The following is a 287,607-nucleotide window of genomic DNA, read 5'->3' as shown; positions in this document are numbered from 1 at the left end:
CTGTAGAAATACTAATCAGGACAGATTTGATTATACTGTATAATATAATCATCAGTAATAGACGGCCTATGTTAGGTCAAAAAGTCAAGTATAGGCTAACCCCCGATTCCAAGTGTGACGGTGAAACACAAGTGCAAAAATAAGATGCTTCATCTTGGTCATCATAGTTCATTAAAACTCTCAGGATATGTGGCAAATGAGAAGACTCATATTTTAACATGAACATACCGGGAGTTGCCAAAAGAAAGAAGCAGTTAACTGCCAATTCAACAATTATCAATGCTATCCATGCAAGATGCCTAGAAGAAACTAAATTACGCTTTATCTTACCCCCCATGTCCCCAAGCCCAAGATAGGCATGCTGGCCCCGGTGTTGAGAGTCACAGTGGGTGTCATCTTTAAAGAGCTGCTGTAGTATCAATCCTAGGATTCTGGGTTGTGAGATGAGAGGATTCCTGTATTCAGCGTGGAAGGAATCAGTATTCTCAGTGCAGCACAAGAACAGCTGAAACACAAATGTGAATGGGGTTTATGTAGAGCGTCTGGATTTGATTGGTTACGCCTGCCTCCCGCCCCCTACAGCTAAAGCAGCAGATAGGGCCAGGAAAGGGCAGGTGAAGGAGTAGCTGAATAAATCAGCATGTATGTATGAGTGTGTGTGTGTGTACGTGCGCAGAGGGTTTGCTTGTCACAATGACAAAGAACCCATTGCTTGTTTAAATAATTCAGGATGTGATGCAGTATGCATTTCATGCTAATGTCGATTGAGTTGAAGAACATATGATAACATTGTCTAATATACAGCTTTTTTTTGCTGCTGATCAGTATTTGTAGTATGTCTAGAGTCAAATCTTCTTCCTTTAAAAACAAGGTAATAACCTGTTCACTAGTGTTTAAATACAACATTGGAGTGATTTTTGACCTTACAATGACTGTGATTTAAAAAAGTCATGATTAAAAAGTCACGGGGATTTCAACAGTCAGTGACTCAAGCTGTAATGCTTAAGTCACTGACTGTTGAAATTAACATCCCTTGCATACATTTTTTGTACGAAGGTGTGAATAGCATAAAATGTATAACGGTGGCCTAGCATAAAAATAGATTAGATTAAACGCAACAGACCCAGAACCACAGACTCCATATTTTATGCAGATCTGCAACACAAGCCTCAAAAGCATAGCTAGTTTACTAGATTTGAACCAACACGCTATCTAGGTTAGGCATAAAATGTTAGCAGTGTGGTTAAGGTTAGGTTTAAAATCAAATTTTAAGAAGAGAAATTGCAGAAATGGGAGGGCTTTATGTGGTAACTCGTGATGGCCCTGAATAGCCTGTCTAGTAGTCTCTGGAGCCACAAACTAGCTAGCGAGCTAGTAGTGTCTGCAGTGCCCACGTTGTTTTATGTACGTTTATCTGAATTTGAGAAAAGTGGAAATCTACAAACAAAGGATGAAAAACTGAGATTGAACTTACTGTCTAATTTACTATTAGACTAATCACGTGATATGGGTTCAAGCCAGGCATAAAGACCTTAGCTATCCAGACAGCAAGAAGGATCCACGCCAGATCCGCGCCTGGACCTATTGCAACATCTGGTCCGGATCCGTGAAGCGGGCCAAAACCGGCGTGAATCTGGATGCCAGATCTAAAACAGAGTTGGGCCAGGACCAGCTTTTTCCTCAAATCTCACATACAAATTTGACTTCTGGATCAGCTCTGATTATGATTCGCTACTATTGGTGAGGTGTTCTAATTTTCTTACTTTAATTACGGTATGTTGAGCAAACCATAACATTATCCTAGCATAATTCTCATAACTGCCATTTTTTAAATAGCTTTAACACATAAATACATTTTCAAACACACATACCCAAAGTATTACAGTAGTTATTGGTGATTCTGTAAAAGCATACTGTATAGAAAATACTTAACCAAGGTAATCTACTGACTCACATACTAAAATAAAACATGAAAAAACATTTATTGATTTAAAAAATGTCTTCAAATGTGTGTGCAAAGTGGTCTAATTGTTATACTTTTTAAAGAGATCAACCAGAAAGATTTTCAATAAGTTTACTGAATTAAAAACAAACGCAACATGGAACAATTTCAAATATTTTACTGAGCTACAGTTCATATTGGGAAACGTTAATTAGGCCCTAACCTATGGATTTCACTAGGAATACAGATTTGCATCTGTTGGTCACAGATGCCTTCAAGAAACGGTAGGGGCGTGGATCAGAAAACCAGCCAGTATTTGGTGTGACCACCATTTTCCTCATGCAGCGCAACACATCTTCACATAGAGTTGATCAGGCTGTTGATTGTGGAATCTTGTGCCACTCCTCTTCAGTGGCTGTGCAAAGTTGCTGGACGTTGGCGGAAGCTGGAACACGCTGACATACACGTTGATCCAGAGCATTCCAAACATGCTCAATGGGTGACATGACAGGCTATGGAGGAACTGGGACATTTTCAGCTTCCAGAAAATGTGTACAGATCCTTGCAACATGGGGCCGTGCATTATCATGCTGAAACATGAGGTGATGGCGGCGGATGAATGACACGACAATGGGCCTCAGGATCTTGTTACGTTATCTCTGTGCATTCAAATTGCCGTCGATAAAATGCAATTGTTTGTTGTCTGTAGCTTATACCATAACGCCACTGCCACCATAGGGCACTCTGTTCACATCGGCAAACCGCTTGCTCGTACGACCCCATACACATGGTCTGCGGGTGATAAGCAGGTTTGACGTACTTCCAAATTCTCTAACGATTTCTCTCTTATGGTAGAGAAATTAACATTCAATTCTCTGGCAACATCTCTGGTGGACATTCCTGCAGTCGGCATGCCAATTATACGCTCCCTCAAAACTTCAGACATCTGTGGCCTTTTATTGTCCACAGCACAAAGTGCACCTGTGTAATGATCATGCTGTTTAATCAGCTTCTTGATATGCCACACCTGTCAAGTGGATGAATTATCTTGGCAAAGGAGAAATGCTAGCTAACAAGGATAAAAACAAATTTGTCCACAATTTGAGAGAAATATGCTTTTTGTGCATATGGAACATTTTGGGGATCTTTTATTTTAGCACATGGAATCAACACTTTACATGTTTTATATTATTATTATTATTTTTTTTTTAATAGTTTTATATTATTGTTTGCAACACAAAGACAAAGGCTTGTTACTGTCTCACCACTCCCATATTAAAATGCAATCGCATTCCATATGTTGCATTATGTTATGTTAACAGCAAAAATATTGTGATCAGATTAGATACTTTTGAAAAACAAGATGATTACTTTTAAATTCAGAAATTAGGTTTGCGAGGAAAAATATATATTTTGACACTTCTCTGTCTCAATGACATTCAAATCAGCATTGAATTTTTTTAATTTGTTCCTCCTGAGCGAGTCTGACCACAAGTCAGAGACCACTATGATGACACACCAAATGGGTTTGATGAATCGCAGGAATATACTTTTTGTAGGCTACAGTCCAAGCTATGTCTTCCAATGGTATGCTGTCGACATCCAAAGATTATCAAATTTTAATTAACACTTGGAGGTAAGGATGACAGCAGTGGTGTAGTCTACGGCGATGCGGACATCACTTATTGATATCTACATAGCGCATTGATGTGAATCACACTGTTGCTCTCTCATTTAGCTATTTGCATTTTACGGATTGTGCCTGTTGTGGATGGCTGTTCACAAATCTAAATGTGTATTTGAAACCAATAATGATTTGAATTCAAGCCGTTTAAGGTGCCTATCAATCATTGTTTTTGAAACCAGTGGACAGCCAGTGAAAAATGTGCTCTTGCAAAAGCTGCACAGTGCGGATACCAGCCTATGGAATAAAAGTGAGGCGTTTATTGCTCAATGTAATGCATGCTGATAAAACAATTTAATCCATAGGCCTAATGGACACATGTTCAAACTCGCAAACTTTTGATAGATTTAAAGGGGCAATCTGTTGTTGCTACAACCATTTTTTGACTTATATATCCATTTATTCTTGAAGAATATAACTTTTATAAATGCCTCGTGAGCTTAGTTCAACTGTCACACTCCACGAGAACCAAAAATATAAGCTTGTTTTTCTCCAGCCATTTATTACAGTGGCAAGTCGGGGAGGACGGCAGGAAGGGACAGAAGAGCGGATACATTTTTTTTTATACAAGATTACGGGTGGGACACAGCCGGTTGAATAAGACCTTAAATGTGATAGGAAAGCATTTCGCTACACCCGCAATAACATATTTTAAATATGCCTATGTGACGAATAAAATTCGATTTTATTTGAAAGCTTCCAACAGGAAAGTGTGATTATTGCCAGGAAACGGAGACCATGGAGCATGTCTTGCTACAGTGTGGGCAGTATCAAAGGGAAATCGGGAGGCTGAGATCTACTATGAGGGCGAAGGGGATACAGGAAATTCGTTTTAAAAGTATATTGAGTAGAACGTCATTATATGTAGTCTTTTTTTTTAAGAGCAACGGAGCTGGCAGGTAGAATTTAGTTTCTCCCGGTGGCTAATCGGGTGCGGTCTCCAGTACCTCCAGTAGGTGGAGGTAATGCACCATAACGTTGGATGCCATCCGCCGATAAACCCCACCGAATAAGAACTGTTTTGACCACACAGCATCCGCGTAGATGACAGAAACCTTGTACACGGGTTGTGGCCAATAAATGCTTTTTTTGAGGGCGACATGACATGCGCATTATACACTGTTGATGATATTGCTAGCTGGTTCGACCGAACTTTGAAACTGCCAACTGGATTGCTAAAATACATAAAATATTGTCTCCTTCGTTAGGCACGACAATGCTACAGTTCCTGGTGAGTTGATATCGAAATGACAACGATATATTGCAAACTTCCTGCTGGGCTATTGTAGCTAGCTATCATAACTATGCTGTGTGCTAGCTATCATAACTATGCTGTGTGCTAGCCATCATAACTATGCTGTGTGCTAACTATCATAACTATGCATTGTTATTGCTGCTGACCTATCTAGTAAAAACAACAGCATGTATTCCGTATGGAATAACCATTTTTATTTCTAATCTTGCAGGCTGGGTTTACTTTGGGAAACGTTGTTGGGATGTACCTCGCTCAAAACTACGAGGTACTGCTAAGAGGAGCAACTAGCGCCGCGGACTAAACTCCACTAACGTTACCAACCGAGTGGAGCAGTGACCAGGCTTTGTGGAGTCTTAACTACATCGACAAGGTCAATTACTTAAAAATTAAAAATAAACATTATGAAACGCCTACCGTGTACCTATGTAGTTGCGTGCCTTTCTTTTGCTGAAATCTATACTTTTTTCAATAAACGTTAATCAAATACAACCACCAACTGTTCCTTGTTGACGTTCAATTGGCGACATTTATATATATTGGCGACATATATATATATATATATATATAGAGTATTGACCTTGGTCAGCGCTCAATTCCACCAAGTCTGGTTTCGGCTCCACTCCATTGGCAGTGTCATCAGGAATTTCCTTCACCGTGGAGTTTAGTCCGCTAGGGAACAACCCACTATAGATATCAGTCAGTGTCAATGGTTCCCCTGTGTTTTTGCATAACACAATAGGCCTATGTCATTGAACTTTTTATTTTTTGGCACTCTTCTCTGATTACTCCACCTCTGTTTAAGGTCCCCAACATATCCAAAAAGATAGAAGCCTTCAAGAAGGATGTGGCGGCAAAGAAGAAACCTCCAGCAGATTAAAGAAGAGTGTTTCTTTCGATCCATGTTGATCAGAGGCAGATTGAAGAGATGGGGACTATTGGAACAACAAAATGCACACTGCAAAGGACATATATTTTTTTTCATCTAATTTAATCTAAGGTTACACGGGCAGAGGAATAAATTGTAAAAATGATTCTCTTAATCAGGGTTTTTACAGTGCCTGGGCTGGTCCAGTGTTATTTTTTTGTTTGTATTATTAAAGTACTTAGCTAAATTTTTAAGATAATATTATGAGGGTTCTATTTATGAGTGGATATGCGAAGATGACTAACTGCTGTGGGATCTAATAAACTTCAGAAACCTTGGCCTTATCCTCGCAAGCAGCTGGGCAGGGCAGGCCTTTGGGTGGGGTACTGGCAATTGCATTTATATCAAGTCTAAACATGGCATTTTTACAATATACGTTTGTCATTTTTGCCAACTAAACAGTGCAGTTACTGCTTTTGAGTGATGTTATCTAGAATAAAACTGGGAGGCCTGTTCTATGGATTTTATTTCTGTGGGTGTTATGGAATTGAGAATGAGTCACTCGTGTAAATTGCATTGTTTGGCGTCTATTCTAAGCTAAGTGCTGTTCTCTAACATCGTAGACCTAATTCGGATGTGACTAAATCTGTTAAACCTGCATTAATACATTTGCTGATGTTGGTTCTGTGTCAAATTGAAAGGTGTTACATCACATAAGATAGGTCCCTTGCTTGATAACACTAACTCAATACTTCATCACCATCCAGTAAAATGTATTTTGTAGGGCCTTTTTTTCCGCTTTTTTCTTCCAAATTTCATAGTATCCAATTGGTAGTTTACCGTCCTGTCCCATCGCTGCAACTCCCGTACGGACTCGGGAGAGGCGAAGGTCCGAGAGCCCTGCGTCCTCTGAAACAACCCAAACAAGCCGCACCGCTTCTTGACACAACGCCCGCTTAACCCAGAAGCCAGCCGCATCAATGTGTTGGAGGAAGCACCGTACGTACGTACACTCGGCATCCGTGTTAGCGTGCTTAGCGGCCTGCCACAGGAGTTGCTAGTACGCGATAGGACAGTAACATCCCTGCCGGCCAAACCCTCCCCTAACCCGGACTCCGCCCAATTGTTCTCCCGGTGACAAACTAGGTTTTCTAGTGGCACAGCTAACAGTGCCTTAGACCTCTGCGCCACACGTGAGGCCCTATTTTGTAGGGCAGTTATTATAACTTGCCATGTTTATGCTTAACCTCCATTATCCAGAGAAGCATTCTTCACCCGCGTCACAGCTATGTTTTTCTTGAGAGCATCTGGGTATGGTATGCCAGCAGAGGTCAACATAGTTCCATGTTTTTGTTCCCCTCTTCTCTGTAAGTCACAACCAATCCACCAGATGTCACCAAAATGATATTTTAAATTTGAACAGAATAGATAAACTAAAATCTACATTATAATTGGGACTCTATTCAATCTGTTAAACTGAAGTGTTACAGATTCTGCAACGTAAAGCTAATTTCCCATTTAGCCAAAATAAGCAGCGTTTAGCATGAATGCAGTCTGCTAAATCGGGACCAGTGGAGACTGCTTAGGGCTCATACTGTCTGGAATGGTGTTAAAACGTTTCATTCCTTACTATGAGCTACCCTCCCCTCAGCAGCCTCCACTGATCGGGAACATTGCCTTTACATTTATGTCGCGCTGTAAAGCTGGATTTCCGCCATGCGGATAGAGTAGAGCCCGTACTAAACTATAATGTTTGTTTTGGTCTTGGCAAGGTTTATGGTAGAATCCCTTTTTGTTTTCTTGCTCTTCATTCCTCCTATTTTCTTTTTTGTTGACTCAGGCCATCCAAAGCCTCAGAACTCCAATCAACTGCATTGTTTGAAATGTAGTAAACATTCTGCATGGCTGCTGGACTGAGAATGTCCACTTCTAACTTGGTGTCTTTGGCACTGACTGATCTCTTCTTGGATGACCTAGTCTCAGCCTTTTTGGCAGGCCTGCCACTTTCTAGATTCTGTTTTTTTCTTTCTTGATTGTGTAGGCTGTGGACCAAACATTTGATAATCACTATAGATAACATGGAAAAGTTCATGTGAAGCAGTATGTTTTAGTAATGTATGCTACTTGCTTTACACTGCACCCTTGACCAGTGATCAATGTATGCAACAACTGCATCAAAGTTACTGCTCTATTGTGTGGACATTCCTCTCCTGTATAATTTGTGAGATTGTTCGTTCTCTGAAAATGTGTCAACGAAGAAACCTGGAAACATCAGAGACATCACACAAATAGGTTACTTTTACTTTAAGTACAGGATGCATCCCAAACCTTACGTTGCAGGTTTTTGTGAACAAGTGAAAGCTATTTTTATGTCAAATGAAATCACACACAAGTATTGAAATAACCTAGAATTCTAATAGAAATAGTTACCCTTACCAACCTTTCGGCGTAAAAGTCCGGCAGAGATGAAACCCAATGTGTTTGTATCCTGTGGTTGTAGACACAAGGCTTGTTCTTGGTGTTTGAATAGGCAGCCACTTTTAAAAGGTTGTCCCCCACCTCTGTGCTGCTGGGCATGACAGTTGTATCACGTCCTTTGTCTCCCACAAATAATTTGTTTTCATCACCATGGTGATCTGATTATCTCCTGGCATTATGAATGTTAAATTACCAAACACCATTCCTTATTCAAAATCAATAAGTAGACCTATACCAAATGGGGGAGGGGACAATTTTGCTAACCTTTTTAAGTTTGGGATAAAAAAAATAAAAATAAATCATCACGTATTCTCACACTACCTGATCTCCACGGAAACCTTGTGTGGAATGCACATAAGTCAGACAATACTATCCTGAATAGGTTGTAAAAAAGGGCTAGAGTGTAGACTTCATAAACATTATCCATAATAAATGTATACAAATTAAAACCAGTGATCTCTTTATTTAGAAAATACAGAATATGAAGGACAGAAATATTTTACAAGTTTCAACTCTGATATGTCTTTCAACAGAATAATGCCTCTGTACAGGACAGTGATTGTACATACCCCTGAACAAAATCAATATTATTATTACAGTCAACTATAAAAGTATGACAAAAACACAAATAGAAATATCCAAACACTGCAAAACACATCTAGGAACACTTCCTCCAACTGTGCCAGAACTCAACAAACATGCATACATACATGTACTGTAAAGTATTTCCAGTGATTGTACAATATCAGGTAGAAAAAGAGATATTGCGTTGTTTTGAATGAGAGGTGCTCTGAGTAAGGCATTCATTCCTAATCAAAACTGCCACTCATTACTTTGTCACATGAGGTTAGGGTTTCTGAAAAAAAGTGTAAAGAAATGATCAACATCGTGTTGGGTTACTGTTTGTGCCAATCCAAGTGTAGACTACTTTTCAATGCTTAGATTGTTATTACCATGTTATTGCAAGTCCACCAGTTGCATTCATGCTTACATACTGTATAGGTAGTGAGGAGGAAGCCATAGTTGTACAACCTGAACTTTAGAATTATTGTACATACTGAAAACCTGAGAACCTCAAGATAAGCAGTTATTTAAAAAATATATATTTTGCATTCAAGAAAACCCAGAACTAAAAAGGTCAAATGCCTTTCTCTTCATCTGTGTGGGACAAACTTGACATGACTTTTGAGACATACTCCAGATTGTGCTGACTCAATAGACAATAATGTAGGTGCATTTACCAAAATACCCTACATATACCAAATGATGAGTGAGAGTACATTTTGAATATGTGTTCTAAAAACAGAATTTTAACAAGTCACATTTTGAAATATTGTATCAAATTTCAGAATACACTTTTAAATAGGACACATTCAAACAGAAAGATAAAACTGCAGCCATGCAGACTTAGTTTCCTTGAAGAAGCACAATTCAGTTACACAATCATTGTTCAGTACAAAGATAATACAACCAAGTACATCTCCACCGCCTACACAAATTCTCTAGAGAGAGAGACACTAAAGTCTACACTAGATAGTAGGAAAAAGTGACCATGATCATGTCTTATGTGCTTGTGTCATCAGAGAATGTTCCATACTCTTGAGAGAAAGTCACAGAACACTCACCAGAGAATACGTACTGGCCTTGACAGTCCAGGGTAGTTCTACTTTACAGTGAAATAAATTGACGAGACAACAGATCTCATAAAAATCAACAACATTGTGTGACAACTACTGTGTATTCAGCGAGGGAGAGCATAGCCTCACAAGGACACTTGTAGCCCTTCAGTCGTTGTGCGGTTATTCAAGGTTGGCTGCCGTGCTGCTCTGTGGAAGTTGGGAGGTGGACTGAGGGCTAAACCAAGACAGCCATGACACATTTGGGAGGACAGAGAGTGAAGGGAGTCAGGGACACTGCCATCGATTTACCCAGAGACGGCCTCCCCACGCTGGGCCGATGAACCCCCTCAAGCCTCCAAATCCCTGGTCAAACCCTTCAGCTTAGCCTCAAAAGTTTCGCCTGTGTCCTTATCCTTTATTTTCTCTCTATCTGGCGTAAGGCTTCACAGACCTTTATAAACATAAAATGAACTACCACATACTACTAACTGCAGGGTTCCCCCACTGGCTGGCCGTGGGCCGAATTTGGACAGCGGGAGATTTTATTTGCCCCTCCAAGTTCTTATTTTTTCTCATTGTTAGACATGAAAAACACCAGGAAATCAGGTCCAAGTTACTTCATTTTGGAAATCTGTTTGCCAAGTATTCCCACGCATAATAGAGAGATGTGATCTTGTACAAATGTAAGCACGTTTATTATCTTTGTAAAATACTGTGTTTTTTTTATGTCTACAAATGATTTGTAATTATGTTTCGGCACCCTGACCATCCGCTGAAGAAGTTTTAAAAATCATCCCGCAGCTGAATCTAGTTGATCAATGACTTACAGGAATATCTGTTTGTGATTACACAAATTAAAATACTATTCATCTAGAAAGGGGAAATGTTAAATTCTCCCAAAAACGTGTTTTTCCTGTGTTTTATATATATTTCCACACGGAGGTTGGAATAATACTGTGAAATTGTGAAAATGATGATAATGCCCTTTAAATGTAACTGTTTCTTCCTGTTTTGGTAGGATGGAGTTTTGGTCTGCTTGGTGACATCCACAGGCGGGGTAAATTAGTTCAAAACCTGTCTACCAATAACAGCTCATTTCCCCCTCTCTACTCAGACCAACTCCAGACAGTCCTGGCTAAATTCTTGCTTGAGAAATTCCCCTTTGCTATTTGAATTGAAAACAATCACAGTAAGGTACTTAATCGTTCGCCTGTTAATACACAGTACTTTCTTTACAAATAGGCATTTTCTTTCTAGAAATATCACCCACAATATCATCTGCAGCTATGAGATTTACATACGGAAACATAATGGCTGCGATCATGAATAAATACACATGTAAAACATTACAACATAAACTAAACATAGTGCCAGTACTTCAAATGTACATCTTCATAAAAAAAAAGAGGACATGCCATGGATATAAAATTAATTATTCCACAAAGCACAGAGACGAACCAAATTGAGTGAGGAAAAATGTACTGGTGGTTATAGTTATAGTGGACATAGTGGTTGGATTGGTTGTCGTGACTTACAGAATAATCACAGTATTCCACATAGTTGTACTGTAAGAGCCTGCTCCTGCCAAGTTGCCATGACATCATTATTACTGTCTATACCGTTACTGTACAATTTCTGCATGGATACAGGTGATTACAAAACAGATGTTCTATTTCTGCCACATATTTACATGAAGATCACAGTACTCGTAGGCTTGTGTCCCTGGTATGCGTGTCCTCCCCCCTCACCGGGCCTGTTGTAGTAGACCCTCCCATTGGATAGGCTGTGAAAACACCTCTCTCTCCAGCCACATTTCATAGCTGTAGTGGAAGTCCTCCGGCAGCTCAACACGCTGGCCCAGAACGCTTTGCAGGCAGTTGTCCACCGGGGCGAACTCGCCGTTCGGGTTCTTGTCGTAGCGACGGCTGTTGAACCTCTCGATGCTCTCCCTCAGGGCGCACTCCTCCGCCTGGAAGTCCCACGGCCGCGCGTCGATATCTGGAGGACAAAAGAACAATTAGCAGCAGAGTTTTATTCGCAGGTCTATTAACTTGATGAACAGCACCACATAACCCTTTCTATTGTCTCTGTCAATGTTCTGTTTGGAATACACACGTTATACTGTTGTTAAAGGACAGCTAGACCTCAATAATCAATCAATACAGAGAAAAGAGTCAAGTCTAGGATTGCAATTTTCAGCAGAGGGACTTGAGGGACCAAGGGATCTCTCTCAGTCTATCTGGTCCATTGAGAATAGAACCTGAGACGTGATGACGGACAGGTCGTCTCTTTTTCTCTGAGGGCCTCTCACCTCTAACTGGCTCCTGGTTTGGTTACTATGGCAACAGATACCGGCCTAGCGACCGGCTATCTTACAGTAGTTGGGTGATTGGACTTTCAGTTACGGAGATCCTAATCAAAGGCATATAGTATGTACCTACATCGTTACATTCACATTCAACATCACATTCTGATTCGTTGCATAGCTTTCACATCTCCTACACACCAGTGAATTAAGACTTGACTTCAGGTATGCGTTCAAACGTTTATTTGCATCTTACCGTTGCCATAGGCCCAGTCGTCATTGAGCCTGTGTCGTACTTTCTGGTAGATGGCTGACATGGTCTTCATGTTGCTCTTCCTCCACTGGCGGCCCAGGTACTTGGTCTGGATCTTGAGCAGCTTGAGGACATACAGCTGCATCATGGCCTGTTTGACCTTCAGCGCCCTCTTCAGGATGGGAGCAGACTTGAACACCACCAGCATCTGAGAGAGGAGGAGGTGGTGGAAGGGAAGGACACAGTGCATCTCAAAAGTGTCCCGACACAAGTCTTTGACTTCAAAACGGTCCGCTAGCCTGTACACCCTAGATCCACTCTTGTAGATCTGAAAGGATCTGATAGGTTCTACAAGTGGGCACTGAATAAGGGACACATTATTCAGGTCTCTCTCACCATGGTCCTGGAGTGTTTCCACTTAGTCAGCTTGTTGAGGATCCTCAGCAGGTTGATGCAGGAGAAGAGATTACGCCAGCAGAACTGATTACGGTCTCCAGCTTCCTACAATCACAGGAAAAAGAAAGGGTTAGGAGAATTGAAACGCCCACAAAGAACACATACTGTATATAACGGCCTACTATTTAGGACGGGGTAGCCGGACACGGCCAGTGTCTAATCACAGCCAACAGATAAGCCTATAGCCAGGTCTTTAACATTCGAACAGTCTGATGTAAACACATGGGTTTGTGATCTGGACTCACCAAGCTCTCAGCCGTGAGCTCAGGCATCTCGTGGACCACACAGTGAGGGAAGTCCAGCACACATATACTACAATGAGAGCCCACAGAGAGATCACACACACACACACACACACACACACACACACAAGATTATTTACAGCCCATCTTTCTGTCAACAGTGGTGTTACACCTGTCATTGAGAGACACATTTTACCATCCACACCTGAACCCCTTGTGTTTTGGCACCTCCACGTCTTTTATGAGCAGGAAACACATACCTGGCAGACGGAAGCCATGCCTTTATGTGGGTGCAGATGCACCTCTGGCATTGTGGCAGAAACTAAGTGGTAGTCAGCGAGTCCTACCTGTTTTTGGCACTGATGTAAGACAGGATGTTCTGGTTGAAGAACTTGAGGATGAGTGGGATGCAGTTAGCGAACACCAGGTGTTGAGAGACAATCTCAAACTGGGGGGGGGGGGGGGAGAGAGAGAGAGAGACAGGAAGTACAAGGTCACTGCAAAGTCACTGACTGTCTTTAGTGCACAGGAACCATGGAGGACCAGATAAAGCACTAATTCACGATAGCCCTTTAATTCCTAATAAGGAAAAATTCATATTTTATGAGCAGCCTGCGGAGTTCAGGAAAAGACCAATTCCTCCTCTTGTATTCATTCTATGGAATCGTTTACTATCATCAAAAGAATGTTCAAGACCACATTTTATTAGCACAAGTACTATTACTGCTGTATGATTATGAATTCAAAGCATTCCATCGTCCGATTTTTGGGGTGTAAAAGACACTCTGAAATGACAACCCCTCTCCACTCTCACGACGGGGGTTCCAATAAGAGGATTTAGCCAATCTGCGCTCCCTAAAGTTACTCAGCGCTGCGCCACGGCCGCCTAAGAGCCAGCAGGATAGGAGCCATAGGCAGACTCAAACCCTTTCACTCAGCTGGGTTCTGCAGTTGCATTAATACGTCTTTGTAATAAGCTTCATTTTGACAGCTGGTAGTGGGAAATAAGAGTGAAAGTAATCATTTTGGGCAGTAGATGGCGCTACTATAATTTTACATCCAGCTATGTTTCATCTATCATCCTTTTAAAAATGGGGAACTATGCTCCTTGTTCATGTAGGATTTGACAGAATAGTCCTGACCTGCTGCAAGGTATGGGATGCAGCCAGGTATAAGCACACTATTCACAAAAGAGCAGATGCTCCATTTCTCTGTGAAGAGGACCTACCTATCACTAGTGGTGGCGCTGCCAAACAGTAAATATTGAACCAATCCCTTTTTTAAGGAGAGTGATTTTGTGTGCTGAAGAGAGACACACTCGCTCCTCTCAGAGAGAAGCAGTAGTAGGAAGAAGATAAACTAAGCTAATCGCCTCCAGAAATCGCAATTATAATCCTTTACAAGAGCAGATTTTGGAGGGAGCTCAGCTTTTGCATTTTGGAAGATGTATGGTGCTGCTATGTGCCCATTTCTTGTCTGATGGTATTTCTCCTCTCTCTATTCTGCCTCCCTCTATCCATCGCCTTCTCTTCGTGCGGGGAGACGTATGAACCTTTGACTGTGTGCCTCTCATTCCAGTGCAGGATCTGTCTATAGGCTGCCAGGAGCCAAAGGGGTGGGGGCAGGGAGAGGAGATAAAGAGAGAGAAATGTGGTGGTGAATGTGGAGGGCTGGGAGAAGAGAGAGAGTGGAGGCTGACCTAGTGTGTGAGGGTGTGAAAGGTGTGTGGGGGGGGACCAGTGATGTAGGGGTTAAAAAAAAAATAGTTGGGTAAACTGATCACCAGGTCGTGGTGAAAAAAGTCATGTTTTCTATACTTTCAATGCATTTTTCTGCAAAAATGGTTAAACTGCGTTTACTTGCCCTCCACTACACCACTGGAAGAGATATGAGAGCAGCGGCAGACCTGAAGGGGTGGAGGAGAGGGGGAGAGAGGAAGGGATGGAGAGCAAGAGATAGAGGTGACCTGGTGTGTGAGGCTGGAAAGGTGGGAAACAGAGAAAGAGAGAGAGAGGTAGAGAGAAAGAAAGACAGAATGTGGTGGTAGGTGGCTTACTTGGTAGATGTGATTGAGTTTCAGGTGCTTGAGCAGCAGGAGCAGAAGTGCAGAGATGGCCTTGACAATGATCTCCTTGTGTCTGTTCACGTCAATACCCAGCTTCATGCTCTGGAGGACCGTGATTCTGCCATCACACACACACACACCTTTTATGTGATTCATAGCAACAACTTCCCTTGACATGACAAAACTATAGTCATTGACTTTATTTCTGAACAAACTAAATTCATTTCCAACTTAAGCCTGAACCGCAAAGATGACTGTGAGGGAACAAGGAGAGGCACAAGGCTATTACACTCACGGCATCTCCTCTGGCAGCACACCAGCCAGTATATTGATGGAGTCCGTCTTGGCCTTGGAGGTAGGTGCTGCAGCCAGCAGCAGCTTCAGAAGGGCAATCTGATAAATACAACGTGGGTTTTTAGCTTTCAACCTCTCAGCTCGCAAACATGACAGGTCTAGACAGCAAACACTTAGTAAAAATCTACAGTGCAGGCATGATTTTCAAGATGCAAAGTAAGACGATGCCATGTGAAGTGTCTTGTTTGAGCAGAATATAAATGGTAGATGTCCTCACCACATACTGAGACAGGTTAGGAAGCATTCCCAGATACAGGATCTCTGTGGGTGTCTCATCCACATCCTCTTCTCCCTGACCAACACAACACAATATGAGTTACACATATACTCATCTTGTTTCCACTCACAAAGCCCTGTTCCAACACTTAGAAAATGAAGGGTCAGATTTCTATTTGACCAGGTTAGTCTCATTGAGATTAAAAATCTATTTTTCAAGAGAGACCCGGCCAAAATGGAAACGAAAAGTTTCATTGCAAAGACGCACTTACAGCATAAACAATAAAGCACGACAGTTTAAAAATATAAATGTAGACATTGAGCAGACATGATGCTTTGGGGAGGTGTGGTGCAACTAGGAGTCAAAACATTGCCAGCCCCCCAACTTCATTGTCCAGTTTTGTTTTAGCCTAGCGTTAAACTCATTCAAAGAGAGGAGTTCCTGTCACTTCATATAAAGTCAACAGTAAGAAGCGTCACTCACCAGGGTCATGGGGCACTGTTGAAGCTCCTCTTCCCTCTTGATCTGCATCTCGGCTATAGAGACATATTTGTGCTGGAGGGAAATGATGCGTTAGCCTATACTCCACCACAATACGATATAAAGCCCTATGAGAATCAGCGCAAAGCACTTTATTACCACAATCCATTCCATTCTATTCCACTTCACACTTTTTCAATGAAACTTCAACATGGCGATATACTGTAGTATTTCTGACTATCACTTGTCAGGCAGCACCCGATGTGTAAACAGAAGAGGCTTTTAACGGGCGTTAATTAGACTTCACAGATTACACCGAGGAACGCCCTTCTGTGTGTCAAAGGCGTTTCACAGTCAGTTGAAACACACAATTGATTTCTAAGTGGGATGTCAATGTCCAGGGATATTGACTAGCTGGTCAAATAAACTTCAATACTTCATCGCCAGTGTAACACTCGATCCTGGTGGAGAGAGAGGGATGGAGGTATTGAGAGGAGGAGGAGGAGGAGGAGAGGATAGAGGAGGAATGATACGACTGATTTCTCTCCTTACCTGTTTAAGGGTCTTCACACTCTCGTGTATGGGTCTAGGAAGACCGACTAGTGTCTCTGTGTCACTAGAAAACAAACATAACACCACTCAGCACAGCAACAGAGAGAGAACATTCACTGGCACTGCAATAACTATGACCACACATGACAGTGGGCTACACGGAGCGAGCCTTTCAGATGGTACACAGGGATATTGACACTCACTTTCCCAGAGTGAAGCCGATGAACTTGTTCCTGCTGGTCTCCAAGAAGTGCTCGATGTCTTTCTCTCTGTCGAGACACACACACGGACAGACATCTCAAATCACCTGAAGCCTGCTGCCCCTCACTAACCCCCAGTCTGTGATCCACCTTCTCACTGATCACACTTCTAGACCTACTGTGTTTCCTAACCTGGCTTCCCGGGCTTGTAGCGATACTATCCAAACAGACTGATCAAAGACATACGGCTGCTAAGCAGATGATGCATCTCATGCTTAAAGCCTCATCAGTCACGCTCGATGCTGCCTCTGTACGATATTGGGATCTGGAATTCCGCCTCGTGCTAAATTATCTCAGCATTACGCTATGGTTCAAGGTTGCACACACACACACACACACACACACACACACACACACACACACACACACACACACACACACACACACACACACACACACACACACACACACACACACACACACACAGGGGTGAATAATGCATGAGTTTACAGATAATGAGTAGAGGATGATAAGAGCTAAGACTGGGTCGGTTCGAGGCCGTCCTTTCCTTGCCTCCCCTGTCTTCCGCTGCCCTCTCGGACTTATCCACATAGCTGTGTAGACGGAGGCCATCTTGCGAGGGGGAGCTAGGGGACCAGGCTGTTACTGTATGAGTGACTGAGGTGGGTTACTTTGAGTTCTCCTGAACAGAGGGGGCACTATCAGCAGCATGAGTGTGTAGAATAACAAAACTAGAAACCAGTCTGAACTTTTTATTTTGAATGGGGAGCCTCAGCTATATTACACCCATCCAATCCTTTCAGATTTGCAAACACAGAAGGGTTAAGAGTTATGGCAAGGGGCTAGAGGTTTGTTTGGAACTGGGCCTGCCAGTCTTACCTGACTTTGGGGGCCCAGGGCAGACCCTTGGGGAGGGACGCTCTCTCAGTGGGGGGTCTGAGCGGGGGCGGTGGGGGTGGTGGCTGGATGATGACATCACTGTCCAGGGGGTCCACCTCGCCCTCGATGCCACTGTCGGCTTCCTCGCCGTCCTCCTCCTCGTCTCGTGCGTCGTCGTTCTTAAAGGGGTCTCGCTCGTTGTACGTGTCTAGGCTGTCCTGCTTAACCAGGGGCTGGAACCCAGAACAACCAGCAGGGGGCATAAAAGAGGCCGTCCCCTCACACACACAGGGTTAGGCCAAGGCTTCCCACTTCAACCACAAGCAATACTCAGATTTACCAACCGTAAGGCTGCACTCCAAGAAGGTTACAGAAACTTGCAGTAAAAAAACAAACAGAGGAACGTTTGGGCCCGACTCCATATTCAAGTGTTAAACATTCCACTTACAACCATATCAGTCATACAACACAAACCCAGTAATCTCATGCCACGTCTATGGATTCAAAGAATGACTGAGGCATCATCAATGCAACAAGCATCAAGCAGAGAGGGGGTTGCATTCAACAGCAGCGAAACGCCAGTGCAATGTAACCTACGGTGGTGTGCTGGTAGCAACTAGTCGTTAGGTGTGTGGTGGTGAGGAGAGCAACAGAGGGGACGGAAGCAGTGTGACCAGCATAGAATTATATGACTCGTATCCCATGGAGAACAAGCCATTTGGCTCTGTGGTGGGAAAGAAGCTGCAGTGAATTGTTGTAAACAGTGATAATGTGGCGGAAAAACAACTCAGTGGAGATTGAGGCTAGAGGAAGGCTCCAGTCATGTGACCTCAATGACCACAGCCAGCCCTGCCTCCGTACCCACCCACCCCATACAGGGCAGAACGCAGCGAAGGAGGAGAAAAATAAGGGGGGAGAGGAGGAGGAGGGAGAGGAGGAGGACAAGGAAGAGATGGAGGAAGAAGAGGAGAAAGAATACGAGGAAGAGGAGAGAGAGAAGAGGAGACTAAAGAGGTAGAGGAATAGAAGGTGCAAAGAACCAGCCCGAGGCAGAGAAAATGCAGAGGGAAAGTGGGTAAAGACCTGCTTCTTGGGAAAGGGACTGTCTCCTTCCAAGCTATCAACAAAGGCACTCTGCAGGGACACACGGAAAAGGAGGGCAGTTGAGAGTCTGGTGAAGTCAGAGCTCTAGTCTAAAAACAGCACAGTGGGGATTAGAGGAAAAAGTTAAAAGAACAAAACGTGTCATTCACTCCGCTGGCAGGGGAACACAGTACACAGCTGGTGTGCACATGGTTCCTAATTCACATTTCCTGCTGCCACAGCCAGGCCGAGCAATCAATGCTTGTTAGCCTCACGCACCATGCTCTCTGTGACCACAGGGTTCAGTTAGGCTCACTGTTAGAGCACATCGGGTGTGTATTCAGTCGAGTCTAACGCAGAGGTGTTGCGCATGTGAAAAGCGCCAGGAACAGTGTGTGAACAGTATGTGCGTGATAGAAGGTAGAATTACGTACCCTGCGGCTGCGGCGTCCTCTCTTGGCCTGCTGTTGCTGCTCGATGAGCTCCATTGCCGAGGCTGGAGGAGAGGCTGCCCTCATGCTCCGGACCACCTTGATGCTGTCCTCAGGCAGGGGGGGCAGGCTCAGCCTCTCTCTGCCTCGAACCTTCATCTCCTGGAGCTCCTCAAAGCCCCCCATGGTGAACTGTAACACAGACACACACAGAGTTTGAGACGGAGACATACACACAGAGACAGGTGGACACAGAAAGCCATAGAGATGTCCATGAGCACACATGCACGGAGCTCTATGCAGACATTGGCAAACCTCGTTTTCCAAGCCTGTCAAATCCACTGTGGAACTAGTCGAGCCTGACACTACCGTAAAATTCTAACGTCCTTCTAACGAGCGTTTTGAATGCACAATTGACGATAACATAACGGTGGATGAAATGTCTCAATTGTGAAGCGGCCCAGCCTACTAAAGGGACAGGCGATGGTGTCGGTGCTGTAGCTTACTGACCAGGATGGTCTTCCAGAGCAGCAGCAGGACCTTCTTCATGGGAAAGTGTGGAGCGTTCATACTGCAGAACTTGGTCACCATGGTGAAGAGCAGCAGGGCAAATGGCTCTCCGTTGTACAGAGGAGAACCTGAGGTTAGAGGAGAGGAAAGGGTCAACAGCCAGCACACACCTACAGTACACACATGGCGCACACACAAAAACATTTCCTGTATAATTTACAGTAGCTTACTGGCAGCAATTGGCCATAAGTTACTGTACTTTCTTTTACAGTACAGCCACTGTAATCCATTTTATGGTACCAAAAATGTTACTGTAATCTAATTTACAGTACCAATTACAATTAAAGTATATTTCCGTAATTACCCAGTGGTCTTTGCAAGTTTTCATTTACATTTTGGTCATTTAGCAGGCACTCTTGACATTAGCAACTTGCATTCAACCAAGGTTGAGAAGAAAGAAAAAAAACACATCAAAGTCATAGCATGTAAAAAGTATCTGTAACCTTTACTGAAAATATTGTTGTAGTTAAAGGATACTGGTCTTCAAAATAATTGCAATTAAAACAAGATATCTTATGATATATATTTGACTATTACTGGATAGTGTCAATACATTACTGAGCTATTCAGGGCAACTTGATGCCAGCTTCCTGTAAATGACTAATGTCAAAGCAATTAAACACAGTACAATACTGTAAAAGGTGACTAATAAACTGTAAGAAAGTAATTATTGCAGCATTTTACTGTAATTACAAGGGATTGGAGCAAGAAGGTTGGCTGCTAGGCATTTGTATATTACAGCATATTAATGAACACTAGGTGCTTTATACCACTTGCACTTCTACAGGCCTAATCAAAGGGTTCCAAACGGTCCGTGATTACAGGGCAAAACAAATCAAATGGACATGGTGAAATATTCAACCATTAAAAAGTGTAAGATCCGCTGCCACTCTGATCTAGTCTGGCAGACACCAGCTCTCGAGCTGTGTCGTCACGTGGGTTACGTCAGCCAGGCTAACGCTGATCTGTTCCCTATATACACATTTCATTGTTAGGGAACCACTACCACATATCAGTTCAATTCGTACAGCATTCTCACTAAAGGGCGCAACAAATATAGCCTCTTAAAAGACACAACAATACTATGCACCCACTATTGGTCAAAAGGTTTTTCGGCGCTCCAAAAATACAGTATGGTACTGTTTTCTGAATTACAGTCAATTACTGGCAGCAATTGGCCAGTAAATTACTGGAGATTTACAGGACAAGGTTTAAAGAATTCCTTATATACAGTATATTACTGAATTCTGGGGGGGTTACAGCATTCTCACTCACCTGTGCAACAAATATAGCCTCTTAGAAGGCACACATTAACATACAGTATGTTAATGAGCTAGAGACTCTTTCCCCACTTACAACATTAACCCACAATGCACCATAATTAATTCTGTAAAACACATTTAAGGTATTTTACTGTGTATTTCACCGTGTTTTACTGTTGAAATGAAAGAAAAGTCTTACACTGCACACACAAATACACACACGCAAACACACACACAAACCCAGTTCAGTCTTGAAGGCCTCTCTGGCAGTTCTCCACTCTGGCCTGTCATCCTCTGTCTGCAGACGGATGGTCTCCACCATCAGGTACATGATGCTTAACAAGACCCTAAGTGGAACACGAGAGGTCAGAGGTCAGAATGAACAGGTGTATGCATGCATGCATGCATCAAGACAAATAGTCTGTAAGCTACCAAGGTAGAACAGCTCTCCACTCCAAAAACATAACTATGTGTGCTTGTGCATACAGTATGTCTGCCTATGTGTAGTTTGTATGCGTGAATCTGTAAGTGTGTGTGCGCATACCTAATATTGTTGCACACCTTTCCATATGCACTTGCCTAGCTAATGCATCAGCCTAAATAACCCTACAGTAATTATACAACATTAGCGAGGCAGTGTCCTGTGCATTAACGCCTTGATCTAGACGGAAAACAAGCCATACTGGCCTCCATTTTCTACAAGCTATTAGGACGTGTTATTTGGCTTCCCACCTTATTGTCCCTAGAATTTATAAGCAAACAGCTGGAGGCAGGGCTTTCTCCAAATGAGCTCAATTTTTATGTAATGGTCTGCCTAGCCATGTGAGAGACGCAGACTCAGTCTCAACCTTTAAGTTATTACTGAAGACTCATCTCTTCAGTAGGTCCTATGATTGAGTGTAGTCTGGCCCAGGGGTGTGAAGGTCAACAGCAAGGTACTGGAGAGACGAACCACCCTTGCTGTATGTGCCTGGCCGACTCCCCTCTCTCCACTGGGATTCTCTGCCTCTGACCCAAGAGGAGATCTTCGTGGGCTATACTCAGCCTTGTCTCAGGGTAGTAAGTTGGTGGTCTGTTGATATCCCTCTAGTGTTGTGGGGGCTGTGCTTTGTCAAAGTGGATGGGGTTATATCCTGCCTGGTTGGCCCTGTCCAGGGCTATCGCCAGTGTCCCCCGACCCACCTGTCTCAGTCTCCAGTATCTATCTTGCAATAGTCTATGTACGGGGGGCTAGGGTCAGTCTGTTATATCTGGTATAATTCTCCTGTGGAGAACTTAAATGTACTTAAATGTCCTGTGTACATTTAAGAATGATCCCTCTAAATCGCTCTCTCTCCCTCCTCTCCCAGAGGACCTGAGCCCTAGGATCTTGCCTCAGGACAACCTGGCCTCTTGACTCCTGGCCGTCCCCAGTCCACCTGCTCGTGTCGCTGCTCCAGTTTCAACTGTTCTGCCTGTGGCTAGGGAACCCGGACCTATTCACCGGAAGTGCCATCTTGTCCCGGACCTGCTGTTTTTGACTCTCTCTCGATCTACCGCACCTGCTGTCTCGACCTCTGAATGCTCTGCTATGAAAAGCCAACTGACCCTCTTGAGGTACTGACCTGTTGAATCCTCTAAAACCACTGATATTATTATACCCTGCTGGTCATCTATGAATGTTTGAACATCTAGGGAGTTTTTCCTAGCCACCATGCTTGCTTGCATTGCTTGCTGTTTGGGGTTTTAGGCTGGGTTTCTGTATAGCACTTTGTGACATCTGCTGATGTAAAAAGGGCTTTATAAATACATTTGATTGATTGATTGATTGATTGATTGATATTAGGACAGATCTGATCTCATAGCAGATCATTACTGGGGTAGGCACACATAGAGCTGCCTAGACAGAGTGGTAGAGATGGGATGGGAGGAACAGGTAATTATCAGTCTATGGAAGTCAGTGAGGGATTGACACTGGTACACTGGTACTTTAGAGTCTGGGCTGAACTGGTACTTGGGACTCTGGGCTGGTGACGTGTCAAGTGGTTGCTGAAGGAGTAGGGTTGAAGACCTTGGCTTGGCTGATTGGGGGACTGTTGTAAAAATTTGTGCGGTAGAAGGATGCTCACCTGAGTTCTGTGCTGTCCGCCAGAGAGATAGCAGGTTTCCTCACTGCGCTGCTGCAGGCTTGGTTGTTACTGCAAAAAGAGAACACAGAAGCAGTTTAGCATACATACAGTACAAATCATACCACACCACAGCTAACACAACAGACTAGAGATATCGCTAATGTCTAGGACCTGGTCAGGTCATGGGGTCAGGAAGTTCTCATTACCTCTAACTGCAGTGACAAAGACTAGAATGTCGATGGAATGTATAGCGGCCGTTTTATGCACAGATCTTATTTGTTTTTGTACATAATGTTTTCCGCAATCGTTTCCTATGACCAAAAAGAGCTTCCCGACATCAGAACAGCGATCAGTAACCTCGATTTGGATGAAGATTCCTACTTCAACGAGTCGGCGGCTCATGACATACTGCTCACCCCAGACCAGGCCCTTATCCCCGACACTCGGAAGAGAAAGAGACTGATGTGCCGGCACCCTGATAAACCGCCTCCAACCTCTGTTCCCCCAAACACCTTTTTTGCATTATTGGTTAGAGCCTGTAAGTAAGCAGTTGACTGTAACGTCTACACCCGTTGTATTCGGCGCACCTGACACAAACTTTGATTTGATTCTATTGGCGAATGTACAAATCGCTGGAGAACAACGGGACCTGAAGAACTGTAATATGTATCTCGGAAACTTGGCTGAACAAGGACATGGATGACATTAATCTAGGTGGCTTTTCTTTTCTTCTTTAAACATTCATTTTTATTAAAGAGCACATAAAGAAAATGTACTATACATACACAACATATCTTTGCTGCCTTTACTAAGGAGCGGAGTTACATTCACATATTAAGGGTACATTTTGGCTGTATAGAGCAAATATTTGAAAGAGTCTGAATAAGTATCCACTTTGGATTAAGCCACACAAAAAACAGAAACAAACAAAAAGCCCATAAATTACAGAATACGATCGTCGTACAATATGTCAGGAACTCTGATCAGACACCTTCATACCTATGCTGCCTCTGTTGCAAGATTGATGTCATTCTCTCCATGTCAGCATGTAGGCCTAACCACATATCTGAGGGTGCATGTTCATTCTTCCAGCATTTTGTTACACATTTCTTTTCTGATGCTAAAAGATGATCTATCAATTTAAGTGGAGAGGATTGGATCCACAGGAACAATACCTAGAAGGAGATGACATGGGTCTCGTTGAATAATAATACCTGTGATGTCCTGAATAACATGGAGAATTTCAGACCAAAAAGACTGGATTTTCAGACATTGCCAAAATGTGAGATAAAGTACCTATTTCCTTTTCATCAGGGCTCATATTTTTTTTTATTTAGTACTTTGAATTGAAACTACATGTAACCCTTGTTCGGTTACATGCAGTGGCTTTATATAGTGTTTTCCATATGTTCCCCCAGCTCTCCTCTGATATCTGCACCTCTAATTAAACCTGCCATGAGTTCCTAAGATGATCTAAAGAAAATATTGGCATGTTAAGGATACAGTGGTAAAATTTGAAACGGTTCCAATGTTTTGCCCTTGATAAAATGATTCAATCTAGGTGCCTTTTCTATGCATCAGCAGGACAGAATGGTAACATTGGGTAAGCTCAAGTGGGGTGGCCTGTGTCTCTTCATTAACAACAACAATCTCTAATATTAAAGGACGTCTCGAGGTTCGGCTCATCTGAATTAGAATACCTTGCGATAAACTGTAGACCATATTATTTACCAAGCGAGTTCTTATCCATATTTTTCATAGAGGTCTATTTACCACCACAAACCAATGCTGGCACTAAAACCGCACTCTATGAGCTGTATAGATCCATAAGTCAACAAGTAAATTTAAATGTCACGACTTCCGCCGAAGTTGGTCCCTCTCCTTGTTCGGGGCGGCATTCGAAGTCACCGACCTTCTAGCCATCGCGGATTCACTTTTCATTCTCCATTGGTTTCTGTCTCGTCTTCCATCACACCTGGTTCCAATTCCACCAATTACATGTTGTGTATTTAACCCTCTGATCCCCCTCATGTCCTTGTCGGTAATTGTTTCTTGTAGTGCTTATGCACGGTATGCTGGTATGTACTGGGTTTTGTTTGACCCATGTATTGTATTGTTCTGTTGACGCTGGTTTATGGATATTAAACGACACCGTTGTAAATCAGTTTTCGCTCTCCTGCGCCTGACTTCTTCTGCCGCATCTACGCAGCCACTACAGCGGCGCTCCTAGTGCTGGTGATCTCAATGCAGGAAAACTAAAATCCATTTTTGCCAGCATGTCACCTGTCTAGAAAAAATCTAGATCACCTTTACTCCACACAAAGAGACAAATACAAAGCTCTACCTCCATTTTGCAAATCTGACCATAACTCTATCCTCCGGATTCCTGCTTACAAGCAAAAACTCAAAACAGGAAGTACCAGTGACGGAAGTGGTCCAATGAAGCAAATGCTAAGCTACAGAACTGTTTCACTAGCACAGACTGGAATTTGTTCCAGGACTCATCTGATGGCATTTTCAGAGTTCATCACATCAGCCACCGGCTTCATTAATAAGTGCATGGACGACGTCGTCCCCAGTGACGGTACGTACATATCCCAACCAGAAGCCATGGTTTTCAGTCAACATCCGCACTGAGCTAAAAGCTAGAGCTGACACTTTCAAGGAGCGGGACACTAACCCAGACGGCTATAAGAAATCCCGCTACGGCCTCCAATGAACAATCAAACAGGCGAAGTATCAAAACAGGACTAAGAGAATGAGGCAGGGCTTGCAAACCATCACAGATTAGAAAGGGAAACCCAGTCGTGAGCTTCCCAGTGACGCGAGACTACCAGGCAAGCTAAATGCCTTATATGCTCACTTTGAGGCAACACTGAACCAAATGTGAGAACACCAGCTGTTCCAGACAACTGTGTGATCCTCCTCTCCGTAGCTGATGTGAGTAAGACCTTTAAACAGGTTCAAATTCACAAGGCCACAAGTGCCAGACGGATTACCAGGACACGTACTCTGAGCATGCACTGACCAGCTGGCAAGTGTCGTCACTGACATTTTAAACTTCTTCCTGACCCAGTCTGTAATACCTACATGCTTTAAGCAGACCACCATAGTTCTTGTGCCCAAGAACGCTAAGGTAACCTGTCTAAATTACTATCGCCTCGTAGCACTCTGTAGCCGTGAAATGCTTTGAAAGGCTGGTCATGGCTCACATCAACACCATCATCCCAGACACCCTGGACCCACTCCAATTCGCATACCGCCCTAACAGATCCACAGATGACGCAATCTCTATTGCACTCCACACTGCCCTTTCCCACTTGGACAAAAGGAACACCTACGTGAGAATGTGGTTCAACACCAGTGTCCTCCAAGCTCATAATTTTTTACATTTCTGTAATTTAGCAGACGCTCTTATTCAAAGCAACCAACAGTAGTGAGTGCATACGTTTTCGTATTTTCCGTACTGGTCCCCCATGGGATTTGAACCCACAACCCTGGTGTTACCAAGCGCCATGCTTTACTAACTAAGCCACACGGGACCGATCATCACTAAGCTAAGGACAATGGAACTGAACACCTCCCTCTGCAACTGGATCCTAGACTTCCTGATGGGACACTTCCAGGTGGTGAGGGTAGGCAATAACACATCTGACACGTTGACCCTCAAAACGGGGGCCCCTCAGGGGTGAAAGCTTAGTCCCCTCCTGTACACCATGTCCACGACTGTGTGGCCGCTCAAAATGCTAAGTTTGCCAACGACATGACAGTGGTAGGCCTGATAACCGACAACGATGAGACAGCCTATAGGGAGGAGGTCAGAGACCTGGCAGTGTGATGCCAGGACAACAACCTCTCCGTCAACATCAGCAAGACAAAGGAGCTGATCAGGGACTGCAGGAAAAGGAGGACCGAGCACGCCCCCATTCACATCGACAGGGCTGTAGTGGAGCAGATCAAGAGCTTCAAGTTCCTCAGTATCCACATCACTAAGGATCTATCATGGTCCAAACACACCAACAGTCGTGAAGAGGGCACGACAACACCTCTTCCCTCTCAGGAGGCTTAAAAGATTTGGCATGGGCCCTCAGATCCCGAAAACGTTATACAGCTTCACCACCGAGAGCATCTTGACTGGCTGTATCACCACTTGGTATGGCAACTGCTTGGCATCCGACCGCAAGGCGCTACAGAGTGTAGTGCGTACAGCCCAGTATATCACTGGGGTCAAGCTCCCTGCCATCCAGGAACTCTATACCTGGCGGTGTCAGAGGAAGGTCCTAAATATTGGCAAAGACTCCAGGCATCCAAGTCATATACTGTTCTTTCTGCTACCGCATGGCAAGGGGTACCGATGCATCAAGTCTGGAACCAACAGGCCCTTGAATAGCTTCTGCCCCCAAGTCATAACATGGCTAAATAGTTAGATAAATAGTTAACCAAATAGCTACCTGGACTATCTGCATTGACCCTTTTTGCATACATTTGTCTGACTCACCACATACACTGCTTCTACTGTCTGTCACTTTATTCCTAGTTATATTTACATATCTACCTCAATTATCTCGTACCCCTGCACATCGACTTGGTACTGGTACCCCTTGTACAGTCGTAACATGATGGCAATTTGCATATACTCCAGAATGTTATGAAGAGTGATCAGATTAATTGAAATTAATTCCAAAGTCCCTTTTTGCCATGCAAATGAACTGAATCCCTCAAAACATTTCCACTGCATTTCAGCCCTGCCACAAAAAGACCAGCTGACATCATGTGTTGACGAGTGTTGACTTGGGATCACTCTGTCATGTTGATTGAGTTCGAATAACAGACTGGAAGCTTCAAAAGAAGGGTGGTGCTTGGAATCATTGTTCTTCCTCTGTCAATCATGGTTACCTGCAAGGAAACACGTGTCGTCATCATTGCTTTGCACAAAAAGGGCTTCACAGGCAAGGATATTGCTGCCAGTAAGATGGCACCTAAATCAACCATTTATCGGATCATCAAGAACTTCAAGGAGAGTGGTTCAATTGTTGTGAATAAGGCTTCAGGGCACCCAAGAGAGTCCAGCAAGCACCAGGACCGTCTCCTAAAGTTGATTCAGCTGCGGGATCGGGGCACCACCAGTACAGAGCTTGCTCAGGAATGGCAGCAAGCAGGTGTTAGTGCATCTGCACGCACAGTGAGGCAAAGGCTTTTGGAGGATGGCCTGGTGTCAAGAAGGGCAGCAAAGAAGCCACTTCTCTCCAGGAAAAACATCAGGGACAGACTGATATTCTGCAAAAGGTACAGGGATTGGACTGCTGAGGACTGGGGTAAAGTCATTTTCTCTGACGAATCCCCTTTCCGATTGTTTGGGGCATCCGGAAAAAAGCTTGTCCGGAGAAGACAAGGTGAGCACTACCATCAGTCCTGTGTCATGCCAACAGTAAAGCATCCTGAGACATTTCATGTGTGGGGTTGCTTCTCAGCCAAGGGAGTGGGCTCACTAACAATTTAGCCTAAGAACACAGCCATGAATAAAGAATGGTACCAACACATCCTCCGAGAGCAACTTCTCAAAACCATCCAGGAACAGTTTGGTGACGAACAATGCCTTTTCCAGCATGATGGAGCACCTTGCCATAAGGCAAAAGTGATAACCAAGTGGCTCAGGAAACAAATCATCAATATTTTGGGTCCATGGCCAGGAAACTCCCCAGACCTTAATCCCATTGAGAATTTGTGGTCAATCCTCAAGAGGCGGGTGGACAAAACAAAACCCCACAAATTCTGACAAACTCCAAGCATTGATTACGCAAGAATGGACTGCCATCAATGTGGTCCAGAAGTTAATTGAAAGCATGCCAGGGCGGATTGCAGAGGTCTTGAAAAAGAAGGGTCAACACTGCAAATATTGACTCTTTGCATCAACTTCAAGTAATTGTCAATAAAAGCCTTTGGCACTTATGAAATGCTTGTAATTATACTTCAGTATTCCATAGTAACATCTGACAAAAATATCTAAAAGACACTGAAGCAGCAAACTTTGTGAAAATTAATATTTGTGGCATTCTCAAAACCTTTGGCCACGACTGTATATAGCCAAGTTATCGTTACTCATTACTTTTATTGTTATTATTAGCGTTTTACTTTTTCATTATTTCTCAATTTTTTTCCTCTCTCTGCACTGTTTGGAAGGGCCCGTAAGTAAGCATTCAACTGTTAGTCCATACCTGTTGTTTACGATGCATGTGACTGATTCTATTTAAGTTGAAGTGAAAACACAGCATTATCACAACTGAGAATGAACACCAGTACAGGCAGGATAAATATCAGAGGAGAAATACAGACAGAAAATTCCCTGTGTGTTTGCTCAGCAGCTTAACAGGTGCTACAGAGTAATAGGAGGCGGCTGCTTGCCTGCTAAGGCTAAGACGTAGAATCAGAGTTTGATAAGAGACCAAGACTAAAGGCGAAAGCAGCAGACAGAGGAGCACAAAGACTAAAAAGGAAGGAAACAAAGCCTTGAAGGCTTTGCCGCCTCGCCAGTGAGCTATTTGAAGTGTGAATCAGAGGCCGGTGATCTGTCTCTTTCTTTCTGCTCTCACCCTGTTCTCTCTGCTCTTATCCCCCTCACTAAGAGCCAGCAGGTGCCTCATATCCTACGCTGAGGTGAAGAGGGATGGAAGTGGGAGGTAGAAAGGAAAAGAGAGAGAATGGTGTATTCATGAATTAACATTTCTGGTGAATGTGTGTGTGCCTCTCTCTCTCTGCCGGTCTGTGAATGTGCGTGTGCATGTACAGTTGAAGTCGGAAGTTTACATACAGTGGGGCAAAAAAGTATTTAGTCAGCCACCAATTGTGCAAGTTCTCCCACCTAAAAATATGAGAGGCCTGTAATTTTCATCATAGGTACACTTCTATGACAGAGGTCAAACGTTTTCTGTAAGTCTTCACAAGGTTTTCACACACTGTTGCTGATATTTTGGCCCATTCCTCCATGCAGATCTCCTCTGATGTTTTGGGGCTGTTGCTGGGCAACACAGACTTTCAACTCCCTCCAAAGATTTTCTATGGGGTTGAGATCTGGAGACTGGCTAGGCCACTCCAAGACCTTGAAATGCTTCTTACGAAGCCACTCCTTCGTTGCCCAGGCGGTGTGTTTGGGATCATTGTCATGCTGAAAGACCCAGCCACGTTTCATCTTCAATGCCCTTGCTGATGGAAGGAGGTTTTCACTCAAAATCTCACGATACATGGCCCCATTCATTCTTTCCTTTACACGGATCAGTCGTCCTGGTCCCTTTGCAGAAAAACAGCCCCAAAGCATGATGTTTCCACCCCCATGCTTCACAGTAAGTATGGTGTTCTTTGGATGCAACTCAGCATTCTTTGTCCTCCAAACACGACGAGTTGAGTTTTTACCAAAAAGTTATATTTTGGTTTCATCTGACATTCTCCCAATCTTCTTCTGGATCATCCAAATGCTCTCTAGCAAACTTTAGATGGGCCTGGACACGTCTGGCACTGCAGGATTTGAGTCCCTGGCGGCGTAGTGTGTTACTGATGGTAGGCTTTGTTACTTTGGTCCCAGCTCTCTGCAGGTCATTCACTAGGTCCCCCCATGTGGTTCTGGGATTTTTGCTCACCGTTCTTGTGATCATTTTGACCCCACGGGATGAGATCTTGCGTGGAGCCCCAGATCAAGGGAGATTATCAGTGGTCTTGTATGTCTTCCATTTCCTAATAATTGCGCCCACAGTTGATTTCTTCAAACCAAGCTGCTTCAAACCAAGCAGATTCAGTCTTCCCAGCCTGGTGCCTGGTGCAGGTCTACAATTTTGTTTCTGGTGTCCTTTGACAGCTCTTTGGTCTTGGCCATAGTGGAGTTTGGAGTGTGACTGTTTGAGGTTGTGGACAGGTGTCTTTTATACTGATAACAAGTTCAAACAGGTGCCATTAATACAGGTAACAAGTGGAGGACAGAGGAGCCTCTTAAAGAAGAAGTTACAGGTCTGTGAGAGCCAGAAATCTTGCTTGTTTGTAGGTGACCAAATACTTATTTTCCACCATAATTTGCAAATAAATTCATTAAAAATCATACAATGTGATTTTCTGGATTTTCTTTCTCATTTTGTCTGTCATAGTTGAAGTGTACCTATGATGAAAATTACAGGCCTCTCATCTTTTTAAGTGGGAGAACTTGCACAATTGGTTGCTGACTAAATATGTTTTTGCCCCAATGTATGCATCAGCAACCACAGCTAATGAAGTCACTGAAACCCTTAACAGTTGCAGTCTGTTTTGGAATGGGTGGCCAGTAATAAATTGGTCCTGAACATCTCTAAAACTTAGAGCATTGTATTTGGTACAAATCATTCAATAAGTGCTAGACCTCAGCTGCATCTGGTAATGAATGGTGTGGCTGTTGAACAAGTTGAGGAGACAAAATTACTTGGTGTTACCTTAGATTGTAAACTGTCATGGTCAAAACATATAGATTCAATGGTTGTAAAGATGGGGAGAGGTCTAGCCGTAATAAAGAGATGCTCTGCTTTTTTGACATCACACTCCAAAAAGCAAGTTCTGCAGGCTCTAGTTTTGTATAATCTTGATTATTGTCCAGTCGTGTGGTCCAGTGCAGCAAGGAAAGACCTAGTTAAGCTGCAGCTGGCCCAGAACAGAGTGACACGTTTTGCTCTTAATTGTAATCAGAGGGCTGATATAAATACTATGCATGCAAGTCTCTATTGGCTAAGAGTTGAGACTGACTGCATCACTTCTTTTTATAAGAAACATTAATGTGTTGAAAATCCCAAATTGTTTGCATAGTCAACTTACACACAGCTCTGACACACACACAAACTTATCCCACCAGACATAGTCCCCAAATCCAGAACAAATTCAAGAGAACGTACAGTATTATATCCTTATTGCATGGAACTTCCTTCCATCTCATATTGCTCAAATAAACAGCAGACCTGGTTTCCAAAAACAGATAAAGCAACACCTCGCGGCACAACGCCTCTCCCCTATTTGACCTAGATAGTTTGTGTGTATTGATATGTAGGCTACGTGTGCCTTTTTAAAAATATATGTAGTTCTGTCCTTGAGCTGTTCTTGTCTAATGATGTTCTGTATTATGTCATTCTGTATTATGTTTCATGTTTTGTGTTGGACCCCAGGAAGAGTAGCTGCTGCTTTTGGAACAGCTAATGGGGATCCTAATAAAATACCAAAACCAGCACCATCTCTACCAGCAACTACCTACGGCATTTCAACTAGGCAGATTTGTCAATGGCTGCGGGTGGTAGAGAGCTAAAGTACTGAGGCAGCAGTAGATCTGCCATTAGGGAGAGGAGGGACCTCAGGCAGGAAGGACACAGAGGAGATGACTCCAGAGGAGAGAGGAACAGTGGGTATGCTTATGTGATGCCCTTTTTGTCTAAGAGCTGTTTGAAAAGCCCACCTGAAATTGTACGGAGTGTACAAAACATTAAGAACACCTGGTCTTTCCATGCCAGACTGACCAGGTGAATCCAGGTGAGCGCTATGATCCCTTATTGAAGTCACTTGTTATATCCACTTCAAATCAGTGTAGATGAATGGGAGGAGACAGGTAATGATTTTTAAGCCTTGAGACAATTGAGACATGGATTGTGTATGAGTACCATTCAGAGGGTGAACGGGCAAGATAAAATATTTAAATGCCTTCGAACAGGGTATGGTAGTAGGTGACAGGCGCACCGGTTTATGTCAAGAACTGCAACGCTGCTTGGTTTTTCCAAGCGTGTGTATCAAGAATGGTCCATCCCCCAAAAGAAAATCCAGCCATCTTGACAACTTTGGGAAGCAACTTTGGGAAGCTCTCTCTTTCCTCATATCTTTCTCTTACTGTATCTCTTTCTCTAACTCCAACTAACAACTAATGAGAGTGAATGCTGTGTACCATCCCTGTAGCATTAAAGGCCCAGTGCAGTCAAACATGTGATTTTCCTGTGTTTTATTATACATTTCCAACCTATGAGGTTGGAATAATACTGTGGGGGGGAAAAAAGAAAGAAAAAAAAATGCCCTTTTAGTGTAAGAGTTGTTGAAAAAGGCTGCCTGAAATTTCAGCTTGTTTTGGTTGGGATGGAATTTAGGCCTGCCTGGTGACATCACCAGGCAGTAAATTAGTTAATAAACCACTAAGAAAGATTTCCAAACCTCTCTGCCAATAACAGCTAGTTTTCAGTTTTCCCCTCCCCACTCAGACTTCTCTCAGACAGTCCTAGCAAAATTCTTGCTCGAGAAATTGTCCTTTGCTAAGAAACTATTTTTGGTTCCTTTTGACCATTTTAAATCGTAAACAATAATATTAAGGTACTTAATTGTCACCCTGTAAATTATTTGATAGAGATAAAAAAAAAACTGCTGCATTGGACCGTGAATCACGGAGGAGGTAAGCGCTAACCACAGTGTTGCTAACGCTTGTTGAGAAACACAATAATACAGTAATTACGAGACATTGTGGCAGAGTTACGGAGCGACTGTAGTAATGTTGTCCTACTCACTCCATCTCCATGCTCAGCAGCTCCAGGAGAGCGGTGAAGATGCCCATGTCATACAGCAGGAACACGTTGTGGCGAGACCAGTGGATCACGTCCGCGTCCGTGTCACACTCGTCAAAAACCCCTGGGGAACGCCACACGCAGGCTTCAACAGATGCTCACTCACCACACAACGCTCTCAACGGACTCTGAAGGACTCGAGCATATATACTGTACATGTCCTCTGTTTCATGAGAAAATGTTGGTCAGAGAAATCGCACAGGAAATATTTAAATATCCCCTTAATCTCTTAGACGCATGTCAAAATATGCTACAGCCAAAGCAAATGATCTTGAAGTGTGCAGGGACGGTGATGATGATTACCCTGTGCCAGGTAGAGGATGGCCCGGGCCACCTTCAGCCTCTTGTCCCGGTCAGTGACCTCCAGAGCATCTAGTAGTCTCATCACATAGGACTTCTGCTGCTCCTGACCCAGCTCAATCCACCTCCTCCCCCGCACTGCAGAGAGACAGGGACAGAGTGCAAGAGACCAGGTCAGTCTTGGTGACATTGTGTGACCTTGTGACTCTGAGCTTGTACGTCTGTCGCTCTCTCTATCCATTCACTTACTTCTCCCATTCCCTCACTACCTCATTTCTTCTCTATTCTCACTTTCTCTTTTCTTTGTCTGCTCTCTCCCTCTCCCCCTCCCTCCCTCTCACACCTGAAAAAGATTGCCTGGGATCAGCTCTGGTCATTAAACTCACACTGACCCAGGAGAAGCTAGTGGTCTCAGAGTCAAAGTGACCTGGCTTCAGCTCACATGCATGGTCACAGCAGGCTATTTCAGCCCTGGCCAGGTCAGGCCCTGATCACTGATCACCCACTGTGAACGCTCACTAAAGAGAAAAGAATGCCAGGATCCAACATCAAGGCAAAAACACCTTTGACTTCTAGGCTATGAGCGATTGAGTCCTAAAAGTGAAGAAGAGTGTATAAATAGGAATGTTTCTGACCTTTATTTTTTTACCTCAACTCTTGTGATTATTGTAGGACATCATGATCAATGGAATTGAAATAGCTAGTCAGTTCCCCTCTTTTAGTAGACATATTCTGACATGTAGTGCCTCCAGAAAGTATTCATACTTATTCCACACTTTGTTGTGTTACAGCCTGAATGCAAAATGTATTAAATCATTATTTTTACCCATCTACACACACTGCGCCATAGTGACAAAGTGAAAACATATATTTTTTTACATTTTTGCAAACGTATCGAAAGTGAAATACAGAAATATCACATTTACATAAGTTTACATAACTGTGAGTCTTTCCGGGTAAGTCTAAGAGCTTTGCATGCCTAGATTGTACAATATTTGTACATGATTATTTATTTGTATTTTTCAAGCTCTGTCATTTTGGTTGTTGATCATTGCAAGACAACCAGTCTTGCCATAGACTTTCAAGTTGTTTTAGGTCTAAACTGTAACAAGGCCACTCAGGGACATTCAATGTCGTCTTGGTGACTAACTCCAGTATTTATTGGCCTTATGTTTTAGGTTATTGTCCTGCTGAACGGTGAATTCGTCTCTCAGTGTCCAGTGGAAAGTAGACTGAATCAAGTTTTACTCTAGGATTATTATTCCGTTTCTTTACAACCCCCCCCCCCCCCCCAAAAAAAAAAAAAAACTCTAGTCCTTGACAAGCATATCCATAACATGATGCAGCCACCACCATGCTTGAAAATATGAAGAGTGGTACTCAGTGATGTGTTCATCCATCCTCAGTTCTCTCTTATCACACAGCCTTTAATCTCTAACTGTTTTAAAGTTAACATTGGCTTCATGGTGAAATTCTTGAGTGGTTTCCTTCCTCTCCGGCAACTACAGTGGGGCAAAAAAGTATTTAGTCAGCCACCAATTGTGCAAGTTCTCCCACTTAAAAAGATGAGAGGCCTGTAATTTTCATCATAGGTACACTTCAACTATGACAGACAAAATAAAATAAAAAATTCCAGAAAATCACATTGTAGGATTTTTAATGAATTTATTTTCAAATTATGGTGGAAAATAAGTATTTGGTCAATAACAAAAGTTTCTCAATATTTTGTTATATACCCTTTGTTGGCAATGACAGAGGTCAAACATTTTCTGTAAGTATTCACAAGGTTTTCACACACACAATTGCTGGTATTTTGGCCCATTCCTCCATGCAGATCTCCTCTAGAGCAGTGATGTTTTGGGGTGTTGCTGGGCAACATAGACTTTCAACTCCCTCCAAAGATTTTCTATGGTGTTGAGATCTGGAGACTGGCTAGGCCACTCCAGGACCTTGAAATGCTTCTTACGAAGCCACTCCTTCGTTGCCCGGGCGGTGTGTTTGAGATCATTGTCATGCTGAAAGACCCAGCCACGTTTCATCTTCAATGCTCTTGCTGATGGAAGGAGGTTTTCACTCAAAATCTCACGATACATGGCCCCATTCATTCTTTCCTTTACACGGATCAGTCGTCCTGGTCCCTTTGCAGAAAAACAGCCCCAAAGCATGATGTTGCCACCCCCATGCTTCACAGTAGGTATGGTGTTCTTTGGATGCAACTCAGCATTCTTTGTCCTCCAAACACGACGAGTTGAGTTTTTACCAAAACGTTCTATTTTGGTTTCATCTGACCATATGACATTCTTCCAATATTCTTCTGGATCATCCAAATGCTCTCTAGCCAACTTCAGACGGGCCTGGACATGTACTGGCTTAAGCTGGGGGACACGTCTGGTACTGCAGGATTTGAGTCCCTGGCGGCATAGTGTGTTACTGATGGTAGGCTTTGTTACTTTGGTCCCAGCTCTCTGCAGGTCATTCACTAGGTCCCCCCGTGTGGTTCTGGGATTTTTGCTCACCGTTCTTGTGATCATTTTGACCCCACGGGGTGAGATCTTGCGTGGAGCCCCAGATCGAGGGAGATTATCAGTGGTCTTGTATGTCTTCCATTTCCTAATAATTGCTCCCACAGTTGATTTCTTCAAACCAAGCTGCTTACCTATTGCAGATTCAGTCTTCCCAGCCTGGTGCAGGTCTACAATTTTGTTTCTGGTGTCCTTTGACAGCTCTTTGGTCTTGGCCATAGTAGAGTTTGGAGTGTGACTGTTTGAGGTTGTGGACAGGTGTCTTTTATACTGATAACAAGTTCAAACAGGTGTCATTAATACAGGTAACGAGTGGAGGACAGAGGAGCCTCTTAAATAAGAAGTTACAGGTCTGTGAGAGCCAGAAATCTTGCTTGTTTGTAGGTGACCAAATACTTATTTTCCACCATAATTTGCAAATAAATTCATTAAAAATCCTACAATGTGATTTTCTGGATTTATTTCTTCTCATTTTGTCTGTCATTGTTGAAGTGTACCTATGATGAAAATTAGAGGCCTCTCATCTTTTTAAGTGGGAGAACTTGCACATTTGGTGGCTGACTAAATACTTTTTTGCCCCACTGTAAGTTAGGAAGGAGGCCTGTATTTTTGCAGAGACTGAGTGCATTGATACACCATCCAAAGTGTAATTAATAACATCACCATGCTCAAAGGGATATTCAATGTCTGCTTTAAAAAACTATATATATTTTTTTTACCAATAGGTTACCTTTGCGAGGCATTGGAAAACCTCCCTAGTCTTTGTGGTTGAATCTGTGTTTGAAATTCACTGCTGGGCCTGAAAGATAATTGTATTTGTGAGTAACAGAGATGAGGTAGTCATTCAAAAATCATGTTAACACTATTATTATACATACAACTTGTGACATGTTAAGTTTTACACCTGAACATAATTTAGGCTTGCCCTAATAAAAGGGTTGAATACTTATTGACTCAAGACATTTCAGCTTTTCATTTTTAATTAATTTGAAAAAAAAAAAAAAGTCTAAAAACATAACTCCACTTTGACATGGCGTATTGTGTGTAGGACTGTGGCACAAAATCAACTTTTAATCCATTTGAAATTCAGGCTGTAACACAACAACATTTGGAAAACGTGAGGGGTGTGAATACTTGCTGAAAGCACTTTAACTCTGACAAAACTTCCCCTGTATAAAGTTCATCTCATGTAACTTTTAATGCGCAGCTCTGACAAGTGCTCTGATAATGGTCATCATGATAAAAGTGCGTGGAGAGTAGCGACACAGAGGACATGGGTGCATAACAGATTTAGCAGTGATGGAGAGTGGCAGACGTGTTAAAACATTGATGAGGGGCCCCGTCACCGTTTGACATATTTTAAACCCAGATACAGAGAGACAGCACATCTCCCATCTCTCTCTGCAGCACAGACAGCCAGCGAAGCTTTCCACTGATCCGCCCATTCATTCCTATTGGCTTTAGGGAAACAGAGTAGGGAAGGACAAGACCTAGCCTAGCTCTCTTAAGTCATGTAAATGTGCTGCAGATGCAACAAAGTTGCCCTTTGTGGACAATAAAGCTCTGTGGAACTGAATGTCTGGAGCTACACATTATGTATTATTACTCATTATGAACCTTCCTTACTCCGCTAACTTCCTAAGCGGAGTAAGTTCACAACCACATTTGACAGTACAGCAACAAACTGGGCAGAGTTTCAGCGAATATGAGAGGGGATGAATGAGTATGGAGATTAGATCAGCAAAATGGACACGGTCCAATTCATCCGGTCAATATGATTCACATTAGGAGATGAAACGGAATCGACCGGCTGTATAATAACAATGCTCATGATACGGAACAGTTGGTCACAGCAGTCGGCTACGGCTGTTTAGCTGTGGTTTTGCAGCGCATAGATAAGGCAGCTCGGTTTGTCGTGGCGCTAAGAGAGACAGCGGCTGCAGAGCAGAGTTTGGCAAGATGTGTGTGTTCCTGTGTGTGTGTGTGTGTCACCTACTCCCAAAACCTCTAGCTGAAAGTGTCAGGTTAGAACAAGCAATCAGACACACACACCACTGTGCAGAACAGTTCCTTCTCTCCCTCTGAACCACTCACAGAAAAAGGGAAACGTTACACCTGGGAGCGGTCAATTAATCAGCTCCCTCGACCCTCTATCCCTTTCCCTCTGTCCTTCTCCCTCTTTCAGACTTTCTTTCTGAAGACGATTACTAGGGCGGGAATCCATTCCATTACACTTCTACATACTCTCTCTCTATCTATCCATCTCTCTCTCTGTAAACACTAGAATAACAGGCAAACACAGAGGGTATGCAAACAAACAGTGTGTTCAAGGTGAGTCAGAAAGCCCTTTGGCACACTCACTGCTTTAGAAACAAAAATGAACGCACACGCACAAATTATGACCGCCACTGACAGACAGGAAGGTAACAGTACCATGGCTCCTGAAATCCTCCTCAAAGTAGTCCCTGTTGAGGGCGAACTCGGGCTCCTCCGTGTAACTGTATATCTCTGTGGACAAACAGGAGAGACAGGGGAACCATCAGACAGACAGGATGACATATAGTACTGTACTGAAGGATTCAACAGAGGTCATGAAAGACATCACGGGGTATACTGTAGTGGAAGCCCTGTATGGCTCAGTCGTTAAAGCATGGGACTTACAGTGCCAAGATGGTGGGTTTGATTCCTGGGGCCACACATGTCAAATTTATGGACGCAATGTGACTAGGTCTCTTTGGATAAAAGTATATGCTAAATTGCATATATTATAATTTATGGGCTCCCGAGTGGTGCAGCGGTCTAAGGCACTGCATCTCAGTGTAAGAGGTGTCACTACAGTCCCTGGTTGGAATCCAGGCTGTATCACATACGGCCGTGATTGGGAGTCGCATAGGGCGGCGCACAATTGGCCCAGCATCGTCCAGGTTTGGCCAAGGTAGGCCGTCATTGTAATTAAGAATTTGTTCTTAACCGACTTGCCTAGTTAATTAAAAGGTTAAATCAAAAATTTAAATAAATATAAGTCAACTGTTTCATTAAGTCCCTCTCATAAAAAAAATACATTTTGGCTCCCAGTTATCCTTTCTGTAGAGTGTTTTTATTAGATTCATGACATCACTGACTAATCCTTATTCAGCGAGTATACAGTAGTTAAATGTCAACAGTCACTGCAGCCTGAGGAACAGTCACAAGAGAGCAACTGTAGTGTCTGTGTAAGCTAATGTCTCAGCGGGACTAGCTACCTAACCAAAGCAGCTGCATTCAACAACGGAAAACTATGATCTTGCATTAAATCAAATCACATGTAGCTGCTGACAGTGCAGCACTGTACTACACTACACAGTAGCACATTTTGTTGCAGTGACTAGCTTCTGGTTATGAACAGAACATAAAGACAGAGCATATCCCTTGTGGGTATACTTGAACAGCAGTGATCACCAATTCTCCTGGAAAGCTACAGTGGTTGCCTTGCACGATTTTGCTCCAGCAACTGTTTCAACTAAACAACTGGACTAGATAATTAGTTAAATAAGGTGTTTTGCGGTTGGAACAAAAGCCCGCCCGGTAGCTGCCCAGGGTCTATGGTTGGTGACCGCTGGGTTAGGGTTTAAAGACCTTACCTGAGAGTTCAGTGGTCAGGCTGTCTGTGTCCCCATACTCAAACTCCAGGTTAGGGGACTCCATGGAGCTCTGAAAACAGAAAAACAACACTGAAGTCTAGGCAGAACCGCGAAGGGAAATGAAGGCACACTAACACGCACGGGCACGCACGCACACACACACACACACAAAGCGTACATCCGTGGTTATAATTCCTTTACAACCACAGAAATTACACAGTTCAGGTTCTTCCAATCACTGTTCTTCCTTCTCGGATGGGTAAGCACATTCGTTGAGCTTTCTTTTCCGCCTGGCTATGCAAATACAGGCAACAGCCGGAATGGAAAAACTGAACGAGAGGGACGCAGGAGTCAACATGCCCTAGATTACAGAGTGGGTTAACGTACGTATCCAGTTAAGGGTCTTTGATGCCGCTCTGACATTAGCCTCACCCCATGATTACTGCTTGCCCTCTGGGCATTTTACTACAGGACCCCATAGTACACACACACACACACACACACACACACAGCATGGCGGGGATAAGGACAGAGGACCGAGCCCACCTCTGTTAGCCGTCATGGTTGCTTAAAGCATTATTTTCCCAGGTCGAGACAGACTGATACAGTATGCACGATCTCACCAGTTATCAAAGCAGCGCAGAACAACAACAGTCACATACTGCCAGCCAATACAAAAGGCCGTAGCACTTGGACAGAGACAGACTAGACTTTGAAATAGGTCAAGGACAGCTGTTAGTCAGCCTGGAGTGAGTGTCTCAGCAGCAATTTAGTGAGAGAAAATTACAGCTAATCACGGTCCTTAAATGGCATGTGTCAGTGGCGGAGCCGTTGCTGGAGTGCGAGGACTGTCTGTAGTTGTTTTTCATGCATCCTACCACAGAAGGGCAGCAAATGTCAGGGATAGGCTAACATCTGTAATTCATTGGAATCTGAAGCACCCAAAAGCCTCAGAAAATGTCTGTCAGATTAGGTTGAGATTCAATAGGAGGGATTGAAAATGTAAGAATCGTTTGGCCTAATGACTTGTTCATTAAAAATACATTGGGCCCAGATCCAACTCCAGATGGAGACTTGTGTATTATGAGGTGGTTTTCAGTTCCAAACACCATCAGTGCTAAGGCGTACTAGAGCGACAAACTCAGCAAAAAAATGAAACGTCCTCTCACTGTCAAGTGCGTTTATTTTCAGCAAACTTAACATGCGTAAATATTTGTATGAACATAACAAGACTCAACAACTGAGACATAAACTGAACAAGTTCCACAGACATGTGACTAACAGAAATGGAATAATGTGTCCCTGAACAAAGGGGGGGTCAAAATCAAAAGTAACAGTCAGTATCTGGTGTGGCCACCAGCTGCATTAAGTACTGCAGTGCATCTCCTCCTCATGGACTGTACCAGATTTGCCAGTTCTGTGAGATGTTACCCCACTCTTCCACCAAGGCACCTGCAAGTTCCCGGACATTTCTGGGGGGAATGGTCCTAGCCCTCACCCTCCGATCCAACAGGTCCCAAACGTGCTCAATGGGATTGATATCCAGGATCTTTGCTGGCCATGGCAGAACACTGACATTCCGGTCTTGCAGGAAATCACACACAGAACAACAGTATGGCTGGTGGAATTGTCATGCTGGAGGGTCATGTCAGGATGAGCCTGCAGGAAGGTTACCACATGAGGGAGGAGGATGTCTTCCATGTAATGCACAGCGTTGAGATTGCCTGCAATGGCTACAAGCTTAGTCCGATGATGCTGTGACACACCGCCCAAGACCATGACGGACCCTCCACCTCCAAATTGATCCCGCTCCAGAGTTCAGGCCTCGGTGTAACGCTCATTCCATCGACGATAAACGCGAATCTGACCATCACCCCATGTGAGACAAAACTGCGACTCGTCAGTTAAGAGCACTTTTTGCCAGTCCTGTCTGGTTCAGCGATGGTGGGTTTGTGCCCATAGGCGACGTTGTTGCTGGTGACGTCTGGTGAGGACCTGCCTTACAACAGGCCTACAAGCCCTCAGTCCAGCCTCTCTCAGCCTATTGCGGACAGTCTGAGCACTGATGGAGGGATTGTGCGTTCCTGATGTAACTCGGGCAGTTATAGCCTTACTGTACCTGTCCTGCAGGTGTGATGTTCGGATGTACCAATCCTGTGCAGGTATTGTTACACGAGGTCTGCCACTGCGAGGATGATTAACTGTCCGTCCTGCCTCCCTGTAGCGCTGTCTTAGGCGCCTCATTGCCATTCATTGCCCTGGCCACATCTGCAGTCCTCATGCCTCCTTGCAGGCACATTCACGCAGATGAACAAGGACCCTGGACACCTTTCTTTTGGTGTTTTTCAGAGTCAGTAGCAAGACCTCTTTAGTGTCCTAAGTTTTCATAACTGTGAACTTAATTGTCTACAGTCTGTAAGCTGTTAGTGTCTTAACCATTCTACAGGTGCACGTTCATTAATTGTTTATGGTTCATTGAACACGCATGGGAAACAGTGTTAAAACCCTTTACAATGAAGGTCTGAAGTTATTTGGATTTTTACTAATTATCGTTGAAAGACAGGGTCCTGAAAAAGGTATGTTTCTTTTTTTGCTGAGTTTACATGTGATATGAGTAATATAAGATATGTAAACATTATTAAAGTGGCATTATTCAAAGTGGCATTGTTTAAAGTGACTAGTGATCCATTTATTAGTGTCCAGTGATTGGGTAACAATGTCAGCAGCTGCCTCTCGGAGTTAATGATTTCTGTTTAGCAGTCTGATGGCCTTGAGAGAGAAGCTGTTTTTCAATCTCTCGGTCTCAGCTTTGATGCACCTGTACTGACCTCCCCTTCTGGATGATAGTGGGGTGAACAGGCAGGGGCTTGGGTGGTTGTTGTCCTTGATGAGCTTTTTGGCCTTCCTGTGACATCGGGTGTTGTAGGTGTCATGGAAGGCAGGTAGTTTGCCCCCGCAGGTGCGTTGTGCAGACCGCACCACCCTCTGGAGAGCCTTGTGTTTGAGAGCGGTGCAGTTGCCGTACCAGGCTGTTGTACAGCCCGACAGGATGCTCTCGATTGTGCATCTGTAAAAGTTTGTCCGACAGGATGCTCTCGATTGTGCATCTGTAAAAGTTTGTCAGGGTTTTGGGTGACAAACCAAATTTTCAGTCTCCTGAGTTTGAAGAGGCGGTGTTGCGCCTTCTTCACCACACTGTCTGTGTGGGTGGACCATTTCAGTTTGTCTGTGATGTGTACGCAGAGGAACTTAAAACTTTCCAACTTCTCCACTGCTGTCCCTTCAATGTGGATAGGGGGGTGCTCCCTCTACTGTTTCCTGAAGTCCACAATCATCTCCTTTTGTTTACGTTGAGTGAGAGGTTGTTTTCCTGACACCACACTCGAGTGCCCTCACCTCCTACCTGTAGGTTGTCTCGTCATCGTTGGTGTTCAGGCCCTTTACTGTTGTGTCGTCTGCAAACTTGATTATTGAGTTGGATGCCTGCATGGCCACGCAGTCGTGGGTAACAAGGAGTACAGGAGAGGGCTGAACACACACCATTGTGGGGCCCCAGTGTTGTGAAGTGGAGATGTTGTTTCCTACCTTCACCACCTGGTGGCAGCCCATCAGAAAGTCCAGGACCCAGTTGCACAGGGCGTGGTTGAGACCAGAGCCTCCTTCTTGATGATGAGCTTGGAGGGTACTATGGTGTTGAATGCTGAGCTGTAGTCAATAAACAGCATTCTTACATAGGTATTATTTTTGTCCAGATGGGATAGGGCAGTGTGCAGTGTGATTGCGTCATCTGTGGACCTGTTTGGGCGGTATGCAAACTGAAGTGGGTCTAGGGTGGCCGGTAAGGTGGTGATATGATCCTTGACTAGTCTCTCAAAGCACTTCATGATGACAGAAGTGAGTGCTACGGGGTGTTAGTCATTTAGTTCAGTTATCTTTGCCTTCTTGGGTACAGGAACAATGGTAGCCATCTTGAAGCATTCGGGGAAGCAGACTGGGATAGGGAGAGATTGAATATGTCTGTAAACACACCAGCCAGCTGGTCTGCGCATGCTCTGAGGACGCGGCTAGGGGTGCCGTCTGGGCCAGCAGCCTTGCGAGGGTTAACAAGTTTAAATGTTTTACTCATGTCAGCCACTGAGAAGGAGAGGGGTGGGGATCACAGTCTTTGTTAGCGAGTCGCAACGGTGGCACTGCATTATCCTCAAATCGGGCAAATAAGGTGTTTAGCCTGTCTTGAAGCAAGACATCGGTGTCCGTGACATGGCCGTTTTTGTTTTTCTAGTCCGTGATTTCCTGTAGACCGTGCCACATACGTCTCGTGTCTGAGCCGTTGAATTGCGACTCCACCTTGTCCCTGTACCGGCATTTTGCTTGTTTTAGTGCCTTGCGGAGGGAATAACTACACTGTTTATATTCAGCCATATTTCCAGACCTCTTTCCATAGTTAAATGCTGTGAATCGCGCTTTCAGTATTGCGCGAATGCTGCCATCCATCCACGGTTTCTGGTTAGGGTAGGAAAATGAAAATGAACCACAACACACCTCCAGGCTGTGTAAGGGTTATTTGACCAAGAAGGAGAGTGATGGAGTGCTGCATCAGATGACCTGGCCTCCAATCACCCAACCTCAACCCATTTAAGATCGTTTGGGATGAGTTGGACCGCAGAGTGAAGGAAAAGCAGCCAACAAGTGCTCAGCATGTGGGAACTCCTTCAAGACTGTTGGAAAATCATTCCTCATGAAGCTGGTTGAAAGAATGCCAAGAGTGTGCAAACCTGTCAAGAAGGGTGGCTACTTTGAAGAATCTAAAATCTATTTTGATTTCTTTAAACCTGTTTTGGTTACTGCATAATTCCATATATGTTATTTCACATATTTTATATCCTGCCTGTTTGGCACTCTCCGGGGGTATCGTCGGCCACAGTGTCTCCCCACCCCTCCTGTCTCAGCCTCCAGTATTTATGCTGCAATAGTTTATGTCTCTCGGAGGACCTGGGCCCTAGGACCATGCCTCAGGACTACCTGGCCTGATGACTCCTTGCTGTCACCAGTCCGCCAGGTCATGCTGCTGCTCCAGTTTCAACTGTTCTGCCTGCGGCTATGGAACCCTGACCTGTTCAATGGACATGCTACCTGTCCCAGACCTGCTGTTTTCAACTCTCTAGAGACAGCAGGAGTGGTAGAGAGACTCTGAATGATCGGCTATGAAAAGCAAACTGACATTTACCCCTGAGGTGGTGACCTGTTGCACCGTCTACAACCACTGTGATTTTTTTTGACCCTGCTGGTCATCTATGAACATTTGGACATCTTGGCCATGTTCTATTATAATCTCCACCCGGCACAGCCAGAAGAGGACTGGCCACCCCTCATAGATTGGTTCCTCTCTAGGTTTCTTCCTAGGTTCTGGCCTTTCTAGGGAGTTCTTCCTAGCCACCGTGCTTCTACACCTGCATTGCTTGCTGTTTGTGGTTTTAGGCTGGGTTTCTGTACAGCACTTTGTGACATCAGCTGATGTAGGAAGGGCTTTATAAATACATTTGATAGATTTCTATGTCTTCACTATTATTCTACAATGTAGAAAATAGTGAGAATAAAGAAAAACCCTTGAATGAGTAGGTGTATTCAAACTTTTGACTGGTACTGTACAGATTACCTTAATTACCTCAACTAACCTGTGCCCCCGCTCAGTGACTCTGTACCGGTACCCCTTGTATATAGCCTCGCTACTGTTATTTTATTGTTGCTCGTTATTTTTCTATTTTCTTATTTTTTATTTATGTATTTTTTTTAACTTCAGTTCATTTTAGTAAATACTTTCTTAAAACTGCGTTGTTGGTTAAGGGCTTGTAAGTAAGTATTTCACTGTAAGGTCTACCTACACCTGTTGTATTCGGCGCATGTGACAAATAACATTGGATTTGATTTGATTAGAAACCACATCTTAAATTTCAGCTCACGATTGCTTGATTGGGATAATAATTAAACACAGGCATGTCTGATTGACTTAGTACCCCTGCAGATGAGATGAGAGGATGCCAGAAGGTTGTGTCTGTTGCACGGGAAACTAAGGTTGGTGTTGTTATTGCTCTGAATAGAGCTCTTTCATGTTTGTTTGAAGGAGAGTGGGGAATTTGGTGTCTCTCACTCAGCTACCCGTGGGCATCAACAAATCGCTCTCTCCCCCACCCCCTCCAGCTTGCTATGAACACTAACCTTCCTTCCACACTGGCACAGTGAACCCTGCGCTCCACCGTCAGTGTGTGCAAACACTGGGCATCCCATCAAAATCCCCACCAGCCCCCATCCCCCCTCTTCTCATATAAGCATATGTTAAAAATAACCTATGACCGAAGCCAGCCGGCCAAGCCAATGGGCCAATGCAACAATCAACTCTAACACAGATCACATGAGGAATAGCCTGGACAAAGCAATAGAATTAAGTGGGATGATCATCTCATATGGACTATGATGACTTAGGCGTGCATTGTGTGGCTTGAGCACTGAATGTAGTCTTAGCTACACCGAGTTCTGTTTACAGATGCATTAGCCTGCTTTAAAAGAAGCCATTGGTAAAGAAATTAGCCAACTGGATCCTTCTTTAGATTTCACCAGTGTGGAGATGAGGTTTCATGCGTTTATTTCATGCCCATCAACCATTATTGAAACCCCCCACCTCTGTCCTGGAAAGCTTGAGGCTGGAGGGGAAATATGCTCTAATTCCTTTTTTGTATCATTTTTTCCCCCACCATATAATATACCCAACAAACACGATCCAGGATATGATTGGTGTGATTTCACTGGATAGATGTAGGCTACCCACCACCACAGTTTGCCCACTAGCAGGGCTAGGCAACCTAGTCTGGATCTGGGTTACACTGCCAAGACATGAATCCAAAATGCAATTGATTTGTTTTCATTTTTAATGGCTGAATGAATTAGTTATTAGAACAACTGTATGCTGTATCCTAGAGGTATGGAGCATAATGTCAAGCATGTTTACTTGAAAGCAAGCATATAATTAGAGAAACATTTTGAAAACCTAATAGTGTGTTTAAAAAAAAACCCAGTTAGTAATTACATCTTAATATGTAATAATTGAGAAACTAGCTAATAGCCTATGCCTTATTATATCAATTTCAAATCCACTCTTCTGCACTGACAAATAAATGCAATTTAAAAATATAATTGATTCACAAACTGGAATATCTACATATAGGCTGCTGCCCGAGCATATGGGACAAATAAGTACACACCGAATGATTTCTTCTTCTTCTTCCTATATCCCCAACATCACTTCTGTGTACATAAACCTACTGTATATTTGCCAATCTGACACTGGTCTACGATGTCATGCACAAATACACAGGCAGCAGCTGCAAGAGAAGATTCGACCACAAAACGTCCTGGACATTGACAGTCACATTAGCTACCTGTATTTGCCACGTTCAGAATTAACCATAAACTTACGGTATTTATAGCATCCCCTTGCTCGGTCACCAAAATAACAACCTGGGCTGCATGCTTTCAAAATAAGCTCTGTGGCAAAAGGGCATTTAAAGCTCCCCAGCAACAACAAACCACACGGACATGGACCTCTCTACACTGGCTCAACGAGTAGCTAGCTACAAACTGGCTTTACCTCCCAATCCTTCAGCAGATTCACTCACACATATCTCCCATTAGGCAGAGGCCTTTTGTTTGTTGCAGTTATATGTTAATATAATTAATGATAGGTACCTCCATTTCGTCTGCCTGCATCTTTCTGTGTTGGTTCGTTCACTTTTTCTGCAGCTTGTGCATTCCGGTAAGGTTCGAGCCTGACAAACTGTAACAGATTTCAGTATTCCAAGTTCAGGAAACCCGTCCCCCGTTAGTGTGATTGGTTGACTGGACGCCAGAGAGGGCGGGGTTAACTTCTACTGTAAATGGTGACAGGCGGGTTGGTCTTACCCGCGAGTGAATCAGTCGAGTAGAAGATCTTCGAATGCGGTCAATTAATTGGTGCTGATGCTGTGTTCCATAATGGCACCTACATTAGAAACATTGTTCGTTTCGGTGGATTTCAATGAAACATTTGCTATTATAGCTTAGTATTGATAGGCTATTCAATTGTATCTATGTGCTTGAATGTAACCATAACGTCTTCACACAGCTGTTAAATCCATCTTGTTCTGTCAGAATGACTGGATTGTGTATAGATTATCTGTCATATCCTGATATCCTCCACACCTTTGTCAGAGTGGGCATTTCAATCAATCCAAGACCCGAGACAAGACACAAAACCTATGAGTCAATACAATTATTTTATATCAGCCTAGTAACAAACCTGATTAAATGAATCAAGAGCTTGATGACCATTTGACGAATCGGGTATGTTATTGCTGGGCCAGAACAAAAGCCTGCTTCCAGGATCATGATTGAAGAACACTGCTCCAGAGGGAATTTAATATTCCCCCCAAACATCCATCCCTTGAGGCAGGCTGCCACATTGAGTGGTGGTAATGTAGGGGTCGGAGAGGGGTGACGACAGACTAGACCTAGACCACTCCACGGTCATTCTCATCCCACCACCGCTACAGTGACCTGAGTGAATTATTGATTAGTGACTGTAGCAGGGGGCTGCTTGATGTAGATTGCCCTCCCCCTCTGTAACAACACCCCTGACTGAGAAAAGCACTTAACGTGATCTGATTGGAGTGTACAGTTTGAGAGCGCAAAGGTCATATCTGTTTCACGTGCGTGAACTTGACACATGGTGGCTGGTTGGGTGCGAGGGTGTTTATACTGTATGCAGGGATTTATTGATGAAGAACACTGGTCAAAACAAACATGATTATGTGAAATGCACCTGTGTTAATGTCATTCTTTTGAGGCCACCTTCACTGGGTTACTATTTCCTCTTTCTTATTAGCACCTTTTTTAAACTCTGCATGGTTGGGAAAGAGCTCATACGTAAACATTTCACTAAAGTCTACACCTTTTGCATTCTGCTCATGTGACAAACACATTTCATTTCCTGATATGGTTAATATTGGTGGCCGTTAGGGACCAAAACAACAGTTTAATTATAAATCTTGCGTTTTTACCTTTGTGTGTCAAACCTTTCACATTAACGGAGTGAAGTCAGTGTGTGTGTTGCATGAGCGGGATAATAGGCAGTCAACATCTGATTGTGTGTGTGTGTGCTTCAGGGTGCAGAGTGGGTTCGCTCTGATTAGGTCACTCACTACGACTGTGACTGAGTGGTGAAAACAGCTGCTTCCAAGTGCTCTCGACACCCCCAGTGTCACCCCCTGTCACTATGTCATCTGGCAACACAGTCATCCATTTCATCTGAGCGCATACCCCAATTATAACCCCGTGACGGAGTAAGTATCTAAACTTGTGAGTTCTGAGAACATAATTGAAATAGACACAGAATCTATCGTGTTGAGTCACCTGAATAACCCGTGTTAATGTTAGAAGCACGTGTTCTTCACAACCGCAGTAATAAGCCTTATAGGACACATGGCTTGTAAATAAGATTGTGGGAACATAACCTAAAGCCATCCTGTAAAACTTGGCCAAACACTGGTACCAGCGCCTTGTAATCAAATCATCCAAGCTATAGTGAAACGCCCTAGTTCACAATGATACTACTTTGTTTCTAGCACTTGGCATAACATCCTCTCTTCCTCTCTCAAGTGATGTCTATCTTTCTTTGAGCTCCCAGCAGCAGCAGGCAGTCATCCTCTCATCTCTCAGATCAGCCGGAGTCTAGAGATGCCTCAAGGCCATGGGAAAATCAGCTTACTCAGGCAGCCCCAATACTGATCGTTTGCCCAATAATTGGTATCAGGTTTGATCGGTTAAACGCGTTTAGTGACAAAGTCTCAGAATTGGGCTGCCTGTGTAAATGCAACCATGTCTGGTTAATAGGCATCGGCAGCAATCTTTCTATCCACATGTAGGTATGTTCAAGAAAACACATGAAAATGAATAAAAACACAGCACATCGTATATTAGACGACAAAGGTTGATACAATGACGTTTTCATTCTTTAAGATTAGATTTATTATTGCTCATCTATCATTATCACTTGCAATATTTAAACATTGTTTAAACAACTTAAAAATTTGAGAAAAAAAAATGTTCCATTTGTACTGACTGTGGATTTACAACAATAAATACAAGAGTTGATATGCTGGAATTCCTATACTTTTGAGTTAACCATACAAGATGCTGGCGTTAACCCTGCCCACGTGACGCAGCTATTGGACCGACTAATGCTCTTTCACCCCCGGGAAAACGCACAGGCTATGATCCTGAGACAACTGTATCGAAGCAACCATGTCCTACTACACACGACCCTAACACACACACACACAATAAACCACTCTAACAGATGAGATAATCAGCACAAGGATAATGTTCTAAAAAGTCAGACAAACAGAAATATGGGCATTATGGATGGTCACACAGACAGGGCCTCCGACTCGGAAGATGGTTATTATGGAGGCTGGGGGGCATAAATGCACAAACGGTAGCTCACGAGTATGACATGAACACAGTGGCATTTTAGAATGTATAGTATGGGCATAATTAACATGGGAGCAATATGGGTGTATGTTCAAGGATTTAAGTCCATTCTATACGATGTCAAAAAATACATTTAAAAAATGAGAAGAAAAGCTGGTTCGTCCCAGCTGGCTTGTAGTAACGGGCTTTTGGTTCAGGAGAAAACCCTAACAGCTGGGATTCTAACAAAGTTGAATCTAAAAACGCAGAGGAAATTAAGCCGGACTAATAATCGTACCAGAGGAGTTTGGCCCTCAACAGAAAAACTCAAACTAACGAAGACACCAAATCTTGGACATTTATAAAAGGTGACTATGACCTTTTATCATAAATGCATAATTACATTGGAACAATGAGGTAAACTGATGTCTGAAGTGGTGAAACATTTTGGAACGTGTGAAATGTAAGGTCCCCAACTAATTAGAAGCATATGTAATGATCCAGGCATAAAGCTATAGCCTTACTGCAGTTAAAATCACAACTAAACCTGTACAGGTTTTGCGTACAGCAGCTTACTATTGAGGACCTGGCCAAAGAAACTACTACCAGCCTTGCTGTACATTTGGTATCTCACTGAAATAGTCTCTGTCACAGTTTTCAAAAAAAATAAATCATACCGAACATTTATCATAACATTTAATTGCTTATCTTTATAGCGAGACAGATGTTTAATTTCAAAGGTAAGATATTAGATGGGTGGAGGAAAGATAGAAAAATCGACATTTCTACATAAATATCTAAATATATCCCCTTGTAATGATCTCCCATACCTGTCATGCCTCTAATTAAGCAATAAGGTACGAGGGGGTTTGTGGTATATGGCCAATATACCCTGTGCTAAGGGCTGTTCTTATGTACGACGCAACGCAGAGTGTCTGGACACAGCCCTTAGCCGTGGTATATTTCCAATATACCACAAACCCCCGAGGTGCCTTATTGCTATTATAAACTGGTTACCAACATAATTAGAGCAGTAAAAATAAATGTTTTGTCATGGTGGTATACGGTCTGATATACCACGGCTTTCAGCATTCAGGGCTCGAACTACCCAGTTTATAATACAGTATAATGCTTTGAAAGGAGAATCTAGCTCCGGACATTGTGGATGGATGTCATAAACTCTGGTCGGCAAAATACTTCTCATATAACTTCAACACTGGCATCATGTGAGCAGTTTGGGAACTGAACAACATAGTTCATTATTGAGAGGCTGTGGTACAGGGAGCTGAGATGGATTCACTGTGATTGAGTGATAGGTGCGGGAGAGAGGTCCCAACCAATCACAGGGAAAGACCCCGCCCCCACACCTGTCACTGTCCAGTTTGATTGGGGGAAATAGGAGAACCAACACTTTAAAACGTACTTAAAAACAAGGACAGAGAATAAATCTGAATCAAATGAGCAAATACAGGATATGATTGGACCCAATTACCTCCCCCCTCCCACCTCTTCATCTAATCCCTTTCAATGTATCTTTGAAAACAAAACAAAAATCAAGAGTAGGAAAAGACGGACAACAGGACATGAACCACACGTCCATCACTAAATCTTCAGAGGTCATCTTTCATTCACACAGAGATTTGTTTGTACATTTGTTTTTCTTCATTAATAGTTTTTCCCATCTTTAGTTTTTAAACGAACAATAAAAAGATCTCGCAACGGAGTTTACGTACGACTGACAGACAGACAAGTAGCTAAGAGAAGACGAAATCTCCAGGAGACGCTTGCTAAGGAGCGCAAAATGGCAGGAGCAGCTCAAAAAAAAGGTTAGAGTTACATTATTCTAGCGGAAATAAATAAAACACTGCCAAAGCGCAGGTAAGCCACGCCCTCCACTCTGAGCAATTAGCACACAGCTCCTCCCCTCTAGTAAAAAGCAAGTGTGTGACTATTCCGTCCTCCTCTCTCCTTTCTTCTGGGTTCTGTACGATTTTTGGAGCCTCGGTATTTTCTTCATTTCAGAGTTGGTTTAATACCTTGGGGGGGAGGGGAAAAAAAACAAAATGTCAAATCCTGCAGTTACAGTTACTGTTATGTAACAATCTTGCACTGTGGAGCTCCATGCATCGCCGTCTTACCGTGCTTCTACACCTGCATTGCTTGCTGTTTGGGGTTTTAGGCTGGGTTTCTGTATAGCACTTTGTGACATCGGCTGATGTAAAAAGGGCCTCATAAATACATTTGATTGATTGATTTCTCATTATAACTCTGATAACTGTATTCATAACATTACACCTTTGCAATATAACACCACGAAAGATGTACACCGAGTGTACAAAACATTAAGAACACCTGCTCTTTCCATGCCAGACTGACCAGCTGAATCCAGGTGAAAGATGTACACCGAGTAGACAAAACATTAAGAACAACTTGCTCTTTCCATGCCAGACTGACCAGCTGAATCCAGGTGAAAGATGTACGCCGAGTAGACAAAACATTAAGAACAACCTGCTCTTTCCATGACAGGCTGACTAGGTGAATCCAGGTGAAAGATGTACACCGAGTAGACAAAACATTAAGAACAACCTGCTCTTTCCATGACAGGCTGACCAGCTGAATCCAGGTGAAAGCTACGATCCCTTATTGATGTCACTTGTTAAATCCACTTCAATCAGTGTAGATGAAGGGGAGGAGTCAGGTTAAAGAAGCAATTGAGGCATGGATTGCATATGTGTGCCATTCAGAGGGTGAAAGGGCAAGACAAAGGATTTAAGTGCCTTCGAACGGGGTATGGCAGTAGGTGCCAGGTGCAACGGGTTTGTGTCAAGAACTGCCATGCCTCAGGACTACCTGGCCTGATGACTCCTTGCTGTCTCCAGTCCACCTGGCCATGCTGCTGCTTCAGTTTCAACTGTTCTGCCTGCGGCTATGGAACCCTGACCTGTTCACCGGACATGCTAGCCACCGTGCTTCTACACCTGCATTGCTTGCTGTTTGGGGGTTTTAGGCTGGGTTTCTGTATAGCACTTTGAGATATCAGCTGATGTAAGAAGATCTTTATAAATCTATTTGATTTGAACTGCAACGCTGCTGGGTTCACGCTCAACAGTTTGCCGTGTGTATCAAGAATGGTCCACCACCCAAAGGACATCCCGCCAACTTGACACAACAGTGGGAAGCATTTGAGTTAACATGGGCCAGCATCCCTGTGTAACACTTTCAATACCTTGTAGAGTCCATGCCCCGACGCAAAAGCAGGAAGGTGTTCCTAATGTTTGGTATGCCCAGTGTATGTGGCATACAATATTAGCAGGCAGTTAATGTTTACCTGTAGTAGTTTGGCTTGAAGGGCCCGTTCTTGTTCAAGCCCAGGTACTTGGCCTGCTCGTCACTCAGCTCAGTGAGGTGGGCATCGAACGTAGGCAGGTGAAGACTGGCCACATACTCATCTGGAATAATGCAGAAGGAGGGAGTGTGGGGGGGGAGAAGAGCGAGAGAGAAAGATGGACAGAGACAGACAGAAAAAGAAGGAGTGGGAGGAGAGCGCCTAGTTACTCTAGCTAGCAGGGACATGGGGCTGTGGGTTATTTACTCATTTATTTGTTTGTGTGGGGTTAGCTGAACACACTGGGGCTGCTTCTCCTGTCCCGGTCTCTCCCTCACGCCGGCTGTGATGGTGCAGTGAGCTTAGCAGCAGGGCCTGACAGGCTGACCTATATTGAGCGCCTCTGCCAGTCTGCCCCTCTGCTTCTCATTCTCCCTGCTTTTACGCCATGCGCTGGCGTAGGATGCGTTCTACTATGGATTATATTTTTCCCCAGACAGTGCAATGACTGTAAATGAATAGAACGAAAGACAAAATGGCGCAAACACGACCTGATATACTAACATCCAGTGTTCGTTTTGGATCATGACGTAGAACACGGATAACCCCTGCAGCCATGTCTTGGATTGGGTTGAGTTAGCACAGAGCTGCTTCAAAACATTCACGGTCATGCTAGCCATCTCTATCCCTATACTGAATCTATCGCTTCCATTTGCTGAGCTGAGTCGGTTGTGCATTCTGGCTGATCCACTTTCAACTCAATGTTTACCCCTAAAAGGGTTTTGTCAGAGGTTCAGACAGGCGGACGGGTGCTGTCAGGTGACTACTGGCTGCCTCGGCTGAGGCCTGAGCGAATAAGGATTACGGAGTGTGTGTGTGTGTGGGACAGAGGGTTGAGGACAGAGGGATGAAGGTGTATGTCTGTGTGTGTGGACATAGAGCTCGGCCTCTTACCCATCTTCTTGGGCAGCAGGTAGACATCCTGTTTGTAGCGTCCCTCCGGGGCGTTGTACAGCTCTATCAGAGCCAGGGCCTGAGGTATGAAACAAGACCCGGATGTCAATCTCTCACACACACACTTCTGTTACCAAGGCAACGCCACGGTCGCTCTCATGACGCACGCGGCCTGGCCTGGGGTCAGCGGCAGAGCAATGACAGGACCCTGATCTCTCCGATTACTGTACGAAGTGGCGCACACGCCGACGCTAATCCACCCCACACACAAATCACAAAAACGCACGGTACCTGAGTGGTGGCGGTGATGGACAGGACAAAGGTGGGGACCGTAGAGCAGCTTAGGTTCAGCAGACGACCCTGAGGACAGATTGAGACACACACATTGGGAAAACTGCCTACAGCTCCGTCTCAATGATAAGACACTGTGTGTGTGTGTGTGGTTGACATCGACATCATCAAAATGTCAGAAAAAGTGTTGCCGAGTCCAAGGTCAGAATAACAGAAGACGTGGTGCAGACGAGAGACGTAAACAGAGGGAGAAAATGGGACTGGTACTGTTACTGGGCTCAGACTGCAAACGAGGCAGCGTTCATAAAGGAGGAGGAACTGATCGCCATTTACTACCGCAACCATACGCTCCTTAGTGGCACAGAAAGCCTGCGATAATGTTCATTATGTCCCCAGAGAGCTGCAACATGTTGTGTTAGTGCGTAGCAATTACGTCTTTGGTGGCGCTTTAGTTTCAATTCCCCGTTTGCTGCGAGTAGCAGTGACAGCACAACAGGCGTACTGTTACTTTATGCGGTATGCACACTGCCCAGTATGCACACTGCCCAGTATGCACACTGCCCAGTATGCACACTGCCCAGTATGCACACTGCCCAGTATGCACACTGCCCGGGGGAAACTGAGGCAGCCCACACTAGCTACTGGTGAGCTCTGGAGAACAAAAACAAACAAACAAAAAAGCAACTTCACTTTGAAAAAGCCCCTCAGCTCGAGACAGTAGAGGAGAAGTGAGAGAGTCCAGGAGTGAAGACTGAGAGAATAGAGTCAAAAGAGGGAAGCGTGAGAGGGGCAAACAAACAGCAGAGGAGAGGGGGTTTCTGTTCTCTGATTAAAGCCTGGAGGAGATCAAACCGCAGACACACTGAAGCACCTGGCTTTGTCTGGCTTTCTGTCTGGCTCGCTCTCACGGTGGTTTCATTCTGTCAGACTGCTGCACACACACAGAGTGCCTCTGTCTCTCTCTGCTAAGAGAAAGGGAGTGCTGCACGCACACCGAGCGAGAGAGCGAGCGAGCGAGCGAGAGAGAGAGCGAGAGAGGGGCAAATGTGGTGTAGACGTACTGCTTGTTTACCAGGCTCAGCCTCAGATAGGGGTTGTTGTACAGCTACATATGGATCTATTCACGCCCAGTTATTCGGAAGTTGAGAGGATTTATAGATCAGATCATTGACCCGTGCGATTGAGCAGTGATTTGAGATAATACAAGGCTCTCCGTGACGGTACTAATGTGACGATGATGATGAATCACCTCAGCCAGCAGCACTATCCGCTTGCCGTCGGGCCAGATGACGTGGTCCACCTGTGACCTCACTCTCTCCCAGGTCAGCTCCGGGGTCCGCAGGCTCGCCTGGAGGAGAGGACAACAAAACGGACAGGAAACAGTTACCACGAGAACAGTTTCACTACGACAACCAGGGCCTAAAATGAAACCCCGTCAAATGCGGATTGATTTTGGCATTGATGGGTAAGATGTCCGTTTCACCAGCCACGTTGGCGGTTGGTCAGGGCTCCACAAGCATGTCAATCCCATTTGTAAATAAGTCAAGTATGAGCTCATGTACAGCTGAACTAATGCTGCAGTAGCTGTTTTCAAAGTATTTCTGTCATTTTGTTTCATAGCTGGTAGCTAAAATCACACAAAGAACTACAAATCCTATAATAATATCCCTTCTCGCTCAACATGCTGGAACACAGCCTGGCTGGGGAGCTGGGTGCACCGCGCTGAAGACTCATTTTGGAACCGGTGCGATCAAGTATAAAAGGTGGTCAATTTGTTTAATTTCTTATATTTTTTTACCATTCTTCTCCCCAATTTTGTAATATCCAATGGTAGTTACAGTCTTGTCCTATTGCTGTCCCCTACGGACTTGGGAGAGACGAAGGTCGAGAGCTATGCGTCCTCCGAAACACGACCCTGCCAAGCCGAACTGCTTGCTTGACACTGCTCGCTTAACCCGGAAGCCAGCTGCGCCAATGTGTCGGAGGAAACACCGTCCAGCTGGCGACCAAAGTCAGCTTGAAGGTGCCCGGCCCACCACAAGGAGTCACTAGAGCGTGATGGGACAAGGACATCCTGGCTGGCCAAACCCTTCCCGAAACCCAGACGACGCTGGGCCAATTGTGCGCCGCCTCATGGGTCTCCCAGTCACGGCCGGCTGCAACACAGCCTGGGATCGAACCCAGGTCTGTAGTGACGCCTCAAGTACTGCCCTAGACCGCTGCGCCACTTTGAAATCCAAAGTTGGTCAAATTTACTCTAAAGTGAGACTTTGTCCTTGTGTTTCGTGGCTATTTACATTGTTTTGTTCACAAGCTAGGTTGTTTTTCAGTGTTTGAGTTTGCTTCAACTGCTAGCAAAGACATCGGCTACTAGTCAGATTCTCTATATCACAGGCAGTCACTGACGAGTCCAATGGCTCAGTGCCCTCGTTGCCACGGTAACCTCCCGCCCTTAAAGGGGAAGCATAACATTTTTATCTCATCTTAGGTATTTTGGTTAAGACTCAGGTCACAAAAAATGAAGTAACTGAGTAATATACCACTTATTACTGGTAATACATGTATTGTTTTAGAAACATTACAACGCATGCTCATCCGTTTAAAAAATAATAATAATAATAATAATAATGTAAGAAAACTATTTTGGCTGGTAAAAAATCTGAGTGGCTGGTAGATTTTTAAATCTGCCGCAGTGGTGGGTGGACAAAAAAGTTCATGTCAGGCCCTGATGACAACAGTCACTATGAAAATGGTTTCACTATGACCCTGAGGATGTCACCTTAACAGTGATAACAACTGACAGGCATAAGCCTCAGCGAGCCAACCCATAACTATGACAACGTCAGGTCAGGGGCGTGTTGTCGTATCACAGCTTCCCCCACAGTGACAATAACGTGACAAGCATTGGTGACAGCAGTGTCTTCCGCCCCCACAATCAGTCAAGCTGTCACAATATCACACCCACCACACACGTACATACAACCCCCCCGCCCCTCATCTCCCACCAATACACACACTCCACTCACCACGTCGATCTCGGTGTTTGAGTGTCCCATGTTACAGACAATACAGCCGTTCTTCATACGGTCCAAGTATTCTCTCACCACCACGTTCTTATTACCTGAAGTAGAGGGGCCGTCATTAAACATGCCATCAATATTACACTCTCACAAACATCATGTTCACTACTGTACACTGAAACGTCAGAGAAAATCACGTGGACAGAGGAGAGAGGTGAATACTACCAATACCTCTTGCCGGGCCGATACATGCTGAATGACGTTTATAACGACTTCAAAAAGGAATTATGTAAATGATGCTAGGAATAAATCTCCTGCAATAGATTTGTTCTTTAAATCGATCTAGTCAAAATGCACCATTGGGCTCCACATCCACTTTCCACATAGACCTACAGTATGAATAAGTGTCTGAATGGCATCGCGTGCCTCGAAGTCAGGGTGTGTGAACGTGCAGGTCTGTGTGCACACACATTCGCACGAGTGATTACGGTTGTCTGTCCTTTTACAATTAACGTTGACGGCAGCCTGTCGACGGGCTTAATAGACGAGGGAGGTGATGCAGTCTGTCCCAATTAACTCTTCACTCTGATTGAATCTGAATGTGGAACACTGACCGGCTGGCTACGCACGTGGCTGCCAGGTCGGAGTGATTGAGGCGACTCCTGTAATGTCTACACCAGTGGTCACCAACATCTTTTGAGTTAAGATCACTTTATTTTTTTTAATATGACTTTAAAAAAAGTAAGCCTATGCAACATTATCCAATTCAAAACAGTTCTGTAGCAATGATGTCTGTAGTTGGCTATAGGCCCAATACATTATCAGTGCATATTGGCTATGCTTGAATTGCCCAGCCAATGTTGTTCTTCTCTGGTATGATCGCAATGGTACTAGATCATTTGTTGTATTACTTGTGAGACAGAGCGGAGTGAGCATAATAATTAGCTTAATTACTGGACTGATGGTCTGCATCTGATGGTTAGTCTGAGGGGAGGGAAGGAGCAGAGGTGAGGCTGCCTCTCACCCGACTACCCCCAAGCCATTAGACTCCTGAACATCTAATCAAATGACTATTTGCATTGCCCGCCCCCCTTCTACGTTGCTGCTACTCTGTTATTATCTATGCATAGTCACTTTAATAACTATCTACATGTACATATTACCTCACAAACCTCAACTAACCGGTGCCCCCGCACACTGACTGTACCGGTGCCCCCTGTATATAGCCTCGCTATTGTTATTTTACTGCTGCTCTAATTATTTGCTACTTTTATTTCAGGTATTTTCTTAAAACTGCATTGTTGTTTAAGGGCTTGTAAGTAAGCATTTTACTGTAAGGTCTACTACACCTGTTGTATTTGGCGCATGTGACAAAAAAAAATTAGATTTGAAAAGGGGGACACAGTCTACCAGCTGATGGCAAAACTCAAGTCGCACTGCATTATGTCTGCCTCGTGCACCAAATCATGTTGTTACTCATATGACCAGAGAAAGTGAAATATTCCTCGATATTAAAAACAATAAAGCCGCTAACAACACAGGCGTATGGAAACACTTTGCGATACCCATTCAGTGCCGCTGCAGTGCTGGTTGTAGCGCGAGTGGGAGTAGGGAGAACGCTCATTTCATAGCTTAGAAAAGTGTTGAATAAAGTGTTGACAGTACTGAATAACAACAAACATAAAACTCATACAAACAGCAGCTCTTCGCTGTATTCGTTCTCTCTCGTCGTGGTTTTTAAAAAAGTGAAGAAATCTCACAGTATCAACCTTGCTGTGCGTTCGAGGCTTCTTTTTACAGCCTGTGGCGACGAGGAAACTGTGCAGACACTGATCTGAGCTCTCTGATTGGCCAGCGGAAGGCCTATAGGTGAACTTGATTTGCTCTATGGGCCTGCCGTTTAGGGGAACTTCTGCCTTCAGACACATGAAATGGTTCGGAACGGGAACACTTTTGCCTTCCCGGCGCTAGGGCTGCTGAATCAAGCGCACCAACAGCTTTAAACAAAAAATAGGTACGCAATAATTAAATCATTGTTGTTTTTTGACAGAAATGTTTGGTGATCGACTAGAAATGCCTTGGAGACACCGATCGACCGGTTGGTGACCGCAGGCCTATACCCTACTGCCTAGTCACCCTCTAGGCTGCTGAGGGAAGTGTGTGTGTGTGTGTGTGAGAGAATAGAGTGGTGCAGGCTGAATTAGCCAAGCAGTAAAGCTGTAGGGAGAAGGTGGTTGCTGTTGCTATGCCCATGCTGGAAAGGATGGGAGTACAGTGTTTTTTAACCACAAAAATTGACTTTACAAAGAAATCTAAACCCTAACCCTGACTTAAACTCCAACAGGCGCATGTACTTACGCTTGGTTATTAGTTTTGACACCATTGCAGCTTATATGCTCTAACGTGGCCATCTAGTGCTGACCAAGGGGACAAGGGAGAGTTGTTCACCTGTGCAAGTGATGACAATGTCCACTTGTCTGATCACCTCATTCAGCTTCACCAGTCTGAAGCCATCCATGCTGAACGGGGACGGAAAGAAAAAACGCGTTACTTCCTCGTTCACCCTGCTGCCATTGGCCGATTAGTTCACGTACCAGGCTCCGATTGGTTGAACTCACCAGGCCTGCAAGGCACAGATGGGGTCGATCTCTGTGACGTACACGATGGAGCCCATGGCCTTGAGAGCAGCACAGCAACCCTTCCCCACCTATGGATACGCAAATAAAAACACACACATGGGCATAGGACTGATGGAGGCTCTACTATAGACATGGATGGTAAATAGGTTCCTCTGGTGGTCCATGTTGATATAATAGGTTTAGATCGCCAGCAGCATCCCACTGCTGGCTTGCCTCTGAAGCTAAACGGGATTGGTCCTGGTCGGTCCCTGGATGGGGGACCCGATGCTACTGGAAATGGGTTTGAAGGGCCAGTAGGAGGCATTGGGGACATTTCCCTGTGTAGGGTCCCGTCTTTCGGGTGGCACGTAAAAAAGAAGAAGGGCGTCCTGACTCTCTGTGGTCACTCAAGACCCCATGGTACTTATCGTAAGAATAGGGGTATTAACCCCGGTGTTCTGGCTCAATTCCCAATATGGCCATCATTCCATCATGGACACCTAATCATCACACAACAGTGGTAGGCTTGATTACCAACAACGACGAGACTGCCTACAGGGAGGAGGTGAGGGCCCTCGGAGTGTGGTGTCAGGAAAATAACCTCACACTCAACGTCAACAAAACTAAGGAGATGATTGTGGACTTCAGGAAACAGCAGAGGGAACACCCCCCTATCCACATCGATGGAACAGTAGTGGAGAGGGTAGCAAGTTTTAAGTTCCTCGGCATACACATCACAGACAAACTGAATTGGTCCACTCACACAGACAGCATTGTGAAGAAGGCGCAGCAGCGCCTCTTCAACCTCAGGAGGCTGAAGAAATTTGGCTTGTCACCAAAAGCACTCACAAACTTCTACAGATGCACAATCGAGAGCATCCTGGCGGGCTGTATCACCGCCTGGTACGGCAACTGCTCCGCCCTCAACCATAAAGGCTCTCCAGAGGGTAGTGAGGTCTGCACAACGCATCACCGGGGGCAAACTACCTGCCCTCCAGGACACCTACACCACCCGATGTCACAGGAAGGCCATAAAGATCATCAAGGACATCAACCACCCGAGCCACTGCCTGTTCACCCCGCTATCATCCAGAAGGCGAGGTCAGTACAGGTGCATCAAAGCAGGGACCGAGAGACTGAAAAACAGCTTCTATCTCAAGGCCATCAGACTGTTAAACAGCCACCACTAACATTGAGTGGCTGCTGCCAACACACTGACTCAACTCCAGCCACTTTAATAATGGGAATTGATGGGAAATGATGTAAATATATCACTAGCCACTTTAAACAATGCTACCTTATATAATGTTACTTACCCTACATTATTCATCTCATATGCATACGTATATACTGTACTCTATATCATCGACTGTATCCTTATGTAATACATGTATCACTAGCCACTTTAACTATGCCACTTTGTTTACATACTCATCTCATATGTATATACTGTACTCGATACCATCTACTGTATCTTGCCTATGCTGCTCTGTACCATCACTCATTCATATATCCTTATGTACATATTCTTTATCCCCTTACACTGTGTACAAGACAGTGGTTTTGGAATTGTTAGTTAGATTACTTGTTGGTTATTACTGTATTGTCGGAAATAGAAGCACAAGCATTTCGCTACACTCGCATTAACATCTGCTAACCATGTGTATGTGACAAATAAAATTTGATTTGATTTGATCCCCAACTCCCAATTGGCTCATTCATCCCCTCTCCTCCCCCTGTAACTTTTCCCCCAGGTTGTTGCTGTAAATGAGAAATGTGTTCTCAGTCAACTTACCTGGTAAAATGAGGGTTACAAAAAGTACCATTTGGGGCGGCAGATAGCCTAGTGGTTAGAGTGTTGGACTAGTAACCGAAAGGTTGCAAGATCGAATCCGAGCTGACAAGGTAGAAATCTGTCGTTCTGCCCCTGAACAAGGCAGTTAACCTTCTGTTCCTAGGCAGTCATTAAAAATAAGAATTTGTTCTTAACGGACTTGCCTAGTTAAAGGTAAAAAAAAATAATAAATAAAAAATACAGTAGGGCTGGGAATTGCCAGGGACCTCATGATACAATGTTGTGGAGACACTTTATGTATTGCGATGTTATGTTCCAAACATATCGCTCACCAAATGTCTGCTGCAGAGAAAATGAGAAAGCTAGTTTTGATCAGTCGGGGAAATAAAAGGTCTGAAAACACGTTGGCTATTAAAAAGAAGATGGAGGAAAAATAGTGGAGTTTTGGTGCAGGCACAGCTAATGCTACCTACAGTAGTAAAAAACATTGTATCGATACAAATATCAATATAATACTGTCCACAAATAATGTAGCGAAATGCAACTATCAATACACAGTAGGTAAGACAGACTCTTACCTCTCCATATCCACACACAACCACCTGTTTCCCCCCAAACATTACATCAGTGGTCCTCTTCAGACTGGAGGGAGAGCGAAGAAACACACACACACACAAAAAAAAAAAAAATCACAAGAAGTTAGCATGACAACATGTTTAAGTCGTCCGTAGATTCCCGGGCCGTCAGCGCCCAAAGACAATTATGTGTGACGACAACGACGTAATCTTCCTCTGGCTTTCTGCTTTGAACAGGCATGCTCGGAGTTGTCCTACCCGTCCAGGATGGACTCCCTGCAGCAGTAGAGGTTGTCAAACTTCTGCTTGGTCACAGAGTCGTTGACATTCATGGCCGGGACACACAGCTTCCCCGCCTTGGACAGCTGGTACAACCTATACACAGCAATAAGAGGGGGGGAGTCATTACCAGTAAAACCCTGACACTACCCGTTATGACCACTAGATGGAGACATGGCCATAGAAGATGGACCACTTGCTTCAAAACAAACCCCTGACTAAGGGGGAAGAAGCTTACTGGCAAAATACTGTTTTTCTCAGTCTAGACAATGAGTCAACTAATAATGAAGCAGTGTGGTTAGCAGTGATCCACCCACCGGTGTACTCCAGTGACGCTCTCCTCCACGATTCCCTTGATCTTCTTGAACATGTTGGGGTATTTCTTATAGATCCAGTGGGTCAGGTCTCCGCCGTCATCTAGGATCTGGAGCAGGACACAACAACGCGTCTCTCTAACTGATCGGGATAAAGGACTGACGCCGTTTACGCCGTAACAAAGTCCGGGTGCCAGTCCGTTACTGAGAGACGGGAGTGATTGAGGGAGACAAGACAGACACGTACCATGTTAGGCTGCCAGCCCTCTAGGTTGACGCAGCGGTCGATGCACCACCAGAAGTCATCCTCCGACTCGCCCTTCCACGCGAACACAGAGAACCCTGGGAGAGAATCGAAAAGATGAGAAATAGAGAAAGTAAGAGAAGAGTAATGGAGCAATGCAGCATGTTCTTAGGAATATCCTACCATTGAATTGATGGGCACAGAGAGCCAGCGGTCGCGACAGAGAAAGAGCTCCCACACGACACAGACGCTCAAATGAAGCAGCCCTGTTCACACTCACCTCCCTCAGCCAGAGCAGCTGCCACCTCATTCTGAGTGGAATAGATGTTACAGGCAGCCCACCTGCACTGAGCCCCCAGGGCAGACAGTGTCTCCATCAACACCTGCACGACACACACAGACCAGACCGCACGCTCAGTTAAGGACACAGCCAACAGAGACGTTCGTGTTCAAAGCAAAGTCCTGCGGCTAAGAGATGCGTGAAGCTGGCTTAAGACGAGTGCCATTCAGTATGGCTGTGAGTTGTGGTTCTCTGAGCAGAAGAGGCAGACTCACAGTGGACTGAGCGGTGGATGGTGGCGTGTGTGTGTGTGTGTGTGTGTGTGTAACTCACGGCTGTCTGAGCTGTGATGTGGGTGCAGCCCACTACTTTGGCCCCAGCCAGCGGCTTCTCTCCCTGGGCTCTCTTCCTCAGGGCCATGAGGGCTGGCATCTCTGTGTGGAGGAGACAAAGCAACCGACAGGTTATTTTAGACCCAACATTCCAACAACAACAAAAAAAATGTGGTCCTGTTTCAAAACTACAAAAAGGCATCCTTCTCTGAAAAATCTTTAAAATTAAATAAAAATCTTAAACTAAATTCTAAATGGTTAAAGAGTGGCCAACATTCTTTGGGAATCCTTCTGTTGCGCTGCCTATAGTCTGTCACCCAGACAGTCAGAGCTCGAGCCATGTGTGATGAGGCCCAACGAGCCAGGGCTGTGTCAACCATATAAAAAAATTAACCATATTAATTTCACATTAAAACAATCTAATTGCACATCATACCGATCCCTCAAATAAATACACCTGCTCAGTAGTAGGGGGCACACGGGGCAGTGGAGTGGTTTCCCTTACTTAGACAGCCTTGTCCAAATGAAAAACACTGCCTGCTTTTTAAAGATATTTTTCTTTACCTCCAAGGGAAGGCTTTTCCATAGACAAATGCCTGTATGGAAAAATGTGCTCCTCACAGTACTGTTTACTCTGGGGATTTCACAAGACATGTCACTAGCTCTGGTATTGTGACTGTGCTGGTTATAGACCATATCAATGTGGCGTTTCTTGTAACCTGGGGCACGGTCATTTAAGATGTCAAACATATGATTAAGTTGGTCCACTCTGGACTCCAAAGGCAACAAGCCCACCTCCCAGAACTCCTGTACCCCACGTGGGTCCTAAAGGGGACATTCGGCATATACCTGATATTATTTTGCATGACCTGCATTCTCTCTTTCAGCTTTTTGATAGCCTAATCAAAATGACACTGAATCGAGGTCGAGACAAGCAGTTTCTTAACTTTAATGTTAAAATATCTAGTGTTAAGATAAAAATATTTTTTAAAAACAATGTTTACCATTTTAGAAATTATTTTAGCATCAATCAGGTCTCCAGAAAGGGATTGATCTCCGGACAGACCAAGATAAGATACACGTGTTTTAGATTCAATCTCCTTGCCTGCACAGTTTACTGTTATCTTGTCAGCCCTAAGCAACCTCAGCTTTTCCCAAATGTAGTGACAATTTGTTGTCAGACAACCAATATCTAACAAAATGCAATTCCTTACTCAGGGTCCACTCTATGTAAACTGTATCCTTTCCTGATACTAGTATGTCTGAATCATCAGCATAAAGCAGGAGTTTGCACTTTACTGTACCTGGCATATCATTAACATATATAAGAAATAAGAGAGGCCCTAGGATTGATCCCTGTTGTACGCCACAGGTTATTTATTTGGCCTCTGACAGAACATCACATACTTGTATTCTGTTAGTCAGATAAGACCAAAACCAATTCCCTGCTACATAATTTAGACCCATGCACTTCAGTTTCACCAGGAGAATGTGTCCACAGTGTCAAAAACTCTCTGTGAGTCTAACATGACCATACCTGTATAGTTCCCCTTTTCACTTTCCTTCTTAATGTGGTCCAAACAAAAAAAGAAGTGGATACAGCAAGTATCAGTGGAATGAGCTTTTCTAAAGCCAGATTGTAGTTCATAAAGTTTGTGCTCAAGAGAGTACCCCTCAAGTTGATTAAAAACTAATCTCTCTCAACAACTTTGGTTGAGGCGGTTTCCTACATTTGTTTTACTGTTCTTCTTGTGGAGAGTGGAACCACCCGGGCTGTTTTGAGATGGTTAGGAAATGCACCACTACCAATCGAAAAGGATTACAATACGCGGTATAATTTTAGCAGTGACAAGTACTATCCTTTATGAATCTTGCAGGAAAGGTTATCCAAGCCCAGTTGCTTTGTTTGTGCTCATTAAGCATAGTAGATTGTTCATTTGTGATAGCTTTGCTATGGTAAAAGTTGTTGATGAAAGACTGGCCATGGTGTCCAGAGCAGGTAGGGTAACTTCTTAACCTGAGATGAGGCTATTGTGGTAAAAAAAAAAAAAAAAAAAGAAGTATTAATAATTTGCTACCTTTGCCAGTCATAGCATAAAACCTCATTAATATCTAGGCCAATACTACAGGATTTTACCTTATGGGGAGCTTTTGAACCAATGCCCTTTAAAAAGTTCCACAGTTTACGAGGCTGATGTAAGTCGTCATTAACGCCGTCTATATAATGTTGGGATATGGCCTTTTCCATTTTGCCTGGTTTCTACAGTTAACCGTCATAATCTTGTTGTAGATTTGTCCTTCTGAATTTGGCCAGGTAGAGATCCTATTTCCTTACGAGGTCTAAGATCACAGCAATTCGATTCTAGTAAATCCTAGAAATTATTCTGCTTAGGAGGCCGATCGCACACACCGACAAGTACAGCACGACATTTAGGAAGGTGTTTATCTACTCATGCAACCTCAAGACCATCCATTTTCAGATCTGAGCGAGGGTTAAAATGCATATCATTCCTAGTAAAAACACACACACACACCCGCCACCGTTTCAGTTTAGTCTATGGAACACTATAACCTGGTAGCTCAACCTCATTGTCCTCAATTGACCCATGTCTCGGTCACAGCAACTACTACAGCCCGTGTGTTAAAAGCGAGGAGTTTTAATTCCTCTTATTTCGGCAGCAGGCTCTGTGCGTTCACATGGATAAAATGAAGTCCTCTCTGATTGAAACAGTCAAATATGTCATTTTCTGTGCCCACTGCTGACACATCGACCATCTAGATTGCACTCATCCTCCCTGCATCCCAATGTTTGGCACCGCATTTAAACACCATACATTTAAACACCATACATTTAAAAGGCTGTACATTGCAAACAAGCGAAATGTTACTTTCAGACTTTACAGCTTCAGTGGTGCAGTACAGACACGGGAGACTGTGGGTGGTCAGTGGTGCAGTACAGACGCGGGGGCTGTGGGTGGTCAGTGGTGCAGTACAGACACGGGGGGCTGTGGGTGGTCAGTGGTGCAGTACAGACACGGGGGGCTGTGGGTGGTCAGTGGTGCAGTACAGACACGTGGGACTGTGGGTGGTCAGTGGTGCAGTACAGACACGGGGGACTGTGGGTGGTCGGTGGTGCAGTACAGACACGGGGGACTGTGGGTGGTCGGTGGTGCAGTACAGACACGGGGGACTGTGGGTGGTCGGTGGTGCAGTACAAACACGTGGGTGGTCGGTGGTGCAGTACAAACACGGGGGACTGTGGGTGGTCGGTGGTGCAGTACAAACACGGGGGACTGTGGGTGGTCGGTGGTGCAGTACAAACACGGGGGACTGTGGGTGGTCGGTGGTGCAGTACAAACACGGGGGACTGTGGGTGGTCGGTGGTGCAGTACAAACACGGGGGACTGTGGGTGGTCGGTGGTGCAGTACAGACACTGGGGACTGAGTGGTCAGTGGTGTGTCCTGTTGGGTTTCAGCAGAGGATGGAGTGTCCCATCACAGCGTGCTTGATTGGGTATTAGTGGGAGAGGCAGGCGGCCCCCTGCTGTTTATCTCACAGGCTGGGAACATACGGCCACTAAGCAAACAGCCCAAGGGGAGATGGCCTGTCAGCAAGGCACACACATCCAACACACACGTAATCACACCATCAGAGAATCCCTCTCTCTCTCTCCCACACACACAACCGTCCCTAGCCCACCTTGCCACACATCGTCCCTAGCCCACCTTGCCACACATCGTCCCTAGCCCACCTTGCCACACATCGTCCCTAGCCCACCTTGCCACACATCGTCCCTAGCCCACCTTGCCACACATCGTCCCTAGCCCACCTTGCCACACATCGTCCCTAGCCCACCTTGCTCCGCGATCTCGATCTCCCTGCGTCCGAAGTCGGCCTGCTTGATGTTCTTGATGCAGAAGTCTCCGTTGCCCTTGGAGTTCTTCTGCTGCTTGTCCCGAGGAGAAGTCTCGTCATCAGAGCTGTCTGTGTACGACGCAGCTAAAAGAGGGAGCAGGACAGAGAAGAGAGGGGTCAGAGGACAGGACACGCACGCAACAGCACATCTACACACACTCAACAGCAGCACTCGAGCTGCACACACACACACACTAAAATGCACATTCAACATGCCCTCAGGATATAGACATTAAACCAACAACATGTGACATGACCACACACTAGACCACAATCTACTCTGATGTCCAAAACAACGGCATATCTCACATTACAAGATATATATAGGGACTGAACCCCAGGGCAGTATAAACCAGAAGAGCCTGGGCATCTACATACTCGGTTGGGTTTGATCCTAGCAGAACTAGGTGAAGTGAACGTCCGTGCCTCGCATACTCCCTTAAAAAAAACAAGAAAATAGCGACAGTGGTACCGTTTGTCCATCTTGAGATGCCGTAGCCAGAATTAAAATTGTCAGAATGAATCTAACAATTCAAGAAATCAGTCATTAATTTGGACCTTTTTGCCAAGGATATCTTAGTCGGGCAGTTTGACATCTAACTTTAGGCTGGACGCAATATTTCTCAAGTGAAGAAAAAGTGCAAGAAAACAAGTCGTATCTCGTTGAATGACCACACTTCATTGAAGAATCCCTACTGTTGACCAATCACTGACGAAGAGGTGTAGACGTCAGCTAACGAACGCACGAAAGAAACAAAAACCATTGCTGAAGATCAAAAACGTCATAATATATCTACAAACTGTTTCAGGTGGGAAGCATGTCCTCCCACAGTGTGTGTGCGCACTCAAGGCCCAGGGCTGGGACAGAGAGCATGTATGTGAACAGGAGAGAGAGAGAGAGGGGAAAAGAAAGAGCAAGAGACAGAATGGTCAGCGGGGACAGTCAGGACTCGGACTGTTGACTCTTTCTGTGGGAATAATGACAGCAACCACAGAGCTGAGGATCACAGTAGAGGGGATCGGGAAAGAGAGGGAGAGAAAGAGTAGCCCAGCGGAGGAGAAAGGGTTGAGAGTGTGTGGGGGGGGGGGGGGGGGGGCAGAATGCAACGAGGTACAGTGAGAGGACAAAGAAGAAAGGAGGGAGAGTGAACTTGAGGTATTTGGGTGAAGCGGCCGGTGAGTGTCTGTGCGTGACATTCAAAAAGACGAGGGACAGACAGGTAGGCTGTGAGTGACATCACAAGTGGAAGAATGAGAGGCCACGTAGGGGATGCCAGGGAAGTCGTACTTCACACTACGTCTTTCACACTTCACTCCTGACAAACATGTTCACAACACTGAACGTCACCCCGCCAGATTAACTCTGGTTGTAAAGCAAGGGTCACGCCCTTTTTATGACACGCAGGACTGACAGGCCCCTTCATCCTACTACAAACCATCCCAGCGCTTCAGTGGAAAATATCGCCTCTCCTCTTTCTCCCTCCCCTTCCATTTTTTCTCTCCCCCCGCTCTTGAAAGGGGCCTCTAGGAGCCCTGGGAACAACCAGGAGTGGGATAAGCAGGTGACCAGGACAACACATATAGTGCCTCCACCTTTCTCTCTCCCCCCCTCTTTTTTATGGACCCACAACCTTAAATCCGGCTTACACTGGCCTGCCTGCCAGAAGAAAGAACAACTGATCTCAAACTTTCACAAGGACATTGGTGTGTGTGTGTGTGTGTGTGTGTGGTGTCTGCAGTTATTATTGAATGGAACACAGTGTTAGAAACTAGAGAGAACACTAGCAGCTCTCTGTGGCCTGTATCGTCTCATCTTAATCCAGTTATATGTTACAGAGAACATTCCTGCTCCCCACCTATCTGGGAATAGACTCTTACTGTGGGATACTGGATACTGTACCTGGGCTGTGATTAGTTAGGCACAGGGTGTGTCAGGGCGCTCGTGAGCATGTCAGGTGTGTGCACGTGCCAGGTGTGTATGTGAGTGTGTGCGCGCGCACACACGCGTATTCTCAGTACCTGAGCCGTAGCTGTCTGTGGAGGACTGGGAGATGGATCGGGACAGAGAGCGGCGGCCGATCTTGGTGGGACGTTTGTTGAACTCTTGTTTTTGGTCCGCAAACTGGATCTGCTGGCAGAGGGAGGAATGAGACCACAACGCCCACACAGGCACCAACGTCCAACACCCAGTCAAAAACTAAAAACCCAGCAACTCTTTTCCCTGACAGACTTTCTTGTTGGCCCCTTGTACATCTTAAAAGGAAGTATCAGATGGGAATAAGCAAAGCAACATGATAACCGTAGCCATCGAGGCTATGTCGAGTTTCCACCATCTACCCACATCAGCCTCTTTACGATCTAAAAGGGGTGTGTGGGGGGGGGCAAGTGTCTAGGGGTTCGGGGCTAGTCATTGATTTAACACAACCACGGGTTAAAAATCACGATTTATCTGCAGTAACATTATGTTAGGCCTACATTCTACTAACAGGCCAGAGCCGGGGAGGCTGCTTTGGTTTGGAGGAAATATAAATGAATCCTACTGCTGGTAATATTGATGGATTACTTACTGGCGTCATAAAAACCAGCAACACGGACACAACTTAATGGAAAAACTACACGGAAAGCGATGCCGTAGATTATGTTATGATCAAACCGGATGTAAAAACGTATGAAAATCTCAGTGATGTAGAGCGGCATTGTTGAGCGATTATGTAACGTTTCACAATCTGGACAAAAATATGAGCACTGGGAGATTTCACAGACGAAAACAGAGTTGAGATTGAAAATGTTTCTTGAAATCTTTTATCCGGGTTTCATTTTTCAAGCACTTGGACTACACCTCGATGTGTGTAAACATTCCACTTATCGTCGGAGCGCAAAACAAAAGTGTAAACTGTCGAATGAGTGTGTGTGTGTGTGTGTGTGTGTACACGCACAACACACTGACACAGTCACGCTGAAATAAGCCCACAAGTGTCTGACGCACATCCAGAGTACCAGACGCGCCCGTCCACCTCTCTCTACAGGAAGCTACGGCGTGACTACCGAAACACCGAGAGGGAGTGGGAGTGACTCATGGTTGCGCAATCTGGATTTCACACCAACCAACCAAATGGATATGAGTCACGGGGGAGGCAAAGGTCTTGCGTACTCATGATAGGAGGTCGGGTTTTTCAAGTATCCACTCGGCTTCCTTTCTCTTCACTCAGAAGAATGTCACACGTGGTATTATATTAACACGGGCATTAGAACCATGCACGGTACTGACCAAACTCATATAAACAGTCCTGAAAACTGGAGAAAAAAAATAAGTCACCAACAATGAGATCCATAAACGCCTGCACACATATGTAGATTTAATTTAATCTACCGAAGCCTGTCAGTCCCAACCTAATCCATCCTCCTCCTCCTCCCGTCTTACCTTTCTCCTACTGGGTTCACCTCCACTGTCGCCATTCTTCTTCGACAACATGACTCAGTGGACTGGTGCAAGGTGAGAAACTGGTGTTTGGACTAGAGGGCGTGGGTCTGGAAAACTAGCAGTTATGGGCCTTGTCCATTTATACCCTCTTTACCCAGGCTGCTTTACCCCCGATCCAGCCCGGACTGGTCTGGACTGTCACCCATGTGCGGTGCCTCAGAAACAAAGCAGAATTGTTCCCCACTTCTGTTTTTCCCACTCCTCTCTCTCCCTCTACTTGTTTAATTGTTATTTGTTCCCAGGCTGGATTGGATTGGGGATTCTTTATCACGGCCAAAAACTGTGTGACCCACAACGGCCCTTGGCTGGAGACTATTGAGGTCATTCAGAGTAGACCGGTGGACCCAGGGTGAAAAATGGTAGGAAGGAGGGTTGCAGAACTGTATTTTGAGGCTGTGTTACTTCAGAATCGGGGGGGGGGGTCAGGACAGTGGGTTCTGCCAAGGAGAGACCCTGGGCTGCCACCACTGGGACAGACAATAGAGACTTTGTGTAAGTGATTAGGCCCATTTTGCTTGTGTGAGACCAAGGTCGCTGAACTAGAAAACATTGTAGCCTTGAAGAAATAGACGTAGAGGAGCTCTATGGTGGCAGTTCACAATAGCCCATGCCCACTTGCCCAGCAGTGAGAGATCACATAACATCAAAAGGTTTGGCTTCATCTTCTTGAAAAACATTTTAGTTTGTTGCTTGTTTTAATCAAAGTTCAAACCAAGGGTCACAGAGGGGCAAACAACAGGAAACGGATTTCAAACTTGGCCACCCGACTTGGTCCTTATGCCAGATCGTCATGCTAGTGTGTGACGGAAACGGACTGCTTGGACATGTGCCTCCTGACCTAATGAGTGTCCGGAGCAAACTTCTCTTCGACAGCCGACACACACACACGCACACACACATGATTAATGCTTTGTTTACTGACCCTCGGTCCTCTCCTCCTGCCCTATGAAACCTCTTAGACCCAGATGTCGTGTGTGTGTCGGCTGACTGCTGACACATTCCAGGAGCACTAACATATAAAGAGTACTAACATACTAACGTATAAATAGGAGACAAGAGTGCCAAGAACTGGGAACGCGGCAATAGATCATTTCCATTTCGTAATGCGTGTTAGACTAGGTCAGCACCGGAATATAAGTGAGGCCGACGTGCATGATTCGTGTTAAGACATTCAATGAACGCATGAGCAACCACAGGCCGACGAAAAGGGGTTCCATTCAGAACGCTGACATCCATCCACCACCAGGAAAGTGAAGAGTGAAAATGATTGGAGAGAATGTGAACAGATTACATGCCACTCAAATAAACTTCCCCCTTGTTCCCTCAAATGACCATATGTTACACTCTAAAAGCCAAACGATGCTCGATCTGGAAAATGTGCTCACGGCTGCATGCGTAGCATTAGCTAACATGCTAGTGAGAGCTGATGGTTTATGCAAGAGCGAGAGGGAGGGAGGACCACCGACTGCTAGCAGGGTACAGGGTAAACTGCCTGCCCTACAGCAGCACTGGCCCAGCACTAGGATCACCTAACCCGGTTAAACCAGACTGAACTCTGGGCCCACCGTTGTAGTGACACGACAGTGAAACGCAGGGGAAACCGTTTGGATGGCAGGCTAAGGATTATCAGCAGGGCATGATGAATGAACTACCGTTCTACATTTCCTGCGGAACAGTAAAACACATTGATCACAGAGCAGAGGGAGGAGATGTTTAAACAGATTAGAGGAAAATATTACTGACGACTGTAGCGCGGGGGGGGGGGGGGGGGAAATGACCATTCATCTAGAAATATGAACAGCTGCAATTTGTCTTGATCACTGACAGAGGGCAACCATGTGGATCTCTCCCCAATGCAGCTAAGGGAATACTCATAGCTAGGCCTAATTGTCATTTTTTGTGGATTAAATAGATGCTACAGAAATGGATTAATCGGACTGGACCAATAATTCGTCTTAATCCCACATCCAGGATGAGACAGGGCAGGGGTCGCAGAGAGATCAAAGCCTTCTCTGGTGCACCACCAATGCTGCAAAGTATTGAATTACTAGCCTTCTCTCTCCCTACATCCTACTGCAGAGTCTGCATTAACGGCATTAACCTTGCAGCACTGCACAGCACCACGGTGCATAATACAGACAGTATGTTTGGTGCATGTTCAGTGATTGCAAGGCTAATGAGATGTAAATAATAGATGCTAACCCAACACTGCGGAATAGAGCGCGCTGTCACCTCTCGCTGGAGCTGGGCATGGCTAGTTGACTGTAGCCTAGAGAGGAACCAGGTCAATGTTGGCCAGCCAGCCAGGCAGAATCACAGGCACCCCCATGGCCCAAAACAACCATCCCGTGCCACATTTACAGTGCCTGGGGAGGACAGGTGACAGGTGCCTTGTGCTCCCTCGGCCCAGACAGAGAGGTACCTGCGTCGGCAAGGTTGGCGTCACCAGGTGGCCGTGTATTTGCTTGGCAAGGCGGGCTTTTGGCAGTTGTGTAACATGACTGACTGGCCAAGACCACCAAAGGTGAGGTCTCATTATGCAATAAGGCCCGGGGAAGTGTGGTATATGGCCAATATACCACGGCTAAGGGCTGTTCTTAAGCACGACGCAATGCGGAGTGCCTGGATACAGCCCTTAGCCGGGGTATATTGGCCATATACACGACAAACCCCCAAGGTGCCTTATTGCTATTATAAAACTGGTCCACGACATAACTACAACAGTTAAATAAATACAAATAATTGAAAATATAATACCCATGGTATATGGTCTGAAATGCTCTAGTCATATACACTCAGTGGGCGGTTTATCAGATACAGATCTAGTACTGGGTTGGACCCCCCTGTAGCAATGAAGGGATGTACCTGGTCAGCAACAATGTTCAGATATCCTGTGGCATTCAAACGTTGCTCAATTGGTATCAAGGGACAGAGCGTGTGCAAGGAAACCACTCCCCATACCCTTACACCACCGGCCTGTACCGTTGACACCAGGCAGGATGGGGCTGCGGACTCATGCTGCTTACGCCAAATCCTGACTCTGCCATCCCCATGACGCAACAGGAACATGGGATTTGTCGGACCAGGCAATGTTTTTCCACTCCTCAATTGTCCAGTGTTGGGGATCGCCGTCCCACTGGAGCCCCCTCTTGTTGTTTTTATCTGATAGGGGTGGAACCCGGTGTGGTCGTCTGCTGCAATAGCTGCACCATCATCCATGACAAGGACCGGCGAGGAGTGCGTTCCGTGATGCCGTACTGCACACCCCTGGTTGTACTGCCCCATTATTTTCCTGTTTGTGGCCCGCCTGTTGGCTTGCACGAATCGAACCAGTCTCCCTCGACTTCTCATCAACGAGATGTTTTTCCCGCCCACAGGACGTTTGTTGTTTGTTTGTTGCACCATTCTCGGTAAACCCTAGACACGGTCGTGCGTGAAAAGCCCAGGAGGCCAGCGGTTTCTGAGATACTGGCGCCGACGATCATACCTCGCTCAAAGTCACTTAAGCCACTCGTTCTGCCCATTCTAACATTCAACCGAACAGTAACTGAATGCCTCGATGCCTGTCTGGCTGCTTTATAAAGCAAGCTACGGCCGCGTGACTGTCTGTAGGAGGCATCCACTTTCGTGAATGGTGTGGCGTACCTAGTATACTGGCCACAGTGTATACTAGTCATATTACTATAGTAGTATCCGGAGCTGAAAGTGGGAGAGCCGGAGGCCGGCATGCGTGTTGCTCCAGGCCCAGTCTCACTAGGGTCGGCTGCAGGGTAAGCGGTTCCAGGGCGAAGCCGCAGAGCGATACCCACTGAGCAACCAGCCGCCATGGGGTCTGAAGCCCTGTAAAGAGTTCCAGGAGAACAGAGAGAAGAGGGGCTTCAAACAGCACAGAGCATTAAGCTACAGTCCTGAGAAAAATAAACAGGCACAGATGTGATCTGATCTGATACTGTGGAATCCACACCAGGCAGAGTCCATAGTTCAACAGAGAGAATGATAAACAGACAGGGAGGGAGGTGCCAGAGACACATAGGACCAGTACAGGCCTGGGTGGATGATACAGGATGGGTTGGAGGACTATGAGAAAGGAGAGAAATGAAAAGGAATATACCTAGTCAGTTGTACAACAACGCATTCAACTGAAATGTGTCTCCAGCATTTAACTTGTGGTGGGGGGGCTGCCATAAATCGACATCAGGAAGAATGAAGACAAGACAGGAAGAGGAATTAACAATTTGAGAGAGGGGGGTGTGAAAGGAGGAGTGAGGAAGTGAATTTTTTTAAATATAAATTGGGAGAGAAACACAGAAAGAGTGAGTCCATGATAAAATGTACTACAACACTACATCAGCCTGCTGAAATACTCTGTATACACAGTTGGGAGTATGTGTGTGAGGGGTCAGAACTCTGGTCCTCCATCCCTGCAGCTGACAGGCAGGCCCTGCTCTACAGTACTATTTGTGATGTTCTGCCAACACTAGCTACAGACTGAGCTATACTCTGGCTGGAGGGCTCATAGCTGGATGGGGAGAAGAGGAGTCACAGGCTATCCTGATTCCTGACATGACAGCACATCAGCTGGATCAGACCAGGAAAGACACACAAGCCCCTTGAAGCAATGAAGGGAGGCCAGGACATGTTAAGGGAAAATATTTACACAATGTTAAGACATGCATCTACATTGACAAATTAAAATGTGTTTGTTTTTCCACTATTAGGAAAACACTACTCCTCTTCCATGAGAAAAACCCCCTTCATGAGCGAAAATGTTACAAATCTAGCAATTCGGTCAGCACGACTAAAGCACTACTTCTCACAGAGGCAGGGAAATCCATTTTCCTACAAAATCGAACAAATTGATAAAAAAGCTTTTTCTACCGGGACAGGAATGGTTGTTTCTGGGAGAAGAACGCTTCAGCAGCAGAAACATTATTATTATTATTATTTTTTTTTTAAGATCAGAGGACAGCGTGTCAACCCCAGCCTGTGTCCTTCTGGATCAGAAAGTAGGCTGGACGTCTGAAGGCTCGTAGATCGATGCGTTTGTTTATAACGCCCCCCCCCGGCGTAAACTCCAGTGGTACCTTCCTACATGGTTAACTTCGACGTACGAGATAACAGACTCCGTCTCAGGGATGGCTGTCCTATCCATCTCCACTGAGTTAGGTACATCTGTTGTTACTATTTGGTTTGCCCCTTACTTGGGGAAAATCCCCAAGGCACACTAAAATTGGATGAATTGATTGGCTGATTGAGGACCTTTATGCTGAAGAACGTGTTTGTTTTCTATGGTTTTGTTTTGCTTTTCGTGTATTGGATGTAAAACAAATAATATATATAATGATTGTGTTCTCAGCACGACTCCCTGTCAAAATAAAAGTTTTTAAAACATTAAATACAAATATGCAACACATTCGGTTTCTGGTTCCCACCAACACCTAGGTATTATCTAAAGACAATTTTATAGCTTCAATTTAGGTTAGCCTACCTCATCCTTTTTTTCCTTAATGAAAACGTTCCCCCTCGGCATAGGAAAGAGACGCAAGATACTGTTAGGCCAAATCCCTAGACTATCGCACCTACATGTGGGATCACTCTGCCTCCCTTCTCTCTCCCTCTCCCTCTCTCTCTCCTCTCTCCCAGTCCACATACTTTCCTCAAGGCATCTACTCCACTCCAGAACTGCATTCAGCAGGCAAACACTAGTCAGACTAAAGTTCACTTCCAGTCTCCTCTGCTCATCCACAACCACACAAAGACGCATTCAGAGAGGTACCACAAAAACAACGCACCCAGAAGCATTGCTATCAATAATGCACCAAATCATTTTGGGCAGATGACAATGATAAGCCTGCATGTGGAGCCCACACTGGCATGACATGCAATATAATTGAGTCAGTGTCACGTGATGCCCTGAAGGAAGTTTAAACACTGAGGCGCAGGCCTTTGTAACAGGAGCCTGGGAACTAGCCTACCCCCAGACAGAGCAGGGTGGAGCCCACATTGGCAGACAGGAGATAGGGGAATGCACGCAAAAGGGCTGGGTGCTCACTGCTTAGACACTGATCTGCAGAGGGGGGCACACAGAGCGCGTTGGGAGGGCCTGGAGTTTGACGATAGACCAGCTTAATTCATGTCGCTTTTCAAAACACTTTTGAGAACAGGCGCCTGCAATGTAATGATTGACTGCGTGAAAAGTCAATCAGTCTGTCCACTGAAGCTGACCAGATCCCAAGATGTCATTTAGCTAGTGGAATGCATGGCTATTACTGAGTGAGTGAGGCATTTCAAATATATAATCTCCCAACATCCTCTGCCAACCCCCCATGTCACATTGCCAAACTTAACAAAACATGGGAAGACAAAACCCAGGGATTTTGAAATCGGTTACCGCCCTCGGTGAAGAAGTTTGACCTTTCAAACAACGAGGCAATGAAAAGCACCAGGACAGAGCGCGGGACCAAACTGAACTTTGATGTGGTGGGGGTTTTTCCGCTTCAGAGAGACACAAAGGTAAAGTCATTTGACGAGCTGACGGGAAGGGAAAACTCCCTCCCTAACAGAGTGTTAGGTAAACAGAGGACAGTCCAAATGGGCTGCCGCGGACAGTGGCACGTCTTTGACAGAGATGACATGGATTGCGCCGTCTCTATGGCATGGCACAGCCAGAACAGTCAGGACTTGGGCAATGCCAACAGGCGCAGCCAGGACAAGCCAGTCCTTATCCTCTCAGAGAGCTCACAGTTCAGTTTGTTACAGCAGAGGAACATTGTGAAACCCAGGGAAAATGAGTGAGTGAGAGAGACAGAGAGAAGGCTTATTGTCTTTGATTCCAGGAGAGGGAGGTTATCCCTGTGTGTGTGTGTGTGTGTGTGTGTGTGTGTGTGTGTGCGTGTGTAAACGGATCCTTGCGTGTGAAGTGTGCATACTCCATTGTGACCCTTGAGCTGTACAGAGACACATCTAGGGCAGGCCCTGTGTGTGTGCACTCGGCAGTAACAACAGGGGTTGGAGCCTGGACTGCTACGATGTGGATGGTGGGAGAGTGGTAGCTTCAACAAATAAACCAGACCCAGTCTTAACTGGGCTATAAGAGGAACACAAGTATGTGATTAAGCTCTGCTTTGGTTTTAAGAGATCCCATATCGGTCTTTAGGACACAACATTATGCTTATGTCTTCAATATTCCCAGGTAAGAAGTTTTAGGTTGTAGTTATTATAGGAATTATAGGACTATTTCCCTCTATATCATTTGTATTTCATTAACCTTTGACTATTGGATGTTCTTATAGGCACTTTAGTATTGCCAGTGTAACAGCATAGCTTCCATCCCTCTCCTCGCTCCTCCCTGGGATCGAACCAGCAACACAACGACAACAACCACCATCGAAGCAGCGTTACCCATGCAGAGCAATGGGAACAACTACTAGAAGGCTCAGAGCGAGTGACGTTTGAAACGCTATTAGCGCGCGCTAACTAGCCAGCCATTTCACTTCGGTTACACCAGCCTCATCTCGGGAGTTGAAAGGCTTGAAGTCATAAACAGCGCAATGCTTGACGCACAACGAAGAGCTGCTGGCAAAACGCACGAAAGTGCTGTTTGAATGAATGTTTACTTAGATACTTGTATGCAACGCAGGACACGCTAGATAATATCTAGTAATATCAACCATGTGTAGTTAACTAGTGATTATGATTGATTGTTTTTTATAAGATAAGTTTAATGCTAGCTAGCAACTTACCTTGGTTTACTGCATTTGTGTAACAGGCAGCCTCCTTGTGGAGTGCAACGAGAGAGAGGCAGATTGTTATTGCGTTGGACTAGTTAACTGTAAGGTTGCAAGATTGGATCCCCCGAGCTGACAAGGTGAAAATCTGTTGTTCTGCCCCTGAACAAGGCAGTTAACCCACCATTCCTAGGCCGTCATTGAAAATAAGAATTTGTTCTTAACCGACTTGCCGATTGTTATGAAAACTTGAAATCGGCCCTAATTAAATCGGCCATTCCGATTAATCGGTCAACCTCTAGTCGACACCATAAGTCTCTCTGGGCACAGTTGAGGAGAGTCTTGGCAGGATGGGCTGAGGACAGCCTGGCATGAGTGTCCCATTGTTCTGATGAGAACAGTCTTCAAACACTTCAGCTTATCTGCCTCTTACTGCCCATTTTAGAAGATACCGGTCAAAACTAACCATAATGCTACATCCCCCCCCCAGGAATTTACCCATTAACAACAAGTTAGTTTCCTTCAAGAGGAACATCTCACCAACCTACTGCTGCAGACTCCCTCAGAGTCTTATTGGCGGTGGGTGCTTTAGTTAGAGAACCTTTTGAAAACTAAAACCACAACAAACTTGATCAAACTAGGCTGCCTGGACTCGTTTCGGAAACTTCTTTTGTTCTGCCAGCCGCTGAACCCCACGTACCAATGTCCGCATCGAACAAGTCTGATAATCCACTGGCCTGACACCCCGGGCTCGAGGACGTAGAATCTTCAACATTATTATTTTTTCTGAATGATGCCTATTATTCAAAAGGGTTTTAATGGAGATGGGAAGGACACTGGGACAAGCCACACCATGTTGAGGGAAAATACAGCTTCAGGCTTCAATAGAAGGGTCATACAGTACATCTCTATCGGTACTTGAGTTGAAATGATTCCCTTTATGACAAACTCTCGCTCTATGTAATTATATAGGCTGCAACTCTGTGCATGCGCCACTTTTCCACAGATTCTAACAAATCTGCAAAGTTACCCTGGTTAGTCTCAATTAGAATATTGCTTCAAGAGACCCATGGTTCATGAAACCTACCATCGTCACCAACCCAATACTTCATTGACTTGAGTCAGTCAGAGCAAAAAGAGACATGCGACCCGATGCAAGGTTGTCAGTAGTCAGCGGGAGGAAGAATGGAAGTCTCTGTTGGGGAGCGACGACAGGCTGTTAATCCTCTCGGACTTCACTTAGGCCCTCCTCACAGGGGAGTTGGCTACCCACAGGGAAACAAGTTCTTGGAACAGACCGTCCAGTAGTCAGATGCTTTGCCGTTTGTCAAGATTGAAAAAAAAATACATAATTTATAAAAACTTTTTTTATTTAAAAAAAATCAGGTCATCTTTTGACAGCACAGAGAGTGCTGACCCATTTTATGAATTCAGGTTCTAAAAGCTAAACAAAAACAAATGGACTGGTGAAAGATCAGGGTTGGGGATATAAAAACGCAGAAAAGATTAGTCAGAAAATCCGGATTGTTCAGAAAAAAATACAATAAATCACATCTCATGTGTTGACTGCAGCGGTGAGGGGTCTAACGCTTCTGAATGTTATTTCTCCCAATTATTACAGACACTACTTTGTGTCAACATCTCATGTTGCCATCCGCCACGCCATATCACCGGCTCGAGACAGGGCAGGCAACCAAACCAAACACTGGCTGGCAACATTTGTGACAGCGAGGTTCATGCCTGTCAGCAAACAGGAGAAACGGGGCACCAGACGACTCCATAGAGACCTGGTATTGAATAGCCTAGGCGATCCTGAAAAGACAGATTTCTAAAAAAACTAGGCTAAACTTAACAGGACAAGAACAGAGCACAGGCCATGTCAACAACTTAAGTCTCCGACCGGAGTCCTTTTTAGGAGTGTAATTGCGGGAGAAACATAGCTCCCCCCTTTGGGACCAGTTGGCCAGGGTGACAGGGAAGATAACACCCACACACGGGCTGCTGCACCTGTTGTCGGTGAGGGAGGGGAACACAGTGCTGACCCCTTCACAGGAGGGAGTTCTTAGAATGTGACATTGTTCGAGGAATATGGAGCTCCAACAGGTAATAAGAGCCGACGCGTAGAAATAGAACATGTAGAACTATGGGTCTGTGGGGTAAGCAGCAACCATTCACACAGGGCGTGTTCCGCCACTCAGCGATCTATGTCGACGCTCTCATTTGAACATTTAATTGTTATTTTAAAATCACAATAATAACTAACTATGTTGAGGCTCAAGGATACCGCTTACCCAAAGCTCTTTGTGTTGCATGTTTTCCCACTTACGTCATTCCCTGGTGCTTCCCTAAAACCAGCAGCACTCCTTTGTGCTACAGGACCTTCAGAGCAACTGAAGAGGCTGTTCTTTGAGCTCGCCCACTAATACGGCTCACCTAACATAACAGACGAGCGAACGAGCGAGAGGCTAGGCCACACAGCACTCTACCCATTTTATTCAGCCTCCCCAGCCCTGCTGTCACGGAATAACACTCCATTAGAGGACGACTGGATCAAAACAGATCCAGATAATGCAGGACAAAGTGCCCTCTGATTATACTGAGACGAGATACAAATTACAACAAAAAGGTACATGGTGTGCTATATAGAGACTTAAATGTGGGGCTGAGTGAACAGATTTTAACAGAAATATCAAAGTATAGAAGGCCGAGCTCTGAAAATAGTTGTTTTGCGTGGAAAATCCTCACAAGAAAACAAGATATGCTTGTAGCTACAAAATGAAAAAAAAAACTGTGAATCTTTTGTACTTTATTTTACCTTTAAAATATGGTTCTCACTTCAAATAAAAAAAAACACATTGCTTACTGCTATTTACATTTGCAGGCCTAACACTATTAAGACTTTGGTTTGGGGGGGCTAATTACTAGACTAAGTACTAGGGGCTAATTTTGGCGTGTGGGCCAGCTAATCGGGGAGGGGGGGGGGGGGGTCTTGTTTTCTGCACATATCAGCATGTCAGACACCCATACAGTTAATCATTCTATTTCTTCTGTGAGCAGGACAGAGACACTGACTGGGACAGAAAGGAAATTCAAGTTAACGCAGGCTCACCCTGCTCAGCTACCATTTAGGGACAACCTGCACGGCCAGACAGGAACCAGGGTTCGGAATCTGCGTGGGCTCGATTGCCCTCAGTACTCCTGGACACCAACCCCCCCAACATAAGAGGGTAGTCTATGCACATGGAATCATGCACACGCAGAGTGATGATGCAAAGAGATCTCTCCAAAGAGGACCGCTCCGTCCAATCGCTGCTCAGAAGTGTCTCGTGCCCTCTTCCAACGGCTACAGAGGAGGATGGCTACGTGAGCCTGAGTTCGAGTCAGAGAGGAGAGTGCAGCGCCGCTTGGCTGCCCTCGGGGGTGTGATGTAAGCGGTGCCCCAGCTGATTTATACACACACAGACAAGTGTTCCCATAAAGAAGGACAATTAAAAAAAGGACACACAGAGAGCTTGGTGCATTCAGAAATACACCCTTTAGCACAGTATAGCTGCTTCGGCCCCAGCAGTTGGCCTCGCTTCACCTCGCTTCATTTCAACATGTAGCCATGAGAACGGACTCGGTGACACTGGAAATAAGCGTCTAAGTCACTGTAAAACCAGATGGGGAACGCCAAGGCTTAGCAGGGATTAAGTGTGGCTGCCTGCTACCTACCTGCACATTCAGGAGCAGATATATGCTTGTGTCAGGCGGGATCACTGCAAAAAGGGGGCTTTCCCAGAGACGCATAACGCCAAGGCACTAAAAAGCGGCCGCTGAAAAGTCTGACAATTGATGTAAGATAAATACAAAACCACCATGAGAACAATGCTCCAATTCGACTGTTGGAGGGTCCGTGTTACTTAGCTCAAGGTCACGGTTCCAATCCCTCAGGTTCGTTTTGAGAATCCAATCGGCCTAACCAAACGTCCATTGACAGCGACACCACCAACCAATCCCAATGACTATTGATCATGGGATCTAGTGCTTTTTAATAATTTCCCTAATCAGAGAAACACGATCAATATACTAGATTGCCCCATTCCCCAAAGCCCAGCCACACACTCATTGATGTTGCCTCTCCCTCCATTAGCCGAGTGTCTATAAATGCAGCAGGATTAATACCGCAACAGTTCTGCCATTTATGCTTGTTTGTGAATAAAGCTTAAGGATTTAGGCGTTTTCGCTACATATTTTTTTACTAGTACAACAAAACAAAGATACTCAAGGTCAAGGTGGTCAGTGACAGACAGCTAGGCCTGCATCTAGCCTAAGCCTGAGAGTGATAGAAAACAACATTTATACAGACAGGAAGCAATTTAGAGATTATTTCTCCCACAACAAAGCAAGGAAGGGGGAGCTGGGGATTGTGGAATTATATGTCTGTAAGAAGTGTTCCCGAAAATAGTGTTGTCTCAATGGAAATGTACAATTACATAAAACACTGAGGGCAGTTAAGTCATTTTTAGGGTCATGCTATTCTGAGTCTGCACCGTTTAAATGAGACTGTGGAAGGGATCCAACCATCTGTGAGCTCTGAACGAATTACAAAATGTCTGTTAGCGCATTTGTCCGCCTGACTGTAATGTAGCTTTCCCTCGCAAAACTCAGTGGTCGTGTATTCTGGGCCGAAAAAACAGGCGGAGGAAACAGGTGGTGGCAGTGGAAGCAGGCGGTGTCAGAGGAAACAGGTGGTGCCAGTGGAAGCAGGCGGTGGCATTGGAAGGCCCTAAAAACTGCCAAAGACTCCAGTCACTGACTGTTCTCTCTGCTACCGCAGTACAAAAGTGGTACCAGTGTACCAAGTCTGGAACCAACAGGACCCTGAACAGCTTCTACCCCCGAGCCATAACATTGCTAAATCGTTAACCAAATAGCTACCTGGACTATCTGCATTGACCCTCTTTGCACTAACTCTTCACTAATTACATATGCTGCTGCTATGGTTAATCTATCCTGTTGCCTAGTTACTTTACCCCTACCTAGGATATATTTACATATCTACGTCAATTACCTCATACCCCTGCACATCGACTCGGTACTGGTACCCAGTGTATATAGCCAAGTTATCATAACTGATCGTGTATTTATTCCTTGTCATTTGTTTCTACATTTTTCTCTGCAGTGTTGGGAATGGCCCATAAGTAAGCATTTCAATGTTAGTCTACACCGGTTGTTTACGAAGGGGAAAGGGGGATACCTAGTCAGTTGCACATCTGAATACATTCAACCGAATTGTGTATTTAACCCAAACCCTCTGAATCAAAGACATGCGGGGGGGCTGCCTTAAAATCGATGACCATGTCCCGGTGAGCATTTGTGGTTGGGGGGGGTTAACAGCCTTGCTCAAGGGCAGAATGGCAGATTTTTCCACGGTGCCGGCTCAGGGATTCAAACCAGCGACCTTTTGGTTCCTGGCCCAACGCTCTTAACTGCTAGGCTACCTGCCACAACAGCTGTGAAGTATCAATATCCATGTATTACAACCCAACAGATGCCAATAGTCAAAGCCAGTGCAACAGAGGCTGCAGGTTGAAACCAAAGCAACTACAACAGAGCTGATTGAACAGTCAGACTAATCCAGCTCATAGGAGTCCTATACCCCTTTCGCCACGGGAATGGTCTCTCCCAGTACTGGATTAGCCTACCGCTGCTCGTGGCTCGTGCCTTTTTATCTCTGGCAGGGAGGAAACCAGGCAGACAGAACAGTGCTTTTTCCTTTGTGTGTGGGGACTTTTGTGATGCCGCACTTTTTGAACATAATGCTGGCTCTTTGTACAGGGGCCTGGTGTCAGAGTCTGAATGGAATTCCTTCCCTGTGGCCTGTGTGAGGAGGCCTTTGTCAGAGAGATGTACTGTCTGGGGACTTTCCAAATTAACACTCAGCACTCTGACTCCATCTAGCCCCCCTGCACTGGTTCTTCATCTTCATATTATTCCTCTAGTTAATATTCCTATTCAACTTCATCATTCAACACGATCTTCTTCAGCTAACGGTTAGCTAATGTATAACTGTCCGAATTAGAGGTCGACCGATTAATTGGAATGGCCGATTAATTAGGGCCGATTTCAAGTTTTCATAATCTGTATTTTTGGACACCGATTATATTTATGGCCGAGTACATCGCACTCCACGAGGAGACTGTGTGGCAGGCTGACTACCTGTTATGCGAGTGCAGCAAGGAGCCAAGGTAGGGTGCTAGCTAGCATTAAACTTATCTTATAAAAAAACAAACATAATCACTAGTTAAACTAGTAATATCATCAACCATGTGTAGTTATCTAGCTTGTCCTGCGTTGCATATAATCAATGCAGTGCCTGTAAATTCATCATTGAATCACAGCCTACTTCGCCAAACGGGTGATTTTAACAAGCGCATTCGCGAAAAAAGCATTGTCGTTGCACCAATGTGTACCTAACCATAAACATCAATGCCTTTCTTAAAATCAATACACAAGTATATATTTTTAAAACTTCATATTTAGTTAATATTGCCTGCTAACATACACTTTTTTAACTATGAAAATTGTGTCACTTCTCTTGCGTTCTGTGCAAGCAGAGTCAGGGTATATGCAGCAGTTTTGGCCGCCTGGCTTGTTGCGAACTGTGTGAAGACCATTTCTTACTAACAAAGACCGTAATTAATTTGCCAGAATTGTACATAATTATGACATAACATTGAAGCTTGTGCAATGTAACAGCAATATTTAGACTTATGGATGCCACCCGTTAGATAAAATACGGAACGGTTCTGTATTTCACTGAAAGAATAAACATTTTGTTTTCGAAATGATAATTTTCGGATTTGACCATATTAATGACCAAAGCTCGTATTTATGTGTGCTACTATATTATAATTAAGTCTCTGATTTTATATTTGATAGAGCAGTCTGACTGAGCGGTGGTAGGCAGCAGCAGGCTCGTAAGCATTCATTCAAACAGCACTATCCTGCATTTGCCAGCAGCTCTTCGCAGTGCCTCAAGTATTGCGCTGTTTATGACTCCCGGGATTAGGCTGGCAATACTAGAGTACCTATTAGAACATCCAATAGTTAAAGGTATATGAAATACAAATGGTATAGAGAAATAGTCCTATAATAACTACAACCTAAAACTTATTTCCTGGGAATATTGAAAACTCGTGTTAAAAAGGAACCACCAGCTTTCATATGTTCTCATGTTCTGACCAAGAAACTTCAACGTTAGTTTTGTTTTTTACATGGCACATATTTCACTTTCTTCTCCAACACTGTTTGCGCATTATTTAAACTAAATTGAACATGTTTCATTATTTATTTGAGATTAAATTGATTTTATTGATGTATTAACTTAAAATAAGTGTTCATTCAGTATTGTTGTAATTGTGATTATTACAAATATATATTAAAATCGGCCGATTAATCGGTATCGGCTGTTTTTGGTCCTCCAATTATCGGTGTCCACATTGAAAAATCAGTCGGTCGACCTCTAGTACGAATATTCTACTGGGTACACTTTACTGAGCCTGTGGAAACCAGTTCTGACGACTTCAGAAGCTTATATTTCTAGCTGGGTCGTTCTGAATGTTTCACCTCACAGAACACACCCTCCAGAGCCATAGTACAAAGTGACGACAGGAAGGTAGAGGGTCTGAAGGTGGAACCCCAGATGCTGACAAGGCACACATGCACCTGACAGCTTTGCGAGAAAGTTTGTCTGGCTACAGCACAGAGATATCCCAGGCCAGATCCAGGTGTAATGGGCTCTAAAGAAAAATACTCATTTGGAGTAGCTAGCCTACGTTTTTCACTTCAAAAACATATGTGTGGTAGAAATATTACAAAAAAAACCACGAGTCCATTCAAGGTCTGGAGTCGAGCAGAGAGATTATCTAGCCGTGGTGCGAACAGCCCATTTCCCTGGGAATAATCACACCACTACAGATCAAGGCAACGGAAGGTGCAGTAGGACTCCAGTATTGTGCTGTAATTACATTGTAAGAAAAGGGAGAGTGAATTAACACTTACAGAACACAATGACTATCAACCCACAAAGGAAGTGCGGTCAGTCAGCAGAAACGTCTTTGTTTGGTTTGGTTCACGCTATTGTTTGCCTACAGCAGAACACGAAGGTAACGAGAGAGTGGGGGTGACTTCAGGTGAACACAGCGTGTGCGTGAACGACTGTGTGAGAATTTTTTTTCCAAGGCCATTAAAAACCACAGCGATAATCAGTTGAAGACTTGAGTGCACTGACTGGGCACCATGCCAAACACACACTCACATCCCATTCCCTATAGAGTGTCCAAGGCAGGCTGAGAAGCATGATAGTCAACATGAGCTCTAGACATTCATATCGGTATGATATCTAAATATATCTGCATTGGTGAGCAAATGCGACTTGTCCTATTGCGTATGGCGGACAAAAGATAGTGTGTTGGTCGTAAACTCGTGCTTGCCAGTTCCTAACGACACAAAGGGCACAAAAGACTAGGCCTCGAGTGGTCTTTTCTAGCGGTTTGTCCGATGTACATCAAGCTCCTGTAGACCGGCCTGGAGCGAGGCAGTAAGGCCCAGGCACGGAGGGATCTTTCCAGCTCAGTTTGCTGCTGTGAGCACTACACCAACAAATCTAGTCCCAATCACCGACCATTCCTCTTCTTCCTCCAGCCATCCTCCGTGTTAATGAACACCGCATCACATGCACGGCTCTCCTTGAAGCCCCACTGGAGCGTGTCTTTCTCAACTGGGCTCGAGGTTGTTGACACAGGCCTCGATCTCTGGTTTCTGGGGGTGGCCCCGGCCAGAGACCTTTGCGAATGTTCAAACTCATTCACAATCTTTAGCCAACAGTTAATGGCTAATGTGGGACCAAGCACAAAGGATTTTTTCACACTAAATCAGGACAAAGCGCTGTCGTGGCAATTTTGTCTAGCGAAGGTAACATCGCAGAAAACGTAAAAATCCAGTCTAACGGTAGTCTCACACCGAACTGCGCATGTACAGGCCCTCAAATCAAAAGGCACTCCGATATAAAACGGCGCCAACAAGACAAAAGGAGCTGATAGTGGACTATAGGAAAAGGAGGGCTGAGTACACCCCTATCCACATTGATGGGGCTGTGGTGGAGCAGGTCAAAATCTTTCTCTGTGTCTACATCACTAAGGAATTATCATGGAGAGGGAACGACAACACCTCTTCCCCCTCAGGAGGCTGAAAAGATTTGAGCCCTCAGATTCCGCTGCACCACTGAGAGCATCTTGACTGGCTGCATCACCGCTTGGTATGGCAACTGCTTGGCATCTGACTGCAAGGCGCTACAGAGGGTAGCGCGTACAGCCCAGTACATCACTTGGGCCGAGCACCCTGCCATCTAAAACCTCTATAACAGGCGGTGTCAGAGGAAGGCCCCAAAAAAATACTCCTGCCACCCAAGTAATTGACTGTTCCCTCTGGTACCGCACCAAAAGGATCCTGGACAGCTTTTACACCAAAGCCATAAGACTGATAAATAGTTAAACAATAGTTAGCCTTTCATGCAAGTGTAATAAAGCATCTGCCAAGATATCTGCATTTTTATGACACAGGAGTGTTTGCCCTGTCGGCTACTGCCCTTTCAAGGTCAATGTGATAATCCTCATTCTAGCTGGTCCGCCTGAATCACTAGCTACATCATTGAAGCAGAATGGGCTCTTCTGAGGGAGCAGGCACTCAGGCTGTTAATCTGATGGAGACGCTTGTGTCAGAGAGCCTGACTCAGATGAGGGATCCCCGGGGCGGCTGCCAATGACCAGCACTATCGGGGTCGAGTCACGTCACGGCAGCCGTGCCCAAAACACGTCTTCTTGACAGCAGAGGAGATATGAGCACGAAGAGCAGGGAAAACACACTTCCCTGTGTATTAATTTGAATAGCTAGGTAGAGACCGCATTATTTTTCCTTCTACGCTTTGGAACAGCAAGAAGTAGTAGGCTATATGTCGTCATCATCATCCACAGGGCTACAGAGAGAATCATCTCCACTCAAACTCTCCTAGAGTAAGGCCCATGTCCCTTTGCAAGTGTGGATGTTCCAGCTTCAGCGCATCAAAGGGCTTGACCGACCAACAAACAGGAAAAGACCTAGACAGATATTCATATTTTAGTCCCAAATACATTTAGGACTATAAACCAGGACGTTTTGCAAGGAGTTTCTTTACGATCTCAAACAGAACCATTTTTTTTAAACAGAGCTGTCTGCAAGCAATTTAGCCTACAGGTCATGCCCAGTCCACAGTAAGCTTGCGACCCCTACTTAATGAAAATACCTAATGCTGGGGGACCTTTTCCTTGGGTCAGAGAGTAGGGCGGAGAATGACCAGGGAGGTTGTCCATGTAACCCATGGCAGTCTTTCAGCACCTACCCATAGCAGTCGTCAGCATCTGTAACTTGGCAAATGCTTGTGCTTGGCGCGAGGATGGGTACATTCATTAGCAGCCGTCTTAGCCACACATGGCGCCGAAACTTGAAACCTACCGCTGCTAATCCGTTCTTTCTGGCAGGGGCAGCGTATATTTCCCTGCTCCGTCCAGAAACATCATGATAGGATGGCAGAGTCTGTCGGGGGTTAAGCAGATCACTCAGCCGGTCCGAAGGCTAACATCCCCCCATGCTAAATACCCCATGGGGTGACATGGTAAGGCATGGATTAAAACCAGCCATCCATGCCACATACCATCAAATCTACTCTACTGCTGCTCTCCATCTCACTGCCCTTTCTGCACTGGGTGATTCAACAGATGCAGCCTATATACACACAATGCACAGCACACACGAACATGCAGCCTATAAATAGGCCTAAGACTTTGCATGCAGGTTCCTGTTTCAATGCATGGCTGCTTTGATGATTGTGAAGTGAGAGGATACAAAATGTCATTGGCCGGTATAAAATCTGTTTTCCCCTTCAGAAAGTGCTAGTGATGTTCAAAATGCAGTCTAAGTAGCTCACGTGTATAAAACAGAATACTGAATCTGTGCCGTGGCGGACAGCCCTAAATCTTCTCATTAAGTTATTGCTGGTGGTCGCTTTAAGGACAAGTCACCATAACGAGCCAGATGCCATGCAGCAGCCTCCTCTCCTTGCTGCTCATAGGGTTCCTGGTCCTGCTGCTCTTATCGGACACGGAGGGCTGATGGACCATCTGTCGCAAGCCAGTCCTCTTCCTCGCTCTCTGCGTGACCACTACTTTCCAGTCCTGTGTTCAATGTTAATAGTCACTGGCTTGGTGGCAGAACAGTGTGAGTTGCGCAGTGGTCTAAGGCACTAGAGATCCTGGTTTCGAGTACAGGCTCTGTAGCAGCCGGCCACGACTGGGAGACCCAATGGGGCGGCGCACAATCGGCCCAGCGTCATCCGGGTTAGGGCCGGCAGTGATGTTCTTGTCCCATCGCGCACTAGAGACTCCTGTGGCGGGTCGGGCACAGAGCACGCTGACACGTTCGCCAGGTGTACGGCGTTTCCTCCAACACATTGGTGCGGCTGGCTTCCGGGTTAAGCGGGCATTGTCTCAAGAAGCAGTGCGACTGGGTTGTGTTTCGGAGGACGCACGGCTATCGACCTTCGTACGGGAGATACAGCAATGGGACAATTGGATACCATGAAATTGGGGAGAAAACAAATGTTTAAGAAAAAATAAGTGTGAGGGTGTCAGATCTGTTGCCTATTTGGGGGACAAGGAATTAAATCACTGCTACAAACCAATATGTTTTAGGGAGGGTCAGCACAAATTCGGAGCTATAAAAAGTTGCCATTTGCTGTAATGTTGTACATCCAATTATAACCCTACTTAATTTCCTGAATATGACAGCACAATTTAATTGCCGTCTGCAAATGAACTGCCTTCCACAACATTGATTTTGAACACCTTTGATTAATAGCTTTATGACAGCGATCACAGGCCATAAATCCTAAACAACCATTTATCATGAGACTTCTTAGGCCTAGTCAACACCAGTTCAAGGAATTACTTAGAAGTGTTACTTTCCTTGAGCCCATTATTCTCTTCTGTTCAGAACTTTCCATGACACTGGCGGGATAAGAGTAATTGACCAGTGACCTGAGAGACTTGCCAACCCCCTCCTGGGGAAGAGGTGTTGAGACAGGGAACACACATAGGCCTACATCTTCTGGTGATATATAGCCACAGGAGAGCCTAGCAGAGTAAGCTTGGATGACGGAAACTCCCCTAAGTAGTCTGTGATCTATTGCCAGACTGAATGAGACAAGAAATAGATGAAAGATGCGACAGACCAGTCAGATGAGTCTGCTACCGTTGTGGGGAGGTTAAACTGGAGCGGTGGCGAAAAATTGACATTGATAAAGTAATGTAGCCTAGCTTGCATTGAAAGCTGCATCTTTCCAGATCAGACACACCACTGCTGTGCTCTACAGCTGAGAACCCCCATGCAAAATCAGATCATCCCACAACAGCATTTAAATCACGTCTAACAACGGTCTTTGTTAAATGTATTTGACCGTCACCACGATTTGCCGAATGCTATTTTAGTTGTATTGTCATGGTTGTACCTGTATCGGTCAAATGTCCATTAGCTACATGTGGCAACAAAACCAACATTTTGATGAACATGTGTGGACATCACATTATTACGTTGTCAGGACAAAATTGTGACATGGCGTGAGTGAGTCTTGAAACGCGTTAACAAAACCATCACCAGGTAGAATGCTGATTGCATTAAACTTCAATCAGGTCCAGCTACTTTGTTCACAGCGTCCTTGCTAGTTTACCTACATGGACACGTTGTTGTCCCAACACTGGCATCGCACAGCGCCACGACAGCGCACCGTTAACTTACCCACTAGCTATCATTTTAGACAGTATGCTAGGATCTATGGCAGCGAACATGAACACAATATCCTTAAAAAAATATGTAGTTAACGTTGCCGTTACTTGCTGAATATCTTTATAAAAACGACTTCTGACTAGTCAGGTTGCAGCAAAACTGCTTTTATTGCTAGCTTGAGCTACAGCCATCGTCACACAATGCCAGAGTTCTAGCTTGCTGGCTAGCTAACGTTAGTTAGCATTGCAAACAAACAAAAAACTTGCATCTGCCCAAAGCAGAATACCATAATAAATGCCAATGTCGCATTTACGTTCATCCTCACCTTTTTCAATCTTGGGGCCTCTGCCACCGTACCGTCGCGATTTACGAAAGCTTCTCCACCGTTTTGTTGGGGATCTGTCCGTTTCATCGCGGACGCCTGCGGCATCTTAGTGTTCGGGATAAGAAAACCAGGGCTCGGGTCCCCGGTTTTCACGATAGGCTCCATCGTTGGGGTAGTAGCTGAAGTAGCGACAGCTTTTGGTTCGCTTTCAACTATCTCTTTGTCGTCTGCCTTTGTTGTCAGAGGCGATTCGGGTGTTAATTCTTTGCTGGGGACGTCTTTTAATTCGACCTCGGCCATTTCCGCTGCCAAAACCTGGACTGACATCGCTGCTATTTCGCAAAGTCCTTTTCCCAACACATAACTAGGCGACGGATTGTGAGTGGCAGAGTAGTGATTAAGAGCAAGGCATTGTGGTCTTCGTAGTTTAAGTCTCAAACATTTAGCGGACATATAATGATCAATGCCATACAAGCACTATTTCTCATACTATCAAAATAAAAGTAAATAGACTAGCTACATAAAAGAACTTAAACCCCCAAGCCTTCCCAAATAATTTGACAGATAACAGTACAGAACTACATCTCCCAAGAAGTTTTACCTTTTCAAATGCATTATGGTAGATTAAGTTTGTATTTAACGAGGACTATACAGTGCAGTACTACAAAACTTTATATATAGCCAGTTACTCATGTGAGGGATGACATTTCATATTTGATTCAAGTCTTGTATCCAAACTACATTGAATTTATCTGGGGGGAAAAAAAACTATAATTTATAAAGAAATGTAAAGGAATTTGAAAATGTCTCACATGTAGTCCTCTAAGCAAGAATACAAAGTAAACGGCACCAGTGACAAAAACACTGATTCTTATTTAACCTTAATTTAACCAATGATACTGTATTCTGATATGAATGCAATACAAATGTATGTAAATTGAAGCCTTTCAGTTCTGCATCACATGGCACAATGCCATCTGAAAAACAATATTTCATTTGGACATGGTTGCTTACATTCTTTAATTTGATAACCCCCTCTTTCAATGCACATCTGTATATAGCCATATTGCTATTTTTCTGTGATACTTGTTTGTTAAAAAAAAAAAACTTTAGCTTATTTAGTAAATATTTTCTTAACTCGATTTTCTTAAAACTGCATTGTTGGTTAAGGGCTTGTAAGTAAGCATTTCACGGCAATGTCTACTACACCTGTTGTATTCGGCGCACGTGACAAAACATTTGATTTGATATTTCATTAGGTCAATCTAGAGAAAATGGGTTCTGGGAGCAAATAAATACTGCCACCATGGGGTGGGTTCTGGTAACGTAATGTAGAGCTCTCGCGCCAAAGTCTATGCATTGATAACAATGAAGTGATTTACAGAGTACGGACTAAAGAGGAACTCTAATAAAAAAATATATGGAAACGTCAATATGCTTTCAACCATAAACGGTTGAATTCAATCAATTATGTTTATTTCCATGTCTCAATTGAAAACCATATCACTACAAACAAAAACAGTTTGGAGTGCATTGGAGTCACCCCATGAGCCCACAAGACCATGCAGCCCTTTTACCAGCTTTGAATTAGCTTCTATTTGTTTTTATCAAAATGAATGACATTCACACAACCTATCATAAAAGGCACCTCTTTGACCAGTATACATCAGAACTTTCCAAGTAAAGACTGGTAATAAAAATAACAGCAATTTACTTGGAACCTTCCATAATCATGAAATTATAAAAGGCATACCATGTGCATGGCTTTGTACTTATCAAGCATTTGAACTGTGGAACAAACATCTAATTAGAAGACATAATATGCATGCCAATGCAAGTAACTGCAGCCCTAGTAAACAAAGCCATGCATTCTTGTGCAGGTAACTTTCTACCGCTCCAAATCCTGTCACGCAACAAAAAGGAAGAACTCAAGCATTTTAGCTGCAATATTCAAGCTCTCACAAACAATTCATACAGAAAGGAAAACAATAACATACATTCAAGCCAGGAGGGTTCAACACAATGCAATCCACCAGACAAACCTGTGGTATATTATTTACAAGGACGCCACCCTGACACACTCACAGAATATTTAGAAAATTGAGTCAGTTGTGGATGCCTCGAGTTAAAATGCAGTACGGTTGTTTTTGATGCACCATAAAAATCAAACTAAATGTCATGGTCATTGTAATAATTTGATTTAAAAATGTCACAAATGACAATAGCTACTTTCAAATGAAATAAAACGGAGAAAATGTGGTCTGCTGTTGCTAAGGATAATGACTGAACAAATGTACAACAAAATGTTACTCTCATAAGTGCTTCCTTATGAACCTGGATCTGAGGACAGTTATGGTGACTAACATCTACAGAATATTCTTGTTATCAGAAGCTACAATTTATTATTTCACAAACAAACCTTTGACAAAACGTTGAGGAAGTATCTGACCTCTAAAGTCCTCTGTGACACTCTGCTGTGATACTCTGCTGTGAAATGCTCAAGAATAGAGATAGATTGCATCAGTCCCCAAATATCCACAGGATGTTCACGCCTGATAGGCCCAGATTTACTCTCCTGTAAAAAGACAGAGTACAACAACTTATGTGCAATTAAAACACTAATGTTTTACATAGAGATTGATTGCCAATGTGGTCATGACAAGTTCACTTTACTAAAGTGGCATAGCAGCACATTATCACAAAGAGCTTATTACAGTGCCCATCATGAGTCAGTGATGGCACATTGGACTGGGAAGTTTAAATACAGTGGAATAGTTGGGAGTACTCACCCCAGCATCCCAGATTCCTTGGTTTTGATGACGAAGAGGAACATGAGAACAGTGTGGAACAGGTTGTTCCTTCCCTGGGAGCACAATCAGAGGGGACTCAAATGAATGGAGCACATGTGTTTTTTGACAGAAACATCTCACTCACTAAAGGCATAACCAAAAAGGCCATAGGGTCAAAAGAGGCAGAGATGGGCTCTTACCTTGGGAAGGCTGTAGACATGGGCCTGGTAGATAAGTTGGTAGTGCGGGGGATTGGTGCTACTTTGGTGAATGCAGAAGAGGTTTTCATTCGTCACGTCTATTTAAGAAACAAGAGCGGGGTATCAGTGAAGAATAGAAGAAGAACGATGTCCATTCTGTGTGTGTTGTGCTGCTCGGCCTTACCAGGTTTGTCTGGCGTATGGGTGAAGTGCTGTGAGGTGAAGGTCTTTCCGTCGGGGTACTTGGGGTGAGGCGGGAGTCGGGAGTCCAGGTATGTGCATAGCACATGCGTGAGGATCTAATGGACAGAAAACACATCTTGTGTTTGAGATTCAACCATGTTGATCTCTCACTATCGTCATAGTGACAGGAGGAGGTCAGACTATACTTTTTTGGTCGAGATTAGAGGTGACAGATGAGACTCACAGCACAGTCTGAAGGGAGGTCTGTGTCCCACTTCCTGGCTTTGAGATCCCCGCCCCTGTTCCAGCGGAAAGAACTCATGCAGCCACTATGGGCCAGCTCTGACGAGGGGAAACAAACACATTGTCAATAATGATATGTCAATCTCTGCTTTCATCAAGTCTTATGAACTTGGTCCATCAGTTGTGGACACCTATAGTATATGACTGGATTATAGCACAGTGAATAAGCAAGGATACAAAACATAACCTCTCATAGGCCTACCTTTGATCCTCTCCACTAGATACTCTTGATTAGGGGTGATGTCCAGGTACTGCACAATTGCAGTCATGGTAGGGATGACCGAGGCCTTCAAAACAGCAGCCTGTTTTAGGCTGGCTATACTGGCTTCTGTTGAATAGGGCGACAGACATGGTAAGTATAACTGGGTTGGCGTAAACTACATTTTCCATTTTGGCTCATTGCAAAATAAATACCTCCAATCTGGAGCTCAGAGCAACCCATTCTCCTTAGCTGGCCATTCACTGAGTCCATCTCCTTCACCAGTGGCACTAGAATGGTGTCATTTATCCACTGAAAGAAAGAGAAATTACACACTTATCAACTACTTTCTCAGACAAAATGACAGATTTGACCAGAGCTTCAGTTTTATCTCCGAACATTTCTGAGCTTGGCTGTCCAGCTGTCTATGCTGTCCATCACGAGACGACTGGTTGTGATTCTGGCCCAAACCTGCAAATCAAAAAGAACAGTTACAGGAGAATGTGTAATCCTGCTAGGAAAACAAATTTCCCTCTGGTATAATAAAGAATAGTTATTTTATTGGTTGACTGATGAATCAATTGATTCATCCCTCTGACCTCCTCGGCAGCCTGTTTGGAGCCCAGGTCAGTCTCGTCCTTGCTGGCTGAGGGGGCCTGGGAGCGGCAGGCAGGCTGGTACTGGAACTTCCTCAGGCTCTGGGCGTAATCCCCCACCGAGCGGCTATAGTTCCAGAACGTGGGGCTGTGGGAGGGCGACACCGACTCTGGGCTCCCTGAGAAACAGTCAAAGGATGCATACAGGATATTACAAAATTGCTGAGTTGTAGTTCATTATTATACTTTATTTAACCAAGAAAGTCACAGTGGGATTGCCATGTCTTTATCAAGTGAGCCATGGTCTGTTTAAAAAAATTCCAGACCAGTTTCCCTAGTAGTAACTAAGCTACACTGTCACACTCATACCTAACTGACTGCGGTGGCTCTTCTCCTCCTCGGTGCGGAGGAACCTGTCCAGGGTCTTCAGGGACTCCATGTAGTCCTCCTTGCCCCCGGGGGAGTTGAACACGGAGGGAGAGGTGCGGTAGCGTGCCCTCAGGCTAGTGCCATCCACTGGGCCAATGCTGCTGGGGTAGGATGAGGGGGGGCTGTAGTTCAACTGCAATCAACAGAAAGCTGTTACAAATGGGAAAGCATGATCTCCCTGACTTCATGCCAGTAGATTTCAAACATGACAAGGAAAACAAAAGTGGTAGCCACAACACTGGAAACTTAAATGGTAGCTAGATACTGCCTATGGTTACAGTAACACCTCTAGTGTACCATTTTCATTGACAAACACACAACACAAATGCATCAGATTGATAGTTAGATAGAGAGCATTGTGGGTCTGACAGACCTTTCCAAAGGCCAGGGAGGGTGAAAAGTGTCCCCCGCTGCCCGGGCTGCTCAAAAGGGGGCTGTATCCAGGAACACAGCTGGGGGAGAACTTGGGGCTGGTGCTGGCAGGTCTGGAGGGACTGAAGCTGAGCACACTCTGACCCTGGAGGGGTGACGACTGAGCCGGAGCTTGAGCCTCCTGCTTCTCTTGCTTGAGCAGGGGTGACGCCTGGATACCTGAATAGAGATGTTTAAAAAGACAAACGTACAAGAGGGATAGACTACATTTGGGTTTCATAGATAAAACAAACATGTACAACACCATCATCTTAACCACTTTGCAGCCAATGACTCACCTGAGTTTCTGAGGCCAAGAAGGCGGTGCTGTTCAGGGGTAACAGCGATGGTAGAGGGGGCCATGGTGTACTTGAAGTACTTCCAGAAGTCAAACAGGGCGTTGAGGCTGAAGACCGAGGCGAAGGCCAGCTCTGTGGGAAAGGAAAAGGAAGGAGAGATAACATGAATTTGACAGGTTATGGCTCATCTGTAAACAGTGTGCATCAGTGCCACACCTGGCCACTCCCTCCCAAAATCATGTTTAATTTCTCTCCATTAATGACACAGCAGCAAGAGCACTCACCTATGTACCAGATAGGCCAGTAAGCGATGTTGAAGTACAGGCTCAGCAGTTTCCCTGACCTGAGAGGACAATGTACATATTACTGAGAAAGGCATTAGCACCACTTGCTTCTAGTTAGGCATTAGCAACAGATTACTAATCATGCGAGTCAGTCGTTGACAAGAAAACACAACCTACATCTCAGTGTAGATCATGCCAGCTAGCGACACATTGAGGACTGCCCAGGCGAGGACCACCTGGCGCGCTTGCTCCTCCCTCCTCATCCTCATCGTCCTGTCAATGAGAGTAGACATGCCCTCCTGTTTCGTCGGAGTCATGTAGGCTGATAAATTCAGACAGAATGGTCAACAGTGTCTGACACAGAAGATTCCGACCCTGCCTTTAAACTGTTTTACACTGAGCGGCACTGGGGTTGGAACGCAATAACGGTTAGTTTCATTAACACACCATGGCGCCGGTGCAAGATCTGAAAATGTACCCCAATGCAGGAATGGGATATGCCACAGTACACCAAATTTTACCTTTGTCCACACTGCTCCATCGGTTAGATTGAAATACTGCTTGCGTTCCCGGAAAACTGCCATTTTCATCCTCATGCTAGCAAGCAGTAGCCACTGCAGCCATTATGGAAAGGCACATCATGTTGAACAACAAAAAGAGCTGATTGCCTGACACTACAACTCAAAAATGGCTGCAATCAATCGCTACCGCTAGCTGGCATGAGGCCGAAAAGGGCAGTTTTCCAGGAAAACTAGCAGTATTTCAATCTTCACAATGTATCAGTGTGGATAATGGTCCAATTTAGAGTAGAGGGTCACTGGCATATCCCCATAACTGCATCGAGGTACGTTATCCGACCCATATCCCATGCAGCTTCACTGTGTCTTAATGCAACCATGATTGCTTTCCCGACCCCAATGCAGCTCAGTGTAAATAAGCGTAATGTATAGACTTATTTGTCTACTGTATTATTGACTGTATGTTTGTTTTACTCCATGTGTAACTCTGTGTTGTGTCAAACTGCTTTGCTTTTATCTTGGCCGGGTCGCAATTGTAAATGAGAACTTGTTCACAACTTGCCTACCTGGTTAAATAAAGGTGAAATAAATAAATAAATGTATGTTCTGGCAATCAGTTGGCTGGCTAGCATAGCATGCTAACGTCAACAGTTGGTTAGCTAATATAAACACTGAATCGCTGGCAAAGTATTTTTGTTTTACCAACTCGTTTAACTTGTTTTTACTTAGTCAGTCATACCACCAATACGATACATTTAATTTAATATAGTAAATACAGCTAAATGTAAGTATATTTCATACATACCCCGTTAGTTCCAACGGCGCTGCAAACTTTGCATTTCAACCGGAAATGTAATGTCCAAGAGCTGTCTAACTACTTCCGTTTCGTACACCCCCCCCCCCCCCTTTTCAAAACGTGCTGCTGTGTTGTGAATTGGCTAATACCTTATTACAGATGAGATGTGGAATGTAATATTTTGTTACATTATCACAATCAATAAGGAATTCAGACGTTTTACATTATTCATATATTTGCACATACATACAAAAATAAATTGTGGCAGACACATCACAATGTATACCTCTTCAACATTCAACCAGCAGCAGAACCAGCCTCCAGAGACAGACTCAAACTCAGCATCTATTCCATAAAGAGATGACCACTGTTAAAAAATATATATTATTGTGTGTTAAAAGGCCATGTCTTTTGAGTTAAAACATAATTATAACTTTTTCTAGGAGAATTATTGCCTGGCTACTCAGCCACATCGCTCCGGCCAAACAGCAAGCCCACTAACATTACTTCTCCATGATGAGTCTGGATTTGCTTTCCTCCCCGACTCTTTGAGAACCCAAACACATTCTGATTGGTCCCAGAAACCGATGGGTTGGGCCAAAGCCGGCCTACGTGAATCACATCATTTCGACATCGGCACAAACGACTTATAGGATGGCAGTTCAGACTAATGTATGGAGCGATGATAGAGCAGCATATCATCATCATTGTCTGGCAAGGAAAATGTAAGAAATAAAACATGGTCTATGCATATACAGTACCTCTAAATCACAATCTGGGTTATCCTTGTTTGATTGTTCCCAATGTTAAACTGATATTTGAAAATAAAAGAAACCTTAACTTGACAACAAATGAGATATTGGCAAAACAAACTAACAGTTCAAACTAAGTAAATATAAATAAACATATCTAGTATTGGCACAATGAAGTCACAGTCAATTGTGTGGCGACAACGCTTTCTCAGAATCGTATCCCTCTAACCCACAGTCCTCTCTGCTATCTGGATTTATCAGTCTCTCTACTTCCTCTTCATCATCATCATCATCTTCATCCTCATCCTCCTCCTCCTGGGCCCCTCGGTCAGTCTTGGGGCCTTTGCAGATCTTGAGGTGTCTGGTGAGGTGGTATTTGGTGAGGAAGCCCTTCTCACACTTCTCACAGATGTAGTCCCGGCGACCCTCATGGGAGTTCATGTGCTTCTTCAAGTGGTTGGTCCTCAAGAAATGTTTGTCACACTTGGGGCAGTGGATCTGTCGCTCTCTGTGCGTTGGGAATGATGACAGGAGAGGGGTGGAGAAAAGAGTGCAGAGGGATAGAAGGGGAAATGCCAATAAGAACAGGAAAATAGACAGATGGAAATCCAGATATTTTATAAAGTATGTTTACATCTGGTGTCCAGGAGTTTTCCCTGGCCATGTGACCTGAGTAGAAACTTTGGGCCCTAGTTACAGGCTATTAACTAGAGCAGAGACTTTTTCCCCATACTACTCATGTCAATAGCTTGTTTTAGTTGACTTACTGTGTATGTGTGAACATGTGCTGCTTGAGGTCCTGCTTCCTGATGAACATCCTGTCACACAGGTCACACTTGAAGTTCTTGGCCCCCGTGTGAATCACCATATGAGACGCCATGTGGGCCTTCTGAGTGAACGACTTCTCACACACATTACACCTGTAGTTCTTCTGACCTGTGGGAGCACATGACGTTCAAGTGAGTAAAACCTATATGAGAAGCATACGTAGACCATATAATCAATCACCTTATACAGTACCAGTCAAAAGTTTGGACACACCTACTCATTCCAGGTTTTTTTCTTACTATTTTCTACATTGTAGAATAATAGTGAAGACATCAAAACTATGAAATAACACATATGGAATCATGTAGTAACCAAAAAAAGTGTTAAATAAATCAAAATATATTTTATATTTGAGATTCTTCAAAGTAGCCAACCTTTGCCTTGATGACAGCTTTGCACACTCTTGGCATTCTCTCAACCAGCTTCATAGGGTAGTTATCTGGAATGCACTTCAATTAACAGGTGCACCTTGTTACCCGACCTCAACCCAATTGAGATGGTTTGGGATGACTTGGCCCGCAGAGTGAAGGAAAAGCAGCTAACAAGTGCTCAGCATGTGGGAACCCCTTCAAGACTGTTGTAAAAGCATTCCAGTTGAAGCTGGTTGAGAGAATGCCAAGAGTGTGCAAAGCTGTCATCAAGGTAAAGGGTGAACACTTTGTTGGTTACTACATTATTCCATATGCTTTATTTCATGGTTTTGATGTCGTCACTATTGTTCTACAATGTAAAATAAAGAAAACTTTTGACTGGTATTGTATACAGTAGAACCCCCATGTCTTTTAAAGCAACTAATAATATCTTGACTAATCTAAAAACACCCCTGAGACTGACACAGATAATGCTAAGCTGCTATGTTGAAAGGTCCCATGTCAATGTGTATACGTGTGCACGTGTGAGTGTAGGCCACGCCACCCATCCCCTAGCTGCAGGCCACGCCGCCCATCCCCTAGCTGCAGGCCACGCCACCCATCTCCTACCTGTGTGTATCTTGAGGTGCATCCTTAGGTTGCTCGGATCACTGAAGGCCTTGCTGCAGTATTCACACTTGTGCGGCTTCATCCCCACGTGTCCCATGAAGTGCACGTTGAGCTTAGTGGACGTGGTGAACGCCCGCGAGCACATACTGCACTTGTACTTCCTCTCAAGCGAGTGTCTGTGTGAGTGTGTGTTGGAGCCAGAGTTATTTGTGTTATTAGAGTGGGAGTGGCAGGCCCAGGGGGATGAGGAGGTGCTGGATGTACCACTGGGCAGCTTGCCCTCCTGGTGGTGTTCCTGGTGGTGGTCCTGGCTGGGGCTGTGGGAATGGGGGTGGTCCTGGTTGTTGTGGCTGCTCAAGTGGGACTTGAGCTCCGCGAAGGACTGGCATTCTTTGCCGCACTGGCACATCTGGCCCTCTGGGACCTGAGGGACCCCCATCTGCCTGCAGTAGTCCCTGGTGTAGTAGAAGAGCAGCTCCTGGTCTGGGAGGATCTCAGCGGACGTGCAGAAGAACAGCTTCCCGTTGTCAGGGTAGGCCACCAGGTTCTGCTCCTCTCTGGTCCTGCTCACAGAGACACCACATATCTGAATGGAAGCCATTTTGGATCAAAGATAACATTGAGCAAAATGCATGAGGTGGCTTCACTAAGTGATATTTACCGTGCCTTGCGGACAAACATCATCCAGTTGCATTCATTCTCATCTGTGGTCACAATACAGAACTCCAGCACGTTGTTGTGGAACATCTGAAACAACACCACCATCTACTGGTCAGGTGCCTTCCTTCATCCACATAATTGACATAGCATTTCATGGACTCACATGCAATTCTATCATAAGGTCATCTGAAAACTAAATGAAGAGATGTGTATAGTATACGCCGCTGACCTTCCATATCTGAGGGGTGTCCTTGTCTGGCCAGTCTTGCAGGTCTACGTTGCTACAGTGCTGACCCACCATGGGCCCAAAGCAGGTCCTAGGAGGTATGATGTCCCGGGCAAACACTCCTAAGAGAGACACACACACACATATAGAGATTTTGATGAGGGGCAAACAAGCTATAGGTTGTTTTTCAGTGGGCAGATCTCATAGACGGGCAATTCCACAGTAACGGAATTGCGCTGAGACTCAGATGTTTCACTTAAAATGTACGGCAAACACAGTAGAGTACAGTACAGAACAGTAGAGTACAGTAATGTATAGTTCAGTATAGTGGAGTTCAGTACAGCAAAGTATAGTTCAGAACAGTACAGTTCAGTACATTAGTGTACTCAACTCGTGTTGCTCTACTGTTCACTGTACTGAACTTGACACTACTGTACTATACTTTTCTGTACTGTAGTCTACTGTACTAAGCTATACTTTTCTTTCCTGTGCTGTACTGTCCAATCTCGTGAATCCAACTGTGGTTTGCGACTACTGTGATTTCCAATTGTAGCCAATTCAATTGCGGAAATGACCGATTTGGTAACTTTGAATTTAAAATTACTTAATAATTCCTAAACAAAATATCAGTAAAAACACCAATTGATAGGTCGACCTTTACTTGTTACTTCTGTGAACTTTCATTATCTTCTCTCCTCATTAGGGAGAGAAATGAGATAATATCGTAAAAGATGTGCGTTTTTGGTAACGTAATTTCAAGGCACAAAATGTTTAAAACTTACAGAAGGCAGGAAAATGTCCCCAAAACAAAATATACGTTTTGATATTAGTTGACAGGGGTCTTCAATATTATTGTATTTTTATCTATTTCTAATAACTTAAGACTTTTTCCTGGTAGAGGGTTTCTAAGAGCCATTTTCCATCTGTTTAACCAGAAATCAAAACCTTTGCTTATTCTATTTTTTTTTAGGAAGGAACATAGTTGAAAAATGTATATATGTCTTAATGTAAAAAACAAAAATATGGACTCTTGGCTTTCCTTTGACACCCAATTTTAAATGCTCCTATGAACTTCACATGTTGGTGCTCATAGCTCCTTTTACATGGAAATGCCCAGATCAATACACAGTGTACAAAACATTTTGAACACCTGCTCTTTCCATGACAGACTGACCAGGTGAAAGCTATAATCCCTTATTGATGCCGCTTGTTAAATCCCCTTCAACTAGTGTAGATGAAGGGGAGGAGACGGGCTAAAGAATGATTGTTAAGCCTTGAGACATGGATTGTGTGTGTGTGCGCCATTCAGAGGGTAAATGGGCAAGATAAAATAGTTGTGCCTTTGAACGGGGTATGGTAGTAGGTGCCAGGCACGCCAGTTTGTGTCTATAACTGCAACGCTACTGGGGTTTTCACACTCAACAGTTTTAAGGTGTGTATGAAGAATGGTCCACCACCCAAAGGACATCCAGCCAACTTGAAAAAACTGTGGGAAGCATTGGAGTCCACACAGGCCAGCATTCCTGAGGAACACTTGACACCTTGTAAGAATCCATGCCCCGATTAATTGAGGCTTGCATCTCCACAGCGGTTTCCATACCTAAAGGCTGATCAGCTACAGAGATGCGGAGGCAGAGCGGGCGAGGCAGAGACAGACGGGCTCTGCTCTGGATGGGCGTGTCTGGGATAAAGGTGACTGGGCCGTGCTCTGGACAGTCGGAGGGATACGACCGCTCACACAGCGTACACCCTGTTCTCCAACACAGTATAACAACAAGTTAGGACAAAGATATACAGATCAGAAGTTCAAAGGCTTCAAATGAATCAAGAGAGCAGAACAACAGTAAGCTAGTGTAGCTTCATACATTACTAAGCTCAAATTTCCCTTACAGACCAAAATGAGCCACCGGGCCCAGCAATAACTCAGCACAAGTAAACACAAAAGCAAAATGTCCGCCATCCTTCCCTCTTACTCACAGATGGTGAAGGCAGTGACCATGTTCTCCTTGTTGGAGGTGGAGTCCTCCAGCTGCAGGGTGGAGTTGACCAGCAACAGGCTGTTCTCTGGCCCCAGGGACACCTCTGCCGTGATGGGGGACACGTTCACCGACTCTAGGCCCATGCCCGAATGACCATGGAGGGACACAGGCTCCAGCTGGGACTGGTTGAGAACCACACTCACCACCCCAGAGTTCAGCTCCCCTGAGCTGTGTAAAGACTCCCCCAGACCGCCTCCCTCTGAGTTCCCCACCCGGCCCCCTAGGTGCTCTGGCTCCATCCCCACAGGAAGCTCCAGGCCAGGCCCGTGCAGGGGCATCACGCCCCCAGAGGACTCAACTCTTCCCAGGCCCTCATGGTTCTGGCCTCTCCCTCCCAGCTGCTGCTGGTTCTCAGCCCCCACCACCCCCTCCATGTTGGCCAGGTCCTCTCCCATCCTGTCTGGGGACATGGGGCTGCTGACCCGGGACTCCATGTTCAGCCCTGTGGAGTCCAGCTGCACCTCGTGGCCCCCACCCTGGTGGAGGTCTCCTTGGCCACCAACCTGACGGGAGTCCAGGGACACCAGGCCTTGTTCCAGAGGCCCTCCAGGGCCATTGTAAGGGTCCAGCCCTGAGGGGTTCTGGCTGGACACAGAGAGAGTCCCATCCATGTTTAGACTGCTGGGCTGAATGTACTGAGGGGGAGGCCGGTCTGCCAGGTAAGACAGGATACCTTGATAGAGAGAAAGAGAAATCATGTCCAATCCACGTACAAATAGATCAGCTAAGGTGTCATGGTGTAATATCATGAATCCTTAAGATATCCATGAGAGATACAATGGAGATTACATACTGTGGTGAAGAGGAGTGCTTCGTCCTACCTGGCAGTATGTGTCTGAAGTAGCTACTCTCCAAGTGTGGGTAGGGGGGAGGAGGTAATGAGTAGTTCCTCTCTGGAAGGCCACACATGACCCCTCTGTCACCAAGAGGACCCATTGGCAGCATGAGTGACAGAGCAGAGGGCAAAGACCCAAGAGAGGGCCCCAGGCTGGGTATAGCCACAGACATGCCTGAAGAAAATGTATGTATTGATCATTGTATCAACAACTATATTTGCAATAAATATGTAAACAAATTAAGAAAATACAGTTTCACCAGATAAGTGAATGTGTTTTACCTGTTGTAGTGATGGGATTGTGTGTTGGGGAGGTGGGTAGACACAGATGACTGGCACTCACAGAGGGCACACTTAACTGGTCCATCCCAATAGGGCTGAGGTTCATGTCATTCATTCTGGAGAGGAATCAACAAAAGTCAAAGGTGTTAGAAAAAGCTGTGTAATATCCCATTTGAGGCTGACAACAAACCAAAAAAAACATGAAATGTGTGTGGAAAGTCTATCACAGTGTTTGGATACCTGACTTCGGTAGTGTGTGCTCATCCAAGATAGTGTGAAATGTGTGCATTCTGCCGGCTGGAGAAGATAGAGATCAATAATCAATTTGCTTCATGTCACATTCACCAAAATATGTTGCAAAATATTACACAATGCATGAGTTAGCTATCTAACAGCAAGATATCTATTTCATAGAACATGTTACAGTCCAAATCAGAGCCACTGACCTGAGGCCCTATCAACAAAGTATGCAATATGTAAGCTAACTTGTGGGCGACCTGACCAAATTCACATAGAAATGTGACTTATAGATCAGTCTTTCTCGTTGAAAGCAAGTGTAAGAAGTTTTTTTTTAACTTTCGGTTTTGTACACCAGCTTCAATACAAAATAATGATTGGTTTAATGAAAAAAAGTATTATCTACACTATCCATTGTTTAGACACAAACTTAAATTAGGCAAACTATTAGGAAAATGAGAAACGATTTCTGCATATTGCACCTTTTAGCCACATGAATACAATTGGCATTGTAGTTAGCTGGCTATTTATCTATCTAGCTTGCTAAGAATAGCTAGCTAACAGTAACGTTAGCTAGTTGACGAGAATCAAGAAAAACTAACAATTTGATCTAACAAACCTTACGATCCCTTTTTGAGCGTATAGCTCAAGTTGACGATTCAAAGACAATGCTGTGATGTTATATATTCATGCAATAGATATATATTTTTTTTAGCATACAGTAAGTGAACATTTTAGGAAAACAAAAGCTAACATACCAAAAGGCTTCCTCTCCGGGTCCATGACAGCGTGACACACTGAGCATGCGCAAGCAAGATGCAGCGCTGCAGGACAAACATCTGATCTGAGGTCATTTGCCAAAGCCTCTCTGTTTTATTTTATATTATCACGGACGCTAACAAAAAGTTTTTTTTAGGCTACACAGTTCAACAACTTTGTAAACGTAACTTAAGCGAATTGACTTAGATGCTTATTCAATATGCAAATTAGACATGGCTTTTGTTTGACAGTTCTATCTCCCGTTGTCCCCACTATCCCTATCATGTTGCTGTCAAAAGTATATCCCAAATTATTCAATTTTGTTCAGTAATACATGTCTACTCATATACATAGCATACTGTAGTTTTGTTTTGAGAGAATGTGTTGCTATCCCTTTCTCCCCGCCCAGAATAGGATCACACCCACCTGGCATGATAACCAACAAAAACTAGAGATTGTCACAGGCAGAGGGAATGGGGATGTGACAACTTGCTTTCTAACAGGTTACAATTTCAGCTGCATACTTCAATAGACAAACAAACGGGGAAAGGCGATAACGCACGATGAGAGATGATTATGAAGACTCTGTGAGAAGGTAAGCTCAGGTCATTAATTCAATTGTGGAATTAATGGAAATGTTCTAGTCTGTGCCATGGATTTTACACTGTAATTTCGAAGGCTTTTGGGTGTTGGGAAAATTAAGACGCATGAAAGTTAGAAATAGCCTATAATTTCCAATACAACCATGGGTTGGATGAGCTTCATACTTTTCATGATTACAGGCTAATCTAATAGTATTGTGTTATAATGAATAGCCTATATCATAGGTATAATTCAACCCTAAATTATTATTTTCTTTGCAGAAAGATGTCGGAACAGAAGAAGGGATTATATGAGCGCATCCCATATGTCCAACCCATAGCGCTCGGCCTCTCCATGAATCACCATATAGCGCATTACAAGGACACGCTTGGACTTCCCTTTCCCCTGAACACAACAACCTACCTGGATCCTGTGTACGGTCAGAGATTCGCAGGGAGTCTCTCATATTTCCCATTCCACAGGCACATCGGTGTATATGACTATTCATTCGAACCAGCGTTCATTCGAAAAAGGAACGAAAGGGAACGGCAGCGGGTGCGCTGTGTAAACGAGGGTTACGCACGGCTCCGGGAGCATCTTCCCCTAGAGTTCGAGGACAAAAGACTCAGCAAAGTGGAGACACTGCGTGCTGCAATATACTACATAAAACACTTGCAGAGTATGTTAGATGTCAACGTGTCCAGTGGTGGTGGGATAGTTGAAATGTCAGCTGGAGAGATGCGCAGCCGTGCGCCCGTGCCAAAGATGACAGAATGCTACAGCGACGGCGAGTCAAAGAACAGCGACAGTGGAGAGTTGAGTTTCTAGAACTGTGTAAAACGAATAAACTTTATTTCCTATCACTTTATGCTACCCTTGTTGAAGTTTGGTAAAAAAAAGAAATGACATGAAAGTTATATATGAATGAACTGTGTACTCTATCACTAATTTCAATGAACATTTTGATTACTTGATTTTGACAAAAAGCAACAAGACAGTGCATTTTGACAATGGACACCGTGGATTCTGTAAAGCCTGCTATCAGATGCTAAATCAGGTTAAAAGTTGCACAATGTTTCTCTCATGGAGCCCCAGGCATTAGGGTATTTTGGTTTGCCTTCGTAAACCAGTGTGAGGCTTAGAATGACCTTAACCCAAATATATTTTGCATAGGTACAGTACGTGCTTTGCACTTCCTTGTTCATATACAGTGTCATTGCATCACACACGAAAACAGGCCACTAGAGATATAATTGTGTAGGTCTACATTCCTTATGACATTTTCAGTTGTGCCAGTAAAATGATTGGGGGGGAAAAAATCCCCAAACTTTTTTTTTAGAGCGAATTAATCATATTTCATCCTTAGCTATTTGACACTGATGTGATGGACTGAAAGCAAGTGGATTTGAGTCATCCATCCTTTCAGCATTTGAACTCAGTCCAGGGGAGTGTAGGCCCGAATATCAATGCCTTGATGACAGGAGAGCCTGGAGTGGTGTATCCATCGGAAGTGTGTGTCTCATGACTGTTTACACTCTACACTCTGACTAATAGGTTAACATCTATCACACTTTATTATGTGTGGATGATTGAAACTTTGGACACTTTTTAATACATTTTAGCATAATCTTTGGCAGTGATGAAAAGTGACACTTATTTTCTTTGTATGGTGCCCTTTTGGGACACTGTATTACAACAAGTATTAAAATAGGAGGTACAGTATTTTCAGTATCCCTTTGTTAATAAAATGGACACCATTATCGAGTTGTCATAAACAAACACATCCATTATCTGATATTGCCAGGCAGCCATGAAAAGAAAATACACAGGACTTTGTTGCTGCAAACACAACACTACTGTTTTACTGTAATACATCTTGGAGATAAAAACATCTTGGAGATGTTATAGATGAATTTAGACCCCCAGTGAAGTCTATTAGACTTCCTGAGTACTTCAAAGCTAGTAACCATCTGAGGGTGCCATCTGAGGTTGTGCAGGAAGTTCTCCATCCTAATAGTCTGTGGAATGCATTAAAAACCCGCAGCACCCGAGAGGAAGCCACCAAACTATGTATCTGTTTACATTTCACACCACTACAGACCTGCAGGGGAGTGGGTGCACGTATATCCTAATTCTCCTTCATAGGAAAAACCATAGATACAAATCATTACAGCTCTAGGAAAAACACAGAAAAAAAGAAAAAGAAAACATCACAACAGGTAGGGTACAGGATAGGTTGAGTGGGAGACCAGCAGAATTGAAAGTCAATGAACCATGCTGGCAAGGAAGAAAGATTGTCAAGTGTCATAGAATCATGACATCCTCAATAAAAGGTTGTTTGTCTCTGCAGTGTGGATTAGAACCAATAATTAGCTGAGTGCTGGCACCCTGTTCTTGATGGTTCAGTGGCGGTCTGTAGAGAGGGAACAGGGGCCTACTTATTTGAAAGCATCTTCCGTAATGGATGTTTTCTTTTTGTCTTGTTACAAAGGGTCTGTACGTGGTTGCGTTTACGAATGCAATTTTATCATTATTGTTCGGGCCAAAGAAATGTGCACTTTACAAATACAGTGTGTGCAACATACTGTATTTGATGTGTGGATGTGACAATTCAGTAGCATTCAACTTTCCTTGGCCTAGCTGACTGAGCAAAGCCTCCTCTCTCAGTCCAATAGCTGCTTTTAAAATGCGAGTTTCAGGCTGTCGTCATAATCTGAAAGCTTTGGCCAACGATAGCACGTGATATGTGCCCCGCTAAACGTGCAGTACTTGGGTATGTCCATCCCAGTGCCCTGCCTCTCTCGCTCTCTGTTTGGGATTACTATAAGTTCTTGGTGGGATATGTATAATTCCAAACACAGACAAACAGCGGCAACATCACTTCTCTGGGCCAAACAAGTGAGCAGAAACACTGGGCCAGTATAGGTACAGGATAAACACAGGACAATGATACCGCCATTTTCTCTGAGGAAAATCCCCCACAACAAGAATGGTCCACGAGAAGATGGCGAGAACAATGAAAACAGGAGTAGGAAGAAAACACAAGGAAGAAATAGAACGCTAGATAAATAGGCCTGCTGCCATGTGGTAGACTGCACTAGTAATCGCAAAGTAACATTCCCAAAGCTCCTGTTCATGATAGCCCATAAACGCCAGCATACAGCCACACTATACTGAATGGAACAGGGGAATGATATTTAGTCTGATAGTGTTTGTGCAAATAGATTGAGTGCAGGGCATGGCTGCCTTAGTGTGTTTATCCTCGCGAGGTGTGTGTGTGTGTGTGCGAGCCAGCCATGTGTCAGTGATAGAGAGGATAGATAAGTCTTATCAGCTGAGGTAACATCAGTGCGGGACCACCAGCGGAGGAGCGGTAACGTGTATCGACAGAAACCTCACAGGCTTGGGGCGGAAATGTGAACTATGATGAACGTTGACAGAGAGGGTACAGGGTGCTGGCAGGGTACTAGCTACTGCCCGGAGACAAATCTACTGCACAAGGAGTTGGTGTATCAGATTGCAGTGTACTTGGTGACACCTTTTCAATCTCTTAAAAAAAATATATATATAACTTGACAATCATCTAAATATTATAGTTTGTCTCTGCTTATGTTCTGACTGTAGATTTTGAACTGCAACATATGCATGCTGAATTCACCTTCACATTTCACCATAGCTGAGGGTCTACCGCCCCCTTCTGGGGATGTTTGGTGTTGCTCTGTGTTTCACAGGCGGTACATGACAGACAAACATAATTAGCCTAAGACCACTTGGCATTTGCATACAGGTTTGGAATTTGAGGACGAGCCTGAGGTGATGATCCTACATGTCAGTCTGGTTATTCAGCCAACAGGACTGAAGAAAACAAGACAATAACACACTCAGTCTTTGTACATACAGTATATTGAATTATTATTTTACAAGCATATTTACAGTGATGAGAGACAATGAAATCCGTACATAGATTGGAATAACTTTAGTTGAAGAGTTATAAAGTGGTATTCAGTCACGTGTGTGCGCTCATGTGGGATAAAAGTGAAATGGGCTTAATAGCAATGTACAAACTCAAATAACTCAGTTATGCCCACTACACTTCCACACCTAGATGCACACTCAGCTCTTGCAAAAGGCGGTCTCTCTCCAGCTCCAACAGGGAGATTTGAAAATTCTTCTCGCTCACCTCCTGCCAAAATAAAACATAGGAAAAATTTACCTAATCTACCCACTCACATGAATCAAAAGAACTGAAGTAGGATGCTTTAGTGCTGGGCTGTGAAATAAACAAGCCAGCACACCCGTTAGCTCTCCAAGACCAGGGTTGGAGATCAAGGATAAAGATACTAAAGGGGTTCTCTCTCACCTGTACCAGTACCGTGTTCTGCCACCGTAGCTCATTGTCTGATACCTCGACCCCGTCCCTCTTCGGAGAGTAGGGACAGCTGGTTACGTTGGGCTCAATCATCAGACTACCCAAAGATCCATTCACCCTCTGGATCTGAGACCGCAGGAGGCACGAAGACACCCCCTGTACAGAGGGATACGTTTAATATCGACTGTACGGTTTAACAACACTTGTTAGCTTGTAAAGACATATACAGTTGAAGTCGGACGTTTACGTACACCTTAGCCAAATACATTTAAGTTCCTGACATTTAATCCTAGTAAAGATTCACTGTCTTAGGTCAGTTAGGATCGCCACTTTATTTTAAGAATGTGAAATGTCAGAATAATAGTAGAGAGAATGATTTTATTCAGCTTTTATTTCTTTCATCACATTCCCTGTGGGTCAGAAGTTTACATACACTCAATTAGTATTTGGTAGCATTGCCTTTAAATTGTTTAACTTGGGTCAAACGTTTTGGGTAGGCTTCCACAAGCTTCCCACAATAAGTTGGGTGAATTGTGGCCCATTCCTCCTGACAGAGCTGGTGTAACTGAGTCAGGTTTGTAGGCCTCCTTGCTCGCACATGCTTTTTCAGGTCTGCCCACAAATTTTCTATGGGATTGAGGTCAGGGCTTTGTGATGGCCACTCCAATACCTTGACTTTGTTGTCCTTAAGCTATTTTGCCACAACTTTGGAAGTATGCTTGGGGTCATTGTCCATTTGGAAGACCCATTTGCGACCAAGCTTTAACTTCCTGACTGATGTCTTGAGATGTTGCTTCAATATATCCAAATAATTTTCCTACCTCATGAAGCCATCTATTTTGTGAAGTGCACCAGTCCCTCCTGCAGCAAAGCACACCCACAACATGATGATGCCACCTCCGTGCTTCACAGTTGGAATGGTGTTCTTCGGCTTGCAAGCCTCCCTCTTTTTCCTCCAAACATAACGATGGTCATTATGGCCAAACAATTATGTTTTTGTTTCATCAGACCAGAGGACATTTCTCCAAAAAGTACAATCTTTGCCCCCATGTACAGTTGCAAACTGTTGTCTGATATTTTAATGGCGGTTTTGGAGCACTGGCTTCTTCCTTGCTGAGCGGCCTTTCAGGTTATGTCGATATAGGACTCGTTTTACTGTGGATATAGATACTTTTGTACCTGTTTCCTCCAGCATCTTCACAGGGTCCTTTGCTGTTATTCTGGGATTGATTTGCACTTTTTGCACCAAATTACGTTCATCTCTAGGAGACAGAATGCGTCTCCTTCTGAGAGGTATGATGGCTGCATGGTCCCATGGTGTTATAACTGCATACTACTGTTTGAACAGATGAACGTGGTACCTTCAGGCGTTTGGAAATTGCTCGCAAGGATGAACCAGATTTGTGGAGGTCTACAATTTTTTTTCTGAGGTCTTGGCTGATTTCTTTTGATTTTCCCATGATGTCAAGCAAAGAGGCACTGAGTTTGAAGGTAGGCCTTGAAATACATCCACAGGTATGCCTCCAATTGACTCAAATGATGTCAATTAGCCTATAAGAAGCTTCAAAAGCCATGACATACTTTTCAGAAATGTTCCACGTTGTTTAAAGGCACAGTCAACTTAGTGTATGTAAACTTCTGACCCACTGGAAATGTGATACAGTGAATTGTAAGTTAAATAATCTGTCTGTAAACAATTGTTGGAAACATTACTTTTGTCATGCATGAAGTACATGTCCTAACTGACTTGCCAAAACTATCTCTCTCTCTTTTGACAAACATATCAAGACTGTTTCAAGGACAGCTTTTTTCCATCTACGTAACATTGCAAAAATCAGAAACTTTCTGTCCAAAAATGATGCAGAAAATGTATCCATGCTTTTGTCACTTCTAGGTTAGACTACTGCAATGCTCTACTTTCCGGCTACCCGGATAAAGCACTAAATAAACTTCAGTTAGTGCTAAACATGGCTGCTAGAATCTTGACTAGAACCAAACTATTTGATCATATTACTCCAGTGCTAGCCTCTCTACACGGGCTTCCTGTTAAGGCAAGGGCTAATTTTAAGGTTTTACTGCTAACCTACAAAGCATTACATGGGCTTGCTCCTTCTTATCGTTCCGATTTGGTCCTGCCGTACATACCTACACATACGCTACGGTCACAAGACGCAGGCCTCCAAACTGTCCCTAGAATTTCTAAGCAAACAGCTGGAAGCAGGGCTTTCTCCTATAGAACTCCATATTTATGGAATGGTCTGTCTACCCATGTGAGAGACGCACTCGGTCTCAACTTTTAAGTCTTTATTGAAGACTCATCTCTTCAGTGGGTCCTATGATTGAGTGTAGTCTGGCCCAGAAGTGTGAAGGTGAATGGAAAGGCACTGGAGCAACAAACCGCCCTTGCTGTCTCTGCCTGGCCGGTTCCCCTCTCTCCACTGAGATTCTCTGCCTCTAACCCTATTACAGGGGCTGAGTCACTGGCTTACTGGTGCTCTTCCATGCCGTCCCTAGGAGGGGTGCGTCACTTGAGTGGGTTGAGTCACTGATGTGATCTTCCTGTCTGGGTTGGCGTCCCCCCTTGGATTGTGCCGTGGCAGAGATCTTTGTGGGCTATACTCGGCCTTGTCTCAGGATGGTAAATTGGTGGTTGAATATATCCCTCTAGTGGTGTGGGGGCTGTGCTTTGGCAAAATGGGTGGGGTTATATCCTGCCTGTTTGGCCCTGTCCGGGGGTATCGTCGGACGGGGCCACAGTGTCTCCCGACCCCTCCTGTCTCAGCCTCCAGTATTTATGCAGCAGTAGTTTATGTGTCGGGGGGCTAGGGTCAGTCTGTTATATCTGGAGTATTTCACCTGTCTTATCCGGTGCCCTGTGTGAATTTAAGGACACTCTAATTCTTTCTTTCTCTCTCTCGGAGGACCTGGGCCCTAGGACCATGCCTCAGGACTACCTGGCCTGATGACTCCTTGCTGTCCCCAGTCCACCAGGTCGTGCTGCTGCTCCAGTTTCAACTGTTCTGCCTGCGTCTATGGAACACTGACCTGTTCACCGGATGTGCTACCTGTCCCAGAACTGCTGTTTTCAACTCTCTAGAGACAGCAGGAGCGGTAGAGATACTCTGAATGATCGGCTATGAAAAGCCAACTGACATTTACACCTGAGGTGTTGACCTGTTGCACCCTCTACAACCACTGTGATTATTATTATTATTTGACCCTGCTGGTCATCTATGAACATTTGAACATCTTGGCCATGTTCTGTTATAATCTTCACCCGGCATAGCCAGGAGAGGACTGGCCACCCCTCATAGCCTGGTTCGTCTCTAGGTTTCTTCCTAGGTTCTGGCCCTTCTAGAGTTTTTCCTAGCCACCATGCTTCTACACCTGCATTGCTTGCTGTTTGGGGTTTTAGGCTGGGTTTCTGTACAGCACTTTGAGATATCAGCTGATGTAAGAAGGGCTTTATAAATACATTTGATTTGATTTAAGAAGACATTTGTGGAGTGGTTGAAAAACAAGTTTTAATGACTCCAACCTAAGTGTGTGTAAACTTCCAACTTAAACTGTATATACAGAATATGCAAGCTCAGCTTGAGTTTCCAAGGCATAAAATTCCCATTAAAAATTTTAGTTAGACTGCTCATTTTATTGTTTGGTGCCAATATGGAGAACAATTTGCGAAGTTCTGTATCTCTGTCTATCTGTGTAAAACAATCTCACTGTAGTAACTCACCTCTCCTCCCCACACCTCTGCCCTAGCTCCAGCCCCGGTGCCCACGTTAGCCTGCCTGGATCTGTTGTTCTCCAGTCTATGACGGTACCATAGTCGGGCTCGCTCCAGAACCTGCAGCCCGGTCCACAGAGAGTCCTGCTCCCTCTCCAAGTTCTTTAGCCTCTTAATCTGAGACAACAAGAAGTGAGATTTAGGCAACATTCAAATTCAATTAGCTTTATTTTCCATATAGGAGATTTGTGTTGGAAAGGGAAGTTGGTAGAGCTACAAGTATGTTGTGTTATAGCATGGTTCCTCTCTAGGTTTCTTCCTAGGTTATGGCCTTTCTAGGGAGTTTTTCCTAGCCACCGTGCTTCTACACCTGCATTGCTTGCTGTTTGGGGTTTTAGGCTGGGTTTTTGTACAGCACTTTGAGATATCAGCTGATGTAAGAAGGGCTATATAAATACATTTAATTTGATTTGATACTATTGGCTGGTGTTACTCAATACAAACTCAATACAATAGCTTGTGTCTATGACGCTTGGAATTGATTGCCTCATTGTAACTCCCTCTCTCATTTCATGTCAAACAGACACTGGCTATCTATAGTCGCAGCTACAGTTCTCTACATAATCCTATGTGAAATAAGACCATGTGAAATGCACACGCCGGCCTTCCTGTCTTGATACGCTCACTTTGGTAATATGCAGAACATACTGTACGGTGCAATAAGTCAGAGACACGGTGTGCACTCACGCCAGCATATTTTACCTATGAATCTGTCAAACTGAAGCCCCTGATAAGTATCAACACGCACTCAGGCACACACACACATACACACACACACACACACACACACACACACACACACACACACAGGTTTCACCCATAGGTAGAAGCGTAGGGCGTCAAGACTGTAGAGGCTGCTCCGGAGAGGGATGATGACCATGGTGTAGGACCCAGGGGCTGGGCACTGAGGGTAGGCCATGGGAGAGCCCTACCTCTGCCAGCCCAACACAGCCCTTGTGCCCTGCTGATACAGCCCTACACACAGCCCTAGACTGTTCTACGTGGTCACACGTTGTCCTGCTCAATCCTACACAGCTCTACTTCTCGCTAAACAGCAGTACAGACAGCTAGGGAACACATCAGGCTTCGTCTGAACAGGACAGGAACAAATAGAGAGAATCCGAGAGAGAGAGAGAGAGAGAGAGAGAGGGTGTGAACAAGAGTGGAAAAGAGGCATGGGTAGTAAACTATATAGTGCCCTGGGGCAAGGTAATGAAAAATTCTACGTGTCATTGTCATGACTGGCTTATTGACAGATCCACCAGAGGGGACTGAACAAGGCAATGGAAAAAAAAGATGGCAGCGACAGAAAACAGGAATTGGAAAAGTGAGCCTGGGGTATTTTTTTGACTGGGGGGGGATGACACAGGCATGGAGATAGCAGCCTCTTCCCCTGCTCCACACACTACATCAAAAACATCCCCTATCGAAACAGAGGAGTACAGACTGAATGGGTGTAGCCATGCCGTGAGGAGTTATCCCTGGTTTCAGGCAAACAGTTTCGCGTTTGTTCTGTTCTAACATGTTATGGAATGTGACTTCACTTGAGCATAGAGATCACACAATGCAAAGTACCATAAGGTACGTACAGTACGCTTAGGTCATTGACTGCTGTCAAACGAGAATGACAAAAAGCCTCAGGCTTACATGATTCTGCTCTCTTAGAAAAAAAGGGTGACAAAGGGGCTCTTTGGCTGTCCCCATAGGAGAACCTTTTTTGGTTCCAGGTAGAATCATTTTGGGTTTAATGTAGTACCCTCTGTGGAAAGGGTTCTACATGGAACCCAAAACGGTTCTATTTGGAACCAAAAGGGTTCTACCTGGAACCAATGAGGGTTCCTCAAAGGATTATCCTATGTGGACCGCCAAAGAAACCTTTTAAGTTACAGATTTTGTTTCTAAGAGTTGACACTAGTATACAGTTCATTAAAAACAAAAGGTTGTTTTTAATGTGTCAATTTGTTTCTGACAGCCTGGTTAGCCAGGTTTAAATATGTAGAATACACTATTCAAATACAGTCTGAACAGAGCAAATTGACACGGCACGCAACACGCTATCACTCCCATAGAGAAGAAAATCTATGATTACCATGGGGTTTTGCTGCAGATGCCCCCTGGCAAGATGTAACCTTGGTCCAAATGTGACCATGGCACAGAGAGCGGTTGGGCCCCATTTTATTTTTTACAAGGGTCAAGACAATGTAGCCTACTGTGAAAGCACATCAATCTAAATCTCCTCTTAAGTGTCATTTAAATGATCAGTTGAGAGATTGACAGCTCCATGACTACAGCAAGGGAATGTGTAAACAGGCTAATTCAGACGAGGAATGCTACAGCAAATAGAACTGTATGTTCCCAATTTTCAAGAGGGTTTGGTACAAAAAAAGAATGTCCTGTGTTCCTCCCTATACCATACATAGAGTCAATGGGCCCCTCCCTTCCATTTGCTGGCAATGCAGTGAAGCATTGCGTCCAGCAGATAGAGATAAAGCTACTTGTTGTAACGGTAGTGCCTGTTCACTGCTGGTAGCAGCTAGTTCACATATGACGTTTTCTAACTTTCCAAACAAAGTTGTACCCTTTTACAACCACTTGGGGGCAGTAAAAGAGTACAATTCAGTGCAGTCTGGTTCAGTTGGTTCAATGCCAATCAAAGATTTCCCAGGACAAAACAAATTGCCTCAGGAGGACTTGTTCTGGAGATCTCGAGGACAGGGTCTTTAATCTCCAACATAATCCTAAAACTAAAATCAACTAAAATCAACCAGAGTCAGTCTAGATCAAAACAACAAGGAATATGCTGACACGTCATTGGGCCATACTCTAAAATCTTTGAAATGTCAGGCGAAAGAGAACCCTTGACTTTGTGCCACGATGTCCTGTAGGATTCCAGCAAGATAAACAACATAACTCTGGTCTGCACGATAGAAATCAAATCAAAGTTTAGCGTACACAGATTTGCAGATGTTATCGCAGGTGCAGCGAAAAGCTTGGGTTTCTAGCGCCAACAGTGTAGTATTACCTAGCAATACAAGACAATACACACATAGTCTAAAAATCTAAAAATAAAGAAATTAAAAAATTACAGAACGAGCAATGTCTACCTTTCAAAAGTTTGGGGTCACTTAGAAATGCCCTTTTTTTTGTCCATTAAAATGAATTAAAATCTATCAGAAACACAGTGTAATGTTGTAAATTACTATTGTAGCTGGAAACGGCTGATGTTTAATGGAATATCTACATAGGCATACAGAGGCTCATTATCAGCAACCATCACCCCTGTGTTCCAATGGCATGTTGTGTTAGCTAATCCAAGTCTATCATTTTAAAAGGCTAATTGATCATTAGAAAACCCTTTTGCAATTATGTTAGCACAGCTGAAAACTGTTGTCCTGATTAAAGAAGCAATAAAACTGGCCTTCTTTAGACTAGTTGAGTATCTGGAGCATCAGCATTTGTGGATTTGATTACAGGCTCAAAATGTCAAGAAACAAAGACCTTTCTTCTGAAACTCGTCAGTCTATTCTTGTTCTGAGAAATGAAGGCTATTCCATGTGAGAAATTGCCAAGAAACTGAAGAGCTCGTACAACGCTGTGTACTACTCCCTTCACAGAACAGCGCAAACTGTCTCTAACCAGAAAAGAAAGAGGAGTGGGAGGCCCCGGTGCACAACTGAGCAAGAGGACAAGTACATTAGAGTGTCTAGTTTGAGAAACAGATGACAAGTCCTCAACTGGCAGCTTCATTAAATAGTACCCGCAAAACACCAGTCTCAACGTCAACAGTGAAGAGGCGACTCTGGGATGCTGGCCTTTTAGGCAGAGTTGCAAAGAAAAATCCATATCTCAGACTGGCCAATTAAAATAAAATATTAAGATGTGCAAAAGAACAGATACTGGACAGAGGAACTCTGCCAAGAAGGCCAGTATTCCAGAGTTGCCTCTTCACTGTTGACGTTGAGACTGGTGTTTTGCGGGTACTATTTAATGAAGCTGCCAGTTGAGGACTTGAGAGGCGTCTGTTTCTCAAACTAAACACTCTAATGTACTTGTCCTCTTGTCCCCCCCAGTTTTATCATTGGAATGTGATACAAAACAAGGCAATGGTTAATTTCCTGGCACCACTCCACCAGGGCCCTCAACCTCCTCCCTGTAGGCGGTCTCGTCATTGTTGACAATCAGGCCTACCATTGTTATGTCGTCAGAAAACTTGGCGATTGAGTTGGAGACCTGCGTTGCCATGCAGTCATGGGTGAACAGGAGGGGGCTGAGCACGCACCCCTGTGGGGTCCCCTTGTTGAGGATCAGTGTGGCGGAAAACACCCCTAATTAAATCATAGCCTCAGGGCTTAAACAGTTCTCTCTTGCCCTAAAGCAAAGATAAAAACAAGAGTATGAAACTCAAACTGTCTTGATGATGACTTATCCTTTGTTTGCTTTACTTGTCACCAAACATTATTATTACCAAACCCCCAAAAGTTTTAAACGTGCTATTTGTTGATGATTGCTAATGCATTAGCACTGTAACACACCACTACTCCCAAAGCACTCATCATAGTAGAGACTTCTGTCCACTACCTCTACTTGATGATTTAGAATTGGCCCCTGCTTCCTGTACAGCTCTCTCAAACAAGCACACACAGTTTCCAAACATAAATACACACAAGCAACCACAGAGGTATGCACACACGTGCACACATTGGTCAACCCTGCAAGGACCTACCTGATCTTGAATCCCCAGTCAGTCCTCCAGTGAAATAGAACTCACTGAGGGTCTCTTTAACGGAGGTGTAATTTAAACATTATTCTGGAGCAGATAGCCAGACGTCTCCTACTCAACCCTGCTCACTGCTCAAGGCCCATTGTTCCAGCGAGTAGGTCGGTGGAGTCCTACACACACAACCCCATGTAATGACCTTGACTACGCAAGGTGAAGCGAGCAGTGAAGCGAGCCATGAGACAGGAGGGGCTCAGTCTGTGAAGGGAAGAATCTTTCTCTTTCTCTCTTCTCTCTCTCTCGCTTTGTCTCTCCCTCTCTCTCTTTCAGTCAGGTTCATAAGATCAGACTCACTCCAGACCAGAGCTATTTGAGTGGAGATGAGCCCACTTGACCCAGTCACCATCAACACCCTACCTCCCTTTAACAATTGAGCGGACCCCAGCACAGGGTCTCTCTGCCCCTCTCCCTAATGTTTCCCCTTACAGAATACACTCAGTTATCTGGATGTATTCTCTTTACTTTTAGTGTCTACTGTTTTTTGGGGGTTTCCCTTTCAATTCAGACCTGGACAACCAGGAGAGTTCTTTACTAATTAGTGATCTTACTGAATCAATCAAGTGCATGGGAGGAGCGAAAACCTGCCGACACCCGGCCCTCCGTGGGATGAGTTTGACACATGCTTTAACCCATAAAGCCTCATCATCACTGCTGTTCAGCAGTTCAAGCAAACTCCATCCAGCTGGAGGAGAGAGTGTCCTTGCTAGTTGCACGCACGACCTCACTCACCTACGCTCACATGCTTACACATACACACGCAGGCCTGGGCCCTATACACTGTGACCAGATGTAAACCAGATGGGGTCCAGATGAAGATAAGGATAAAAACACAGCATTAGGAATCATAACAGCATTTCACCTTACCTCCAAAAGACAATGAACAGACATGCTATTCAAGGCTAGTATGCGTGAGAGCATTTGGGTCTGAAATGTACACATTTCGCCCAAAACTTTACCTTAAGTATGTTGGATTACATAGGTCAAGTAGAGTGTCATTAAGACAGGGCTAGAGAGTCACTTCCCATCATACACACACGTTGGGAAGAAAACAAAGGCCAGAGTTATCTCCTTGGCCCACCGACACAAATACATTTACTGGAAAAACGCCTTTCAAAGAGCAGGGACCTCATCACCTTAAACCACAGACACTGAAAATAACAGACGACTCGGTACCCTAAATATAGACACACACACCTGTATACAGTGCATTCGGTAGGTATTCAGACCTTGACTTTGTCCACATTTTGTTACGTTACAGACTTATTCTAAAATGGATTAAATCGTTTCCCCCCCCCCTCATCAATCTACACACAATACCCCATAATGACAAAGAAAAAGCAGGTTTTTAGAGACTCTTACAAATGTATAAAACCAAAATAATTTAAATATAACATGTATGTAAGTATTCAGACCCTTTACTCAGTACTTTGTTAAAGCACCTTTGGCAACGATTACAGACTTGAGTCTTCCAGTCCTTGCCGCTGAAAAACATCCCCACAGCATGATGCTGCCACCACCGTGCTTCACTGTAGGTATAGTGCCAGGTTTCCTCCAGATGTGAAGCTTGGCATTCAGGCCAAAGAGTTCAATCTTGGTTTCATCAGACGAGAGAATCTTGTTTCTCATGGTCTGAGAGTCTTTAGGTGCTTTTTGGCAAACTCCAAATGAGCTGTCATGTGCCTTTTACTGATGAGTGACTTCCATCTGGCCACTCTACCATAAAGGCCTGATTAGTGGAGTGCAGCAGAGATGGTTGTCCTTCTGAAATATTCTCCCATCTCCACAGAGGAACTGTGAAGCCATGTCATTATGACCATCGGGTTCTTGGTCACCTCCCTGACCAATGACCTTCTCCCCCGATTGCTCAGTTTGGCCTTGTGGCCAGCACTAGGAAGAGTCTTGGTGGTTCCAAACTTCCTTCCTTTAATAATGATGGAGGCCACTGCGTTCTTGGGGACCTTCCATGCTGCAGAAAGTTTTTGGTACCCTTCCCCAGATCTGTGCCTCGACACAATCATGTCTCGGAGCTCTATGGACAATTCCTTCAACCTCATGGCTTGGTTTTTGCTCTGACATGCACAGTGAACAGTGGGACGTTATAAAGACTGGTGTGTGCCTTTCCAAATCATGTCCAATCAATTGAATTTACCACAGGTGGACTGCAATCAAGTTGTAGAAACATCTCAAGGATGATCAATGGAAACAGGATGCACCTGAGCTCAATTTCGAGTCTCGTAGCAAAGGGTCTGAATACTTAAGTAAATAAGGTATTTCTGTTTAATAAATTAGCAAAAATGTCTAAAAAACTTTTTTTGCTTTGTCATTATGGGGTATTGTGTCTAGATTGATGAAAAAACATACATTTTAGAACAGGGCTGTAATGTCACAAAATGTGGAAAAAGTCAAGGGGTCTGAATACTTTCTGAATCCACTGTATACTGTATCTAGAAATGTCTATACTGTATCTATACACAAACGAGCATGCACACACACACACATACACGCACAACAGCACATACTGTAGCTCACTCCAAAGGAAGAGAGTGAAATTGAAAGTCTGCGCTCTACACCACAGAACCTCTCAGCCCCCCAAAAAACAGTCCTGCTAGCCCCCCAAAAAACAGTCCTGCTAGCCCCCCAAAAAACAGTCCTGCTAGCCCCCCAAAAAACAGTCCTGCTAGCCCCCCCCAAAACAGTCTTGCTAGCCCCCCAAAAAACAGCCCTGCTAGCCCCCCAAAAGACAGTCCTGCCAGCCCCCCAAAAAACAGTCCTGCTAGCCCCCCCAAAAATAAACACCATGCCTGGCCTTCCAGGCATAGTTCATCTTAAACCAGTTCACCCTGAAATTTTACTCCCCCAGTGCACCCCCTGATAATATCCAGCTGCTGCACTCTCTCCCTCTCCAACCTACCCCCCTGAACCCCCCACCGATCCCCACTCACCCCCCATGAAATTGAACCCAGTCCCCCTCTCCCCTCTTCACCCACCTGTAACTCCAACAGCTGGAGGACTACTACTCCCCTACTGGCACCTCCTTTCACCTCCTTTACTGGAGCATGGGGGAGGTTGGAGGTATGGGGGGGGGGGGGGGGGGCGTCATGGTTTGCTGCTTGTTATTGCCGTACCATTATTGCTCTGCACAGCTTGGGTTGCAATATATCCTACGTGGCTGAATGTTGAGGGAGTATGATATTGAGCCTTGGGGAGACAGAAAATGAGTGGTAGTAGTACTCTTATATTTTCAATGAATCGACGCTAGCAGCAGACATGTAACTACTGGAATCTGACAGCCTGCCTCCCTTCTTTCCCTGCAGCCAAAGTCTGATGATGTGGTATCACTATCAGAACCACACAGGAACCAGCGAAGCCAGTGAATGTCCTAATTTATAGGATAATCTTGAGAATTTCCTGAAAATAGTATGCATTTTAAAATAGCATTTTAATATTATGGGGTGTCCTGCATTTCTGACAACCATCAAATGAAACCCCATGTGCTTCTGATACTAGCATGTGGGACATACTGTATGGTCTCCATGAGCGTATAAACTTATACTTTCTGTAGTATCTGTGAGCCTTTGTTAATTCTGTCAGAAGGGCATATGAAACCCCCTACACGTGTGAACTGAGGTCCTCCTCCCTGTGGTTCTCTGCTTCCTCTTACTATAGACTTCCTGTAGAAATGAAACTGTGAACTGTGTCCTCTGCAGTGCCTCCTACGACACATGTGCACATTTACCATCTTGGGGCATATAAGCCTGCAAGTATTTCATTTCAGAGCTTCCTCACACCCAGAAGCCGATTGACAAGATTTCTCCCTTTTTTTTCCTTTAAGAAAATTGTTCCACATCCTGAGTTTGACAAATAGGATTCAGTGTAGGATAGTATTGTAATGATAGCGCAAAAGTTACTGATTTCTGTAGTTTTTTTTACAAGACCAATACATATTTATGAGATTATTCTGAAACATTTTACATGTCAAACCAATGATAGCTATTTTTAGATTATATGATTATCATCCAACACAATACATAATAGGGCCTACTCAACCATATAATACATTGTACTTTGTGCCAGTTAGGGTATTGGCTGTTGTGCTAAGTGTGTGTTTCTAAAGGGCCTGTACTCTGTAGACAACATGGGTCAATGTGCTAATAGACACATGTGCTGTCCTTAGCAATACTGTGTTGTGAACAGAAGAATCAACAAACATTAAGGTTAAATTCTATTGTAGACAGACAGGAGGATTAAAGACTGGCCTGGAGTACAATAGATAGACAGTAAATAAGGACAGGGTCAAGGGAAAACAATGGAGGGACACATTTCCCACAAACACTGAGGAGCTTCATTGTATGCTGATGATAATCCACACATTACAATGTATTCAAACTGCTATGCTCAATTCAAATTGAATTTGAATTCAAAGTGATAAAACCTTTGACATGGATAGCTTCTCCTTTGCAGTTAATTAAGAAGCCATTAAAAATAGATGCCCCTTTTTCAATCATTTCATTTTCATTTCAGTTTCCTGAATTGACTGCCTTCAATTATAATTGAGCCCAACCCTGCCATGCGCAAAGACTGATTTGTTCTTAAAGGTTACCAGCTGAATTCAGAGAGTCGTGGACACTGTCATGGACACGTTCTCAAGATTGGGAACAGTCAGTAAGTGAGTCAACTCATTACTCTGTCATAAGACAATCGTCACCATGACTGAGTTGGAAACAAATGGAGACGCCCAGTCATTCTCTTCTGGAAGAATCCTGCCTAACCCTTATTTGAATATGTGCAACTAACAAAATGCACTCTAACCAAAGACTATATCTCAAACACATCCTTCCCAGCTCTACAGATCATACTTGTCTGTGTTTTAAACTCATATCCTTCCCAGCTCTACAGATCATACTTGTCTGTGTTTTAAACTCATCTCGGGGAAGGGGGGGCCTGGTCGGCCAGCTATGTGTTATGATAATACTACTCCCAGAAAAGTCGGCATCCAAGCTCCAGAAAATATAGTAGGCCTATGTTAAGTTAAGCAGAGTACAATGCAGTACAATCGAGTTCAGAGACAAATGTTCAAAAATGACCTCTAGTTGCCATGTTTTGGTCGCCAATATCCAATTCGGTGGGAAAGTGATGCTGTATGTCTTTACATCAGCTGATGTATAAATAGCAATAGCCGTTGGTCTGGAAACCTGGAACAACCTCAGCTCAGACTGAGGAGTGGTGTTGGGTGTTGGCCCCTGAACAAACAGTCCCTATGATGTCACCCCACAGCCATGCAAGTATGACAGAACCTATGTAATAACTGAAAAAGGAGAAAGGACCTATGAGGAAGGGGATACACTGGTATGTAATAAAGATACAAGAAGGAGATATTACTTTAATAGTGATACCATATACACTACCATTTAAAAGTTTGGGGTCACTTAGACAGTCCCTTGAAAAGCAAATTTTTATAGTAGCTGCGTTCCAGTGGCACGTTGTGTTAGCTAATCCAAGTTTATCATTTTAAAAGACTAATTGATCATTAGAAAACCCTTTTTCAATTACGTTAGCACGGATGAAAACTGTTGTCCAGATTAAAGAAGCAATAAAACTGGCCTTCTTTAGACTAGTTGAGTATCTGGAGCATCAGCATTTGTGGGTTCAATTACAGGCTCAAAATGTCCAGAAACAAATAACTTTCTTCTGAAACTTGTCAGTCTATTCTTGTTATGAGAAATGAAGGCTATTCCATGCGAGAAATTCCCAAGAAACTGAAGATCTCGTACAATGCTGTGTACTACTCCCTTCACAGAACAGTACAAACTGTCCCTAACAAGAATAGAAAGAGGAGTGGGAGGCCCCAGTGCGCAACTGAGCAAGAGGACAAGTACATTAGTGTCTAGTTTGAGAAACAGACACCTCACTCAGTCATTCACTGGAAATGTTTAACAATTTGTATAGCCTAAGCAAACATCTCTTATTGACATAATTTATCTCTATGTGAGAGTGTAAGACCAGGAGACTAAAAACATAAATTAAAGGTATAACAAGACATAAATCATCAATAATAACATGACACTTTGGCAGTTTACACAGGCAGCCCAAATCTGCTCTTTTTCAGAGCAGATTTGAAAAAAAGACCAATTAGGGGGAAAATATCAGAATTGTCTGCCTGTGTAAACGCAGCCTTGTTGTTGTCCATATATGGCCTACTATAATAGTGTATTAATAAAGCTTTGAACATGTTTTAATTATACTAACATTGTAACTAATGTTAGTTAGAATAAGTAATTCATGTTAATTCGGACTAATACTAATAGATAGCGCAATAGACTAACTATACTAACATAATAGACTAACATGGACCTTATGCTTGATATGTAACCTACTGTCCTAAATAGTAATATCAGCTATAGGTCAAACTATTTGAAAATGGCACAAAGCAACAAAAAAACATTTTGTGCCTAGCCAGTCCCATTGAGAACTTTTCGAGCGGGAGATGACTGTACCTAAATGAAACGTAGGCTAAACTGCGGGAGAAAAAAATACAAAATGGAGTAGAGGGTTGACTAGCTCACGTTGAAATTCAACGTGACTTGTGGTCTTGGATCGGAGCCAAGGTGAAACGTGACGCAATGCCAACATAAGAATGTGTCACATTCAAAAGAGCTGGGTAAATGGGTCCTATATGCCAAGATATTTTACCTAGAGAGAGAACAGTGCAACAAATCTTTGCGCGCAGTTCGAATCTTACAACCGAACTTCAAAACGTTCTTATAATGAAAACGAGGTAGGAAATATATTGAAAAACTAATAGAAAATGTGTTGGTTGATTTAAAAGAAGTAGTATACCAAGATGATTTTTATTGTATGCCAGATTTTACATTAGCCTACACTTGAAAAAAGTGTTCCATAACGGTTCTTTTTTCTGGCCCCATAGGATAACCCTTTTTGGTTCCGGGTAGAAAGAACCCTTTTGGGTTCCAGGTAGAACCCTCTGTGGAAAGGGTTCTACATGGAACTCAAAAGGGTTCTCATATGGGGACCATCGAAAAACCCTTTTCGGTTTTAGATAGCATCTTTTTTTTCTAATAGTGTATTTAATTAAGAATGCAAGGCCAGGATGCGCACTTATACCAACTATTTATGTCATTGGATGAAATTGATTGAATCACTGATTATATAAAGGTGTTTTCCTTGGGCATTGTCCAGCTCAATGGTCCAGCTCCCAAAACCCGATTGTTATGATGATTATGACGTGTTTAAGTCTTCTGCGGTGATTATCACGTGATTAAATATTCTGTGGCGGTAGGACGTCCCATTGCCTTCTAGGAACAAACAAGTCACATAAGGGGACAAGAGAGCGCAATAACTGGGAGCTTTTAAAGTGATATTAGTTTATCGTGGACAGTGAAGAGCTTCAGTCTATACTTCGGTGAGGCGCGTCAATTTTGACCCACAACGTCAGGAATTCGCAACAGTATTTCAGATTTGAGTGCATCATTGGACACTGATGGTAAGAGAAGTCACATTGGCAACATTTGAGAAGTTTTGCATTATTCTTATTCAGACTTTGCAGAGTCAAACCATAGGAAAATCTGTGCTGTTCGGGTTTTTATTGTCAATGTGTATTTTCTTCTGTTGCATCTCATTGACCAACATCTCATGTAGTATGCGAATGTAACTGCGTCATCTGTGATTTATACTTCTTCTGTGTATTGGTTCAAAATAAGGCTACTTTGAATCTATTTTAACATCTGGCAATGATATCGAGTGCTCTACTCTTAAAATGTGGTAGTTTCAAAGTGTTTCTCCTCTTATCGCCTGTTTGGAGAAGTTGGCCACAATTATGATCGGAGATTGAGAATGTTTGTGTGGGTCTGGGGATTCCAGAGAGTTGTAAATGATCTAGTTACCGCGCCCACTTTTTCGACGCAAACAACTTTCACTCCAAGGAGTTGAGCTGTTGCTGTTGAGGGAATGGCAGTTTATATTAGTTTAGAATAATGTTTTTATTTTCATGAAAATATGTTATTGGAAAGAAGACTTATTTTAATCAAAGTATTTTACGTAAAACGTTTTTTCTTCTTTACGGAACAGGCTAAGAATTTGATCAAACTGCGTCATGAACGCAATGTCGAGAATAGGCATCTTTGGCATAGTAGGCCTAACCAATATCCTATTAGTCCTACTGTTCCCTTTATGATTATGCTTTATATAAGATATTTAATATCTATAGCTAGAGAGCAACGAATATAATGTAAAAACTCACAGTTTAAGTCTGTACATTTGTTTTTAAACAGTTGACAGGCCATTGCGCAATGCTCAATTGAGTCGACCTCAATTCCCTGGCTCTCGCCCCTGTTTTCCTTAAGATTCTTACACTAAAAAAAATGCTGGGTTAAAAACAACCCAATTTGTGTTATTTGGTAACCCAGCACTAGGTAAATATTGAACAGAACACATGCTGAATTCTTTCTTGAATAACCCAACATTTTGGGTTGTTGGGATTACCCCCAACATGGGTGAATTTAGCATCAATCTGGTTTTTATTCACTTTCATGCAGAGTTGACCCACCGACTTTTAACATTTTATTTTCAGGAGGGGTGGCCTATAAGGGAGGTGGCTATAATATAATTACTTTTGGCCACCCGTGAGACTTAAGTGTCATTCTTGTTAATCATGTTAAGTTTGTTCAGTGCAAAATAAAACGATCCTAGAATATTTTTGCACATTACATACATTAATATAAAATGAGTAATATGATTATTTACATATTGTGACAAAGTGCTAACTGTCCCAACATTTGGATATACATAGGCTCTTGAGGGACTATGCCTCATTAAATCTATAAAAGGCTCAGTGTTCAACCTTAAAATGTGATAACAATTAGGGATGTGACAAATGGTAAAAATTTCTTAACGTTTAAACAGCCGTTTTTTAAAATCGGTTTTCCGTTAAAACGCAAAGAAAAATGCATAAAATTCAATGTGAATTCACAATGGAGATGCGCTGCTGCAAGCAACGGTTTGAGGTCTCACAATGTGTCCTTTTCAGACGGTTAAGCATTACACCTGTACCTCCATTACTGACCCTCAATTCCACTTTGCAAGTTAGCATTTCCTTCTCATTTAACTTCTTAAACTATTTCCAGACAGGACTTTGCTGCCATTTTTCCAAATCTTAACGACGATGACAGGGGTGGAGAGTTGACTCCAAAACAATTTATTCCTCCACTTTCTCCACGTTGCCTCCCATTTCTAAGTGCAAGATTGACTCCTAAGATTCCGTCATTTTGGAATGGAGGAGACTGATTAGTTGTCGTACTTACGAAAATGCAAACACTTGTGTCTTTCATAGCGAGCCAGTGAGGGACACCGGGTGAGAGAGGGCACAGTATAGGCAGGTTGGCCACCAGGCAGACAGAGTCCGAACTGTGCACTAGGCCTATCGATCGGCAATCAAAAGCTGTATCTCGCAATTTCTTGGCTTGCAATGTCTCGCAACATCAGTAAAGCAGGGCCTATCATGAATGAATAGGCTACGATATTCTACACGCAACAAACCAAAGAGTGAACACAAACTCACCATTAGCGGAGCACGAGGGAGAGAAATGAGGGGGCAGGCAGAAACAAGCGTATATGTCTTGGTAATCTGTATCTCACAATGTCTTGTCTTGCATGCCTTGCAAATTCACCAACCTCTTCCTCTCTGGTTGTACTTAAAATACACAACTTTCCCCAGGCCTTAATTGCCTATTGTCTAGATGTCCATAACATGGAAAATATATTGTTTTGTGATAACTGCATTTTGTAGGGTAAAAAACAGAAAAACTTTGTTTTTAATTTAGGGATTTTTCTTAACGTTAAAGATCCCAATTGAATTTAAACATGTTAACGTTCACACTCCTAATAACAATACAACATAACAGATTAACCGGAATGACCTTTACTTTCACGGGTCACCAAGTGTCTGAAAGCTAGGTCCCTACTAAAGCTATGCTTCCAGTCTTCTGATCTAACCCGCTCGGTCATATCTCAATAACTCAGCATCAATAACCCAGCATCAATAACCCAGCATCAACAACCCAACCTTGATATTTTTAAAGAAAACAACCCAACTAAGTGACCGAATGCCTGCAACCCAGCAGTTGAATCACCCAAGCAACCCAGCAGTTGAGTCACCCAAGCAACCAAGCAGTTGATTCAAACCAAGCTGTTGAGTCATCCAAACAACCCAGCAGTTGAGTCAGCCAAGCAACCCAGCAGTTGAGTCACCCAAGCAACCCAGCAGTTGAGTCAAACCAAGCAGTTGAGTCATCCAAGCAACCCAGCAGTTGAGTCAGCCAAGCAACCCAGCAGTTGAGTCAGCCAAGCCACCCAGCAGTTGAGTCAGCCAAGCAACCCAGCAGTTGAGTCAGCCAAGCAACCCAGCAGTTGAGTCAGCCAAGCCACCCAGCAGTTGAGTCAGCCAAGCAACCCAGCAGTTGAGTCAGCCAAGCAACCCAGCAGTTGAGTCAGCCAAGCAACCCAGCAGTTGAGTCAGCCAAGCAACCCAGCAGTTGAGTCAGCCAAGCCACCCAGCAGTTGAGTCAGCCAAGCAACCCAGCAGTTGAGTCAGCCAAGCAACCCAGCAGTTGAGTCAGCCAAGCCACCCAGCAGTTGAGTCATCCAAGCCACCCAGCAGTTGAGTCAGCCAAGCAACCCAGCAGTTGAGTCAGCCAAGCAACCCAGCAGTTGAGTCAGCCAAGCCACCCAGCAGTTGAGTCAGCCAAGCCACCCAGCAGTTGAGTCAGCCAAGCAACCCAGCAGTTGAGTCAGCCAAGCAACCCAGCAGTTGAGTCAGCCAAGCCACCCAGCAGTTGAGTCAGCCAAGCCACCCAGCAGTTGAGTCAGCCAAGCCACCCAGCAGTTGAGTCAGCCAAGCCACCCAGCAGTTGTCATCCAAGAAACCCAGCATAGTGTATGCGTCTCTCAAAGTACAAGATCCTAAAAATCTTATTTTACCTGTTTAATTCATACATTTTTTTTTGTTTTTTTTGTATGTGTTTTATTTTCAATTTGGCTGTTTCTTTGCGTTTTCTTTATAGATGAACGTCTGAAAAGGTTGTCAATCTGATGCATAAAATCTAATGTTCACAATGTGGAATAATGGTTTCTGTTACACAAGTGTGTTTCTTTGTATGAGGGGGCTGGCATTTAAATGCAGACGTAGTTGTGTCCCAGACGCTGTAAAGTTTGCTCAATCCCACCGTGTAACGATTTTTTAGATAGACAAAGGCGTAGAAATGATTCACTGCCTGTCTGGCGCACCTTTTTCAGTGTGGTTCCTTCCCATTCACTGATGCTGATAGTGGGTAACTGACTGATACACTCTGGCGGGTAAAACTGTATTTCAAGGAGGCAAAATAATAAGAAAAAAAGATCTAGATGTTTCTAACTTTGATAAGAAAGGTCAGGGAAGGGAAGTTCTCATTATATACCAGGGATAGACTCAGCAAGGCAAATCTGACCAACCTAACAGGTATTTATTAAAACAATTCAGACTGTTACATGTGATCTATTGGATATTAATGAATATTTTCTAGACTTTGGAAGCTGTATAATGGTTTACTTGCTATTGATTTTTTAAATTGAATTGCTGTGGGGAATTATGTGATTTTGAACCTATTAATATATTAATTTAAAAGAAAAAGCTGATCAGGGCCTGTATTCACAGTCTCAGAGTAGGAGTGCTGATCTAGGACCTGTCCATATAATTATATTCCTTATGATCTAAAAGGCAAAACAGATCCTAGATCAGCACTCCTACTCTGAGAGGCCTAGATTTCCTTGGTGTGTAGAATGTTTGCGTGTCACTAAAAATAAGTTCATTTAAAACACTAGTATTGTAACTCGTAAACTACAAAAACGTGTAACATTCCTGAAGTTCAGAATGTATACCTGTAATTACATGGGGTGACTAGAAGAGCACATAAAACATTCTCACATGAGGTGAAACATTTTCCATACGTTTCCCGGGCCGCACCATGTGACCTTTCCTCCTGACCTCTCACCTCTGGCAGCCAGAGCAGAGACCAGAGCAGATGGAGCAGGTTCATTTTTACATACTTTAGGTGTTCTTCTATTCTGATTCTATGGATGTTGGAGATTTATTTGGTGTGTGGGTCTCTTACCATATGGTTAACTACTAAGTGGGTTAGGTAGGGCAGGGGTACTCAACTCTTACCCTATAAGGTCCGGAGCCTGCTGGTTTTCTGTTCTACCTGATAATTAATTGCTCCCACTTGTTGTCCACGTTCTATATCAATCCCCGATTAGAGGGAAACCATGAAAAAATGCAGTGGAACTGGCTTCAAGGTCCAGAGTTGAGTTTGAGGGAGGTAGGGCATGTGTGTTTGATCACATACAATTCAACGATGCCCCTAAAGGGCAAACGCTGAACAGAACAGGCGTGTCTGTGTGTTTAGTGTGTTGGTATGAGTGTGTGTCTAAACCTAGGCCACACCTCACAGAAAAACAGACACCTCACCTTTAACCCTCTCCCTTTCTCTCTCAGGGACATTGAGATGGCATCATCATTATCATCTGATGGGGCCATGTTGGTCTGTGGGAGTATGGAGGAGCTGAAGCGCAGGGCCCAGGGCCCGGTGAGGAGGAACCTGTTTGGGCCTGTGGACCACGAGCAGCTGCAACAGGACTTCCAGAGGCACCTGGGTATGACCGTGGAGTCGGCCAACAAGCGCTGGGGCTTTGACTTCAACGCCGGCCGGCCGGCCACCAACAGCGCCAGCATGGAGTGGGAGGAGATGAAGTGCCAGGATGTGCCGGCGTTCTACCACAGCTGTGTGGTAAAGAAGCCGGTGATTGGCATCGCTGGGCGGAGGGCAGAGAGCGAGAATGTCAGGCTGGCTCAGGCATCATCTCCAGGGTCGTCCAGCATTGGAGAGGAATACCTGGAGGTGACCACCAGGGAGAGCTATAGGATCCAGAGGCCGGAGAAGATGGTGGCCAGCCAGAAGGCAGGAGCAGTCAAACGGAGACAAGCCGCCATAACAGGTCAGTGTCAATGAACGGGAGAGGTGCCGCACTTTTCCCCCTATTTTTTCCTTCTATTGGGCTTGGTACAAAAACCATACGAAAAAAGGCAATAGAGAGTTAGTAGCCTACAACATGTTGGAGTCCAGAGGTTAACTTGACGATCGTTATAATAATAATAAATAAATAATATAAATAAATACATTTGTGTATTTTTTTTATTATTATTACTCCCACAAGCCCTGAGGTCTTCATTTAAAGAGAGATAATAGAAGTTTACAGGTTGTTTTGAACTTCATATGAACCTGTTATTAACCTGTTAACCTGTTAATAACCATTGAGTGACAGCAGTGAATACCTCAGTGTGCTTGCAAAAGCACTGTATTTTAGGCCTTGCAACAATACTGTGTTGTTACCTATGCCATTTTCCCAAACAGTTTCCCAGTTATAAGCCTTGTTGTGTGTGTCCCATATTCCACCCTATCCTCTATATCTAGTGCACTACTTTTAACCCTATGGGCCCTGGTCAAAATTAGTGCACTATACAGGGAATAGGGTGCCATTTGGGATGCAAATATTATTTCCCTTACATTACTGGGACTGGGAACTAACACCTGTTCTCTCTCTCTGCCGGTCATCCACAGAATTCTTTGTTGTGAAGAAGAGGAGGGCCATGCACCACAAACGGTCCTCCCTGAAGTAAACGCATCCCAAGAAAGAGCACCATTCAGTGGGCATGCTTCGTTTGGAAATCACCTCATTAAGATTAATTTATAATCTCTGCAGCTTTCTGTAGCGACTTTGACTGTCAAAAAGCTCATAGCTACAAAATGTCTTAAAAACTCCTGACAAACTCTGTTGATTTCCACGCAAGGAAGCTAACTAACGTCCTCTCAGAGTGAAATATCTCTGAGTGGAAATGATGGATATGTTTGTATATATATTTATATAGCTGTATTTCATCTATATTTCCTAAGCTTGTATGATTGTCTAAGCTTTAGATTATACTGTGAAATAGTTCAAATACACTCATCAGGAAAAAACCTAAACGGCTCTGTTGTAAGAGACTTCTTCCAACAGTACCCTTGGTATAGTATTTCTTAACCCCTAACCACCTCAGCCCGCTCTCTAACAGCCTATCTCAGAGTTTTGATAAGAGGAGTTCAACTACTCCTGACCACAATCCACGTGTCGTCTTCAGTTTCACCACGGCTGTAAAAGTATCAGCCACTCGAGTAAGAGGCCCCGGGGTCACCTCAGGTCAAATTGGCAACGTGACCATGATTAGCCTAGGGTACAAAGGTCAACGGTGAAGTTCCGGCACTTAGGCTATCAGGCGATGGCTGCATCGGTAGGGACTTTTATGATAATGATACATCTTATTGAGTAATAATGCTTCTCAATATATGTTTTTTTTATGACGCTAATTGTTTTATTCTTAACAACAAGATACTAAAGCGTCACGTCAGCTTCTTGGTGTGAGTATTATTACAGAGTGATATAAGGTGTCAGTAGGCAACAAGCTTAAATTAGCTTAAGTTCATGCTCAAATATTGTTATTATGGCAGACATACACTTCACCGTTGGCACCACCGTCTCTGTAAAATTCGTCAAGAACTTCAGTACAAAACGGAATAAAATGTAAAACTGTTTTTATTTAGCCCATAATCTTTCCATGATCTATTTAGCCCGCTTCATTTTGACCCATTTATCTTATTAAAGGTAGTAAAACATATTCTTGGAAACTGTTTGGTAACAAAACGGAATATATGGCTTTTGTTGGCTAAATCCTTTTTTACAATGTATCCATTTCTACTCTTGTCTCTTTATAATGGCAGCCTCTAAGTTTTGAACGCGACTCTTTTCTGTATGAAGGTAATGTAGCATTGACATTATATGGAGTTGAAGTTATAATGGTGTTTGTAGTTCACAAAAGTACATGGATCCTTAATGCATACGGAACATTCCAAGTTCTGTCAGTAAATGATTCTTTTTTTTATGAGGAGCTGAGCTGTAACACATTTCCATTGCTGTGCTAAATACTAGACTGTTGTGACAACTGAGGCAGTTGACCAAAAAAAAAAAAAAAAGAAAACATATATGATTTGTGAGACATCTGTAAGCGTTGGCTTGAGGCAAGGGACATAGCCATAGACATCCACATGCCTTAAGCATCTCACATATACATCTCAGATATACCTGTGATTAATATACAGTATCACAGATGTATCCATTGGTATTACATTCCAAACGTTATACCATTCATTCTCCAGAGTCACATCGCAATACTGTAAATAATAGTGGCAAAAATAGCAGTCCTACAGGGAGTGCATTTCCCAAAATGTGTCATGTTTGAACAAATAGCCATAATCTGGATTACCTACCTCATTGAGCGATTGACAAAAAAAGTGAAAATAATTGAAAAAAGATATACAAAATAAAAAATTGTCAAATAATTACAACATATTTGTTGGAAACTACAGGAGTTGATTTTGTATTACTGTTCATAGCTGGTTCAGTGGTAAAATGGGTTCAGACCATAGGCTTTAGTTACACATCAGGTAAAAGAGTCAGTGTGTCAGAGTGATAGGCCCATTCCAGCTCAAAGCAGGACTGAGGAAACTCAAGTCCTCTGGGAGTCCTGAGCTTTGTTATCTCTAGCCCTCTGGCTTGCTTTGACTGGTTTCCCAGAAGTAGACAGAATGGAGAATGGAGGATGGGGGGGGGGGGGGGGGGCAGGGACTTTATTAATAGACCGCAACAGAATGATGTCCGAGACCCTGAATCAAAGTGGTTCTATAGCCAGACGAGTGGCCTGTGTTCTAGAGGGCTTTTGTCTGGATCCACAGAGGTCCTTATAACACCGCCCTCTTGACTTGCCAACGTAGAGAGACATGTCAACAGAACGTCTTGATTTCCGTTTACACACTTCACCTCACAAATGGAATCGATTATCCATTTTTATTTAATAATATTTTATGGTGTTTTTGTTGTTGTTTTGTGTGTGTTTGGACTTGAGTCTATATGTGCATGTTGGTATATATGCGCCTGTCTTTCAACGTGTTCAAAACAAATCTTTAAAAGTCTGTTAACTTATTTTTAACTATATATTTTGTTTTTGTAGGGAAATAATTCTAAATACCCTTTCGGTAAAACTAATTGATTATGTGTATTGTTGAACTGTCTTTGCACTAAAACATTATTGACAAGATAATTCTATATTTCTGATTTTATAGAGCTACTCTCATGGAAGGGGAAGTGTTTAGAAAAAACAAACCTTCACTGCTGAACTGGGACACAGACTATGGGCTATCGTAGTTTGGGTCGGACACAAAATGATAAATAGATATTAGGTGCTTTCTTGGTATTACAACAGTGTTAAAACAAGGTAATACTCAGCCTAATAGTACTGGTTTTCCCAGAATTCCCTTGGCAAGCGAACTGTGATAAGTTAATGATCATAGATCTGTATACAGCTACTGGGCTGCTCAATCCTGCATCCCCCCCTGGCCCACAGTATCCCAGGTATATCAAAACATAGTATTGCATGCCTTATATGCATGAATGGATAATATAGGTTTTTGATAGGATAATGGTTCATGTATGCAAAGTGTATTACAATGTAATTACATGGGAACAGACTATTAGCTTTGATTCGGTTTGGTAATAGTTTGAAAATAAAATGACACATTTCAATGAGGATTCAATGACCGTTTTTTGGTGCACTGTTGACTTTGATGTTCATTTGTTACAGTATGTTTCAGATTATTAATCATGTAAATAAATGATAGAAATATACTAACGTATTGTTTGTTTAGACTCGTCTTCATCCATCATTTATTACCTCCTTGTACATTAATATGATCTTCAGTGTCAACAGCTGTAAAATCTAGTAGGCCTACTAACTCTACCCATATTAAGTCTACTAATTATATTAAGCCTACTAATTATATTAGGGGAGACATGTAGCCTAGTGGTTAGAGCGTCGGGCCAGTAACGGTTGCTTGATCGAATCCCTGAGCTGACAAAAGTAAAAATGTGTCGTTCTGCCCCTGAACAAGGCAATTAACTCGCTGTTCCTAGGCCGTCATTGTAAATGAGAGTTTGTTCTTAACTGACTTTCCTAGTTAAATAAAAATTAGGCCTACTAATACTACACATATTTTGATGGTATTATTTTTGCCTTAAAGGCTCCTCCTGGTGGTTCTGAAGTGACGTAACACCGTCTGTAACAGGATTGAGCAGAATGTATCTACTGTTCTACAAGGGTGTCTATCCCATTAGTAATTTACCGCGAAAGTCCTTCTGAACAGAACCTCTTAATTTGTGTCCATTTTATATGTGAAAATAAATACAAGTATGCTAATTCAATGTTTCTAAATGCTGGTTTCATTGCTTTATGAGATTTATACAAAGAAGTCAGTTGTGTGAATACAGTTTAGGTCATTGAAGTTCAAATTCATTGAGGTGGTTTCCCAAACATATATAGTAAATTCCCTTGTGAAGAATAAAAATATAGGAGGCAACAGTTTAGAAAAAGTCAATTTTCTTTTCTTGAAAAAACAAAACAAACATCACATAGGCTCATTAAAATATGAATTTAAAGTGCACATATGGAGAGAAAAAAACGAACATTCATCACAGATTAAGAACATACATTCGATAATGTTACAATTAAATACACATTCCATTTCATCAAGTTTAGCAGGTCCTGGACCAGCTGAAATGCACTTGTGACCTTGGTTAAAACCACTACAGTAATTTAGCAACTGATCCCAGTCCAACCAGGATAACTACTTGTACCGTTTTAATTTATGTACCTACAGTAAATAAAATCAGTATACTTTTACCTAATTTTGATAAGACGATTTTTTTTTACATTGATGTAATCTTACTGTTCTTTAAATAAATAAAATATTTCAGAGGCGTGCAGTTAATGTTTACTGACCTTTATGACTTACAAAGCTGCTTAAAAACTTTATCGGCAAACGTACTTTTTACACTGACCACGTTTAAATGCACACCAATATTCCGTTATTATTCGGGGTACTCAAGTGAGTTGACACACGTAAACATCATATCCCGTTTACAATAACCCGAAAAAGTTTTACTGATGCTCCGTATTGGACCGTGTGGCCTACTGGCTAATTTCACCCTTCATTTAGACACTTTCTGTTTATAATTTCTGACAATTAGTTGGCCATTTGTTTGCCAACTATTGTTAGATACATGCAACTTCTCTTCTGTCATAACTTGTTGTCCCAGAAGACCAAATAAAGTAGTGCTCACCAGAATAATGTCTTACATCGATAGAATGAACGCAGTAGTAATCTAGCTAAAACCGGTAAAGTTGTCTGTTTCGTTTAGCGACCGTGGAGAACAGTGGAAAGATTCCAAAAACAATGGAACGATAGGTCTGTACAAAATGTCCAAATGTCATCAGTTTGACCGGTTTTAATTAAATTAAAAGCTGAGAAAACAATTAAATAGGTTTATGATAAGACTGTCTGCACATTACACACGCGTTTTCTCAAGAGATGCTGAAAGAAATCATTAATATTTATCCACTCCTGTTCCCGAGACAAAATTAACATTTGTTGCCTAATTTTACTGCAAAAAAAAAAAGCATAATTCTGCACGAGTTAACATTATATTATGCTACATGTGAGAGGTTGTAGGCCATATTTCAGTTGCTATTTAACCCATATGAATGAGCTACTGTCCAGAATACTGTGTGCATGTAGACGTGGTCACTGACTACATGTATGTGCTACAGGCAATGACTGAAAATCCACCAAGCGGATGTGTGACTGTGAGATTCTAAGAGTGAGTGGCCGACTTCAGTGAGTGTGTGTTTTGCGTGCCTTTGAAATCTGATCTCTACTAAGCAAATGAGCAGATCCAATCATTCTATACAAGTAATCATTATACACTTCAGTAAACAGGCAAAGGAATTTGAATCACTGACAGCTGCTTGGAACTTCCTATCTTAGACCACAAACATGGAGAGGGCCCTGCCCCCGCTCGTAAGAGGCGCTGAAGTCATCTTTAAAAAACGTGTTTCAGACCAAATATATACATAGATTGGACACACATTCATAGACATGTTGTACATATATCTACAGTAGTGATCAGTGGACATAATCTGATTGACTGACAGCTAGTAGGGAAGGGAAGGAGTAGGAACAAACATGGCCCCCGTGAGGAAGGCATCACAGCTGGTGTGTCCTTGCCTGTCTGTCCCTCCACATGGCCCGGATCTCAGTCACGATCAGCGGCAAGATGAAGACTATGCTGCCCCCCGTCTGTGAGGCAATCACAACAGGACCAAATATGTCACAAACAGGGACAACACAGTGTCTTATGTAAGATGCTCCTGAGGAGAATAAGTGACTAATTAACGGAATACATGAACATTGTCTCACATTATGGATTAGACAGATGATCTTACCATGACTATGAAGAAGTAGAACACACACATCCAGCCCAGTTTGCTCTCGATCAGCGATACCAAGTACTGAAAGACAAGGTAAAATACTCAACATTAAATCAATGGAAAGCACATATTTATGTGTGTATGTATGTATGTATGCATGTATGTATGTATGTGCGTGCGAGTGTGTACTTTCTCGATCTCTAGTGTAGTCTACCTGTCCCGCTGCAGCTCCAATACTCCCAGTCCCGTCCACTATGCCGGTGACGGTAGCCAGAGCCTCCTGACTGCCCCTGAGGGCCTCCTGTCGCCCCAGGTCTGCAGAGATGGCTGAGCTGATCATGTTGGATGGCCCTCCTATGAAGAAACCTGTGGTGGCCAGGAGAGCTGCATTCACCACCTGGTCCGGAGGGGAGTCTGAGGGGGGGACAACACAGGGTTAATTCACATGTTTTTTTGTGGATTCTGTATGAGACATATGGTTCTTCATTTTCTCCCCCCTCTAGAATTGACATAACACAATAATGAACCATTTCAATTTTTTCTCTCTGACCTAAATAAATAAATAAAATGGGAATACTATTTCTTAAGTAAATGGGATCACATTGAAATTGAATGTTGGCCTGAGAAATATAGTGAGATGTTTTGGGCTAGAAACAGGAGGAAGGTGGATGAAAAAAGGAGGAGTACTCACGACTGTACCCCACCAGGGCTCCCATAGCCAGCAGCAGACTGACGGCTAACACTGGAGCTCTCTTCCCCATGCAGTCTGAGATCAGGCCCTGGATCGTACCACCTGTGAGAGAGAGAGAGAGACAGAGAGCAGAAGATTAATACACAATTTGCGGTCCCGTCTTAAGGGCTCTACACAGTCCACGTAAACGGAGCAGACGGAGGTCCATTTGCGTCGTGTTCCAAAAACTCAGTCGCACAAATGTACATGGAACTACGTTAGAGAGCGATGCAAACGGACCTCAATCGGCTCTTCAGACAGCATAGATAAATGACTCTGCATAGCTAGCTAGGATGTTACCACAGCTAAACCGCAGTCAACAACACCAATGCCAATGTCATTCATATTAACCAGTCAATACAGCCAGCGTTAACTAGGCCTGGGCCGGAAAAACTCACCTATGATGCCTCCCACGTCGTACCACACAGAGAGCCTGTCGGCCTGGGCCTCCTTCCAGCCAAAGTTCCTGCTCAGGTAGAAGGGCAACCAGAAGAAGAAGGAGTAGTTGACCAGCTTCAGACACGCGTACGCCAGGGAATACTGGGGAGAGAGGATGACAGTCACCAGTTACTGAGAGAGTCATCACAGAAAGCCAGAACTAAAATCTTCATATTGTCAGATGCTCCATAATACAATACTTGCTTTATTGATCCATTTGCACAGGCAAGGTTCTGGGAGGAGAAGTTGAGAGAAAGAGACTAACGCAACTAGTGACGTCTTCACCCCCCCCACTGCCTAAAAAAAACTGTCAGCTAAAGAACAGAGACCGAATGAAAACGCTTAAACAGGGAGGGGCAGATAGCAGAGAGGCAGGGAGGATGATAAGATGATACAGATATAGAAATAGATATTGGGTGAATATTGGATATTGGGAGGGGTGAATGAAAGAGGGAGATAGCAGGGTGAGTGTGAGAGAGTGAGTGGGTGACAGCTAGCCAGAGTTAGAGGGATCACGAGAAAGAGAGAGAAAGAGGGACACAGAGACACACAGAGAGCTCTAGTAATATCCCACTCACAGGCAGCACCCCGGGCAGGCAGAAGGCCTGGCAGAATCCTATGGCTTTGGGTGTTTCCCGCGGCTCCTCATCCCCCTGCTGGATGGTGTAGTACCCTCCGTCACACACCTCCTCCGATCCCTCCTCTTCCCCCTCCTCTTCCTCATCCTCTTCATCACTCATCAGAGGCCTGTGGCTGTCTGCATCTCTCTCCACTGGACTCAGACTTGTCTCTGACTCCAAACACAGACCTGATGGGACAGAGAAACGACACTCTTCATCAAAAGAGTCACACAGTACATCATAGCTATATGAGCTTTATATCATATTCCACATACAGTATTACAACATCCTCACAATTTTTTAAAAGTGTTTATTTTATTCTACTGAGCCATTTACTTTATGTTCATATTTTTTATCTTTTATCTTTTATTATTTCTTATTCTTGTTGCATTTTTGAGGAGGATCCTGCAAGTAAGCATTTCATTGGACGGTGTATACCATGCGTATCCTGTACACACGACTAATTGAACTCGAAGCTTGAAGTGAAAAAAGGTACAGTACGATACAATGATAGGGAGATAATACCAGATCAATGAGGGAAAATGAGCATGTGTGGACCCAATACTCACCCACTTCTTTAGGGGAGGTGAGCAGACCAAAGAACACCACCACCCCACCAGCAAACTGCAGCACTGAAGTGACCAGGAAGGCATACTGCAGAAACACAGCATAACACTGAGGTGCCTTGTATTGGGAATTGTGCTGTTCATACTCTGTGCGTTCATGTTTTCTTCCCTGGGACCACAGATGGACTACATAGCTAACTATGTAGCAAGGGGTTGAGAGAAAGACAATACCGCATAAATTCACTTTTCTCTAGACAACAATGTAGTGACCTTTTCTTCTAGACTTACTGACTAGACCATGCAAGGTATTGTCTATGTAACATGTCCCTTTTTCATCTAGACCTTATAAAAAGGTGAATCCCAGAGCAGATCTGTAATATGTATATCTGTGTGCATCTGCACTCACCTCATATCCGTACTTGAGAACACTGGATGCCAGGAAAGCTCCCAGAATGTTCCCAACAGAGGCACAGGCACTCCACAGGCCAAACACAAAACCTCGCCTGGAGGGAGGAGGAGACATACAGAGGTTACAACACTCTAAAGAACATGCACAATACACACAACATACTCAACACAATACTCAATTAGAAGAAAGCAGTACATCACTTCCTGTCCATATGATTTCAATCACTTTCTGACTACACCCCTTCGATGTAAAATAAGATCTTAGATGATTTAAAATAGGGTCTAAGCTACAACATTTGTGAAAATGAGTCAAATCTGAGTTCATGTGTTTTTAGATTATTGGCGTTAATGCTTAAATTTTATTTTATTTTATTAAAAACGTTTAAAAAAAAGAAATCATAGAATAGATTGACAACCCCATTTGTAAACTTTTAAATTATACCAAACTCAACCGTTTATCTTTATCAGAGATAAAGACATGGACGTCCCATGGTAGGGTGGGGTATTGTTACAGGATTTGTTTTTCTATTTATGTTTTGAGGTTGGACTTTAGCACGTATAGCTTGTTAGCACGTAGGGCGCACCGATTGGTGTCACCTCGTTAGTCAGTATGTGTTACACCTGTGCTGGTTTCCACCACGTTAGGGGGAACGGGTTTTACCTGTCCTGGCCCAGGTGCTATTTAAGAGCGATACTTGTCTTGACTGATGTGGAGGGTTAACACCTTATTTTGGAGGGTTAGCTCCCAATTTTGATTTCTAGACAAACAATCCTGATCTGATTTTGTTTTGCTTCCTGTCTTTAAGTTTGGTGTGGCTTTTTCTTTTGTTTGCCTCTTCTTGGGCAAATGTATTTGGTGTCCTTTAGGTTACAGTTTTTGTTGCTAGTCAACTTTCAGTGGACACGCCCATGTCTTTCAGAACCTCTCCTAAAACCCCACCTGTTTCATCTTGGTTGTTGGTCAGTGACTCTGTTAGTTCCCCCTTCTGTTTGCCTGACATTTTTGGTTTTCTTGCCGGGGAACGAAACAGTTAAGCAAAATGGGTCAACTTTGAACACCTATCTCCTGAATGTTTTGCCATTCAGGTCTAGAATGTTACTTTCTGACCAATTTCACCATGCGCAAACATGTATGACAGGTTTCTGGCAAATCAAAAGGGGTGTCGTCAGAAAGCGATTGAAATCATATGGAACGACCCCACAGTTAAAGCAATCCCCTAAGGCTTCTGTTTGTAAAGACAACTTCTGATTGTTGACAATCAGGGAGCCTAACTCAATCTGTGTGAGTGATCGGCATTGATCAGTAGTGATCAATGTAGATCGTTTTGACAATATTGCAATGTTATTTTTCCGCTAGTTTTCTGTACCTGCACCTAAACGCCAGTATTTTTCCTTCATAACTTGTTCTCCATCTTGTTTTTAGAGAGTCCATTTGTTTTCAACACTTTTATTTCCCTGACTGACCAAAACTCATGGCTCTCCCTCTGACATATGGTGAGCAATATGTTTGGAACATCGAATCGCAATAAAAATCACAACAACGAATCACAATACATATAGAATTGTGGGAATCGCAATAAATATCTTATCGTTATAATATCGTATCGTAAGGTCCCTGGCAATTCCCAGCCCTATTGATCAGTGTTGGAGTATACTAGTGTCATGGCAGAGAGAGGGACATGATACTCACCCCGACTTGCCGAACCAGTTCCCCATGACTGCCACCACACAGGGCCAGACAGCAGACTGCAGTAGGCCGTTCAGCACCCAAAGGCCACAGTACAGGTAGATGTTATAGAACTGCAGCCACTCAGTCAAGGTACCAAACACAAACTCCTGGGAAGTGAAGGAGGGAAAAACACAAGGTTATATTGGATTACGTCATCAATAGAGCACAATGAAATGTAATGGGATCAAAATGCAGAATCTGCAGTATATATATGACTATTGTAGTAACTACGTGTTAACTAAGTGCCTATTGTAAAAATCTGATGTAACAACTGTGTAGATGTATGTGAAATATAAAAAGCAATGCCCCACTTACCACTATGGCTGAACCACACAGACCAAAGGAGAGGACATACCGGAGGTTCATGCGGTCTCCGATCACTCCACTCATATATAGGCCCTGCATGAATATTGAACAACACACGCATATTTACTCTGTCCTCCTGCTTTGACTATTTAACTATGACTATAAAAAATATATATATTTAACTTGGCAAGTAAGGCAAGTAAGTAAGTATTTTACAATGACTCCCTACCCCGGCCAAACCCTCCACTGCAGGTCAGCACTCAACCTGTTTACAACTACCATATATCCTCAAGATTATAACCTGTAATAAGAACTCTAGGCTATACGTCACTTCCTGATGACAGGGCCTGGAAAGCACAGCCACACAATCTTTAGCACAGCTGAGTGGGGTCAAAGGTCAGGGTTCAGAGTGGGGAGGTCAGAATAGGGAATGTGAGAAGACGGCACCAGTGTGCTTGTTTCCATGTTGATAATTAAAGATAATATTCACGAATTAACACCACAGTCAACTTTCAGTGTGGGGCAGGAGAGAGAAGTAAATCTGACATGACTGATTAGGTTACATTGACTCACTGTTGCTAGACTACCAGTACGCCCCTCCCCCATGACCCCAGCTGGCCCTGACACTCACCACGGCGTAGGAAAACAGGAAGATGGTGTCAAGGACACCCAGGAACAGAGTGGCTTCATCGGAGTCTGCAAACAGGTTATTCTTTTCCCATGTCTGGAGGAAGATTCCGAATAGACAATCAAAGATACATACAGTAACACAATAAATAAACATTATATCATATCAAACAAAAACATTTTCAGAGCAACTGAATAAAGGGATTTATTTAACCATTTGACCATTAGTATTAGCTGTACTTCATGGTCTGTTTCAGTACTCATCAGTAGCTCCACACGTGATAACACTTCCTCATCCACTACACAAAAAGTAAATATTGAGGACTGCACCTGAAGAGATCACTAAACAAATCCAATAGTGCAAACTAAGGCAAAATAGCAGACATCCAGGAATTAAGTCATTATATCAGAGGCCATCTTTTAGATGAGGCGAAAAGGGGGGATAATTCAAGGAAGTGAATCCGCATCCTCCTGAGTACGTACCTCCCCGGGTGAGAAGGCAGGAGAGCTGGCATTCTGCACAGAGGGAGTCCACTGGGCTGAGATGCTCACTTTCACATTACTGAAGGTCTTCCTTGAGGCGTGCAGGAGGACATAGCTGGAGGGAGAGGGAGGGGAGAATTAATAAAGCCTTGTTACATTCTTAGCAGAACAAGGGACCAGAAACATCCAGGGCCTTCCAATTATGTGTTTAGCTGTTTAAAGCAGCTGGTGTGTAGGTCAGTACTCAACCCGTTTACAACTACTATATAACCTGTAATAAGAACTCTAGGCTACACGTCACTTCCTGATGACAGGGCCTGGAAAGCACAGCAATAAAATCTTTGGCACAGCTGAGTGGGGTCAAAGGTCAGGGTTCAGAGTAGGGAGGTTAGGAGAGGTAATGTGAGCAACACAGGCACAGATTCAGCGTTAATCGGATTCTTTCTGCTCAACTGTCTGATACGTTCACTTTCTCCTAGTCTGATAACAACCAGTCTGACCAAGAAGCAATGATGTCATTTAAATTTTAAAAAATCAGTGGAGAGCTGTATAGGACTGTGAGTACTGTAGCTCCGGTCCAGGCATTAGCATGTGCTGGGGCCCCTGGCTTAGTAATGTATTTACTTAAGGAGGATGTAGCACAAGTGAGCCTGCGTATCAAATGCGTATGTATGCTCTGGTTTAAGTGCTTGTGTAGAGAGCATTTAGGGCAAAGAGAACTGGAATGAGAACTCTGAACATTCAGAGGGTCTTATACCAGATCCCTACAAGGCTGGTGGGAGTTCAGGAGTTGAGTTTACCTAAAGAAGGTGAGGAGGAAGGCGACCAGGTGATGGTGGGTGTACTGCGCTAGGAAGCCACAGCACGGGGACGACATCACAGGGGTCACCAGGAGGGATAGGAGGGGGTGGAGGCCTTCAAGGGAACAGCAGTAGGAGGCAGGAGTGATAGGGGGTTCAGCGAGGGAACAGCACCACAGTAGTTTATCCAGCAGTACAGCCTAGATCACAGGACAGCAGCAAACACAACTCTAAGTCAGAAACACAGCTTTGCCTGAAACGAGAGAACTGGGATTTAAAGTCCTATGAGACCAAGTGGATATTTTTTACCTTAGTAAACGTTGGTAAAAGGTATAGGATATAAAGCCACAAACAGGTGACCAAAGGTCTTGGTTAGCCTCTTCCAAATAATAAAGTCACAAGCTTGTTACCATTAACCTACTTCTCATCATGGGACCTTCATGTTAGTTAAACAGCCAACAAACCTTGGAATCTGGTCTGAAACCTTTATCTGGTGTAAATACCCTCTGAATCACACTCTGCCAATAAAGGCAGCAACATACAACAAAGATTGAGATTTCCTTGCTTACTTTTTCCATGTACTGATTCTAGATAGGAAGAATATAGCTATTGGTTTGCAATAAATATCCTTGGGAGCTGTCTTCTGTCTGCTTCTGTTGCTGGCCAGCAGTGCAGCACTTAACTCAAGTGACTCACTCTGGTGATAGGTAATGCATATGGAATACACTAGCTTGATACTTCTCTTTCACTAAATATACATTTGGCATTGGATAACACAATATGGAAATGCAAATATGTAATCAAGATTGAGGTCAAACGGTTAAGGACTTACCTTTTTAATACCTAAACAGCGACGCTAACTTGAGATCATCTGTTTACATTCCAGTCTGCTATTGTACAGTGTAGCAATCGGTTTCTTTTTGTTTTCTTCTGCTGTGGTTTCACATTTCCTACCGCCACCAACAGGACTGGAGTGTACCGGAAGTGAAAGCATGCAACACAGATCCACATGCCCCTAGTTTCAGCCAATCGTGGTGTTTCGAGTCAGTAGGTGAAGGAATTAACCAATAAGATTGCGAGTCGTGGTGTTACAGCTCGGGAATGCAACCTGCTATCGTTTGTCACCTACGGATCAGCTGTGCCATTATCGTCTGATAGAAGAGCCGCTGTTGTTAGTGCTTTTCAAGGTAAGTTCTCAATTTTTTAGTGATTTTTTTTTAGCTTAGAAATTGCATACAGAACAGATGTGTTTCATAGTTTTCACAGGCTCTATGTGCTTGTTGTTCTGACACTTTTTTTATCCCCCACCCACCTTCAATGGTTTAAACTGCCTTATCAATTGCTTTAAATACAATGTAAATGGTTGGATCATTCTGTGGCTGACTCAACCATGACTCAACCATCTATTCACTAGGGTAAATACATTTGTAGATCATGTCCCTAGCTAAAGTGGGATTTAAATAAGAAAAGCCTATGTCACACGGCAGGTTTTACAGATTTGCCATGCTTCCTTTCTACAGTACAGGTTAAAAAAACGCTTACATAGTTATGCTTTTGTCAATTTTACATTATTTGCTTGCGTAAGTAGCAAACTGTCAACTAACTGTCAAACCTCTCTCTTTCCTGGGCAGGGAGGCAAGCGCTAACCACCAATATGGCCACAGCACAGTCCGTCTTAATGTTAGCAGTATGTATTCTCATGATAACTGAGTTCATACTGGCACAGAGGGACTACTATGACATCCTAGGTGTGCCAAAAGATGCCTCTGAGCGCCAGATCAAGAAGGCCTTCCATAAGCTAGCCATGAAGTACCATCCTGACCGAAACAAGAGTCCTGACGCAGAGGCAAAGTTCAGGGAAATAGCTGAGGGTGAGTCCTGTCAACTTCTGGGCACTCCCCTCATCTGTTACATCAGGGCGCCTTACATCAAGTCCACATCAAATGTATTGGATGGAGTGTTAATTATTCATCCTGTAGTTGTATTAATACTTTTGTAAACATTTCAACAAGTAATAGATGTTTTCCAATCTTTTAATATTGTCAGTGTAATATACATTTTCAGGTGAACAAGGAGAGCAGTCATTGATAATATCAATAAAAAAATCTATCTGGCTTAATTACAAGTTTGCAAACAGTGGTAACAATATCCTGCACAGGGGCAGAGAATGTCTAACTGGCCTTCGCTGAAAAGGCCCAATAGCCTGATCAGCAACGCTAAATGTACTGCGAACAACAGCCCGAGTGGCTTGTAGAAAGTCAAAACAAAAGGCCAATGACTTTGTCAGCTGCTACAGAATCACAGTGTTCACAGACAATTCAATACAATAATAATCAGTGTGTTCTCAGTCCTTGTACCTCCAGTCTAGCATCAATCACTATACACAGATATGAGTTTAATCCATAACATTCAGCATCAAGTCGAGTGACAATCAACCCGAGTGTCACAAACAGAACACTGGAAATCATGTGTAATACAGAAAGGGAAAATGCTTAACATTGAGTGAATCACTCTAAACTGAATATGAACTTTATTGATCTTAATATTCCCATTATAGTCAGTTATGAAGTTTTTCCATGTTAAAGCATTTGTTGTTTTTCTTATGTCTGGACACCACCAAGAGACTTATGTTTCCTTTCCTTTGCCAGCGTACGAGACGTTATCAGATGATAAGAGGAGACTGGAGTATGACCAGTTTGGACATGGCCCCTCCCCTGGTGAGCCAGGCACAGGCGGTGGGAGGAGTGGACAGCACTTCCACCAGAACTTTAACTTCAACTTTGATGACCTGTTCAGAGACTCTGACCTGTTCGGTCATAACCAGCACTCCCATCACAAGAGGGCCTTCAACAGCCACTTCCAGGCTCACCAACAGGCCCATCAGAAAGCCCAGAACAGGCACAAGAGACACTTCCAGGGCTCCTTTGGTGGAGAACTCTTTGATGATGTGTTTGAGGACATGGAGAAGATGTTCTCGTTTAATGGACACACAGGCGGGGCGGACAGCCGGTTCCAGGGCTCGGCAAAACAACACTGCAGGACAGTGACACAGCGCAGAGGGAACATGGTCACCACATACACAGACTGTTCTTGATTGATCTCTACCAGAAACACATCCCACTACTCACGGGGTATGGGTTTAGCTATTGTGGTTATTTTGTAATTACTTTTAATTTAGCACTTTGGAACATGGTTTTGGAAAGAAAGAAAATATGCTATAAATATGTTGATGCCTATGGGCCATAAAACAAACTGTTCTCAAGCAATACCTTTCACTCATTTTGGATATAATTTAGCTGGGTTTATGTATTAGGTTTTTACTTATGGATATCATTGCATGTTACAATGCCTCCATTCAGATTTAAATTGACTTTGTTTACATCATGCTATGACAAGCACCGACTCTCCCATTTCTCAGGTTCTCTCTTGGCTTCCATCTTTGAGAGCAGCAAATGTATTGAGTTGGGAGAGAAAAAAATATCACACTTTCTTTTATTTTCATTCTGGAACATTGAAATAGCTAAGCAAAACCAAAGTAATTCTCTCTTTCAGAAAGAGTTCTTCCAATATCGTGAAACAAAGTCAGTGTTATAGCACATTTTATATGGCTTATGCCTTGTAATTTTAGAGCTTTTGCATTTGATTGGGGACTTATTATGGCATCCCCCCCAGTGTGTTAAGTTGCTATTACTTGAGTTGAATCTCATTGTGAAGTTGAAGAGAACCTAACTATAAATGTGTATTTAACCAGGCTATACACCATTATCAACTGTTACCTCTAGTTTTTTTTTCTGAAAAGTGTGCCTCTGCCATTTTATTATGTGCAATATTTGCAGTTGGCACCTTTTGTTCTGTTGTCTCTTTCTTTGACTTTGCTGCCTGATTTATAATTTTGTGTGAAACCAATGTTCAGTTATTGAATGCTGTCTGCACTTTGTTAATCCTAAGGATGATCTATTTTTAAATATTGAAAGAATGAGGAGTGGTACTTGTTTGGAAATAAAAATATATTTACTCTAAGGTCCCTGCAGACAAATGTATTTCTACAATTTCTATCATTCTATGCTATCATGTTCTATATCACAGTTTATTCTCTAAATTCAGGGGTTGATTACTGTAGTATCTTCAAAATGTGTGTCTATTCTATTCATGCTCTGACATTTGATCAATTTGTGTAAATCTCAGAATAGGTTTACAAAACACTATTTTCGCCTGCCACTATAATGTAGCTACTATTTTTAGCCTAGCGATTTGAGAGGTGAGCCAGCAACCAGAGGGTTGCCAGTTTGAGTCCGGGTCTGACAGGAAAAATCTGTCTTGAAGTGAGCTGGCGACTGGGGTGTTGATGGTATCAAATCATATATACTATTGCCTGCCGTTGTGCCCTTGGGCAAGGCACTTAAGCCCCCACAAGAGCTCCCTGGGTGCCCAGTGTGTCTTTTGGAGGGGTTGGGTTAAAAGCTCAAGTCAAATTTCGGGTTGGAGCTTGTGTGCAATTGACCAGTAAAGTGATCTTAATCTTACACGTCCATAGAAAAACAAACGTTTTTGAGCAGCACCCCTATTCTGGGAAATGCAGTCCTATTTATAAAATTCTAGCAGCGTTTGGCATCTGGAAGACTACAAGTCCCTACAATACACAACGCAGTCGCAGACTGGTGGGAATGGCTTATTTCAATGCTGTCTGTGGGACATTGAATGACTTTTAACAGAGCTGGTGGATAGCTGCTCCATTATTTTATCTCTCTAGAAAGGTGTCAATTTAGCTTGAACATGGAGGCTCTAATCCCCGTTATAAACAAGCTTCAAGATGTCTTCAATACGGTGGGAGCAGACATAATACAGCTGCCGCAGATAGCAGTCGTTGGAACCCAGGTGAAATCCTTCCCCTTAGATGTCAAAATAGGGCTATGCTGCTAGGCTCTTCACATGACCCTGAAAGATAGCTACATAGCTAGCTACATGCGTTGCTATCTATCCAGCTATTTTGTGTTCGAGGTTTTCATTATGTTCGGGCAAAACATCAGGATTGCTGAAAATGAGCCATTGAACTGGAGGGTGGGGCAGTTAAAAATACACCTCTTTCTATTCTGCTTGTGCACGAGTCAGTTGGGTGGCTATTATTGGTGTGCATGTGTTAACAGACAGCTGGAATGTTCCATTTGACCCGGGCAAAGCCTGCTTTTTGGCAGCAGCAATTATGAGGAACACCTGTCAATTACTGTAGGACAATTGTTAGATCATCTTCATTATCAGTTCTCCTAAAGTCAGGTCACCACCACCTTATGTGCCATATTATTTTGTAACACTGCTGTTCTCAGATCTGTCCTTATGTGATAGCTGTTAACCCAACTCCATGATGTGACATAATGTGATGCCTGTCTCCAGAGCAGTGGGAAGAGCTCTGTGTTGGAGAGCCTGGTTGGCAAGGACATGCTGCCCCGTGGGACAGGTGTAGTGACCCGCCGGCCACTCATCCTACAGCTAGTCCACGTGGATCCTGGAGATGGCAGGAAAATGAAAGACGAGAATGGTACGTAGTCCTACCTGGGATGGAACACCACCATATGTGAGCACACTGACTGACCACTAACCCTGTATATGTGTGTGTGTGTGTGTGTATGTGTGTGTGTGTGTGTGTGTGTGCGCGTGCGTGATTCCCCATTCTGTATCTTCAGGCCACTTTGTGTCATTGTTTCTGACCTGCCACCCATGTTGTTGTTTTGCAACCCTTCAGACAAATTGTACCATTTCATACTTCAGCAAGTCGTGAAACTCAGAAGATCCACACGCTTGCTACTGTATCATGTTAAACCCAGAGGGAGCTGTTTTTTGCAATAACCACATTGTTGAAAATAGGAGCTGAAACTTCCTCTTTCTCAGACTGCAGACCCCACAACGTGGACAAACACATAACAATGTATACCTGCCTCCCTTGACCGTTATTAGGGACCTGTAGAACAGACCGTCCACACCTGAACATGTAGTCTATCTAGGGTTATTCCTTCAATGATTGTGATCATAGAGATGCTATTAATATAGTATTCTAATCTATGATTGTGGTCCTGTGTGGCTCAGTTGGAAGAGCGTTGTACTTGCAAAGCAAAGAGTTGTGGGTTCGATTCCCACTGGGGCTGCCCATATGTCAAATGTATGCACGCATGACTGTAAGCTGCTTTGGATAAAAGTGTCAGCTAAATGGCATGTAGGACACATTATATTATTGATAGCTCTCCCGTATTCCATTACCTTATTTTGGTTAGGTGAAAATGTGTATCTAAACCGTGTGTTATTGTATTCCACAGGCGTGGAAGGAGATGAATGGGGCAAGTTCTTACACACCAAAAACAAGGTATGACTTATCTCAAACATTGATACGTGTTGCTTCTCATGACATTCTGTTTTCTGTGTTGTTGATTGAAGAAAATCTACATGAACAAAGCTGGTCTTTTCAGATCTACCCAGACTTCAGTGAAATCAGGCAGGAAATCGAAAATGAAACGGAAAGAATTTCCGGTATTAACAAGGTAAGACAATCGCAGTGTAATTATTTAGCACCTCATAAATTGATCTCCTTCACATCAGCCGTCCCTAACAATTTCAACAAAGCTAGTCATTGTTTGTCATTGTATTTCCTATAGGGGATCAGCGATGAGCCTATTCACTTGAAGATTTTCTCTCCTAATGTGGTGAACCTCACTCTGGTGGATCTACCCGGCATCACCAAGGTAACAGTGACTGGAGATGGAGATGAACTGTACTAAGTGTCTGCTCTGCATAGGAGAACCTAGAAGCCTAGCAGACATGCAGGGCAACTGAAACCTTGGCTGGAGCTTGATACACTAAAAGACTCCGTCGTCTGTCACTCCTCTGTGTTTGTGCCCCCCCCCAACCCTACAGGTCCCAGTGGGCGACCAGCCCCAAGACATAGAGGTGCAGATCAGAGAGCTGATCCTGAAGCACATCTCCAACCCCAACTCCATCATCCTGGCTGTGACCGCTGCCAACACAGACATGGCCACCTCAGAGGCCCTCAAAGTGGCCCGTGAGGTCGATCCCGACGGTCAGTACTGGGTTTGACTTTTTACCCGCATATCTAGTTGATGGGAACAGTTTGGATGTCAGGGTTTTGACCCGCCTTTCAGTTTTGACATCAATGTAAAAGGGCTATAATGCTCATTTTCATCCACAGTGTTTGGGCAGCCACTTATCTCTCTCTGCGACTGGTAAAAGTGTATGGTGTGTACAGTATGTTGTGTTGTACTCATTTCTGTAGTCTGTTGTTGTGTACAGGCAGGAGGACACTGGCGGTGGTGACCAAGCTGGACTTGATGGACGCTGGTACTGATGCTATGGACGCCCTGCTGGGCCGGGTCATCCCTGTCAAACTGGGCCTCATCGGAGTGGTCAACAGGTCTGGCTTTATACTCTACTGTAGCACGTTACACTCACTCCCAAAAGTATCCTCTACTCTACCTTACCTAAAAATGAACATTAGCTGAAATCGGTCTTGTGCTACTGTGAAGCCGACACGTCTCTGTCTGTTTCACGCAGGAGTCAGTTGGACATCAACAATAAGAAGTCGGTGAGCGATGCCATCCGAGATGAACATGCTTTCCTGCAGAAGAAGTATCCCTCTCTCGCTAATCGAAATGGAACCAAGTATCTGTCCAGGACTCTGAACAGGTGAGAATGTTATTGTTCCCTCCATACTGCAGTATAGTATAAGTATTACATAAGCACATCAGGAATGGTAGTAGCAGCTACAGTAGTGACTTCTAACAACACTTGCCAGGAAATGTTCTCAACTCTGATCAGCCAATAAATCACAAAGTGCAGCCTACTTTATCTAATGGAACGTTGAGATCTCAGATATGGTGCCCATGGAATTACCACTACTATAATGGAATTCTGTCATAGGAATTTCAAGGTGAACAAAAGAGAAGAGCATTCACAGATCAAGGCAATCAAAGAATCTCTCCGATTTATTACAAGTTGAGGCAGGAAGACTCCTCCAGCACAGAAGCAGAGAAAATGTCTAACTGGTCATCACTAAGAAGGTCCTTACAGTGCATTCTAAAATATTCAGAAACGTAGACATTTTCCACATTTTGTTACGTTACAGCCTTATTCTAAAATTGATCTACACACAATACCACATGACAATTTATTTTTGCTAATTTATTTAAAAAAAAATCACATTTACATACAGTAGGTATTCAGACCCTTTACTCAGTACTTTGGCAGCTATTACAGCCTCAGGTCTTATTGGGTATGATGCTACAAGCTTGGTACACATGCATTTGGGAAGTTTCTCCCATTTCTTCTATGCTGATCCTCTCAAGCTCTGTCAGGTTGAATGGGGAGTGTCGCTGCACAGCTATTTTCAGGTCTCTCCAGAAATGTTCAAGTCCGGGCTCTGGCTGGGCCAGTGAAGGACATTCAGAGACTTATCCCGAAGCCACTCCTGCATTTTCTTGGCTGTGTGCTTAGGGTCGTTGTCCTGTTGAAAGATGAACCTTCGCCCCAGTCTGAGGTCCTGAGCGCTCTGGAGCAGGTTTTCATCAAAGATCTCTCTGTACTTTGCTCCGTTAATCTTTCCCTCGATCCTGACTAGTCTCCCAGTCCCTGCCACTGAAAAACATCCCCACAGCATGATGCTGCCACCACCATGCTTCACCGTAGGAATTGTGCCAGGTTTCCTCCAGACGTGACGCTTTGCATTCAGACCAAAGAGTTCAATCTTGGTTTCATCAGACCAGAGAATCCTGTTTCTCATGGTCTGAGAGTTCATTAGGTGCCTTTTGGCAAACTCCAAGCGGGCTGTCATGTGCCTTTTACTGAGAAGTGGCTTCCGTCTGGCCACTACCATAAAGGCCTGATTGGTCGAGTGCTGCAGAGATGGTTGTCTTTCTGAAAGGTTCTCCCATCTCCACAGAGGAACTCTGGAGTTCTGTCAGAGTGATCATGGGGTTCTTGTTCACCTCCCTGACCAAGGCACGCCTCCCCCGATTGCTCAGTTTGACTGGGGGCGGCCAGCTCTAGGAAGAGTCTTGGTGGTTCCAAACTTCTTCCATTTAAGAATGATTGAGGCCACTGTGTTCTTAGGGACCTTCAATGCTGCAGACATTTTTTGGTACCCTTCCCCAGATCTGTGCCTCAACACAATCCTGTCTCTGAGCTCTTTGGACAATTCCAAAAATATGGCTTGGTTTTTGCTCTGACATGCACTGTCAACTGTGGGACCTTATGTAGACAGGTGTGCGCCTTTCCAAATCATGTCCAATTCAATTGAATTTACCACAGGTGGACTCCAATCAAGTTGTAGAAACATCTCAAGAATGATCAATGGAAACAGGATGCACTTGAGTTCAATTTCGAGTCTCGTAGCAAAGGGTCTGAATACTTAACAATATGTAAAAAAATAAAAAATCTTTTTTTTTCTCTCTCAAAAAAAAACGCTTTGTCATTATGGGTTATTGTGTGTAGATTGATAATGAGAAAAAAACGATGTAATCCATTTTAGAATAAGGCTGTATGTAACGTAACAAAATGTGGAAAAAGTCAAGGGGTATGAATACTTTCCGAATGCACTGTATAACCTAATCAGCTGACAACTGTTCTGTAAACACCAGTCAAGAGACTTGTAGGAAATCAAAACAAAAGACCAGTGACTTTGTCAGCTGCTACAGAATCACACAGTGTTCACAGACAATACAATAATAATCACTGTGTCCTCGGTCCTTGTACCTCCAGTCTAGCGTCAATCACTATCAACAGATATGAGTTTAATCCATAACATTCAGCATCGAGTCTAGTGACCATCAACCCGAGTGTCACAAACAGAACACTGGAAATCATGTGTATTACAGAAAGGTAAATGTCACACTTAACTAAACATGAACTTTATTCATCTTAAATATTCTCATTACAGTAACCTACTGTATCTATTGAAACTTCAAGGTCTCAGATACTGTGCCCATAGAATTACAACTATTAGATTGGAATTGCCATTCAAGTGCCATTCAAATCAATGTTCTGTGATTCTATTTCTCTTGTCCCTGCTAGGTTACTGATGCACCACATCAGAGACTGTCTACCGGAGCTGAAAACGCGTATCAACGTGCTGGCGGCCCAGTACCAGTCTCTGTTGAGCAGCTACGGCCAGCCCGTTGAGGACCAGAATGCCACCCTTCTGCAGCTCATAACCAAATTCGCTGCAGAGTACTGCCACACTATCGAGGGCACTGCCAAGTACATTGAGACGGCCGAGCTGTGAGTAGTAGTACTGTCTCTATTCCACAAGGTGGTGCTGATGTCTGGGCAAAATGCCTGTGAAAACCCAGATGCACTTTTTATTTACCTTTTTAACTAGGCAAGTCAGTTAAGAACAAATTCTTATTTTCAATGACCGCCTAGGAACAGTGGGTTAACAGAACGACAGATTTTTACCTTGTCAGCTCGAGGATTCAATCTTGCAACCTTTCGGTTACTAGTCCAACGCTCTAACACCACTAGGCCACCTGCCTCCCCTACACTTCATGTAGTAGTACCTGTATTATGAAATGCTTGAGATGAGTTTGAGTGTTGGCACTATTACTTTGATTCATAGTAGCACATCATGTTTGTCACACCCTGTCAACTTGATCTATCCTCTTGTTTTGCAGATGCGGGGGTGCCAGAATCTGTTACATATTTCACGAGACTTTTGGGCGAACATTAGAGTCAGTGGATCCCCTAGGAGGACTCAACACCATAGACATCCTGACCGCCATCAGGAACGCCACTGTGAGTAGAAGTTCTGAGACCTTCTTCTTCTCTCCTTCTAACAACAGTATTGGCCAAAGAGTGGGCATACCTTCAAACTGGGGAATGAATAAATAGTAATCGGTGTCTTCCTATCAATGCTACTTTGTCGGAACAACACACGGTACATGTCTGTCTCTACTCTAATTTCTCTCTCGCTCTCTCCCTCTTTCATTCTCTCTCAAGGGCCCTCGCCCGTCTCTGTTTGTGCCCGAGGTGTCGTTTGAGCTGCTGGTAAAGAAGCAGGTGAAGAGACTGGAGGAGCCCAGCCTGCGCTGTGTAGAGCTGGTCCATGAGGAGATGCAGAGGATCATCCAACACTGCAGCAACTACAGCACACAGGTAGACACTGTGCGCACACAGACACGCACAACACACGCACAGTCTTGTATAACTAACCTTGTGGGAACACACAATTCAGACCCGTTCAAAATACTATTTTCTCATAAACCTAACCCTTAACCTAACCTTAACCCTAAACCTAGCCTAGCTCATAACCCTACAACTAACCCTAGCTCCTAACCCTAAACTTAATTCTCACCTTAACCCTAAACCCCATATAAATAGCATTTAACCTTGTGGGGACCAACAAAATGTCCCCAGTTGGTCATCTTTTTGTTTGTTTACTATTCTTGTGGGGTCTTCTAGTCCCCACAAGTATAGTTAAACACACACACACACCTGATACCTGTGTTTTCCACAGGAGTTGTTGAGATTTCCAAAGCTCCATGATGCCATAGTAGAAGTGGTCACCTCTCTGCTCAGGAAAAGGCTGCCTATCACCAATGAGATGGTAAATTTAGGTTGAAACGGTTTAATGTGCATGTGGGTTATTTGTATGCCAATTGCATCAGGTTATTGTATCGCATCACATACAACTCTCTTACTCCAGGTGCATAATCTGGTGGCCATAGAGCTGGCCTACATCAACACCAAACACCCTGACTTTGCTGATGCCTGTGGGGTCATGAACAACAACATAGAGGTGACAGCTCATTACCGTTTCTCTTGACATGAATTCTGTATAATAATAGTTGTGTGATGTAATAATAATATGATAATGTACAATACCGGTCAAAAGTTTGGACACACCTACTCATTCAAGGGTTTTTCTTTATTTTTACTATTTTCTACATTGTAGAATAATAGTGGAGACATCAAAACTATGAAGTAACACATATGGAATCATGTAGTAACCAAAAAAGTGGTAAACTCTGTCCTTTGGTCAGGAGTCCAAATTTGAGGTTTTTGGTTCCAACAGCCAGGTCTTTGTGAGACGCGGTGTGGGTGAACAGATGATTTCTGCATGTGTGGTTCCCACCCATTCCATATGTGCTATTTCATAGTTTTGATGTCTTCACTTTTATTCTACAATGTACAAATAAATAGTACAAAATAATAGTACAACTAAAGAAAAACCCTTGAAGGAGTAGGTGTTCTAAAACTTTTGACGGGTAGTGTATGTCATTTAGTAGACGCTTTAGGCCAAAGCGATTTAGTCATGCGTGCATACATTTTACATATGGGTGGTACCGGGAATCAACTGAGCAAAAGAGGACATAGTGTGTTGTAAAAGTGATGTAACTTTCCTCCTTGCTGTCTGTGTCCTGTAGGAGTCGAGGAGAAACAGAATGAGAGAGCTCCCCGCTGCCGTCCCCAGGGATAAGGTAACTAACTATCCACCGTACTTTGAATCACTTCGATAATAGTCGAAACAAAATGGCTCCCATGCTCAATCTCTCCAGCTCTCTTTAATCGCAATGTAATACCAATTGTCCCTGGTCTTTTCTTCTTTACCTCTCCTGACTTCACAAGTCCCTTCTCCATTCCTCCTCTCCTCTCTTCCTCTTAGTCAGTAGTTAATGGTCCAGTCGGCCAGCCTCCCATTCCTACCCAGCCCCCTGCCTCTGTGGACGCGGAGGGTGCCAAGGTGGGGCATGGGTGTGGGCATGCTCCGTACTTCCTGCTGTGCTCTGCTCGGTGTGCTCAGTCTGCTCCCCAGCACTCATGCCCTCTCTTAACAATGTCCTCTCTGCCTTCTCCCTCTCTGTGCGTTTGAGCTTGGCTCTGACTTAAATAGATTGGTTTGTGTTGTGGTTCTGCAACTTGTGGCACAAGATGCTGTAAAAACGGCTTTACATCTGATTGTTTGTGTTGTGTGTAACCTCAGCCTCCCGGAGCAGGGCCCCAGGGGGACCAGGAGGGGACAGGGAACTGGAGAGGCATGCTGAAGAAAGGGGACGAGGGGGCCCCCGGCTCTGGCCCCGCCAGCCCCCATAAGGGCCTTGCCGTCAACCTGCTGGATGTGGTGAGCGAATAATAAAGTTATTCGATTTCAAAATGCTGTGTGTTGCCCTTCAGTGATTGGCTGATGCTTCTCCCGCAGCCCGTTCCCGTTGCCAGGAAGTTGTCTTCTCGGGAGCAGCGTGACTGTGAGGTCATCGAGAGACTCATCAAGTCTTACTTTCTCATCGTCCGGAAAAACATCCAAGACAGGTGCATGTGTTTTCTGACACTGTCCCTCTCTTTTTGGGAAAGAGGATACCTAGTCAGTTGCACAACTGAATGCATTGAACCGAAATGTGTCTTCTGCATTTAACCCAACCCCAGGGAGGGATTGTGGATGCCTTAATTGACATCCACGGTGTCCGGGGAGCAGTTGTTGTTTGGGGTTAACTGGCTTGCTCAAAGGCAGAGCGGCAGATTTTTTTTTCACCTTGCCAGCTCAGGGATTCGAACCAGCGACCTTTTGGTTACTGGCTCAATGCTCTTAACCGCTAGGTTGCTTGTCACCCGTTGTATTTCTGCGCAGTGTTGAAGTCTAGAGGTATTTGCTCCCATTAGGCCAGCAGCTCAGATTTCTCCCTCTACTCTTTCTCCCTTCCTCCCTCCTCTGTCCTGTAGCGTGCCTAAGGCAGTGATGCACTTCCTGGTGAACCATGTGAAGGACAGTCTGCAGAGTGAGCTGGTGGGTCAGCTCTATAAGTCTAGTCTTCTCAACGACCTGCTCACTGAGTCTGAGGACATGGCCCAGAGACGCAAGGAGGCTGCAGACATGCTAGAGGTTGGTACCTTGACCATTAACAGTGAGGTTTGACATACACCCAAACATTGGTACAGGAAGTAGATCAAAAAAGCAACAACTAAAGGTAGCACTTCGATATTATATTATTCACAACAAGCTTCATAGTCAACTGTATCTCATTGTGTGTCCACAGGCTCTGCAGAAGGCCAGTCAGGTCATTGCTGAGATCAGAGAGACTCATCTGTGGTAAGGAGGAGAATTCCACTGAAGTCAATCTGTAATCTACTAATCATGTCTGGAAGACAGAAGGTGTGTGTCTGCTTATCATGTCCGGAAGACTTGTGATTTGCCAATGTGAAAATGCACTGTTGTGGTTGACGTAAGTGTGTTGATTGAAACATGGTACTGGCTCACAGCTATGTTAAGGCTAAATACATATCGCTCAGCTGTATTAGAAACTGATACCTCATTAAGGCATATCTGTACTGTGTAGTTATAACCAATAATGTTTATTATTTAGTTACTTTTTTAAATTTAACCTTTATTTAACTAGGCAAGTCAGTTAAGAACAAGTTCTTTTTTACAATGGAGGCATACCCCGGCCAAACCCGGACGACGCTGGGCCAATTGTGTGCAGCCCTGTGTGACTCCCAATCACGGCCGGATGTGATGCATCCTTGATTCGAAGCAGGTGACGCCTCTTTCACTGTTTGAAGGCCAAACCTGTCCTATCTTCAGCTGTCTGAGTGTAACACAACAGGGAGAGATTGATGAATTGTTCTTTCTTCTAGCCTAAATCAAAGCTGAAACTCTAACCTCAGTTTCACACCCTAGCCTTCAACTGGAGAATATATCATTTGTGTAAATATTCTCCAGTTCACATACATTTGATACTGCCATCCCACATTGTTTATGAAAATACACTCCAAAATATACTGTAAGCCTAAATATCTTTTATTTATTAAATGTATTTAAGTTATAATGTCAAAAGCACTGGTACCGCTTTCTATGTCATTTTATGTTTACAATGTGCAGGCAATATGTGGTGCATCCCTTACGGGGAAAAAAGCACATGAATTTCACGTGATCTCGTGTGATTTTTTTAAGTGAAGTTTAATGTGATAACGTGACAACAAATGAAGCAACGTCACGTGTAGCTTCATGTCATCACAACAGTTGAGCATATGTGAAAACATGTTAAATAAATGTGACATGAGGATGCAACATGTTTGCATGTGAAAGTGTCATTGAGAATATTTTTGCCTTTTAAAAAAGGCATGATTGACATTCAAATTAAACAGTTCCGGAGACGTCCCCGAGAACGCTATTGTGTTTTTTGTTGTTGTTGAAGTGAAGGCGCTTACATTAAAGGACAGTATGCTGATTACTTGGGAATCAACCTCACTTGGGATTTGAACTCACAACTTCTTGGTTGATAATTACCTGATGTTTGGGCTGCACCACCAGGTCTGTGGACCTAAAGGAGATTGATTATTCATGCAATGAGTATACCAAACATTAGGAACACCTTCCTGATATTGAGTTGCAGTTTGCCTTTTTGCCCTCAGGACAGCCTCAATTCATCGGGGCATGAACTCCACAAGGTGTCAAGCGTTCTACAGTGATGCTGGCCCATGTTGACGCCAATGCTTCCCACAGTGGCGTCAAGTTGGCTGGGTGTCCTTTGGGTGGTGGACCATTCTTGATACAGGCAGGAAACGGTTGAGTGTGGAAAAACCCAGCAGGGTTGCAGTTCTTGACACAAACCTGTCCGCCTGGCACCTACTATCACACTGTTCAAAAGCACTTACATTATTCCTCTTTCACATTAACCCTCTGAATGGGACACATAACACAATCCATGTTTCAATTGTCTTAAGGCTTAAAAAATCCTTCTTTAGCCTGTCTCCTCCCCTTCATCTACACTGATTGAAGTGGATATAGCAAGTGACTTCAATAAGGGATCATAGCTTTCATCTGGTCAGTCTCTGTCATGGAAAGAGCAGGTGTTCTTAATGTTTTGTCTACTCGGTGTATATTGGCACAAAAAACATATTGCACTTTGCCTAAAGTATATCGAGCAACTTGGTGTTATTTCTATAAAATGACGATATTCTGTTATTTTTTTTAATATACAATTCCGTTCAAAAGTTTGGGGTCACTTGGAAATGTCCTTGTTTTTGAAAGAAAAGCACTTTTTTTGTCCATTTTAAAATAACATCAAATTGATCAGAAATACAGTGTAGACATTGTTAGTGTTGTAAAGGACTATTGATTTTCTTTTATGGAATATCTGAATAGGTGTACAGAGGCCTATTATCAGCAACCATCACTCCTGTGTTCCAATGGCACAGTGTGTTCGCTAATCCAAGTTTATCATTTTAAAAGGCTCATCATTAGAAAACCCTTTTGCAATTACATTAGCACAGCTAAAAACTGTTGTCCTGATTAAAGAAGCAATAAAACTGGCTTTTAGACTAGTTGAGTATCTGAAGCATCAGCATTTGTGGGTTCGATTATAGGCTCAAAATGGCCAGAAACAAATACCTTTTTTTCTGAAACTCGTCAGTCTATTCTTGTTCTGAGAAATGAAGGCTATTCCATGCGAGCAATTGCCAAGAAACTGAAGATCTGGTACAACGCTGTGTTCTACTCCCTTCACAGAACAACGCAAACTGGCTCTAACTGGGAGGCCCGGTGCACAACTGAGCGAGAGGACAAGTACATCAGAGTGTCTAGTTTGAGAAACAGACGCCTCACAAGTCCTCAACTGGCAGCTTCATTAAATAGTACCCGCAAAACACCAGTCTCAAAGTCAACAGTGAAGAGGAGACTCCGAGATGCTGGCCTTCTAGGCAGGAATGTTAACACACTCGAAGAATAAGGGTATGGTTAGGGTACACATATGACCTCACATGGTACAGTTCGGTACCTTGTAGGTATAATGGGACATTTCTCCACCCAATATTTTGAAAGAAGGTACAATTCAATGTGGGGCTCATTTGCATATTGGTCAAATATGTGTATTTGTGGCAACCATCAGTAGAAGTTTAAACGTTTGATGGTTTTGCCAATGTAAGTTGAGCACCTCCTTTGACATGGCAAACATTGTAAGAGGATGTGTTGGTAATGAGCTGCACTGTGAAGAGGTTAGTGTGCATTTTCCAGTAACTTGATGGCAGCTTGTTGCTGTGAATTTGTCATTTCTTAACTGAAAACCATTTGTCAGTAAGTTATTGTAAGATTCACAATAACTAACTGGCAAAACATTGTCAGTAACCTACAGGCAACTTGCTGCCACTAGCATTACATGCTAGTAACCTATTGTGTCTTCACTGAATCTTTTGTTGACAACATCACTTGCCGATTGGCAGCATACTGTAACTGCAACCTGTCAGAATATTGCAGGCGTGGCTTTCAACTAGCTCTTTTTGGTCTCCCATGAGAAGGAATGTCGTCCCAGTTAATGTGGTCTGTTGTGTTCTGTTCATAAACACTAAGCTTGTGCGCTGTTGGATATCCAGTCTTATTAAATGCTAACATAAGTGCACGTGATGTCAAAGAGCCATACAATATTTAAATCTTAGCTAGTCACTGTAATACTCACTTTCCTACCAGACCGTCAGGTCAGTGAGTGTGACAGATTAGCTACAGTAAGTTACTGTGAATCTTACAATAACCCACTTACAGCTAGTTGACAGTAAATGATTGAAAATGAAACTTTCTATGAACTAGCTGCCATTATGCTACTGGAAAGGCACAGTAACCTCTTAACAGTGTAACCCTTGACTGTCAGCTGTTCTTACAAAGACTGCAGCACTGACAATGTCAAAAGAGGGGCTCAACCATCATCAACATAACGACAAACCACGATAAACCAGTTAAACTGGTACAACATTTCCACTGACGGTTGGCACAAATACATTAAATGTCCCCAAATATGCTAATGAGCTCCTGCCAGCACATTGCATCACCTACATTTAAAACTGCAGTAATGATTGAATATATTGGGTACATTTAAAAAAAAAATAAAAAAACATTTTACTAGATTACCTAAAAGGTACCGACCAGTACCATGTATACCTCTGAAGGTACCTTAAGTGTACCTTTGACCTTTTGTAAACCAGGGAACAACATTGTACTGTAACTGTATTATTTTTTTGGAGTGTGTAGAAGATATATGTTCTAGATAACAAATAAGTTACAACGCACTGCTGACCAAAAGTGTGCAAGTTCAAGCCCAAGAGCATTTATGCACACTTAATGTTGTGTCCCTGAGCTATGCTACTTTTTTGTTGGTGTTGTCAGATAATCGCACAATTGTTGACTTGATTCTGTGCAACTTTTTTCAGTGGAGAAATGTATTCTTGCTAATACATCAGTGGTCGATTTCTGTCATGGCTACGGACCAGGAAATTCAGGTTGCTGGTATCCCTCTTACGGAAATCACACATGATTTCATGTGTGAAAAATCAGGTGAAAGCCTGTTTTTGGAACACTTCACATGACATTTCATATGTGAACACGTGTTTTTGGAACACTTTACATGACATTTCATATGTGAACACGTGTTTTTGGAACACTTCACATGACATTTCATATGTGAACACGTGTTTTTGGAACACTTCACATGACATTTCATATGTGAACATGTGTTTTTGGAACACTTCACATGACATTTCATATGTGAACACGTGTTTTTGGAACACTTCACATGACATTTCATATGTGAACATGTGTTTTTGGAACACTTCACATGACATTTCATATGTGAACATGTGTTTTTGGAACACTTCACATGACATTTCATATGTGAACACGTGTTTTTGGAACACTTCATATGTATTCAGATGACATTTCACATGTTAAAACGTGTTTTTGGAACATAATGTGCAAGTGAAATTTCACATTTGAAACAATTTGCAAACGTATTTTTTGGAACATCACATGAGATCATGTTTTCAGATGTGTTTGCATGTTGTCATGTGTAGTTCCATGTTATCACATATTGCTTTACATATTGTCACATTATCACATTAACTTCACATAAAGATCACTTGTGATCTCGTGAAATTCATGTGGTTTTTCCATAAGGGTGAGGACCATATTAGGATGTTTGTAAGATGTTCTCAAGGCATTCGTTTTACCAGTATTCAGGAAATCACATGATGGTCTCAAACCATCCCAAACAATTTATAATTAAAGTAATGAAAAGTTATGGTGGTTTTAAAGTAAGTGGTTTTCTGTTCAGCTAAAAGGTGTGATATTTCTGCTGTGCCACAAAGTCTGTAGTATTCCCTTATACTGTATATTAATTACTTATATATTCATTACTTATATATTAATTCTGCACTTAGCAAAAGAGTGCCATGTGCACTGTTATTTTAGTTATCAGTTAATCAGAGTATTTTCACATCATTGATTGACGTATTTCAGACATTTGAGGGTTTTCTGTATAGATATCTAATGTTGGTGGGGTATATTATTCTATTACTCCTATTACTCCTGAATCACTATGGTAAATATAATCGTTTTTCTTGAGTGTATTTTTGAACGAAGCTGAGATTTACTTTTAAGTCCCAAAGTGTAGGAATACAGGGTGAAATCAGATATTGACACAGATATGGCGGAGTAGCAGGAAGATCGGAATGCTGTTCAAATCCCAGGTAAGGACACAATAATAATGACTGTATAAATAAACATATACAATGTAATCATGTGTGTCAAATATCTAAGTTGAATACACTAGGTTAAAAGCGCTGTGTGTATCATAACAAATTTTTGTTTTCACATGTACTGTTCCAAAAACACGATGTCAAGTGAAATTTCTTATGCGACATCGTGATTTTCTACATTGGAAATCATGTGGTTTTTCTGTAAGGGTTGCACTGTGCAGGCTATAGTATGTGTTATGTTGTACTGTAGTATTCTATGTGTGGTTAATAAATACATTTATTTCAATAACTTGTTGCTTTGTCTAATAATAATAATTGATTGGATTTATATAACGCTTTTTCCAGATGCTCAAAACGCTTTACGTTATGAGTTATGAGCCAGAACTGGAGGGAGAGAAGCAAGCTAGATTTGAATTCACGACCTCAGGAAAATGAGACGAAAGCTTTAGCACCCCTGGAGCCACAGTATTGTACATTATGTAATAATAATATATGCCAACTGGCAGACGCTTTTATCCAAAGCGACTGGGTATGTCTTGTACATTTTTTCAGCCTCAAGACTTTTCATTAAAACTTTTCAGATTTTTCATTAAAATCAAACCAGACACTGAATCAAAAGCAAACATCTCTTTATTGTTTCTAGCTTCATGCAAACAGTGACCGTGATAACAGTACATTTCCATAGTAATTTGCATGTACACTGATAACAAGAAGAACAACAAAACAATCCTCCGTCATCGTCTGGCGTCTCACTCCTGAAGACTTCATCCTGCCAGGTCTCATTATCTCCTGACCGCCTTGGCCTTGCCTCTGCCTTTGGCACTGTGAAACCACACAGCGTAGACAGACCAGTCAAACACCTCTGTCACTCTTTCTATCTGACCAGTAGGTGGCGCTATTATATTGGTATACTTGGGAACAATACACGTAGGTATACTAAGAGCTGAAAGAGATAAACTCCTCAAGCGATTATTATACTAATGTGAGTGAATACATATGACCAACAAAATCTTTTAAATATCGAGTACATGTATATTCAAAGGTTCTACCAGGAACATCTTCAACAAATCTATCCTAAACATTTTCAGCACCAAAGAGGAAGAGTAGTTTTGAAAGAATGAGTTAGAGATAGTTAGAGATTGATGTATGGAAGAGGGGGAGTGTGGGATGGAGGAGGGGTTGGGAATGTAAACAGAGACAGTTCTGTGAGAGTTGGCATGCATCACAGGATGAAAGGGAAGACAGAACTTACACACACAGGACCGAGGGTTAGTGAAGGACGAGGATGAATGAATGACATGGCGATCGTGTCCTATCTTCAGCTGTCTTACCGTGATGTTCTCTTAGGGCCAAATCCTAACTCTCATTTTCTCTTAGTTTCCCATTGACATCAATGCATGACTAAGTGAACATTTGACTGAATTGGAAGTTAGAATTTCACCCGTAATGCACCATTTAAATGTATAATTTATTATAGGCTATCAATCTATCATTCCTCAAGCCTGACAGATGAGTTAGAAAGCTATAGCCAGCCAATACCTGTATGTAAAATTCAACTTACCATCAGAAAATAGTGGACAGGAGTCAACCCATTTTTCCAGAGGTCATTTTTTGGAGGCATTACAGTATGTAATGTATGAACTGCAATACATATGACTTAACTAAGTTCGTTAGCCTACAAAGACTATAATCTACTGCCAGTTTTGATGATGACGCAATGTTCTGGGGCCAATAGTAGGCTGTTGATTAGGATCACGATCTTCCCAGACTATTTGGGTCTATTCTAGATGAATGGAGAGGGATGGATGGAATGGAAGGAGCCACTCTAAAGACTGGTCAAATTAGGATGCAGCACTACGATCCTAATGTTTTCTCCCAGGTTGGATCATATGCTCCGAGCTAGTTCTCTTCAAGCAGGATCATGTGACTTTAAAAGGCCTTGGGGTTAAGACAGTGAACAGTGAATGGATGAGGGACAATGGGTGTATCTCAATAGTCTAAACTAGCTCCTTCTCCTTGTCTCCGTTCCTTCGTCTGCACTGATGAAAAAAAGCAGGAAAGGTTGCTTTCACATACCCCTGTGTCTTCAGATCAATACCGATTAATGGGAGGAGACGAAGAGAGGAAGCCACTTTAGACTTTTGAGACACACTCCATTGAATGTTCCCAACTGCAAATGTCTTGATAGTATTCCAAAACATGATTTAATGTTTTCTTTTAATGAGTAGCATTAATTATCATTTGTTGGTTGGTTTAGGCCCCCCAGGCTCTTTTAAATAGAGAAGAAACTGACCAGTGTGGCTCTGGGTACTTACCTCTGGTGGTCCTGGACACGGGCCAGAAGCTGATTGATCTGTGAAGGGACACACAGTGGAGGCTGCCTAAGCACTGAGACAACACACTGACTGAAATCTGTAGGGAAACCTGGGATCCTGCCGTTTGGAGCCACGGCCTGGCTGCACCGCCACCTGTCTGAGTGTGTGGAGTGTGTGGTTCACCTTTGGTTGAAAACATTCACCTGTGGTCCACCACCTGACCTGACCCGGTCGCCCGGTTGAGCTTCCCTGAGCCCCGAGTGTAAAATAAAAAACGCTCACTCTGACAACAACGACTGACAGCGGACTACACAACAGTGAGGTTGACGCCCCCACAGCCCATTACTCACAACTTCTGCTGCTCATTGATTCGGGTCTGGAGAACATTCATCTGGAAGCAAGTCAGAGTTTTAGACAGCTGCGCCCCTCGTAGGGTGTCCTCTTGGGCAGTAGGATTAACACCACCAGTTTCAGAATAGGGGATGTGGCATGTTATGCATGTATATGTTTAAACGGCTTTGTATGTCATGAGTGTAAGTTACTCTCTGTGAAATAGACTGCATTCACAGCATGTAAAGGGACACATGTAATGCTTTGGTATGGAGCGCAGGTGGCTGGTGGCCCCTTAATTGGGGAGGACGGGCACATAGGAATGGAATAAATGGAATGGTATCAAACACGTGGTTTCCATGTGTTTGATACCATTCATTTTACATGAACATTTTATTCACTTAGCAGACCCTCTTATCCAGAGAGACGTAGACAGTCAGTGCATTCATTTTGAGATAGGTGAGACAACCCCGATCACAGTTGAAGTACATTTTTCCTCAATTCACTCCCGTCATTTATTATGAGCCGTCCTCCCCTCATCAGCCCCTTGTGGTATGCAGTCATTGGAAGACAGAGGAGATGATATGGAGGTCAGGAAAAAGACCCAGACCCATTTGAAGTAAAACATCACAGTCTTGTAATCATCACCGTATTATACTGTCATGTCATAGGCACGACCAGTGATCTTGTTTTTACCCTGTGGATCACCATGCACAGAACAGCCACGGGTATTGTCACCATAGCTTGGACCGGAGTGAGAACACTTACGTCATATTTCTGCTTCTTCAGCCTCTCGCTGAGGTCGAACTTCTCCGCCTCCAGCTCCATCATCCACTGCCACAGCTCATTGGCCTTCTCCCTGCAGGGCGACAACCAATGGGACGCCAGCGTTCAGTCAGCGCATGAGGTTCTACTTTTGGTCTCTCCTTCACAGCAGACTTTCTAAGCAACTACAGTGCCTTGCGAAAGTATTCGGCCCCCTTGAACTTTGCGACCTTTTGCCACATTTCAGGCTTCAAACATAAAGATATAAAACTGTATTTTTTTGTGAAGAATCAACAACAAGTGGGACACAATCATGAAGTGGAACGACATTTATTGGATATTTCAAACTTTTTTAACAAATCAAAAACTGAAAAATTGGGCGTGCAAAATTATTCATCCCCCTTAAGTTAATACTTTGTAGCGCCACCTTTTGCTGCGATTACAGCTGTAAGTCGCTTGGGGTATGTCTCTATCAGTTTTGCACATCGAGAGACTGAAATTTTTTCCCATTCCTCCTTGCAAAACAGCTCGAGCTCAGTGAGGTTGGATGGAGAGCATTTGTGAACAGCAGTTTTCAGTTCTTTCCACAGATTCTCGATTGGATTCAGGTCTGGACTTTGACTTGGCCATTCTAACACCTGGATATGTTTATTTTTGAACCACTCCATTGTAGATTTTGCTTTATGTTTTGGATCATTGTCTTTGGATCAAGACAAATCTCCGTCCCAGTCTCAGGTCTTTTGTAGACTCCATCAGGTTTTCTTCCAGAATGGTCCTGTATTTGGCTTCATCCATCTTCCCATCAATTTTAACCATCTTCCCTGTCCCTGCTGAAGAAAAGCAGGCCCAAACCATGATGCTGCCACCACCATGTTTGACAGTGGGGATGGTGTGTTCAGCTGTGTTGCTTTTACGCCAAACATAACGTTTTGCATTGTTGCCAAAAAGTTCAATTTTGGTTTCATCTGACCAGAGCACCTTCTTCCACATGTTTGGTGTGTCTCCCAGGTGGCTTGTGGCAAACTTTAAACAACACTTTTTATGGATATCTTTAAGAAATGGCTTTCTTCTTGCCACTCTTCCATAAAGGCCAGATTTGTGCAATATACAACTGATTGTTGTCCTATGGACAGAGTCTCCCACCTCAGCTGTAGATCTCTGCAGTTCATCCAGAGTGATCATGGGCCTCTTGGCTGCATCTCTGATCAGTCTTCTCCTTGTATGAGCTGAAAGTTTAGAGGGACGGCCAGGTCTTGGTAGATTTGCAGTGGTCTGATACTCCTTCCATTTCAATATTATCGCTTGCACAGTGCTCCTTGGGATGTTTAAAGCTTGGGAAATATTTTTGTATCCAAATCCGGCTTTAAACTTCTTCACAACAGTATCTCGGACCTGCCTGGTGTGTTCCTTGTTCTTCATGATGCTCTCTGCGCTTTTAACGGACCTCTGAGACTATCACAGTGCAGGTGCATTTATACGGAGACTTGATTACACACAGGTGGATTGTATTTATCATCATTAGTCATTTAGGTCAACATTGGATCATTCAGAGATCCTCACTGAACTTCTGGAGAGAGTTTGCTGCACTGAAAGTAAAGGGGCTAAATAATTTTGCACGCCCAATTTTTCAGTTTTTGATTTGTTAAAAAAGTTTGAAATATCCAATAAATGTCGTTCCACTTCATGATTGTGTCCCACTTGTTGTTGATTCTTCACAAAAAAATACAGTTTTATATCTTTATGTTTGAAGCCTGAAATGTGGCAAAAGGTCACAAAGTTCAAGGGGGCCGAATACTTTCGCAAGGCACTGTATGTGTATTCATCTGCATTTCATGTTTTCTTCGATGTATAAACCTGTACAATAGATACTTTCAACAATGAAATAGAGCTTTCAGTGTGTGTCTGAAATGATACCCTATTCCCTTAAAAGTGCATACCTTTTGACCAGAGCCCCGGTGCCATTTGGGACTCAGTCAAAGACCTGTGAGTATTTCGGGATAATTAAATATATCATACTTGAGTTTGTCCTCGTTGAGATGGTCGATGATCAGAGCCTTCCTTCTGTCAGCCAGAATCTTCTTCTTCTTTTCTCTCTCAGTCTGCTTCTTGGCTCCCTTCTTGCCCTCTTGCTGTGGATGGACATCACCGCAGCACAGCGAGAGGGCATGCACGTGTCAAGATAACCACGAGGGGGCAGCAACTCTGATGCAAATGTTGTAATCATGAGAGAGAGCGAGTGCGTGTGGAGCTAGCGCTAACCTTCTGTTGGATGCCACCGTACGTGTGAGTCATGGTAGTGAGAGCCTTCTTCTTCTTAGCGTCATCATCGTGCTTCCTACGCTGTTCATCTTGCTCCCTCCTCTCTTTCTCTTCCTGCGTCGGGGAGTGAGCAACAGAAGGTTAAAGAAGAGGAGAAAACAACTTGGGCCGCAGTTGGCCTTGACATCACATTTGAAACATCACACAACGAGAGACTCACGGCTAGACGGGCCTGCCTCTCTTTCTCTTGCTCAGCACGAATCCTCTGCTGCTCTGCCCTCTCGGTACGACGCTTCTCCTGCACACACACACACACACACACACACACACACACACACACACACACACACACACACACACACACACACACACACACACACACACACACACACACACACACACACACACACACACACACACGCACACAGTTACAGTCTGTGACAGATAAGGTATCCAACCTGATTCATCTGTGTACCTCAAGACTATGTTGGCACACTGAGCCCGGGCTTAAGCTATGGGAGCCAACCAGAATGTTCACCAACACCGACTCTCTTCTCTGTATACATCAATGATGTCGCTCTTGCTGCTGGTAATTCTCTAATCCACCTCTATGCAGACGACACCATTCTGTATACATCTGGCCCTTCTTTGGACACCGTGTTAACAACCCTCCAGGCAAGCTTCAATGCCATACAACTCTCCTTCCGTGGCCTCCAATACAAGTAAAACTAAATGCATGCTCTTCAACCGATCGCTGCCTGCACCTGCCCGCCTGTCCAACATCACTACTCTGGACGGCTCTGACTTAGAATACGTGGACAACTACAAATACCTAGGTGTCTGGTTAGACTGTAAACTCTCCTTCCAGACCCACATCAAACATCTCCAATCCAAAGCTAAATCTAGAATTGGCTTCCTATTTCGCAACAAAGCATCCTTCACTCATGCTGCCAAACATACCCTTGTAAAACTGACCATCCTACCGATCCTCGACTTCGGCGACGTCATTTACAAAATAGCCTCCAACATTCTACTCAACAAATTGGATGCAGTCTATCACAGTGCCATCTGTTTTGTCACCAAAGCCCCATATACTACCCACCATTGCGACCTGTACGCTCTCGTTGGCTGGCCCTCGCTTCATACTCGTCGCCAAACCCACTGGCTCCAAGTCAGTCCCCCCTTATCTAAGCTCGCTGGTCACCATAGCATCACCCACCTGTAGCACGCGCTTCAGTAGGTATATCTCTCTGGTCACCCCCAAAACCAATTCTTTCTTTGGCCGCCTCTCCTTCCAGTTCTCTACTGCCAATGACTGGAACGAACTATAAAAATCTCTGAAACTGGAAACACTTATCTCCTTCACTAGCTTTAAGCACCAGCTGTCAGAGCAGCTCACAGATTACTGCACCTGTACATAGCCCACCTATAATTTAGCCCAAACAACTACCTCTTTCCCTACTGTATTTATTTATTTTGCTCCTTTGCACCCCATTATTTTTATTTCTACTTTGCACATTCTTCCACTGCAAATCTACCATTCCAGTGTTTTACTTGCTATATTGTATTTACTTTGCCACCATGGCCTTTTTTTGCCTTTACCTCCCTTATCTCACCTCATTTGCTCACATCGTATATAGACTTGTTTCTACTGTATTATTGACTGTATGTTTGTTTTGCTCCATGTGTAACTCTGTGTCGTTGTATGTGTCGAACTGCTTTACTTTATCTTGGCCAGGTTGCAATTGTAAATGAGAACTTGTTCTCAACTTGCCTACCTGGTTAAATAAAGGTGAAATAAAAAAGAATATACATATATTTTTTTAAACATGCCCATGTAGTGTTCCAGCAGTGTGTGCTTGAGCTCCAGCAGTGTGTGCTTGAGCTCCAGCAGTGCTACAGTAGAGGACTTACGATCCTGTTGACGAGACTGATGAGCTCATCTTCATCTTTCTTCCTCTGGACAAAGTGAGACTCAATCAGAGAGGTCAGCTCAGCCATGTCCTTCTCTTGACGCTTCCTATGCAGGTCCTGTAAAACAAACACGCACGCACGCACGCACGCACGCACGCACGCACGCACGCACGCACGCACGCACGCACGCACGCACGCACGCACGCACGCACGCACGCACGCACGCACGCACGCACGCACACACACACACACACACACACACACACACACACACACACACACACACACACACACACACACACACACACACACACACACACACACACACACACACACACACACACACACACACACACACACACACACACAGAGTGAATAGTGTGTTGGGCACTCTTATTGCTATATTCAGGTAATCTAGTTGGTAGGATTGCATCACTCACGTCAAAATCGACTTTACCATCTCCCTCTGGTAGCTTTGGAGGGGCAACATTTGGCATAAAACTTCTGAAAAACATCAGAGATGATTCCATCAAATACTCTCCGTTTAATTACTTTGATTCAGTGACACGGAAAAACCACAAGAGAAAGTTGTTGGCCGAAGTAGAATCAAAACACTTACTTTGGTTTGGCTTTGGAATCTGTAAGTCACAACAGAAAAGGCTATTATATTTATTTCAAAGTAGAAATAAGAAGTGATCAAATTCAATATAGATTTTTTTTAATAAATCTGATTAGTAAAAATCTAAATGTTTTTAAATATCTCTTAACCAAATTGAGAAAAATCCAAAGGTTTGAAGTGTTTTTTAAAACATAAATGGCTTTGGAAATGTTTAAACAGTTGTGAATTGTGCCTTCAGTATGGTCTGTTGTTTATAGCAAAAATAATAAAATAATACATACTTATTTTAGACTGAGACACATGACTCTAAGAGTGATTTTCTGAAATTCTATACAAAATACACACAGAGAACTTGACAACTACACCTTAAACTGGCTACAGAGAACAAGAATAGGCCTAGAACTAGTTACAGAGAACAAGAATGGATCTAGAACTATAAGTTACAAAGAACTAGACAACACTCACCTTGAGTCTCTCCACTGGCTGTTGGTGAAAAACATACAGAAAAAGAAGGGATGATTACACACAGAGCTTTCAACACAAGACTCATCCATGTACAGTACACTATAGTAACACATTGGATTATTACTGCAGGATATTTCAGTGATAGGCCTTATCTATTGAAACCTACTGTATGAAAGTGTGTATTACGCAACCAAAACCAATGCATTATCACATAGTGATGGCTCAATGTTCTGACAGGCAGCGTCAATGGTATGGAACACAACGTATTAGATACTAAGGAATACAAATGAACATTCACAGCAGACCGTCACAGTCTATAGTTATGGGAGTACACTTCATGCATTCTGTACAAGACAAAAACAACGTATAACAGGTACCTTCTTCTGCAGGCGTTTCTATGTGAGGGACATGAGAACGATTTGTTTAGTAGTCGATAGACTGAAATGTGGATCAGTGAAGTGTGAGAATATGACTTTGTAAAGCGCATGCTGTTAAAGGTCTATTGATATTGAATCAGTACACATTAGTCAGTAATGGGGGTTAATCATTATGATACGTTTGTTAGCTGGGTATGCTGAAGTGGCACAAATGGTACTAGTGAAAGGTGTGCTATATAAGCAATAAGGCCTGAGGGGGTGTGGTATATGGCCAATATACCACGGCTAAGGACTGTTCTTATGCACAACGCAGCGCGGAGTGCCTGGACACAGGCCTTAGCCGTGGTATATTGGCAATATACCACAAACACCCGAGGTGCTTTATTGCTATTATAAACTGGTTCCCAACGTATTTAGAGCAGTATTTTAAAAAAACATGTTTTGTCATACACATGGTATACATCTGATATACCATGGCTGTCAGCCAATCATCATTCAGTGCTCAAACCACCCAGTTTATAATAAAGCTTATAACATACATGCTGCATCTGGGATATCAAATGCAGCTCAAACTAAGTAAATTCGAAGCCAAGAAAAGCTTTACTTTCTACTACTGCGGGGGGCGGCAGATAGGAAAGCATGAAGCGAATAATAGAATATGAGATGATGCACTGTACGTATCTGTAAGATGAAGCCCCCCAAAAGCTTTACCTTCTACAACAGGTGGGGGCTCTGTTGCAAGGACACATGAATTAATCAATAAAGCAGGAAGCAAATAATTATGAAAATTAATGTGCAAAAATATTTTGTTGCGACTTTGACAGCACCTATGGGCCAGATTAGCTGCAAGCTGTTGTCGTGCCTAGTTAAAACATTACGTTACTACTGCAGATAGAAGGTATAAGCCATGCAGGGGAAAACGTTGTAATGTCGAGGTAAAAGATCAAAATGACCTTCTACTGCAGTGGGCTCTTTTGTAAGGATAAGAGAATGAGGAGTGGATCAGTTGAGTGTAAAAAATATGAGGTAAAGAAAAATAATACATTTTATAATTGATATAATAATAAAAATAACTCAGTCAGTGTTGTGAGAATAAGTATGTACTGTATGTTGCATTAATACAATGCCGATTGCTCATGTGTCTTCGATTACTTCACTGGCATTAAGGAATGCGTACTATTAGCACAAATGCACATCTATACTAGAAACTAAAGACCATGGTAAAGCAAAAACAGGTCTTTACCTTCTACGTCTGGCTCTGGCTCTGGTTCTGGCTCTATGGTGAAGATACAATGTTAGTATGCGAGGAAAGCTTGAAGCAAAGAAGACAGAACCAAAACAAACATGTTCCACGACATAACGCCAAACTACTGTTGGTAAAATAATAACACCGGTATACTTTTACTCTGAACACTTAAGTCTAATATTGATACTGTAGCTAGGGTACATCTTAATATGCAGCAATGACATTTAATGTTAAAAGCAAGAAAGCATTACCTGGTTCTACGTCTGGTGTGGGCTCTACGGTAACGGTAGCGAAGGATTAGTAAATGGATCAATTGTTATTATTCGCTAATAATAATAATGTGCAAAAACAAGAAGCATATCAAGCCATGACACGGTTTACCTACAACTGCAGGGGCAGGTTCTGTGGTAAAGTCATATCGTTGATTAGTGAATTTGCAACGAGTGAAGCAAATCACTTAAAAAGGGATAGTTCAGCTATTTTACACATTTAGACCTACAGTAGATACATCGCTTAACTATCACTTTGATAAGGATGATTACTTTTTTTGGTACTAAGCCAATAATAATTATAATAATAGCCAAGATACAAATGTACCTTCTACAGGTTCTGGGGCAGCTTCTGTTATGGCTAAAAGCATAGGATTGTTTAGTGTCAGCCACTGTTATGCTAAGGCAGAGTCAATAAGGCAGAGAGAAATACAGTCTTTGATCTGATTATGAAGCAAATATTATTTTGCAGCTCCGTGAGGAGAGATATTATGTACGTTATACATTACAGAATATCTGCGGGACAATTGCTTTCAACTTCATTGACTACAAAAACACTGTGCTCATACCACATATTTTATTTGTTGTACAGTATATAACTTGTATGTGGGGTACATTACATGTATATTAGCATGCAGAATCTGTACATATGAAGCATTGAAAAGCATTACCTTCCTCTGCAGGAGCAGCATCTATTGTAAGGACATCAGACATATGAATAAGGCTTAAAGCGCATCGTTTTGTTCATAATTAATACAGCCAAAATCATTAATGCAGCATTAACTATAGGAATACTGTATGCCATCTGAAATTAAGGTACCAGTGACTAGAGCCAAAATGTTACAGTGCATTCTATGAAACTAGTATGTATGACATAGGAATATAGAGTATTTCAACACTGAAGAAAACTGAATCTCTAGCTGTACAATATGCATATATTGATAATACTATTATATTTATGGATCTGTATACATGCAGTTCACAGCACATGGGACGCTTTACCTTCCTCTGCCGGGACTTCAACCTCGACTGATGAGTGAACAGAAGATGAATTAGTGGTTCCATACAAGGCAATGAGTTGGTAGAAGCCCTAACCACTGACCTAGGGTCAGATATTGTTTAAGGATAATAATGATTATGGTTCAGAATTGGTGTATGGTGATCTGATCCTAGACCTGTAGTCAGGGCCACTTCTACGATAAGATCAAGGCAAACTGTTTATTACACCATCAAACTGGTATGAAACAAATGTTCATACATAATGATCAGATTGGATCAAATTGTTTGAATCGGATTCAGTATCAGTATCATTTCCATACAGTACATACAAACATTTCATGCAACCATTGTCAGAACATTGAAAACCATTCTAGAGTGAACAACACATTCTGTTTATGGAATGGAGGGTGCATGGTGTAACATGTGTTTAGCTATTGGATGGAATATGGAGTAGGACACATGAAAAGGGTATAAGTCTCATACACATTGGATATCCATGTAAGCATATACCACAAAGACAGAAGGGTAGGAAACCAGTATACAAATGATATGCACGTTCCAAAATGTTTATCTTGAGAGACAAATGTAGACATAGCATTTGTAATTTCACGTTAAAAATATCTAGTTTAACGTATATTTGGATCAGGTACACGAAGCATGCTTTAAAAAAGAAAAAAGAATCATTTTTGTTACAGTTATTTTTGCTACAGTATATCTATCATCCACTCAATCCAACAACGTCTAAGTAATGTACGAAGCCATACAAAGCTTTTACCTTCCTCTGTGGGGGTTTCTGCGACTGTGCGGACACAGGTTAAGTCAGCTCAGCAATATATTTGCAATATAGCTAATATAGTCAATCTTACCTTACATTTGTGCAATTGAGTGTACAAAACATTAGGAACACCATCCTAATGTCGAGTTGCACCCCCTTTTGCTCTCAGAACAGCCTCAATTCGTTAGGGCATGGACTCTACAAGGTGTCGAAAGCATTCCACAGGGATGCTGGCCCATGTCAACTATAATGCTTCCCACAGTTGTGTTAAGTTGGCTGGATGTCATTTGGGTGGTGGACCATTTTTGATACACATGGGAAATTGTTGAGCATGAAAAACCCAGCAGCGTTGCATTTCTTGACACACACAAACCGATGCGCCTGGTACTTAAAGGTTCTTAAATCTTTTGTCTTGCTCATTCACCCTCTGAATGGCACACACACAATATATGTCTCAATTGTCCCAAGGCTTAAAAATCCTTCTTTAACCTGTCTCCTCCCCTTCATCTTCACTGATTGAAGAGGATTTAACAGGTGACATCAATAAGGGATCATAGGTTTCACCTAGATTCACCTGGTCAGCCTATGACATGGAAAGAGCAGGTGTTCCTAATGTTTTGTACACTCAGCTTAAAGTGGGCTTGAAGCATATTTCGTTTAGCCAAAAAGTAATAATCAATTCTCAAAGTCTTACTGTACCTTCCTCCCTGAAAAGAAAAGAAACAGAAAAACATGAGACATTTTGTTGGAAGACATTGTTTTGAAAAAAAATGTCATTACTAAATAGTTTCTGAGACGACAAAGATAAATATGCCGTACTTACTCATTTTCTTCATCTGCCATGTTTAGATTGGATTACCTGGACATGAGAGACAAGAGTACTGATGTTTTCTGTTTCACACAAATAAGCACGAGGAGAAGGAATATAGTGGTGAAATGACTGGGGCACGGATGGATGGCAAAAATACTAGATAAAGATTGAAACCTTTGAATCTTTCCTCCCCACACAAAGCTGTGTCTAAAATGGCACCCTTCTCCTGATATAGTGCACTACTTTTAACCAGGGCTGTAAGTGCACCAGATAAGGAATAGGGACCATTCTAAATGCACTCAGGCCTAGTGACGTTTTCGTCTGCGGCACATAAAGACACACAGCACAGTAATATCTGATGTGTTTGAGTTGAGTGTCTGTATGTGGTGTTCTTTCACCACTGGGACTGGCTGCCCTGAGGCCCTCAGCTCTAAACAGCTCCAAGACTAATCCTCAGCCATTTCCTCTTGGCATGGAGGGCCTCTCCTCTCTGCTCTATGGGCAGGATAACACACTAACCATTACACTGGGACTGGGACAGCAACGGACACTTTGAGGGCCACATTTAAGCATTCTTTGCACCAGGCACTAAAAGGCACTGTTTACTTTCCAATACTTTATTTATAGATTTCCAGTTTAAGACAAACAGATAACAGTAAATTAAACTTTATTTTATTTTTTACAACCACTGCCCTGCCATCCCAATCGTAAATCAGTGTATTAATAAATGTGTTTACACTCTTCTAGAAATAGCAGGTGAACACTTTGCACAGGTGCTAAGGAATAGCACATATCTCCCAAATATGTACTGGCATTAATTAAACTCCAACGTATTATTTCAAGCTGATGGCCTTGTCATACCAGATACGGTGCATTTTATGGACAACCTGAAGGTTATCATTACTTTACAGACAGGAACAGATTCATGAGGTTATATAGTTCTATATTTAACTAACAAATGTAAGAATGCTATCGTGTGGATGAATCATTTGAGATGACAACTTTCCGTTGAAAGATAAATCGTCAGATCATAAAACTAGAGTCACTCCGCTGATATACAGAGGGGTTATTTTTAACAATAATAAACCACAGTTCATCAGCAGGTGTTAGGTGCTATTCCAGACAATGAAGTTGGCTGAGCTTATTGAGCGCCTACATGCTTGTACACACACACACACACACACACACACACACACACACACACAGTAAATCAATGAATAACATGCCAGTCAAGGCCAGCTATTTTGGACAACGGGTTGGCCAACCCTCTAGAGCTGTACATACAGCACCCATCAACTCCACAGCTTTTAGCAACATGCGTTACATTCCAAAAATGATCCCATTATGAAACTATCTATCAGAGGAGATGGGAGTCAATCTTAACATTGACCATATTTGCCATGAAGGTAAAACTGAAGCAAACCTAGAGGGCTGGATTAGAAAACTATTACTCCTCACCTCACCCATCCCTCCTTCCCTATGCCCATCCTCTGACCTTACATGCCAGTTCATGACAAGTGAAGTGTACTTGGGACACACACCTATACATAACATACATTTGGACGGAAGTAACTAGCCTAGAGTGAATTTCTTCAACACCAGACTTCAACTCAGTTGGGGACATAGTGTCCCAGTCCGACCTCCAAATAGCTACAACAGAGAACTCCAGCTAAGAGAGATGTGAAGTAGAATATAGACCATCTGTTTAAAGAGCTGTGTCTGAAAACGTATTAACTGAAATCCACCAAGAATTCACAGGCAATGAGACTTGTTTCCCTGTGGAATTAAATGTGTTTTGCTTTAATGTGTGCGGTCAGCATTGGGCCCTGGCTTGAGTGCTGGAATAAAATGGTTTGACAGTGGCAGGAATGTTGCGGGTGCCGCTTTCAGCATTAACCAGCATTAAGTCAAAGCCCAAAGCATGCTAACACCCAGTTCCCCCTACAGAAGACTAGCTTAGTGCCCACTGACTGTCTGTCTCGGTCCAGTCTGGGCCATGAGAAGCAAATCAAACAGACGCAAAGAAACAGAATCCATAAACTTTTCTCTCTGGCATTGCCTGAAATGTATTAGTTCAGCATTTCTTAATGCAACAAAAATATAGAAAACATTTATTCCACGTGCCCAGATTGACATGGGTTACAAAACAGCAGTCTAGCCCCAGAGCAGGCATTCATTCACACATGCATCCCAGCAAAGTGTCATTGTTACAGTCAAGTCAGGGGTCACAGTCACCAGCCTTACCTCCAAACCACACAGGAAAGAGAAATGGACCTGTCTTATTCTTTCAGATCCAGAAACAGACAACTTCAATGAGACTCTAATGCTCACATAATGCAGCCCTGCCACCCATGTGACCACCTCTTATATCTGATTGGTTAGGGCAGTGAAGTCTATTGTTAGAGATAAAGGAAGCCTGATATATATCTCAACCATTAAAGCAGGAACAAGGTCTTAACAGTGGCTCATCTAATCGGGCTATAGTCATGTCATGTCATACTCACACAGACTGTTAACATTCATTTGGTTCTGAGTTCCAAGATAGGTAGAGGTAAAGCTGTCTAAGTAGTCAATGATATAGTGAGTTCAGTGTTAGAAAGAAAGAGAAAATAAATTGGACAAATTGGAACAATTTATATCTCTTTATTGCTGTTGTTGAGTCAACGGTACAAATATTTCATAACATTCATTCTGTAGGAAACTACCCAGTACTATAACAAAGTTGTATCTGAAACGACAGAGTGCCTTGCATAGTTAACTCTACACAATAAATGAGGGTGTTTGAAATAAAATAAAATACAATTTAAAAACGGACAAAAAAAAGCAAATGACCAAAATATGAAATAACAGCAATGTAAAATAATGTTAGATATTTTGGTCAGACTCCATTGCTCGTATTTCTAAGGAGTCATGGAATGTGATTGTCAAGGTTTACACAGAACAATCTTACAATGCCCCTGCTAACCTCTATATAATACCCATATTATCAAAGCACGTCATGCAAAATGAATGAATGAAACATGAAACATAGAACATCGATAATGAAACGGTAAAAAAAACAAAAAAACAGCGGAAGTCATACTGAGTTGGCAGCGTGCAAGGTACAGTTTATTCGGTGCACGCAACAAGGCCTTGAGACCGTTGCGTGTAAAGGATTTGTGCTGTAAACACGACCTTACATAACACTACGGAACTTTTAGGAAAACTCAAACCCAGAACAAGCGTCGAGCGCAATTGTTGGCTGGAGTCAAAATCTGTCTTCTTTTGACTGACTCAATCCTCTGTCATTGTCAATATCGAAATGTGCACTTTCCCTTCTTTCAGAGTCCTATAGTTAGTACATCGGATTTGGGATTAAATGGCAATGCGACATACGGCTTAAACCAACGCCGTCTCATGGTACAGGCATAGTATATAAATGTGTATCTGGCCTGCCATATTCAGACAAACTCACTGACAAAGCTGAGGTCCTTAACCTCCTGAATAGATGCCATTGGAGCATGCATGTGAATAAGCCCGGCGGCGTGCTTAGTGGTGTGGAATGTTGTGGGTCAGAGAGTCCTTAAAATGAGGATGTAACTCTTAAGTACACCTGCTGAATTATGGGTTGTTTGAAAGTTTAACAAAGTGAATTTAGAGATTCAAACAGCAGGTACAAAAGCTACAAAGACAGCCGATGACAAAACACGTTTAAAAAAATACATAAATAAATTGAAACTAGGATAATAAACGTTATAATAGCCGTTTTAATATACAACTTTCCTTTAGTTGCTTGCACTGCCTTTCATTGCCTCTTGTCGGTTGGTAGTCACTCAATTTTAGAGTACAAAAGCGAAACAAATCTTGAGTATAAAGCTGTAATAGAAGATACAGTATAATATTCATAACGACGTGCACTTATGTGCTAACACATATTAACTCAGACCATTGTTGCACTAATTGGTAAGACAAAAAAAAAGGTGAAATAAGCCAACTCTACGGAGTCCGTATAATCTCTCTCCTGAACTGGTGAACATGAATAAAATAGCCGTGTGTGAAGCTTTGCTTTAAATATAAATTTGAAAAAGAAGTGAGATGGACGACATGGACAGAGCATTGGTGGTAGACGTCTCTCTTCGGAACACGGATATGATTGTGGAACTGGACACCTCACATAAAAGCATTTCTCTACTATATCAAAACTACACATGTACTGAAGAGCGCATGGGAAATATATCTAATTTCAATTAAGTTTTTTCTCTTCTGTAAATTTTTGCTTATCACATATAAAACAAATGACCATATCATAAAAACATCCACATTTCACAGCATATTCTTTTGTTTGTTTGTTGTGAAAGTAAGTCATAGTAAGTCGTTGTGCAAAGGCACTACACTGTCATGTGACGAGAAGGTTGGTGGCTGTTTGTTTCAGTACAGTGCTTATTAAATAGAATCTCCTGTTTCTCTCCATTCCTTGGGTTCCCTCAGGGTGGTGGTAATATTTGTTTTGGTATAATACATAGAAAAGGAAGAGTCTTGGATTGTCCATCAGCCATCAGAAGAAGCTCGTTGTATCATTCGTGTCCCATACCTGCTGAGGGACAGAGACAACTCGATAAGAGCTACAATCAAAATCTAAGGGTTGAATAGTCTAACCTCTAACCTACAGTACCAGTCAAAAGTTTGGACACACCTACTCATTCCAGGATTTTTCTTTATTTTTAGTATTTTCTACATTGTAGAATAATAGTGAAGACATCAAAACTATAAAATAACACATATGGAATCATGTAGTAAGCAAAAAAATTGTTAAACAAATCAAAATATATTTTATATTTGAGATTCTTCAAAATAGCCACCCTTTGCCTTGACAGTTTAGCACACTCTTGGCATTCTCTCCACCAGGTTCATGATGTAGTTACCTGGAATGCATTTCAATTAAAAGTTAATTTGTGGAATTTATTTCCTTCTTAATGTGTTTGAGCCAATCAGTTGTGTTGTGACAAGGTAGGGGTGGGTATACAGAAGATATTATGGTAAGAACAGCTCAAATAAGCAAAGAGAAACGACAGTCCATTACTTTAAGACATGAAAGTCAGTCAATATGGAAAAGTTGCTTCATGTGCAGTTGCAAAAACCTATGATGAAACTGGCTCTCATGAGGACCACCACAGGAAGGGAAGACCCAGAGTTAACTCTGCTGCAGAGGATAAGTTCATTAGAGTTAACTGCACCTCAGATTGCAGCCCAAATAAATGCTTCACAGAGTTCAAGTAACAGACGCATCTCAACATCAACTGTTCAGAGGAGACTTTGTGAACCAGGCCTTCATGGTCGAATTGCTGCAAAGAAACGACTACAAAGGACACAAATAAGAAGAAGAGACTTGCTTGGGACAAGAAACACAAGCAATGGACATTAGACCGGTGGAAATCTGTCCTTTGGTCTGACGAATCAAAATTTGAGATTTTTGGTTCCAACCTCTGTATCTTTGTGAGACGCAGACTAGGTGAACGGATGATCTTCGCATGTGTGGTTCCCACCGTGAAGCACGGAGGAGGAGGTGTGATGGTGTGGGGGCACTTTGCTGGTGACACGGTCAGTGATTTATTTTGAACTCAAGGCACACTTAACCAGCTTGGTTTGCTCTTAGTGGGATGTTTTTCAACAGGACAATGACCCAACACACCTCCAGGCTGTGTAAGGGCTATTTGACCAAGAAGGAGAGTGATGGAGTGCTGCATCAGATCGGGTCGGGTGATTGGCCTCCACAATCACCCGACCCAAACCCAATTGAGATGGTTTGGGATGAGTTGGACCGCAGAGTGAAGGAAAAGCAGCCAACAAGTGCTCAGCATATATGGGAACTCCTTCAAGACTGTTGGAAAAGCATTCCAGGTGAAGCTGGTTGAGAGAATGCCAAGAGTGTGCAAAGCTTTTTTGGTTACTACAGGATTCCATATGTGCTATTTCATAGTTGAATGAGTAGGTATGTTCAAACGTTTAACTGGTACTATATGTACCAGTATGATGGGCTAAATCCACACATCCATCCACCCACACATACATATCTATTAGAAAGAGATCTAGGATGTCTCGCCTCAGGACAAAACCATTATGCCTTTACCCACAGTCAGTCCAATTTAGCCAGCTAAAGAGACCTCTGTCTTGGTTGCAATCTTGATCTGGTGTTAAGTCTTTGCAGTATGACTAGAGCCTTCAGTAAGAACAGTTAAGCAGGCCTTTCTGCATGAGACTGGGGTTGTTGCATGCTGCTCAATGTGGTGTCAGATGCCTGTGAGGTCCCTGCCTGCCTACCTGTCTCTACTGACATTTATATAACTGACGCCTGTCATGTTGTCATGTTGCCCTTCTCTCAGCGACAACAAAGAGAAGGGGGTTGAATACAAGGTATGTGTGTGTGTGTCGAGAAACGTTGGATGTGTGTAGCTATTTCAAGTGTCTCTCTCTCTACTTTAACACATTTAGGATTAAAGTAGAGAGACAGATTGTCTTGGGTCGAGATTTTCAGAAAGCACTAACTATGGAGCCACACTGTGCCTAAACTGTGAAGTGAGCTTGTTATATTGAGTTTGCCTCTCCTCTGCAAGCCCCTGACAAAATGAGGTGTATGGCGTGATAATCTTCCACCACACGAGCTAGTAATGTGTCAACCCAACAGCTGTTCATTTGTTCACAGCCTAGAAGGTCCGACCCCAACAATAGAATCCAGGTCGGAGTAAGGAGCAGAGGGGCGAGCGGGGTTGATGCAGGGGAGTTGAGGGCGGGGGGGGTTGGAAAAACGACACATTACACAGACACGCCCGGCATCCCTGAAGGTCAAACAGTTCTCTCTACCGGGACAAAAGAGTTGTGGCGCGCGGGCCACTTTGGAAATAGAACACAATGCGAAAGTGGCATCTGAAAACGCCACCGCCAGAGAGCCAAACAGCAAACACAGATGATTTACAGCTGACGCCAGGTCCCAGGGGCGATAGTGTTACAGGGTGGGAAGGAAGGGAGTTATGGGTGCTGCTGGGCCACATGGTCGACGGTAAATTACAACAGGCTCCTTTCCCTGTCCCTTTTCAGATGGAGCTGAACCCTTTAACCTCACCGTCTCTGGGTGTGTATTGTCAGTAGAGCACAGACGTATGAATAACGTAGATACAAACACATGCATAGGCCCAAACAAGATGGGCACAGATACACACACAGTCATTCACCTTTGACCTCAGCCTAAGGCTTATGGTAAGAGAATGGACTCACCGTTGGCAACAGATTTATTCTCCCCTCTGCCAGTCACCTGAGAGAAGATAGGTGGAGAAATAAGTCAAGAGAGAAAGTCATCTGAGATAGCAGTCACTTCAACAGTCCATTTAGTCAACGCCGCCATTTCCTGAGAGAAGCTGTGTGCACTGGAACCTCGATCTCAGGCCGTGGTTCGACCAAATGTAACTCTTCTACATTAATAAGGAAGGGTTGATGTTCAATTGAGTAGGATTTCCATTATTTTTAGGGCCTTCGGTTGAGAGGTTTGAGACAGAGTGCAAATGCCACAGTAATGAACCATGAAGCTTATTTCAGCCAAACGGGGGATTTGGGGAAACAACATGAACAGGGTTCACATCCTGCCCAACACATCCAAACCCTGCATTCACATCCCCAAACACACAGCCACACGAAGCCTATCCAGCAAAGCCCGGTCGCGGTCGTTCGTGGACGACATCTCCCATAGTTTCCTGTGGTAACACTGTCCTGGCTGTGTCCCAAATGGCATCCTATGCCCTATATGGTGCAATACTTTTGACCAGAGCCTTAAAAGGAGTGCACTATATAGGGAATAGGTTGCCACTAATATCCCGCCTGCTCCCATGAACTCATCCCAAGCCCATCAGGCTCCTACGTCCCCTATCCCCTCATACAGCTCCCCTGACATCACCACAACTTGTGGTTAGTTAATAACACAGCTCATAACCGCTAGCCCGCTACCTTCCCCTGCGCCACGCCTGGTTTACGTCAGCACTAACCAGCAGTCTAGTGCCCCTCCAGCTCTATGTGGCTCGCCACAGCATTGGACTGCACTGCTGGCAGGCTGCTGTACTCTGTCTGTGTGTTCCGCTATAGGGAGACAGCAGAGCAAGGCATGCCAGGGCCTATTTCACAAGCCTCTCTGCTCCAGGGGCCAAATTTAGAGCCATTCCATAAATAAATATAATTATTGTGTCTTTTATCGGTGAAATATCATCCTAGTAAATAGCGGAGGCCACTTGGTGGGGTTGTGGCCAACACTGTGGTCGTTGGAGCGCCATGGGGTCCTGTATTGTGAGGGTCACAGTAGAGGTTGGAAATAGCTGTCCTTTCAACTGCCTGTTCAGGATGTGGTTAAAAGGAACCACACATACAGTAGCAAGGATTGGTTCTGCTAGCAAGGCCAAGTGTATGTATTATGTGTAAAATGAAGTGTACTTCTACAACAACATGAACTGAAATATACAGTAGAGTAGAAAGGACTATACAGGAAGAGTGGGTGCTGTTGTGTCTAAGAGGGGAAATGAAAGGATGGAAAACAATATAGAACAGCCATTTTGTGAAAGGCACTTGAGGCACTAATTACCCATAGTATAGTATATTTAAGCAATAAGGCATGGGGGGGGTGTGGTATATGGCCAATATACCACGACTAAGGGCTGTACGACGCAACGCGGAGTGCCTGGATACAGCCCTTAGCAGTGGTATATTGGCCATATACCACAAACCCCGAGTTGCCTTATTGCTATTATAAACTGGTTACCAACGTAATTAGAGCAGTAAAAATAAATGTTTTGTCATACCCGTGGTATACGGTCTGATATACCACGGCTGTCAGCCAATCAGCATTCAGGGCTCGAACCACCAAGTTTATATATTTCAATAGCACAATACATGGCCCTTAACATTGACTTCTATTTACAGTGCAGCTTTCCTGGTTCCAGATCTTCTTGTGCTGCCTTTCCAACTCCTATGGTCATTGCTACAAACAGATCTGGGACCAGGCCAGAGCGAATTATTACCAATAAAAGAGAAGAAGACCTGACATCATAGTAGACTGAGGTCATTCCAGTGATAATATTAGTGCAGTGAAGTTGACATCTTTAAAACATCTTTACCTCTCCAGGGTTTCCAGACTAGTTAACGGTGAAGTCAACTAGCTAAGAGAGCTCTTCTTCAGAGCTCTTCAAACAAAAACAAGACAAAGCAACAAGCCGTTGTTATCCCCCTAGCTGGCAAATGTACATCATATGATATTATTAACTAACAGATGAATACTACAGGGACTCAAAACACTCCCCAGGTATACTTTTAAGTGTACTGTTGTTGTGTGACATGTGAATGTACTGTAGAGTTTCCTGTATATGTGTCCTAATTGAAACCCTACTCCCTATGTAGCGCACTACTTTAGACCAAGGCTCATAAGGCTGTAGTAAATTATTTTCTTTTTTTAAATAAGTGCTCTGTGTAGGGAGTAGGGTACCACTTGGGACACAGCTGTGTGAGAAAGAGTGATGGTACAAATTCCAGTAATTTGTAGGATTTTTGCTAAGTTTTGACATCTGTAACTATACTAACAAAAATATAAACGCAACATGCAAGAATTTCAAAAATTTTACAGAGTTACACTTCATATGAGGAAATCAGTGAATTGAAATAAATAAATTAGGCTCTAATCTATGGATTTCACATGACTGGGAATACAGATATGCATCTGTTGGTCACAGATACCTCAGGATCTCGTCTCGTCATTCATAAAATGCAGTAGTGTTCGTCGTCCGTAGCTTATTCCTGCCCATACCATAACCCCCCCCGCCACCATGGGCACTCTGTTCACAAAGTTGACATCAGTCAACTGCTCACCCACACGATGCCATACACGTGGTCTGCGGTTGTGATGACAGTTGGAAGTACTGCCAAATTCTCTAAAATGACTTTTGTGGTGGCTTATGGTAGAGAAATGAACATTAAATTATCTAGTAACAGCTCTGGTGGGCATTCCTGCAGTCAGCATGCCAAATGCACCCTCTCTCAAAACTTGAGACATCTGTGGCATTGTGTTGTGTTACAAAACTGCACATTTTAGAGTGGCCTTTTATTTTCCCCAACACAAGGGGCACCTGTGTAATGATAATGCTGTTTAATCAGCTTCTTGATATACCACATCTGTCAGGTGCATGGATTATCTCGGCAAAGGAGAAATGCTCGCTAGCAGGGATGCAAACAAATTTGTGCACAAAATTTGAGAGAAATAAGCTTTTCGTTGTTTATGGAAGATTTCTGGGATCTTTTATTTCTGCTCATGAAACATGGGACCAACACTTTACATGTTGCGTTAATATTTTTGTTCAGTGTACATTCTTCATGGCATTAGCCATGGTCTAAACTCAGGTGTGTGTGTTTATGTACATGAACACTTAGAAAAAAGGGTTCCAAAAGAGTTCTTTGGCTGTCCCCATAGGAAACCCTTTGTGAAAAGGGTTCTACATGGAACCCCAAAAGGTTCTATCTGGAACCAAATAGGTTCTCCCTGGAATCAAAAAGGGTTCTTCAAAGGGTTATCCTATGGGGACAGCTGAAGAACCCTTTTAGGTTCTAGATAATACATTTTTTTTTACAAGAGTGTATGTGTGTGTGTGTGTGTACTATGAAGAGTTCAGGTGGTTCAGGTTACCTTGGCTGGGGAGGATCCCTTGTTTTCCCACAGACTTCTCTTGTTGGTCACATCTCCTGGCTTTAGGTCCTGCAGAGAGAGACGGGAGGGATGGAAAAAGGGAGAGAGAGGGAGGGGGGCCCTTGCATCAGTGTCTGTAGTCCTCGTCAACTCACATTCAAGACACACAATTCCAACAATGGCTGCAGTATTTTAGTTGAGGAAACAGAAGTGCGTCAACAATTGGGTTGTAATACCTGAGGTGCTGAGAAAAGGGAAGGGAGAAGAGGCAGAAAGAGAAGTCCAGCAGAAAGAAGGAGGGATGACAAAGAAAATGATTACCCCAGAGAGGTGCTGAGCTAGGAGGGGAAAGGAGAAACAGTCACTTCAGATTGAAGAATGGAAGAAGCTTCTAAAGGAAAGAAGACAGAAGAGCGACAGTCAGTAAAGAATATTTCAGAAATGCGATTATGTTATGCTCCTTTTAACCACAAGAGGGAGACAGATGTTGCAGTCATTTCAAGACATCATTTGTCAGCAGGCAGAGGCAGACCAGACCAAACATTCCCAGAGAGCAAGTCAGTCACCCATATCAGAATCTATATCGGAGAACAATCATGATTCATCAATCAAGTCTTTTATGTCAATTATTTAAGTGAAAGTCACTTTTAATGTCCATGTAAATCTCACAGGGGTTCTTAGCTGGTTAAAAAGCTACACATCAAAGGTTGGCAGTAGGTATCATGTTACCGACCGTATAACCAGCCACACCAAACCACTCACAACGCCCGGGCCTTCTGCACCACTTCTTCTCAACACCACGTCACCATGGCAACGGCCCTCTAGCGGCCACATGGTGTATCACTACGCCGCCATGATCTATGACTCCGACAGAGGTTATGGCAGTGGCTACTGTATGTACGTTTGCATTCTAGTGCTGCCCTCACACTTTGAGCCTATTTGAAAACAGGTCTGGGTGTAGCATGAACGTCTTAAAATAAACACGGTCTGAAGTTTAAATTAGGACTACAGAAATTAAAGGACTGGGCTGCGTCCAGAATGGCACCCCTTTTCCACGCACTACTTTTGAACAGATCCCTATGGAGTACTCTAGAAGTGCTTTTCCATCGAGACTTAACCCAAACCAGTGGGCCACCAGTGTTTAGATATTTTTTTTAAACTTAACCTTTGTTTAACTAGGCAAGTCAGTTAAGAACAAATTTCTATTCTACAATGATTCTGCAAATTACAGGAACAGTTAGGGTTAAGTGCCTTGTTCAAGGCGACATCAACAGATTTTTTTTCACCAAGTCAGCTCAGGGATTCAAACCAGCAACATTTTGGTTACTGGTCCAAAGCTGTTAACCACTCGGCTACCTGCCGCCTTAAAGACTTGTGACGAGCAGAATCAACGACCTCTGCATCATTCAAGACTGTGTTAAAGGTGTTAAAGTTCACTGTTAACAATTGTTCCGTAACGGTCAGCTGAAAAGTACCCAGGGGCCTTGGCTCCAAATTAGAGCAGGTCCACCATAGCCATGGCTGAGTGAGACGCGGGTGCCGGTCCATGTAGATGGAAACAGAAAAGTCTGAGTCTGTTGGGTAAAATACTGGGATAAATACGGCATATGGGCCCTGGTCAAAAGTAGTGCAGTACGTAGGGAATAGGGTGCCATTTGAGATGAAGCACTGGTATGTTGGAATGCATCCATGCAGCCCAGCATGGGAAGCAGCCTGTCTGACTAAAGCCCTAAGTCCTTCTGATAACCAGTATGTGATCCATGGTAGGAACCATGCCACACTTCATACTAAACTAATACATACTCCGATAATATGTGATGTGTACTTTTTACAACACAAATAAATGACTGCGGTTATGTGCTATGTGTTTTTCCTTCATGACTTCATGGTTATACTGTAACTATACTCGGCCTTGTCTGAGGATGGTAAGTTGGTGGTTGAAGATATCCCTCTAGTGGTGTGGGGGCTGTGCTTTGGCAAAGTGGGTGGGGTTATATCCTTCCTGTTTGGCCCTGTCCGGGGGTATCATCGGATGGGGCCACAGTGTCTCCTGACCCCTCCTGTCTCAGCCTCCAGTATTTATGCTGCAGTAGTTTATGTGTCGGGGGGCTAGGGTCAGTTTGTTATATCTGGAGTACTTCTCCTGTCTTATCCGCTGTCCTGTGTGAATTTAAGTATGCTCTCTCTAATTCTCTCTTTCTTTCTTTCTCTCGGAGGACCTGAGCCCTAGGACCATGCCTCAGGACTACCTGGCATGATGACTCCTTGCTGTCCCCAGTCCACCTGGCCGTGCTGCTGCTCCAGTTTCAACTGTTCTGCCTGCGGCTATGGAAGCCTGACCTGTTCACCGGACGTACTACCTGTCCCAGACCTGCTGTTTTCAACTCTCTAGAGACAGCAGGAGCGGTAGAGATACTCTTAATGATCGGCTATGAAAAGCCAACTGACATTTACTCCTGAGGTGCTGACTTGCTGCACCCTCAACAACTACTGTGATTATTATTATTTGACCATGCTGGTCATTTATGAACATTTGAACATCTTGGCCATGTTCTGTTATAATCTCCACCCGGCACAGCCAGAAGAGGACTGGCCACCCCTCATAGCCTGGTTCCTCTCTAGGTTTCTTCCTAGGTTTTGGCCTTTCTAGGGAGTTTTTCCTAGCCACCGTGCTTCTTCACCTGCATTGCTTGCTGTTTGGGGTTTTAGGCTGAGTTTCTGTACAGCACTTTGAGATATCAGCTGATGTAAGAAGGGCTATATAAATACATTTGATTTGATTTAGATTATAACTCAACAGCTCATCCACTTTGCTATTTTTCTTTTAATCTGAGTTATATTTCAAATTCACTAGGTGACAGACTATTTCTCCCAACAGGGCACATCATCTTACTACCGCGCCAAGATTTGCAGGCAATTATTAATACAAGTACAAAAATACATGGTAGCTAACAGCACTTCTCAAAACTATTAGAAAATACTGTATACACTGAGTGTACAAAACGTTAAGGGCACCTTCCTAATATTGAGTTGCAACACCACCCCCCCCCCCCCACCCCCTTTCCCTCAGAACAGCCTCAATTCATCGGGGAATAGACTCTACAAGGTGTCGAAAGCATTCCACATGGATGCTGGCCCATGTTGACTCCAACTCTTCCCACAGTTGTGTCAAGTCAAGGCTGGATGCCCTTTGAGTGGTGGACTATTCTTGAGACACACAAGAAACTGTTGAGGTGAAAAACCCAGCATCGTTGCAGTTCTTGACACATTCAAACCGGTGCGCCTGGCACCTACCTATTACCATACCCCGTTCAAAGGCACTTCAATCTTTTGTCTTTCCCATTCACCTTCTGAATGGCACACATACATAATCCACGTCTCAATTGTCTCAAGACTTAAAATCCTTCTTTAACCTTCATCTACTCTGATTGAAGTGGATTTAACAAGTGACATCAATAAGGGATCGTATCTTTCATCTGGATTCACCTGGTTAGTCTATGTCATGGAAAGAGCAGGCGTCCTTAATGTTTTTTTTACACTCGGGCTAGTTCACGGAAAGCCCTATCCATCATCATTAAATGAGCTTAAGTCTCTGGTCTGATGAATGCTTGCTTACACTACAGCTCAAGTGCAGGAGCAACACGGAGTTGGGACCGCACATATACTATGTTTCATAATGAGTGTCTGTTCGCTGTCTCCCTTGAAAAAGACGTTGTTCATCTCAATAAAGGATAAATATAGGATTAGATAAAGAGGTGCAAAGAGGACAAACACACTGTACAGTAAGTGGTTGTCGTGGAGACGACCTACCGCGGGCCTTCCTCCCGGCGTTTTGCTCTCGGGGGTTTTATTCAGCCAGTCGTTGATGCGGCCCGCCACACCTATCTTCATACCAGCTGCTTCCTGTGTGTAGAGGAGGGAACAGAAAAAAAAGACATGGGCAAAGTTCAACTCCAGCAGAACGCCCTGGGCTGGTCGTCATCGAGGATGAACAGGAAGTGGCAGTGAAACGAGCCCCTGCTCCCTACTTCCTCCCAAACCGCTCCCAAATGGAGTTCCAGATTCCCGGTTGTTTCCCGGTCCCCACCTTGTACGTGCCCCCGCCGCCCCCGGGCGAGTTGAACACACTGCCTTTCTCCCACATGCTCTTAATGTTGCGTATCCCATCTGTCACCATGGGCAGGTCCACGGCACCGGAGCGTGGGGACCGCATATCCTTGTTCTGTATAGGGAGAAGGGAATGGGAGACTATGTTAGTGTTGGATTCAGAGTGGGGAATGATCGGTGTCGGCAAAGGAGAGAAGAGAAATGTCTTATTGCGTTTTTGTATCTGGAATTATTTTTGTGACTTGTTTAAAATGGCCGTGAGGAAGGAGCCATACAAATCAAATCAAATTGTGTTTGTGACAAATACAATTTCACTTTACAGTGAAATGCGTACTTACAAGCCCTTAACACTTATTTTTCTTAAAACGGCATTGTTGGTTAAGTAAAAAATAGGAAATAAAAGCAACAAATAATTAAAGAGCAGAAGTAAAATAACAGTAGTATGGCTATATACAGGGGGTACCGGCACAGAGTCAATCAATGTGAGGGGGCAAAGGTTAGTCAAGGTAATTGAGGTAATAATACACAGAGAGTAGCAGCAGAGTAAAAGAGGGGGGACAATGCAAATAGTCTGGGTAGCCATTTGATTAGCTGTTCAGGAGTCTTATGGCTTGGGGGTAGAGGTTGCTAAGAAGCCTTTTAGACCTAGACTTGGCACTCCGGTACCGCTTGCCATTCGGTAGTGGAGAGTACAGTTTATGACTAGAATTGCTGGAGTCTTTGGCAATTTTTAGGGCCTTCCTATGACACCGCCTGGTATAGAGGTCCTGGATGGCAGGAAGCTTGGCCCCAGTGACGTACTGGGCAGTACGCACTTATCTCTGTAGTGCCTTGCTGTCGGAAGCCGAGCAGCTAACATACCAGGCAGTGATGCAACCAGTCAGGATACTCTCGATGGTGCAGCTGTATAACTTTTTGTGGATCTGAGGACCCATACCAAATCTTTTCAGTCTCCTGAGGGGGAATAGGCTTTATGTGCACTCTTCACGACTGTCTTGGTGTGTTTGGACCATGATAGTTTGTTGGTGATGTGGACACCAAGGAACTTGAAGCTCTCAACCTGCTCCACTACAGCCCTGTCGATGAGAATGAGGGAGTGCTCGGTTCTCCTTTTCCTGTAGTCCACAATCATCTCCTTTGTCTTGATCACGTTGAGGGAGTGGTTGTTATTCTGGCACCACACTACCAGGTCTCTGACATCCTCGCTATAGGCTGTCTCATCGTTGTCGGTGATCAGGCCTACCACTGTTGTGTCATCGGCAAATTTAATGATGGTGTTGGTTTTGCTACGGGTCGGTAGACAATTAGGCAGGTTACCTTAGTGTTCTTGGGCACAGGGACTATGGTGGTCTGCATGAAATATGTTGGTATTACAGACTCAGACAGGGAGAGGTTGAAAATGTCAGTGAAGACACTTGCCAGTTGGTCAGCGCATACTCGCAGTACACATCCTGGTAATCCGTCTGGCCCTGCAGCCTTGTGAATTTTGACCTGTTTAAAGGTCTTACTCACATCGGCTACGGAGAGCGTGATCACACAGATTCTCTCATGCATGTTTCAGTGTTACTTGCCTCGAAGCGAGCAAAAAAGTAATTTAGCTTGTCTGGTAGGCTCGTGTCACTGGGCAGCTCTCGGCTGTGCTTCCCTTTGTAATCTGTAATAGTTTGCAAGCCCTGCCACATCCGATGAGTGTCAGAGCTGGTGTAGTACGATTCAATCTTAGTCCCATATTGACGCTTTGCCTGTTTGATGGTTTGTCGGAGGGCATAGCGGGATTTCTTATAAGCTTCCAGGTTAGAGTCCTGCACCTTGAAAGCGGCAGCTCTACCCTTAAGCTCAGTGCGGATGTTGCCTGTAATCCATGGCTTTTGGTTGGGGTATGTACGTACAGTCACTGTGGGGATGACGTCATTGATACACTTATTGATGAAGCCAGTGACTGATGCCATCGGAAGAATCCCGGAACATATTCCAGTCTGTGCTAGCAAAACAGTCCTGTAGCTTAGCATCTGCTTCATCTGACCACTTCTTTATTGACCGAGTCACTGGGACTTCCTGCTTTAGTATTTTGCTTGTAAGCAGGAAACAGGAGGATAGAATTATGGTCAAATTTTCCAAATGGAGGGTGAGGGAGAGCTTTGTACGCATCTCTGTGTTTGGAGTAAAGGTGGTCTCGAGTTTTTCCCCTCTGGTTGCACATTTAACATGCTGGTAGAAATGAGGTAAAATGGATTTAAGTTTCCCTGCATTAAAGTCCTCGGCCACTAGGAGCGCCGCCTCTGGTTGAGCGTTTTCCTGTTTGCTTATGAGCTTATACAGCTCATTGAGTGCGGTCTTAGTGCCAGCATCGGTTTGTGGTGGTAAATAGACAGCTACGAAGAATATAGATACAAACTCTCTTGGCTTATAAATCAAAATGATTGTAGTATAGTATCATTACAATTATCTAAAGCATGTACTGTAGCTTTCAGATTCAGAGCAGTATTGAAATATACTGTATATTCTAGATATGATAATCAACAATGGTAACAGTTATACAATCCCAGTCAACACAAGATGTAATTTCACATTTCTTTCAACAAAAAAACATAATTTTTCTACATCTTTTCAACATTTTATTCTCATAGGGCTCATTGGTAACTGTACTAGTCAGGTGATTTGTGTTGATGTGTAACCTCTGACCTGGGCAACAGAGGTGTACTGCTCCAGTCTGTTGTCAATCTTAGAGACGACAGGAGAGTGAGTTGACTTCACCGTGCTGGTCAGAACATATAACAACAACAGAATTAGCCAAAGGGTCATTTTATTACTGAACTGTAAGACTTCACACTGAGAGCACCAGTTGTGATTCAAACAATTAATGGAAACGACTGTTCACCTTTTCTGTGCCGACTTGCTCAGAAACTCTGCCCTTTCACCAATCTGTAGAGAGATCAGTGAATTATGCATCAACCATTTATTAGGCAGTAGCCGCACACACACACACACACACACACACACACACACACACACACACACACAACACACACACACACACACGAAAACAACCCCTACCAAATATACACATAGCACTCCCACATCACACACACATCCAAACCCAACAGCACCCTCTCCTCCTTTCTCCTGTTCTACCTCCCTTCTTTTTTTTACCAGACCCATTACATCCTTGTTTAGACTGGGCTTTTCCTAGCCCAGCAAGACACAATGTGACTGACTGTTCTGTTCTCCACAGCACTAGCTACAGCTACTGTCACCCAGCCAGGAAAAGCAGAGAGCAGAGCAGAGAAGCACAGGCCTTTTTCAGGCCCCGCGCTGTGGGAACCTCGCTCCGACTGCTGTTTATGATATACGACAACAGGGCTAAGAGGGGGGGAAAGCGATCCTGAAATGAAAAGAACAACCATCCATCCCTGCTCCCTCTAAAAAATGAAATAAAAAAGGACCCTGCTCGGTCTCTAGCTCGGCTCTGCTACCGAAATGTGGGTGTTCCTAAAATACTCCTCTTGACAGGAAATACCCTATTCTCAAGCTGCAGCAGCACCATTCCAGCGCGGGTACACTAATCCTATTAACCTAATCGGTTTCCTGCATCCTCCGAGTCTGACGTTTTTGAAGGGAGCAGCTCTCTTTATCTAGCTAACTGTGTTGACTCCCATTTGCAGCTTGTGGAACGTTGTATCCTAATGTAACTACTCTGGACCAGTGCAAGAGGATCTGAGCGTGTACTCATGTGTTTACGTTACACTGGAACTACAGGAAATGTTGTTAATAATGTTAACACTTGAATGAGTAGAACCTCACAATAATGCGTCACACACGCATGAGCTACGAGTAGAACAACGTTGCCCATAGACACTGATCTAGGGTCTGGTTTTACGTTCCTCCCTCCTAATGGTTCAGGTTAAGATATGGGGAAGGGTAATCTGATCCTAGATCTGTAACCTGTGGGCAACTTCTACCATCAGCTGTACCTACAGTGAACATGATGACAAAGTAAAGCTGTGGAGAGGAATGGAAGGATGTTAACATCCACCAACAGACCAGACCACAAACAACAACAAATGGAATTAGATTATTACCGTAAAAAAAAAAAAAACACTAACACACAAAGTAAGACTATTTCAGGGCAGGTTTCAGTGTACCCAGCCTGTGAGATGGATATTTGTTAAACTTGGAATAATTAGATTTTCTCCACTGGCAGAAAAGTGAAAACCCCCAAGGACATTCACTGCATGGGAGTTAATTTCAGCAACACTGGAGCGTTTATTCACATAAGATGATTGAACACACTACTCCATGACTAATATTATCTTTAAAGTGATAAGTTGTGGCGTTTCAAGTTTCCATGCCTTTAACGCAGTAGCAAGACAACAGACAAACACACACACAGACAGAAGAAAACAGAACAGAGACACTTATTGTCAACAACGACGCCATAACGTTCCCAGTAAAACGGTCCTGTTACCTACAATGAGGTGAATGAGAATAAGGTAGAGATTATGCCATGAAAAAGACTAAGAAGTACAAGCTACTATATGGGAGCCAACTGTTACATCTGGAGTAGCTTTTGGATCCCTGCAGTGTACTTGCTAGATTTATGAAAGGGCTGAATAGGTTAAAGCTATGTGATAGTATTCAAACCTGGTCATAGACAGACATCATAGATGGAGGTGACAGGGGTCAAAGGTCAAAAGTTTTCGACTGACCTTGAGGGAGGATCCTCTGGGACTGAAGCATTTGAAGGGTTTGGCCTCTGCGTCGACAGTCTCCACCCCCATCTGCTGTCTCTTCTCGGCCGCCTCCGCCCTTCTCCTTTCTATCTCTTCCTTCATCCTCCTCTTCTCCTCCTGAGAGATGTGGAACACAGCAGAACTCTCAGTTATCAAGCGGTCACACACGCATGCTCGCACGACCAAGAATGTACGCACGCAAACAATAACTAAGCACAGGTATACTCCTCTAAGTTGAACGTAAAGAAGAAAATGCTTCTTTACAGTTTATTTTATTGTATTACAGTCTGTTCTTATTGGTACTGTACAGTAGGTGCAGTAGGTAAACACTATTTATATTGATGTCCAGGCTTCTATTTGATGTCCACCTATATCCAGGCTTCTATTTGATGTCCACCTATATCCAGGCTTCTATTTGATGTCCACCTATATCCAGGCTTCTATTTGATGTCCACCTATATCCAGGCTTCTATTTGATGTCCAGTTATATCCAGGCTTCACCCACCCTGACACAAAACAGCCTCTTATGCACCACAACATGAGACGACCCCATGTTCAAAGCCAAGCACAGCACAAGCACAGCACAGAGACCTGTCGGGAAATGACAGACTGAAACGGCATCCTATTCCCTATATAGTGCACTACTTTTGACCAGAGCCGTAGCCCTGATCAAAATGAGTCCACTTTATACGGTGCCATTTGAGATGGAACCAGAAAAACCTGTCTGCATAAGACAAACTAGGTGATTGGAAGGTGAATGGCGCGGTGTCAAGTGCAAGTATGTACACGCAAATTATGGACTGACTATCATAGAGTAGATAAAGGTGAGGTCATATAGCAGGGGACGAAGAATGATGGCCTATAAAGGGATTATTATTGGGATTCAAATAGGAGTGCGCCGATAAGGATGCAGTATATAGTAAGACCATGTCATGGTGAAGCAGGCAGGAATATGACATATAGCTGTTATCTTCAACAGATGTTATGACTAAATCAAGTGTACAGTCTTGAGATGAGGAGAGGAAGGGAGGGAGAGAGAGGAAGGGAGAGAGAGAGAGAGAGAGAGAGAGAGTGCAGAAGAGTGAAGGAGAGAGGCAGAGCGCGAGAGAGAGAACCCCTACCTCCTCTCTGTCCTTCTTCTCGGCCTCCTCCTGTTTCTTCTGTCTCTCCTCCTCTTCTATGATCTTCCTCCTCTCCTCCCTCTTCTTCTTCAGCTCCTCCAGCTCCTGCTCAGCCTCCTGCTGCTTCCGTCTCATCCTCTCGAACTCCTCGCTCTCCGCATCGTCACGGCGGCGCTTCAGCTCCTCCAGCTTAAGCTCCGCCTCCAGGGGCGCCGTGTCGTCCTGCTCCTCCGCCCCCGCCGCCGGGGAGCGCACGCTGCCGCGGCTATGGGACACGCACAGGAAGACAGGTTAATGTCGTCACACTGGTAGAAAGACAGCCACACACACACAAGCCTACAAATGCACAGGTACACAGACACACTAAGACTCAGCCGGGCGCTGTCTAAGGTTTCACTCCAGTGCTTCCCTCTGGGGAGCTAGGATTACATGACCCGTGTCAAATACAGCTGTTCTGCTCTAGAAACCAATCATGCTAAACAACAGTGTGTCTGTGTGCGCTGGGATAAATATGCCTTTCAATTACATGACAGACACCTTGGGCAATACTCTCCCACCTCTCTCCTCCCCCTAGGTTTTGAATCATGACCAATGAATTATAATATTATATAATAATTTAATTTAAAAAAAATTTAAACTAGGCAAAACTAGGTAAATAAGAACAAATTCTTCTTTACAAAGACGGCCAACATCGGCCAAACCGGCACGACAGTGCACTGCCCTATGGGACTCCCAATCACGGCCGGTTTTGATACAGCCTGGATTTGAACCAGGGCGTCTGTAGTGACGCCTCTAGCGCTGAGATGCACTGCCTTAGACCGCTGAGCCACTCAGGAGCCCAGATGCTAAGACCACAGAATGCGTGTGTGTTTGTATGTGTGTGTATGCATGCATGTGTTGCGTGTAGCATTATACCATTAGCGCACATAAGTCTCTGGCTCCTACCTCAGGGTCCTTTCTGTTTTTTTGTGTTTTTGAGGAGTCTCCTCGTGCAGACCTCCATTCTGCTTTTCATTCACCTGCAGGCACAGAACACACGCTGAGCACACTGAACTCTGGGAATGAAGGAATGCTTGTGTCTGTGCATGAGTGCTTCTATGTGACATCACACCATCCAAACCAGACCAGTGACTCCACTCTGTGACCCTGGCTTTGTCCAAAATGACACCCTATTCCCCACTGGACTACTTTTGGCACAAGTCTTCAAAGTAGTGCACTATAAAGGGAATAGGTTGCCATTTGGGACACACATCTGACAGCAAAACCGGGGGTTGCGGAAAGTGAGTAGACATGAAAACAGATGCAAAACACAGGTTTCACACACAACCTCTTCCCCACAGAGGCGAACGTGCAGCTGAACACACAGTGACCGTATTGTGACCACTCCGTGGATGGCATGGCATTAAACCACGTTAAAGATAACCACATGACCGTGACCTCAACCACACCTTATGAAATGTAGCTCTATTACCGTGGATGCAAAACCACACTGTGACCCACACTTAGCGTCTGGAGAACTTCAATGTCTGGGAAATATTCATTCAGGCTACACCGCCACTCTGCTTCATTGACAAAGACACTATGCGTTGTCTTTAGAGTTAACACGACGATTTCTGATAATTATTTCGGAGACATTTGAGTTATCCAGAGATGTTCATGCTCCCATTTCACACCTCTATGTTAAAGTCTTACCCCATCCAAGCCGTTTTGGATGGTTGACATCCGACAGTCTTCCTCAGTCTCATTGTTCAGGGTCACTGTTGTGCCCTCTACCTCTAACTGATCTGGTTCCTCTACCTCTTCCTCTACCTTATCACTTAATGCAGCATTTTCTTCAACCTCTGCCTCTGATTCCTCAACCTCATTTAAAACCACCGCTTGCTCTTCTGTATCTTCCTGTGAGAAGGAATGGAAGTGTCATGTTTTATCAAAATCAGATAAATAAATCAGCAAACTCCAGCCACCATTCCAATCAATATATCCATGATCATGCCTCGTTTCTAGTTTTTACGTCAATGGATTCCTATGGATAAATAAGGTACATTTTATGAATGAAAACACGCCGATGGAAAATAAAATGGACAGAAATGTCCATAAAAGAAGAATAGACTGACCTGTTCTCTCATATAGGACTGTCTCGGTTTCTCCTCCTCCACCACCTCTTCATCCGCTTCTTCCTCTCCCTGCTCAGCCTCTTCCTCCTCCGGAGCAGCCTCCCCCTCCTCCTCCTTTCGGCAGTACCGCTCTTCCACCTCTTCGTTGTCCTGGTAACGGCCCCTGCGGCCAACGGACCTCTCCTCCACAGTATTCTCCCCGCTGCCGTGGTTACCGTCACTGCCGGGGTTCTGATCCTTCTCTCGCTCCAGAGCTTCCATCAATCTTTTCTGCCTGCGCTCCTCTCGTTTGGCCATGCGCTCCAGCAGGGCCTGCTCATCATCGTCTCCTCCACCCGAGGAGGTCATAGAGGAGGAGGACACAGACACCGTCTCTGTCACACTGCGAGAGAGAGAGATACATGCCACAGTCAATTACACAGAGGGACAAAAAACAGTTAACCACTGAATTTGCTATGTGGTCACTGCTTCTGAAGTTAAACTACCACCACTCTGCTGGACATTCCCCAATATCTGGACACCACGAATATGAATTTCTACCCGGCTCACATGGACATCAACAACAGGGGAAATAGCATTTCAGCTCCATTTCGCAGTTCAGACGTCTAATCAGTTTACCTCACCGAGTCTTCTGTCTTCCTAGCTTGAGGTTGTTCTTTTATCCACAGGTTAGGTCCAACAGCGTAACTTAGGCCGACACGAAAGTTCATGGCTTCTTTTCTCTCCCAGAAACGTATCCAGTCCACATTGCACTAGCGACTAGCGACCTCCTTTTGCCCAGCCTCAGAGCAAGCTGACAGGGCATCCATACAATACCGTTCGTGGGTCTGCATCCAACCCTCCAACCACCTCGCACATACCGGCAGAGTTGAATACAGGCTGACGACACCGCTTGGCAAATGTTAGCACAGAACCAAACACAATCAACAATGGGTCGGGTTACGTCCGATCACAGGTCGAGACAATCCCGGACTTGTTCCATAGCCACAGGATATGGCTGTGACCTCACAGAGAGAAACCATTCTCCACTACAACAGTGCTTCTGTACTGGTGTATGTCAGAGCAGCCCACTACTTCCAGTGTCAACTGCTGTACTGACCTCAACTGGAGATGGTATGGGGGCGGACAGTAGGGGGAGCTATTTATGACTGATTGGTAGACAAAAGAAGAGGGTCTCTGTTTAAATGATGTAAGTCTATGTCTGCGATACTCTACTGTAAGACGTGTGCTTCTTCAACACTTTAGAAAGGGTACTGGCCTACAGTACGATAGGGACCCACAGTGCACTTATTCCATTGAGAGAGTATACCATAAAAAAGAACAGAAGAGGATAGGATAGGGTAGGACAGCTGACAGGAAACCTGGAGCTTCCATGGACTTCCTCCAGGGAGGAGGAAGATGCATTCTAACAGTGGACGAGATCAGGGTTACACACCAAGGTTGTTATAGTTTTGCTTTTAGATTTAAAGATTTTTATTTGAAATTCAGTTTAGCTGTTTTAGTAAGTTTTCAGATCCACTCTACTAGTTTTTATTTAGTTCAAGTTTGATAAAAAAATGTTTAAAAATTATTTCGTTTTTCACGTCATTTACTTTCAGTTTTAGTTTAAGGGACAGAAAGAAGCCTATTTGTGGGAGGCTAGGACCATTTATGTGTTAAGTGTGTGTTTTTTGAGAGTTTTTTGTCAGTTCTTGCCACTGTGGTGCAATAATGCATAAGGTGATGGGTCAGGTCATAGGTTACATTTAAAGGTAGACTCAGCGAGATGATGTAGACGCACAAAGTAAACAGTAGTAGTGGGTCAATTTCCGCAACAACCAGGAACGTTGAAGTGCAAGATTCTGGTACCGTAGCTACCTCTCTGAAGCAGCGTGAAGCGTACCCATGCACATGTGCAGATACAGTGCTAGAAGCATTAGTACAGACCCGGGTTCACTGTGGCCGGGTGTCCCATAGGAAGGCACACAATTGGCCCAGCGTCATCCGGGTCAGGGGAGGGTTTGGCCGATGGGGCTTTACTTGGCTCATCGCGCTCTAGCGACTCCTTGTGGAGGGCCGGGTGCCTGTTGAACGGTGTTTCCTCCGACACATTGGTGTGCCTGGCTCCCGGGTGAAGCTGGCGGGTGTTAAGGAGCGCGGTTAGGCGGGTCATGTTTCGTAGGACGCACGAGTCCACCTTCGCCTCTCCCGAGCCCATTGGGGAGGTGCGGCGATGAGAAAATATTGAAAATTGGGGAGAAAAAGTGGGTAAAATCCAAAATACATAAATAAACAGTTCAACTTGCGCCTACATGTTGACTGCATGTGATCAAAGGTCATGATGTCTCTGCAGTTGCTCCTCAACGACTTCATCCTGCAGCCACCGTCTGCATTGTTGGAGGCTCTATTGTCAACCAATCACTAGGGTGTTTTTGTTTGACCCACGCAAACATGACTGAAACAGGAACCAATTTGCCGCAATTTATGTACAGTGGATATATTCAAATACACGTGATATTTGATACTCTCTCTATTATTGACTGTACTACGTGTAAACACGTTATATTATATTAGGATTTTATTCGTTTGGTGTGTGATATTGGGGTCAGGTACATGTTTATTTCGGCATTGTAAAGAAAGCCGTATATAAACAATGGCAAAACTGCCATGTTGATCTGAGCCTTGCTGTTAGAAAACCAGATTAGTGTCCGACCTTCGGCTGTCACAGATGCACCTCCCCCGACTTCCCTCCTTGACTTTCATCTACTGTCGCTTTAGCTTTACCAGTCAAAATATCTGCTGTGCTGCTCTTGGCAAAGTCTTCTTGCCTGACAAAAAACTAAAACGGAACATTTGATTTGATTCGTTTCGGAGTCAAAGATAATAGTTTCCGTTATTCAGTATAGTTTTTCAAAAAGATTTGTTAATTATTTTATTTCAGTTTACTAAATAGTTTTTTTTTAGTTTTCGTTTCAGTTTACTATAACAACCTTGTTACACACACATCCATTATTATAGGGGCAACTGGGTTCAAACCACAATCTCCTACGCACCGCAATACTGTTAGCCACTGAGCTAAAGCCTAGACATTATGTTTGGGAGCTAACACAAGTCTTCAGGTCTTACCTATGGCTGTTGGTCATCACCACGCTGTCACTGGGCTCCTCGCCTCCCATCCCTCTCATCCTTTCCTGACGCGCCCTGCGTCTACGCTCCCTTGCAGCCTCCTCCTCATCCTCATTACTACCCTGAAAGGCCAATCTGAGGCAGGGAGAAAGAGAGAGGAGAGAGAGTCAAGTAAGTCATTGTTCTCCAGATAATTCTCCAGGTATTTACAGTGCAATACAAAAGACTCACGGTGTCTTTTACTTGACTCACTGTACTCACATTCTACCCTGTTCTGCTCTGCTCTGCTGAGCTCAGGCCACTGGTGCTGCTGCTGAGGTTTCACTTTTCACAGCCTGATGAAAACAGTGTCTCGAGATGTGGCTTGGCCAGCGATGAGAGGACCCCGACTAACATGGCTGCTGGCCTACGCCTGCCTCAGCCCAGGCTCAGCCCAGTGGAGCCGTAGTGTGTGAAGGGCCGTAGTGTGTATAGTGTCTGTGTGTGTGTGTATGAGCGATGCACGTGTGTACAGTATGTGTACAGTATGTGAGTGTGTTTTGCCTGTACTGTGCTGGCCAGCCGAGAACTCTACTAAGGCCAGATCACTGATCTCAACACCCTGCAGTTTGACAGCATGACAGGAAAGTCTCTAGCCCACAGAGAGGTACCCAGTCCATTCTATGTAGATTCATCTTCAATTTCATGAAACATTGGGAAAGCCTCTCCCCTAAAGGACTGAACCAACTTCATATCTTCCCCGCCTCTGTTTTGTTTGTGAGAAGAGCTCCATTCTGTCTGCCTCTGTGTGATCTTCAAAGTCAGTGTCAGGCAGTGTCGGCTAAGCTAAGCAAACATCATATGGCCGTTTGGCACTGCGTATTGCATGTTACTGAAGCATGTGCAGTTAACATGTTAAGCAGAGTGGTTTTATGGGAGACTTTACAGCTTGCGAACAGCAGTCTCTCCTGCTGGGTAAACTGACTGAGGAATGTTGTTATAATTGAACACAGAACTCTGCTCACGCCCAAGCTAAACCAGGAGGGACAGTGACATCATGATACTGTATTCCCTCTCTCTCTCCATCTCTCATATATGCCCTCCGTGCTCATATATATATACACACACACACACACACACACACACACACACACACACACACACACACACACACACACACACACACACACACACACACACACACACACACACACACACACACATACATACATACATACATACAGGGTGTTTCTCAATATACATACTACCATGCTCCATGCTCCGAGTTCGTTCTCCTTAGTGCGTTTTTGTGAGGAAAACCAACGATAACGTAATTTTGAGAAGCACTGTGCACTCCCCTAATATTGCATTACGTTTGACCAATACAGACAAAACAAGATATAATTTGTCAAGATAATCCAGCCACCTGACAGGTGTGGCATATCAAGAAGCCGATTAAATAGCATGATCATTACACAGGTGCCCCTTGTGCTGGGGACAATAAAAGGCCACTCTAAAATGTGCAGTTTTGTCACTTAACACAAACTGTAATAAAGGCCCTTTGTGGGGAAACACTCATTCTAATTGGCTGGTCTTGGCTCCACAGTGGGTGGTTGAGTCACTCTTTGCTACTTTGTTTTACAAACTGCACTTGGGGATATAGCCAGTCATCTATGTGCAAATGTTAAGAATGAAGAGCAATATAGACTGTTAGAATAGAGATTCTAGTCTGATGGGATTGTAACTGTGTATCAAATTGTAGAGAGGTGCATACCTTTAGCATACACACACCCCCTCTCACCCTGGCACTCAAACTTACATACACTCCCATGCACTGTAAGTGAGAGGGACCGAAGGAGAGAAAGAGTGTGGGTGTTACTCCAAAATGATAAAATCATTTTCTCTCCCTTCAGTTTATAACCCAAATCCGCCATTGTTTTCAAGAAATGTGTCTTCGTTTCTTACGTGGTTGCGTCATCTCACATCAACAATCCTGGGAATATTCCAGCTGAAGCTCGCATCGACGCATGCTTCAAAACGTGTACAAACAAAGTACGCATCTGAGAACTGGCCTCCGTGCTCATACTCCGACTGCTCCAATTAGCGGACTTGGAGCACGGTAGTATGTTTATTGAGAAACACACACACACACTCTCTTTCACTAGAAGCTCTATTCGAAAAGTCTATATTGCCCGTCATCCTTAACATTATGCACATAGATGACCGGCTATATTACCAAGTGCAGTTTGTAGAAAACAGAGTAGCAAAGACTGACTCAACCTCTGGAGAGTAGCATAGTCCCAGAAACAGCCTAAATGTCATGGGAAACTGAGACAACAGCGTCTAAAAATAGATCGGACCAGTCCTTAGTGGCACAGTGCAGTTAGAATCACAGTATCTCCGGGTTGACGATGCTTTACGAAAGTCCAACAAACTCTTAACGGCTTAGTTAGCATTCTTGTCAATCAAAACGCTTGGCGCTCTTGGCTCTAGACTGTTGCACCAATGAAGGCCCCAATGCAATATCCTCATTCCTTATAGACCACCTACCACTTCAGTGCTCTCCTCCCATCAGAGAGATAATATAGGGAGAGGTCTTATCCTATGCTCAAGATAATACATCTTCCTATACAGTAGGAGCCTGAGAGTCCAGCCACAGCAATCACATTCAGGTAGGTCTCTCTCTCCCTCGCCCTCTCTCCCTCGAGCCATTATTAAGGGTGGCCTTACTCGAGGAGTGCTTATAGTTAATAAAGTGCATTGCAAACTTTGGCTAGCCAGCTTCCCTTGCAATGACATGTATAACTTATGTCGGCCATTACATGAACATGTTGTCCTTGTGGGTTAAATTCTGCAGGATGAAGGTAATCATTTTATTGCAAATGTGTGAAATTTTCAACAGTAAACACTTCTGCATTTGTTTTAAATCCTAATCCCCAACCGAATGTTGCCGTTGTCCGTTTTTACAGTGTGTACAATAAAGTTGATTTAAGCCTAATGTTGCATTCAGTTCCTGACTACTTGAGTAAGTACAAAATGTCCAGTCACACTAGGTCCAGTCACCAAACACATTAGGGGGAAATATTTCCAAATATTTTCTTTACGGCAAAATATCTCAGCAATGTCCGTGAAAACAACTTCGGAGAGCCCATGAGAAAACACTTCTTCACCTCTACTGGACTAAAACGGAGAGAGAGAGATAGAGAGATTGAAAGAGAGAGAGAGCGCACAGGGAGGGGGGGGGGGGCGTGATTTACTGCCAGAACGGCTGGCCCATTCCCACGCTTCGCCCTGTCCTTCACTTTCTCCTCTAGGCCCAGAGAGAGAGAGCGAGAGAGAGAGAGCAACGCCATAGCCCCCATCCAGAAGTCTACAGACATTCTACAGGCCTCTATCTTGTTATCAGTGCTCCATAGACCTACATACCATTTAACTTGCTCATCACCCACCTCTATAGCTGCTGCCCCTATTTCTGAGCACCTGAGTAAGGACAAGTACAGTGCTTCCCATGGTGAGATTCCCGCTTGGGGCGTGGGTTACTTTTGAGTTACAGCTTGACATTATGGGTCATGTCTAGACACATTTGTTCGGTTTATATACATTGTGGAACAAATGCCACCCCCCCCCCCCCCCAAATAAAATAGAGTGGGTGGGTCACAGGACCACCAAAATGAGAGGGAACCAGACTGCTCCAACTGTACCGTAGTCCACCCCTAACATTCAGAGCTGGGCAGACGCCCTAACAGATACAGACACAAGCAAGCCCAGTGAGAGTTTATGGTGCAGGCCGCCGGTTGGGGAGGGCATGTTTGGAACGGTCCATTCACTGAGGATGGGTGTTATTTCCTGGCCTCCCTGGAGATCTGGCCTGCACACAGATGTGGAGGAGATGGGGGAGAAAATGGGAGCTTCGCTTCTCAAAGGGCAGCACACTGACAAACACTGGCCTGCACAGAACTGCTTTGCATGTTGCCTAGGCTATGAAATATGACATAAATGAAGTAAACTGCATTGGGCTCAGTCGCCAGGAAAAAAAAAACGCGTGTGACATGACAGAACACAGGACAGGGTTATAAGGTTTGGGAACATTCCAACAGAATGTCATTTTTTTTTAAAGGCGACAAATAATAACAGCACTCAAAACATTCCAGTGTGTGTACGTGTGTGTCTGCATTACATTGTCATAGCAAAGCCCTGGTCAGTCACAGAGGGCAGAGGACAGTATGTGAACTCCACTGTGCCGGCCACCAACCAGACAGCTTGAGATCCCAGCTGTATCGTTGTATGTCATTTGTCACAGAGCGCAATACAAAAAAGGCCCAGTCAGCCAACCCCTGGGGCCACAGTGACCAGAAACACAAACACTGGTCTCTATACCACATTCTTTAGGGGAGCAGTGTGGATGCCTTTACATTCATTTGATTGATTAAGAACAGCAGAACTACACAGTAGACGGTGAAGCGGAGTCCACCTTGGCCTGGTAGTCGCTGGCCTGCTGGTGATTAGGGATGGAGCTTCACCTCTCCGTCAACAAGACAGATTGTTCTGGTCCGGACTGGATCTGACACATTGCAGAGCCACACACACACACAGACACAGACACAGACACAGACACAGACACAGACACAGACACAGACACAGACACAGACACAGACACAGACACAGACACAGACACAGACACACACACAGAGACACAGACACAGACACAGACACAGACACAGACACACACAGACACAGACACAGACACAGACACACACACACACACACACACACACACACACACACACACACACACACACACACACACACACACACACACACACACACACACACACACACACACACACACACACACGAATCTTGGCTCACTGGGCTAAAGGAGGCAAATGGAGCTCATCAAGCCTTCACCACCTGATGACGGTCCAATCTGGCTGAACCCCTACAGGACTTTCAGACCTCCAGATTGCATGTGCACGGGCTATACAGTAACCCAAGCATGCATGCATACCAGTGGAAGCTGCTGAGGGGAGGACGGCTCATAATAAATGGCTGGAACGGATGGAATGGAATCAAACACCTGGAGACCCTGTGTTGGGATACCATTCTACTCCAGCCATTACCACGAGTCCATCCTCACCAATTAAGGTGCCACCAACCTCCTGTGACACACACACCCACACACACACACACACACACACACACACACACGTTAGCCCAGCCATGTAGTCCTCCTCCAGTGCCTAGCGACTAGGAAACAGCTCCTTGTGATCTTTACTAGTAAACACTTCTAATGTAAAAGTGTTTGGAAGCCCAGACTGCAGATCTTATTGTATAGACTGGACGGCTCTCACTCCTCTGTCTGTGTGTGTGTGCATGCGTGCATATCTGTTTTCTTTTTACATAATATTTGGTGATGGTTGACTGGATTGGTCCGACAAGACATGTGTTTTTGACTTGTTAGATAAGGAGAGACATGGAAATATTGATTGTTACAGCATATTTGCAAAATATAGCGATTGGATCTTTTATCAATAACATGAGTAGGTTGAAAATCGTGCATGGTCCCGCCAACTGAAACGACTCTAACTAAATAAACAGACATGAACAAACTCCCACCATGCCTATAACTTACTAATCTTACTCTCTCATACAGTCTGTATTTTCTACCAAATGCCATATAATATAAACACTGTGGGATAATATAGATAATATAAAATGCGGGTTTTATGACCCGTTGTGAAATATAACGACTGCATTAAGTTATCGTTTAATCATGCCTAAAAGGTACAACAATAGATGCCAACACTGCTACAGAGGTTTACATTTGTTGTACAACATAACCACACATCACAATTAAATGTATGAGAGGATTATATTCACTGATTGAGTTGACTGGGAAGAAGTATTTTCTGTTTCTAGCCACATTACAGTATTTACAAATCAGGAGGACAGTGTCATAGATAAAGTTTTTTTTTTTTTTAAACACACAAGAAAATGCTAGGTTAAATAGTGGACAGAACACACATTGGGTTATTTTTTGCCCAGCCAGTTGGGTTTACGAACTAGGTCAGATCAGAAGACTGGAGGTGTGGCTTAGTAGGGGCGTGGCTTTCTAGATAGTTCTGTTTGGCCACCCGTGAAAGTAAATGTCATTCCGGTTAATATGTTCTGTTCTATTGGCAACACATTTTAAGGGTGAGCACTGACATTTTTGTATCTTGCCAAGCATACACTAACATAGTGTCATATCCAAGGCCTTACAGACTTGTTCAGTAGCTCTGGTCTGCATAGAGCTCTTCTCATATCTTCAGTAAATGTCACTGCCATATCGCTCAGTAAGGGATTGGACCTTCAGAGATACACATTTGCATATCCTATTGCCCATGATGCATTTTCATGTTTTATGATGTGTGTGGCCAGGTTAAATGACTGTTTGTAAGTATAATCGGGATAAGGGATGAAGCTACCCAGACAGGCTGGGCAAACTAAGCTCCTGGAGTTAAGTAGCCTACTGCAGGGTTCTCCAACCCTGTTCCTGGAGAGCTACCCTCCTGTAGGTTTTCACTCCAACCCCAGTTGTAACCAACCTGATTCAGCTTTTCAACCAGCTAATTATTAGAATCAGGTGTGCTAGATGAGGGATGGAGTGAAAACCTACAGGACGATAGCTCTCCAGGAACAGGGCAGGACAGCCCTGGTCTCCTGTACCCTTGCTCTGTAAAAGGAGACATGGTTGAGGTGATCCATTTGAGATGAGCTCAATTGAAATGTCTGGGCTTGTTACAGTAAGTATTACAGTAACTCATTTGACTTAAGGATACACAGAGACCTTTTATGTGAGGTCAACAGTACATTCTACCAGTGACGTGATGAGAGACGAAGCAGAACTTATTGAGTCAGAGAGAGAGAGAGAGAGAGAGAGAGAGAGAGAGAGAACACAACACAGGTCATCAGATCGGTGGTAGATTACTGCCTGCATGAGGAGGAGAGGAAGCCAATATTTGCTGAGTGATGTTTTTAAAGCCCTGAGGAGAGTCCAAACTATTTAAGGATTGGCTCTCTGGTTCCAACTTGGCATGGAGATCACAGGGACCTGTAACAACCTGAGCCCAGCTCAAAGCCCTTTAACTGACTTCAACTGGGCTCTGAAGAGCACTGAGGTCATATGATCACAGCACTCGCTGTGTCATCAACACCCCCTCTGGACAACACGTGTACCTGTAACTCCCTCTGGCTGCACACTTACCGTTATGACGTCATGTTCAGAGTGGTATGTTTAAGCAATAAGGCCCAAGTAGGTGTGGTATATGGCTAATATACCACAGCTTATGGCTGTTCTTAAGCACGACGCAACGCGAAGTGCCTGGACAGAGCCCTTAGCCGTGGTATATTGGCCATATGTCTCAAACCCCGAGGTGCCTTATTGCTATTATAAACTGGTTACCAACGTAATTAGAACAGTAAAAATAAAATGTTTTGTCATACCCATAGTATACAGTGTGATATACCATGGCTGTCCGCCAATCAGCAATCAGGGATCGAACCACCCAGTTTATACTGATAAACTCCAATGAGATAAGACAACAATATTGTAGATATGTAAGTGTGTGTGTAGTTGTTGATGGACATGGAAGAGGTTTGAGGAGAGGGAAGAAGAGCGAGAGAGGTTGGAGACACGACGGAGGAGCAGGAGGAAGATGAAGGGGAGAAAAAGTAACGAGAGGAGATGGGAAGAAGAGGAAGACGAGGAGGCCAGTCTTACCGCTCAGCCTCCAGGCGCATCTCCTCCCTCTTCTGCCTCCTGAGCTCTCGGCGCCGCTCAAAGTCATCATCCATGGTTACGCCCTGCAGGACGACATCATCATCAACAACGTTGTAGTTTACATAGCAGACCACCATAGTCCCTGTGCCCAAGAACACTAAGGTAACCTGCCTAAATGACTACCGACCCGTAGCACTCACGTCCATAGCCATGAAATGCTTTGAAAGGCTGGTCATGGCTCACATCAACACCATTATCCCAGAAACCCTAGACCCACTCCAATTTGCATACCGATCAAACAGATCCACAGATGATGCAATCTCTATTGCACTCCAAACTGCCCTTTCCCACCTGGACAAATGGAAAACCTACGTGAGAATGCTGTTCATTGACGACAGCTCAGCGTTCAACACCATAGTGCCCTCAAAGCTCATCACTAAGCTAAGGATCCTGGGACTAAACACCTCCCTCTGCAACTGGATCCTGGACTTCCTGACGGTCCGCCCCCAGGTGGTGAGGGTAGGTAGCAACACAACGCTGATCCTCGACACTGGAGCCCCTCAGGGGTGCATGCTTAGTCCCCTCCTGTACTACCTGGCTTTAGTGGAGCAGGTTGAGAGCTTCAAGTTCCTTGGTGTCCACATCACCAACAAACTAGAATGGTCCAAACACACCAAGACAGTCATGAAGAGGGCACGACAAAACCTATTCCCCCTCAGGAGACTGAAAAGATTTGGCATGGGTCCTCAGATCCACAAAAAGTTATACAGCTGCACCATCGAGAGCATCCCGACTGGTTGCATCACTGCCTGGTACGGCAATTCCTCGGCCTCCGACAGCAAGGCACTGCAGAGGGTAGAACGTACTGCTCCGTACATCACTGGGGCTAAGCTGCCTGCCATCCAGGACCTCTACACCAGGCTGTATCAGAGGAAGGCCCTAAAAATGGTCAAAGACACCAGCCACCCCAGTCATAGTCTGTTCTCTCTGCTACCGCATGGCCACCGGTACCGTAGCACCAAGTCTAGGACCAAAAGGCTACTCAACAGCTTTTATCCCCAAGCCATAAGACTCCTGAACAGGTAATCAAATGGCTACACAGACCATTTGCATTGTATCCCGCCACCCGCCAACCCCTCTTTTACGCAGCTGCTACTCTCTATCATCTATGCATAGTCACTTTAACTATACCTACATGTACATATTACCTCAATTAGCCCAACTAACAGGGGCCTCCGTACATTGACTCTGTACTGGTACCACCTGTATATACTGTAGCCTCGCTACTGTTATTTCCACTGTCAGTTTACAGTTTAAATTTCTTTACTTATCTATTGTTTACCTAATACCTATTTTTTACTTAAAAATTGCGCTGTTGGTTAGGGCTTGTAAGTAAGCATTTCACTGTAAGGTTGTTGTATTCGGCGCACGTGACAAATAAACTTTGATTTGGAAGAACATATGAGTTTACCACCATCCGGTACCTCTGTATCCTATGCTGGGTCATATTCATTAGGGCACGCAACAGAAAAACTAAAATAGGCATTTCTTATTGGTAGGTAGTCCCTCCCTGTTTCATTCTGTTTTCTTCTGCTTGATGCGTAGTGAATACGACCCGGATGTCTTTCTGCTCTAGACCTCGATACAGGGATATTCACTACCAATACTAGCCGTACTGTACTGTGAAAACGTTGATATCTCTCCACGCCAAACACACAGTCACATTTCACTATAAAACATTTTTTTAAAAGGAGAAAGTGAAGGAATGAAGGAGGAGGAGAAAGGAGAAGAAAGTGTGTGAGGAGGAAGTAGATGTTAGCGTAGGATGTTAACGCTCTTCACTAAAAATACCCTGGGTACGTGACCGGGGAGAGGAGCAGGACCACCCAGAAGATCCTTAGCCTGTCATCATCCACCTACGCTCTTCTCTTACAAGAACACAACTGTACACAACCCCAATCTAGCCTACTGCTACAGCGAACAGCAAAGTGCATTGAGTGAAAGGCTACAGTACTCTACCTTAGCAGTTGTGACGATTAGACTTTTAAATGTACTGTGTTCCCTCTTAAACCATTCCAGCCTCTCTCCCACTGCTTTATCCCAGCACGGCTACAACACAAAGAGCTCCTGCTGCTGCACAATCTTTCACCGGCCTCAGCAGTCAACAGAAAAGGCAAACGCCTTTTCCTTTCCACCTTCTACTCCTCCCCTCCCTCCCACTCGCCCTCCCTTCCTCCTTCTCCCGGTTGCTGTCTTTCCCTTCTTCAACTCTACGCCCCCCCCCCCACACACACACACCACCCCTTGCTCTCTCCTTCCCAAATCTCTACAACTTTTCCTGTTTTGTTTAGAGAGCTGTCAGTGGATGGCTAGGATCAGATCCGGGATCAGTTTTAGAGAGGCAGGGTGGGTTCTTCAGGCTTGCTTCCCGAGTTGTGCTGTCGATCATGCTGTAGTCTCCTGCTCTGTGCCCCTCTGCAGGCTCACACAGTGAGAGGACCAAAAAGGGTCTCCAACACCCACACGCGCGTGTACAGGAAACACAAAGACAGGGGAGGTATGCTTTAAAACAAAACCCATCACTCCAAGAGCTAGTCCCTCTGTCCATTTTTTTCCATCCCTCTCTTTCTCTCGCCTCTCACAGACCCCACCTCCTTCTCATTTCAACTAGAGGACTATCAGAGTCAAACTGCGATGCCCGTGTGATTCGGGCCAGATTATTTCCAACACAGAAATAATTTGCTCTCCATGTTTAGATACACTTACGCCATTTGCGGGAGGAAGAAAATTGGCACGTGGATTTCGGTAATTCGCACAACTGTAATTAGACAAAATGAGAGCAATACCAAAAACACTAAAGCCATCACCAGCGTTAGTTTAATCACATACTTCCTAAAAGCAGCACTGGGGCTGAGAGCACACTATTAGTATGACTATGATTTGGGGAATATTTAAGAATGACGATTTAGGCATAGATCATCATTTGATATTATATTCAACAGGGTTTTGGAGTTTGCCTGTGAGAGTGCAGAGCATTCCAGAGTATAGCCGTCGATAAAATGGAGCGATGTCAGTGTCGCACCGATTCCTCGAGGGGACCACCCATATTCCGTCAAAGCTAACATACACAGAGCAGAAAAATGGAGAGAGAGAAAGGGAGCTTCCTGGAATTACATCTTTCTGACTTTCCCTCTGAGGGTTGCGTACCAGAACCGATTTTTAGCCTGCCTCTCCCTGTTCACTGTTAACTATGGTCTCTCTCTCCACTCACTATCTCTCTCTCCTCTCTATCAACTGTAAATTAAGGGCTCTCTCTCTCTCTACCTCTGAACTAAGGTCTCTCTCTCTCTCTCTCTCTCTTCCACACTCACTCTACTCTCTCTCCCCACTGTAAACTATCTCGCTCTCTCGCCCACTGTAAACTCTCCACTCTCTCTCTCCCTCTGAACTAAGGTCTCTCTCTCTCTCTCTCTTCCACGCTCACTCTACTCTCTTGCCCACTGTAAACTCTCTCTCTCTCGCCCCACTGTAAAACGATTACTTTTTTCTCTCTCGTTCCCTCTCTGTCTGCCAGCTCCAGAGCTACAATGGCAATAATGAAACATTTACCAGTCAAATTAATGCTCTGCCGCAACTCTCTGGCTGACACTACCCAGCGCTTAAGGAACATTATATTAAAAAGCCACGTTGATGTTATCCAGACAACGCTAGCTTTATTTCCCCCTATCATTTTAGGACAGGTTTGTGTTAACACCACCCAAACAATGTGTCCTCTATTCACAAGGAGAGAGCTGGAAGAGAATGTGGCACCATTTCATTCTTAGAGGCATTGCAATGTTAATATGCAGTGAAATGTTGATGTACTGTTTTGCTCTGTGAGTCCATAGAACATAGAGGCCTCTTTTTTTTCCCCATGAGTCATTGCTGTGACACACAGCCGAATAACTTTGTCTTCACCACTTTAGCACAAACACATTCACCTCAAGAGTACGCCTCGGAAACTATTTGAGGAATGCTGCATTTTAAAATTCTGATGTTAGCACAACGTCTTGAAAGAAGCTTTAAGTTACTCATTCACATGCCATTTTAAAAACAACTCCAGAAGATTCTTCCAGAGGACGAAGCACTTTAAGTTGTTGAGAAGAAAAAAAAGTTGTCAAGTGTAACGTTAACATTGGCAGGCCTGTCAGCAGATTACTTACACCCCCTGACACTTCTTCGCCGGATAAACAGAAAAAAGGAGAGCGAGAGGGGAGAGAGAGTTCTACTGGGACACAACAGCAGCTTTTACTCCATGTTATCCAAAGATTGCCCCGAGTCCAAAACTGATTAAAAGACACAATATTTGGACTGCAGCCGTTCTGGGCGACTTGAGCGTGGGACTAAAATTAACTCCAGAGAAAAAGAGGCAGAACGAAAGAAAGACAGACAGAAAGAATGAATGAAGAAAACATTGAAGCCAACACAAACTTGGTCTACTTAGACTATATTCCAATATATCCATAAACTGCACCAATATGCACAGTTTACTGTAGTGGGGACATGAGAGTAAACATGTTCAAGCTATGGGACTCTGGCTAAGGCTTCTACTTTTGTCATCCCAAGGAATGCTGTTATTTTCCCTTTAAGAGAAGAAAAGAAGAGGAGGGGATTGTGGGCCGGCTCCCACCCTCCCAGCTCCCTGGCTCTGCCTGTACCTGCAGGTAAAGCGCAAGCAGTGTGCACATTGCCATGGTGACCCAGGTGTGAGGGTTGGCCAGGTGTGGTTGGAGGGAGGGAGCTGGGAGAAATAAAGGTATCCCAGGTATCTGCCATGTCAGTGCTGGGCTGGCACAAGACCCAGGGATTGTGTGGCAGGCGCAGAGAGGGAAAGGGAGAGCGAGGCTAGGGCCAGGCATCCTTCACCTCCTCTCTCTCGCTGGGGCCTACTCATTAGGAGATGCTGGAGGAATGTGAGCTATGCGCTCTTTGCTCTGGCCCCTGTCTGGGCCTCTCAGGTGGGGTGGAGAGGTAGGCTGCTGTCACTCTTACTCACTGTCAGTCTATCCATAGGCTACTGTGAGAGCCTGGCACGGCCATGTACAATAAAGGTCTTCATCACAATCGCTGCCATTATAATCATCCTCATCAGCTTGATCATCACCATCTTGAGTTCATCATCCTCCTCCTCTTCATCCTCCTCCTGATTATCATAATATAATAATATAATCTAATATAATCTAACCATTCCATTCAATTCCTGACAATAGCATGCATTGTCTGAGCGACAGATTCCGGCAGCAACAACAGTATCCCTGATTCCCTGTCCTATGGTTGGAGACATGAATCATGTCTGGCTCTGGCACTGACAAGCAGGGATGGGGAGGGAGGGAGGGAGGGAGGGAGGGAGGGAGGGAGGGAGGAAGGGGGGAAAGGCTGAGAGAGAAGCTGCCCGAGGGAGGAAACGGGAGGCGCACTCTCACCTGGAGAGAGAGAGAATCTGAGCACCAGTCAGTCAGTCTGTCAGTCACTCCAGCCTCGGCCTGTTCCACGTTGAGGAGGAGGGGGGTCTTAAATCTGTTTGGAAAAGGAGAAAGCTATTAATACTTCATTCCATGCCATTCCCCCCCAGGGTGCTATTCACTTAATGAGTTCCAATGAAACCTAGTGATCAAAGGGCTGTTTCTGTTTCGAGGCCCAGTTCTGTCAATGAGCGTGGTGCGAGAGCCAAGACAGTGAAATCTATCATTCTAGACTATGACTTTGACATTCACCTGGGTCAGGTCACCCCAACCGAGCACCTCAACTCCGTCTGACTGGCTGACTCGGAGTCAGGGCTCTGTCAACACTGTAGGTGTGTCGCCTCCTGATCCCGGTATAGTGTCACTTAGGTGGTGAGACAAAATCATATTACACTGATCTCAGACCTGCTGGAGTAGACTCAGGTCTTAGTTCAGGTCTGTGTGTACTTGTATGTGTGTTGACTGTCTGTGTCTGTGTTACGGTGCAGTAGACCAGCTAATGGCCTGTACAGTAATGAGACTGTGCATCGTCCCCTCCCGAGCTAAACTAAGCTCTGCACAGTGTAATAGTCACTCCTTGTCAGTCAGGTGACAGGTCAGGATTCCCCATTCCCACCCAGCAGTGTGTATACAGGAGCCATCAGGACTGTCTCAGAGTCACACAGCCTGCACTCGGTCTACTCATACACAGAGGAGAGGAACAGAGCAGAGTTTAACTGTAGCAGATATCATATGCAGACTGACTGACTGACTGCAGACTGACTGACTCACTGACTAATGCTTTGCAGGTGCTCAAGGGGCAGTTTGAGTTTGAGCAAACGCCAAAAGGATACCTGTAGGAGTGTGGGTATGTATCCAAATGTGGATAGCAATGCAGAGGGCAGAGAAATGTTCCATCTCTGAGAACATCTGGGAGTGTGTGTGTGTGTGTACGTGTCTGTCTTGGTCTGTGAGTGTCTCTGTGCGGCCAGCCAACATGCGTGTGTCCTGTCCATCGCCACCTGTAATGATGTGTTTGGAAGAGGTTGTCCTCCCTTGGTCCCGTTCAGCGTGATCTGCCTCTCATCTCACACGTCGGGCCCCTGGCCCCGCCTCGCCTCGGGTCCATTAACACATTTACTGCCTCTGGCCCAGCCCAGGCTGTGAACCACGCCAGGATGTGGCCACATAAATTCACTGGAGTTTTTGGCATGGGGGAGGCCATGATTTCTGACTCTCTTTCTCGTTGCCTCTCTCTCCCTATCCCCCTCTCTCTCTCTCTCTCTCTCTCTTTCCCCCTTCTCCCCCTCTCCTCGTCTGTCATGGTACAGACACTGCTGTTGGACCACAAAGGCATGATCCGACCAGCTGCTGACTACGTGCTCATCGTGAACACTGGGATAATGTGAGGAGGAGGAGTGTACGGCTGTGTGCATCTGTGTACAACTGCACATACTTCCTCCCCTACATACTGATGCCAAGGGAATGTCAGCCAACTCTGCTGACCTGAGGACAGATCTCGTGGTGTCCGACTAGAAGACTTTAGCTGGGACACATCTTTCTTTGGGCAGGATATGAGGTGGCCAAAAGCGCCTGAGCTCAGATTTGTTCAGCTCGATCTCAATACCATCTGCTTCATGTGTTAGGGCTCTATCCGCTCCAAAAGAAATTCATTCCGCGAGAAGTTTCGGTTAGCTCTAACACGGAATAATTCGTCAAATTAAAGCACTACTCTAAGAATAGTGGAGAGCTGAGAGCCAATTGGAAATGACAGTATAAGGGCTGACTAAACTGGGTGAGTGACTGGGTAAGAATCTGCCTGCCATGCATCCTTGAATTCTTAAGACCGGCCATCATTAGTGACTTAGTCTGATGATCACACACAATCCCTCCCAAATCACCACAGATTGCTATTGTGCCGACTTTGGCCGCCAGATTGAGAGGAGCGAGGGGGAAAATACTGGGGTTAAAAGAAAAAAAAAGAGGTCCAAGCCTTTGAGTTTCCACTTGGGGATGGATAAGGAGACCCCGGCATGCATTCCCAGACGATGGTTCACAATTCCTGACACATCTCCTTGCCCAGTGATGAATACACTCTGACTGACTGCTAGCTATAGCCTAAGGTTATCGGTAACAGCTCACAGCTGAGAATCCATCACTGAGACACACTGTAATCATCACAGGCACAAACTGATCCAGTGTGTTACTTGATGTTGCTGTCCAATCAGTGTGGTGCTAGACAAGGTTCTTTCCCTGATATGCTTGACATCTCAGTTACTAAACGCAGTGTGCGACGTAACATTTTCGTCAAATTACTCAGTGTCACATAACCCTTTTAGGAAAGGAAAAAAGCCCCTCGAATGCCTTTCATTCTGATGAGAGATCACAAATTCTGCCCCATGATGGAACATTGATACATTTCCCAATGCCAGTGTGATTAGCTTGGGTCTTTCGGCATGGCATGTTCTATTGGTGTTTTAAATAGAACAGTCATTGCAATCATCTATTTTGACCCTTCTGGTTTGGTCCCACACACACACACCTCCTCTTACCCCCCCCCCCCCAGAGAGGCCTTCCTACGTCAGCAAAGACAATACACCCACCACACCATAGTTAATTCCCATCATCATGGGTTGAACCATCAACTACTAGCCCAAGACTCAGTCCAAATGAGATAACTGCCAACAGCGGAGAAGAGTGGACAAAAGGAGGATGTCAGTAAAACATTACCTTGCTATAAACACTGTTTTAAGAGAGTCATTTGCATTGGGATTAGTTTATACAGTGAACCCTAACTGACATTGTAAAGATGTCAGCTAGTTTCAGAACGACCGGCAACTTCAGTACACGAGATGAGGCCTTTTCTCTTGTCCTCGTTGTGTTTTAAAAGGCTCGCGCCGTGCCTTAACGGTGCACTTTCAACGTCAGATTCACAATCGGCCCGTATCAGAGCAGCACGGCCCAAGGAGAACAAATCCCACACCAAAAAGGGATGTATTTTTTTTTTTTTGTACACCATCAAAAGGCTACTGGCTGTACTCCATATGACCAAATATGGAAGAAAAAAAAAGCTCCCTTTCCCGTAACATAACTGGGAGAGAAAAAAATATTTCTAGCTAACATGCTGTGCAGTGAGATACAGGCAGCTCTCACACTCATAACATACTGACCACAAAAGAGCGGGGTTAAAAGGGCCAGGGTTCAAATAGTATTGGGAATTGTTGAAGTACGTTGAGTGTTTGCTTGAAGTCTGCCTGGCGTGCCAGATGGGGTGGGGTTTGCACTTTTGGGGCTAGTCCACAGTGGTTCCACTGCCCCAGGCAAGCTCAATCAAGCACAGTTCAGCTATTTGAACGATTTTAAATACTATTTGGACCCAGGTTTGGTTAGGGCTGGCTGTATCTCTAAGCAACATGACGGATGATGCTGTCTCTCTGGTGGCATCTCTGGGACAGAGCAAAGTAAACCCAGAATATTATTAGCCTGACTTTCCCTAGACAAGAGGACCACATTGTGTGCAACTCTATATCTTTGTCTGGCTCGATCTCTATGGTGCAAGCGTGTGTGAACCTGTGGTGAAGGCTGACTCCATTTTAAGCCAGTAGGGAGTTGAAAATACCTAACCTTTCTTTGTTCACGTTTAGAAAAATATACTTTTTCCTCTTTCGCGAAAGTGCTTGCATTCTGCACTCTAAAGCCGGAAGGACTGTACCGTAGGTTACATTCCTCGTGGCTAAACATAGTCTCGATCCGAGGGGTCTCAGCCCTGCGCTACAGTTAGAAACCGTTTGTTTATCAGCCAACCAGACTATTTGGTCTCTGGCAAATGCCTGCCACTATTGTCAATCAAAGAAGATAACCAAACGTCTGGCCAAGAGGAAAAACGCAAAACTCAGCAGTAGAACAAAGCTATAAAGAAGCTCGCTTAGCCTTTTTTTTCTCTCTCGTATTTAGTCAACATGGAGTGGTTTTAACTGTCAGCATGTAACCTTTGAAATAATACATCAAGACTCTAGTCCAAATATCCAGAAGGTCAACTCAATAAATATCTGCCTACGCTCGACGCAGGTTAGCGTTTTCATCATGAATATTGTTCTGGAGGCAGCTCTGTGGTCACTAGCTGGCACAGCCAAAGTCATACCATCTCATCTGAAATCTAACCATAACCATAACCTTAACCACACTGCTAACCTTGAATTAAGACCAAAAATAAAATAATACAAATCCTGAACTTTTACAATATAGCCAATTTTGACTTTGCAGCTGGCCTATCTAGTGGAAATCGCACGGTTCTGTCAACCTGCGCTCTTGACACAGGATATCAACAGCCTTTGTCTCGTGTAATTCCACTAGGACATACAGTACACTAACTGTCTCCATATTCTTTCTATACCGACGGCGGTATGAAGCCACTCTACAGCAGTTTGACAGAAGGGGTTGGGGGGGGGGTTACTAAATGAATCCTATTTAGTGGACAGGAAACTCACTCAGTGAAAACACACTCACTCACGACCGGGGACTTTGACGAATGACTCTCTCACCCCACCTTTTCAGGAGAATAGCTTCCTCTTCCTTCATCCTGTCTGTGTCCGAAATGTCACCCTATTACCTATATAGTGCACTTCTTCCAAAGTAGTGCACTATGTAGGGAATAGGGCGCCATTTTGGGACACGTCCCATTCGTGACAACTCGCCATCTTGACACCTGCCGTCTTTTAGTAGAAACACCCTCCAAACGGGCCCTGAACCACTCCTCGACAGATCATTCATCTGAGGTTCACTGACCAGAGAGAGTAGCAGGGTGTAGCAAGGCTGGGGTGTTGACACCTACATGATGTGTTTTACTCAAAGCAAAGCACTACTGATGCCAGCACAACCAAAAGGTCTGGATCTGCTACTCTGGTATTGCTCTCTGTCTGCAGTTTGGGGGCTACTCGGGACGGGAGCACATCCTGTACCAAAATAGACCTGTGTGTCACTAGAGGCCCCATAGTAGGGGCCTTTACTCATGTATGGAGCATGAGCAAGATGGAGCATGATAACATAGTGAAGCGTGAGTAACAGTCCCACCAAACCGTCGATCCGAGGCATTCCTAGTCGATTGCTAAACATTTCTAGAAAAGAATAACGATAAAGCCAATCATTCCTACATTTTTCTGTCTCGCGCTGTTGGTAGTAGGTGGACTTGTTTCAGCTGCCCTGCATGCCGGGGAGGTTGAAGTGTTCCCATTTCATGTGTCTGAAGGTACAAAATCTGCGTGCCCAAAGAGCAAATCAAGCGTACCTATAGGCCTACCGCTAGCCAATCGGATTGCTCAGATCATGTGTCTGTCTGCAGCTTCCTTGAGCGTACAGCAAAGTAGGTTGATACTGTGATTTCAAAACATCGAAAACCATGACTAGAGAGAGACTGTCAATGAATGCAGCAAAGAGCTTTCGTTTTTTGAGTGAGTTCATGTTTAAGTTCATACTCAGCAGCACTGTCAACACGTTTTATTAAAACACTGCTATATGCCATAAAATGCGCTTCTCCACTTGCGCTGCAACCAGCAATGCAGCTTCAATGAATGAGTAGCAAAGTGTATCTATAGGCTTGCGTTGTTGTTATTATTATTATTAGCAGCTTGTGTCTTTTTTTTAAATCAAGGAATATTTCACTTTCTCTGGTCATAGGAGTAACAACATGAGTTGGTGCAGAAATAATGCAATGTGACTCGAGTTTCGCCGCCAGCTGGAGTACGGTCGCCCCTATTTGGTCAGTCTTAGCTGAGGGATGACAGCTGAGGGACGAGAGCTGAGGGACGAGAGCTGAGGGACGAGAGCTGAGGGACAGGAGCTGAGGGACGGTCCGACTGCGAGATGCTCTCCCTCCGCTGAGACTGAACAACAAATCCAGGCACAATCAGTCCAGTAAAATAAAGAAAGCACATTATTTATACCCACAGAGCTGTGCCTCACAAGTAATACAACAAGATCATATACCTGTCTGAGAAGAACAACATTGGCAGGGCAATTCAAGCCTAGCCAATATGCACCGATAATGTATTGGGCCTATAGCCTACTACAGACATCATTGCTACAGAACTTTTTTGAATGTTGCATAGGCCTACGTTTTTTTAAGTCAAGGTTTTAAAATAATTCTGAGCCGTAGATCTCGGTCTTCATTATGACTCAGAAAGTGATCTCGACTCAGAAAAGTTCGGGGAACCACAGGCCTATACAGTACATGTATAGCATGACAACGTCACAAGAGTTGTCTACAGTATACAGTATGGGACCATAGAGGCTAGAATGTCCCCTGGTAAGCAGCTTATTATAGTTTGGGCCCCTATTCATATTCCATCTCCCATATGGTACATACATAGTGAATCATATAGTGAATCATATAGCTAGACAGGACAGGCACTCAGCCACCAGGCCTACAGACCAGTGTTCCTGCTGTAATCCCCTCTTGATTTGACAAGAACAAGATATTTAAAACACCGCCTCTTTAAGGGTCTCAGGGGATCTGGGCTGAGCTGCCCAATTTTCTCCACATAATTATTATGACCCAGAGCAGTGGGGAACGGACTCAGACAGACACCGTATCTGTCACGGCACCTGGAACACATGTTCTGGAACATACAAATGTATTTCTCATAAAGCCCTGAGAAGTTCCTGATGTGTCTTGTAAAGAAAAAAAAAACAAGTATCGTACACCAAAATATTTCTGACAAGTTTCCCCCATAAAAAAACGTAATTATGTTTTGCGGAGATTGAGAGACCCTTCGATTGCCAGGAGGAAGAAAATGTGGCTATACTTTCGAGAGAAAAAAAATTACTGGGGAAAAAAAAGATGAATGAAAACATCTGACTGATTTATGTGCCTGGTCTGTATCACAGTTGGAGAAATGCCTTCCTGTCATGCCTTACATGGAAACATACAAGCAGCACGAGCCGCAAAGAAGCCATGGCGCAACCACTTACACACCAGGAGAGGCTTGTGAGGCCTGCTCAGAACATGACACAGGCACTGACAGATGTTTGTGTATCGCCTTTTTTTCTGTCTGTGTCTACCCAGGGGGCCGTGTTGCCCCACAGAAAATTGGTACCATGATTACTGCCTCAAAATTACATGTTTTTACCTCAGAGCATACATTTTCATCAATCCGATCGTTTAGCCACGCGCAAATCTGCAAATCAGGCTGCGGAATGTGCTTCCTGAAGCGTTGCGCAAGGATATTCAAGGGTATTATGTGACAAGAGATCTTTCAAAATAAGGGGCCTGTTGCATTCCTGGGAAGAGATAGGAGAAAGATAGGGGAGAGAGAGAGAGAGAGAGAGAGAGGGGTAGAAGATAGAGAGAGAGAGAGAGAGGGAGAGGGGTGGGAGATAGAGAGAGAGAAGATTAAGATTCTAGCTCTAGCACGATGACCTCACCGAGGGCTATTACTCTGAGTGGACGGGAAAGGTGGAGAGGTCCAGCATTTAGGCTACTTCGAGACCCCTTGGGAAAACATTTAGGTTTGTTTAGTGAACAAATATGTTTAAAAAAAATAACTGTCAGGATAACTGTTTATAATGGAGCTCGTTGTGACGGAGTTTGGAGCTTTTAGCTGTGATGGCTGCCGGAGGTGTTTTTGTTTTTGGAGGACGAGGTCTGTTGCTCTTTGCATCCAAGCGTCACTCAGCAGGCCTGAGCACATCTGACATCTGTATGGGGGGGGGGGGGGGGGGGGGGGGGGGAGTCACTGCATTGGGGCTAAAGGCAAGGTGTAACACAAAGAGATGTGTTCAGTAGCAGTGCAGACTGATGAATGGGAATGGGAGTGGAAACTGTGACCAGAGACAAGGGCTAATTTATCAGTCAAGCTCCTCTCTTCCGTAAACTCCTATCTGTTGAGGTTGTCATTGCACTGCTAAAAACCATGGTCTTAACTGTGATGTGATGGATGTAACGAAGCTGTCCTCTAGTCAAGTCTACTTCCCACCACCACAACCAAATCCCTTGGTGAGATATCCGTCAGGGAACTGGGCCATTCTAAACCATCCACTTCAGTTTGAAGAGCCATATCAACAACACCGCCATCTTAGACAGAAACCAGGAGTCTCCTATTCCAACCCTCTTGGTGTTCTAGAGATGCCTTGCTTACGGTGCAATGTCTAGGTCTGTCTGTGTGAAATAAATATGAACGTCTATACAGTGTGTTTGCCTCTAGTGTAAATATTGCTCTTCTTCAGACTCTGAGCCTGCAGCTAGCTCAGCGTAAGGAGAGTGTGATATCATTGGAATCGATAGTGGTGAGGTTCAGCTCCTCAAGACCAAACATTCCTGTCTGAGTGGAGAGAGGAGACAACCCTTCTTGTGCCTCAGTGTTCTCCTATCCAGGAAGCTAGGCTGCACTATAGGTGATCTCGTTTCTGTGCATATTTCTGCTGGATGCTATTATTAGCGTCGCAGAGGGCCAGCGGTCTGTCTGGGAGGGGTTGCAACTCTGTGTGCCCCCCCGAGGCGCTAGTGGGGGCCAGAAGCCATTGATCTCCATAAAGCACAGGTATGTGCTTTATGTTGTTGATATGTATATATATATATATATATATATATATATATATATATATCTTCTCCTAGTCCTATCTGTCAATGGGCCCCATCCGCGCGCAACCTCCACACGCAAACAAAACAAAATCTCAATAGATCTCAGTAGCATAGCCATTTTTTGTCAGTGAAACATCTTGAGCGTTGGCAGTGTGTTAAATTATGTCAACTCAGCGGTGCTTGTCTGTCAGGACAGAAGGCCGTTCCCTTCTCTTCTTCTCCCCGTGGCTCTGACTTCTGACTCTGCTGCCAGGCATTCCAGGAAACACTAGAGCTCTAGGAGACATAACAAAGCACTCACCCTGTCTCTTTCTCTTCCTCCTTCACTCTTTCTCTTACTATCCCAGTCTCTCGCTCTCCCTTCTATCTTTCTTTCTCCATCTGCCCCTCTCTCTGTTTCTCTCGCTCTCTGTCTCCTCTCGCTCTCTCCCACTACTCTTTTTTTAAATTTTTTATCTCTCTCTGTCTTGTCCAGTCTTGGAAGCCTCATGGTTAGTTCTCGTGAGTGCCTTAAGTATTTTTGTAAAATGGCGCGTTGCCTCAGATATACAATTTCACACTATAAAGTATTTTTTACGTGCCTACTAAAGCTACGTCACTGACACAACTCTCGGTAAGAAGACTACTCCTCTCTTTCAACACGAGGTGACATTTACTGCCAAACGAAGGATAAAAATTCAGCTTTATAGGTTAATGCATGTTATTTAAACCATCTAATTCCTAAATCTATTAGAATAACACATCTCAGACAACCATGAAATTGTAAATAATGAAGTAGTCGGTTCAGGAGAGTGCTCAGGTTCGCTTTATAGGGGTTCGTTCAGTTTTAGCTAATGGCAGAACTGGAAATGAGATGACTCTGTAAACGTAAGTATAATGGGAACAAATCTGCCCCCCCCCCCCCCCGGTTTCTTTTCTGCTAGTAATCTGCTCAGAAGGAAAACCATCTCCTTTTCACATGATACCCATCCACCTGAGCCACACACACACACACACACACACACACACACACAACCTTATTCACTTCTAGTCGGTTCCCTCTGTTTATGTATTGAACCTGAGTGACTGGTATTTAATTTCGGATGGGCTCAAACCCTGGGCCAGGCAGGGGTGGTGTACTATTACTGGTCATTAACTTTAACCTGAACTAATGGCTGCTTATTATCCAAGGTGGTCCCCCAGATGTCTGTCATAGTAAACGGGTGGCACAGAGCTTCAGAGCCCAGACCAGTCAGACATCCTCTCCTCTGTCCTAGAGAATCTGCCAACCCGGGGCAGACATAGACACAGGCCTCCCCCTAACAAGCCATCATTGTTCTACTTTTTCCTGTGTTTTGTTACTCAGCTGCTGGGTTCATTAAAGCAGGGCTTAATGAGGCCTGCCAGCTTGTCACCCCCAACACCCCTCTCTCTTCTAACCCTCACCCCTAGTACCTAACCCTATCCATCCCAAATCTCCAACCCCATCAACCACACCCCCTTCTACCCTCCTCATCCAAACCCTCTACACTACTCAACTACCTCACACCCATCCACCAAACCAATCATTTAATCTACTCCCATCTCACCCAACGTCATACACCCACACCCCTTCCCTCTTCCATCCCCTCCACCACACTCCTCTCCCGAAACCTCCACCCACCCAATCGCATGTGTTCAATCTATTCAACCCATCTCACTCAGACAGAGTTAGCCTTGTCTTGTCTTAGCTAGCTAGCAGAATGCTCCTCCTCAGGAAGACCTGTCTGCATTTGTCTGACGAGAGGAGAGCCATTGGGGCGGCAGGCTAGCCTAGTGGTTAGAGTGTTGGACTAGTAACGGGAAGGTTGCAAGTTCAAACCCCCGAGCTGACAAGGTACAAATCTGTCGTTCTGCCCCTGAACACACCCACTGTTCCTAGGCTGTCATTGAAAATACGAATTTGTTCTTAACTGACTTGCCTAGTTAAATAAAGGTAAAAAAATAAATAAATTGAATTAGTGCTAACAGGCCTGTAATTAAGAAGCGCTCACGCTCCATTAATGAGCGTGCTTACTTCACTTAGTCTAACCGTGCATTGCGTAAATAAGCAGCGGGGCCTAGCAGATTTGCTCCATTGTCTTTGGGTAGCCTAGCATCACACTTGTTAGCGAGTTGCTTGTTAAGAGCTGTTGTTTTGTTGACATAGTGTCCTCATCTTGGCATGTGTGGAATTGACTGACTGCCACTGCTTTTTGCATTTCAATTTGTTAGCCGGTTTTCTCAGTCTGTCAGACTATTGATGCTACATATTGGGTCTTGTTCCATTAAATAATTAGGCCTACTCATCAATTTATCTTTAACTCAAGATGGCCGGCCTGTTAGGTAGAAGGGTTTATTTTCAATAGTAATAAAACTACTTCACTATACTTGAATCAATTAATCAGCTATCTTCCTACAAGTGTACGCAGGAGAGTTGAAACCCAGCATGAATCTGAATCTGTCCCTTCTTAGCAGAGTTTTGGCTAGCACCTTAGCACCAGAACCATTGCCCTAGACCTGGGCTGTTTAACAATAACATGACTGATGGTTTCTCCCAATCACCTTGAGCAGGTCTCTTATGAGGTAAGACATTCTCGTTTGCCAGCCTTTCTGCCTGCAGAGGAGCTCTGATTAAAACCCCTTTCAAAAGGCAGTGGTTACGTCCCAAGTGGCACCCCATTTCCTCTATAGTGCGCTACTTTTGACCAGAGCCCTATGGGGCCCTGGTCCAAAGTAGTGCACTATTAAGGGAATAGGGTACCATTTAGGACTGAGGCAGTCCACCTGCCAGCTCCATGTTACCCAACAGTGAAGTGAATTTATGAATTACCCGATACTGAAATGATTCCAAACTAACAAATTCAAGCTGGGCTCGGGTCTCGCACAGTACTGTATGTGGATGAGGGGGATACTTACATTCCCCTTTCTCTGAAGTGGGGGAGAAGTCTTTGGCATTATTAGATGCCAGGAGAAAGAGAGAGAGAAACACAACACACAGTAATGCACGCACACACACACACACACACACACACACACACACACACAATAACTGATATATTGGGGATGGATCCTCCATGTCAGCCATTTGATGATTTGATCTCCAGCTTTAATCAGATTTCATTGCCTTCCTCTGTATGGAAGCAATGACATGTGGAGTGGAAAAGAAATGGAAGGGGAGATCTGCTCGCTGCGCCGCTCCTCTCGTTGCTTGTAATACATTCCTGAGCAACCCTCAGAGGCTTATATGTCAATGCCGGAATATGCTTCTGATTACAAGGGAGAGAGTACACTCAATAAATGCACTCTTAAACAATTACTACTGCTCCTAATACCATCCAGAACACAGACCCCAGACCGGGCTGGCTAATTCAGGTGGGTAACATTACTGGAGACAATTTGAAGGTCTGCACCTTTAAAAACATAACATTTGGCTCCAACAGGAAGAAAAATGGCAGCCGTCATCGCTTCGGATTGCTGCTGTGCTGTGCAAGGGAGCGTTGTCCCTGATCCAGACAGGCCAGAAGGATCGAACTGTATTGATACCGTAGTTCCAAAGTCATGTCTTTTGAACTGAAGCAGCACAATCAACATAATGAAGCGACAAAGTTTGTTACATCAGTTCGTTTCAAAGGGTAAAGGTCATACTGACTTAGATGATCTCCCAATAAAGTGTTACTCAAAGTACAGTAGTGTTACAACTAGCGCAGCACATCAGCACCCTGTGTCATACCCGTCAGAGCCTAGACGTGTGTGACACACAGATGAGTAACATCCTCATCTCTCGTGTGCACTCACTGTACGTAGAGTCAGCAATAAAGTGCAGAATCCTGTCTCCAGAACCCTACGCCTGCATAACTCGAGGTTTCACAGACACACAAATCATCCATTGATGTCAATCGGAGAACTCGATGCAAATCCTCCAGTCTCTCAAATTAAAAAAAGGTACCACTTTGCGTGTCTGAGCCGGAGGTAAATCCAATGGCTGTATATGAATGGTAAAATCCCCTTGTTACCCAAGAGCCTGATTCCTCCATCTGCTCTGTCCCATGAGAGCCAGCATTCACCATGAAACCACCACACTCCCCTTTGCTCTCACCACCTCTACCATCCATACAGTTCCACACACGCACGTACAAACTAATTATTATTAAGTAGCTGGTTCCAACACATAAAATGATGCGTTTGCTAAAATGTTCATTCAACTAGAAATTATTTTTTGGGCTGTGGAACTAGTTACACACACTGCTGTTAACATACAACATTTCCGATACACATTGAGCATGTTCATTTATACAATAATTAATATTCAACATTTCCTCACTTGGGATTTGAACTCACAACTACTCAGTTCACAGTGTTCTAATCTTCCAGCTACGCCACCATGTCTGTGTCAATAACTGATTTCACCTGTATTGCTACACATTGGACTTAAAAGTAAACCTCAGATCTGTTAAAAGTACACTCAAGAAAAACTATTTCATTTATCATAGTGATTAAGGAATAACATTAAAACAAAGTAAAATGGCCCACCAACAACCTTACAAAAAAAACAAACATTGCTTAAATAAGTCAGTCAAATCAATAATGAGAGAATAGTCAGATTAACTGATAATTAACACAGACATGGTGGCATAGCAGGAAGCTCGTACTGCCATGAACCAAGAGATTGTGAGTTCACATTTTTTATTTAACTAGGCAAGTCAGTCAAATTCTTATTTACAATGGCGGCCTACCCCGTGCCAAACCTTAACCAGTGAGGTCATGTGTTTGGAGATGGAGAGAGAATCTATGAATAACAGCACGGGTATGAGGGAACAGATGTGTGTGTGTGTGTGTGTGTGTGTGTGCCTGTGTCCCAGGTGAGGACATGTTGAATACTAATTACTGTATAAATGAACGTGCATAACGCAATCATGTGTCAATCTGGTTGAAAGAGTATATGAGACAAATTGAGCAAAGACATCATTTTAAGTTCAACATTTTCTAATGTTGGGCCAACTAAAAATGTTAAGTTCAGGTAACACTTTGACCGAAAAGTTGAGTAAACAAAAATAAAATGCTGTGGAACCAGTTATTTAATAATAATTAGTTGAAACAACTAGATTTGAGGGTGTTTTATTTTTTTAAGTGCACACACACACACACACATCTGTTCCCTCATACCTGTGTCGCTATTCATAGACTCTCTCTCCATCTCCAAACACATGACCTCACTGGTCCTCCACTCAATAGCATCTTTCACACACACTGTTGGGATTTACCTCACTATTTTACCTATATGACCTTTAATTCCCACAGGAACCTACAATATGGGACTTTTAAAAAAGGTGATGAAAGCCTTGATCAGCTATGTTTGTTTAGTTTTGGTGGCTGAGGAGAGAGAGGAGGAGGGAGGAGAGAAGGAGGAATGTTAGCAGGCTGTAAAGGGGGGGGGGGGTCGTGAAGAAACTTAGTGCCGGTGGACTTGTCGAAGCACTAGGCATGTCTGTGGTCCCTATGGGAAGACGAAAACACAGAGCAAATCAGCTCGCAGAGACATTTCCTGTGCTTGTTTTATCAGATGAGGAAAGAAGCCCCGGGGCAAAAGGCCTGCTCAACAATGTTACACACTTTCAGCCCCGTCGCCGTTTTGGGAGCTGAACATAACACATCTTTAGAGGATGACATAAGTAGTAGTGTATGAGAATCGGGGTAGTGAACTGAACTCACGCTCCCACGATAACCCCCAGCCTTGAGGTTTATACCTTGGGGTGAAAAATGTCATTTTACCTTATAAGACTTGGGTTGAGTAAGCCAAGGGATCCTGTACCATCGCCCATCTTCTAAAAAGAGAGTTTGTTGTGTTGTGAGTGAGTTGGATGTGAAAATATCCTTATACAGCTGGTGGAGTTCTGGAGGCCTCGCTGCCTGCCAACTGGCATTCTATGGGTAAATGTGCCAATTATCAACACAGTCTGCAATGCTACCAATTAGGGAATCTGGACTTGAATGATAGCACTTCAAAGTCTAAGAAATGTGGGAGAGGTTTGATCTAAAAGGCCTTCTAATCTGAGCCACAGCAAAAAGAACGAGTGTCAGCGTTCTTCTTCGTCACCAGGGAGAAATCCAGACTCTTCGTTCCCCAGAAGAGTTCTACTACTGCCAGACTCTCCATACCAAGGACTGAGGAGACATACGAGCCTGGTTTGGCACGGGTTCTAAAGCAATGCAGAACCTTTCCATTGCAACCTGGCTGGGTAATGAAGAACAACAAACAGAATATAAAGTTGAATTACAGAGAGGATGTCATGCCATGAGAGGAAAGATTCAAAAGGAGAGAGGAATTTTTTTGATTTATATATTACTAACAAAACATCTGTAAGCCACTTATTGCATATTTGCTGGGTCCTAAATAAACTAAATCTAGAGTTTCAGTTTCAGCTGGCCGCTCTTACTTCACAAATTAGGAATGCCGCATTTGACCCATTTATTTTGATCGTCACCAGTTAAGAGTTAAGCAGATTCCTTTTTTTCCCCTCAAATTTTCCAAATGTGCTCCAACTTTACCATATTATACAACTTACTGTGTGGTTCTGGATAGGGTGCATTCAAATTACATGCTATCAAAGCTGAAAATAAATAACAGTGAGTATGCTGTGGCCAGAGTCCAGGGCAGAATCACTTGAGGTTGAGTTCCATGTCAATCATCCTCCACTTCAAATGAACTGAACGCTCCACGAGAACACAAATTTGAGCTTTGTGTGCTCCAATTCGATTTCTCCCTTGGAGACATTGACGATGCCGACTCTTTCGATCAAAAATGAAGAAGGGACATCTTTGTCGTGTAACTGACAGCATATAAAGATGGCTCCTCGATCCCACAAATATATCTTGAGGCGGAAAATCTGCATAAAATCAACCCAAGTGGCAATAAACTGACTTTAAGTTGTCCATAATAAGACAAACCAGAAAATAGGCTCTGGCGAACTCTAAGAAGCCTGTGTATGATTGGATTTACATGTCAACATGTAATCATTTTGAACTCCTTGCAGAACATTTGACAAACATAAATTGAATATATTTCAATGGTAATAGCAAAAACAAACAAACGAATAGTTTGTGTTACACAATTTCCGATGCGAGTTAACTTTTTCGTACTTCAGTTTAGTTGGCAGCCTCTCTCAGTCGTGGTAATAGTAACTGTAGGCTTGCAGGCTGCAGCAGAGATATTAAGAACTTCTGGAACTGAATACTGCAGTGGATTAAAGCTCTGCCTCGCACCACAGAGGCACTGCAGAACTCTGGGTCTGCATTTACACAGGCAGCCCAATTCTGATCTTTTTTTCTCTAATTGGTCTTTTGGCCAATCAGATCAGCTCTGAAAAATATCTGATATGAAAAGATTTGATGTGATTGGTCAAAATTGTGCTGCCTTTGTAAACAGAGAGACACACAGGGGGAGAAAACTGAGATATTTCTCATGAATCCTAAGAGGACGCCACCTTTAAAAGACATTATGATTCAACTAGCCTTCTCTCAAATACTAACTGTGTCTAACAAATAGCTTTTTTCTCATAACCACAGTGTCTCCAGGCACTCCTTGAACGAGAGAGGGCCTGGATTCACATCGTCCTCAATAACTTCATCAGCTTCTCAACCCTGAAGACAGTGGTATTGATTCCAGAGTAGAATGTGTGTTTTCACACCTGCAGGGACCTTGAACACAAGTAGCTCAGGTCAGTCAGAGAGCAATGAAAAGTTATCTAGTACAGTTAAGGGGATCTACTATATTGTTTGTGAATCTAAAGGCTGCATTTAAGCCCTGCCTTTGGCCACAATCTATCGCACGCTCCAGGGTGAAGCCTCATGTCTATGTCCAAGTCCCATCCCAAAGTTCCAACCTTTGGCCAACTAGGCCTAAACTCCCTTCTCTGGTCCTTGAGGGTGTATTCTCCTCCCTTCACCACTGGTCTGAAGCCATCTTTACGTCTTTTTGAGTAATGATTAAGGTTATGGAAGAACTGATCCTGAAACAGTCTGTAAATGAAGGGCAGAGAGAGCAGAGTAACGAGAGCCTGTACTACACAGGGCAAACCAGGCTCCGGAAACCCAGGGCAGTGTTCCCTACATCCTGCCCGGGCCCTAGCCCATGCCAAACCCTTGTTATCACTGTGCAGAATTACCTTCAGACCCCCCTTCCCTCTCTCTCTCTCCACACAGCACAGCGCATTACCCAGGCTCTTTATACGCTAAAGAAAAGAAGCCGAAAGAGGAAAAAAAAAAAAGAGGCAGAAAGAGACGAAAAAACTAAGCCTGGCTGTTATGCATTCCAAAGGCTATTCCAATCGTCTGTCAGCAGGTTCAATCTGTTCCTTATAAGGCATTCCCCTCATATTTTCCAAACACCGCAGTGTTATCAGATACAGCTTCATGGACAATTACTGTGCTGTCTAGCTTGGAGAATTCTACAGCTCCATAGCCCCCGAACCCCCCTTTTCTACCGTTCACTCACTTCACAGCAACTGCTTTGTAATCAACCTGAGATCAAACGGAAGGCTGAGATAAACTACGTTAAAAAAAAATTAAGAAAAAGAGGTGGTTGGCGCAAGTGATGGTGGGATTGCACAGGACATGATTCCTTCAAACTATTTGGATGGATTCATTTGGAGTTATTGCATCTCACTGCAATGGTTTACTGTACCACAATGTGGTCAGATGAGAGAGAGAGAGAGAGAGAGAGAGAGAGAGAGAGAGAGACACAAGGTTCTTGGAATACCACACACTGTTTGGACAGTGTTGAATCAGTGAGTGGCCTTCTACAGCCAGTTATAACATCAGCGTTTCCTGCTGCTTTGATAAACTTAGATATCAAGTTGATTACTCAGATTAATCATGGTTTAACTGGGCTCAACTGGTGCTGTGTAGCATCAGCTAGATCTACACAGGGATAAGGATTCTAGCCAACCCAGTGCAGATGGTTAAGCCTACCCCTGATGAGGGCCAAGGCTTAAATTTAGACCCCCAGTGGAGAGGACCTGACCTGATGGATCCTTTGCTTTCATGACATCCCTTGGCTCAGGCAATTGAAGACAGCTAGTATTTGTCTACAAGAGACAGTAAAATCCCACACCACAGCGCTAAGGCCATAGTTTGCTGTTGGAGACTGTCCAGTGCTGGCAAAGGCTCCCCACAAATATTTTGGGATGTATTTTGGGTAGACAGAAAATGAAAGGAAAGTGCTTTTAAGTGGAAAATTCTTTATTTTGTGTAAAGGAGGATGTTGTTTTTTTTGTTTTTCATTGAGGTATTATTCAGTTAAAACTAATGCATTCATAACGTAATTATTTAAATAGGTGTAATTCATCCTAAAGTTAGCCCACTGGCAAATACCAATCAAAAGCATAATTAAATCATAACATGCCACATTACCTGAAATTGTCAATTAATATGCAGCCTATGTATTGTCTATTATAATGGAGATCTGTCTCCCATCCCTCTCCATGAGTTTGGAGACTGCCTCCTCATATTTGTCTGATAAGAATCTATGGCATGGGGCGGGTAGGGACTGAGGGGACATTCCAGAATTCACATCCAGATCGGTAATAGGTTTTGTAAAGTGATTTGCCATATAATGAAACATATTATACTCGATAACAACCACATTTCATTGCCATGCACAAATAATCTACATGAACTCTTTAATTCTTTATAGTTTAAATTTAGGTTTTGAAAAAGTTATTAGGAATCTGCTGGTGTGCAGTTTGCTGTAAAAATCTATCATTTTAAAATGACATAATAAATTGCAGCATTGCGTAGCCCCAAAAGAGCATTGCACAAGTTGTAAACATAAGCACTACGTTCGTGCGCGCTACACAAATTTCACCAAGTTGGATAAACAACACAAACCATTTCTGAGGCGCAAAACTTACCTATTGAGTTCACAAAGTAAATTATTGTTGATTCACCTGGGTAGCAAACAACCACGAAGCAGGCCAGTCAATGTAAAGAGACTGGCCTTCGGATCGGTCTGCTCCACAGTATTCAATAATAGGCTACTACAAAGCGTAAGCCCCTCCCTTCAAAACATAATCGCACACATCTCTCATAATGTTTACCGCTGGAGAGCCCTATGCATTGTCCGTAGTCTGGTCCAAGAGCTACCAAGCCTATGTATTTAAAAATTCATTCTGGCCAAATTTGTCAGTGAAAAAAAAATGTCAAAAGTCAAAAACTCAGTCCATCATTTCGTAAAAAAAGTGAAGAAATAAATGCCGACATTGAAAGTAATACCACAAAAAAATCGAAGCAGCCAAAACTCACTTGCAGAATGTCCTTTTTTGGTTATCCTTCAAGGGGCCTCTGAAAGAAAATCCTCTGTCAGGAAAGATCATATGAAATGTTAATCTTGGCGAAAAGGAGGCCGTTTGCTCAAACAAACACTTAGAGACTAGCGTAAAAACTATTTAGAAAGGACTCAAAATATCCCCCATTCTTTTGATATATGTTGGGATTAACCAGGTAATAAAGTGAGACTTTTTACACATTCGTGTATTGCAGGGCACTTTTAAAGTTCTTTAGACACCGTTTTTACTCATTCAGTTATGTAATAGCCTACATTTTTGTGTGATGAATTTGGTTGAGATGTCATTCTTAGCATTCTGGTCCATTGTGAACTTTTTTTGTCAACAAATGTTTAGCAAAATGAAGTTGTAAAGCGTATTTTCCAGATGTTGACATTAGGTGCAATTTAGGTGCTTGAATTAAATAAGAAAATAAGCATTTTCCGTACATTGAAATCAGGTGCATTTTAGGTGCTAAATGAAAGGTGAAAATACATATTTTCTGGACATTGAAAATACTTTATATCTAGATGTTCTCAGGGTAAGCACAGTAATACTTTTCCAAGCCTTATTATAGGAGAGAGGTGCCAATTGAAGATTGCAACATAATGTACATAACATAATGTTCATTATTGTTCCCATCCGTCACGTGTACAGTGCATTCAGAAAGTGTTCAGACCCCTTGACTTTTTCCACATTTTGTTACATTACAGCAGAAAATGATTAAATTGTCCCCCCATATATCTACACACAATACCCCATAATGACAAAGCAAAAACTGTTTTTTAGAGATGTTTGCAAATGTATATATATATACAGTGGGGAGAACAAGTATTTGATACACTGCCGATTTTGCAGGTTTTCCTACTTACAAAGCATGTAGAGGTCTGTAATTTTTTTAATCATAGGTACACTTCAACTGTGAGAGACGGAATTTAAAACAAAAATCCAGTAAATCACATTGTATGATTTTTAAGTAATTAATTTGCATTAATGCATGATGCTGCCACCGTAGGGATGATGCCAGGTTTCCTCCAGACATGACGCTTGGCATTCAGGCCAAAGAGTTCAATCTTGATTTCATCAGACCAGAGGATCTTGTTTCTCAAGGTCTGAGAGTCTTAAGGTGCCTTTTGGCAAACTCCAAGTGGGCTGTCATGTGCCTTTAACTGAGGAGTGGCATTGATCTGGAGTGCTGCAAAGATGGTTGTCCTTATGGAAGGTTCTTTCATCTCTACAGAGGAACTTTGGAGCGCTGTCACAGTGACCATTGGATTCTTGGTAACCCCCCTGAACAAGGCCCTTCTCCCCAACTGCTCAGTTTGGCAGGGCGGCCAGCTCTAGGAAGAATCTTGGTGGTTCCAAACTTCTTCTATTTAAGAATGATGGATGCCACTGTGTTCTTGAGGACCTTCAAAGCTGCATAAATGTTTTAGTACCTATCCCCAGATCTGTGCCTCAATACAATCCTGTCTCGGAGCTCTACGTACAATTCCTTTGACCTCATGGCTTGGTTTTTGCTCTGACATGCATTGTCAACAGTGGGACCTTATATAGACAGGTTCCTTTCCAAATCATGTCCAATCAATTTAATATACCTGTAACGGTTGTCGTCGTTAGAAAGAGAGGACCAAGGTGCAGCGTGGTAAGTATTCATTGTAATTTAATAAAGAATGAATAATGAAACCAAAACAATACACGACAAACGAACATTCCTGAACGGTGCAACAAAACACAGAACAGAAAATAAACATCCACAAAACACAGGTGGAAAAAGGCTCCCTAAGTATGATTCTCAATCAGAGACAACTAATGACACCTGCCTCTGATTGAGAACCATACAAGGCCGAACACAGAAACCAACATAGAAAAACAAACATAGACTGCCCACCCCAACTCACGCCCTGACCATACTAAAATAAAGACAAAACAAAGGAACTAAGGTCAGAACGTGACAATACCACAGGTGGATTACACTCAAGTTGTGGAAACATCTCAAGGATGATCAATCGAAACAGGATGCACCTGAGCCAAATTTCGAGTTACATAGCAAAGGGTCTGAATACTTATGTAAATAAGCTATTTCTGTTTATGATTTTTAATAAATGTGCAAACATTTCTAAAAATATTGTGTGTTGATTGCTGAAGATTTTTTTTTTAAATATATTTTTTTAGAATAAGCCTGTAACGTACTGTAACAAAATGTGGAGGAAGTCAAGCAGTCTGATTCCTTTCTAAATGCACTGTACTTATGTTCACTTTTCAAAAGCATTAAACTAGCAGTGATGCTCTTCACAATAATATAACCTACTAAATAAACCAACAGAACACTTAAAATCAAATAAAATGTTATTGGTCACATGCACATGGTTAGCAGATGTTATTGCAAGTGTAGGGAAATTCTTGTGCTTCTAGTTCCGACAGTGCAGCAAGTAATCTAACAATTCCACAACAACTACCTAATACACACAATCTAAGTAAAGGAATGGAATAAGAATATATACATATAAATATATGGATGAGCAATGACCGAGTGACATAGGCAAGATGCAATAGATGGTATAAAATACAGTATATACATATGAGATGAGTAATGCAAGATATGTAAACGTTATTAAAGTGCCATTATTAGTGACGAGTGATCCATTTATTAAAGTGGCCAAAGATTTCAAGTCTGAATGTAGGCAGCAGCCTCATTGTGTCAGTGAAGGCCGTTTAACAGTCTGATGGCCTTGAGATAGAAGCAATTTTTCAGTCTCTCGGTCCCAGCTTTGATACACCTGGACTGACCTCGCCTTCTAGATGGTAACGGGGTGAACAGGCAGTGGCTCGGGTGGTTGTTGACCTTGATGATATTTTTGGCCTTCCTGTGACATCGGAAGCTGTAGGTGTCCTGGAGGGCAGGTAGTTTGCTCCCGGTAATGCGTTGTGCCGACCGCATCACCCTCTGGAAAGCCCTGAGGTTACGGGCGGTGATGCAGCCTGACAGGATGCTCTCAATTGTGCATCTGCAAAAGTTTGTGAGGGTTTTAGGTGACAAGCCAAATTTCTTAAGCCTCCTGAGGTTGATGAGGCGCTGTTGCGCCTTCTTCACCACAGTGTCTGTGTGGGTGAACCATTTCAGTTTGTCCGTCATGTGTATGCAGAGGAACTTAAAACTTTCCACCTTCTCCACTGCTCTCCCGTTGATGTGGATAGGGGGTGCTCCCTCTGCTGTTTCCTAAAGTCCACGATCACCTCCTTTGTTTTGTTGACATTGAGTGAGAGGTTGTTTTCCTGACACCACACTCCGAGTGCCCTCACCTCCTCTGTATAGACTGTCTCAAAGTTGTTGGTAATCAAGCCTACTACTGTTGTGTTGTCTGCAAACTTGATGATTGAGTTGGAAGCATGCATGGCCATGCAGTCATGGGTGAACAAGAAGTACAGGAGGGGGCTGAGCATGCACCCTTGTGGGGCCCCAGTGTTGAGGATCAGTGAAGTGGAGATGTTATTTCCTATCTTCACCAACTGAGGGCGGCCCATCAGGAAGTCCAGGACCCAATTGCACAGTGCGGGGTTGAGACCCAGGGCCTCAAGCTTAATGATGAGTTTGGAGGGTACTATGATCCTTGACTAGTCTCTCAAAGCACTTCAGGATGACATAAGTGAGTGCTATGGGGCAATAGTCATTTAGTTCAGTTACCTTTGCCTTCTTGGGTACAGGAACAATGGTGGCCATCTTGAAGCATGTGGGTACAGCAGACTGGGATAGGGAGAGATTTAATATGTCCGTAAACTTACCAGCCAGCTGGTCTGCGCATGCTCAGAGGACGTGGCTTGGGATGCCGTCTGGGCCTGCAGCCTTGCGATGGTTAACACGTTTAAATGTCTTACTCACGTTGGCCACGGAGAAGGAGAGCCCCCAGTCCTTGGTAGCGGGCCGTGTCGGTGGCCCTGTATTATCCTCAAAGCGGGCAAAGAAGATGTTTAATTTGTCTGGAAGCAAGACGTCGGTGTCCGTGACATGGCTGGTTTTGTTTTTGTAGTCCGTGACTGTCTGTAGTCCCTGCCACATACTTCTCCTGTCTGAGCCATTGAATTGCTACTCCACTTTGTTTCTAAACTGACATTTTGCTTGTTTGATTGCCTTGCGGAGGACATAACTACACTGTTTCTATTCAGCCATATTCCCAGTCAACTTTCTATGTTTAAATGCGGTAGTTTGTGCTTTCAGTTTTGCTGCGAATGCCGCCATCTATCCACAATTTCTGGTTAGGGTAGGTTTTAATAGTCACAGTGGGAACAACATCTCCTATGCACTTCCTTATAAACACTCACTGAATCAGCATATAAATCGTTATTATTCTCTGAGACATCCAGAACATGTCCCAGTCTGCGTGATCAAAACAATCTTGAAGAGTGGATTGTGATTGGTCATACCAGCGTTGAATAGTCCTTGTCATGGGTACATCCTTTTTGAGTTTATGTCTATAGGAAGGGAGGAGCAAAATGGAGTCGTGGTCAGGTTTGTTGAAGGGAGGGTGGAGAAGGGCCCTGTATGCATCATGGAGGTTGGAGTAGCAGTGGTCCAGAGTTTTGCCAGCATGCGTGCTACAATCAATATTGTTCTCAAATTTGCTTTGTTAAAATCCCCAGCTACAATAAAGGCAGTCTCAGGATATATGGTTTCCAGTTTGCATAGAGTCCAGTTGAAGTTCCTTGAGGGCCGTTGTTGTATCGGCTTGAGGGGGGATATACATGGCTGTGACAATAACCGATGAGAATTCTCTTGGGAGATAATACGGTCGACATTTAATTGTGAGGAATTTTATGTCAGGTGAAAAACAGGACTTGAGTTCCTGTATGTTGTTACAATTGCACCATGAGTCGTTAATCATGAAGCATACACCCCCGCCCTTCTTCTTCCCGGAGAGATGTTTATTTCTGTCGACGCGACGCACAAAGAATCCCGGTGGCTGTACTGATTCTGACAGCATATCCCGAGAGAGCCATGTGTGTAACGGGATTCTTCTGTTGAAAGAGAGGCGGACCAAAACGCAGCGTGGTTATCTTTATACATTTTTAATAAAGATGTTAATGAACAATACAAAAACAATAAACGTAACGTGAAAAACCGAAACAGCCCTATCTGGTGCAACAAACACAGAGACCGGAACAATCACCCACGAAACACTCAAAGAATATGGCTGCCTAAATATGGTTCCCAATCAGAGACAACGATAAACACCTGCCTCTGATTGAGAACCACTCCAGGCACCCATAGACTATTCTAGACAACCCCACTAACCACAATCCCATGACCTACAAAAAACCCCAAGACAAAACACACCACATAAATAACCCATGTCTCACCCTGGCCTGACCAAAATAATAAAGAAAACACAAAATACTTAGACCAGGGCGTGACAATGTGTCCGTAAACAGAGTATGTTACAATCCCTGATGTCTCTCTGCAAAGCAACCCTCGTCCTAATTTGGCCTACCTTGTTATCTAGAGACTGGACATTAGCGAGTAATATACTCGGAAGCAGTGGGTGGTGTGCGCGCCCCCGAAGTCTGACCAGAAGGCTGTTCCGTCTACCTCTTCTGCGGCAACGTTGTTTTGGGTCAACCTCTGGATTCAGTTCCAATGCCCTGGGTGGTTTGGATAAAGTATCCGCCTCAGGTAAATCGTATTCCTGGTCGTAGTGCAAGTAAGTTGACATCACTCTGATAACCAATAGTTCTTCCAGGCTGTATGTAATAACACTTAAGATTTTCTGGGCTAACAATGTAATAAATAATACATATAAAAACAAAATTCTGCAAAGTTTCCTGAGGACTAGAAGCAGGCGGCCCTCACTGTTGGCGCCATTCTACAATAACATCGTCAGTAACGGTTACAGAATATTATTTTGTCTTGCTATGACTGTGATATGTTGTTGTTTATCTACCTTAGTCGAATGCACGGACCAAGTCGGTCTGGATAAGAGCGTCTTCAGACTGACCAAAATGTAAATGTAAAAAACAAACAATTTCAAGCATGCTGAGAATTATTGTGATGAGTCCCGCCTCCAAACACGTACACATTTGGTCAGTGCGGATCAGGGCCATTAGTAATCAAGCGTCTCAGAATTACTCCTAGGTTATTGAGATAAAAGTATGACTGTGACCTAATTTACTCACCGCTCAGAGTATGACATAAAAGGTAGTTATCAAGCGTCTCTTTCCTACTTTCAGCGATGAGTTGATCTCAGAACGTTTTTAAGTCATGAGTAGAGCCGTTAAGGGAAAGTGTGATGACGTTTTGTAGTTTTTCAAGTAGAAAAAGGGCACACTGAGCAGATTACACATTTCCGAAAACAAGACTGATATGTTTAAGCAACAGTAATCTCAAACCAATTACAGGCCTATCAACATAGCGTTTGATGTTTGTTTTGTAGGCTATTCGATGTCTTGTTTGTGTTGTCATATTAAAATGTACTCGTCATAAAATATAATTATAATGGTGTTGGCCAATTGTAAAAAGTTGAGTAAAGTTGCTACGTCATGCACACTGTAAAGTAGACTATTTTGTTGTCTTATGGGTAATGCTCTGCATTCAGGAGGTGGCCCTCCACCTAAACCCCTCAGTGCCATAGCTGAATGTGTGTTTAACTATCTGTGTCGCTCAAATGTGACCAGCTTGTGCATTGGAGAGGGCCAAGCTTGTGCGCTTTTGAGGGTCAACAAGCAGGACAATAAGTATGATTTAAGCTTACTGTTCAATTTCAAACACTTTTTATTCACATTATATTTTGCTTAACAAACTATTTTTATTGGCCATAAGTATGCCTAACTGAATACAATAATTATCTTGTTGCAGCGCATCTCTCGCTCCAGCTTCTGGCACAGCGTCTGAGGGGCCCTACATCTCGCTGTTGCTGCAGGACACCCATCCACTGTCAAGCCCTGACCATAGAGAGCCCTTTGGGTTCTCTATGGTGTTGTAGGTCAGGGCGTGACTAGGGGGTGTTCTAGTCTTTTCATTTCTATGTTGGTGCTCTTAGTATGGTTCCCAATTAGAGGCAGCTGATGTTCGTTGTCTCTAATTGGGGATCATACTTAAGGTGTCCCTGTTCCCACCTGGTTTGTGTGATATTGTTTGTTGCACCACTTAAGTCGCGGTTCGGTGTTTGTTTATTGTTTTGTTAAGTTTCACTGCAAATAAAAGATGTGGAACTCTAATCACGCTGTGCCTTGGTCTGTCCATTTTCACGAGCGTGACATCCACCAGCAGCTCCCCGGAAGGTCTGGTTCCAACAAACCACGAGAAGGATATTGCTCAGCTGGAACGGGAGAAGACACAATTAAAAATAAAGGTTTTGCGCTTGCAGGAAGAATATTACTCTCTTACAATAAACAAAATAAATAATATGAAATAATATGATGTGTTTATTTGTTCACAGTAATCTAGCCTACACTTAAATGTTAGCCCACTATGGCATGTCTGTATTGTGCTTTCCAACTCCTAAGGTTAATGTTAAGCTGTAGCTAGATATTGTGTTTTGCAAGACCATTCTCCTGTGCTGACACAGCACCAAAACAATGTGTGGAGCACAGGAGGTTGGGGGCACCTTAATTGGGTAGGACGGGCTTGTGGTAATGGCTGGAGTGGAATAAGTGGAATGGAATCAAATTCACCAAACACATGGTTTCCATGTGTTTGATGCCATTCCATTAGCACCTTTCCAGCCATTATTGTGAGCCTGCTTCCCCTCTGCAGCCTCCACTGGTGTGATGAGCCTACCTAAAGTGAAGGTTGGCAAAGTGCTGAAGGAAAAGAGTTCCCTCTCCACCTATGGCACTGGGGCGGGTATCATCATCGCAATCGTCTCCATCACTCTCATCATCACTGTCATTGTCAGCTTCTGGGTTTCCATCGTCGGGAAGTTAGTTAGGGATCTGCCGTGGTTTGAAGATGTCGTGCAATGTAGATGGGTTCGCTGACAACGTCACAAACGATACCCGCGCTTCAATGGGGCAGAGGTCTGTGAGTTGTGATTCTGGATGGCCAGATAGCTACCAACAATGACCATAAACTGCCATGTGGGAATCGTAAGTGACTTGTTTCAGCTAGTTTAATCTTGTTCTTGATATCATGTCTTGTTTTGAGGTGTTTTGACAGATTTTATGTCAATGGTAATATGGTTCAAATGTGCTAGCTAGCTAACCAACAACTGTAACCATGTATTTGAGAGACAAGTGATCATTGTACAAATGTATTTATGTTTTCAATAAACATTGAAGAGGAACATGTTCACATGTTGTCAACATGGGGTTGTCTGGGGTTGTCTGTTTTACTGCTAAACAACCAACCAGTTTATTGCACAAGCCATTGTTATGCGGCAGACCATCCTTGAGCTATGACACACCTCCTCTTCTGATAAAAACACATTTACTTGTAATTTTAAATACAGTTGAAGTCAGAAGTTTACATACACTTATGTTGGAGTCATTAAAACTCGTTTTTCAACCACTCCACAAATTTCTTGTTTAAATGACATCATTTGAGTCAATTGGAGGTATACCTGTGGATGTATTTCAAGGCCTACCTTCAAACTCAGTTACTCTTTGCTTGACATCATGGGAAAATCAAAAGAAATCAGCCAAGACCTCAGAAAAAAAATTGTAGACCTCCACAAGTCAAGTCATCATTGGGAGCAATTTCCAAACGCCTGAAGGTACTACGTTCATCTGTACAAACAATAGTACCCAAGTATAAACACCATGGGACCACGCATCCGTCATACCACTCAGGAAGGAGATGCCTTCTGTCTCTTAGAGATGAACGTACTTTGGTCCGAAAAGTGCAAATCAATCCCAGAACAACAGCAAAGGACCTTGTGAAGATGCTGGAGGAAACAGGTACAAAAGTATCTATATCTACAGTAAAACGAGTCCTATATCGACATAACCTGAAAAGCCGCTCAGCAAAGAAGGAGCCACTGCTCCAAAACCACCATAAAAAGACAGACTAAGGTTTGCAACTGCACATGGGGACAAAGATTGTACTTTTTGGAGAAATGTCCTCTGGTCTGATGAAACAAGAATAGAACTGTTTGGCCATATGACCATCGTTATGTTTGGAGGAAAAAGGGGGATGCTTGCAAGCCGAAGAACACCATCCCAACCTTGAAGCACGGGGGTGGCAGCATCATGTTGTGGGGGTGCTTTGCTGCAGGAGGGACTGGTGCACTTCACAAAATAGATGGCATCATGAGGAGGGGAAATTGTGTAGATATAATGAAGCAACATCTCAAGACATCAGTCAGGAAGTTAAAGCTTGGTCGCAAATGGGTCTTCCAAATGGACAATGACCCCAAGCATACTTTCAAAGTTGTGGCAAAAAATGTTTTGGCCTAAAGTCCATTACAACAAATGTTAGGCCTATTGCCTCAGCTGTTTATAATTGAGCTGAGCGCCAGGAAGAATGAAAGGGGTCAGCAGCCATCTACTCTGGGGGTACCCCTTGTCAACAAGCAGGTGACATCCAGGGGGAACAACATTGTGCTCAAACCTCATGTTGAGCCCACTCTCATTGAGCACTCTAGAGTCATGTGTAGACTCAGACAAGTTGGCTACAACATCAAGCATCATATAGACTGCATTAATAACCACTTGGGTGTTAATACTGTGGTACCGCTTTCTTTTGATGAACTGTGTCCTCATCCATGTGTGGGGCAATGATTTTGATGTGGGTACAGTCAATGACGCCAACAACCCCGGGAAAACCGGCGATTTGCGTGAAAGCAGCTTGTTTTTGAATAATCTGGCGTTGAGTGGTGGGAAAATCAATGAACCTTCGATTGATTTAAGGTGCCGTAAGTGCCATCAAGGTTTGACGGATTGTTCGGCTCATAGTAGTCTGTGAAGGACCCAAATCATCGCTGTTACACTGTTGCATTTTTCCTGTTGCCAAGAAGTGTCAAGTGCCAATTACTTTGATCTCTGCCATGAGAAATAGGAGAAATACCACCAAGAACAAGGTCAGTCACATAAAGTATACCATCCCTATCTAACCCGTATCTTTTGATTAAATCGCCATTATTAAACATTTTTAATGTCCCTAAATGTGTGCGCTTGCGGTCGTCTCAATGCATCCATCTTCTGGCAACTCCTAACTGGTTAGGACACCTCTGAAGCTCTCCTAAATACACCCTGAGATGCGACTACTTTTATGTCACAGGAATGTTGATAACATGCTCTTACTCCTATGCGTAAAAGTACTGTAGAACCATACTCTGGGGCCATTTCCTACTCTGAGACCCTTGATAACTACGGGCTCAGATCGCAATCTGAACTAATATTAAACGTCTAGGCGAGGGCTCTCCAACCTTGTTCTAAATGTTAGTGGGTTGGTAAGGAGCCACCACCCAATAATAAAACAATAGAGCCAGTGTTCTGCAAATTACTAGGAAATAGCAGAAGGGCATCTCTGCTCTTTTGTTCTCTTCTTAAAACAATGACATTATAGACAAAGGCTGCATTTAAGCAAATGAGGCCATTGAACCAGAAAAATACAGTACATGCATAGTAATTCTCTATTGCACATGTTAAGTCATAATCCGGACACTTATGGTAGGAGCAATATGTTGTGAGTGTGTGTGTGTGAGTGAGTGCCACTTTATGTGTGGACAAAGTGTTCGTTAGATTTTGTCACGTTCCGTATAAACAGAATTCCAATCAACATCGCTCACATCAGATAAATCCAACAAACACCAAATATGAAATGTTTGTTTGCTCTGAGTAAATCGAGATAACGTCGCAGGTATTTAACGTCAAGGTAGATAATTCAGACCGGCACATTTCCCCTTCTCCTTTACTCACAAATCCCCAGGCCCACAAATCACTAACCTTAACTATTCTCATGTAAAACCACTCTCATGCATAATTTGATTGCTTAAAATATCATGTTTATAGTTTTTATAATAACCTGGAGTTCTGCAGGCTGTTGTTGTTCACTCCATAATTAAATCATGATCTCAGGTGTTTACCTCAGCAATACACTGTGGTTTATGCTATGCCAAATCAAATCAAATGACATTTTATTCGTCACATTCTTCGTAAACAACAGGTGTAGACTAAAAGTGAAATGCTTACGGGCCTTTCCCAACAATGCAGAAAGAAAGAAAATAGAGAAATAATAGAAAAGTAAAACACATAATAATGAAAGTAATGAGTAACGATACCTTGGCTATATACAAGGGGTACCAGTACTGAGTGGATGTGCAGGGGTACGAGGCAACTGAGGTAAATATGTACATACTACTAGGAATAGAGTGACAGATAGTAAACAGTAGCAGCAGCATATGTGATGATTCAAAAAAGTTTGTGCAAAAAGGGGTCAATGCAGATAGTCTGGGTAGCTATTTAGTTAACTATTTAACTAACTATTTAGCAGTCTTATGGCTTGGGTGTAGAAGCTGTTCAGGGTCCTGTTGGTTCCTGGCAAGCGGTGCATCTGTACCGTAGCAGAGAGAACAGTCTTGGGTGGCTGGAGATGTTTTTTTGTTTTTTTTTGTGTGTTTTTTGTTGTTGTTGAATTTTACCCCTTTTTCTCCCCAATTTCGTGGTATCCAATTGTTAGTAGCTACTATCTTGTCTCATCGCTACAACTCCCGTACGGGCTCAGGAGAGACGAAGGTTGAAAGTAATGCGTCCTCCGTTACACAACCCAACCAAACTGCACTGCTTCTTAACACAGTGCGCATCCAACCCGGAAGCCAGCCACACCAATGTGTCGGAGGAAACACCGTGCACCTGGCAACCTTGGTTAGCGTGCACTGCGCCTGGCCCGCCACAGGAGTCGCTGATGCGCGATGAGACAAGGATATCCCTACCGGCCAAACCTTCCCTAACCCGGACGACGCTGGGCCAATTGTGCGTTGCCCCACGGACCTCCCGGTCATGGCCGGTTACGACAGAGCCTGGGCGCAAACCCAGAGTATCTGGTGGCACAGCTGGCGCTGCAGTACAGCGCCCTTAACCACTGCGCCACCCGGGAGGCCGTGGCTGGAGATTTTGACAATTTTTAGGGCCTTCCTCTAACACCGCCTGGTACAGAGGTCCTGGATGGCAGGAGCTAGATCCCTTTGAAATATACCCCTTCCTTTCTAGGAAATACATATCCAATGGCAGCTTCCCAATTAGTAGAGAAATCAACAACAATCTGATGGAGAGGGTAAAAAGCTTCAAGTCCTTCGGCGTGCACATCACTGACAACCTGAAATGGTCCATCCAGACAGACAGTGTGGTGAAGAAGGCGCAACAGCCCTCTTCAACCTCAGGAGGCTGAAGAAATTTGGCTTGGCCCCTGACATGGTGTCTACACCTGGCACGAGAGTGTGTCCGTGTGCTTTATCGCACGCATGTTGATTTTGTCCATCCACACCAGAAGCGATCAGGACATGCAGGTTGAATTATGAAAACGAACTCTGAACCAAATATATTAATTTGGGGACAGGTTGAAACACATATGAAACATGGATATTTAACTATCTAGCTTGCTTTTGCTAGCCAATTTGTCCTGAGATATCAACATTGGGTTGTTTTTTTACCTGAAATGTATAAGGTATTTTTTTGCTGGATCTTTGGATCTTTGTAATATCAACCCATTTTGAGTCACACAAAATCATGTGTTCTCTACTCCAAAATTGTATACACAGATAAAAGTGGAAACCTAGTTAGTTTCTAATCATTTCTCCTAGTTCAGTCTTCTTCTTCTGTGGATTTTATATGGCGTTGGCAAACAACTTTAAGTTGCATTACAGCAATCAACTGGACTGGAGTGTGAACCTTGTTCATCTTTCAATCACCCATGTGGGTATATGCTCCTAAAAACTCTGTACACACCATCCTACAGTGCCTTCAGAAAGTATTTACACCCCTTGACTTTTTCCACATTTTGTTGTGTTACAGCCTGAATTTAAAATGGATTCAATTGAGGTGTTGTTACTGGCCTACACACAATACCCCATAATATCAAAGTGAAATTATGTTTTTAGAAATCTTTACAAATTAATTAAAAATGAAAAACTGAAATGTCTTGAGTCAATAAGAATTCAACCCATTTGTTATGGCAAGCCTAAATAAGTTCAGGAGTAAACATTTGCTTAACAAACTCTGTGTGCAATAGTAGTGTTAAACATGATTTTTGAATGACTATCTCAGCTTTGTACCACACACATGCAATTTTCTGTAAGGTCCCTCAGTCGAGCAGTGAATTTCAAACACAGATTCAACCACAATGACCAGGGAAAGTGCCCGCAAAGATGGGCACCTATTGGTAGAAAGGTAAAAAAAGAAAAAAAAGAAGCAGAGATTGAATATCCCTTTGAAGATGTTAATGACACTTTGGATGGTGTATCAATACACCTAGTCACTACAAAGATACAGGTCACCCTCCTAACTCAGTTGCCGGAGGGGAAGGGAAATGCTCAGGGATTTCACCATGAGGCCAACGGGCACGTTAAAACAGTTACAGAGTTTAATGGCTGTGATAGGAGAAAACTGAGGATGGATCAACAACATTGTAGTTACTCCACAATACTAACCTAATTGACAGAGTGAAAAGAAGGAAGCGTGTACAGAATAGAAATATTCCAAAACATGCGTCCTGTTTGCAACAAGGCACTAAAGTAAAACTGAAAAAAATGTGGCAAAGAAATGAACTTCATGTCCTGAATACAAACCGTTATGTTTGGAGCATCACTGAGTACCCAATCTTTATATTTTCAAGCATGGCGGTGGCTGCATCATGTTATGGGAATGCTTGTCATCAGCACCAACTCGGGATATTTTTATGGTAAAAATAAGCGGAATAGAGCTAAGCACAGAGCCAAGCGAAATCCTAGAGGAAAACCTGGTTCAGTCTGCTTTCCAACAGACACTGGGAGACAAATTCACCTGTCAGCAGGACAATAACCAAAAGCACAAGGCCAAATATACACTGGAGTTGCTTACCAAGATGACATTGAGTGGCCTAGTTACAGTTTTGACTTAAATCGGCTTGAAAATCTATGGCAAGACTTGAAAAAGGCTGCCTAGCAATGATCAATAACCAGCTTGAAGAATTTAAAAAGATTAATGTGCAAACATTGTACAACTCAAGTGTACAAAGCTCTTAAAGACTTACCCAGAAAGACTCACAGCTTTTTTATTTTATTTAACCTTTATTTAACTAGGCAAGTCAGTTAAGAACAAATTCTTATTTACAATGACGGCCTATCAAAAGGCAAAAGGCCTCCTGCGGGGACGGGGGCCTGGGATTAAAATAAATAAATAAATACAATATAAATATAGGACAAAACACACATCACATCAAGAGAGACAACACAACACTACATAAAGAGAGATCTAAGACAACAACATAGCAAGGCAGCAACACATGACAACACAGCATGGTAGCTGTAATCACTGCCAAAGGTGATTCTCCCACTCAGGGGGTTGAATTCTTATCTAATAAAGATATATTAGGGGTGGCAGGTAGCCTAGTGGTTAAAGCAAGGTAAGAATTGGTTGTTCTGACCCTGAGCAAGGCAATTAACCCACTTGTTCTCCAGTATGCGGTCATTATAAATAAGAATTTGTTCTTAACTGACTTACCTAGTTAAATAAACAACTTTTTTTTTTAAATTGTGTTTTATGTTTTCATATATGTTTTACAAATGTTAGAATTTTTCTTCCATTTTGACATTACAGAATATTTTGTTTAGATCGTTTACAAAAAAGGACAAATATATTTTAATCCCAGTTTGTAACACAACAAAATGTGTAAAAAGTCAAGGAGTGTGAATACTTTCTGAAGGCACTGTACATATATATTCATATTCGAGACTCTGACACCACTCGTTTTAATATTTTTATATTTCTTAATTCATTTCCTACATTTTTGGGTATTTCCGTATATTGTTTTGTATATTTAGGTATTACTGCGCTGTTGGAGCTAGGAACATGAGCATTTTGCTACACCTGCAATAACATCTGCGAAATATGTGTGTACTCGACCAATGCAATTTCATTTTATTTGATTTGAATTGTGTGTCAGTCTATTAGACAGGTACATTTAAAAAAAAATAATAACGTAATCAGGGAGTTCTCTGAGCACTCTCATGATCGCTAGGTGTTACGGCACAAAAGAACACACAAATCCTGCAGGCAAATGCCACCCATATACAGCATAACCAAGTGTGAGTGTTATAATGTTACCCCTGCTGAAGCTGACTACAAACCCTCTGTGCTGCTCTATCAGAAGGAATCATCCTCAATCAGCAGCTGTGTTGACCTCCAGCACCGCGGCAGAAAAACAACGTCTAACACCACGGCCGACATCAAAGACAGGGTGGATTAACACTGTGCTTTCTCCTCCCTGTGTTTGGTCAACCTGAGGATGGATGCTCAGCTGTAGCCACAGCCAAGGCTACACTCCCACAGCTTCTGATCTCATGGTTGACTCAACATTGACCTTTGATCTTCCTCGGACCATGGGCAAAGAAAATATTAATCTGAGAACGTCAGCTTCACAAATCTGTCTCCAGAGCAGCGATCCCAGTTTTAGTGAATCCTAGTAAAAACACAATGTTGTTGTAAAGACGCTGCTGTAAAGCTGTTTGACACTAATGAAACATTATGGAAAGGTTGTTACAAAGTTGTAGTGGATTTGGTGTGCTTGGCCTCAACACAAGCACGGCAAGTGACAGCATAGTAGATGAACCAGAAACACTCTGTACTTGACAAATGTGTCACATTTTCATTTATGAATGAACACTGTCATTGAACCTGAAATTCGAAATGAAACTGAATAACGCAGGACGGCAACTTAATATCCATACATGTGCTTAATCTCCCAAATCCCCCACAGGTCTCGTGAAACCCAAGCCCCTTCTGTGGATACTAGTTTTTTTTAAGCTGCATGATGAATTCCTATATGGGACTTAACATATCCCTGCTCCATCCCCCTATGACCTCCTTCCACGGCCAATTTCCACTCTGCATTATGTCAAATGATTTATTATGATCAATTACATGTAGCGCGTTACGGGCCTACAGAGAGATTAGAAGGCCTAGCTGTGACCCACCTGGCTCAGGTTCCACCTCTTCTACATGTCAAGGTGCACCAGAACACATCCCTGGGGGACACCGCCATCCCCAGCTATAAGGCTAAAGCACATACAGAAAATCCATCTTACTTACATCTTCAGCTCTATACCTAATGTAAACTTGAGCCTTCATGCCTGAATTGGACAAATTGTGGCAGAGAATATAAAACATTGAACATGGAATGTGGTTGAATAATGTTACTTGTTCCCATACGCCATACGCCTCAGTTGCCAATAAATTAGGGTGTTTTCATTTAGTCCACTTTAAAAGAACCAATCTCAGTCTTCTTTAAAGTGAATTCTGGGGTAAAGAAAAGCAAAATAACTCAGTTCTCTTTGTACTCAAACTGCCCTTGGCTTTTTTTATTTTTTTTATTTTCCTAGGCAAGTCAGTTACACTTTGCGTTCACATTGTCCTAAAAAAAGTAACCGGACAGCGGAATTCAAGCGAACCGAACTCAGACCACCTCTCCAGATAGTCTCAAGTTCGGTTCGCTTCAGGGCTCTTTTTGATTGGGTCTGAGTTCCTTTGGAGTGTTCACACTGCACTTTTTTTTTTTGCGAACTGAGTTCACAAAAACTGGCTGAAAGGGAACAAGTGTGAAAACACCCTTACTTATTAACTCGTGATGAAATGGCTTACATAATTTGCTGCACACTAAGCAGCACAGCCCGTTACAGTAACTGAGCCATTTCCATTCGGAGCAGGTGGGGAACCATCGCCATGACAAGGAGGAGGCTTCAGAGACGTCTAACGCTGCATTCTTAAATCCCATAGCATAAAGATACTGTCAAGTGTGATGGGCCCTGGCACGTGCCCAACAGCCTACGCTCCATAGGAAGCCTAATAAAACATCCCACTAAGGCAGGAGGTGGACCACTCCTCCACACATCTGTTGAGTTTGTTCTCTCTCAGCATGTGGTTCAGGTCACTACTTTCATTGGGCCTTAAAGAGCATCTCCCCCATGTCCCTCCAGTGATCGTGCCATGCCGGCTGATGCCCATAAATGGAAGTCTGGGCACTTTCATTGGTTAGTTCTGAAAGAATGACTTCAACAACCTCCCTAGTGGGTAACCCTTGTTTATTGTCATTTAAGGAAATGTCACTAGTCTGATATTGAATGCATGCATTTTACAGGGCGACTGCTGAAAGGAAATATTACACTGGTAAGGATCGCTAGACATGGAAGAGAGAGCAATGAACAACATACTTATTTTATAGCAAAGTTTATTTCCCACACTTCAATGTAGCCTAGCCAATTATTGTATCTCACAAGCCTGGCCAAGCTGTCTGTCTATTGATGCTATATGAGCCAGTCTAAGCTTTGCAGGCCACTGCATGCTGAGCAACTGATTTTAATACCAACCCTTTACATGTACTCAGAGTGGATCTCAAGCCTTGTTCCTCGATTGTTTCAGTCTAAGTCACAGTGACATACAGTACAGCAACATACAATAAACCTTTGAAATCATTCCTGCAGTCCAGTCACAGCAAGGTCACATATAACATCGTGTGGGGATGTTTAATATTACCACGGAGCCCGCATCTGCTTTCATTCAAAACTGGGCCGTCTGCTAAACATAAAACGTCAAAACAACTTTTTTAGAGGAGTATCAGCTACCTGAAGAGTCACATTGTACCGCATTGTAAATACAAACACAATTGATATAGTGTCTCCGTTTCCCACAGCACATATGGGATACAGCATGTCAATCGTTTTAGAGCCTCTGTCAGACACTGCAAATGTTTACTCCGACCACGTTTGCCTTGACCATTTCCCTATCAGCACAGGCAAATGTGTCCCATGCCAAAGAGAGCTGTGGAAAGGGCTAGGTCCTTCACCACAGAAAAACTATAACAACCCATCACTGCCACATAAAAACGAATGCATATTTGCAGAAGCGTGCTGCTTGACTTCCCCCACCCTTTGTGGCCTGGCGGCAGGTTACACACCTACGTGTGCCTCGGCACCATCTGTAATGATCTGCAGAGAGGATGCGTTGTTCCCTACTGTCCTTCCCTTCCTCTAGCCAGCTCGTTCTCTGCCAAAACATTGCCTCCCCTCTCCAATACAGTTCTATGGACACTCTTATGACTGGTTTTATAGGCCATTTGTAGCAGCGTTTTGGTCGCAGTATGGCACCCATTTTAGAAAGTGCTTACGTTTATGTCTGCTGAATTCAACCAGTTTCGGTCGCTTTAATGACTTCAAGGTATAATTCACCTGAACTACACAACTATTCAAACGTCTCCTTACTTTGCAAGTAGTCTTTGGGCCAGGGAAGACTATGATCATCAGGCTAATTGCTGACTTTGGCATTGATAACCAAAGGTCAGAGAGAGTGAGTGATACTTCCAGGTATCATTTGTAAACACAAACCAGCCACAGGTCAACTTTTAAATGAAAGGGTAATGTTTTAACACACCCTAGTGGTGATAGGAATGAACTGAAAATGGCAACCTTGGTTAAACAGTCCGACTGCTTGTCAATAGTGTCACCCACAGTCTAAAAGGAGAACTGCTCTTGAAAAAGCCAAAACTACACATTGAGTGGCTTATCCATGTTATAAACAGCATCCACACTGTATGTGTATTTAATATTTGCATATTGCATTATGACAAAGGTAAACAACATGAAAGACAACTAACTTCATCATATTTCTTTTAATCAGCGATATTGGCAGACACACAGATATTAAACCTAAACAGAATAATAGATGTTTTAATAACAAACTGGAATTGAATATTTACAAAATGAACTAAAATGATGAGTATATAACATTGTTCCACATTGTACTATTTTCTCTTTATAGGAATCTAAATCAAACATGACATCGAAAAATAATGATCTAAAGTAGCCGACACTAGATAGTTTTGAATTACACATATTGATTAGTTCCCACTGTCTAAATAGTTCCCATAGTCTTTAGTGTAAAATACCTCACACTTCATACTTTCCTCCAAAAACACACAATCTCACTGCAAAAATATATTTTCATGAAAATCCTAAATATGAATGAGTAAACAAGCAGGTAATGCAGCCACAGATCTCTACAGAGCCCGTGCATTTGTAACTGTTTCAGCTATTGAAAAGCTTCTTCCTGCCCTCCATTCCAGACATGGACTCCACATTCTTACGCCAGTCACCCGGGTCCACTTTCTGTCAAGAGAATGGACAGTAACCTTTATTTTACCAGGAAGGTCGATTAAGAAAAACATCTTATTTACGATGACGGCCTGGTTGCCATGGTCACATACAGCATGGATGATCAAACACGACTCAGACGCGGCAACAAGACCAGTGAACTCTGTATCTTGATCAGTGTCATTTGAATCAAACCTTTACCCAAATGTGAATTATTTGGACTAAGTACCCATTGTTACCACATGTTTGTGTAGTTAGTACCAAGAAAATACAGTACCAGCTGAAACTGCGCTGTAAACTATAACATTACCAGAAGCCATTGCATGAGTTTTTTATTCTAAACTTCCCAGTCTTACCTCCTCCTCCTTCTTGTCTTTCTTGACTGTCTTCAGGTTGGACTTAAAGTCTGACTTGGAGCTGAGTTTGGCCTCAGTCAGAGCCCCCAGCATAGCGTCGGCAGACTTCTTGACCCTCTTGAGGTTAGGTCGCTTCCCCCCCTTCAGCTCGTTGATCTTTGCATTCAGGTCCGCGAGCTGAGATGTTCATACAGAAAAAAGGTTCACTCTCCTGTACCCTTATCAGCTAAGCATGTTGCCATTTGTGGTCTTGGCATTTCAATGAAAATCAAAACGCTTTTGTTTGAAAAAGAAAGCATTTTGTGGCACTTTTGGAACTTCTAGAATATTGAAATCACCAAAAGAAGTCAGTAAAAATTGTTATCTTCTACGAAATACACTTTTAGGCACTTTCATAGATCTCAGGTAACTTCAGGTAATGGTCCTGAGTCTGACAGTTACATGAACTTCTAGAATATTGAAATCACCAAAAGAAGTCAGTATAAAAATAGTTGTCTTCAATGAAATACACTTTGAGGCACTTTCATAGATCTCAGGTAACTTCAGGTAACTGTCCTGAGTCTGACAGTGTAAACTCGTTTAATTTACATTACAAAAAGCAAACCTCTTTCTCATTCTTGAGCACTTTTGCTTCGATATCGTATCGTGCCTCATCCACCGTGTCACATTTCCTGTGCAGTTCCTTACAGAGCTCCTGTGAAGAAAAAAGACTCAGTCATCTATAAGCCACCAAGGACTGTTGAAAAAGTACTGTGGGAGGATGCATCAAACAAACTACAAAAGCCACCTCTTTAAAATTCCATTCACTCATCAATGAGACAGGTAGAAGGGCGCTACAATTTTTTTTTTGACATGTCTAAACAAAAAAGGAGATGCTGTTCTTTACCAACAGCACGCCAGGGAATAAATCCTGACAACGTAAGCTTGGATGGCTACTATCTGAGCCCCAAAGAGCACCTTATTCCCTACTACCTTTGACCAGAGCCAGAGATGGGCATATAGACTATCTTGCTACAATTAAAAAATACTCTAAAGACCAATGTATCAAAATAAAAGACTTCTACAATACTTCTGCAAATTATTGTATTTAATCAAACTACAGTTATTTTAGGTATTTTCAAAATACATTTGCAAGTACACGCCTTGTAATGGAAACAAACAAAAAAACATTTGACTTGCTATGGTTGTGATATTTGGGCCGACCAACCACTGCTCCCGCACATTGGCTAACCGGGTCTACCTGCAGTGTGTCCCGCCACCCACCACCCGCCAACCCCTCTTTTACGCTACTGCTACTCTCTGTTCATCATACAGTGCCTTGCGAAAGTATTCGGCCCCCTTGAACTTTGCGACCTTTTTCGACATTTCAGGCTTCAAACATAAAGATATAAAACTGTATTTTTTTGTGAAGAATCAACAACAAGTGGGACAGAATTATGAAGTGGAACGACATTTATTGGATATTTCAAACTTTTTTAACAAATCAAAAACTGAAAAATTGGGCGTGTAAAATTATTCAGCCCCTTTACTTTCAGTGCAGCAAACTCTCTCCAGAAGTTCAGTGAGGATCTCTGAATGATCCAATGTTGACCTAAATGACGTAAAAGCAACACAGCTGAACACACCATCCCCACTGTCAAACATGGTGGTGGCAGCATGATGGTTTGGGCCTGCTTTTCTTCAGCAGGGACAGGGAAGATGGTTAAAATTGATGGGAAGATGGATGGAGCCAAATACAGGACCATTCTGGAAGAAAACCTGATGGAGTCTGCAAAAGACCTGAGACTGGGACGGAGATTTGTCTTCCAACAAGACAATGATCCAAAACATAAAGCAAAATCTACAATGGAATGGTTCAAAAATAAACATATCCAGGTGTTAGAATGGCCAAGTCAAAGTCCAGACCTGAATCCAATCGAGAATCTGTGGAAAGAACTGAAAACTGCTGTTCACAAATGCTCTCCATCCAACCTCACTGAGCTCGAGCTGTTTTGCAAGGAGGAATGGGAAAAAAATTCAGTCTCTCGATGTGCAAAACTGATAGAGACATACCCCAAGCGACTTACAGCTGTAATCGCAGCAAAAGGTGGCGCTACAAAGTATTAACTTAAGGGGGCTGAATAATTTTGCACGCCCAATTTTTCAGTTTTTGATTTGTTAAAAAAGTTTGAAATATCCAATAAATGTCGTTCCACTTCATGATTGTGTCCCACTTGTTGTTTATTCTTCACAAAAAAATACAGTTTTATATCTTTATGTTTGAAGCCTGAAATGTGGCAAAAGGTCGCAAAGTTCAAGGGGGCCGAATACTTTCGCAAGGCACTGTATATGCATAGTCACTTTAACCATATCTACATGTACATACTACCTCAATCAGCCTGACTAACCAATGTCTGTATGTAGCCTCGCTACTGTAAATAGCCTGTCTTTTTACTGTTGTTTTATTTCTTTACTTACCTATTGTTCACCTAATACCTTTTTTGCACTATTGGTTAGAGCCTGTAATTAAGCATTTCACTGTAAGGTCGGCGCACGTGACAAATACACTTTGATTTGATTTGATATTTGGTTGTTTATCTACTTTAGTTGAATGCACTGACTATAAGTTACTCTGGAGAAGAGTGTCTGCTAAATGAGCAAAATGTAAATGTTTCTGTAAAAAGAAACAATTGCAAAGCACACTGGGTATTCATTTTGGCCTTGTTTCATGGGGAGGAGAGCATTAGAATAATTCCCTGCATTTTTTACATTTACATATTGGTCATTTACCAGACACTTTTATCACACCATAGTGCCAGCAGACTTCTGATACCAATACAGGGTGAAAGGGGGCCAACAAATTGTGAACCACTATAAAAAAAAAATGGTAAAGAAAAGTATTTTGTATTTTACAAAATAAAAAATACAGATCTCAAAAGTGCTGTATCTTGTTACAAAACACATTGAATTGTAGTTCAGGACAGTGAAATACAAACTGAAATACACATTTCAAAAACATGTAACAGAAATACTGCTCATCTTTGTCCAGAGCCATATACACTCTGGACTATAGAAGTGCAATATATAGGTACTTAAACGTTGGGCCTTGGCGTTATGTGAGTGTACCTGAAGCTCTTGCACAGATAGGCCGGAGAGTTTCAGCGGTGGTACTCTCTCGCTCAAGGTGCTCTCCCTCTCTGTCACCTTGTTGCTTTGCTCCTGGACCAGCAAGACCCCAGCTTTCTTCAGTAGCTTTTGCTGTAAGGGAACATGACTGAACAACTTAATGATAACACAGTACAAATCATAGTTTAAATGATGTACCAAATAGTCTGTTTTCAAATGTTTTTGAACTTGTATTTATTATTGCAATCAGTTTTGGCGAACATGATTTTCTAGGCACTTGTATGTTGTTGTTGTTGTTGTGTGTGTACAGATGTAGGATCTTAATTTGATAATTCTTTGGTGCTGAGAATTTTGTGATTTACATAAATTCACTGAAAACCCACTCTAGCGCACAGTTATATTAACAGTATTGCACTTTTCATCTAGCCTACTTTGGCAAGGTAATAGCCACCTATCAAGCAACATTATTGACTAAAGCAGGGGTGTCAAACTCATTTTGCTCGCATTCGGTCTTCAATGAGGTCTGGGGCGGCTGCACTGAAAATGTGTTATATTTTCTCACCGTAAAAATGTGCAACAAAAATGGTCCTCTATCCATAGTTTTTGTATAGGATTTGCCCCCCCCCCCAAAAAACATATTTCCATGACATAGACTGACCAGGTGAATCCAGATTTAAAGCTATGATCCTTTATTGATGTCACTTCCATCAGTGTAGATGAAGGGGAGAAGACAGGTTAAATTAGTAGTAGTAGGTGCCAGGTTTGAGTGGTAGTAGGTGCCAGGTTTGAGTGTGTCAAGAAATGCAACGCTGCAGGGTTTTTCACGCTCAACAGTTTCTTGTGTGTATAAATAACGGTCCACCACCCAAACGGACATCCAGCCAACTGTGGGAAGCATTGGAGTTAACATGGGCCAGCATCCTTGTGGAACACTTTTGACACCTTGTGGAGTCCATGCCCCGATGAGTTGAGGCTGTTTTGTTTTGTATGCTCAGTGTATATAATATACACTACGGTTCAAAAGTTCGGGGTCACTTGGAAATGTCCTTATTTTTGAAAGAAAAGCACTTTTTTAAGTCCATTAAAATAACATAGAATTGATCAGAAATACATTGTAGACATTGTTAATGTTGTAAATGGCTATTGTAGCTGGAAAAGGCAGATTTTTTTTTAGCCTGTAATCAAACCCACAAATGATGAAGCTCCAGATACTCAACTAGTCTAAAGAAGGCCATACATATGCTCTCAGTACTATGAACACATTTTCTTGTTCACGTCCATACAGAAGAAAACTCCCATCAGACCGACCTACCTTCAGCAGTAACCTGCGGGTTGCTGAGTACTTTGTTTTTTTCTGAAAGAGAGAGATGAGACATACCAAGTATATTATAGGCTCATTACAGTCACTAATCATGTTAGCACATCTTCATATGTAGGTAGGCTTATTCATTACAGTCACTGATGATGTTAGCCTATAGTCATATGTGGTCTCTATTACAACGGAGCTACAGAGCATACAACCGCCTGTCTCTATTGATTAGGATGAGCTGTGGTTCCTAATGTAATAGAATGTAATGCTCCGCCACCAAATCACCAGCCTTCATTTGAAGCACAGTCTCAGAGAGCAAGGGGCTCATTTCTACTCTGTATGTGGCTCGGTATTGATACCAAATGAATCCTTCCGTGTTGATACTGCTACGGTGGCCTTGGGATCATTTGGATGATTATCAGTTAGCCTGAGACAAATGGCCTTGCGACACGACAATTACTCAGTAATTGCTGATAGATTATAATGTCTAACATGTTAAGTCCCACATGCTGTTGCCAAGATGTCAGTGTGGCTATTCATAAGCATGACATGCTAACTGCTTTGCATAGCATATGTATACAGTACCAAAATGACCATTACAAGGGTTTGATTGTGCAAAAAAAAGCAAAGTAATGAACAAAAGGGCATTTTTAAGATATGAGGTACATCAAAGGGTATGAGGGGGGAAAAATATGTCCAAAACTGACTTACCGGTCTGTTTCAACATATTGCAAACCAAACAAACAAACAAACAAATCGAAAGAAGGCGTTATTTTCTGTCCCATATTGACAACATTGCCATAGTTGGGTGATTGATTGAAAGACACAGAGTGTGACAGTTACAGACTCACCCCTCAGACATGGCTGTTCTGGTTTATGAGTACTGCTGGGGAGCCAACATAGCTGTGGTCAGAGGTTTATTGGCAGAACATTCCCAACACTAGACATCATATGGAAAGTATCAGAGATGTAAGAAACAATGATCACTTATGAATATAATGTAATAGGTTACATCACACATGTGTTAGACTTGTGATTAGCTACAGTAAAAAAAAAAACAGAAATCACTCATCATAGAAGTTATTGGAAAAAACAGTTGTGATCATCAAGGTCCCCCACAAGGTCCTCATGTCCTGACTTGGATAAAAGAGGCTGACCTTGGCTCTCTTATTACCCAGAGAACAAGGGTTCACTGTCAAGGTTAACATGGCCCTTGGATGGAATTGTCTGATGATAGAAAACGATGAAGGAGAAAAAGGTTTAAATACTCAAGATCCTTTAAAAACAATTTCTCCTGACATTTTCTCAGTATTTCTCCTCTCCCCTCAGGTGTGTGGTGCTATACCCTTGAGCCATTATCACCTTTGGTGCTAGCATGAGCTACTGCGCAAGGGGAAAGTTTGACCGACCAAGGGCATTGTTGCAGTATATGCTGCACCAGGCCACCAAATAACTGAGGTCCATTGAGTAAAAAGGCTGTCTGCTTTAATGTCACCATTGTGACATTACAAGGAAAGATCAACCTTGTGACCTTTCCGGTGGCATGCTGTTCTACTGGTAGAGAAGACTTATTAGCCCCCAGTGTTAAAATAAACCCTCTGGGCTCCTTACACTAAAGTAGACACGCGTGTGAACGGACCCAGACTCACACACACACACACACGCACGCACACACATCTCAGGTTGCCCGCTCCTGCCACTGAGTAACGGTGGGAGGGGACTCAAAATCAATGCCACATTTTACAACCAAGCAGGTCAAACACCATTAAAATACAATTTTATTACAATAATTACTCATTGCAAATATGAGCAAAGATATGAGGTGTGACTGCTACAGCATTAACACACTAGCCCCAATGAGGTAAACACAAACCATAGACACTGCTGGCAACTACTGACACTTAATCTATTTGTATCGTTAATTTATAGGAAATAATCCCTGAAAAGCGAACACATTTCTTATTTGAACAATGTCAACCCAAATTCTACTTTACATGGCAGATTGCTATCGACAACGGTCTTAACCAAAAAATAAAATATACTTGAAACATTCAAAAGACCTATCTGCTTTAATTGCTCTCACATATTTCTCAGAATATTATTGGCTTTCATAGACTGAGCCGAGACGATCGGATAACTTACCTTTAAAAGAGAAGCCAATCAGAGAGTGAACGTGTAGCAGTGATGTCGTGCAGGAAAAAGCGGTTTATGATTTTGAATGATTGATTTATGGCTTCTGCTGCCTCATGTGAATGGCTCTCTAAAATAGGGCCCCTTAATACGCCTCCCTAACACACATTGGCTACATTATGATCATCATGTGTGTGTGTGTGTGTGTGTGTGTTTGGGGGGGGGGGTGTCTTGCCCTTCCCTGTCCTCAACCCTTGAATCACTGCCCTGATAGAGACATAAAGGGGCACAATGGCACTTTACTTTGATATGTAGAAGAGTCATATGAGGACGGCTCATAACAATGTCTGGAACAAAGTTTTAATGAGGATTGTACTATACTGTAGTTTTTACTGTAGTGTTACTCAGGACTGTATTACATTGTAGTATTTATGTTTAATTGTATTATGTTTTACATAGAAGTGGAGGCTTTCTCCTTCAGGAAAGATATTGGAGAAATACAAAAATAAAATTAAAGCTTTTAAACATTGTACACATACATGTGGGCTTCTGAGTGGCACAGCGGTCTAAGACACTGCATCTCAGTGCAAGAGGTGTCACTACAGTCCCTGGTTTGAATCCAGGCTGTATCACATTTGGCCGTGATTGGGAGTCCCATAGGGCGGGGCACAATTGGCCCAGTGTCGTCCGGGTTTGGCCGGGGTAGGCCTTCACTGTCATTTGTTTTCACTGACTTTCCTAGTTAAATAAAGATTACACAGACATGACATACCGTTGGGTGGAATGTGGCGACAGAAGTATATCAGAATAGTTGGAGGCGTGGCTTTCTTATTATTATTTTTCGCCACCCGTGAGAGTGAATTTCATCCTATGTAATCTGTTCAATTTTTTTCTAATTTTGATGATTGAATGTTCTTTACCAACACTGAATCTTGGTGATATTGGTGTCTAATTGATGTACAGTTGAAGTCAGAAGTTTACATACACCTTAGCCAAATACATTTAAACTCAGTTTTTCACAATTCCTGAAATTGAATCCTAGTAAAAAAAGTCCCTGTCTTAGGTCAGTTAGGATCACCACTTGTTTACAAACATGAAATGTCAGAATAATAGTAGAGAGAATGATATATTTCAGCTTTTATTTCTTTCATCGCATTCCCAGTGGGTCAGAAGTTAATAACATACACTCAATTAGTATTTGGTAGCAATGCCTTTAAATTGTTTAACTTAGATCAAACGTTTTGGGTAGCCTTCCACAAGCTTCCCACAATAAGTTGGGTGAATTTTGGCCCATTCCTCCTGACAGAGCTGATGTAACTGAGTCAGGTTTATAGGCCTCCTTGCTCGCACACGCCTTTTCAGTTCTGCCCACAAATCTTCTATAGGCTTGAGGTCAGGCCTTTGTGATGGCCACTCCAATACCTTGACTTTGTTGTCCTTAAGCCATTTTGCCACAACTTTGGAAGTATGCTTGGGGTCATTGTCCATTTGGAAGACCCATTTGCAACCAAGCTTTAACTTCCTGACTGATGTCTTGAGATGTTGCTTCAATATATCCACATAATTTTCCTACCTCATGATGCCATCTATGTTGTGAAGTGCACCAGTCCCTCTTGCAGCAAAGCACCCCCACAACATGATGCTGCCACCCCCGTGCTTCACGGTTGGGATGATGTTCTTCGGCTTGCAAGCCTCCCCCTTTTCCTCCAAACATAATGATGGTCATTATGGCCATCAGACCAGAGTGTGCTCCAGTATTTAAGGTGCTGTTCAACCTGGTCTACCACATGCCCTTTGTTTCCTCAGACCAGAGGACATTTCTCCAAAAAGTACGATCTTTGTCCCCATGTGCAGTTGTAAACCGTAGTCTGGCTTTTTTATGGCGGTTTTGGAGCAGTGACTTCTTCAATGCTGAGCGGCTTTTCAGGTTATGTCGATATAGGACTCATTTTTACTGTGGATATAGATACTTCTGTACCTGTTTCCTCCAGCATCTTCACAAGGTCCTTTCTGTTGTTCTGGGATTGATTTTCACTTTTCGCACCAACGTACGTTCATCTCTAGGAGACAGAACGCATCTCTTCCTGAGCGGTATGACGGATGCGTGGTCCCATGGTGTTTATACTTGCGTACCATTGTTTGTAAAGATGAACGTGGTACCTTCAGGCATTTGGAAATTGCTCCCAAGGATGAACCAGGTTTGTGGAGGTCTACAATTTTGGCTGATTTATTTTGATTTTTCCATGATGTCAAGCAAAGAGGCACTGAGTTTGAAGGTAGGCCTTGAAATACATCCACAGGTACATCTCCAATTGACTCAAATGATGTCAATTAGCTTATCAGAAGCTTCTAAAGCCATGACATCATTTTCTGGAATTTCCCAAGCTGTTTAAAGGCACAGTCAACTTAGTGTATATAAACTTCTGACCCACTGGAATTGTGTCACAGTGAATTAAAAGTGAAATAATCTGTCTGTAAACAATTTTTGGAAAAATGACTTGCACGAAGTAGATGTCCAAACCGACTTGCCAAAAATATAGTTTGTCTTCAAGAAATGAGTGCAGTGGTTGAAAAACTAGTTTTAATGGCTCCAACCGAAGTGTATGTAAACTTCTGACTTCAACTGTACTGAAGCCATCCATTGATGAGATCACCATTTGGTTACTGTATTGTAACCAGCTATTATGAACGTTTTACGTGAAGAAAGTGTTATGGAACCAACTTAATATCTTGATTAATGGAATTGATTGGTAAGTCTTTCCAAAGTGAAAAATCTACTTGGTACAACATGGAAACATATTTGTTGTATATACAGTAACATTTAGTTTGAATTTATGTTATTTATTACGTTTAACCAATGCAGAAAAGTAGGTTGAGTGTTGAAATAATTTTTTTTTCAATGTGTATAATACTTCCAAGACCAGTTTCAAAGACAACAAAGCCTTATGATGTTCTCATGGTCAGGTGCGGCAGCTATAAAAGCACATAATTGTTTAACTGAGCATTTTATGGGGCTGTCTGACACTATGATTCAGTGGAGCCATGTAGCCAGAGGCTCTGGCTTGTAAATGAGAACACATTGAGCTCAGTAGCGCAGGCCTAATTACAGGTGGATATTACTCTGGGTAATGTAATGGCCAACTGCGCCACTTACTTTAGTGTAGTGTAGGCTTGGGCCTGGTGGTAGAAAGGATGGTACTCTCTAGGTAACTACTGTATCTCTCTATTTAGAGATCTGAGTCAAGTTTGCGGCATCCAGCACACGGAAGAAAATCAGAGGGTACAGGGACAGGCCATTTCTTGGCATTTGACACAGAGAAATGTGTGGTGTGATATACACACCCACACATGCACACAGGTATGCAGACACGCATATCAACAAGCACTCACAAAACCCACCCACACACACATCGGGCACTATCCACACACACACAATGCCCACTGTTCCATGCTCTAAAATAGCTGGGGTTGATGTCACTGCTGCATAGTGATGCACACACAGTAACTCGATATGTCTCATGGTAATGTTTTCCATGAGACTGAATAAGCGTTCCTAATATCACCCTATTCCCTACATGGTACACTACTTTTGACCAGGGCCCATAAGACTCTGGTCAAACGTTTTGCACTATGTTGGGAATAGAGTGCCATTTGGGATGAAGCCTAAATGTGCTCCAGTATTTAAGGTGCTGTTCAACCTGGTCTGCCACATGCCCTTTGTCACACATCTAATTTTAGAGGTTAATCCGTTATAAACAGATAGCAAACACTTGGGTCTTAGGGCCTTAAACTTGAAGCAGGCAGGTGGGCAGGCAGGCAGGCATTATTAATGAATAATCCATTCAGCGAGGAACCAGAGAGATTTGAGGTGCCGTCACGTGCACTTAGTGCCACAGTGGAGACCTCAACACTATTTTCAATGCGCTGTATGTGTGTTACCATCACAATGATCTCCCTGCTGCATTTGTCCATTGAGAGAATGCTTGTCATTATACGGGATAACTCGCCTATTTTGCCGTTTTCAAAACAACTGGGAACTCGGAAATATTCAACTTCAGCGCGTTCAAGACAACTGGGAACTTGGAAATATTCAACTTCAGCGCGTTCAAGACAACTGGAAACTCTGGAAAAAAATGAGCTGGGATGAGAAATAAATATTTTTAAACGGTCCTCCAACTCGGAATTCCAAGTCCAAAACTCGATCCTCTTTCCACTTTCCAACCTGAAGATCACCGATGTCATGTTTTGACCTAGTTTTTTTTCTCTCGGGTTCCCAGTTGTCTTGAACGCACCATTAACCGTGAGGATAACACGACAATATGAGTCCTCAGGAATGAACTGATGCACACTGAGGTTCTTGCAGAATTTCTAGAGCAGGGGTGTCAAACTCATTCCGTTAAAGGCTGAGTGTCTGCAGGTTTTTGTTTTTTTCCTTTCAATTATGACCTAGACAACAAGGTGAGGGGAGATCCTTAATAATTAATAACCGTCATCAATCAAGTAAAAAAGTAGAGCGAAAACCCGCAGACACTCGGCCCTCCATGGAATGAGTTTGACACGTATTCTAGAGGAAGATGACAATATATAGCCTACACCATGGGTATTCAACTCTTACCCTACGAGGTCTGGAACCTGCTGGTTTTCTGTTCTGCCTGATAATTAATTGCACTCACCTGGTGTCTCGGGTCTAAGTCCCTGATAAGAGGGGAACAATGACTAAATGTAGTGGAATGCGCTTTGAGGTCCAGAGTTGAGTTTAACGGGCCCTACACCATGCATGTCGTGTTCAGTAGGGATAAACGCTGCATCAAGGATCCGATCATAAAAATGTATAATGAGAAACTATGAACCTTGTCCTATATCTGCTGAAGTATGACCAACCAAATAAGGGAGTGGGATGAAATAATTACTTATTTTGAAAGAAGAGATCTGTGCCTTCCAACAGATTTCACTCATCAATCCGAAAACTAAACAAAATATGACTCATTTTTCTTATTTGGTTTAATAATGGTAGTTAATACCAGGGTGAAAGGAAATTCTGCCCTACAGCCAATTGGTTTATGTAAATTAGCTGCAGTAATAATATAATTTAACAACCCCCCCCCCACTCAACTCCACTCTCCCTCTGCATACCTTAGACGGGAGTAGTGTGGTTCTAATTTTAATTCGATTGGATTTACATAACGGTTTTCCATTAACAGGGTCCCCAACGAGCCTTCACAGATAGCGTCAACTACTCCCCAATGCCCACCTTGCTAATAAAGCCTGGTGACGTCACTCCTCTGTCTGTCTGTACCCAGTTCAATCACCATCATGGCTGCCTAAAGGCCTTTGGACAATGGACCCACTTATGCTGAATCAAGTATTGCACTATTATCAACATACAACACATGATACACTTGATATTATTGTTGCTGTCACAGAAGGTATCCGAAGACACAAACAATTTAAGCTGTGGAACAGGATGATGTTGAGAGATTCATGCATTAGGCCCAAATCAGTTACGGTTCTACTTGACACCATGGAACATGAATGGTTATGTCACTAGTCTCAAATTGCCATTACTTTGTAGTGTCAGATTTGAAACAAGGTGAGAAAGACAGAAGACCGAAGTTCCCATGTCAAGAATCCTGTTTATCATAACAAGTACACACTATTAATCACAAGTAGTCGATACAGGTCCTTCTTCATCATCTTCAAGTTCACTGAACAGCTAAAGTTATTCTCAGTCGACACCCCATCATATTACTATTTTGTGCTCAATCAATGTCTTGAAGTAAACAGCCTTTATTTTTGCCTTTAGTGTTTTCTCCACCCTCGCTCTTCATCACTTCTGTTCAGTCACAGAGGGGGGCATATTGTTTAACACAGATGAAAGCTCTTGAGTCCGAATAGAGAGTTACTGCTCTGCAGGACAATAACCGAGAGGCGACGGGCTCGCTGCTATCTTTTGACATACTTTGTACAGAGTTGAAGTATCTTTTTCAAACGCACTCTCCGCCTACCACGTCCTGTACTGCCCTGTATCAACATCGACGGTCTCTCAGCCTGACCTAAAAACAACTCCTAAAGGACGCAATGATTCAAAGACATGAGGCCACGCTATCAAATATTTACCAAATCGCTGTACCAATCACCACACAGGGGGCATGTTTGGCACAAGGCCTTTGAAAAGCATCTGTGCTCTGTGGCGGCTCCTCTCTCGTCTCCACTCCCTCCGAATAGGGGGAAATGTAGAAAAAGGGAAACTGTTTCCCATTCTTCTCATGGCCTGAATTCAGTTGAATGAATATTTAGGGCGGTATATAATTTGTTTCTTTCAAAGTAGAGGGATGCAAGCTACAATTCATCCAACGTGGGGATCATGAGAGGCTATTTGCATTTAACAATAATAACTAATCTTGCCAACACATGCATGGGCAAACTCACCACACACCAATGACTTAAGCTGTAAAAACCCAATTCCACTACGCTGACAATTAAAGGTGCTCTTTTGCTCTATGCTTTTTAGAATGACTTTTACTCAGAATCCATTTGAAATGTTTCTCAAAAGCGAGAAGGGAAACATACAGCATAAAGACTCCCTAGAGGCCTATTCAATAACAGCCAATGCCATTCGTTGGTGTGCGAGTCAACAAACATAATATTCAGTAAATAGCAACAATGGATTACATTCAATGTAATGTTACGCTACACAGCAAATTCTCCAGTGTTAAATTTAACACTGGGCCAGTGTCTATGTAATAACACTTTTAGTGTTAAATTAACACTGTGCTTAGCGCTGACTCTGTTACCCTTTGTCAGTGTCAAGGAATTAACACTTTAAGTGTTACACAATAACACCTCATATTGTATTTTGTAACACTAGGAAGTGTATTTAGTTTACACCCATGGTGTCATGCGATTGTGTAATGGTTAAAAATACAACAAGGCACTAAGAGATCTTCAAACTTTTGACAACCATGTTGGATTAAGAACGTTTCTTTAATGGGACACGGTTTTAAGCAAGCATTTTCAAAACTTCAGCAATGTCCACAAACATAATGAATCTATACCTGGCATAACCATAGACCACTTAAACTGGTGGGACACTTCCACTCACGTTTGGCCAAAAACAACAATTGGAAAGCCACGCCCCCACTAAGCCATACTTTCCGGGTGTTACCACCCATGACTGTATTTGTTAGTAACAGAGACATGGTTGTTGAATTCAGAACCCTTGACTTTTTCCACGTGTTGTTATGTTACACTTATTCTAAAATTGATTAAATTGTTTAAAAATCTACATACAATACCACATAACAACGAAGCAAAAACAGGTTGTTAGAAATGTTTGCACATTTAAAAATAAAACACTGAAATATGACATTTACATAAGTATTCAGACCCTTTACTCAGTATTTTGTTGAGGCACCTTTGGCAGCGATAACAGCTTTGTGTCTTCTTGGGTATGACACTACAAGCTTGGCACACCTGCATTTGGATAGTTTCTTTCGTTCTTCTATGCAGATCCTCTCAAGCTCGATCAGGTTGGATGGGGAGCGTTGCTGCACAGCTATTTTCAGGTCTCTCCAGAGATGTTTGATCGGGTTCAACTACGGGCTCAGGCTGGGCTACTCAAGGACATTCAGAGACTTGTCCTGAAGCCACTCCTGCATTGTCTTGGCTTTGTACTTAGCTGTTGTTGTCCTGTTGAAAGGTGAACCTTCGCCCCAGTCTGAGGTCCTGAGCGCTCTGGAGATGGTTTTCATCTAGGATCTCTCTGTACTTTGCTCCATTCATCATCCTCTTGATCCTGACTAGTCTCCCAGTCCCTGCCGCTGAAAACATCCCCACAGCATGATGCTGTCACCACCTTGCTTCACCATAGGGATGGTGCCATGTTTCCTTCAGACGTGACAATTAGCATTCAAGCCAAAGAGTTCAATCTTGGTTTCATCAGACTAGAGAATCTTGTTTCTCATGCTCTGAGAGTCTTTTAGGTGCCTTTTGGCAAACTCCAAGCGGGCTGTCATGTGCCATTTTACTAAGGAGTGGCTTCCGTCTGGCCAATCCACCATAAAGGCCTGATTGGTGGAGTGCTGCAGAGATGGTTGTCCTGCAAGTTTCTCCCATCTCCACAGAGGAACTCTGAAGCTCTGTCAGAGTGACCATCGGGTTCTTGGTATACTCCCTGACCAAGGCCCTTCACCCCAGATTTCTCAGTTTGGCTGGGCGGCCAACTCTTGGTGGATCCAAACTTCTTCCATTTAAGAATGATGGAGGCCACTTTGATCTTGGGGACCTTCAATGCTGCAGACATTTTTTGGTACCCTTTCCCAGATCTGTGCCTTGACACAATCCTGTCTCAGCGCTCTACGGACAATTCCTTCGACCTCATGGCTTGGTTTTTGCTCTGACGTGCACTGTGGGACCTTATATAGACAGGTGTACACCTTTTCAAATCACGTCCAATCAATTTAAATATATCACAGGTGGACTCCAATGAAGTTTGTAAAAACAAGGATGATTAATGGAAACAGGATGCACCTGAGCTGAATTTCGAATCTCATAGCAAAGGGTCTGAATACTTATGTAAATAAGGTATTTCTGTTTTTTTATACATTTGCAAACATTTCAAAAAACCTGTTTTTGCTTTGTCATTATGGGGTATTGTCTGTAGATTGATGAGGGAAATGTTTTTATTGAATCCAATTTAGAATAAGGCTGTAACGTAACAAAATGCGCGAAAAGTCAAGGGGTCTGAATACTTTCCGAATGCACTGTATTTCATAATGCCTTACTTGGATGGCCAAATTTTTCCCATAAACAGTGATGTTAGGAACCTTGTGGATTATGTGCCACCGTTACAGATGTGTAATGTCTATTGGAATCAGGCCAACAGTTGGACTTTTTAGTCAACCACAACCTGCATTCAGGATGATTGTCAGGGTTAGAAAAATTGTGAGGAGACTACCTAAACCATTTAAACTGAGACAACCATATCAGTGCAATAAATCTAACTAACAGAATGGATTAGTTTAGAATAATGTATGCTATTTATCTTAGTGTGGCAGAAAAGTAATCAATCAATCAATGTACATGCAAAAACACAGATTTGAAAAACAATCCAGCAAAAAGTCTACCTGCAGTAGAGCATGCTGGGGAATCTGATAATGATGGGAGTGGCTTTGATGGGAACGTTTTACTCTCCGCCAATTTGCGGTGTATTCATTCATTCTCTCGCTCACACTCTCTCTCCAGCCAAGCTGCTACTGATCTCTGACATGTATTACTCTCTTCGGCCACAAGGGAGAAGCTTTTCATGACTGATCACATTCGGAGGGAGAAAATAGATGACGCAATGGTTCCAAATGAGAGGACTCGTAAACATGTCACATACAGTTGTTAAAGATGATAATAGAGAAGGTGGAGCATGACACACTGCAGTCCGCTACTCAATGAATCCAATTCCCACATGTACATTGAAAACAGGGAGTGGAGGCAGCGCTGACGCACGGAGTGGAGAACCCTCCCTCGTTCAGCTAGAAGACACAATGCAACATTAAATCCTTCATCCATTTGACAGCATATTAAACTTCTGTTGTCAACATTAACGGTGCTTATTTATTGTGATGCCGGAGACAGTTCCACCTCACCGTCACTCTAACTCTGTCTATGGTAAATGTGGGTGTGTATTGTATTGACAGTCTTTACTGCAGGGTTTACTGGTGAGACAGGCTGTTGACATATTGAGGTGACTAGTAGGAATTGACATTGTTGGATCCAGCATTTCTTCTGCTGACATTCTACTGTCAAATAAGGTTTGCACTACAGCCCCGTTGTCAACTGCACAACTCTCTGCTTCTCCAGATAGGTTATATTTCCGAATGATTTGACATTTTATCCATAATGATTTACTACATAAGGACCATGTCACACATCCATAAGCAATTCATAAATGTTAATTCTAGTTTATGTAAACAACTTCAGGTTGTCTAAGGACAGATAGCACACCAACACTTTTGCTAACCTGCATCCTCTTAGGCCCTGTTCTGCTTCTACCCTACCCCCCTACTGAACCTAACCACCTCTTTCCAGAAGACTGGGACTGGTTTACCTACCTGTGTGTTGGGCCGGCCCTCCTTGTCCCTAGCAGGCTCAGCAGCCCTGATAAGATCCCGTGTCCTGTCATTTGGGATTGCTGGTGCATGAGACAGGTTACGGTAGAATGAGACATGGTGGCGGCGGAGTGTTTCTGAGTGACGTATTGGGTCATGAGAAGTGCACGCATGTCTCAGATTGGTCTGTCGGTTGGATGACCTCCGTTGACCCTCGTTGTGGGGTTGCTGCGCTGCAGGCTGGGCGGATGACTACACATCCCACAGATAAAGGAGGATGGGCCTGTAAGGCGCCGGGCTACTGGGGGATGGGATAGGGGGGATAGGGGAAGAAGAGAGGAGAAGTGGGGGGAAAAAATAAACAGAGTGCCCAGTATAGTCTATCTACCATTAATGTCAGATCAGGCATCTTGAGAAATGGACAAGCAGGCTACATCAAGCAATTTATTCTCCTAACTCCTGTCAATCTCTCTGTCGGGGATGTGGATTGTAAACACATACAGAATATACAGTACACCACTTCCTCAACTATCTGAATAAATAAATACAAATTGTAAGAATTAAGGTTTGCTTGAGCGATTGCAATATTGTAATGCCTCATAATCCGATGTGAATGTAGGGCATTTTTTCCCGAGTTGCCTCATAAACCCCTCTGGACACAAATACTGAAAAATACAACAAGAAATTAGCTCAATGTTTCATTGGGGTTAGAAACAAAAAGGTGTTAGCTAATTAGCTTATGACCTCGAACAAATTGCTTTCTGTCTGCACAGATTGTACAGATATAAAAACACTGCTATTGTTGAAATATAACGGTGGATAAAGCACATAGTGCATATGAGGATACCTACAGTGAATCTTATCAGTCCAACCATACATATCCCATTAGCCCGCAAGAGGACTTTGAACTCATTAATTGATTTTTAATTGGCTAAAGCTAAGCGGCGGACACAGTCACCACAAGACAGCTTACAAGGAGAAACCTTCAATGCCACAACCTCAGACTATCTGGCTATTGTCTCACGCGCACGCACACACACGCACACGCACACAGACACGCACATCAACCCCCTCGGTGTACAATTGAATTCTGTTCTAATTGAGAGGTAGCAGGCAAATGTCTCTGTTTCTTACTCACTCACTCACAGCCAGCCAGCCTGGATGGGATAATTACAGGACTATATACAGCTCTTTCCATGGCCCATGATCCCTAGCCCGGGATCTCCTGGGCTTATCTGGGAGTCAGGAGGGCCCTTTCATTTGTCAGCTCTGCCCTGACAGAAGAGAAGAGAGCAGAGGAGAGGAGCTGTGGCATTAAACAAAGCTTTATTATGTGCCTCTGATATAGCCAGAAAGAAAGGGCTGTCTGCTGCAGCGGATCACAGATGCTGGCTGCTTTATTTCAACATTTATTATGTAGGCCTGCCTGCCATCTTGATAAGGGTATCTCATAACCCGCCCTAGCTAACGTACCGCCCGCCTTATCCAAGAGAGCTCCACTCTGCTCTGCTTTGCTCCGCACACAGGAGCTGAACAATTTAGCAAGGAAGTCCTCAGTGGATCAATCTGAAGTTTAATTTCAAGTAAATTTGGATATATGAATCTCCCTGAATGCTAAACCACTGCATCTGGCAGAGAGGTGAAATGTGATTGGGTGTAACAGAAGCGGGTATAGCTAGTATCTGATACTCCCAAGGCCTGCTTTCGGAAGAGCTGGCAAGTGGAAGAGACGCTTCTCCTGCATTTTGATACAATCTCCGAGGATAAACATGAATATAAATTAGCTGATGAATGTGGTGAGTCATTGCAAAGCAATTATCACTATACACTACTAGAATTAGTGGTGACTTGAGGAACCCTGGAGATCCCCATTGCTAGTCAATGGTTCATCTTTGCAACTTTGGATTAGTTGAGGGGTTCTTGGAGGAACCTTTCATGTTTTTAATGTAGCAAAGCGTTCCTGGAGGAACCCTGGACTGGAGATGTGGCTTAATAGCGGCGTGACTTTAAGACCTTTTTAAGCCAGCCATGAGAGTAAATGTCAATGCTGCTCATCTGTTCTGTTGTAATTGTCATCACATTTTAAGGTTGAATATTGACGGTTTTGTAATTTCAATGAGGTTACAGAGTAACTCTAGTGCCAAAGTTAGTTACCACTTTATTACTATACTTAACCATTAACATTATATTAGAATATGCATAAATATAATTTTTTTTTTAAACTTTGCAGTGTATGAAATTTTTACTTGATGAACAGGAATTAAAGTTGCTGTAGCAGGTGGCCAAAAATAACTATCTGAAAGCCATGCCTCCAATAAGCCACGCCTACAATCTTCTGTTAGGCTGCATCCCCTACAATGTATTATTAAAAAGGTAAACATTTAACCCCTCCCATCACAAAAGGTTCCGGTTTGAACCTTTACACAGGGATTTCTCAAAGACCCTTTTCAGAGGGGTTCCTAGAGAAACCTTTGAACTGGAAAGGATCCCGTGTGGCAATTTTTAGAACCCCAAAAGGTTCTTCCAGGATCCTTTACTTCTAAGAATGTATCCATAAGAGACCATTTAGTCCTATGGTACACAAGTTGGCGTGTATTTTTATGAAATAATTGTTTTGGTTGACAGTAAGCCAGGTATTTGATACATAGTAAAACATTTAAATAATATGTTATTACGGTAATTTACTGTAAAAAAAACAAGTAGAGTATGTACCCGTGAATTCCAAAGAAACATTGGTTTAATATTACATTACAGTAATGTACTGTTAAACCAAAGTTTAGTTCGAATTTACGGTAACATACAGTACCTAATTTTACAGTAACTTATAGGTAACTGGTTCCAGTAAGTTACCGTTTAAACAACATCATTGTTTTACAGTGTAAGTCTAGTAGTAATTGGCAGTTGTCAAATTGGCTGGTGCTGGAACATCTTTTGTTCGTCTGTAGTAATTTATCGGGGTAGTTTCAATGCAGTGCAGATTGGATGTCACTAATGATGAACGGGAGCTGTAAATATCATGGCGCGGGTCCCCTTTCACAACATTGGATCCTACTATTACTCACAACACCACCTACGGCTGCTCTTTACATTTCTACCATTATGCCTTTATACATAGACTTGTATTTACAGTTGAAGTCAGAAGTTTACTTACACCTTAGCCAAATACATTTAAACTCAGTTTTTCACATTTCCTGACATTTGATCCTAGTAAACATTCCCTGTCTTAGGTCAGTTAGGATCACCACTTTATTTTAAGAATGTGAAATGTCAGAATAATAGTAGAGAGAGCTTTTATTTCTTTCATCACATTCAGGTTGTCTTAGGACAGATGGTATTTGGTAGCATTGCCTTTAAATTGTTGAACTTGGGTCAAACGTTTCGGGTAGCCTTCCACAAGCTTCCCACAATAAGTTGGGTGAATTTCGGCCCATTCCTCCTGACAGAGCTGGTGTAAATGAGTCAGGTTTATAGGTCTCCTTGCTCTCACACGCTTTTTCAGGGCTTTGTGATGGCCACTCCAATACCTTGACGTTGTTGTCCTTAAGCCATTTTGCTACAACTTTGGAAGTATGCTTGGGGTCATTGTCCATTTGGAATAACCATTTGCAACCAAGCTTTAACTTCAAAACTGACGTCTTGAGATGTTGCTTCAATATATCCACATAATTTCCCTTCCTTGTGATGCCATCTATTTTGTGTAGTGCACCAGTCCATCCTTCAGCAAAGCACCCCCACAACATGATGCTGCCACCCCCGTGCTTCACGGTTGGGATGGCGTTCTTCGGTTTGCAAGCCTTCCCCTTTTTCCTCCAAACATAACGATGGTCATTATGGCCAAACAGTTCTATTTTTTTTTCATCAGAACAGAGGACAATTCTCCAAAAAGTACGACCTTTGTCCCCATGTGCAGTTGCAAACCGTAGACTGGATTTTTTTATGGCGGTTTTGGAGCAGTGGTTCCTTCCTTACTGGGCGGCCTTTCAGGTTATGTCGATGTAGGACTCGTTTAACTGTGTATATAGATACTTTCGTATCTGTTTCCTCCAGCATCTTCACAATGTTCTATGCTGTTTTTCTGGGATTGATTTGCACTTATCGCACCAAAGCACGTTCATCTCTAGAAGACAGAACACTTCTCCTTCCTGAGTGGTATGACGGCTGCTTGGTCCCATGGTGTTTATACTTGCGTACTATTGTTTGTACAGATGAATGTGGTACCTTCAGGTGTTTGGAAATTGCTCCCAAGGATGAACCAGACTTGTGGAGGTCAACATTTTTGGCTGATTTCTTTTGATTTTCCCATGATGTCAAGCAAAGAGTCACTGAGTTTGAAAGTAGGCCTTGAAATAAACTCGGCAAAAAAATAAATGTCCCTTTTTCAGGACCCTGTCTTTCAAAGATAATTTGTAAAAATCCAAATAACTTCACAGATCTTCATTGTAAATGGTTTCCCATGCTTTTTCAAGGAACCATGAACAATTAATGAACATGCACCTTTGAATGGTTGTTAATACACTAACAGCTTACAGACGGAAGGCAATAAAGGTCACAGGTATGAAAACTTAGGACACTAAAGAGGCCTTTCTACTGAGTCTGAAAATCAGCAAAAGAAAGATGCCCAGGGTCTCTGCTCATCTGCGTGAACGTGCCTTATTGCCCTGTCCGTACTGTGAGACACCTAAGACAGCGCTACAGGGAGACAGGACGAACAGCTGATCGTTCTCGTAGTGGCAGACCACGTGTAACAACACCTGCACAGGATCGGTACATACGAACATCACACCTGCAGGACAGGTACAGGATGGCAACAACAATTGCCCGAGTTACACCAGGAACGCACAATCCCTCCATCAGTGCTTAGACTGTTTGCAATAGGCTGAGAGAGGCTGGACTGAGGGCTTTAAGCCTGTTGTAAGGCAGGTCCTCACCAGACATCACCGGCAACAACGTTGCCTATGGGCACAAACCCACTGTCGCTGGACCAGACAGGACTGGCAAAAAGTGCTCTTCACTGACGAGTCGCGGTTTTGTCTCACATGGGGTGATGGTCAGATTCGCTTTTATCGTCGAAGGAATGTGCGTTACACCTGTACTCTGGAGCGGGATCGATTTGGAGGTGGAGGGTCTGTCATGGTCAGGGGCGGTGTGTCACAGCATCATCGGACTGAGCTTGCAGGGAATCTCAACGCTATGAGTTACAGGGAAGACATCCTTCTCCCTCATGTGGTACCCTTCCTTCAGGCTCATCCTGACATGACCCTCCAGCATGACAATGCCGCCAGCCATACTGCTCGTTCTGTGCACGATTTCCTGCAAGACAGGAATGTCAGTGTTCTGCCATGGCCAGCGAAGAGCCCGGATGTCAATCCCATTGAGCACGTCTGCGACCTGCTGGATCGGAGGGTGAGGGCTTGGGCCATTCCCCCCAGAAATGTCCAGGAACTTGCAAGTGCCTTGGTGGAAGAGTGGGGTAACATCTCACAGCAAGAACTGGCAAATCTGGTGCAGTCCATGAGGAGATGCACTGCAGTACTTAATGCAGCGTGTGAGCACACCAGATACTGACTGTTATTTTGATTTTGACCCCCTCCTTTGTTCAGGGACACATTATTCATTTTCTGGTAGTCGCATGTCTGTGGAACTTGTCAGTTTATGTCTCAGTTATTGAATCTTGTTATGTTCATACAAATATTAACACATGTTAATTGAGTTTGCTGAAAATAAATGCAGTTGACAGTGAGAGGACATTTCTTTTTTTGCTGAGTATACATCCAAAGGTACACCTCCAATTGACTCAAAAGATAGAAGCTTCTAAAGCCATGACATAATTTTCTGTAATTTTCCAATCTGTTTAAAGGCACAGTATGTACACTTCTGACCCACTGGAATTGTGATACAATGAATTATACGTGAAATAATCTGTCAACAATTGTTGGAAAAATTACTTAGTAGATGTCCTAACTGACTTGCCAAAACTATAGTTTGTTCACAAGAAATTTGTAGAGTGGTTGAAAAACAAGTTTTAATGACTCCAACCTAAGTGTATGTAAACTTCCAACTTCAACTGTAGATATACAGTACCAGTAAAGTTTGGACACACCAACTCATTCAAGGTTTTTTCTTTGTTTTTACCATTTACTACATTGTAGAATAATAGTGAAGACATCAAAACTACGAAATAACACATATGGAATCATGTAGTAACCAAAAAAGTGTTAAACATATCAAAATATATTTTATATGTTAGATTCTTCAAAGTAGCCACCCTTTGCCTTGATGACATCTTTGCAGTCTCTTGGCATTCTCTCAACCAGGTTCGTGAGGTAGTCACCTGGAATGCATTTCAATTAACAGGTGTGCCTTGTTAAAAGTTTATTTGTGGAATTTCATTCCTTCTAAATGCGTTTGAGCCAATCAGTTGTTTTGTGGCAAGGTAGGGGTGGGATACAGAAGATAGAAAATATTGAATATTTCAACTCTGTCATTATGTATTTAGACACATTATGGTAGGTGGAAACATGGAAAATAAAAACATATCAAGTCAAATACACAGCTGACTGAACTGTGTCCCAGGTAGGTAGAATACTGCATTGCATTCAGATACCTCCCAGCAGTATCTGTGCAAATGGAGGGATTTCAGTTCTGTCAAATAACTGGAGGTCAACGTCATTTTACCACTGCCAATAGAGCCCATGGTGATACTGTAGCTGCTTTTTCATGCTTTTTCATCCATTTGGTTACCTGTGGAGGCTACCTTCCCTGAAAGGAAAGAAATTCAGGGCACTTTCCCACTGGCTCAAATACTTAGTAATATCTTTGATCACATGGTACTTATTTCACTTTGGGGACTAGTGTACCGAAGCCCATGCACTTACCAGCAATACCAATGAAGTCAAGACCCAGAACTGCGATAGTTTCTCTCTCTCCACACATAATGGTTGGACTTCACAGCTGAGCCATGACACACCGCTGGCAGAAATGTGTTTGAGATGCCTCAACTTTAACTTTTTATCTCAGAGATCAGTATATTTAGCACATTGGCTTTTATCTTTTTCCCCCAGTGGGTTTGAGCATTGCATTAATTCTGTTTTTTGGAGGTGAATGCATCATCTCAGCATTACACGCCGAGAATGACGCGTGATTCAAATGGATTTTGATACTGAGCAGTACTTTCTCCATCTGGCGTTCATCAATATGTTTCTAAGCAAAGAAATGAAAGGGAATGCTAGATCTGTTCAAGTGCCTCACATAATGGTGTCTGTCTAGATCAGTGAGGGTGGAGTGTGACATAATACCATATTCTAATTCAACCAGCAAGAACATTCTGTCTCTCTGTCACTGGATATTAGAAAATGTCCCCTTGAAAATGGGTTGCTTGCAATCTCAGTGAATTGAGCCCACAGCAGCAACCGTATCCAGACAAACGCCACGTCGCAGTGCTGCAACCGTGAGACACAGCTCTTCTCCAACACAACGCAATTGAATTTGAGATAAGTATCGCTCACAAAATCTCCAAGAATCCTCATTTTGGCAATATGGTCTACTGCGTCAACTTATGAAATACTTTAACAAGATACAGTAGAAGTGTACACTACGATTCCAAACAAGATAGTGATAACAATTTAATAGACTGAATTTGAACAGCCTAGTCCTCTGAGCTATAGCCTGGGCGTTATTTTGGGGAGCTAACACAAGTCTTAGGGAGCTACTTAGGCAAGGTTACTCATTACACAAGCACGGCTCACTGAACTATAGCCTTTACATTGACACAAATGTGCACTTCTCTAAGAATCCTCAAATGAAAAGGTGCATATTTGTCAAGCCCCTACTTGATTCACTTGATACAGTATATGTTTTTCCAAGTTTTATAACAGAAGTCTGTCCTGCTAAATAGATTCTGAACTGATTAAACGCTTTCCTCAGATTGCCAACGTCCTTTGGGCCATTTCTCTGCCCATTAAAAGCTTATTCAAATCATATTTCTCTTCTCATATAAACAAGATGAGCTTAGATCCTCAGCAAAAGTCATGATAAGTATCTTTGCAAACATTGGCGTCCAGAAGCACATCAACTGTGGCCCTGAATAAACTAGTCTTGTTTGGGAAATTAATTTAGTCAAGGACATAAATGGATTAAGACTCATGAAAAGACTTTTGAATAACATGTACAACATTTTTTCTCACAAATGTCTAACATTGACGGGCCTGAGCTTTCTGTACGGTAACAGAAGAAAGCAGACTCAGGTACTTTCGAAAATATTTGTTGTCTGAGCAAGGGAGTTCCTATAAATTACGAGGACTATGTATTTTGAAAGATGAGACTTTGAGGATTACAATAAATACCGCCTTGATGTCATTCAAGCAAGCCAAACACCTGTGAGTCCAAATGTGAGCTTCACATTTCCATATCATAACACTCTCTTAATATACAGTGTCAACGTTTATGATCACTATGTTTGATGTACAGTTACAAGATGACATGGCGTAGTACCCTGGGTTGTCCTGAACAGAATGAGAAAATTTGCCACGGCCCTTGCATCTGAATGCACTCGATGACTCCATTCCATATGCACCAAAGTTATGATCTGCTTCTATGAATTGAACCTAACATCATGTTTCATAATTAAGCTAGTCATGTTGGCAATATAACCAGTTTTCAAATGATGCCCACCTGACCCAGATTGTGATTTATAATGGACTGAGTTTGGATTGCATAAAAAACAACAGTTATTGTATAAAGGAGTTCCTAGTTCCTCAACGGCACAGCTATGAGACCTAAAAAAAGCACCTTAAAGTTGAAGAATATTTTTAAAGTCATAAAAGCGCATTGAAATTACTTAGGAACTGTGCACACTTTGGAGAGGTGTGTGTCCGTTAGACCTCTCACTCACACCATTGCCATTTTTTGCACCTACCCCAAATGTTCCCAAAATATTGGTATTATGTTACTGAATGTATCCAGAGTATTTTCAGATTTCGTAACAAATGAGCCTAAAAGTACAGTAAATGTCAAATGCACATAAAAAGCAACAGTGTGATGTTTGGATTCAGTCTTGTGACAGGTGAAGTGTTGTGTCCTCATCTTTAGTCTTATAATTATTCCCATAATCTCCAAACTCTTCCCTTTATTTTCTACAATGGTTATGCCCTATTCATTTAGGACAATTCCCAAGAGTGTAGGGGCTTAACTGTAGGAGTTTGGGTTGCATATTTCAAATAAGACGCAGCACAACTCAACGGTTAACTTGTGAGACTCCATCCATTCCCTTTGGAGTGAAACCGAGTTCAACTGTTAGAGCAAGGTCAGCCTGAATTCACCCAGACTTTGAGACATACATTATTTTAATGAGCAAGAGTTGTTTGCACTTCAGTCTCTAACAAGAACCATGGAATATTGAATTCCTAAACCCACACACTCGATTTTGGATTCTGCCTGCATCCGTTTAGCTAGCAGGAGAGACAAACTGCAAAAAAAAAAAAAAAACAGCATGACAGTAAAATAAACAACCCCCCAACATCCAGACCTTGAAACATGTGTTTAAAGATGAATTATGTGTACAGCTGCTCGTTCCCCGCGGTCAACTAAACTGCAAAAGACTGTCAATATCATCGCTTGTGCTGTTACATTTATTGTACGTTCAGCATCTGCACAGTTTCAGCACCAAAGATTATTGGTTGATTAGGAACAAAGGCAGATTGTGTGAACAATCATACAGTGCCTTCGGAAAGTATTCAGACCCCTTGACTCTTTCCACATTTTGGGAGTTTCTGTATTTTGGGAGTTTCTCCTATTCTTCTCTGCAGATCCTCTCAAGCTCTGTCTGGTTGGATGGGGAGCATTTCTGCACAGCTATTTTTTGGTCTCTCCAGAGATGTTCGATTGGGTTAATGTCCGGGCTCTGGCTGGGCTACTCCAGGACATTCAGAGACTTGTCCCAAAGCCACTCCTGTGTTGTCTTGGCTGTGTGCTTAGGGTCGTTGTCCTGTTAGAAGGTGAACCTTCGCCCCATTCTGAGGTCCTGAGCACTCTGGAACCGTTGTGTTCATGGGAGACCTTCAAAGCTGTAGAAATGTGTCTCGACAAAATCCTGTCCAAGAGCTCTATGGACAATTTCTTTGGCTTGGATTTTGCTCTGACATGCACAGTCAACTGCGGGACCTTATATAGACAGGTGTGTGACTTTCCAAATCATGTCAAATCAATTGAATTTACCACAGGTGGACTTCCATGAAGTTGTAGAAACATCTCAAGGATGATCAATGGAAACAGGATGCACCTTAGCTCAATTTTCGAGTCTCATAGCATAGGGTCTGAATACTTATGCATATAAGGTATTTTATTATTACATTTTTTATACATTTGCTACAGTTTCGAAAAACCTGTTTTCACTTTATCGTTATGGGGTACTGCGTGTAGATTGATAAGGATATTACATTTGTATTTAATCCATTTTAGAATACGGCTGTAACGTAACAAAATGTGGAAAAAGTCAAGGGGTCTGAATACTTCCCGAATGCACTGTAACTAGATTCAGAATGCCTTTCTCTTGGATTTAGCTGACAATGCAAGAGCTCAGCGTAGTTTATTCACATCACATTGTCAGGCATTACTCAGACGTATAAATGAATTATGTGAAATTATGATTTGTCTTAACTACCGTATGGATCCACAAGTACTGCCATACTGGTGTCTGTCTGGGTGGCGCTGCTTGGTTGGTGCTGCGGGCCATGCGTCATTTCACATTATGAATAATGACCTTAGTTGTCACCTTAACTCGCAGCCAGAGTCCATCCCTTAATCAAAGATGATTAGTTCAATTTACTTCCCCCTGGCAACACCAGAGAGGTCAAACTCACTGCAATTCCCCCGTCATCATCCTTATCTTGACCTTTCTATTTCGGTAAACTGTCTGCATTTGAGACCGGGCATCCAGCATGTGTTCCTCATTTAGGGGAGGAAGTTTGGGAAAGTGTTTGTTTGTCTGGTAAAAGCCAACCAAAAAAACAGCAAAGTACTTTGCTTTGAGTACACTCACTCAATCTGCCGTTTGCACAGTAGTCAAGGCAAGAAAAAAACACACAAAAAGGAGAGTGACATGAATACTGAGCGTGGAGCTCTGCTGATATCCCAGACACACAGCATCTCTAACATCTAACACATGTTGGCAGGTGTGGAGTTTGGGGGTGCAGTGCTGAACATGGGGTACTCGTTCGTAGGTTGTGCTGTTGAAATCGTGTATGTGTGTGTGTGTCATCTACATGTCATCCATGTGTTTGTGTGTGTTATGTGTGTGTGTGTGTGTGTGTGTGTGTATTTGGGGGGCGGGAGAAACCTCTATACCCCTTCAGGTTTCTCTTTGTGATATGTGACTGCAGAGCAGATAAACTGCACCATGCGTCAGATGTGACAGATTCTGTTAAAACGGTCACAAATAACTTGTCTTTATGAAACTATAGAAAATGAAAAAATCTGATGCTATTATTTTCTCTTCTCTCTTCTCTCCTCCTCCTCATCCTCCTCCTCCTCCTCTTCAAATACAGCTGCCTCATGAGGATTCATGAGGTATGTGATGGGAATGAAAATACTCAAGATGTTTGTGTGTTAGTGGTGCCCGGGTCAGCTGTTCGTTCACCCGCAACCGCCCGCAATTGCTAAGTAACCCATCCACAAATGCCCACTATGTGATAAAGTGAAAATCTGAGGTCCGCACCCGACCCTAACCCACAAATATAGAAAATGCGCTGCAGGCTAGAGTCAGAGATGACAAAACAGGAGGTGCAGGATTCTTTTGTTGTTGCCTAATTTAGGTATAATTCTGATTTTAATTTCCAAGATTTTGGTAGGTTATTTGTCTGTCATCTTGTCTATAATTAGCCTCTCTTCAGTCATTATATGTTGCCATAAAACTCTTCTACACCAGAATAATGTCATAAATTATAAAATGAATGCTTCAATCTAGTTGACAGTGGTAAAATTCTCTCTGTCATCTCTGCTTCTTTCGTGGAGAAAAGATGTTTAGGGACTGAGGAGAAAATGAAATAACTCAAGAACAACAACAACAACAAAAACATTGAACGATTTTCTGTGCAGAATGTCCAAATGCCATCAGTTTGACCGATTGTAAGGAAATAGAAAACTGTGACCTAATATGTTTCTGATAAGACTGCAGTACGGCTTGCATGCGTATCCTATTTTATGTGGTTGAAATACTGTCAGTATTTATGACTCTGATAAAGATACTGTAGCACTTCTACTACAGATGATCTCTAAATGTGCATTCGCATTCTCTCAAGATGCTGAAAAGAAAGAAATCATATTCTGTTCCTGAAAGAAATCACTCCTGTTCCTGAGCCAAAATATACAGGTGTATCATTTTACTGCAAGAAATACTTAATTCTGCAGGAGCTAATATTAAGACTATGTGAGAGGTTATAAGCCTACAGTCAGTGTTCAGATTTCAGTTTCATTTAACCCATCTGAAAAGTAGGTTACAGTTCCCTTGACGTGCCATAGGCCTACTTGAAGTCCCCTTCATTGTAGGGTATAGTGCCTCACAGTCGTCACACAGTATAGGCACTGCTATAATCCTCTTTAACCACTTTAAATCTTTCCCAAACATTACTATTCTGGCCCTCCCTTCTCTTTATTTTCAACTCCATTTCACAGCTTTTCTCTTACTGAATTAAACTCAGACATTGTCCTTTTTGCCTCAGTGTGTGCACTAACTTTCTCTGCCCGCTCCCAGAAGTGTTTGGTGATTGGTGTGTAGGCTATTTGGCCCGCGTTAAGTTGCATGCTGACCAAACCACCTGCCTTGCCTGTGCAAGATGTAGCAAAATAAATGTACACCTACATGTTATTCAATCATTTCATCCAAACTGCTCACGCACGTCAACAGGCGTCTGCATAGCCAGGTGTTGAAGTAGAACTTGGTTCTATTTTAGACGCTTGACATACTGCAAGTCCAGCCTCTCCCATCTACTTATTGGTTTTTAGTAGCATACTAACCCACGTGGGTGATTGAAAGATGAACTACAGTAGGTAAACACTCCAGGCCAGTTAGTGGCTCTAATGCACCTTAAAGTTGGTTGGCAACCTCCATATACAATCCACAGAAGAAGAAGATGGGGAGATTTAACAAAAAAAGCTAAGGATTCATTGTTAGAGTAGAGAATATACGATTTAGTTAGAAAATTCTACAGAGATCCAGCAAAAGAAAATAAACACTGTAATAT

The 287,607-nt window shown here is 43.4% G+C and overlaps 15 protein-coding genes across 43 annotated transcripts in view; 5 read left to right on the top strand and 10 right to left on the bottom strand.

Moving 5' to 3' along the window:
• LOC139378723 (aldo-keto reductase family 1 member B1-like) overlaps positions 1-507 on the bottom strand; it is a 6,322-nt gene extending 5,815 nt beyond the window's left edge. The window contains exon 1 of the mRNA XM_071121164.1: positions 331-507. Coding sequence (XP_070977265.1) covers positions 331-396 — 66 coding nt within the window. The 5' untranslated portion in view covers positions 397-507. The remainder of the gene's footprint in view (positions 1-330) is intronic.
• A 4,123-nt stretch (positions 508-4,630) lies between these two features.
• Positions 4,631-6,427, top strand: LOC139378726 (short transmembrane mitochondrial protein 1-like). The gene is made up of 3 exons (XM_071121169.1): positions 4,631-4,857; positions 5,093-5,146; positions 5,684-6,427. Exons 1-3 carry the CDS (start codon positions 4,843-4,845, stop codon positions 5,756-5,758), a joined length of 144 nt encoding a protein of 47 aa, XP_070977270.1. The 5' UTR covers positions 4,631-4,842; the 3' UTR covers positions 5,759-6,427.
• Positions 6,428-8,667: 2,240 nt separating this feature from the next.
• LOC139378720 (striatin-interacting protein 1 homolog) lies at positions 8,668-48,202 on the bottom strand. Of its 6 annotated transcripts, none has more exons than XM_071121156.1 (22): positions 48,099-48,202; positions 40,359-40,428; positions 39,172-39,246; positions 34,220-34,354; positions 33,860-33,980; positions 23,322-23,390; positions 21,454-21,560; positions 19,892-20,019; positions 19,385-19,573; positions 18,951-19,001; positions 17,868-18,100; positions 16,971-17,036; positions 16,768-16,831; positions 16,219-16,290; positions 15,736-15,810; positions 15,460-15,557; positions 15,156-15,282; positions 13,447-13,547; positions 13,103-13,169; positions 12,798-12,902; positions 12,405-12,609; positions 8,668-11,841 (listed from the first exon to the last, which is right to left on the bottom strand). In XM_071121156.1, the coding sequence occupies exons 1-22, from the start codon at positions 48,117-48,119 to the stop codon at positions 11,588-11,590; spliced, it is 2,433 nt and encodes an 810-aa protein (XP_070977257.1). In that variant the 5' UTR covers positions 48,120-48,202; the 3' UTR covers positions 8,668-11,587. The 6 variants fall into 6 exon arrangements, with proteins under 6 accessions (XP_070977257.1, XP_070977258.1, XP_070977259.1 ...); XM_071121157.1 differs by lacking the exon at positions 48,099-48,202 and adding an exon at positions 47,829-47,965; XM_071121158.1 differs by lacking the exon at positions 18,951-19,001.
• A 2,188-nt stretch (positions 48,203-50,390) lies between these two features.
• LOC139378719 (putative adenosylhomocysteinase 3) lies at positions 50,391-93,578 on the bottom strand. Of its 4 annotated transcripts, none has more exons than XM_071121155.1 (17): positions 93,193-93,578; positions 70,821-70,929; positions 68,742-68,885; positions 64,887-64,987; positions 64,554-64,656; positions 64,277-64,371; positions 64,033-64,139; positions 63,695-63,811; positions 63,440-63,503; positions 61,067-61,155; positions 60,897-60,967; positions 58,455-58,549; positions 56,678-56,776; positions 55,429-55,497; positions 55,138-55,216; positions 54,187-54,307; positions 50,391-52,894 (listed from the first exon to the last, which is right to left on the bottom strand). In XM_071121155.1, exons 1-17 carry the CDS (start codon positions 93,517-93,519, stop codon positions 52,888-52,890), a joined length of 1,797 nt encoding a protein of 598 aa, XP_070977256.1. In that variant the 5' UTR covers positions 93,520-93,578; the 3' UTR covers positions 50,391-52,887. The 4 variants fall into 4 exon arrangements, with proteins under 4 accessions (XP_070977256.1, XP_070977253.1, XP_070977254.1 ...); XM_071121152.1 differs by having other exon boundaries at positions 70,821-70,932; positions 93,193-93,559; XM_071121153.1 differs by lacking the exon at positions 50,391-52,894 and having other exon boundaries at positions 54,183-54,307; positions 70,821-70,932; positions 93,193-93,559.
• A 1,047-nt stretch (positions 93,579-94,625) lies between these two features.
• LOC139378718 (transmembrane protein 209-like) lies at positions 94,626-100,263 on the bottom strand. Of its 2 annotated transcripts, none has more exons than XM_071121149.1 (15): positions 100,209-100,263; positions 99,063-99,207; positions 98,886-98,944; positions 98,602-98,733; positions 98,265-98,482; positions 97,832-98,024; positions 97,466-97,641; positions 97,266-97,337; positions 97,082-97,178; positions 96,870-96,995; positions 96,609-96,706; positions 96,366-96,480; positions 96,182-96,279; positions 95,982-96,055; positions 94,626-95,767 (listed from the first exon to the last, which is right to left on the bottom strand). In XM_071121149.1, the coding sequence occupies exons 2-15, from the start codon at positions 99,200-99,202 to the stop codon at positions 95,713-95,715; spliced, it is 1,653 nt and encodes a 550-aa protein (XP_070977250.1). In that variant the 5' UTR covers positions 99,203-99,207; positions 100,209-100,263; the 3' UTR covers positions 94,626-95,712. The 2 variants fall into 2 exon arrangements, with proteins under 2 accessions (XP_070977250.1, XP_070977251.1); XM_071121150.1 differs by having other exon boundaries at positions 99,063-99,184; positions 100,209-100,258.
• A 153-nt stretch (positions 100,264-100,416) lies between these two features.
• On the bottom strand, positions 100,417-107,837 carry LOC139378717 (PR domain zinc finger protein 4-like). 2 transcript variants are annotated; one of them, XM_071121147.1, is made up of 11 exons: positions 107,797-107,837; positions 107,042-107,098; positions 106,802-106,917; positions 106,506-106,694; positions 105,623-106,357; positions 105,246-105,395; positions 103,649-103,767; positions 103,421-103,506; positions 102,760-103,322; positions 101,719-101,887; positions 100,417-101,459 (listed from the first exon to the last, which is right to left on the bottom strand). In XM_071121147.1, the coding sequence occupies exons 3-11, from the start codon at positions 106,914-106,916 to the stop codon at positions 101,135-101,137; spliced, it is 2,451 nt and encodes an 816-aa protein (XP_070977248.1). In that variant the 5' UTR covers position 106,917; positions 107,042-107,098; positions 107,797-107,837; the 3' UTR covers positions 100,417-101,134. The 2 variants fall into 2 exon arrangements, with proteins under 2 accessions (XP_070977248.1, XP_070977249.1); XM_071121148.1 differs by having other exon boundaries at positions 107,658-107,834.
• A 410-nt stretch (positions 107,838-108,247) lies between these two features.
• Positions 108,248-109,306, top strand: LOC139378715 (achaete-scute homolog 3-like). The gene is made up of 2 exons (XM_071121146.1): positions 108,248-108,392; positions 108,661-109,306. Exons 1-2 carry the CDS (start codon positions 108,361-108,363, stop codon positions 109,205-109,207), a joined length of 579 nt encoding a protein of 192 aa, XP_070977247.1. The 5' UTR covers positions 108,248-108,360; the 3' UTR covers positions 109,208-109,306.
• A 2,983-nt stretch (positions 109,307-112,289) lies between these two features.
• LOC139379353 (suppressor APC domain-containing protein 1-like) lies at positions 112,290-117,662 on the bottom strand. Its single transcript, XM_071122161.1, has 4 exons — positions 117,353-117,662; positions 116,485-116,652; positions 112,740-112,904; positions 112,290-112,562 (listed from the first exon to the last, which is right to left on the bottom strand). The coding sequence occupies exons 1-4, from the start codon at positions 117,452-117,454 to the stop codon at positions 112,467-112,469; spliced, it is 531 nt and encodes a 176-aa protein (XP_070978262.1). The 5' UTR covers positions 117,455-117,662; the 3' UTR covers positions 112,290-112,466.
• A 10,291-nt stretch (positions 117,663-127,953) lies between these two features.
• On the top strand, positions 127,954-138,137 carry LOC139378714 (cyclin-dependent kinase inhibitor 1B-like). The gene is made up of 3 exons (XM_071121145.1): positions 127,954-128,813; positions 133,857-134,356; positions 134,980-138,137. The coding sequence occupies exons 2-3, from the start codon at positions 133,867-133,869 to the stop codon at positions 135,036-135,038; spliced, it is 549 nt and encodes a 182-aa protein (XP_070977246.1). The 5' UTR covers positions 127,954-128,813; positions 133,857-133,866; the 3' UTR covers positions 135,039-138,137.
• Positions 138,138-138,864: 727 nt separating this feature from the next.
• On the bottom strand, positions 138,865-148,457 carry LOC139378713 (sugar phosphate exchanger 3-like). The gene is made up of 14 exons (XM_071121144.1): positions 148,311-148,457; positions 147,479-147,678; positions 146,679-146,793; positions 146,200-146,292; positions 145,578-145,661; positions 145,224-145,369; positions 143,532-143,628; positions 143,129-143,213; positions 142,518-142,747; positions 141,900-142,041; positions 141,463-141,564; positions 140,986-141,185; positions 140,787-140,852; positions 138,865-140,640 (listed from the first exon to the last, which is right to left on the bottom strand). The coding sequence occupies exons 2-14, from the start codon at positions 147,553-147,555 to the stop codon at positions 140,548-140,550; spliced, it is 1,530 nt and encodes a 509-aa protein (XP_070977245.1). The 5' UTR covers positions 147,556-147,678; positions 148,311-148,457; the 3' UTR covers positions 138,865-140,547.
• Positions 148,458-148,561: 104 nt separating this feature from the next.
• Positions 148,562-151,508, top strand: LOC139378712 (dnaJ homolog subfamily B member 9-like). The gene is made up of 3 exons (XM_071121143.1): positions 148,562-148,665; positions 149,110-149,349; positions 150,127-151,508. Exons 2-3 carry the CDS (start codon positions 149,133-149,135, stop codon positions 150,570-150,572), a joined length of 663 nt encoding a protein of 220 aa, XP_070977244.1. The 5' UTR covers positions 148,562-148,665; positions 149,110-149,132; the 3' UTR covers positions 150,573-151,508.
• Positions 151,509-152,119: 611 nt separating this feature from the next.
• Positions 152,120-162,695, top strand: LOC139378711 (dynamin-1-like protein). Of its 2 annotated transcripts, XM_071121141.1 has the most exons (19): positions 152,120-152,353; positions 152,867-153,011; positions 153,784-153,830; positions 153,934-154,005; positions 154,120-154,206; positions 154,379-154,541; positions 154,772-154,892; positions 155,033-155,164; positions 157,547-157,753; positions 158,146-158,266; positions 158,471-158,626; positions 158,988-159,077; positions 159,177-159,269; positions 159,898-159,951; positions 160,137-160,214; positions 160,455-160,592; positions 160,671-160,780; positions 161,189-161,348; positions 161,503-162,695. In XM_071121141.1, exons 1-19 carry the CDS (start codon positions 152,252-152,254, stop codon positions 161,557-161,559), a joined length of 2,133 nt encoding a protein of 710 aa, XP_070977242.1. In that variant the 5' UTR covers positions 152,120-152,251; the 3' UTR covers positions 161,560-162,695. The 2 variants fall into 2 exon arrangements, with proteins under 2 accessions (XP_070977242.1, XP_070977243.1); XM_071121142.1 differs by lacking the exon at positions 160,137-160,214 and having other exon boundaries at positions 152,142-152,353.
• Positions 162,696-167,596: 4,901 nt separating this feature from the next.
• LOC139378710 (troponin T, cardiac muscle-like) lies at positions 167,597-178,235 on the bottom strand. 4 transcript variants are annotated; one of them, XM_071121137.1, is made up of 13 exons: positions 178,215-178,235; positions 176,982-176,999; positions 176,029-176,046; positions 175,652-175,669; positions 175,187-175,205; positions 175,008-175,071; positions 174,568-174,684; positions 172,874-172,951; positions 172,654-172,767; positions 172,411-172,523; positions 170,398-170,488; positions 169,650-169,690; positions 167,597-167,806 (listed from the first exon to the last, which is right to left on the bottom strand). In XM_071121137.1, exons 6-13 carry the CDS (start codon positions 175,062-175,064, stop codon positions 167,767-167,769), a joined length of 651 nt encoding a protein of 216 aa, XP_070977238.1. In that variant the 5' UTR covers positions 175,065-175,071; positions 175,187-175,205; positions 175,652-175,669; positions 176,029-176,046; positions 176,982-176,999; positions 178,215-178,235; the 3' UTR covers positions 167,597-167,766. The 4 variants fall into 4 exon arrangements, with proteins under 4 accessions (XP_070977238.1, XP_070977237.1, XP_070977241.1 ...); XM_071121136.1 differs by lacking the exon at positions 178,215-178,235 and adding an exon at positions 177,272-177,843; XM_071121140.1 differs by lacking the exons at positions 169,650-169,690; positions 178,215-178,235 and adding exons at positions 169,300-169,337; positions 177,272-177,828.
• Positions 178,236-182,755: 4,520 nt separating this feature from the next.
• LOC139378708 (non-muscle caldesmon-like) lies at positions 182,756-237,998 on the bottom strand. Of its 15 annotated transcripts, none has more exons than XR_011628320.1 (17): positions 237,694-237,919; positions 219,193-219,286; positions 213,731-213,813; positions 205,990-206,124; positions 202,885-203,266; positions 202,463-202,666; positions 201,716-201,789; positions 200,771-201,035; positions 199,626-199,766; positions 197,798-197,841; positions 197,602-197,677; positions 194,900-195,034; positions 194,623-194,715; positions 190,813-190,881; positions 189,257-189,322; positions 187,377-187,413; positions 182,756-184,701 (listed from the first exon to the last, which is right to left on the bottom strand). XR_011628320.1 is itself a non-coding variant. In XM_071121126.1 (16 exons), the coding sequence occupies exons 3-16, from the start codon at positions 213,802-213,804 to the stop codon at positions 184,682-184,684; spliced, it is 1,749 nt and encodes a 582-aa protein (XP_070977227.1). In that variant the 5' UTR covers positions 213,805-213,813; positions 219,193-219,286; positions 237,694-237,919; the 3' UTR covers positions 182,756-184,681. The 15 variants fall into 15 exon arrangements, 10 of the variants coding, with proteins under 10 accessions (XP_070977227.1, XP_070977229.1, XP_070977230.1 ...); XR_011628319.1 differs by having other exon boundaries at positions 182,756-184,698; XR_011628321.1 differs by lacking the exon at positions 202,463-202,666 and having other exon boundaries at positions 182,756-184,698; positions 237,694-237,998.
• An 18,892-nt stretch (positions 237,999-256,890) lies between these two features.
• LOC139379352 (troponin I, slow skeletal muscle-like) lies at positions 256,891-262,940 on the bottom strand. Its single transcript, XM_071122160.1, has 5 exons — positions 262,146-262,940; positions 260,834-260,965; positions 258,333-258,422; positions 257,729-257,905; positions 256,891-257,387 (listed from the first exon to the last, which is right to left on the bottom strand). Exons 1-5 carry the CDS (start codon positions 262,245-262,247, stop codon positions 257,307-257,309), a joined length of 582 nt encoding a protein of 193 aa, XP_070978261.1. The 5' UTR covers positions 262,248-262,940; the 3' UTR covers positions 256,891-257,306.
• Between the last annotated feature and the right edge of the window lie 24,667 nt (positions 262,941-287,607).

This window comes from Oncorhynchus clarkii, chromosome 21, assembly GCF_045791955.1.
Source record: "Oncorhynchus clarkii lewisi isolate Uvic-CL-2024 chromosome 21, UVic_Ocla_1.0, whole genome shotgun sequence".
Lineage (NCBI taxonomy): Eukaryota > Metazoa > Chordata > Actinopteri > Salmoniformes > Salmonidae > Oncorhynchus > Oncorhynchus clarkii.
This window is presented reverse-complemented; position numbering and strand designations above follow the sequence as displayed.

What these genes read in the sequence shown, in the direction of transcription:
- LOC139378726 (XM_071121169.1), top strand. An exon ending in ACCTCGCTCAAAACTACGAG is followed by an intron (nt 5,147 to 5,683) that starts GTACTGCTAAGA and finishes CCTCTGTTTAAG; the next exon opens with GTCCCCAACATATCCAAAAA.
- LOC139378720 (XM_071121156.1), bottom strand. Translation starts at nt 48,119, where the DNA reads ATGCAGGCAGACGAAATGGAG. An exon ending in ATCGGCTTCACTCTGGGAAA is followed by an intron (nt 16,832 to 16,970) that starts GTGAGTGTCAAT and finishes TTTGTTTTCTAG; the next exon opens with TGACACAGAGACACTAGTCG. An exon ending in GTGCTGCCAGAGGAGATGCC is followed by an intron (nt 15,283 to 15,459) that starts GTGAGTGTAATA and finishes GTGTGATGGCAG; the next exon opens with AATCACGGTCCTCCAGAGCA.
- LOC139378719 (XM_071121152.1), bottom strand. Translation starts at nt 93,519, where the DNA reads ATGTCAGTCCAGGTTTTGGCAGCGGAAATGGCCGAGGTCGAATTAAAA. An exon ending in AGGGCTGGCAGCCTAACATG is followed by an intron (nt 64,140 to 64,276) that starts GTACGTGTCTGT and finishes GTCCTGCTCCAG; the next exon opens with ATCCTAGATGACGGCGGAGA. An exon ending in AGGGAGTCCATCCTGGACGG is followed by an intron (nt 63,504 to 63,694) that starts GTAGGACAACTC and finishes CTCTCCCTCCAG; the next exon opens with TCTGAAGAGGACCACTGATG.
- LOC139378718 (XM_071121149.1), bottom strand. Translation starts at nt 99,202, where the DNA reads ATGACTCCGACGAAACAGGAGGGCATGTCTACTCTCATTGACAGGACG. An exon ending in CTCTGAGCTCCAGATTGGAG is followed by an intron (nt 96,996 to 97,081) that starts GTATTTATTTTG and finishes CCTATTCAACAG; the next exon opens with AAGCCAGTATAGCCAGCCTA. An exon ending in AAGGAATCTGGGATGCTGGG is followed by an intron (nt 95,768 to 95,981) that starts GTGAGTACTCCC and finishes GTCTTTTTACAG; the next exon opens with GAGAGTAAATCTGGGCCTAT.
- LOC139378717 (XM_071121147.1), bottom strand. Translation starts at nt 106,916, where the DNA reads ATGAATGACATGAACCTCAGCCCTATTGGGATGGACCAGTTAAGTGTG. An exon ending in CAATCCCATCACTACAACAG is followed by an intron (nt 106,695 to 106,801) that starts GTAAAACACATT and finishes CATTTTCTTCAG; the next exon opens with GCATGTCTGTGGCTATACCC. An exon ending in ATGTTTGTCCGCAAGGCACG is followed by an intron (nt 103,323 to 103,420) that starts GTAAATATCACT and finishes CTCTGTGAGCAG; the next exon opens with GACCAGAGAGGAGCAGAACC.
- LOC139378715 (XM_071121146.1), top strand. Translation starts at nt 108,361, where the DNA reads ATGAGAGATGATTATGAAGACTCTGTGAGAAG. An exon ending in TATGAAGACTCTGTGAGAAG is followed by an intron (nt 108,393 to 108,660) that starts GTAAGCTCAGGT and finishes TTTTCTTTGCAG; the next exon opens with AAAGATGTCGGAACAGAAGA.
- LOC139379353 (XM_071122161.1), bottom strand. Translation starts at nt 117,454, where the DNA reads ATGGCCTACCCTCAGTGCCCAGCCCCTGGGTCCTACACCATGGTCATC. An exon ending in CCCTACGCTTCTACCTATGG is followed by an intron (nt 116,653 to 117,352) that starts GTGAAACCTGTG and finishes TTGTTGTCTCAG; the next exon opens with ATTAAGAGGCTAAAGAACTT. An exon ending in CAGAGGTGTGGGGAGGAGAG is followed by an intron (nt 112,905 to 116,484) that starts GTGAGTTACTAC and finishes CCCTCTGTACAG; the next exon opens with GGGGTGTCTTCGTGCCTCCT.
- LOC139378714 (XM_071121145.1), top strand. Translation starts at nt 133,867, where the DNA reads ATGGCATCATCATTATCATCTGATGGGGCCATGTTGGTCTGTGGGAGT. An exon ending in GAGACAAGCCGCCATAACAG is followed by an intron (nt 134,357 to 134,979) that starts GTCAGTGTCAAT and finishes GGTCATCCACAG; the next exon opens with AATTCTTTGTTGTGAAGAAG.
- LOC139378713 (XM_071121144.1), bottom strand. Translation starts at nt 147,555, where the DNA reads ATGTCGTCCCCGTGCTGTGGCTTCCTAGCGCAGTACACCCACCATCAC. An exon ending in TTCCTCCTCACCTTCTTTAG is followed by an intron (nt 146,794 to 147,478) that starts GTAAACTCAACT and finishes CTCTCCCTCCAG; the next exon opens with CTATGTCCTCCTGCACGCCT. An exon ending in TTGGAGCTGCAGCGGGACAG is followed by an intron (nt 140,853 to 140,985) that starts GTAGACTACACT and finishes CTTGTCTTTCAG; the next exon opens with TACTTGGTATCGCTGATCGA.
- LOC139378712 (XM_071121143.1), top strand. Translation starts at nt 149,133, where the DNA reads ATGGCCACAGCACAGTCCGTCTTAATGTTAGCAGTATGTATTCTCATG. An exon ending in GTTCAGGGAAATAGCTGAGG is followed by an intron (nt 149,350 to 150,126) that starts GTGAGTCCTGTC and finishes TTCCTTTGCCAG; the next exon opens with CGTACGAGACGTTATCAGAT.
- LOC139378711 (XM_071121141.1), top strand. Translation starts at nt 152,252, where the DNA reads ATGGAGGCTCTAATCCCCGTTATAAACAAGCTTCAAGATGTCTTCAAT. An exon ending in GAATTTCCGGTATTAACAAG is followed by an intron (nt 154,006 to 154,119) that starts GTAAGACAATCG and finishes TATTTCCTATAG; the next exon opens with GGGATCAGCGATGAGCCTAT. An exon ending in TGGACGCGGAGGGTGCCAAG is followed by an intron (nt 160,215 to 160,454) that starts GTGGGGCATGGG and finishes GTGTAACCTCAG; the next exon opens with CCTCCCGGAGCAGGGCCCCA.
- LOC139378710 (XM_071121137.1), bottom strand. Translation starts at nt 175,064, where the DNA reads ATGCCAAATGTTGCCCCTCCAAAGCTACCAGAGGGAGATGGTAAAGTC. An exon ending in TGAAGAAGCAGAAATATGAC is followed by an intron (nt 169,691 to 170,397) that starts GTAAGTGTTCTC and finishes ACTTGCTTCCAG; the next exon opens with ATGAATGTTCTCCAGACCCG. An exon ending in ATCAATGAGCAGCAGAAGTT is followed by an intron (nt 167,807 to 169,649) that starts GTGAGTAATGGG and finishes GTGGTTTCACAG; the next exon opens with TGCCAAAGGCAGAGGCAAGG.
- LOC139378708 (XM_071121126.1), bottom strand. Translation starts at nt 213,804, where the DNA reads ATGGATGATGACTTTGAGCGGCGCCGAGAGCTCAGGAGGCAGAAGAGG. An exon ending in AGTCCTATATGAGAGAACAG is followed by an intron (nt 202,667 to 202,884) that starts GTCAGTCTATTC and finishes TCCTTCTCACAG; the next exon opens with GAAGATACAGAAGAGCAAGC. An exon ending in AGGGATCCTCCCCAGCCAAG is followed by an intron (nt 187,414 to 190,812) that starts GTAACCTGAACC and finishes ATCTTCTCTCAG; the next exon opens with GTGACTGGCAGAGGGGAGAA.
- LOC139379352 (XM_071122160.1), bottom strand. Translation starts at nt 262,247, where the DNA reads ATGATTAGTGACTGTAATGAGCCTATAATATACTTGGTATGTCTCATC. An exon ending in TGCTCAAGAATGAGAAAGAG is followed by an intron (nt 257,906 to 258,332) that starts GTTTGCTTTTTG and finishes TGAACATCTCAG; the next exon opens with CTCGCGGACCTGAATGCAAA. An exon ending in AAGACAAGAAGGAGGAGGAG is followed by an intron (nt 257,388 to 257,728) that starts GTAAGACTGGGA and finishes TTCTCTTGACAG; the next exon opens with AAAGTGGACCCGGGTGACTG.